Source organism: Myxocyprinus asiaticus, chromosome 12 (genome assembly GCF_019703515.2).
Source record: "Myxocyprinus asiaticus isolate MX2 ecotype Aquarium Trade chromosome 12, UBuf_Myxa_2, whole genome shotgun sequence".
NCBI lineage: Eukaryota > Metazoa > Chordata > Actinopteri > Cypriniformes > Catostomidae > Myxocyprinus > Myxocyprinus asiaticus.
In genome coordinates, this window is record NC_059355.1 from 32,962,916 (window position 1) to 33,211,178 (window position 248,263).

At 37.3% G+C, this 248,263-nt stretch overlaps 3 protein-coding genes and 1 long non-coding RNA gene across 5 annotated transcripts; 2 read left to right on the plus strand and 2 right to left on the minus strand.

The window, feature by feature from the left end:
* Positions 1 to 7,173: 7,173 nt before the first annotated feature.
* On the plus strand, positions 7,174 to 24,743 carry LOC127449414 (regulator of G-protein signaling 5-like). The gene is made up of 5 exons (XM_051712821.1): positions 7,174 to 7,321; positions 8,726 to 8,839; positions 13,960 to 14,021; positions 20,013 to 20,179; positions 22,735 to 24,743. The coding sequence occupies exons 1-5, from the start codon at positions 7,278 to 7,280 to the stop codon at positions 22,894 to 22,896; spliced, it is 549 nt and encodes a 182-aa protein (XP_051568781.1). The 5' UTR covers positions 7,174 to 7,277; the 3' UTR covers positions 22,897 to 24,743.
* A 6,517-nt stretch (positions 24,744 to 31,260) lies between these two features.
* Positions 31,261 to 38,596, minus strand: LOC127449176 (uncharacterized). Of its 2 annotated transcripts, XR_007898681.1 has the most exons (9): positions 38,385 to 38,596; positions 38,204 to 38,251; positions 36,664 to 36,736; positions 33,682 to 33,844; positions 33,277 to 33,564; positions 32,576 to 33,115; positions 32,349 to 32,418; positions 32,014 to 32,064; positions 31,261 to 31,794 (listed from the first exon to the last, which is right to left on the minus strand). It is a non-coding gene; the product is annotated as an uncharacterized LOC127449176 (long non-coding RNA). The 2 variants fall into 2 exon arrangements; XR_007898680.1 differs by having other exon boundaries at positions 32,576 to 33,564.
* A 6,829-nt stretch (positions 38,597 to 45,425) lies between these two features.
* On the minus strand, positions 45,426 to 48,823 carry LOC127449656 (regulator of G-protein signaling 4-like). The gene is made up of 5 exons (XM_051713205.1): positions 48,709 to 48,823; positions 48,240 to 48,344; positions 47,920 to 47,981; positions 46,671 to 46,834; positions 45,426 to 46,585 (listed from the first exon to the last, which is right to left on the minus strand). Exons 1-5 carry the CDS (start codon positions 48,750 to 48,752, stop codon positions 46,337 to 46,339), a joined length of 624 nt encoding a protein of 207 aa, XP_051569165.1. The 5' UTR covers positions 48,753 to 48,823; the 3' UTR covers positions 45,426 to 46,336.
* Positions 48,824 to 73,077: 24,254 nt separating this feature from the next.
* On the plus strand, positions 73,078 to 240,255 carry LOC127449267 (carboxyl-terminal PDZ ligand of neuronal nitric oxide synthase protein-like). The gene is made up of 12 exons (XM_051712588.1): positions 73,078 to 73,539; positions 73,776 to 73,847; positions 119,186 to 119,278; positions 123,970 to 124,028; positions 161,382 to 161,490; positions 165,638 to 165,779; positions 177,971 to 178,128; positions 198,042 to 198,203; positions 209,703 to 209,868; positions 216,800 to 216,949; positions 225,280 to 225,589; positions 235,982 to 240,255. The coding sequence occupies exons 1-12, from the start codon at positions 73,435 to 73,437 to the stop codon at positions 236,556 to 236,558; spliced, it is 2,103 nt and encodes a 700-aa protein (XP_051568548.1). The 5' UTR covers positions 73,078 to 73,434; the 3' UTR covers positions 236,559 to 240,255.
* The last annotated feature ends 8,008 nt before the right edge of the window (positions 240,256 to 248,263 follow it).

The following is a 248,263-nucleotide window of genomic DNA, read 5'->3' on the forward strand; positions in this document are numbered from 1 at the left end:
GTAATCTCAGTTTACAGTTATGTAATGGCTCAAATTAATTCAAAGCAAATAATTTATGCACAGGATTCTTCCATTTGTAAGCTCGGGTCCCCCGGAAGAGCCTATGCAAATAAACGATTTTAAGTAATCAATTGATGGTGCTGTGGGAACATAATTTTAATTTCCTCTCAAGTGGCTTGTGCTGGTGTGCTGCATGAAGACAAACTCTCAGAGGCATCCAGCCACTGCCTGTGCCCTGCACTATGTCAACTTTATGGTGATGGAATTTGCCATAAAGATCATAGCAAAACTATTCCAGTGGTTTGCATGTGACATCCTTTTAGCTGTCTGTCTTAGCATGTTCCATTTTCCATCCTGAATATAAGTCCAGTCCTTGATATTCTGTTTATATTCAGAAGTAATGTGAGTGATATGCAGTTCAGTACTTAGCCTGAAAGAGCCGGCCATTTTCATGTGAGCTTTTCAAACACCTGCCTCTGTAATGTTTTCAACACTAATGCTTTTAAGGTACACTCAACACCTCTCTGCTGGCCAAATACACCCAGTGCAGTTGCATACCATGAAAAATGTGGCTTCATTACTTGGCCTTGTTTCACAGCATCCTGTCTGAGTACATTTGTAATAGTATCAGGGAGTATGAGCAGACTGCTTTACAAAACAGAGGATAATGGATGTGGAATGTAAAATATCTACTAACCTAGTTTAGGCCCACTGTTTGTTAAAGTGGTCATGACAATGCTAAAATAGAGAGCTTATAGGGTTAGAGTTTTGGTTAGACTTTGTTGTTATTGGTCATATCATAATTTTTGTTATTAGTAGTAGTAGTAGTATATTTTATTTTTCATCATGGGGTACACATATTATGGTTACGTTTTTGTGCTAACGTAATTTCTTTTAATTGGATAAAAAATGTTCACCCTCTCTCTAACCCTTACATTTAAACAGGCTGTTTTTGATGCTTTGCCTTAAAGACTTCTAACCAACATAATCATGGTGATATCAACATGTTGCTTCTGGCATTACTGATGGCATATTGCATTAACCTCAGATTCACAGGTTCTGTTCCCATGGAAAGCAGGATATAATTGCATTGGCATAAACGATGGTGAGTGTAATTCAGAGGTTGTGACTTTGCTCTAAAATTACATTTTACTTTACTGATGGTTAAGTTTAGGGTTGGAGTTAGGGGGTAGGGTTAATAAAATATGCATTCCTATTGACTGTATTACATCATTTACATCTAAAAATAAAACTCGCATTTGGTGTCACTCTGTGGACATTTCACCTGGAAACTGGAGCTCACACATGCCCATAGTTCAACAACACTTCCAGCTTTGGCCACTGGAGACAGTCGTTTGAATTTTGAAGCACAGACAAAAATCAGCAGCAGAGCTTTCGACATATTGTCACTAAATTCACAGTGCTAGCAGTCTGATGTAAGGCCCTTTTCATATGTGAAATGAGCAACATTGCTTTGTTGTGCAGACACTCAGGCAGCAGGTTTGCTGTTGGGTTCAAAAGCCACTCTGTCCTGATGTTGTTATCCTTTGGAATTATATACAAAGCGACAGTCAGGAACAGTGCAAAGATTGGCAGATTTACCTACATTTTGGTCTTATAATTAGTTCTTCTAGTGTCCTGGAATAATAGCATCTATCATATTTTCTACTCATTACTTCATTGTGATGGGCTGTTGCAAGATTCTGAACACCCAATAGGTATTGTTGACATATAAATGTGGTAGATCATGTGTTCATTTGTTCAATTGTATTAATCTATCTGATCTCAGAACATTTCTGAATTACCGAACGAGTTGTTTTTGTAGCTTAGTTTCATTAAGTAGTCTTTTTTCTGTTTTGAGTTCTGAAAGTTACAGTATGTTTTAACAATACAAAAAATAAAATGTGATTCCTCATAATATGACCCCTTTAACATATTTGGAGCACCATGGCTTATATATCTTTGTGGGTGCTCAAGGGTACTCCTTGTACAATTGTATGGTGATTGTGTACTGTAGAATAAGGGTTGTGGCTTTATTGAAGCTGTAGTCAAACTGGGTTCAACCCTGTTTCTGTAGTCATACAAACACTGAACATTATAGTCCATTGAACAATGATACAGATTAATCAGATTATTCAGATTTGCACTGGTTGATTTTTGAAGGAAATGGCTTGTCAAAGCATTAGCTGTAAGTATAAACAAAACATTTGGACTGAGACAAAAATCTGTGATAAAGGTAATAATGCGGCTTTGCAGAAATGCAAGCTGACACCTCTGAGAGCTTTGCTTGCCTTCCTGTTTGGCAAGCATTTTTGTTAGGTTAAAATGATATCATTCTGCTGAAGGCAAGAGCTTTTATTGTAAACATGCCTAATCATTGGACATAAATGGTATCCGAACATAATACAGAACAAGTTTAGATTTTGATTTGAGGTTTGGACAGGGAGAGAGCCCGTATATGGAGTTTTGATCAGTACAATGATTACCCTAAAAAAGATCCATTTATTAGCAGATGTCTCGGATAGTTCTGAGCAACCAAAATAACTGTGTGAACGTGTATAGTCACAGTGTTCTCAATTATAGTACTTGTCACACTGCAACAAATGTGGCAATATATGTAGCTGAATTTACTTACAACTGTGTTTCAAAACATTGCTCTGTTGTCAGCCTGACATTGGCTTAATCAGTGTCGTGAGTTTGGGGTAATACTCAACCAGTAGCAAATGGGGGAGTGTTGGGGAAACCTGTTTGGAAACACTCATTATTATTGCAGCTTTGTTTGGTGATACTAGTGCCACAGAAATTACACACTTCACCTTTAACATCTGCAAGAATGTCCTCATTTTGATTTCTGTTGTTTTGATCCTCTAACTTTACATGATGGGCTCTATTTATCGTGAGCGTGCTAAGTGCAGCGCTACGTGCAACAACCATGCGCTATGTCTTATGCAATTTTCATGAAAACACTAATTCTAAGTATTCCAAAGCGTAAGTGAGCATGGGTGGAAGTGTTTGTGCTATCTGTGGGTGTATGTGCAAACTGTGGGTGTAGGTGTTACTGTCATAGGAATATGCCTGACATTCAACAAGGATGCAGTTAAAGGTGCACTCAGTAGGCTGAGTTCGGAATGGCGTACTACCCATACTATTCTTACTACTTCTGTCATATGTGTCTATGGCTGAAAAAGTAAGAGTAGTATGGTAGTATGCAATTCCAAACTCAGCCTAAGTTTTTAGCTGGCTCTTACTCTTCCCATTGGTCACAGTAGTACTTGTGGTTTTGGACTCTATACTGACACCTGTCATCCTGGAAACTGGAAGTTTGTTCACTAAATGCTGCTACTTTACACCTAATATGTTTCTGATTTGTTACTTTTAGTCTGTGTTTTTATACGTCTCATAATACACACATACCTATAATAATGGACATTTTAGATTTTAATCCATCCAAATTTTTACGCGTTGTTGTGTGCTGGACTATGATTGGACAGCCGTGACTCACAAGCAGGGACCTCATGATTGAACATTTTATCATTCCACTTGCACTCATTCTGTATGGACTGTCTGGTGGATCACACTCCTGTTAATAACACACTCCGTTGTTGTTTGTAGAAAGTATATTGTGCTTGTTGTTGTATTGTTTGGTTTACTTTTGTTTGCATGTACTTTTATGTTTGAACATTGGCTGAAAGCACAATATAAAATAAGTATGTTATTATTATTGCCATTATTAATGGTAGTAACTCGGTCAATTGGCTTGACCAGCTCCATGTAAAATTAAACAGCTTTTTGGGGGGGATCCTGATTTTACTGGAGTCATTGGGCCTGTTTACACTTGGCTGCTTCATGCGTTTTCACTGATCGGATATCTATCTGATCATGAAAAGACCAGGTATAAATGCCCTCTAAAAGGCATTCGAGACAGATTGCAATGCGATCGCTCAAACCACTTCAGGAGGTTGTTTATGACGCATTCCATTCGTTACTTGGTCAAGTGTATATGCGGCTGTTCAAGATGCATATGTAAACTTTACTCTGCCCAAACCGTGCTCTGTCAGCATAGGGGAAACGTGAAATATGACAGCTGCTACCCTAGTATTTGCATAGGGCTAGCATCGCGCAATAAATAATAACAAATTAAGACAGGAAAGACAGAACTTTTTTTCTTCATTTATTTGATGCAGATCAATGAAGAAACTGAAACTAAACACTGGCAGTGAGCGCAGCTGACACGAATGACGCATGTTACCTACGAGAAGCTCCGGGGGGGGGGGGGGATACTGTGTGTGCACACAAATAGAAACACACATGCACTGTTCAAAGTCAGTTGGAATCAAATAATAAATCACATCTTTTAAATTTCCTGCCTGGCATTAGCATAATTAGCAACACTCTGTGTTATTTGCATATAGCGTGGCAATTGAAGATCAGATTTATTTCCGTTTGGCAGAGACACATTGATGTGGCCAAGTGGAAATGGAATGTGCTTATTCAATCGAATAGCAATCTGATCAGTAAAAACACATGAAGTGACTAAGTGTAAATAGGCCCTTTCTCACATGAGTGTACATTATTCTCAACATAATTCTAATAAATGCTATTCATGTCTATATGTGTAAAACATTTTTAATTAGCAAAAACTTAGTGCACCTTTAATGCACAAAAGAATGTAAGTCCAAATTTCTATTCTTCTAAATCATTTCATACAAAATGAATTTACACTACCAACTCCTTATGAATGTGCAGTCTTTGTTTATTTCACTGGAGCTTGGCAGGGAATGGACTGTATAATAGTACGCAGATGGTGGAATAACCGGAAAGAACCTCAGAATTAAATTGCACTTGACCTAGCCCATTAGCGCTTTGCACTCGCAATTTTGCCAAACCCACTTGTGCTTAGATTTAGCGCATGCATGAAAATACCACTTTGGGCATATGACTTATCGTATAGCGCTGAGCTAAGCGCTAGCACTCTTAAAATAAGGCCCGATGTGTTAAACATCAAAGATTCATGCCATTCAAGCACTAGTTTTCATTTTAATATTTGAAAAATGCCCACAAATAACAGCATGTAATTATGATAAACATTTGAGAAACTATGAGAAAATACAAAACCAAACCAAAAAAAAAAAATACAACCAATCTCTACAAAATGGAAGTTTGGTATATTTTTCCTCTGCATTCTGATGAGGGAACTCATCAGAATACAGTGCCTGACAGAATAGCTGACACACTCATTTTACAATGGCAGCATTAAGTGTTGACATTACCAGCAATGTCATAATGAGGCCACATATTCTGCCCTGAACCTTAAGGTGCCTTAAGCACAAACCCATTGACTGCCAGCTGCTCCATTTTTATCTATGAATTCTATGATCAGCTCAAACTCATTGTCCCACAATGACATTGATTACCATTGGCTACTTTTGCAATATTCCACATAGCATACCTGAATAATTATTTAATTTCCACGCTTAATATATCTGGAAGTTATATAATGTATAGCTGTAGTGTGTACCTTTATTCTAACACAATGTTTATATTTCGTGAAAATAGATTGTGTGTACCAGATAAAAATACTGTATGCCTCATGGCATATTTTATTAATGGCCCATTTTTTGTAGCGTGACAGCATGCTGTATGCTCTCATTTTGACACTAAGGAAATTATTAGGTTGATAATAGGTTGGAAATTCTGCCCTGAACCTTATGGTGCCTTAAGCACAAACCCATCGACTGCCAGCTGCTCCATTTTTATCTTTGAATTCTATGATCAGCTCAAACTCATTGTCCCACAATGACATTGATTACCATTGGCTACTTTTGCAATATACCACATAGCATACCTGAATAATTATATAATTTCCACGCTTAATATATCTGGAAGTTATATAATATATAGCTGTAGCGTGTACCTCTATTCTAACACATTGTTTATATTTAGTAAAAATAGATTATGTGTTACAGTTATGCAAGATATGGAAGCCATATGCTACCCAGATAAAAAACTGTATGCCTCATGGCATATTTTATTAATGGCCCATATTTGTAGCATGACAGCATATTGTATGCTCTCATTTTGACATTAAGGAAATTATTAGGTTGGTGATAGGTTGGTTTTGACAGGTTATTTTTTATATGCAAAATGTGAATGTTTTAAATGAAAAAAACTATTAATTTAAATCATTGTTAAGCCTCTCTGGTCCAACACAACAACTTTGACAACAGCTCGTGTAGGCCTATTGTATTTTCACTCCAAAAAAAATGCTCCTTTTACTTTTTTTTTACTCTTATTTTCATTGCATCATTTGTTTGTTATTACTTTTGTTTTGCAACTGCACAAAGAATGTTCTAGCAAATCCATGTAATTGGGAGTTTTAGTTGCCTTCAGAGAGGACAATACTGCATCCACATTTTCTATGCCTGTAATCATTATTTACTGTCTGTCACTCAGAAAGAAGTTTCCACACAAGACATCGCTTTTATAATATAAGAAGTGTATTCCTAAAATCATTCTTAATGCTGATTTTTAATAAAGCTTCCTTCAAAGAAGGATCTTTAAAAAAAAGATCCTGCAATGATGTTGATATGATGTTAAACAGCAAAATATGGTTTAACAATATATTGTTTTGGTCTATATATTAATTTATTTGGAGTTTGGGTGTATAAACCTTTTTTAAAGGCATATGTTTTTTAACTGTATAGGTAAAAAAATAAATAAATACATTATTGATTAACATTTTTAACACTGTAGATATCCTTCTTTTTTATTTATATATACTGGAGTTACATTCTCAAACTCAAATAAATACAAATGTTGTACTGTATGTTTTAGACCAGAAACTAAAAACATTCAATGTATGTCACAATACCACTACACTACCACTTATTAAGAAACCAGCCTTAAGGAAGGCTTTCAACATGTGCTATATATATTCATTTTACAAAACAGCTTTTGATGTTTCTATAATACAAATTTTGCTGTGTTTTACTATATATAAATCTAGATCTGTCTAGATCTAAAATATTGTGCACTAATGTTTTAATGCTTTGGCAAGTTTAAAATTTCCTCTCCCTTGATGATTATCTCCAGAGCTCTCCCGCCACCCATTGTAATTGCAAGCCAGAACTGGATTGGCTCTTGAGTTGTTGGCTTTGGGCCAGCAGCCTCTCTCCATATAACAGAGGAGTGTTGGAAGACAAATTCTTAAAGAGAGAGGAGACAACAATTCATGGTGGTGAACTAACTCTGCAAACCTAAACTGAACAGCTCAGAAAATGTGTAAGGGATTAGCTGCCCTGCCCCAGACATGTCTGGAAAGGTAAGCTCTGTCAACCATCTTAGCATCATGATTTACACAAATTCACCAATGGAACGTTTTGTCTTGTTAGCCAGTTACTTTAAACTTTGAAATTTTGGGATTATAGGCATGTGTGTTAAACTCTCAAAAAGATTATACAGTTGAGAATGTTTGTAAGTTGGTGCCTGGTACCTTGTGTTTCTACAAGTTTAATTATATATTTCTGTCTTTATCTATAAAAGGTATAGATCCATTGCATGTGGGAAAATGGAACTTAAAGGAATATTCCGGGTTCAGTACAAGTTAAGCTCATTCAACAGCATTTGTGGCATAAGGTTGATTACCACAAAAATGTATTTCGACTCATCCCTCCTTTTCTTAAAAAACAAAAACAAAACAAGAATCTGTGATACAGTGAGGCACTTAATATGGAAGTGAATGGGGACAATCCAAAAACATTAAAATACTCACTGTTTTGAAAGTATAGTCACAAGACGTAAACAATATGCGTGTTAACATGATTTTAGAGTGATAAGATCACATACTATCCTTTTCTGTGTAAAGTTATAGCCAATTTTACAACTATGTTGCCATGATGATATAAACCCTAAAATGACTGTTAAAGCAATTTAAACAACTTTACAGTTAATTTTTTTTAAAAATGTAAATAAAAAATAAAATAAAAAATACACAATTATTTAACAGAATAATTAATATACGTGCTTTCATAAAGTTATAAGCGTTATATGAAAAGCTAGACAACACTGTCCAAAAATTCTAATTTTAGGATTTGGTCTTAGTTAGCTGAGAAATGTGTGCATTGATGTCAGTTTTTTTTTTTTAAGCAATCAATGATCAATTGATCTTTCAGTGTCACAGAAAATTAACTGTTCACCAAACTTCAATAAATTACCAAATTTGTCTGACATCATTGCATCCACACTCATCTGTGAAGAATTAGTTGTATTTGTGCTCAATGGAATTTAGGATATTAGATCCTTTCTCAACTCTACAGGGACAGTTAAGGATAGTAAAGAGGTCAGCTGAACACCTTTACTATCATTGATTTCAAGGGGGAAGTAGAATATGTTGTTTTAGTGTCTCGTCTGTCAAACTGTAGTAATTACTGTGGTGATGACAACTAGACAGGTCAATGAATAATACATTTTGAAGAGAAGGTTTCCATAGCTACAATGATAAATACTAAATAGCACCAAATATCAAAGACTAAACTGAATGTATCCTTAGAAGTTATACTGTATATGCATGCTTTTTGCAGGTATCTTGTACATATAGCAAATGTGTCCCAGTTGTTCACCTCAACAACATTTATATTGAAATTACGTTATAGATGATCATAATAATCGTATATTAATGTACATTAAAACATTCATGGACATTTGGATTGGTTTGTGTCATTCTCAGGGCTAAGGAAATCAAGACTAAATTGGGAACTCTGCTTCAGAAGCCAGAGAATTCCATCGACCTTATCATCCCCTACCAAGAAAAGCCAGAGAAGAAACCAGAGAAGCTTCAGAAGTGAGTTCCTCTTGGCTCCCTTCGCTTTCCCTTCCTCTTTGTCTCTCTTTTGCTGATGGATACTTCAGATCCACATGTCTTCTCTCATGCCTTGCATACTCGTAGATAGAAAGTCAATAAATACAAAGAGCAACTTGAAACTTAAATCATGTTGTCTTCCACTCACAGAAAGCAGCCCTGACACTTTAGTCGCATTTGAAAATGCATGAATGCAATTGCATTACATAACAAAATATCAAAGCAAGTGGTATCTGCAAGCAAATGATGCCACTGTAGATCTCAGAACGTTTACATAACATAGCCAATTTGTGATGTTCATTAAACCTGGTGTCAATGTGATTGTAAGTGTATGTATGAAGTTCACACAGGTGTCCTAGCAGAGCAGCACAGGTGTAAGACAACATTGACATTAACATTGACATTATTGTGACGATGCATTTACATTCCATAATAAAGTAATCCTCATCAATTATACCTCACTCATCATATCTGTTTCCCGATCAAAAAAACAGTAATTGTGACATTTATTCATCCTCATTCAGATTATAAAATAGCTTCATCCAAACAAAACAGCATATTCCTTACCGTTCAAGAGAATTAACCTATTCCTCAAAACAGTCATTCATTCATTGCAGTTACCAAAACAAAGATGGCGACGTTTTGGCCCAACCTCGGAATACCTTTATTTTTGATGATGCGAGAGCAGAAAAAGATGGTGGCCATAAGAGTTGTGACCGAGCTCCTTTAGCAGACTCCTCGAGTGGCATTTTATTGTTTCTCGTGACACAAAGTTATTCCGTCTAGTTCTGCCCTAGTAATCCTAAGGACAGCACAATGGACAAGAATATCCAATCTCTCTGCAGCTGGTTGTTGTGAAAACTGAGCGTGCACAGTGATAATCCCTAATTGGATGGCAATTATTTTACATGGGGACGTGAGGTAATTTCAGCATTTACAGGGGGTAGTCAGTGATTTTATTGCTGTCCGCATCCGAAATGTAGGTGTTTTTCTCCCACCTCCCGTGAGAAAATTCTCAGCCAAATTACCTACTGTTTTTTGACGACTAAGGTCGTGTGGTAATTAATTACCATCCGAATCCACATCTCTGAGTTCATAATCCAAAAGCTGTTTTGGAAATCCTTTTTGACCACTGCTACTGTAAGTGCCATACATTTGCGCTGCGCGTGGTAACACCTCTGGCAGTAATGGACTGTTTTGAAAGTTGGAGGATTGTGTAACAGAAATTTTTGAAATAATTCACAATAATAAAATTACATCGCCGCTCCACCACAGTGAGTGGGAACTCTTTAAGTAGAAGGGAAAGAAAAATGAGAGCCAGATAACTGAAACGGTCCATTATTATGGTAGCAATGTAATAAAATGGTAAAATATCAAATTTTAATTTAGAATCGTTTACTAATTACATTTATACATAGGGCTTGCATGACTACTCGTTTATACGGGTCGAGTAGTCCCAGAAAGGTTGCCGGGTTAATATCTTAAAAGGTTTAATTTCCACTTCCACTTTTTAAACACCGACAGATCATTCCAAATGATGTCTGTCATTTTGTTAGATAAAACATAAGAAAACCATTTTTACCATAGCTCCTCAAATTTCATTTTAACTATCTTTAATGTCCTTGATGTGTGCGGCTTCTATATCTCCTTGCGTGCGCTTAGGAGAGAGTGCAACTGAGGTGATGCAGGCAACAAAACATGCGTACCCCATTGACAGATTTATTTGGCTGCGTTGATAAACAGTCTTGTCCCTACAGTTTCTTGATTCATTTAATTGCTCTTCGCAAGAATTTTGGCTTGTTCCGTGTGTGAAAATGTACACTGTAAATGTCCGCAGCACTTTGCAGTGCGGTTCCCTCATGCTTTAAAAAAATTATTTTCAATTTAGCGTAATTCCAAACATATTTAAACGCAAATACAGAGGACACAGTTTGTGGATTGACAACCCAATCTCATGAAAAGTCGTTCATAATTTACGAGTTGGCTATTTCGTATGGTCTCGCACGATGTTGTTCACATAAACTTGTACGACTTCGTTACGTGCAAATTCCCGGATGTCTAATGTGGAAGTAAGCGCAAGTTTCGCGCATGAGGCGTTAAGGACATACTTATTAATACTGTGTCCTTACCCAAACCCCTTATCTAAACTTAACCAATCAGTAGAGTGTGTAAACATGATAGTAGCTGTTGTGTGTGACAGAAGTAATTGTCGCGTATTAGATGGAAAGGATGTCCAGCGACATCATTGGCTGTAATGAAAGTCGTAGGAATTCAAACGAGTGCAGTCGCACTATATCATACGAATTAGCCAAATTTAGAAAAGTCGTACGAATCCTGACGATTTTGCCATGAGAGTGTGTTGGGATTGATGAATTTTCCATATAACAAGCACAACTGCAATCATGTAATCGACAAAAAGTCTTGCTCATCCCCCGTGATTTAATTTTCATCCGAACGCATGAGTTTTATCACAGAGGAGCAGTGAAAATTCACCCTGAGAAACAATTGCTGTCCAAATAGGGCTAAAGTCAGAGTTCTGGGAAATCGCTTTCTGGAGGTATGGAGTGGAATTATACGCTCTCTTAAGGCCCAAACATACTTCACGTAAGTACACGAATGCAGACGCACCTTGCTACGCGAGCTCGATTCCACGTGTCATTGCGTAGTGAAATGTGTCAGCGCTCAATTCATAACCCAACTCAAGTACGCGTTGCATTCTTGCCGCAAGGGGCACTAGAGCGGATTTTCTGTTTTCAGTCAACAACTGTCATGGCGGAGCAGCAATTTGAGGAGAGTCTTGCCGAACAAGTTAGATTATACAAACATATTTACGACCTCTCGTCCCCTCTCCATTCAAATAAAACAGCGATTGAAAATGCTTGGCAAGAAATTGCAGCTTCCCTAAATTCTGATAATGACACTGTAAAGGGAAAATGGAAACAACTACGGGACCGATTTGTCCGAGCCAGGAAGAAATGGAAAGCCATCCACAGCGGAGATGCCGCAACTAGCTATGGATATCCAGTCATTTTGGACATGTTGTGATGGCTTTTTGACTTCATAAATCACCAAACCACAGAGTCAAATTTTCGTAATTCTGTTTCGTGGCGCCTAAAAAAAAACTCTATCGCCTCCTTGTGGTGTGAGGTTTGCAACCGCCAGAGCAATGCAAGAGGGCACGTAAAGTATGTACAATGGGACCATGCATAGGCCATGCATTGGCCAATTGGGGTTAGGGGATAGAATATAAAATTTGTACAGTATAAAAAATGAAAACCCAATGTGTGTGTGTGTGTGTGTGTGTGTGTGTGGGCAGGTTTAAGTGGATTACGAGGACTTTTTTTAGGTTACAAACTGGCAATTACAAGGGTAATATACTATAAATGTGTTTTATGAGGACATTTCTAGTGTCCCCATAATTCAAATCGTTTAAAAATCATACTAAACGATGTTTTATTGAAAATGTAAAAATGCAGAATTTTTTTTGTGAGGATTAGGTTTAGGGGTAGGGTTAGAGTTAGGGTTAGGGGATAGAATCTATAGTTCGTACAGTATAAAAATCATTATGTCTATGGAGAGTCCTCATAATGATAGTTGCACCAATATGTTAATGCATGTATAGTGCTCTAAATCTAATAGTCAAAGATATTGTGTGAACCGATTTTTATAAAAACATGAATTCTCTGCCCATCGTTGAAACATATGTGAGAAAGAAAAGGCTGGACAGTGAAGAGCAAGTGAGGGTGATAGAGAGAAATTGGGGAAGACCATGTTAGTACATCCTGTAATGGAAAAGTGCAAAGAGAATGTTTATAACATAAATTGTATCTAAATTGCCCATAAAAAAATAATAAATAAAAAAACATTTACAGAAAACTTTGGCTCCCTTTCACTTACGTAATAACTTGTGCAAGTGTCATTTACGGGCTAGTTTATTTAGGCAGCTTAAAAAAACACAAGGGCCTGTTTAGAAGGCAAGACTTTGTGGATTGAATCCACTAGAGTTGGGACTTCACCTCAGTGATGAAGTTAGGCTGATATACTTGTATAATACATTGTGTAAGCTGAATAAGGTCTTTTTGGACAAGAAGAGACAAGAATTGTAAACAAACTTAGACTGAACATATGTCTTTGTTAGTTCGTTAACTCTTCTTGTATGTTACATCCTCCCAAACAAATCTTGACAATAAAGGATTCATAAGAAGGTGTAGATATTGAATGAGATTTGTAAGGGTGACATAACCCTTGCAAAAAAGTATGATGGTGGTACTATGATACACTGGTAATGCCATAGCACTTTGGTATATTTACATGGTACTCTTACGTGGTAAATGTCCAAAGGACCATGGTAGTACCAAGGTACTTTTTGGTACTTTTAAGTGAATTTAATTCTATTCAGAATGCACACTGAAACATCACGTTAAAGGGATAGTTCACACAAAAATTTTAATTCTGTCATTATTTACTCACCCTCATGTTCCAAACCCATATGACATTCTTTCTTCCATAGAACACAAAAGGGGATGTTAGGCAGGATGTTTTGGGACTGACAGCCTCTGTCACCATTTACTTTCACTGACTACCCCCAAAGTTAATATCCTCCTTTTGTGTTCTGTGGAAGAATGAAAGTCATATGCATTTGGAGCAACACGAGCGAGAGTTAATGATGACAAAATTAAACATTTTCAGTGAACTATCCCTTTAACACCTTATTTTGCTGGCATAAGCACCATCAGCTAGTTGCGAGAAACCCCTTAAGTTATAAAGCCCTTAGTAACAATTAGGGGTTTCTTGTAACTGGGCCCACATTTCTGGAACACATCATGTGAAATTTTTTACAAGTGTTAAAAAAAATGAATTACAGTACAAGCTAGTGGATAGGGTAATGTGTTCCTCCTTACGTTGCCGGGTGATGCACAATGCAAAACTAAGCCAAAGTGTTTCACTTTTTCTTGAAAACAACACAAGAACGTACCCCATATCACAATGACATCACCAAACTCAGAATAGAGCCACAAAGATTGTTTATGGAAACAGTCTGTTGGCCATGGTTTCTTATGATGGCAGAAAACTAAATTAAGGACTTTGCTTGTTTCGTTCAGACCTTCACCTGAAGAGGCAGCTCAGTGGTGTGAGTCCCTTGATAAGGTCCTCTCCAACAGCTGTAAGTACTATGTTTATCCTTTTTTTTATTTTTTATTTTTATGCAAAGAGTGTAACAGTATTTACATGTAACAAATACAAAATAACCAAGGGAAACAAACATACATACCAACGGCCAACATGACAAGCCTATCTCCTATATGTATATATATTTGTGGGTGTGGGTGTAAGTGTATCTGGGTGTTGGGATGGAAGCATATAAACAAAAGAACATCTAGAAATGTATAACAGATATAACAATAGTAAAAACAACAAATAATAATGACAATAATAATAATAATAATAATAATAATAAACTCAATTAATTAAGAATGGGGGGGGGGGGGTTGGAGGACGAGGAAGAGGGCAAAAATTAATAATAGTAGTAGTAGTAATAATAATAATAATAATAAATTATTATAAGGCTGCCTCTGATCTCTCCGTGGCCACACCATAAGTTAGTCCCCCACCCATGTCATGCCACAACGGGCCGTCAGGGAGAGATGCCGCGGGGCACAGGGCCCAAGGCCCATATCCCCATCCCCATGACACTCCCCACATGCCTGTGTTGTTTTTTTTTTTTTTGTTGTTGTTGTTTTTTTCCCTTACTTGATGCATTCATTGTTAAACTCTTAATAGGTGTGTATGTGTGTCAACTAGTGTGTGATGCATTAAAAAAGTGAGGCGTGCAGTGTAGAACCAGCCCAGGGCAAAGCCCAGGCCTCCACACACATGCCATGCTTACCCTGTGTTGTTGTGTTCTCTTTTTCTGTTCTTTTTTTCTCCTTTTCTCCCTTCCCTTTTCTCCTTTTTCTGATGTATTCCTTGTTAAGCTCTTAATAGATGTGTATGTATCTCAGCTAATATGTGATGCAAAAAAAAAAAATAAAAAAGAAGCGAGGCATGCAATGCAGCACCAGCCCAAGGCAAGAAATCTAGGGTGTATGAGTGCGGGGAGATGGCGGGAAGGTACAAGCCCCAGGCCCCAGGCCCCACACCACACCCACCCACAACTAATCCCCACTGCACTGGACATGGACTGGGATGCCACGGCCTACTGGGGTCCCGAAACAGAGAAAAAAAAGAAAAGAAAGAAAATCAATCAATTAATGAATCTTTATATGTATTTAACTAGGTTCAATATTAATCAGTGTTGTTACCTCTTCCTAATCCCCCCCCCCCCATCATATGTGGATGTAGATACATGTGTATTGTTGTGGTTGGTTTCAGACAAAGAAGGTCAGCGGATTCATGACTGTTGAAAGGTAATGAGAGATGATCAAGAGTGGTGTAATTCTAGTGTATTGTTTTGAACAGAAGTGGAGAGGTTTTCCATGGAGATGTAATCTATTAGTAAGTTTTTCCAAGATGCAATATGTATGGTGTTCCTTGATTTCCAGTTCATGAGAATAGTTTTCTTGGCGATATTTAGTGCCACTAGGAGTAATTGACTGTTTGTGTTGTTTAAATTGATTATGGATATGTCACCTAGTATACAGAGGGAGGGAGACATTGGGATGTGACATCCCATTAGGACGGATAGTGATTCAGTGACGATTTCCAAAAAAATTTAATTGGGGTGCAATGCCAAATGGCGTGGACATAGGTGTCTGGGTTATTTTGTGTGCAATGTGAGCAGGTTTCTGAAGTAAATCCCATTTTAAACAATTTCCGTCCAGAAATCTTTGAAGTACCTTATACTGTACAAGTTGCAGGTTGGTGTTTTTTGTCATGAAGTAGATATTTTTACAGATTTGTGTCCAGAAATCGGCATCGGGAGTAATGGATAAGTCTGATTCCCATTTAGCATTTGGTAAGCTTAATGTATTGTCTGATTTTGATATTATTCTGTACATTTTGGAGAGTAGTTTTTTTGAGGAGGATATATTAATTAGCTCTGAGATTAAAAGGGAAAGGTCTAGGTTAATGGTCCGAGTGTCGATTTTTGATTGGATAGATGATTTGATTTGTAGGTATTCCAAAAAACATTTACCACTGATGCCGTTTTTCTGGACCAAGTGGGAAAATGAGGCCAGGTTATTATTATGAAGGATGTGTTGAAGTTGTGTGATGCCCTTTTCTGCCCATGTGCGAAAGTTAAGTGGCTTTTTGTTAACTGTAAGATCTGGGTTATTCCAAATGGGGGTGTATTTAGATGGTGCAAGAGGGGTGCTTGTGATTTTATTAAATTTCCGCCAGGCTGTCAGAGCTGCTGCTATTGTTGGCATTTAAAACAGGAGTGTTTTTTGATTGTATGACTATAGGAGGGTAAGGCTGAAATGTGAATGTCCTTACAAATTGTTTGTTCAACATCTATCCATGTGTTTTCTGATGGGTTAGGATGAATCCATTTGTATATATTTTGAAGCTGATTGGCCAGAAAGTAATGGTAGAAATTAGGTGCGACTAGTCCTCCTTGTGTTTTTGGTTTCTGTAGGGTAGTCAATTTAATTCTTGGGGTCTTATTTTTCCAGTAGAATTTGGTAATGATTGAATCTAGAGATTTAAACCAGGTGAGGGTGGGTTGTGTTGGAATCATTGAGAATAAATAGTTTAGTTTAGGGAGTATAGTCATTTTAATTACTGATATTCTGCCCGTAATGGATAGTGGTAAGTTCATCCAGCGTTGAAAATCATCGTCTATTGTTTTGAATAACGGAGTAAAGTTAAGTCCAAACAGCTCTGACAGCCTGGGGGAAATATTATTACTATGTTTATCTTAATGGCCATTCGGTTGCATTTTGCATCTGAAATATTCTTTCAGAAACGACCACTGATTGGAAGGTTTAGTTTATCAGTTGGGTTTCTAAAACCCATTTAGGACTTTGTTTATATCTGCTGGCTGGGAACCTCACGAAAATCTATGAAGTTACACTGATGCACTTGATTTGGTATGTGTAAACTGCTTGTACTTGAGCAGTCAGATTAATCTTTAGATGCTGCACTCTTGAGAAAATGTTCCTAACAGTAGTTTAGTTAAAAGAAATGGATCTCTCTGTCTGATTTACCTATGAACACACATTGCTGTGTGCACTCAGATTTATACACACAAAGCGAAACAGTTCTGTGAAGATTTACACACACACACAGTTTTAGGAAACTACTTTAAAACAGAGACTAAAAACAGTTCAAGGAACGAGAATGATAACCGAAAAAGAACGCTATTTTTTTTTTTTTTTTTTTTTTTTGCAGTAACCGTAAACAGGAACAAAAATCCCTTTGAACTGTTCCGAAGTGAAATATTATTTTTAAATGCTGGTAACCAGTTAATAATCGGTCAGTTTTGTTCCGATAGCATTTTTATGAAGCCAAAGTCCAAAAGGGTTTATCACAGTATATTTTTGGAATGACACCACTTCCTGTTGCATGGAAAGATGAGGCTTCTTTATTTATTTTTTCTACTAATAATGTCCAACAGTGTGCATACACCACTGGAGATTTGTCATTTTTTATGAAAGTCATGAAAATTCCCACCACCGTGTCATTTCTAAAAAAAAATGTTTCTTTGTTTTCACAAAACATCACTTGTCTAATATTTTATCTCAAGCATGCTCTTCACTGCTTCACTGATACTTTTGTCGACTTGTTTAATAAGTACACTAACTTTAGAAAACAACTTTATTAGGGCAAAATTGTTTGGTGTGATGGAAATGACACCACAGTGGGACAGCTGTAATTTTTGAAAAATTGATAGGCATCATTTTCACGCAATAAATATTAAATGTTTATTTCACTCTTTTTTTTTACATTGACTTAGTTTTAAACATGTAATAATTTGTATATTTATAATGAAATTTCATAGTTTTAAATTAAAAGTCTGGGTCTGGGACAAGGCTAAATTAATAACATCTATAAAAAAGGCATTAGCAAAGTACCAAAAAGGCCAGGTAAAATGTTTCTAAGTTGTTATATGACCTTCAGTTAACAAAAAGAAAAAAGTTTAACTACTTGTAGCTATACTCGTATTCCTTGTACTGCGCACACACTTACCTAATGCTCTTACCATCCTCACTGAAATTAAAGTTTATCTTATATCTAGGCACACTTAAACGAGATGCCTTTAAAACACTGTTGAAATCTCTGAACAAACCAGTATGCTTTTAAACAAACCAATCTACAGTATTGCAGTAGGCTATAATTGGAATTCCAGCAGCTGTTTTGAGATGTAAATGTTCTGTCTCAAGTGGTTTATCGAACTTATCAAAAACAGCACTTTGACATCAACAACAGCTTTATCTATCATTGCAAGACTTTTTCTTGCAATTTCAAGAACTCATTTACTGACTTGTTGGTTCTCCACTGAAAACATTTGAACACAAACAAACATATAAACAATCAAAATAGCTAAAAAGCTCCTTTGTTCGATTGCACAGAAGGGCTTTGTTAAAAGTTAATTATGTTGCTCCATATTACTGGGAAAACAAACCTTTGTTTTCAGTTATTTATTTTTTAATATATAGGTTCAGATAGGTTTACCTGTATGGATTTACTTTGGTATAATTAATTATTTGTTTGCCAACTAAACTAATTAATCTTTCTGCACTGTATGTATCTAGGGTGTGTGTGTGTGTGTGTGTGTGTGTGTGTGTGTGTGTGTGTGTGTGGGCAGGTTTAAGTGGTTTACGAGGAAATTTTTTTAGGTTACAAACTGGTAATTACAAGGGTATTATGCTATAAATGTGGTTTATTTCTAGTGTCCCCATAATTCAAATCGCTTATAAATCATACTAAACAATGTTTTATTGAAAATGTAAAAATGCAGAAAGTTTTCTGTGAGGGTTAGGTTTAGGGGTAGGGTTAGGGGATAGAATCTATAGTTCATACAGTATAAAAATCATTATGTCTATGGATAGTCCTCATAACGATAGCTGCATCAACATGTGTGTGTGTGTGTGTGTGTGTGTGTGTGTTTGTGTGGGTGTGTTGGGGGGGGTTCAGGTTTGGGTGGCTTACGAGAACTTTTTGTTTAGGCTACAAACTGGTATTTACAAGGGTATTATGCTATAAATGTGGTTTATGAGGACATTTCTAGTGTCCCCATAATTCAAATCGCTTTAAAAACATACTAGCCTAAACAATGTTTTTTTGAAAATGTAAAAATGCAGAAAGTTTTTTGTGAGGGTTAGGTTTAGGGGTAGGGTTAGGGGATAGAATCTGTAGTTCATACAGTAAAAAAAATCATTATGTCTATGGAGAGTCCTCATAAGGATAGCCGCACCAGTGTGTGTGTGTGTGTGTGTGTGTGTGTGTGTGTGTGCATGTACATGTTTATACTACATTGTGGGGATCAAATGTCCCCATAAGGATAGTAAAACCTGAGATCACCTACCTTGTGGGGCCCAGCCAGTGGTCCAAATGAGGGAAATGGCTTATTAAACATACTAAATTATGATTTTTGAAAATGTAAAAATTCAGAAAGTTTTTTGTGAGGGTTAGGTTTAGGGGTAGAGTTAGGGGATAGAATCTATAGTTCGTACAGTATAAAAATCATTACGTCTATGAAGAGTCCTCATAAGGATAGCCACACCAACGTGTGTGTGTGTGTGTGTGTGTGTGTGTGTGTGTGTGTGTGTGTGTGTCTGGATAACTGCTATAGTAAAGTCTTTGTCCAGTCCTTTATGTCCTTTTTTTTTTGGAATGAATTTAGCCTAAATAATGCCACATTGTGCATTTCTTCATTGCTTGTTGAAGTTAATTCACAAACAAACAATTGCAAGCTGATTTCTATGAAAAATCTGTATTGAATAGTCAATAATTACAAAAATGTATCCTTTAAATGCACAAAGCTAAATCAGGTGCCACTTGAATGCCGCATGCTGTTATTCTACATGGACTTGAGAGAGATTGCATTACGGGCTGTGTGCCCTAGGTATGCACAGCAATAATGTTTGGATAAGGTTAAGAGCTGGTGGGATGGGGTCTCTGGTGGCATTGTGTCGCCAACACATTAGTACAAAAAAGAACACACAGAGCTTTACACTCTAATGGATATTCAATATTTTGTATTCCATAGATGGCCTGGCCACCTTCATGAGCTTCCTGAGATCTGAGTTCAGTGAGGAAAACATTGAGTTCTGGGAGGCTTGTGAGGATTTTAAGAAGACCAAGTCCCCCCTGAAAATGGCCACTAAAGCCAAAAAGATTTATGAGGACTTCATTCAGACTGGTGGGCCCAAAGAGGTTTGTTTGTTTTTCAAAGATTTTTGTATAGCGCTAAACACACTCAGATTTCCAGTTAAGAAAAAAGCACAGTGCTTCGGAGGTAGGAGGAAGCAGTTCTTCCTCAGGCCCCTCACTCATGTCCTGTGAAAATATGTCTGATATCGCTTGGTTAGATCTCTGTGTAAATGCTGAGGCCCATGTTCTCCCCTCTTAACATCCCCAAGGAGCTATAAAAAACTTTAAAATGATGGTATATCTGCAAGCTTTTTTTTTTAAGGGAAATTACCTTTCATTAAAATGAATTGGCCTTCATAACATGGAGAAAGGTTATTAGAGAGCTACACATTACCCTATGTACCCTATGCATAAATAAGACATTTTCAGTTGAATCAAGTATTTTGGTAATCCTTTACAATAAGGTTCCATTCATTAACATTTTTTAATGCATTATAGGTATCATGAACTAACAATGAACAATGATTTTTCACAGCATTTATTCATCTTGGTTAATGTTGATTTATCAAAACACTATAATTCAGTGTTTATGTCAGATCATATTACATTAACTAAAGTCACCATGAAATTAAAATTCTCTCATCATTTACTCACCCTCCTGGCATCTCAGATGTGTATGACTTTCTTTCTTCTGCAGAACTCAATTAAGATTTTTAGAAGAATATCTCAGGTCCATTCAATGCAAGTGAATGGGTGCCAAACTTTTTAAGCTCCAAACTCCACATAACGGGAGCATTACAGTAATCCATATAACTCCAGTGGCTTAATCCATATTTTCACAAGCGATATGATAAATGTGGGTAAGAATCAGATCAATATTTAAGTTTTTTTATGTCATAAATTTCCCTCCCTGCCCAGTAGGGGGCAATATGCACAATGAATGTGAATCACCAAAAACAGAAGAAGGAGAAAGTGAAGGAAAAAGGACTCAAATATTGTTCTGTTTCTCACCCACACCTATCATAACGCTTCAGAAGATATGGATTTAACCATCAGAGTTGTCTGGATTACATTTATGTTGCCCTTATGTGAATTTTGGAGCTTCAAAATTTTGGCACCCATTCACTTGCATTGTATTGACCTACAGAGCTGAAATATTCTTCTACAAATCTTCATTTGTGTTCTGCTGAAGAAAGAAAGTCATACACATCTGGGATGGCATAAGGGTGAGTAAATGATGAGAGAATTTTCATTTTTGGGTGAACTAAACCTTTAACATTAATCAAGATTAATAAATGCTCTAAAAGTGTAGCTCACTGATAGTTCATATTAACTAATGTAGTTAACTGATGTTAACGAATACAACCTTATTACAAAGTGTTACCAGAATTTCAATATAAAAATAAATTTTTAGGGATAGCCCAAGCTATTTTCAAGTCAACACAAGTTTTATTTTGTGTCCAAATTATAACTACAGTACCACATTACTTAAAGGGTTACATAAAGGGTTGTTCATTTCTTACATTCAACGCCCTAACACCTTGAGGTCTTACTAAAGAGAAAAAAAAGTGACACAACCTAATGAAAATTAAGCTTTATGAATGCGACTGCTAATCTACAATATTAACCAGATCATTTTTCCCTGTAATGTAAATTCTAGTTGCTTTAGAGCATTGGCAAAAGCATATACATATATCATACTCTATGTATATATATTTTTAAATAACAAATGTCCAAAATGTCCAAACTTTTTCTGGTAGCCCAAAGGTTTCTGGTTCAAATCCAAGTTGGGGTCAGTCGTCTATGGACAGAAAAGTCACATAGACTGTCCTTGTTGTAAATGTACTGTAAGTCTCTTTAATTTACAAACTGGCAAATAATGTAATAATGATCACAACGTTGCTCAAATTAAACTTGAAATTAATTTGGAATTAAAACATCAAAGATGCACTCTTTGCATCAAGATCCTGCTGTGTGCTGAGGTGAAAAGCAAATGTGTTATATAATAGCTATTACAGTAGATAACATAAACACTCTAACCCTGATAATTTAACAATGTCCACTTGTTTCTAGGTAACTATAATTAATTTAAATCACTGAATTTTTAATAGTTTCTCACCATACTATTTTAAAATGACTTTAATTAGTCTGATTATATCTCCTCAGCATTTGTGTTCGGTTACATAATTTTTTGCTTCTTCTGTTTGTATTCAATGATGATCCAATACAAAATTGGAAATGATACAGGAAAAAATCCTTTGTCCATTGGTCTCTCTTAGTTAGTGCTCTCTTTGTAAAAGCAAGGCCTGCTTGGCAAGCTATAATAAGAGAATCACAGTAGAGCATTTTTTTCCATGAACTATCTAGTGCAGCCTTTACCCAGGGAAACCACAGGTATCTGTCTAAATTGGACTTGTCATTCTGCTTTATGTAGGGTTCTTTCACCAACTAGTCTGGAAGACTGTTGGTCATAATGTCTTTCTTGCTCATTAAGTTTGTTGTCCAAAGAAAGAAAGAAAGAAAGAAAGAAAGAAAGAAAGAAAGAAAGAAAGAAAGAGAGTGAAAGGCAGAAAGAAAGACATTACATATAATCATTGATTTTTTTATCTTGTTTTCAGGTAAACATCGACCACTTCACAAAAGATTTGACTCTGAGGAACCTGGTGGATCTTTCTCCTGCTACCTTCGAGCTGGCTCAGAGCCGAATCTTCACTCTGATGGAGAAAGACTCTTTTGGTCGGTTCCTGAGGTCTGAGCAGTATCGGGAACTTATCAAGTAAACTGACTTAACCAGTTGCAGGGAGACAAAAAAAAAAAAAAAAAAAAGGCAAGAAGAATCAGCACCACTTTCTTCAAGACAAAATTGTCTCATATGAACTTTAGTTTTTCTTTATAAATGCATAACATACAAAATACTACTTTTATTTTTACTGTTTAAGTCTTTAATATACTTTTTTGAACAAAATACATTGCTGAACCTCAATTAACACTGCCACATTGTTTATTTAAAACAAAAAACAAAATACAAAATTATATATGGGTATAAATGCATTTGTCTCCCTGCAGCTGACTGAATCAGCCCATTGCTAATGAGAACATCTTAACGTCAATTGTTTAGTTAATGTGATTCCTGCCCAGTGCTTTGAATGTCAAAGTCAAGAAACTCAATAAAGAAGTTATCAATCAGGGATTAAGAGAAATACCACTCCTCACAAAAGTGTGATTTGTCATTAGCAAACATTTGAATTGTACAAGTGCCAAGGGTTTGAAGCACCTCTTAAAATTTTGTAGATATGTCTGATTATTTGGAGTTACACTCTTTTCTGACCCCTGTAGACTAAATAAAGCTCTGAGACTGATCCCCGCTTGTTATTCATGGCTTTTCCAGTAAGTACAGAAGTGGTTCATGTACTTTTGATGAGGACATTCTGACCTGATCTTTTGTCCTCTTAGAAGAAGCATCTCAGCACCATCTAAAATGCAGGGAAAGGGCTGGGGAATGGGATATGGGAATGGGAAAGAAAAAACTTTTTTTGGGGGGTGGGGGGGGGGGATATCTGTGTTCATTGCTCAAATGGTAAACAGAAGGAAAACATGGAGAAGTAGCCCATTTAGTACAGAAAGCTTCACTATAAGTCAATGTAGAGAAAACAAGTGACGTGCTAAGATGCACTGCAGTCTCTGGGAACTTGTTGGTTGGTTACCGCTATTGAAAGTTGCTAAGATTGGAATATCAAGTAGGAGGGAATCTCTATAAAGCACTGGGCACAGTATCTTTTTATTCTAAAGGCAATGATCATTCCCATGCCAGTTTAAAAGCAGATTAGATCATGGAAACCCGAAACATCCAAACAGCAAAGGTTTACCAGAATGCCACACATACAGTACATTGTAAGTCTTATAAACTTGTAGTCTAGACAAGAATAATCAAACTACAATTATTACTTCCATTTACTGTTATTCAAAAACTTTTTTTGCCCTTAGCATGTGCAGCTATTAGAGTTCAATCATACGTTTTGAGAAGAATGGAAGTTACAGTGTGAAAGGCATATTAAACACCAAAATGTAACACAAGTGTGATGTTCAGTACACTTTTGCATGCTTTTTTTTTTTTAAAGTATGTTTTATCAGACACAAATACTCCTGCATGTTTCTATCTTTATCATACTACAATATTTGTGTAGCTGTGTGACTAAATATCCATTCATATTCATTGATATATAAGCACTGATAAGCAGGTGCTTTCAGAAGTCCTTACTGATGCCCCACAAATGCAATTTTTTTTTTTTTTGTTCACTAAAGGTCAGGTTTAGTTTAAGATGGCTATCAATAATTGGGCATCACCAACAAAAAACAACAACAACAATAAAGTGATTCAGATCAAGAACCAAGAAGACTGGACATTTTTAAATTTGATATGCAGTATTCCATATTAACGGCTTTAACATAATAACACTTATAATTATAAACCATATTACCATATAATTCTTTTTTTATTATTATTTCCTTTGGTCAAACTTTTAGCACAAAATTGAGGTAACTGCTGAAAATGTGTCAAGTTATCAGTAAGGACCGACAGAGTACCTTGCTCCTACAAGAAATCTGCATTAAAAACTATATGCATGTATGTCTGACTGTTTGATTCTTAATTTAAAAAGTAAAAACAGAAGAGATTGTCCTTATGGTTTCTGATAAAAAATGTGAGGCCTGAATTTGTCCTTTTCTTTAGCAAGGCTGGTAATGTAACAAAAGAAATTTCAACACATAAAAGTTTAACTCTAAAGCTTTGGATTACATTTGTTTTCCTCCTCTATATGATAAAAGTTATGAATCATCTTGGAATTACTCACAGTTGCTTGATGGCACTACATTGTGTCATGCATGGAATTTCAGTATTATTTGTATTCTCTGGTGAACATTTGTCTAAATCTTTAAAATGCCATATTTGAATAATAATGCAGCTGCTTCCTAACATTTCCTGAGCTACAAGCTCTTTCCTTCACAGCCTTTTCATTTAGCCACTTGACCAGAGTGTTTTATTCACCATGAGATGATTGAGTCTGTGTGGAGAATAGAAAGATATGAAGAAAAAAAAAAGATATAGAGAAAATGACTGAGAAAGAGAGAGAGAGAGAGAGAGAGAGAGAGAGAGAGAGAGAGACAGGAAAGCTGAGATGAAGCAGATGGGCAATGGAACATTTCCAAAATAAACATTGTCAGATGTAAACATTGTCCACATTCATTACCACTCTCATTCCTAGAAACAGACACATGACTCGTGGCTTGGGGTTAAGACCCTTGTGTACTAGCAGAACTGAAAAGACACAAGGCACCCTTTTCCTAAATGCCAAACAAAAGAGCATCTCTCAATTTTACTTTGGTGATGCTGACCTACAGTTTGGACAAAGTTGTTACTCATTAAATTGTTTTGGTTTGTACTTAACATTTGATAACTGGTCTTGGAGACGTACAATAACATAACTCATTTGATTTAAAAAACAAATGCAAATATCCAATTAATCTCTGCTTAATGTGAAATTATAAGGTCAGCCTCAATTGCACTACCACTAAAAGCTGATAAGAAGGGGGATTTGTATATGACTTAAAGTCAAATGTGAAATACTTATGTACTGTATAGAGACTTATTAAATTATTATATAAAATAGAGACTAAATACAACCACACCCAATGGAAAGACCTACATGTCATCTGTATCATTTCACATGTCCATTTCATGGTAATGTTAATTAGACAGGATGGTAATATTTTCCTCTTGGCATATAGAGTATATAATGCACTAAAATCAAATAAAATGTTCATGTTTTAGAAAGGTATTTTACATTCTATATCATGCACATTGTACACTATAATCTAATATTTGTAACCACAGTTAATGTGTGTATTACACATTTTAGTTGGGCATAACTCTAAATAGTTGAAGTGATATATACAGTTGTGCTCAAACGTTTGCATACCCTTGGAGAATTGGTAATATATGTACCATTTTTAAAGAAAACATGAGTGAGCAGGCAAAACACATTTCTTTTATTTCTTATGGGATTCATATTCACCTGTAGGTTATAACAGAATGGCACAATCATAAAACGAAACATGGCAACAAAGAAAAAAATGAAATTACCCCTGTTCAAAAGTCTGCATACCCTTAGTTCTTAATACTGTGTATTGCTCCCTTTAGCATCAATGACAGCGTGCAGTCTTTTGTAATAGTTGTCTATGAGGCCCCAAATTCTTGCAGGTGGTATAGCTGCCCATTCATCTTGGCAAAATGCCTCCAGGTCATGCAAAGTCTTTGGTCGTCTTGCATGAACCGCACGTTTGAGATCTCCCCAGAGTGGCTCGATGATATTAAGGTCAGGATACTGTGATGGCCACTCCAGAACCTTCACTTTTTTCTGCTGTAACCACTGGAGGGTCAACTTGGCCTTGTGCTTAGGGTCATTGTCATGCTGGAAAGTCCAAGAGCATCCCATGCGCAGCTTTCTTGCAGAAGAATGCAAATTGTCTGCCAGTATTTTCTGATAACGTGTTGCGTTCATCTTGCCATCAATTTTCACAAGATTCCCTGTGCCTTTAGAGCTCACACCCCCCCAAAACATCAGTGAGCCACCACAATGCTTCACAGTGGGGATGGTATTCTTTTCACTATATGCCTTGTTGACCCCTCTCCAAACATAGCGCTTATGGTTGTGACCATAAAGCTCTATTTTGGTCTCGTCACTCCAAATTACAGTGTGCCAGAAGCTGTGAGGCATGTCAAGGTGTTGTCGGGCATATTGTATCCGGGCTTTTTTGTGGCATTGGTGCAGTAAAGGCTTCTTTCTGGAAACTCGACCATGCAACTCATTTTTGTTCAAGTGTCATCGTATTGTGCTCCTTGAACAACCACACCGTCTTTTTCCAGAGCAGCCTGTATTTCTCCTGACGTTACCTGTGGGTTTTTCTTTGTATCCTGAACAATTCTTCTGGCAGCTGTGGCTGAAATCTTTCTTGGTCTACCTGACCTTGGCTTGGTATCAAGAGATCCCCGAATTTTCCACTTCTTAATAAGTGATTGAACAGTACTGACTGGAATTTTCAAGGCTTTGGATATCTTTTTACATCCTTTTCCATCTTTACAAAGTTCCATTACCTTGTTACGCAGGTCTTTTGACAGTTCTTTTCTGCTCCCCATGGCTCAGTATCTAGCCAGCTCAGTGCATCCACGTGAGAGCTAACAAACTCATTGACTATTCATACACAGACATTAATTGCAATTTTAAAAGCCACAGGTGTGGGAAATTAACCTTTAATTGCCATTTAAACCTGTGTGTGTCTGTATTAAGGCCAAATATTCAAGGGTATGTAAACTTTTGATTAGGGCCATTTGGGTGATTTCTGTTATCACTATGATTTAAAAAGGAGCCAAACAACTATGTGATAATAAATGGCTTCATATGATCACTATCCTTAAATAAAATATTTTTTTTTGCATGATCAGTCATATTTTCAAAATCAATGCCAAAATTTCACAGTTTCTGCCAGGGTATGAAAACTTTTGAGCACAATTGTATTAAAGTGTATATATAAGTCGGTTGTTCTTAAGAACATACACTTGGTTATTAGGTGTATTACAGGCATTATGAAAATAAATTCGAATGCATTAAGAATACCTTTATAATGCATTATGTATACAGGCTTCGAAAACAATATAAAGCCTTATCCAGGTGTAAGTGTATGTCTTACAACAGCTTAGATAAAGCTATAACAAGGCAAGTAAAGTATGATCCACTGGTGAATTATTTAGTGTGTGTGTGGGTTTGGGTGGTTTACGATGACATTTTTAAAGTTACAAACTGGTAATTACAAGGGTATTATGCTATAAATGTGGTTTATGAGGACATATCTAGTGTCCCCATAATTTCAATCACATACTAAACAATGTTTTTTTGAAAATGTAAAAATGCAGAACATTTTTTGTGAGGGTTAGGTTTAGGGGTAAGGTTAGTGGATAGAATCTATAGTTCATACAGTATAAAAATCATTAAGTCTCTAGAGAATCTTCATAAGGATAGCCGCACCAACATGTGTGTGTGTGTGTTGACTCTGATGCTAATCAGGCCCTAATGGCACGATGATGCTTTGCCTGCTATTTGTGCATGCACACAAATGGAAACAAATGAGGCTGAAATACACAAAACCAGAAACCAGATAATGACTGAGCAGGGCTAAGATGGCAGGTAAGATGATACTCTGTAAATACTCACTTCATGTTCATTTGTGTAGTAAAACCAGACCACTCTCATTATAGGGAGAATGGGTTTAGTTATTGTAACGTAAGGAAGGAAGTCACGAGAGCTAGATCTAGGTGCAGCGAAATAGTATTTAATAAAGTAAACAAAGTACAGATTAACGGGGTAAACACAGGAACAAAAGAAACATCCACGATGGGAAAAACACAGGAACAGAGAAACCATCTGTGATAGGAACGGGTCAAAGAACAGGAGGTCAAAACACATAACAACTGACAAAGAACAAGCAAACAACAGGGCATTATATACACAATGGGTAATGAGTAAATGAATGACAGGTGAAGACAATCAAGGACAGCTGGCAGTGATGAGGGCAGGGAATTATGGGAAGTGTAGTCCGGGAGGAATAGATGACAGGGGAGAAACACAAGGCGAACAACAGTGAATCATGACAGTTACGAACATGCATTGTTTGTGATAACTGCCTCCAGGATTTACACAAAGCATGTCTAATTTATTCTATGAAATCTAAATATAGAACTGGTAAGTTCAGCTCCAAATACCAAAGTTGTTTCTTCTTTAAGCAAATACCTAAACATAACAAAGCTATTACCATACCATAACAACGCTATTACATTGATCAAGCCACTTCCTTCAAATAAAGCAAATAATTTGAAATAGTTTTATGACATGTACAGTTCTGGTAGGTACAATAAAGTAGTAGTGAATCAATTGTTTTGGTAGTGTAAACCAATGGTTTTACGTCAGGTTCTAGATTTTATATTTAAAGCTCCCTCTACACTAGCTGATTTTTCCAATGATTTCAGGTGTTAGCTTCATTAACATTAGGCAGAGGGAGACAGAATGCCCATTAGCACCTCTCAGCGGGAGGCAGTGTTGTAGTCAAGACCACCTAAACCGAGACCAAGTCAAGACCAGAGTGTATCGAGACCGAGACAAGACCAAGACTTTAAGGGGTTGAGACAAAGTCGAGACCAAGGCAGGGCGAGACTGAGTCAAGACCAAGACCAGGCCAGTGCGAGTCCCACATTGCATGACACACAGTAAAATGTGGAACATGCAAACCATAGGCACTCCTCAAATTGATCTCAAAGATCCACATTCCCATAAAAACACCCACAGACAACAAATGAAGATTCCTCTTCATTCACCTCTTTTATTGCCATATATATCAAACAATTATTCAATACTCAAATTTTCACTTTTCTCTGTCTTAAACAATGTAGTAACTTTCCAAGTTGAATGGAATGCAGCAAGAGGCAGATTGCTAACGTTAGCTAGCTAGCTTTGCTAGCATTACTTACACATAGCTTACCTTTCTTTATGCTTCCTTTCTAAGTGCCAATAAAAGTTTGACATGGTCCCAGCTGTCTCGGTAAGCGTTGCATTGCAGAATTTACATACTGCTGTGTGTTTTCTTTTGGATGCTTTTTTGCAGATGAACTCTTTGTGGTTTAGGTCAGTGTTTCCCAACCTTTTTTCTGCCATGGCACACTTTTTACGATTACAAAATCCCATGGCACACCACTATCCCACTTAACCATTGTCGAAGGTTCACTGACTGAATGTTTTTACTACAAGTCTGATGATGAAGCATCATTTTGTGGGCATGTGGGGACTAGAGTTTGTTAGAACAATAATGTTATGATGGACAAAATATTTAAACTGGTTGCATAAAATACTTTGTAATGGAAAATATACTGAATTGGCAACTTTAAAACTCTTCTACCATCTCTATGCCTTCACTAAAGTACCGGGAAAAACTGTATTTATTTATTTTGAGGAATTTGATAATTTTCCATGGCACACCTGACCATCTTTCACGGCACATTAGTGGGCACAGTGGTTGGGAAACACTGGTTTATGTATAAAGTCATGATTTGCTTGTAACTTGACACAACTGCATTATATTTATTGGCACATTGTTACTGTTATTGTCAAACAGATGTGATTATTAATATTGAGAATTACAAAATGCTTAAGGTGAGTAAGGTTCTACTTGGGCTGGTTTGTATTTTAAAACTTCTAGATTTGTAATTTGATGAATATTATTGTATTATATTATAAGCAATCTTATGATATAGTTATGTTGATTGTTTAGGACGGAAGCAATTTATTTTTTCTGCAGAAAAAGCATGGTGTCCGGAAAGTACTCATTGATGTTGCATTTGGAAGAGAAGTTTATTGCTCTTTGGAGTCAACACGTATGTTTGTATGACATATCTCATATGTCATATCATGACAGACCATTAAAAACTGTAAAATAACAGCAAAGTTTTACTTCAGTGGTTGTACCGTTTTTGAATAAACAGTGTTTTGTTGTGTTATAAAAAATCAGTAGAGTACTGTAAATTAAAAAATACAGTATTTTGCTGGCAGCAGGGGTGCCAACTCCTTACTGTTGTCTTACAGTGATTGTGCTGCTTTTAATTTACATTTTCTTGCTGTAAATCTCCAACACAGTAAAATATAATAATAATAAAAAATAATTATTATATATATATATATATATATATATATATATATATATATATATATATATATATATAGTAACATACTGGTATCAGGGGTGCCAGCACCATACTGTGTTTCTGCGGGGTTTGTACCGTTTTTACATTGACAGTGTCTTGCTGTATTTTCACTACACAGTTAAATACTGTAAATGTTAAAAATACAGTATAGAGCTCGCAGCAGGGTTGCCAGCTGTTTACTAGTTTTATGAAGTATCAATACCGTTTTTTGTTTGCGTATTCTTACTGTGATTTCAAAATACAGTAAATTACCGTAATTTTCACAGATTATACACAAAAAAAAAACACTCCCCAGATTAAAATTACTATTAACATGACATGACACAGTTTGAATTGACCTGAATACGTTTTTATTTAAAACATTCTTTTATTTATTTCACATATCTTAGTTATGTGAAACAATGAGTTTTGCCATATTACATTCAACTGAAAAACTCACATTAGATATCAAAATTCCAGCATCAAAAATTACAATAAAATGGCAGCATTACAAACTGAAATAAAATTCAAGAACAAAATGTTCACATAATCAGCTAAAAAAAAATTAAGCAAAAACAAGACTTGCCCTTTAAGTTGTATGTCAGTATGACAGTCACAATGAATGCATGAGAGTTTGTGTCAAAAGACTGTGAGAATTGGAGTGACCACATGTTTGACTAAGGTGACAATGTAAGTGTGTGTATGAGAGAGAATGTGAACTTATTGCTGACTTCTTTAAATGAAACTGCATTCAAAGTCTATGAGTTTCTTCAGTAGGTTGGAGACATTGGGATTGACTGTGACAGTCTTCTTTAGGACCATTTTCCCAGTCCTTTTTGAGAACATTTTGTCCCAGCTGGTCTTAGACCCCCTTTATGGGTTTATACCAATAAAACGCCTGTATTGTAAAAACATTATTGTTAGATTAGAGTTTAAACAAAATAATGGTTAAAGCTGATATGTGTAATTTTTGGATAAAATGGTTACATTTTTGCAATTTTGTTTGGTAACACTAGTGTCACGGAAATGATACACTTCAGCTTTAATACATTTTTTAATGATATGTGCTTGAGTGCCAAATGAAAGTTGAAGTGGAGGTGAATAGGAAATTTCTTACCTCTGAATGAATTCCAGTGTACCTGGTACTGTACATTGAAAATGTAGTACACTGAAAAACAGAAGCAAGGCCTGTCAAAAAATGTAGGTTAGATGCTCTCACAAATGACCTGTCCCTCAAAGCTGATCATCCAATGCTCAATGCAGAACTGATTTGGTCTACCTGAAACTTTAAACAATATATCTTAGAAAACATAATTTTGTGGTAACCTAAGTGAATTACAATGCTGAATACTGTTGAATAGGCAACACATTGTGCAGGAATAAGTCATGTGGTCAGTGTGGTTCAATCACTCCGTTTTTACTTCCTTAATTCCTTAATAATAGTGCACATACCAAGCAGTATGAGACGAGGACTTGCAGGTAAACTAAAGGTCCTCTCAATGTCTACTGCACTGGCAGATGCCTGTAGGGAACAAAATACATGTTAGAATAACATCTGGAGGTGTTACAGTTTCTCCATTACTCTTAACTTGTGTCAATTTGTATGTATAATACCTTTGAAAACCAATAAACATTCAATTTAAAAGAACATTTGGAGGTGAAAAGAACAGATTACTTACATCAGAAAAAACTGTAGTCCTTCTGTGATTTCTTTAAAGTGTGCCATCAGTAACTTCACAACACGGAGTCCCACCTCAACATCCTCAGCATGAGACTGAGAGAACACAGCTTTGACATTTTTATAATTTGATTTTATGATCTTCCACTTTGATCCAAGGAAAGCTCCAGGGAATGCAGAACATTAATATCAGTTAGGAGTTGAAAATGAGTAAAGATGGACTTTAAATGGAAAAGATAAGGCCATTGGCTCCTGACTTCTTCAATGGAGGGGGATGGTGATGCATTTATATACTGTCATTGACAGCAGTATGTAGCCTCCATTGTATTCATCACCTCTGCTCACTCCTACTCCACCCATGCCCTCCTTTTTGTAAATTTCCTCTAGTCTCAGTCGCTTGTTTTCCAATGTCTGTTCAGTTTCTTCAGGTGGGATCTGAGGCTGAAATCTTACACATTCCCCTCTTGTGTGCAGAATGTGATGAAACCCTATGGTGTGTGAATGTGCTTTCACGGTTTACATTCTCAGTCTGAGTTTTCACCTGATTGAAGAGAGAACAGTAACTTCCAGCCATTAAGGTGCCCTCAGGGAACATATCAGCAAAGCTGTTGGTTGGTTGATTATGTTTTTGCAGATTATAACACATTGTGATCGTGAAGGGTTAAGCTCATATTTGCACATCTCATCCACTAGGATTCTTACCATTTGGCACCTCCTCCCAGCAGAAACTGCTGAATGGATTTCTTGGGGCATTTTTTCCAAAGGGAACTGAAATGTCTCAGGCCATGATTTGGACACAGCGAAAGAAGATAAGAGTTATTGGGCCTGTACAATCCATCTCAGGGGATGATGAAATTGAAGATGTGCTTGTGTGAGGTGATGAGCCAGAAAGAGATGACAAGAAAGCACTTGGTTATGGGCTGGTATGTAAAGATGGGCCAGGCATCAGTGAAGGGCAAGAAATTAACTGCAGAAACACGGTCTCTGTCTCTGAAAAAAAAATATATCATTTTTTAATCATTAAACAATAAGGGCAATTTTTATATAAAACATTCTCAGCATGCTAATATACTAGGTAAAACAAACATGATTGGTGTACATAATTACCTAATCTAAATGCCTCCATTAGCTTGCGAAGTTGAATAATTGGCAAGAGGCCATCAATGTCCTCTTGACGTACATACTGCAAGTCTCCTTTACATTCTACACCACACTTCTTTAGTGTAGAAATAACTTGGGTCTCTTCATCAATGTTTGGCAAAGCCTTCCTCTGCATTGGTGCAAGGCAATAAACACCCATGTCAGGACAGCGAACAGCCTGATACTGTTCAGTAATAAAATAAACTGCTATTAAACCCTTATGGATTAGAACAAATTTGATCTGTCAAAATAAAAACCCTTCATCACCTTCACCAATTGCAACAAACATGTCTTTTTTGTACTTTGTTCCCTTTACTGTAACCTTGTGTGCTATCTGAGAGTTCACAGGTTCAAAGTTCAGATGAGAAATTGATTGTTTAATGTCATCATTGTAGTCTCCTAAAAAAAAATCTGTGTTTTTTTTCCACTACCAAATTTGGTGGGAAGAAGTTGCCAGCACTGAGGGTTCCACAGAGATTTTAAAGTTGTGTAATTTCCAGGCACACTGTTTGAAATGTGTGTGTTTGCTTTCAAACCTTCGTGTCCACAGATGGATGAGAGGGCCAAAGTGGACAATCAGCTCTGGATAGTGAATAATGAAATGGTGTTTGGCCTTTAATGGATGATTAGGAAAGGCTTGCAATCGAAAAAATAAATACTCTTCAATCAAAATTTTTTAATACGCTACCTGGCTAACAGAGATAGCTGGTGCACATATGAATTTTGTCTCCAATCAAGACTAGCAACATTCTCAGCAAGCACCAGTTTTGCACTGCTTGGTCAGAGAGTTTTTCACTCCCAGATTGAACCTCACAAGGTTTATTGTTGTCATCATTGTCTAAGTACTTAAAATGATTGATGTGTCTATTCAATTCTTGATATGTGAATTTCTTCTCCGCTATTGCAAGGTGTTTGATACAGTGCATCCGGAAAGTATTCACAGCGCTTCACTTTTTCCACATTTTGTTATGTTACAGCCTTATTCCAATTATTTTCCTAAAAATTCTACAAACAATATCCCATAATGACAACGTGAAAGAAGTTTGTTTAAAATCTTTGCAAATTTATTTAAAATAAAAAAAGAAAAAAAAAAAAGAAAAAAAAAATCACATGTACATAAGTATTCACAGCCTTTGCCATGACACTCAAAATTTAGCTCAGGTGCATCCTGTTTCCACTCATCATCCTTGAGATGTTTCTACAACTTGATTGGAGTCCACCTGTGGTAAATTCAGTTGATTGGACATGATTTGGAAATGCACACACCTGTCTATATAAGGTCCCACAGTTAACAGTGCATGTCAGAGCACAAACCAAGCCATGAAGTCCAAGGAATTGTCTGTAGACCTCCGAGACAGGATTGTAACGAGGCACAGATCTGGGGAAGGGTACAGAAAAATGTCTGCAGCATTGAAGGTCCCAATGAGCACAGTGGCCTCCATCATCCTTAAATGGAAGAAGTTTGGAACCACCAGGACTCTTCCTAGAGCTGGCCACCCAGCCAAGCTGAGCGATCGGGGGAGAAGGGCCTTAGTCAGGGAGGTGACCAAGAATCTGATGGTCACTCTGACAGAGCTCCAGCATTTCTCTGTGGAGAGAGGAGAACCTTCCAGAAGAACAACCATCTCTGCAGCACTCCACCAATCAGGCCTGTATGGTAGAGTGGCTAGACGGAAGCCACTCCTCAGTAAAAGGCACATGACAGCCCGCCTGGAGTTTGCCAAAAGGCACCTGATGGACTCTCAGACCATGAGAAACAAAATTCTCTGGTCTGATGAAACAAAGATTGAATTCTTTGGCCTGAATGGCAAGCGTCATGTCTGGAGGAAACCAGGCACCGCTCATCACCTGGCCAATACCATCCCTACAGTGAAGCATGGTGGTGGCAGCATCATGCTGTGGGGATGTTTTTCAGCGGCAGGAACTGGGAGACTAGTCAGGATCGAGGGAAAGATGAATGCAGCAATGTACAGAGACATCCTTGATGAAAACCTGCTCCAGAGTGCTCTGGACCTCAGACTGGGGCGAAGGTTCATCTTCCAACAGGACAACGACCCTAAGTACACAGCCAAGATAACAAAGGAGTGGCTACGGGACAACTCTGTGAATGTCCTTGAGTAGCCCAGCCAGAGCCCAGACTTGAACCCGATTTAACATCTCTGGAGAGATCTGAAAATGGCTGTTCACCGACGCTCCCCATACAACCTGATGGAGCTTGAGAGGTCCTGCAAAGAAGAATGGGAGAAACTGCCCAAAAATAGGTGTGCCAAGCTTGTAGCATCATACTCAAAAAGACTTGAGGCTGTAATTGGTGCCAAAGGTGCTTCAACAAAGTATTGAGCAAAGGCTGTGAATACTTCTGTACATGTGATTGTTTTTTTTTTGTTGTTTTTTTTTATTTTTTATAAATTTGTAAAGATTTCAAATAAACTTCTTTCACGTTGTCATTATGGGGTATTGTTTGTAGAATTTTGAGGAAAATAATGAATTTAATCCATTTTGGAATAAGGCTGTAACATAACAAAATGTGCAAAAAGTGAAGCGCTGTGAATACTTTCCGGATGCACTGTATATAATGCCAAATCAGATGACACAATACCTTCAAAAAGATCATGGCCAATACATGGAGTTAACCCAGACTGACACACATGAAAATATGTGAGCTCATTAAATATGGAGTTAAATTTGACACCTCCATGGCCATATGATGATCGACCACAACTCTGAGCCTTTGCAAAATCACTGTATGATTGCACTGTTCTAATACAGCCTTTGGCAAGAGGATCTACTTGAAATGTTGCCTGCTCAATCTAACAATATCTGCAGAAGTGCATACTCTTACTAAAATTTTCAACAAAGCCTCCAATATTATGAGATCCCAGGTTATCTCCGGCAATGGCGCATAATGTTCGCTTGCACACCTGTCCATGGCAAAGTAATACCACTTACCTCAAGATCTTTAAGGTCTTGGACCAAGGGACCCAGCACTAAATTTTGTCCAAAATACTTGAAATCCTGCTCCCTGCAAAGCAGTACAAGTTGCATTTGGTCAATGCTTAATCTAATGTGTGGTGCAATATCTGCAACAGTGGCATACAGAAAGTATCTTGTGCTTCTTCTTCCCGGAACCCAAAGGGTTTGCTACTTCTAAAGCATCCTGATACAAGATCAAGCCAAATGGAGAGATCTGTTCTTTGTAAAACACACTTTCAGCCATATTCTTGCCATCCCACACATCTCGAAGTACATTACTAGATCGGACAGAAATTTGAACTTATTTGTGCTGCTCCACAACAGACCTCATCCAAAAGAGAGATTCGATTGTTTTTTTAATTGGCACATACTGCACAAAGCACTCTTTACCAGCATCATTCTGCCCAAGACAAATTGGTACTGGATAAATGTAATTAAACATACTCTTGAAAACCGTTTTCCTTCTTTGGTCAGTTTTAAGCGTATGAGAATTGCAAGCATAAAAAAAGATCTTCACTTTTCAAGATATCAATGACCGCATTTATGCCTTCTTCCTGAACTCCAAGTGCAATTTTTCTTTCATCTTGAAAAGTAAATGTGACTGGCTTATCTCATGAGGCTCTTGAAAATTTTCTACAATTGTTTGTATGACAGATGTTGGAAGCAGCAATTTGCTTTGCAATTTCAAATAAAACAGGGCAACACTTCTCAAAACTGGTCTTCATCAACAATTTCTGCTAAAATATATTCCTCAGTGCTTTCAGTATTGCTTTGAGCAAACAGCTGTGTATCAAACTTCTGTTCTTTATACCCAGAATAACAGGCAGGATTTACAATGGACTGATTTCCCCCTGAAGAATCACTTTTTCCTTAGATATACAAGATGTGACTGTGGACAAAACTGTAAAGGATTTATCACATTGTCGAAATGGACAGGGAATGGATTTCCCCTCTCTGATGTGTGTTTTGAGATGACAGATTAAGTTCTTCAAATTCTCACACTTGACACTGCACAAATTAATATGGCATGCTAAATCAAATGTGACAAACAGCACTTGCCTCACATCTGATTTGCCATCTTTGTGTCGATAAGTGTGAGTATGAAAGTTTCAAACTTTACAAAAGTTTTGTTACAGTTAGGTAACACGGCACTTAAAATATGCGTTAGAGACATGTCTGTGTATTCGCATGTGCCTTACTTTTGTCTAGATTGTAGAACAATTTTGTGAGCACATTTTGCAGGTGAACATTTCTGCACTATGAAAACACCCTATATTCAATATCAAGTTTGTCAGTTACACAAATATCTTGTGATCTTCACAAATTAGCTAGGTTGTACTAGCACCTGATCCAAGCTTGCTCACTACATTTATAGGCCTACTCAAAAACTACTATGATGCTGCCTCCAATTACAATTAATGAAATAACCAATTATTATCATCACATGGCTGTCAGTATGTTTAACAATCTAAAATAACACGTCATTACCCAAACAAACAGGAATTATTATACATACCTTCTTACTGGAGCTAGCTGATTTTTCTCAGGCCTTCCACGCACCATGCTGGGAGGCAAGCAGTTTGTGTTACTAAAATGTTTTTAAATTGAAAACTGCCTTTCTTTAAATATTTTTCTGTATAACGTATGAATTCATAAATTTTCTACATGGATTATTGGCAAATGTATTTGTTTTTTACCTTGAGAACCAGAAATGTAAATAACCTGCTATGTAAATCCGCACAGGTGATCATACCAAGGCTTGCCAACTCACATGGATGGAAATCTGGAGAAGTGAAAGTAATATATTACGCATATGTGAAATTCATAATAATAGAATAAATGTGAGGATACATAAACATTGCACAAATATATATAATTACCGAACATACCTTGACAATCTGTCACTCAATCTGTTGTTAGGGGGAAATGATTGTCTGAACATTTATGAGAGATATGTTTAACTCAAGATAAGGGACAACAGGCTTAAATTCCTTAGAATCCATGAGAAAACATAGTGTTTCAGAATTAAACATCATATTCATCATAACCAATAAAGTACCTACCTTGAGCTCCAAGAATCCATTAGTGTATTGTGAAATCAGTAGTAAGATCTGTAGAATCTTTAAATCTAAGGGAGTTAGTGGTAAATGCATAGTGGTGGTGTTACCATAGAAAACACAACAGCAGCTGTTTCTGTCATAAGACTTTTAAATGAAAATAATTAAATAAAGGGTCTGCGTTCCTTTCAAAACTGATGTGGGAAATTCTGACATGGTATCTCTGACCATATGAATTCCATTGCCCCATTCTATGAAGATGATGTATAACAATCAAAACTGCAATTTTCTTGTTTGCTCAGCCAGTGCTCGATTGTCAACAGAGACGTCTCCTAGCAACCTAAATAACAAACAATTTAGCAATACTAGTACTAGCACTTGACTCTATGCACTGTGTATAGCCTTCGTATTTCCGGTAAAATCTCAGCGGCTATCTGAACTTCCGGTATAGTGTTCTCTGATAGGAAACTTCACACAACTAATTTAATTATATTGTATATATTATTAACTGTAATAAACATAATGTTTTAGTGTACAATATTAAAGAATAACGTTCTAGGAATAGTTAATAGAGTTAAATACCTTTGGCTTGAAGGTGGATGGTCTCAGTATTACAGTGTCCCATTGTATGACACTTTGTCACATTTAAATACAGCGATTTACAAGTGAGGAATACAACCATACAAGCGATTGATGTTAAAAGATCTCAAACGCCAACAGATCAGTCTGTTGATCAGCTGAAGTTTTAGCGCCATCTGCAGAGCGACCAAACATCACTGAGAACACGTGATTTTTGCATATTATTATTATTTCCCCATTGTCAAAGCATGAGCTTACACGTGACATGAATAAAGCAGTATATTCTTCTGAAGAAAAAATAACTTTTTTGAGGAAACTGTAATAGCACACCACAAAATTCATAATTAAACAACAGTAATGATACAATACACAATTTAATGTATTGTGTCAAATTATTGTGTCATGGTTAACTTTTAAAAAACACTTTTTTGTGCAAATAAGGGAATAAAAGGGAGAATACAAGAGTCTCGTAAGTTTGCCTTCATCATACAGGCTCATCTTCAGTTCAACACATGACAAAAATCTCTTTGAAACAGACACAATTTTTATGAACATAAATGACAGTTCTAATGAAAGTGAAAACTATATTTTACATGCTGCATAAATACAAAGAAATGAATGAATATCAGCCATACTAGACAGATGGTAGGCCTATAGTTAAAGCAAGGATCCCTATGTTATATAATCGTTCACTCCCGTATTTGACATGAAGCTGGAGTATCATATCAATTATCATATTATATTAATTTATAATATCACAGTGGCATATTTCATTTAGCAAGATGAATCAAAATATTACATGTATACAGTTGGAAACGGGGACCTTACTAAGCCTCTTCTATGGAAAAATCACCCTCATAGTTGTCGTTATAGCTTCAAATATACGTTGTTAAACCTCCTCTCTTTTTTAATGTATGGAGTGACAGATGTCAGCCTCACAGTGCAATTCTGCAAACAGCGATTAACCCTATTTTGAATATTTGTCACTCCAAACATTTGCTACATTGGTTTTGTTATCATATAGTGTAGGAAGTTTGACTCATTTATGGTTAATTAGTAAAAGTGAATGTTTATCATTTTACTTTAAGATTCATGGGTACCTGACATGCTTGCACAGTGCCATGCACCCGCATCTCTGTGAAATCGGAGCAAACATTTCCACATGAGTTTCCGAGGTGGAAGTCTTACTTCAAGTGGCGGGTTCCATTGTACTTTTCCCTATTTTCTTCTTCAGGATTTTAACTATATCTCATGAAGTCTTGCAAGTGACGTAATCGAGTTGATCTCCCTATGATGTGCATTAGAAACAACAACAACAAAAAAGAAATCAAGAAAAACGCGAGTCGGTTCTTTTATTTAATTTATTTTAAATTGTAATGTTTATCCCTGGCCAAATTTAAGTTCAAGCGGTTTATTTGTTTTAATAACTGCTGAGTGAGATGTATGTAGACTATTTTAAGTTTGTATTACTCTTGTATATAATTCAATAACAATACAAATAAAATAAAAAATCTTTCTGAAATGTTCATCGCCTAAGACTTTCCCACAGTGGCAGCTGTGGAGGGTTGAAGGGTGTTTTTATTTTTAGTCTTTTCTGACTGTGAAATAAACTCAAGTTTTCAGTTCATTTTTGAAGACCAGTAAAAGTTTGAAAGATATGTCTCAGGAGTGGCTTTCCAAGTATGTCTTTTATTGAGCTTAGGTAAGTGGCCAGTCTTTGGCACAATTTCCATTTTGGGAAATAAATTAATGATTGAATCTCATTTAAGGATTATGGGTAGTGTAATAGTAGGGACTTTTAATGTAGTAGGGACTTTGTAGTTAGGGAATCTTTCTGTTGCACTTACAGATTACAGATGCAAGCTGTAGGGATGTTTCACGTTATCAGTGTTTTAAGAAGATAAGTGCATTTTTTATAGTACAAGATTTTTTTTTTTTTCTAAAACAGTATGGTAATGTTGCAATTTGGCCGTATTTTTACAGACATTTTTTACAGTGTTGGTTCTATCTTCCTCTTCAAGTTTTGTTCTTGGCCTTCAAGGATAGCTTGTCACACAACCTGTCCATGTTGGCATCTGTCTAATTTGGCCAGCTTCCACCAAGTGACAAATCCACAGATGTTACAGTCCACAAAACACAGCGGAATCTGATTAGATACATAACTTTTGACATATCAACAACAAAAGATACTGAAGTGTTTTCTCCTCCCTTTTAAAAGTCTATTAAAGATCAGTTTTCTAGATCTGTTACCCACATTTTTTTAATATATATTTATGTATTTATTTATTTTCAGAGAGCCTCTGGTCTAGGCAATTAATGCTCAGACCAGCATTAATTTCCTTGATGGTCCAAACAAGTTTATGCTGTGTAACCAAAATGTTAATTAGCAAATCTTGGCTGCTGAAGTTGGTTGATGAGTGTGTTTACATGCACAACCTTACACTGATTATGCTTAATAAGCTAAAAACCATGGCCGTAGCAACAGGGGTGAAAGGTGGGAACAATTCTAGGGGCCCAAAAGTGCAGTAGGGCCCACAACAATTCCAGTGGTTGTAAGTAAGGGGCCAAGAGCAATATACAGTAATGGTGCCTAGAATTCCTGCCTATGGCCCTGCTGACAACGTGTGAGGTAATGTAAACTTTATGCCTTATTTTTATTTTTTTCTATTATTATTAGTGGGGCAAGAACCAATCAGCACACATCGAATTTTGCCCATTACCTACATTTTGCTCTGCATATTAACACCTTTACAGGCATTCTGATGGCTTATGTCCAATGTGCACATGTGTTGTGTGCATTCCTGTTTACATTTTAATGTCAAAAAACCTGATCATTCCAAATCTCATGTAAATGTGTTTTTCTTGTGTTTTTGGATTTTCTGAATAAGTTGATTTTTAATTGTTATCAGCATATTTTTGAGCATGTAGAAGCTCTGCATGTCAAGCTACAGTAATAAAGCAAACTGATGGAGACACCAGCATACCAGCATACCTTGTACTGGCAGCACCCAGAACACAACAGATGGTAACCAGCCATGCTGGACTTTTCATTTCAGATATCATGCAAACCATAAACTGTTTGATTTTTATTTGGTTCAAGGAAGTTCATTTCTGTTCTGCATGTATTTGTTTGTGTGGGCTGTAGCCTGGCATTTCAAAAGCTGCTCACTCCAGTGATCAAACAGGCGCTGCAGCACCTGAAGCGCCAGAGCAGAGTGTAATTACATCAAGCCCTGTGCTGAAGCATAATGAGCAGCCTGCTGTCCTGCAGCAAGATCCTACCACAAAACAGAACAGAGAACAGAGAGAGAGATAAACCATTCAGGAAAAACAGCCTGTTCTCTGTTCCTCCAGACACTCATTTACTCATCTCTGTTACACTGCCGGCAAAGGCAAAGCAGATCTATCTCTGTAGATCAAGAGCATTGCAAAGTCACACATTTCTTTTGGGATGTTAAAACAGCTATGTAGATAGTGATTAACTATTCATTGTTTGTGTAGGTTGTTATTAACATCGGTTGTACAGGCTTAGATGTGTAGTGTTAATGAAAGGAATGAGGAGTACAGTAGAGTTCAAAAGAGTCTATACTGAAAATCTGGGATTTAAAATCTAAATTAAACCTGGAAATAAACAAAGCTGTAGGACTGACATTTTTTTTTTTTTTTTTTTTTTAATTTAACATTTAAGATTCTTCGCTTTTTTTAGGTAACTAATAAAATAAACCAATTTGAGACATTGACCATATTAACTCCTTTGTTCAAAAGGTCAGATTTCCTTGCTTCCACTTAAGTGTACATGATGCTCTTCAATAATTCTCAAATCATGCTGGGATAACATGGATCATCAAGTTTCCTTGTGGAGTCCATGCTAGCTTGAAATATAAAGTTTAATAAAGTCGTATAAAGTTTACCCAGAAGGTACATTTCAAAATGCAAAACTGAATTGTTACAATGTCAGTTTCTATTCATTTAAATTCATCAGCAATATATCATCTCTTAAAGGAATATTCCACTTTTAATACAAGTTAAGCTCGATCGACTGCATTTGTGGTTTACCTCAAAAAGTAATTTTGACTTGCTTTTGATTTTGACTTGTTCAGTCTCACCTTGCACTTTTATGTTATGGAAAATCAAAAATCTGTCTTAAATTGGAAGTGAATGGGGGCCAATTTTTGAATGTTATAATACTCACTGTTTCAAAAGTATAGCAATAAGATATTAACAATATGCATGTTAACATGATTTTAGTGTGATAAAATTGCTTACTAACCTTTTCTGTGTAGCCAATTTCACAACTTCGTTGCCATGACAATGTAATGTCAACAAACCCTAAAACCCTAACATAACTGTAAGAATTACAATTTAAACAACTTTACACCTCAAATAATACATGAGTTTTAACAGAAGAATTAATGTACGTAATGTAATAAAATTATAAGCCTCAAATTTCTGCCTTTAAACCCTCCAATATTTGGCCACAATCACTTCCATTGTAAATGCCTCATAGTATCTTTGATTTTATTTTATTATTTTAAGAAAAGGAGAGACGAGTTGATATACATTTTTGTGGTAATCAACATTATGCCACAAATGCTGTCAATTGAGCTTAATTGTATTGAACCCGATATATTCCTTAAAGCTGGACTGAATTGAATGGAAAGCATCATTGTAGAGATGTATTGCAACACTCAGTATTAGTCATTATTTTGACTGTTTTCCTCTGAGTGTGACAAGTCTGAAGTTTCCCATCACTTGTTTACATCCGAAGATTTTCTCTGCTTCCTACTTCAAAAAGGAAGCACAAAAAAAAGATCAGAACTAAATGTTCCCATCCAGCAGTTTTCTTGCAAATAACCCACTCCAGCTCAGCCTCTGTGTGCATTTTGATTGGCTTTAAAATCTCTCAGCATACATTTAAGACAAGAGAGCTTAGAAAAATAGGCGAGAGAGAGTGAATGGATAAAAACACTCCAAATCACATATTCAAAAGAGTATTAAGTAGCCTCTATCATTTAAACTCCCACCCCTCTACGTAATGAGTGAACATCAGTTCATTTCATTAAAATCTCAACAATCCTAATTACAAGCACGTGCTTTCATGTGTGCTAGGTCATGTTGACTTGCCAAAGAGAAAATCTTGCTCTACTGCTAAGATTTAGTAGCATTGTTTATAATCAGTAGGTCTTTATCATAGGAAAGAGGACTATTTAACTAATTGTAGCTGATAAATCCCTGAAACTGATGTTACATGTAAAAATGTATTGGAATATATAAACAAAACATTAACCAAGATTAATTTTAAAATAGTATTCTTTATTAGTTCATTTTAACTATTGTGTTAACTAATGTTAACATTTACAACCTTACTGTAAAGTGTCATACATTAAGGTAATATAAATAGTTAAAAATTACTCTGTCATCACTGAAATAAAAAACATCTTGTTACAAAGTTTTCAAATGATCACTGTATTTGGACAAATTCTCCTGAAAAATACCCAAGAGTAAACGTATAGTTTTTGAATTTCCTGTGTTCTTCACTCAGTGTCCTTAACACCCACTTAAAATGTATTACAGTCCTCCATTACGTCATGCACAAGTCACACTGGTGTTCATTATAATGGGTTTAAAGAGATTATGGCTGTTGACCTTATGAGGCAGTTTTTAACAATATAATAAACAATGTGGTGCAGAACACGTTCAAGATGCTGCTCTCAATAATGGGACTGTTTGCTTTGTACATGATGGAAATCAATGCATTTCTTACATTTTAATACTGGTTTGAAGGAAGTCCTTGTAAAACTTAATTTTAAATTCACATCTGTGATTTCGAGTTTATGCTTTTTAATAATCACTGTTTTATGTACAGTACAGTATATGGGCAAAGCACAGAAATTATGTTATGATAAAAGATATTAGATTATCAACTAAGTACAAGTCACATATGATTATGTGTGTTCTGAGTTTTTTAAAACACAACATTTGTTAAATGAAGAGAAAAGATATATAAAAGTACAAGTGTTAATCTTTAGAATAACATTTCAGTTGACTTTTAAAATTAGGAGTTGTATGCTTTATCTGTAAGTATTTCAGAAACCATTCAAATTGTATGATCTTTTTTTATTCATAAATATGACAAAATAAATATGGCACCAGTAAACAAATATGTAAACAACTCACATTTGGCCATTTATTCTAATAGGAGCATGTGTCGTTTAATATGTGAAGTCTGCCATACTGTTTCACAACATAATGGAATGTAAATCATTGTCAGTGACAAGTTATACATTGCACATGCAAATCTATCACATTCACTTGTCATTTGTATTCCAGAGCTTGTCATATTTCTGTATAATGTATCATGGGCGGCCAACAGAAAATAATAGGAATAGGAAATGACATCGCCTGTAAAGACAAGAGAGCTTATACAGAAACATATATAAATATCTTATTACACAATTTTACAGTAAAGTGAATATACTTGGTTATTAACAGTGACATTAATCATGTTATTCTCATCATAGCTCAAATAAAAACTCAGCAGAATAATTTATCCATCTGTAACAGTCATTTAGTTGTAAACCACGTCACAGGTATACTGTTTTCCCAAGCCAATTCAAAGAAATGTCAAGGTTGAATAGCAGGTGTGGGTTTTACCTTTGTTTTCTATAAAAACATTGCCTGCACACAACGCTTTCAGAAGATGGTGTCATGCTTACGCAGTGATTAGATACACACTTCAATAACACTGCTGCAAAGCTATAAATGGGAAATAACTTTTGTGTAACAGGTACTGCCCATTTGGGTCTTTATTATACGGAAAATATTTTACAATCACAATGGCTGAACCATGGATTTGCATCATTGCTGTGATGGCTAGTTTGTCCTTTGCTTAAAACTCCACCTTATTATTCTTAGACCTCAACAAGCTTTACAAACCTAAGCCATATGAGTGGAAGTCGAATTATGGCAATGTTCAGCATATGGTTTGTTCATCTAGGAGGAGATATGTTAGATTAGGCATAACTTGGCAGGCACTGACTGCGGTCAAAAATATTTTGCTTTCCTATTTTCTCTAAGCCACAAGTTTTGTTGTCCATTGGTGGTTGAGACAGTTCCAGGAACCATTTGGATTTCAGGAAGCGCCTGTATGAGTCCTTTTCCATGAGGGTGAAGATCTTACTCTGAGCCTCATCGAAGCAGGATGCATCACAGCTTTCCAAATTCTTTCTAGTATTCTCTCTGGTGGCAGAATCCAAATTCACCTGAAAGATTTATAAGAGTTATGAGTACATTTTCTACATGGGTCTGTTCCATCATTCACATATTGCAGTCAAGTAGCGTTCTCACTTCTTTCGGAGAATCAGCTTCAACGTATTGCTCAAATATCTTTCTAGCTTTCAGGTTCATCTTGTCCACTGATGTCTGCTTAAAATCCTCACAGGCCTCCCAGAACTCAATGTTCTCTTGACTGTACTCGGACTGTAAAAAGGCAGCGAAAGCCTTCCGACCAACTGAAAGGAAAAGAGTGTTGCAGTTAGATACTCAATATTTACACAGTGAATCATGTTAAAAGGCTATTTTAGCAATATTGTATGCAATATTCTTAAAGGGATGGTTCACCCATAAATTTAAATTGTGTCATAATTTACTCACCCTTGACTTTTTTATTCCGTGAAACACAAAAGAGGATGTAAGAATCATTCATCAGTCTCCTTCATTGGATATTTTATCAATACAATAAATGTGAATGGTGACTGAGGATGTCACTCTACCAAGCATCTCCTCACATGTGATGAATGTGTGATACATTATAGCAGAATTTCCATTTTAGGGTGAACTATCCCTTTAATTTGATAGTAAATCCTATAAGCCCTTCACAATAACTGTCTGAAGACTTCTTAATCTCACATCTTTGAGCTACATTTGTTATTCAGAGAGGATGCTGGGGATGCTAAAGAGGTTTAGGAATGAAGAGGTCAGTCTAAATGGAATTCTCTGAGGACTGTCCTTGGGGTCAATAGTCCCTATAGCCCACCAGAGCAGAACACTCAGGCTCTTCAGGGGCCACATAGTGCAGTCTGCGGACACGTAGCACACTCTGGAGCGTGAGAAAACATTGGCATGGTCTATCAGCCTGACAAAGCATAGTCTTGTTTAACAGAGACATTAATGGGGCCAAGGGCTCTTTGATGGCAAATACAAGACCACATAAACCAGGGTCAGTTCTTCAGGGCTTTCTTATAAGTCATTAGTATGCCACAAGTTTACCAGCCTGTTCATTACTAACTCATTAACTAATACAATCTCATGATGAAGCGTCACTGGGGTGACTAGTCGATGGCTCAAAGGTATTCAGCTCAATTAAGAGTATTCCATTACTTTACACATATTAAACACATATAAAACAATAATTAATTAAATGATTTGAAAATTATATCCTTATGTACTCAATGCTTTATTATTTTACTGAGATTTTATTTGCCGTTGGACTCAAACTCCCTGACATGCTGAAATTTTTATTTATTTATTATTATTATTATTATTTTGAATCAGAACAGTTGATTTTATTTAATTACCAAATAATCTTGGCACTTACTGTCATTTTTGATCAGGTTGTTAAATGATGTTTTCCATTTCTCAGTTTCAACAGGCGAAATTCTAAAATCAGAGGAAGAATAAATAACATAAAAGGGATGATTAATAAATTAAAAAACATAAGACATATATGAAGTAAAAGCCTATAACCTTCAGTAATACTTATATAATCAATTTCAAAAGTCATTATGCACATAACATTTTTAGTTATATTATCTTTTATTATGTTATCTTCTATTATGTTATCATCTATTACATTATATTATATTATATTATATTATATTATATTATATTATATTATATTATATTATTCACTTTTACCTGGCCTTTGCCTTCTCTTTTAAAGCCTTCTGCTCTTGAGGATCTGGCTTTTGAGGATCTGGCTTTTGAAGCAGGAAGCCAATCTTATGCTTTATATCTTTGGCGCTGTTGAGGGAAACATATATAATTCAATTAGTCTTTTGACTTTGGTGACCCAAATATGAAAATAAAAATTGAGAAACAAACGCTAATGCTGTTTAAGAGCAAACTGAATTGTAACTTTAAAAAATATCTCAAAAACATTTCTAAAAATGTGGCTCCTAAGCATAAGAAAACATACCTTTCATATTAATAAGCAAATTTTGATTTCCTAAGCCAATATTCTCATTCCCAAATGACAGACTTGACTCTTAGTCCACAAAAACATATAGGCTACAAAGTATAACAACATATAATCTTGAACATTGAACCAAGGATATTAATTATATATCAAGATCTCTAATAATATCTGATGCGGAGCAGCTCATACCTTTTCAAGCATGTTGCAGGAAGGGCGGCAAGCCCTTTACACATTGTGCCGGTGCGTAATACAAATCCAAAGTTAAGAGAAAACGAATCTGAGTGTCACAAAGCAGATCTTCACAATCTCAATACAATCTCCTCCTCCAACTCTGCTTTTATTCTGCACCAACCCTCACAGCAAAGGAGCCAGCCAATCACAGCACAGGTAGAAACAGAGAAGATGCAAAACAAAGGTAATATTTAACAAAAAGTTTGGTGTGTGATGATTATTTTTTTTTTTTTTTTTTTTTGTGAAGTATAATAAACAAGTAATTGAATTTTTTGTGTGCTTTGCCTGCATGTCTGATATGTATATTTGCCTTTTGGATTTTCTTGAATGACTTAATTAATGTGGAAAACAAAAGGAGATGTCAGGCAGAATATTAGCATCAGTCACCATTCACTTTCACTGCATCTTTTTTTTCCATACCATAAAAGTGCAAGGTGAGACTGAACATTCTGACAAACATCTCCTGTTGTGTTCCACTGAAGAAAAAAAAAAGTGATACAGGTTTGGAATTAGGATGAGTATATTTCCTTTTTATTATTATTTATTTATTTCTATTTTTCCACTTCCATACAATGAAAGTGCATGGTGACTGAGACTGAAAACATTTTTTGTATTTCATAGAAGAAGAAGAAAAAATCATAAAGGTTTGGAATAATAATATAATGATGACAACGACAAAATTATGACCTTTATTTATTTACATTTTTTTTTCTATTTGTTTATTAGGATTAAATCACTCAATATTTTTTTATTTTATTTTTTACAGCTTCTATTGTAAATGTTTTCATTTGCAAATGTCATGTTCTTTGTGTCAGCAAATGTCATATTATTGCTACCATTATTCACCAGAGTGATCTGAACAAATATCACAGCACATATTTATCAAGACTGACCTCTAAGACAGCATGGTGCCCTTAGGTCAAGGCAGAAACATATTCTTAGCTGTCAAATATCCGTTGCTTCCATGCTGTATTTAATTTCAGCACATCCCCAGTGCCCTAAAGAAACAAACCTGTGGCATAGCATACATTTTATCTATTAGGACTGCTACAAATGAAAAGCTAGCTGTGCTCAAAGCAAGTAAATGTTGTTCTCACCAAGTCATAAATCTTTGGATTTAAAGAAATTTACTTTAATTTACTTTAAGGCCCTAGTATTATTATTTTGCACTGATACACTCACTCATGCCACAATTCCATAAATGGAAACAAAATCAAATTCAACTGCAGTCAAAGGACAAGGCAAAGTACAAATTCTGTATTTATCTGGAGACAGGAAGTGACCCCTTATCACAGCAGGATGTAATTTAATACAAAATAATTACATTGGTGTTCCTACGTATAAGATCATAACAGCTCTGTGTTAAAAGCAGTAGTGCCAAGATGTATCATTACTGGCCTACCTCACAAAGAAAATGAACACTGAAATAATTATAAAAAAATGTTTTCCCTATCAATAGCTCTGATGCGTCTGCCTGGAGAGATCTAATGCCAAATCTCCATTGCCACTGTGACAACACCCAGAAAACCAAAGAAGTCAGCTTGTCATTCCAGATCATTCAACTGCATCTGCCTAGTCCATATAAGGCACGTATGAATGAACAATAGTGTAGACAAGGACAAAGTGAGAATGTGATAACCGAGCTCATATGAGGTCATATTCAGGGGAAAAGTCACCTCCCACTTGTATTCTCCACTTTTCTTCTTATCCTTAATTACCTGGTCTCAAATGTAGAGATGTGACTCAAAGCATGTTGGCTTTCAGGTCCATTAAGCTTTATATAGATTATTCGTTCTCAATGCTGTTTCTTTCCCCCACAGCGATTGTTTTCATTGCTACTTAAATTATCATGTTCTTTTGTCTTTAACTTTATAATTAGCTGTTTGACTAAACAAGTAGGCTAAATTAATCTTTAAACAGACACTCAAAACAAAAGACAAAAGAAAATCTCATTAGATATTTTCCCCTACTGTATCAGAATTGTTTATTCATTGCATATCAGATGAATTTTAAAGGGATAATTCACCTCAAAATAAAATTCTGTCATCATTTACTCACTCTCATGTTGTTCCAGTCCCATATTGCTTTATTTTTTTGTGGAACACAAAAGGGATGTTAGTCAGAATGTTAACCTTAGTCATAATTGTTTTTCGTTGCACGTTTTTTTTTCTCCATACAATGAAAGTGCAGGCTGATCTCACAGTAAAACAGTTGACTTTTTCTTTCGCTAAAATAGGTCTGTGCTTACCAAAATTTGAAACACTGCCCCCAGTGGCCAAAGCAGTAAGAATTGTTGGGCATAATGACATGTTTGAGCTCCATTTTCTGTGTGAAATGTCCACGGAAGAGTGCCAAATCAAGTTGTGAAGTGAGTTGTTTTCAGCTGCACAGCATGTAATACAGTGAAGAGGAATGAATATTTTATAAACTGAACCCTCCAACCCCAAATCTTAAACCTAAACCTAACCATCAGTGGAGTTAAATGTAATGTTAAAGGGAAAAATTGTGGCCTTCACTGATCATGCAGACACGATTACTTCCTGGTTTCAACACAGAACTCGAACTTGGGTCTCCCACGCTGCTGACGCAATGCGCTTCCAGTCGTGCCACACAGGAAGTTAAATATTATTGAGCCTATGCAAAAATGTCTGATGGGAGATGAAGCTTGTCAGTGACTTGGCTCAATGTGTCCAATCCTAGGATATTGAAACTCTTGGAAACAACATGCTGACTTCTCGTGTGATCATGTTGGAAACTGAATGGTGACTGACACAGTCCCTAACATTCTGCCTAACTTATCATTTTGTGTTCCACAAGAAGGTCATACAATTTTGGAAAGACATGAGGATTAAATTATGAGAGAGAGAGTTTTAATTTTTAAATTAAAACTTAAATTTGAAATTTGAAAACTAAATTGAGTTTTGACACCTCTTTCTAACTGCCTGCCAGATAATCAGACTGAATTGCACTGCCTTTGATTAGCAAGTTGGTAAATAGCAGCTGTTACATACCTTCGAGTGTGTCTTTAGCTTGCACATGTAGATGTTTAAAAACTGGATCTGCGCCTAATACGGGATGTACTAGAGGAAGGCTGCAAAAGAGGGCAATTTCTGAAAATTGTTGTCTGATGATAATGTTCACACCTTAGTAGCACGGGCCAATTAAAGGCAAACAGCCAACTTGTCTTGGGCACTGGCACTGACCTCTATTGATTTTTTCTCCTGAGATCTGTGGTTGCGCACGCCTGCCTAGTTCTGGCTCTGTGTTTACTTTCTCATACCTTATGCGAAGATCCATCAAACACTTATTATTTGCAATGTTTACACTCCATAAATTTCCGTTCAAAGCAAGTGGTCTGGGCAGGATCCAAATCATGGCTCATTTCATATGAAGGAACTAGACCCTTTCCAGCTCAATATGTTGACCTCACCAACCCTTCTGAGTTCATACTACAATTGATGCAGAACTGATGCATTGATCAAACAACAAGACTCAAGATGAGAAGCAATCCTGTGAGGTGAGGTCATCTCTCTTGACTTGGCAGTGTTTAATGTCACTCTATATCTCTGTCTATCAAATCATGGAGAAAAACAGAATGGTTCACCCCAGAGTACTGTCATAACAAATCTGTTCCAGCTTCTGCGTTTACACAGGTGTCATTGTGTCCTTAGCTCATCACATAATTTCTCACCAAGAAATCATTTATCGACTGAGGATTCAGGGCCATGGTGTCAGAACAGATTCAGAAGGACCCAAGGATGCAGAGAGAAAAAGTTCGTTTATTAAATGAAAAAACAAAAGAGAATCCACAAGGCAAAAATTATAGTCCAGAGGGTGGAAAAAATAAAGTGTGAAAAAGTTTTTCAGCAGTGAAAAAACAAACAGTTAAAGTTCAAAGCATGCTGGAAAAATCAGTGGAGGAAAAAACAAAACAAGGATAATCCACTCTAAGGATATAGCAGCAAATATCACAGTTCATAAAAAATGTCAAAGAAAAACAAAAATGCCAGGAGGCAGGAACAATGGCGTGTGGTAACAGATAGTCAGTCCACAAGCAGGATACAGAGTTGATCGGGTAATCCACAGGAATAGTTCACTCACCGGTATCTGTGACGGGAATGAAAACTGGGCAAAGAACACACAGATCAGGGCATAACAGAGAGACCAACAGGTTGGCAGGAAGATAGTACAACTGACTACCATGAAAACAAACCAGCACTAAAGACGAGACAAGCTGAGGAAAATATAGGATAACACCAGTGAGGAACAGCTGACATTAACTCGTGAGTGGCGTGAATCACCCGTTCAGGAGTTAAAGGGCAACACACATGAAATACGTGAACACACAGAAAAAACCGACATACCCACCAGAACCATGACAGTAAAATTATTGGACCGCCTTGCGAGAGTCTGGGGTTGGCCAACTCTCAACAGCCTTGACCTTATCGGGGTCCATTCAGATACCATCAGGTGAGAGGATGAACCCCAGGAATGAAACCAACTGTGCATGGAACTCACATTTCTCCACCTTGATGAACAGTCGATTCTCCAGCAGCCTCTGAAGCACTTGCCTGATGTGCTGGATATGGTCATTAATGTCACGTGAAAAAATCAGAATGTTGTCTAGGTATACTAACACGAATTGTTTGACCATGTCCCAGAACACGTCATTGATGAGTGCTTGGAAGATGGCCGGGGCGTTGGACAGCCCAAAAGGCATAACTAGGTATTAGAAGTGCCCAGTGTGTGTACTAAAAGCCTTCTTCCATTCGTCCCCCTCTCTTATCCGGACCAGGTGGTAAGCGTTGCATAGATCCAACTTCATGAAGCAGGTGGCCCCCTGCAAGTGTTCAAAAGCTGAAGACATCAATGGCAAAAGATAACTGTTCTTTACCGTGATGTCAGTCAGTCCCCGATAATCTATGCAGGGTCTTAAGGAGCCATCCTTCTTCCCAATGAAGAAGAACCCTGCCCCAGCCAGAGAAGAAGAAAGACGAATGATACCTGCTGCTAGAGAATCACAGATGTACTTCTCCATGGCCTCCCTCTCCAGTATAGACAGCGAATAGAGATGCCTTGAGGCGGAGATGTACCGGGTAGCAGGTCAATGGCACAGTTGTACAGGTGGTGCGAAGGTAGAGAAGCAGCCCGGGACTTACTGAACACCACCCTCAGGTCATGGTAAACCTCAGGTACTCCAGTGAGGTCTGCCAGCATCTCCTTTGACACAAAACAAGACAATACTGGGGAAAGAGCAGAGATAAGACATTGTGACAAGCAATAGGGACTCCAAGACAACACAGTATTCTCTGCCCAGTTAAGATGTGGATTATGAGTTACCAGCCAGGGATGTCCAAGCATGACTGGAGCCGATGGGGAACAGATAACCATGAACCTGGCTTCTACAATGTGGTTTCCTGAGATGGTAAGAGTGAGGGAAACCGTGATGTGAGTGATGTCAGTAAGGGTAGTACCACAGGGTGCTGGCAGAGATAGGTTCTTTCAGAGTGGTGACAGAAATGGACGATTTGGTGATGAGTTCCAAATCTATGAAGTTCTCTTCGGCCCCAGAGTCTACCAAGGCAAGAACGGAATGTAGCTCACCGTTGATCTTGAGACGAGCAGGTAATAATGTCTTGCTGCCTCCCCGCAGTACAAGCAGAGCCCATTTACCAGCCTCCTCCTTCGCTCCTGAGTGGATAGCAGAGCTCCCCCAACCTGCATGGGCTCTTCCGTGGAACTGGATTTGGGGAAACTTGTTGGCGGAGGCAGCTGTGAAGGCAGAACAGTGGAAACTCTGGTGGTAAACTCTGCACGATGTCTGCGCCTCAAATCCAGACGATTATCCACCCGAATCGTCAGATCCACCAATCCGTCAAGACTCTTGAGTAATTCATGTGCATAGATCTCATCTTTGATGGAGTCGGAGAGCCCACACAGGAACCGGTCCCACTGTGCTCATTCCACTCACAGGAAGCTGCCAAGGTACAGAACTCTATGTAGTAATCAGAGGCGAACATCTTATCTTGGCATAGTTCTGAGAGTACTCTGGCCGCCTCCGTACCTGTGGAAGCCCGGTTGAACACTTTGTGTAACTCTTCAGAGAAGGCCTGAAAGGAGGAGCAGCATGGTAGTTTTCTGTCCCAGACTGCCGTAACCCCTTCACGAGCCCGTCCGCTGAGCAGAGGAACCACAGATGCGACCTTAGACTCTTCAATGGGAAAGGATGATGGTTGCAAAGAAAACGAGAGTGAACAATGGGAGAAAAATGAGCGACAGGTCTTGGGCTCACCAGAATATGGCGCAGGTGGGTTGAGGCGGGGCTCGTGCAGCCTAGTCGGAGCTGTGAAGGTGGGTGGTACAGAAGCTGGAATGGCAGTGGTGGTAGAAGCCATTGGTGGGGGTGCGACATTGGGAGAGATGCTCAGATGTTGAAGGCGTGACATGATCACATGATCACTATCCACTCCGCCATTTCCTTGAGAGCATGGTTGGTCTGATTTAATTGGGTCTGCAGATGATCTAAGATTACTCCTTGCTGGATAATGGCTTCTTGGAGCAAAAACTTCTCTGCTGGTTCCATTGTTGGCTGGTTTGTTATGTCAGAACATATTCAGAAGGACCCAGGGATGCAGAGAGAAAAAGTTTGTTTATTAAATGAAAAAACAAGCTGGCAAACAGCTGTGAAAAACAAACAGTTAAAGTTCAAAGCATGCTGGAAAAAACAGAGGAAAAAAACAAACAAACAAGGATAATCCACTCATCTACACATCTACATTTAAACCTTTCAACCTTTTGTGTGTATATATATATATATATATATATACAGGGTTGGGGAGTAACGGAATATATGTAACGGGATTACGTATTTAAAATACAAAATATATGTAACTGAATTCCACTACAGTTACAATTTAAATAATTGATAATTAGAATACAGTTACATTCAAAAAGTATTTTGATTACTGAAGAGATTACTTTGCATTTTATTGTCATTTGTTTCATTTAATATTTAGTCCTTTCAGATGGAAAACATTTATACATATAAATGATGCGATCCAATGTGTATTTGAACAACGGTGAAACACTTTCTTATGATGTGTTACATTCATACGAGCAGACAGAGAAGTAAGTTTGAAGTAAGTTTGGAGCAGAAGAAACAGAAATAAACCTTGTGTAAATTGTCAGCTTTACGCTAAGCTAAAATGCTATTTCTAGCCATTTTACATGCACATGTTACCAGGCATGATCATATTTTTTTTATCAAGAAAATTCACGTTGGATCATAATTTCTTTTTTTCTAGTAAGACCTTTGATATTAGGACAAAAATCATATTCTTGATAATAATTTTAGTATTTTTTTCCTGTAAAAATATCTAAAAATCCTTAAAACAAGATAAATTTGATAGGTCTTGTTTTAGAAACAACACTGCATAAGATATTTAGGTTTTTCAGAGAATGCATTTTTAACATGTGGATTTTGTCTTACTGTACTGGCAGAGTTTTTATAGTCAAAACAAGTGAAAAAATCTACCAGTGCTGAAGAAGTAATCCAAAGTATTTAGAATACATTACTGACCTTGAGTAATCTAACGGAATATGTTACAAATTACATTTTACAGCATGTATTCTGTAATCTGTAATGGAATACATTTCAAAAGTAACCCTCCCAACCCTGTATATATATATATATATATATATATATATATATATATATATATATATATATATATATATATATATATACATACACACACATACACAGTGGCGGGCCATGCATTAAAAGTTTAGGCCTTCAATGTGATTTATGCCATTAATTCTGAATGCTCAAGCAGCCTAATTTACACTTAGAAAACTCCTGATGTTGCTATAACAATGCAAAAAGTCAATCAATGCAAAAAATCAGTCCTCCTTTCCTGTATAATAAATTAAGCAATCACACAGTCATGCAGAACATCTCGTGTTTTTAAATCCATAAGGATCTCTTTCTCAATGGCGATAGCGGCAGTGATGACAATCTCGCGCTCTTCGCTTTCAAATTACGTCATTTAATTGCGTGATTGCATCACTCAAGACCAGCTAGAAGGCCTCGACCGGGACATATCCTAAAGATCACACCCACCATGAACAAATAAATCAATCTGATTGGCTGATGAATCTGACAATCTGACTTTAGTTGCCCATTCATTTGCACTGTTGAGGGATTCTGTAGAAATTCTGAAGGCCTGACAGGGTGGAGCTCAAACTCACACGCTGCTTCGGGCATGCGATTTGTGAAACAGTTGTCATGCTTCGCTTGTAAGCATCAAGGAATAAATTCTGACTGGATAAACTTTTTGTTTTTCTCTGTTTGTTTGTAGATTAATTAAGAGTGGAAAGCGATTAAAAATACATAGGCAAAAAGGTCAATGAGAATGAAAGGATGAAAAATATTTATTTATTTGGCATGTTAGGCCAGCAGAGAAGGCTTTGTTGGCCCTGAGAATTCGCCACTGTATATATACTGTATATATATATATATAGAAATAGCGCACCATTTTTTTTCACGCTTTTTGTCTTTTCTGACTTTGTTGCACTTTAATGTCATGCAGTAACACACTGAGATAGTGACTGATGTATGTCATTATAACACAGAGTCCCTCCCCTCCAAATCCAAACACAAGTGGTCACAGGAGATGCATTTAAGCAACCAGGTGTAAACAGTGATGTGTCTCACCTGACCACATGTCATCGGATCACCCAAGACACATCTTAATACCAGGTGTAAACGAGGTCTAAAGGTTTTTTTGTAATGCCTTTAGGGCTTCTTTAAACAGGAAACTGCCGTGATACGCACAACGAGCCATTTAAAAATCATTCATATATTTATGTAGCCGGAGGGTTGTAAATAAACACACAGGATACAAAAATAACTTTTGGAGTTTTATTCTGACGGCTGTTCTTTAAAAAACAAAAAAAAGAAAAACAGCGGTCGATGGGTATTGTATTTTTAAATAATAATATATATATATATATATATATATATATATATATATATATATATATATATATATATATATATATATATATGTCTTTTAAAAAAAAGAATAAAGAAAATACAAAAAATGTAATTCGGGAATGAAATAAGGTACAATGAAATATGGTAGAGGCTAATGTTAAATGAAAATACAAACAGGGCATTAGCCTACCCATATGCTTCAGCATACATCACCTTAATACATGCTTAAACACTCACAGTATTTATACATTTAACCAGGCTTTAAGGACATGTACTACTGTTTAAAAGACTAGAATTCTCATTACACGTTTTCACATATAACACGTATTACACATATTAATTAAACTGGAAAACACTCTGGACTATAAATCATTAAATAAGATATGATAATACTAAATTTACATACCCAGTCCTTGCATGTGTGCAGAAAACGTGGTCAAACTTTTTTTTGAGGGATGTGCATCCTTTAAAAATAACCCATAGCAAACACTCAGTTTTAACTTATGACTCTTGTGAACACATATTTAATGTAATTTTTCAGCATTTTGTGTGAAATTTTATATTTACCCAAAGAACTGTTAACCGATGAACAAAGCTGGGAGCTCTCTTGCACAATGTATGTTCTGACGTGTCTAACATGAGAAAGCAGGTGTCACAAAAAAAAAGTTTTTGAAGAGACCACGTCCAATATATGACTAGAGTTAAATTACATTAAATTTGGCTACATATAGATTTATATATTTTTCATTTTTATTTTAATTATTTTTACATTTTTCCTCATTAAAAAGAAATGAACATTACTTTTGAAAAACAGGTTTTAAATTAGGGCATATGACTGGGATTAGTGCATTTCAAGAATGCATCGATAACTATTGCTTTTGCGTGATGATACAAACACACCGCTTGGTGTCCAATGTGACTTTCATTTCAGCCAGTGCAACATAAAACTAAAAATTACTAAGTACCTTTAAAGCACCTTTAAAGTCCAAAACAACACACTGTGTCCCTGCTTTTAAGGCAATAGAGACTTATATTAAGTCCTCTTTTGTTATGCTAAAGTTAGCCCATCAACACGGCTTTTATACATTGCCTTGTGAGCACATTTCTTCTTGAATGAGAGGCAGGTGCTGTTCGTGGGGGTTAGTCTTATCAGTGCCCAGATAACCTCTGCTCCTGAGAGAGAAAAACACAGTGCTGAACGCTCAATCAGCATCTTACTGAAAGAGCTCAATAAAATGCTGCCATGGCCAGACAAATGAATAACAGTCTTCCATTGTCAATTCACAAACTGGATTGAACAGTCAATAAAGCTTTGCAGTGCATCGGCGTGTTTGTCATAAGTGGATAAGAGTGTTCTGGCTTTTCTGATCGTTCTGTTGTCCTGTGGGTCCAAGCCATGTTTTTGGTCACGTCTGTGATAAATTGGAACTAATTGTTCCAAAAGTAGCTTCAGAATAATGGTCACTGATTAGAAATGGTGACACATTTTTACTCAAGCTTGTCAGATGTCAATATCCCATTGTGTGATGACACACACACACACACACACCGACACACAAAACAGCAGAGGCGTCAGTCATTCGATTCTTACACTGTGATTTCAGTCATATGGTATGGTGAAATATCCATACCCCTTTTTTTATTATTATTATTAAATTAGAAACTATTAATACTACAGCATGTTTGAAGTATTTTATCTGTGTCATTTCACATTCATTCAAAGTACAATGCTATGGAGCAACATACTGATAAAAAATTAATTTAAAAAAGACCTAAGATCCCATTGGAATACTAGGTCTAAAGTTCAACCGCTACTTATCTTTTGTATTTCAAAGACTGATGCCTTTACTCAAGACAGAAGATAAATGCATTGTAAAATTAACAGGTGCCAGGCAAACTAACCTTACTCTATAACACACCTAAGATTACGTAATGCTTATGGCCATTTATGACCTTTTCTCTCAGTGCAAAAATGACTAAATGGATTGTAATATCATGAGTGAAAGGAAGTTGACCTCTTTCTTTCATTTTCTTTGAAATATTGACATGAAATTGATTGCGACTTTTGATCATTTGGTGATATTAACTGATTGATAAATGATTTTTTCTCTTCAAATTGGGATGCAGTCTGCTGTTTAATACTCGTTTACTATACCAGAAAGCACGTTGTCAGTTGATTCCACAAGACATTAAAATAATGGCAAACAAACAAGCCCTTTCGTCCCCCAACTGTCCAAGAGAGTGAGAAAGCCTTTGACCTACATGAGGGAGCATGTGTGAGGAATTAATGTGGACATGTCTGTTAGCGGTAACATAAATAAACGTGGGGCTACGTGCCAGGCAGCACACAGAGTGAGGTAGATATTTGGCCAGATGGAGCTTAAGGGCCCATTGCCTCCTTTCATCTTAGACTTGGACTGTGTATGATTATGTGTGTTTTAGGAAGCCATGCAAAATGTCTGATTTTACCTGCGTGCCTTGCTCTAAAAGACTGAAGAGTTTATCACAGAGATACAGACTGTTCCCTACAATCAGTACATCTTTAGCACCCTTCAAAGAACTGAGAAGAATAAGGTTACAACAGATTCAGTCTTCATCACTGCTCAATACAGAGGCTGGTTATGACTGCTGACAGAGAGAACTTTAACCTCAAGTGTTACAAAATCACATTGTGTTCCTCTGCACTCTACTGCCCCACATTGTTTCATTAAAGGATTGCACTGCAAAATTTGATCTAAACAGCTGAGATTAAATTTGATCTTGGCTGTGATTAACCCTGTCCTTACACTGAAAGAACAATTGTGTTTTTGAGTGAAATCAAGACTGCCAAGATAATTAAAATCTTTTTTTTAATATGGAGACATTGAGTTAGTCCATTTCTAAGGGTTACATAGGTGTGAATTAGTTTATAGGTTTGAAATGATTATGTAATTTATTTCATCATCTTTCAAGCCCCTGGCAGTTGCTCCCTCCATCTGATGGTAATGTGGTTATTTTAGGGCAAGTTCCGTCTACGCTATTAGTGGTGTGAATTGAAATGGCAGCAAATGCATCAGATAGTAATCGATATTGAGAGTAGAATGACCACGTTTGTGTTGTTTTTTCTTCCTGAAATTTCAATATGAGAACTATTAAAGTGTCAATTTGACCTCAATGCTCATTTTTCTTAGTATGCGGCTGACCTGCTGAAAAGACCATCTTAGACCACCATGGATTTCGATGCTTGTCCAGGGGTGCGTTTCCCAAAAGCATCGTTAGCCAACTATGGTCGCAAGTTCCATCGTTACCAACATAGTTCAATGATTTGGGGATTCCAGAAACCATCATTCCAATGAACATTCGCAAACAACATCGCAAAGATGTTTGGTTGGAACTACAGCTATTTCCCTGTGGTTAGAAGCATAATTCCTTATTAGTTTGCTGTGTGGACATCATTTGACATTCACTTCATTTCTAAATCTTTTATTCTATATAATGTATATCTTTCATTCCGTCAACACTTTGAACACGTTTTCATGCATTTAAGAAAACTATTTATTCCAGGGTTTTGCAGAAAGTGGCATTCTAAAACATCAAGTAAACGCAAATGCAATGCAGCCGTTTAAGGGATTAAAGGTTGATAAGAGAAAGTGCTTTATCACACATGGTTTCTGTCAGAGAACACGGCTTTTGTGTGTTTATGTTAACGCATAAATGGCGTTAATAAGATTTTGAAGAGTGTGCATGTGCATATATGTTCAAGTGCGTCAGGGGAACACTGAAGTCTAATACAGAGGGAAACTCTACTATTGCAGCGTATCAATCTGTCGCATTAAAAAGTGCACGCCGTTTTCATGTCTTCAGCAGCTTTCACAAATTAAACAGCTTTCTAGTGTATGTGTAGAGTTATAATAATTTTATATTTGCAGAAGTTATTACTCCAGCCCCTGAGTAATGTCATTGATGACAGCTCTTTGTTGTTGAGCCTGCCCTACGTGTCAGGGTTTTGCAGAGAATCAGCAGGACCCAAACACATGGGGATTTATTATTTTAAAAAAAAACAAAAAAACAAAAAACAACAACACAAACTACCCCATAGGGGCAAAGCACAAAGTCCAAGGCAGAGCTTACTGAAGTGGTGCTGGGGCAGACAAATAGGGTCCAGGACTGACCGGAACCGACAGACAAGATCAGGTAAATGGAACAGGACCGACATGAGATGCGAAACATGACGAACTGGCACTGGACAGCACACAGGGGGAGATTAAAATAGGGATAGAAATCGAACAGGTTAAATGCAGGGCAGGTGAGACAGATTAACTAATAATGGGCAAACAAGGAGGTGGGGTATGATGCGAGACTGAGAGACACAGCAACACAGAAACAAAAACAAAGCCACATGCTCTCACAAGACACTAACACCTGAATGGCATGAGCACACATCGCCAAGACAATAAGGCAATATACACTCAGGCCAACTGACAGACAAGACGAGAGAATGCGTAGCAACGGCAAACAAAGCAATGCTACACATTCCCACACTTATGGAGGGAACTCTGTGCCTAATCCCAAGTGTCCAACTGACTGACCGACCGTACGTCTAAAGGCCCAGACACACCAAACTGACATCAAAGAAATAGCGGTGACAAAAGCCGTCTATGGTGTCGCCTCACGTCGCCTGCATCTGGGCCAAAAATAAGGAGAAACCGCACTAAATGGGTGAAATCATGGACACTCCAAAGACAGGCTCAAGGGGCTTTGCCGAACCACTGTGTGCCTCGTAGCCAGCATACCAGGCCGACATGTAACCTCCCCCAACACTGTTATGAGCATCGAACGGCCCTTCAAGGACAAGTCGACTGCCCACAAGATAGGGACAGGCTAGCCCAGTCGTGCCCTCTTATCCTCTTTTTTTTCTCTCCCCAAAAAAGAGTGAAATTTGTTAACCGACTGGGGCCACCAGTGTCTACATCGGTGGGGTGTCATTCCCAAGGTGAAGACGCCGCAGAGACCACACTGCCCAGATGTATTTTGAGTGGAAATACGTCACATGGTCTTGCCAAGCCTTGTCGGAAGTATGTCATGTGGAGAAGTCCCATGGTAGGTCCTACCCAATGGGGGAGGAGTTTCTACAAACATGGTGACTGGGGCAGAGGTGCCTCTGCTCAAGGAAGATGCAGTTTACCAACAGGGAAATGAATTAGCGGAAGATATAAATCGCATGGGGTCACCTATGGGGAACCAACACATGTGGAGCACCTACCCCAGTACAGGGCTTAGTTAGCACATGTACTGAGCCGGCAGTGAGTTTCTCCGCAAACTTGTCTGCCACAGGGCTCGGAGGAATTCATCCAGGGAACACACTTTGTGAACACTACTGGGAGTCAACAGCGCACGTCTTAAGCTCAGGGGAGGTGAAAGGTGCTATATGCAAGCGATACACTCGGCCAGCTGTCCCGGACTTACCTGCTTGTGCCTGCCACTACACGGGACGAAACCGGCTCAACCTGGAGATTGTAGAACCTCGCAAAGGTGTTGGGTGTTGCCCAGCCCACTGCTCTTCAAATGTCTTTTAGGGTCGTGGGAACCTTGGGCACATAGCCCGGTCGGGGTCTCAGGGTCATGTGAGAGTAGCCCGGACCGAACTCCAGGCACGTTTCGCTGACAGAGAACGCTTGCAGGTCTCCTAACCTCTTGATGGAAGTGAACATAGTCAGGAAGGCAGTCTATAAAAAGAGTGCCTCTCAGGACCCTGATGATCAGGTCGCGCTTCCCTAAGGACTTACCGTCCACTGTGTCGTGGTGTGCCACTATAGCGGCTACATACACCTTCAAGGTGGAGGGGGACAGCTGCCCCTCCAACCTCTCCTGCAGAAAGGAAAGCATCGACCCGACTGCGCATTTCTGGGGGTCTTCACATCAGGAAGAACACCACTTAGCGAACAGATGCCACTTCAAAGCATACAGGCGCCTCGTAGAGGGAGCCCTAAACTGAGTGATCGTGTCTACCACTGCAAGTGGTATGCCACTTAAGTCTTCTGCATCCCGTCCAGCGGCCAGACATGGAGATTCCAGAGGTCTGGTCGCGGGTGCCAGATGGTGCCCCGTCCCTGAGAAAGAAGGTCCTTCCTCGGGAATTCGCCGGGGGGGGGGCTGTCGCGAGGAGCGTGAGGTCTGAGAACCATGTCTGGGTGGGCCAGTAGGGTGCTACCAGGCCAACCTGCTCCTCGTCCTCCCTGACCTTGCACAGGGTCTGTGCAAGTAGGCTCACTGGGGGAAATGCATGTTTGCGTAGTCCAGGGGGCCAGCTGTGTGCCAGCACGTCTATACCGAGAGGTCCCTCGGTCAGGACGTACCAGAGCGGGCAGTGGGAGGATTCTCGGGAAGTCTACCTGTGCCTGCCCGAATCGACTCCAAATCAGCTGGACCACCTGAGGGTGCAGTCTCCACTCTCCCCTGAGAATAGCCTGTCGTGACAGCGCATCTGCTGCAGTGTTGAGGTCGCCCGGGATGTGAGTGGCTCACAGCGACTTGAGGTGCTGCTGACTCCAGAGGAGGAGACGGCGGGCGAGTTGTTACATACAACGGGAGCGTAAACCGCCTTGACGGTTGATGTATGTCACCGTTGCCATGTTGTCTGTCCGAACAAACACATGCTTGCCATGGATCAACGGCCGAAACCTTCACAGGGCGAGCAGAATTGCAAACAACTCGAGGCAGTTGATGTGCCAACATAGCCGTGGGCCCGTCCAGGAGCCGGTGGCTGCGTGCCCATTGCATACAGTGCCCCAGCCCGTTTTGGAGGCGTCTGTCGTAACCACGACGCGCCTGGAGACCTGCTCTAGGGGAACGCCTGCCGTAGAAATGTGAGGTCGTTCCAAGGGCTGAAGAGGCGGCGACAGACCAGCGTGATGGCCACGCGATGTGTCCCGCGGTGCCATGCCCATCTCGGGACTCGAGTCTGGAGCCAGAGCTGAAGCGGTCTCATATGCATCAACCCGAGCGGAGTGGCCACCGCTGAGAATGCCATATGTCCCAGGAGCCTCTGAAACAGTTTCAGTGGAACCGCTGTCTTCTGTCTGAATGTCTTCAAACAGGTCAGCACCAACTGTGCGCGCTCGTTTGTGAGGCGCACCGTCATCGAGACTGAGTCCAACTCCAAGCCGAGAAAAGAGATGCTCTGAACCAGGAGGAGCTTGCTCTTTTCCCAGTTGACCCGAAGCCCTAGTCGGCTGAGGTGCGAGAGCACCAGGTCCCTGTGCACACACAACACATATCGAGAGTGAGCTAGGATTAGCCAGTCGTCGAGATAGTTGAGGATGCGAATGCCCACTTAACCCTAACCCTTAACGGGGCAAGGGCTGCCTCTGCGACCTTCGTGAAGACGCGAGGGGACAAGGACAGGCCGAAAGGGAGGACCTTGTTCTAAAAAACAATAATCAAGAATTTATTCATTTGGAGTGTTTGGCATTGTACAGTAGGCTGAAACTAAAATTTGAAAATCTTGAAATTAATGTATGGATTCAGATGAGAAAATTTTACTTGTATTTTAAATGTTATCTATTTATTTCTTTACTTACTTTTATTTACATACCCTTATCCTGCAATTAATTCACCCACCGCCTATACTTATAGCCTATAGACAAAGATGTGATGCCATGTACAGTATTCAATGATATGTTTTGAATATGAAAACATGAGAGGCAGTGAAAATAAATGTTAGATCCAATGTTCACAAGACCTCTCTCTCTCCATCAGAAGATATCGTTATATCAGATTTCTGTCTGATATCCAAACCAATCAACATCTACAGCATGTTATGTTAACTCACTCGCCCAAGTGTCAGCAGGGGGAATATAGCAGAAGGCAGGAGACGAAATGATGGTAAAAAATGAGCAGTTTATTGAATAATCTTAATTGTGTCTTTCTCAATGCTCAGTCTAACTTTGTCTGACCAGCACTAATTTAACAAGTGTTATTATACCATGCAAAGTCAATGGATAATTACTTCTTCAGAACATCGTCCAATGACATTGAAGACCTTGAAATTGAAACTCTTGAACTTGAAATATAGCAAACAACATCAAATTAAGGAATTTGACAAATAACAATATGAAAAATTTGTAGAAAAAATGATTATATAAAAATGATATATGTATAAATAATACAATAATATGAGAAAATAGAAAGAAATCAATTTTATGTATGTATGTATGTATGTATGTACAGAATGCTTGCTCTCTTTAATTAACACACACTCTCAAGCACACACCGACTTACACAGACAAAATACCTTTGAAAAATGAAAACAGAACTTTAGATCTTTCTGTCATGGAATATGTGTAAGTTTCTTTCAAAATTATCAGAGAAAGTTATGATAGACAGGTGGTAGCTTTTTTATAGCTATCAGTTCATCACTCAGAATAACTTAGAATAGCCTACAACACCTTTCTTTAAATGCTTATTGAGGGAAGCACAGCAGGACACAGGAAAAAATGGTTGAGTATTTTTTAGGTATAAAATATCTACATCTAGTGCCTGTATTGTCCATTTATTGTCTTTAAACAACAGCTTGGCTCTTTAACTAGTTAAAAACCAGCTAATTTCAAGACGTTGACATCACGTCAGGTCGTCACATGACGTCGTCACGTAGGTCCACCTGCTGTGTAAGATGCTCAAAGCACAAGACATTTGTTAGACATTCGGTCGGTCTGCTTGGGATTAGGCATGGAGTTCCATCCATAATTAGGACGGAGTTCCCTCCATACGGCCACACACAAACCCGACACCTCAGACCGAAGTGACCGAACCTCAGCACAACGTGAAGACAGCTCATGACCCGGGCGTGCAGCGCAACGTGAGGTGCACCCGTGTTCGCGAGAGACAGACATAAACTACTGACGTAAGTGCGTGGTGCCAAGGTGACATAAGCACAATGTACTCAGGTCAATAACAGACAGAACATGGAGCATGAGTATCCAGATCCCGACACAGACTGAAACCGAACCAGACAGGGAAGTCAGGATCCAGACACCATGCTCCACACATGAAACAAGACAGACCGAAGGGCGCATGGCAGGGAAATAAAAACCAAAGTCGTGTGCTCACACGAAGACAGACAATGAAACACAAGACAGACATAGCACAATGATGTCACGGTCTTGTCACACAAAAACCCAGACTGACAGGACCGTGACACTACATGTTTCGAACAATGGATCTGTGACATATTTATTATGGTTTTGGGAAACAGTCGTGACTAGCTAGTTAATTTCAACAACAATGCATCATACTATGTTGGTTACGCAGTGATTTATGTTGTTGTATGGGAAACACACCCCAGGCTGAGTTATAGGCCTATTTGATAGTGCCGGTTTGTGTCTAACTGCATAACTGTGCTGTTCGTCAGGCAAAAGTTAGTTGGTAAATGTTGAACATGATCTTTATTGTGAAACTGGTTACTAGTGAAGCAGTTTGGTGGGGACCCCAGCACACCAACGTCCAAAATGCATCATTTGCTGGTCTTTTCAGCAGTGCTTTCAGAGTACATACATGTCTCCAGAGAAAAATTTACAGTGTCTGTTTATTAGCTTTTCAACCCTTCACAGGCCATTGTGGCATGTGGATTTTATTGCACAATTATGTGGTCACTGCAAATTGTAAAATATTTTATTTAGTAAAAATTACATCAAATAAGAAATGTAGAATGCATATACAATCAGATTTGTGTTGCATTATTTATGAGTTTTAATTTCAACCACTCGTATTCAAAGATCTTTTCAACCGCCAGTCACTTATCTGTGAAATCTTTAACAGTCAATTTATTCTACAGGCATTCTTATGCTGTAATTTAATCAAATTAAAAGGATATAACATAGGATTATTACAGCTAGCCTACGTGTCACATATTCCATATGGAACAGAAGTATTTGACATAGACAGCATTACATCCCTGACCCACAATGGAGGTCTTTGGGAGAGCTGCAGTCCACCAGTCATGCCTTGGGGATGTGGGAGAGGAGCTGGGGATGGGAAAGCTCTCTGAATGCAAAGAATGAAGTCTGGAGCATGCTCATTCACATCATCAAACCAGTAGATGATGCCAGGATGCACAGCTACTATCCATCTGTAAAAGTCAACAAGAGAGTTGTAGCCCCAGGTCATTGGCCAGTGTATTTAAGTAGTCATGGTTTTATGGAAACGGTTTGTCATGGGTTACATAAATATGTTATACTGCTGGAAAAGGTATGCTTCAAACTTTGATCAAGAGTCTGATCAACATTTGGTGATGGCTCTCTTGAAATACAGGCTTTGCAAAAAAAAAAATTAAATGTATATATATATATATATATATATATATATATATATATATATATATATATATATATATATATAAAATAAAAATTTACATTACTTGAATTTGGGGTTTCAGAAAACCATACCAGTAGTATTTCCTACATGCTTGATGCAGTATGTCTAATGTATTTACGTATGTTCTAGAAGTAGCAAGTGTTCTTACCTGCTCTGCAGCAGCAGCAGCATAAGTAGATCTAGTCTGCCAAGACCAAACTTACCATCTTTTCAGATCCATTTTAACAACTTGTAATGACTGAAATACAGTAAAGTTAATCTGAACAGATTTAAACAAAGACCACCTGGCTCAGGTTGAAAGCTCATGGTTGAGCTTTCTGAGAGCAAATGAAGATTGGGAACAGTTTGACACTCGACAAAAAGAAAAGATCTGCATCCTAGTAATGCGATTATGGTTTAAATATGTGTTTAAAGGTGGACCAGAGTAAAAAAAAAAAAAAAATGTCTGCGTTATTTCAGCTGGTACTGATGCCGATAATTTTAATTGATTTACAAGCTACTAATTGATAATGCCTGTAGTAACAGAACTGCAGCTACAGGAACCATCATGTGAGTAGAGTAAAAAATAATAAAACGGGAAAGGAAATTGTCACAACTCTGAATGACTAATATTGCCACAACTCGAATGACTAGTCTTTGTTTCTGCACGTACCATTTGTATTTATCTATATAGATAAGAAGAGCTACCAACAAAGACAGTTTTAAAACATTCCACTCCTTTATCCCAATAAGGGCATCATCCTAATAAATGTTGATAGATTGTGGAAATGATGTCATTATTGGAGAGGGGCTTTGTTGCTCTATATTTCTAGCACAGTTTCTTTACAGAAAATATTCTATCAATGAATAATATTATCTATGTAAATTGCACATATGTTCAGATGAGCCTTTAAAAAGGATATTTCCAAGTGTACATAAATATTCCATTTTGTAATAGCAGAACATTAGTGACACTCTGTGGCAAAGATGGTAACTGCAGCCTTTTCTGTACTGGTGTCCTCACTTAATCGAGATTACCCATAAAAATAATCTTGAATACTGTTTAGACATTTGGCCTTGGCTGCAATAAAACATCTATTTTATTGAGAGTAGATAAGCCATCTTTAGTATGTCATTCCCTTGGATGCTTTGCTGCTCAAATGAAACACAACTATGAGTCTTTGACCAAAGGCAAGGCCACTTTATATCAAGGGTAGTGTGTCAAAATGTGACATTTTGATTACATTTTACAGGCCAAATTAACCTTGATATGTCCAACCATAAGATTAATGGTTGTTAGTTTGTTGTTTGGCAGCCTTGTTATAAAATAATAAAATCTGTTCCCCTGCCTTTGCACTGAGCTTGTCCTCTCACCGATTCACAGAGAAGCCTTCAGAAAGCATGCATCAAAAAAGTTACATAAATAATAATAATAATAATAATAATAATAATAATAATAAACATAACCTTAGTGTACAATAATAGAATACAATCTGGAACACTTTTATTGTAATAATGTAGATTTAGGGCATAAAGAAACAGTTCTCACCATTATTATTATTTCCACATTCTGTTTTTCTGCCTTTTCTATGGTTTAATCATGAACAAGTGTCACTAATATACAAAAGATTTCTTTGTTTCTTTTACCCACAGTTGCCAGTTGTGATATACTGCATGTAAAGTATATAAAATGTGTATATATAGTTAGTCCATTGCAGGCTTACAGTGTTTGTTTTAGTGCCTGAAACACCTAGGCCTATACAGTAACAATATTATCTTATAATATATTTCAAGAAAGCTCTGTTTAAATGTCTGGGTCATAAAATGTGACTATTTTGCATATTATGATACAATTAAAATAGTTGTTTCTATTAATGGGCCTATAGTAGTTTGGATGGATTTTTTTTCTTTTTCGCTCTGGCATGATCAACAGAGTTCATTATATACACCGATCAGCCACAATATTAAAGCCACCTGTCTAATATTGTGTAGGTCCCCTTCGTGCAGCCAAAACAGAGCCAACTATTCTTCTCTCCACAATTGTACAGAGCGGTTATACGAGTTACTGTACACTTTGTCAGTTCGAACCAGTCTGGCCATTCTCTGTTGACCTCTCACATCAACAACGCATTTATGTCCACAGAACTGTTGCTCACTGGATGTTTTTTTTTTTGGCACCATTCTGAATAAATTCTAGAGACGTGCGTGAAAATCCCAGGAGATCAGCAGTTACAGAAATATTCAAACCAAAGTCTGGCACCAACAATCATCCATGCGATTATCTAATCAGCCAATCGTGTGGCAGCAGTGCATAAAATCATGTAGATACGGGTCAGGAGCTTCAGTTTATGTGTACATCAACCATCAGAATAGGGAAAAATGTGATCTCAGTGATTTCGACCGTGGCATGATTGTTGGTGTCAGACGGGCTGGTTTGAGTATTTCTGTATCTGCTGATCTCCTGGGATTTTCACGCACAACAGTCTCTACAGTTTACTCAGAATGGTGCCAAAAACAACAACAAAAATATATCCAGTAAATGGCAGTTCTGTGGATGGAAATGCCTTGTTGATGAGGGAGGTCAACGGAAAATGGCCAGAATGGTTTGAGCTGACAGAAAGGCTACGGTAACTCAGATAACCCCTCTGTACAATTGTAGTGAGCAGGGTAGCATCTCAGAATCCACAACACGTCAAACCTTGAGGCGGATGAGCTACAACAACAGAAGACCACTTCGGGAAGTTTGGACACTTTATTAGGACCATGTTGTTCCTATAAAGTGCTCAGTGAATGTACATGTGCCAGTGCTAAATATTAAAATAAAATGACAAAACTACTTTATCCTTGTAAACTTAACCCCATGAAAAGCCAACAGAGATGTAGGCTACAAACAAATATGTCCCCTTGTCCTCAGCTTCTTTGTTTTTGTACAAGGGTGTTTACACAAAGGCCCTCTGTGTGGAAAATGCTGATCCTGTTTCTGCAGCTAATGTGCCCCATATTCCTAGGGAATTACTTCATTATTAATTCAGGATAAGCAGCTTGCTCTGTCTGTCTGTCTGTCTGTTAGGCGGCTGCAGAATGATTTAGTGTTACCAAATGAAGGACTCTAAAAAAGGATCCAGTGGTTCCTGTAAGTCAGTGAAGGAACAGGGAGTTGATCCAGTATTCCTGCAATCATCACTGCATTTACCAGAGTACAGTTAATGTCTTTGTCACTGATAAAAATGTATATAATTTGGCTATCTGATAAAAAAAAGAAAAAAAAAGTAATAAATAAATAAATAAAAGAAAATTGTTGGAGCACTATGTTTTTATTTAAATAAATAACACTGAAAATGAGTAGCAACTAAGTAGGCACACCATAAAGTTGCATTTGCTATAGGATGTATCTCTATAGCAACAGCAGACTGCACAAGCACTTTCTGTCAATTCAAGTGCTTTTCACTATCTGAAGGCAATTTGATGAAACTTAAAAATGCCTACTGTCATTTATCACCAGTTAATCAAAAAATAAAAATAAAAAAAATAAAATAAATAAATAAATAAATACTTTCCTTAAAATAATACTTTCCCAAACATACATATGTGTAATAAAATAAATCCGATAGGTAAGGCGTTAAAAGACACTAGAGGCAAACCTTGACAGATTATGTCACAAAGGTAAACTGAAAGCTATCTTATCTACATAAAATCTTTTAATTCTTTTACTTTTGTAAATGTAGATGTGAAAAAGGAAATAGCAAAAGTGTTGTGTTCACTGAAAATTGTTCATTGAAATTTTTTTGGAGGAGACAGTTTAAAGGAAAATTCTGGGTTCAATTCAAGTTAAGCTCAATTGACAGCATTTGTGGCAATTTTGATTACCACAAAAATTAATTTTGAGATTTGTCTTTAAAAAAAAAAAACACAAATATGTGAGGCATGGAAGTGAATGGGGCCAATATGTAAATGTTAAAATACTAACTGTTTCTAAAGTATAGCCACAAAACATAAACATATGCATGTTAAAGTGATTTTAATGTGATAAAATAGCTTACTACCCTTTTCTGTGTAAAGTTATATCCTATTTAACAACTTCGTTGTCATGATGATGTCACAGCATAAAACACTAAAATCCTAAACAACTGTAAAAATAATGATTTAAACATCTCGACAGCTCAAATAATACACAAGTTTTAACAGAAGAATAATGTAAGTTATTTTTTTAAAAAAACGATAAACTTCACATTTCTGCCTTTAAACCCTCCAAAAATTGGCCTCATTCACTTCCATTGTAAGTGCCTCACTGTAACCTTGATTGTTGTGTTGGTTTTTTTTTTTTTTTAGAAAAGGGGAGACAAATGGAAACTATTATTTGTACTATTATTATTATTTTATTTATTTAGTTATAATTTTTTGTGGTATTCAACATTATGCCACAATGTTGTTGACTGAGCAGAACTTGTTTTGAACCAGGAATATTCCTTTAAGATTAGAGGAAGCTGTTGAAGTCAGGTTAAATGGAGAGAAAGAGAGAAAAGAACCTGAACTGTATAGTGTGCATGCTTGTTTGTACCACTGGTTAGTACATATTTCCAAAAACTGTAATGATACACAGTTATAGCCTACTAATCCATCTAGCATGCTAGCACGCCTTATTCTCCCATCTGGTAGGGAAAGGAAGAATATTCGTACTGCAAAAGTGTAAACAAAAAGTCTGCCCACTGTGTATCTGACATGAAAATGCATTGAAAATGAAACATTAAAACAAGTTGCCAATTTGCCACAACTGCCCATTGTGTGCCGATTCAGTCGAATCCTGCCACTAGGTGCCATCCTCCGCTCTCCGTTAAACCAGTGCTAGAATGTGAAGCGAGGTGTTTTTCTCCTCCTCCAAAACCTGTGATGAAGCCGTGTTCCAATGAAAGCAGGTGGAATTCCCCCTTTCAGCCAATGGCTCTCTGCCCTCGCAACAATCGTTTCGAAAAGGATGTGTGGGCTCGGTTTTGGCGCTGGTGTGAAGTTGTTGGAAATGGACATGCCCAGGAAGCAGGATTTTAGTATTACAACGCCGTTTAGGACTACCCGCTGGAATGGGAACAGCTCAGCAGATTACTAATATTTGGACACATAGGCACCTTAAACCAGACGGGGAAATACACACGTCTTGCGACTCCGGACTGAAGATAGTGATTTCTTCAAAAGTTGCTCTGTCAAATGCTATAGCAAGCGTGAGAAATAAGAGTAACCTCGGGCTAAAAACAGACATGGAACGCAAGAGTTAGACTTAGTCCTGACACCACCAAACTGTTGACTTCTTCCTCGAGCTGTTTTTGTTTTTAACTGTGGCGAAAGACGTATCAAAAATAGTCACCATGCCTGCCAAAACAAAATATAATTTAGTCGATGATGGGCACGATTTGCGGATTCCTTTGCATAACGAGGAAGCATTCCAACATGGAATTAATTTTGAGGCAAAGGTAATTTTTTCTTACGTTGTCTTTATCAGCAACATATTTATGCGTTTTAACTACCACTAAAGATATCTGCATCTAGTGTATTGCAAATCCTGTTTAAAGTTGTTGTGCCAATTGTTTACATTCCATATAGCAGTCAGTTAATGCGTGCGTGGATTTTCATACCATATTTCTTTCACTAAGCTTAACTTGTCGACAGGTTGTCTAATATATTCAATCTTCTTGGCTTTGATTTCCAGTATATCGGTAGTCTGGATGTGGCTCGACCCAATAGCCGTGTGGAGATTGTTGCGGCCATGAGGCGGATAAGGGTGAGATTTATGGTACTATATAAAGTTGAGTGAATGTAAACTTTCCAAATGTCAGTAAATATAGATTTCGCAATGTTTTTAAAATCTTGGTATTCTGAAACATTATGACACGAGCTGGGGGCCGTTCACACAGAACGCATTTTTGCCTCTGCTCTTTTCACTTGTTGTCCTATGTAAACATGTGTCAGACGGATGTCTTTGACCGTTGAGCCGCGTTTTTTTTTGACGCGTTTTTGAACTTCAGCTGTTAAAGACGCGTCTCGAGACACGTCCGTCCGTGGCGCTGCATCTAGATTTTTCTTAGCGCAAGCACGCGTTCGGTGTGAACGGCCCCTAAGCCTCTAATAGTCCGCACGGGTGGTCTTCATCCCTGAAGGAACAATCAAAATACAAAAGCCGGACAGATCAATGAGCAAATTGTTTACAAAATGAAAGAGTGGATATTGATAGCCCTGTCAAATGTGCCAGTCCTGTCATTTATGTCGCCTTTGGCATAACCACAGTGTTTGTGAATGTTCACGTGTAAATAGAGAAGGGCTCTTTGAAGTGGGGGACTCGTTTTGGCGCCCACCAGCCATGCTTGGATGTGAATGCACTGGCTTCCAATGTGGCTAGACCTCCCTTGTCTGGAGAAAGATATCCTCCTACATGTGCTTTGCTGTCATTGTTTTTGTCATGGTCTTCAAACACTTATATAATTTGGTATATGTATCCAAATGTTCTTACAAATTTCTGTAATGACCTGGTTGATTTGAAATGTTCATACATGTAGTAAAATTGTTGAGCTCTGATCAGATCTTGCCACTGCAGAAAGCCCACTGTCCAGGTACAATGACATATTCAAAAATGAGGTATGCTACTTGTCGATTTACAGATACATTAGAAAAAAATGGTTTCTTTCCCTTATAATATTGTAATTTCCTTCCCGTGACTGGTTTACAAACCTGAGTGTGATCTTCAAGGTAGCCAGATATTATCAGTTAGCTGTATTAATGTTAGCTGTATTAACTTCACTACTTAAAATGTAAAATACTATTTGATTGTTGGCAGAGAGGTGTGCTTTACCTGAGCATTTAATATATTTAAGATATCTATTTCTTCTTCTGGGTATATTTTTAATTGTGTCACCTGGCTATTGCAGTCACAATGATAATTATTTTAATTGTAAGTAGGCAAAGCCGTGGTTTGAAAGTAACAACTGAAATGCAACGTCCTGGTTTCCAGAGTGGCAGCACGCACCAGGTGCACTGTGCAAATTATTCTATTAACCTTTTCAGTGTGCTGGACCCCCTGTGATGGTTTGGCAACTGCAGCTGTTACTGGCAAAGGACAGCCATAAACATGCATTTAAAGCAGGGAAATACTGCCAGTGTGTTAAAGATCAAACACACAGAGTAACATGCAGAAAAATGACCCTATTATAGTGGTCAAGTAGTGTGTTTTCTTTTTTCTTACAGTTCAGCCACCCACAACATTGTTCAACTTGCATGAGCTTGCTGCACTGTAATTGATTTCTTTTATTGAACCCCATATATATATTTTTTCTTTTTAGAATATGGACCTTATTTAACAGCATCTTCAGGAAAATCCAATAAGTATGTTGTCAAATGAGATACTACTTGTTTGGTTTCAGTTTAAGCCTTATTTCCTATATTGATTGATTGATTTATTTTTGCCCAAAATCGGCAAGCTGCTTTTCTGTTTATTACTTTGTTTATTGCTATTGTATACTAGATTTATAAAATGGAAACTATCGATTTGAATTGTTACAACATAGCATAACAGACATCTCCAAAAAACAGTTTTTATTGTAGTTAACTTTTGACTGTTGGAAATTTGATGTGAAAGTCCGATGAAAAGAAGAGTTGTACATACTGCAGAATGTGTAGCTGAATTTACTCTAGTTTCACTACAGTGCTGAACACAATTAAATGGTTCCTTACAGTGCTTCATGCATGTTCTCTTGGTATTTCATGTTTTAGAATCATATGTGGTGTCTATAAATGAAAGGAGAATCTTAAAATGGCTGTAGGAAATAGTTTCTGTTTAGTCTACCTTTTGATCTTAATTGCCATCATCCTGATAAAGGAGCATGGGGTTAGGATTCTTAACAGCGAAGAAAAGAGAACCAATGATATGTGAATACATAAGTCAGTTTAACTTAAATCAGATAGTATGAAAGGTGAGAAAATGATCACCTTTGATGTTTTGGTCAAAAGTTTAGTTTTATAAAACCACAGTGCAGGAAGGGGTGATTTGGAGTCCACTGGGCCATTAAAAGCATGAAGCCAACAATCACTGGCAATTTCCACCACACCCAGATTCCATTTACACAAGAAAATTATCTGGAGTCAGAAACGTATAGCATGTTGTCATGTTTTATTTAGTGCAAAGAATGTCTTCGTTATCATTTAATCATCTAATAATAAAAATATGCATGAGTGCAGGCTTGTGTGTAGATTTCCTATAATAGTTTTCCATGTGCCCTGATCTGTGTGTGTGAGCACAATTTAGTTAATTTAGTCGCAGATTTTACATTGCGTTTAGCAGACTCTTTTATTCAAAGCGACTTTTTTTTTTTTTTTTTAATGCAAATACATAAAGCGATTCATCCGAAGGAGGCAATAACTTGAGAAGTGGATGCAAGACAATGTTCCAAAATTGCTCAGAGAAGTACAGGCTAGAGATAAAAAGTGAGAAGGAAAAAAAGAAATAAAGAAATTAAGAGGCTAGATCTATGAAGAACTTTGTGCTCTTGTAAACAACTTTGTGCTCTAGTAGTAATTTAATCAAGAAGGTAAAAAAACCACAAGAAGGATGTTCCGTTTTTGGGCAGGGACTGTAAAGACAGTAAGCCCTTGTGTCATTGCCCACATATGAATTGAGGGATTAACTCCCATTATTTTCTATTATTTTGGGAGTATATTTTAGAGTGTGAAATGTTAGCTATTTTTTTGAATGTGTGTAATATCCAAGGCTGTGTGTATTTGTATTTTTATTTGTGTTTGTATTGTGTATATAATATTAATAAATGTTAAAGTTTATTATGTGTTTGAATAAAGTACAATGTACAGACTTTAAATGTAAATTAATTATTTGAATTCAGAGTGTTCAGAAGCGGGAATTAATTAAACCCCTATGTTAGTGAGTGATAAGTGCATGAGAAGAATAAAAATCTAATTAAACGGTCAAATTAAATAGTTTAAATTAAAACAAAGGAGGAGCAAACAATACAGATTAGTGATTGGTCCTTGGCAACACTGTTTGCACATGTGCAGCTCATTCTCGTCTATGTCAGCTGCCTTGCGGTCAACTGAATGTGCTGCTCCTCTCTGCCACTCACTGAACAGAGTAGACGCAGAGAGGTGTGCCTGCGGCGGGAAAACAAGACCTCGCATTCGCGGGGCAGTACTGGCGACTCTCTTCTACGGAAAGTAGATATGGTTTGTCCAAAAAGTCGCTAGATTTGTTTCTAGGTGCTTTTTGGAAAAAAAAGTCGCTAAAGGGGTCTGAAAAGTTGCTAAATCTAGCGACAAAGTCGCTGAGTTGGCAACACTGTCAGTCGACATAAGCGAGGAGACTGACAGCTAACGTTGTTAGCTAATGTTAAAGTTACCTAACTTGGCTAACATTAGATTAAAATTAATTATCAATGATAACTTCTGCAGTAACGTTATCTGTTTGCTGTCATACATTGATATTTAAAAAATTGTGTTTGGACTAGTGGATACTGTAACGTTAGTTAATGTTACCTCAAATAATGTTGTGCTCTCAAAATGCCTTGGTGTCTTGGATGCAGCCAGGTTGTTCCAGTGTGTGTGTGTGTGTGTGCGTGTGAGCATGCACGGGGGGGAGGGTATTCCTGAAGCAACGGCGCAAAACACAATGTTAGAGATCTTTAATGTTATTATGAGAAGTGTAAAAATATTTTCGGTTCATTATGAAACTGTGGCGGGACAAATTAGACAGTGGTGGGCCGCCACAGTCTAGGTAATTAATGGATGGACACTGCATTCCACCAGTGAGGAACAGTGATAGGAAGGTTTGGGAAAGTGATTTTGTGCCTCTTTGTTTTGAGGCGCTGCTCACTCATCAAATTACAGGCTTCGGGAGGGAGCATAGAGTTTTATAGTGGTTGATTATGTAGTTTTGAACTTAATACCTGCAACATCAAGCCTGTCCTGCTTGAGCTCCAAGCCTACCTCAACTTTATAACTATGGCATTTCACTTAATCATTAGAAGAGCTTTAACACTGAAGTGTGACCGAAGTGCATCCATTGAGGCTAAATTACAGCACCACCTTATGTTTACAATCTGGCTTCCTTGATTTACATTTATGAGATACCTAACACTAGCAGACACCTCGTAACAAACAACCTGATCGCAACATTATCTTTGTGGAGATGATTAGCATTAAGTAGATGTTACTGTGAGATTTGAAAAGGGGAAAATTTATGGTCCTGCAGTCCTCTCGTAAAAGCTTTTAGTCTGGTTTGCAAAGCCCAGTGCACTTTGCTCTTATTGCTGTGCCTCAAATTTATTGCCATATACAGTATATTGTTAGCCTTAAGATGGTCAAGCCTCATTCTTTGCAGAATTCATTACTTCTTGTACTTTAAAACTGGACCTTTATTAAAGCGGAAGTGTGTAATTTCTGCACCACTAGTGACCACCAAATTGAATGGCAAAAATAAACATAGTTTTCAAACAGTTTTTCGAACACTTCCCATTCTGCCATTGATCAAGCAAACAGATAGTCAGGGCTGACCCTGGCCAAATCGATGCCCTACTTAGAGTTCAGTTATAATCTGATGCAGTTTCCGGTCTCAAGTTTCTTTACTTGCATTGGTGTATATTCTTAGTTTGTAATGTTTTAAGTTATTACATTTGTAAAAAATGGTCAATAGTTCAGTGCAGATACTTCAGATTCTAGATGAAAGTGCCTCACGTGAGTGTGTAGATGTTATGAAGAGATGGTCCGATGTTACGTTGATGTAATTAACCAGCCATATCTCATTAATATACGTTGCTATTTGTACGTTAATTTTTGTAACATTTGAAGTACATGTTTGTACATTTGGATAGACGCTAAAACATACAATATGGACGTTTGAAAGCATCTAAAACATAAACATTTTTATGTAATTACAGCTTTAGAAATGTAAAATATTGATGAATCCATTACAAATATATTTTAATACACAAATCGATTCTAAATATATTTGTACGTTTTTACTGTTTTATAGATATTATAGATCCCTTAACCACATTTCAACAATATAAAAACATGTGACAAGTAGATTAATGTACAGTAGCTATAATGTTTGTTACAATATATAAATGTATATATATTTTACAGCCACTAATCCCACACCTACTCCTAAACCTAACATATCCATTTATTTAGCATATAAAACACGTAACGAGCAGATAGATTTAATCACACAAATGTATTCAGAAAAATGGCAAAATTCAGTACAAAAGTAGTTCAAAGGAAGATGCGCTGCATCCGATCTGCTCCCTGATGGCATACAATAGCGTTGTGTGAGGTAGAGAATGAAATTTAAATTAATAATGGTTGAAAATCTTCTTCTGATGCACTCCATAACGGCACTGTCATTTCTCATTCAAACATATACATTGCAGAATACGGCATGTTGCAAATGGTCACAAGACACTTGAGAGCCAAGACATCACTGCCGAGCTGATCGTAATGCTTTTTGAGTCGGCAATTATTTAATTTTGAAAACAAAACCGCACTGGTTGATGGTTACGGCGGGCGTGGCGGCGCTGCGGCGGATGGTGACAGAGATCATTGAATAAAAGACTTGAATTTGTGTGTGTTCTTCACAGAAAGCAGTCTGAAGATTTGAATTATAGTTAACAAATGCATAGATTAATTTTGATATTGGTTTGTGGTGGGGTTTTTTTTTCTTTTCTTTTGGGCATATTCTGAAACCTCCTTTTGTGTCCCATAGCAAAGGAAAATAAAATAAATGCTTTATAAATAATTAAATGATTACAGAGCTTTTATTTTATTTTAATATTTTAAAGTTTAGTGTTGGTTAAAGTGATATAATCCTTTAAAACATTGTATAGGGTAGCAGAAATCACACAGAACTGAATGAAACTGTTAAAATGTCATATTATAATGTCAACTGCATTAAATAAATGTGATGGCATTTAACTAATCTCATTGATTGTAAACTAAATGTAATTAACTGATTAATTCTATGAATTATTCAATATTAATCAATTCAAACAGTACACATAAACATTTGTACGTTTCTATAGTACGTAAAATGATGATGTTTAGATGCTGTCAATTAGTGCCCGACCGATATATCGGTATGGGCATATATGTTTACTGATATGTGCCGATATGAAAACTTTTTTCCAGAATATATAATGCAGAAAACAATGCTTTAGAATTGATGTCATAGCGTAGATTGTCCAGCAGAGCGCGCTCCGACTCCATTGTTTACAGAGCTGAGCTGATGGTGGCTCTGCAGACAGGGTGGAGTTCAGCGGTGTGTCTTCACGGTAAGTTGCTAACTAGTTTGTGAAATACTTACTGGAAAGTTAATAAAAAATGACCCCATCATTTTCCCTTTTCAATATTACTAATATTACGTTAACCCTGTCCCTGACAACCATGTCACTCATGTTTATCTTTGCTATTGTTTGCTATGTTAGCCAGCTATAGTTTGTCAGTGCAGTAAGTAATGTAGTAGATTGAAAGGTAAACATCTGAGCATCTTTTTGCAGCTCAGCAGACAACATTGCGGTGGTGGATTGTGTATGTTGAGTGTTGATTTCACGCTATGTTATTACCTAGTTGGTGAGACACAATGCTGGAAAGTAAAATAAACAACGTCGGTCTTTTACTCTCCATGACAACGAGCTTATAGCTAACTAGCTAATCACGTAGCTACTTTCATTGTTGTCAGCAGAGTGGAAGCTAATGAGTAAACATGTATTCACCTAACTGTTTTGTTCAGGATTCTCAATTTGGTACCCCCTTCAACCGAACAATTCCAGTCATTGCATTTACAAAATGTAATATTTAAAAGTCTGGTTTTCCACCGTTGAAAGTTTCCCCTGAACTTGTATAGCAGAATACGGTGTAACACTGCTGCTGCTGTTTATCTTGACCCGGCAGTATTAATATAGTCAGCATTTGACTGATACTAAACAGTAATACTGATGTTTATTTAGCTATTTATTTTATTTTTATTTATTCTTTATTTTAATGGTCAGCATTTGGCTGATACTAAACAGTAATACTGATGTTTATTTAGCTGTTTATTTTATTTTTATTTATTCTTTATTTTAATGGTCAGCATTTGACTGATACTAAACAGTACTGATGTTTATTTAGCTATTTATTTAATTTTTATTTATTCTTTATTTTAATGTAAATCCTGTAAAAATGCCACTTATGCATTTACATGGCCACAAAAGAGAAACCCAGGTTTGTTAAACCGCTTTCTCTTAATCCCTTAAGCAACGTAAGGAAATAGGCATTCTCGTTTACATTTCAGAACGCAGCTTTCTGCAAAAACCTTGGAATAAACTGTTTTCTTAAGTGCATGTAAACATGTTTTGAGTGCCTTCAAGCTAATGTGTATTTTTGTTTGAAGGTTTAGCCTGAGCTATACATACCAAAAGTTATCTGCTGCCTACCCAGGCTGTTAAAAACTAAAACAACTAAACAACAAAACTAAACAACAACTGTATCAGTATAAATATTTGCCTATTCCCCTTTGCTGCCATGCTGACAGAACTGGTAAAATGGATGTCATTATCAGTACCCAGTACTGTTTGTCTGACATTTTGTTGTGTCAAAAACTGGATGACTTTGTGCAGTACTGTATGAGAGCAACCTCTCTAGGCATCCAACCCTTACAATGTGGCTCATTTTGTCTTTAAAGTGCCTTTTTGGAATTTGGAAAAGCTCTCTCTCCATCCTTACTTTGCCTCTAGAACTGAGCAATCCCTGGTGTCACATTGACCAGCAACAGAACAACAAAAGCCAGAGAATACTCGAGCCCGTACTCTTCTTAACCATAGAAACGGAGAGCAGTAAATTGACTCATAACTCTCTTCCTTTCCCCTTGAGTGTCTTTGCCTTGCAATCTGTTGTTTTCAACCCCATCAACCACACAGCAAAATCTCATCTTGAAGCATGTTTATTTCCCTTTTCCAATACATCCTCTTTTGTGTGTCCTTTCACTGTAACAAATGAAGAGTTTGCCCTAATTTGATCCTCCTTTTTAATTAACGTCTTCAGCGGCACAGAGATATAACTCATTCCTTGCAATTTCTTTTTTTTTCTTCCTTTGAGGGTAGAGAGTCATTAAATATATCTGAGATATATCCAGATACCTGGCCCTGTTGGACATTGATTTTTTTTTTTTTTTTGTCAAAGCGAGAGTGCTAAATAATGTTCTTGTCTAATGAAATCACTTGATAAATTAAAAAGGTATAGAACAACACCTCCACTTGATGCAGTTTATTCAATTTTAATGATTTCAGTACAGCACCCACTCTAACTCATCAATAAATTCAACAGTTATTGATTTAGTCACATTTCATTTATTTTAGAGTACAACATGTTGTTTCTTTCAATCCCTATTTAATACATTATGTATTAAACTTATTCTGTGTGAATTACGCTCTAGATAATGAGGACTCTTCCTTTTGAAGTGGTTCAGCCACTGCAAATGTCATTGGATTGTGATTTAGTGCTGAAGGTTCCTTTCCCTTTCTCTTTATAGTTTTCTTTCTAGTGTTAAGCCACTTCATGCCCTGCAGTGATTCACTGCAGTGAGTTATTCTGTCTTGTGTTTGTTTGAATCTTAATTATCTCGGGTCTGCTCTTTGTTTTCTGAGCAAATAAATAGGATTGCTAATCAGGATAGGATGGCACTGAAGCTGATGCCATTTTAAGGTGCCTAGAAAAAAATACTTGCAGTTAAACTACCACAATTGTGAGATTCTCTCTTTTTTTCTCTTTGTCTAAAATCATTCCACCAAAGTGTTTTTTTGTTTGAATTATTGAGCAATTGTGACAAAAACTCTCATGCCAGTGAACCTTCAGTGGGCAAGTAATTTAATCTCCTTACTAACAATGACATAAATCCTCCTGTTTCTCGACAAACCAAAGGGCTGCATGTTAACACGTCTGTTTTTGTTATTATATTGTTAATAACTTATTTTAATTTTTTAACAATTAGCTGTTCAGTTTCTTTGTGTTTCCTCTTGTAATCTGGATTTTCTCATTTTCTTTAGTACATCTTTAATCTTATAAAACAAAAAGTAGAAGCTTCCTACAGTTTGAGATCATTTGCTTTAATAGGCAGTTAAGGCAACTTTCAATAACACATAATGCATATTAATGCAGTATGGTTCAACGATTTTAAGGCAAGTGAATTGCCCTTTGAAAATTGAAGGACTGCTTATTTGACCAGTGTTAGTTCATTAAACATAATTGGATATTTCCCAAATGTTTCTCTCTTAACTATTCATTGCTGTCATATTTAGCAGTACTCTGCCTTAAGTGCTGACATGCTTTCATTAAAGTGGAAGAAAGCCTGCTTTACTGCCACAGTAATGAGCTACCAGTGAAAATATGACTGCAATCATAACAGTGCACAATGTCTTCTGTCTAAAGTCTTTGCAGACCTGTCATGTCAAACTCTTTCTGTCTCCAGGCACGGCAATTTTTTGCACTTTTTAAATTGTCAAAGACTATTGAAGTGTTCATAATTGTCAGTATTACTAGAACCCTACTAAGTGCTTTAATAATGGATTAATACATTTCTACTAATCAGTTTTTGCCCCCTGTAGTTTAGTATTCACAGCTTGAGTCGTTACTAAGCCCTATGTCTTACCTTTGATGGTTATACTATAGAGCAAGCTTCTGTCTCTCCTACTGGTGATTAGGCTGCTCGATTATGGCAAAAATCATAATCATGATTATTTTGGTCAATATTGAGATCACGATTATTTAACACGGTTACTCATTGACTATGGAAACATCATGCATTTATTGAACTTTAAAAAAAAACTTGTCTTTTTAACAGTGGATTTCCTTGAACTTGAAATGTAAACTGCACTGGGTAGGGGAGGAGGCTTTTGTCATATGGTAATTATTTTATGTCACGTATGAATCAGAATCAGAATCAGCTTTATTGCCAAGTATGCTTACACATACAAGGAATTTGTCTTGGTGACAGGAGCTTCCAGTGTACAACAATACAAAAACAGCAGCAAGACATAGATAATAATAAAAAAATAAAAAATAAAACTAATTATACACATACGTACAGACACACACATACATACATACACACATACACATGGGTAGTGCAAATCTAATACAATCTGTTATGTACAGTGCAAATGTTGTTGTTTTTTTTTTCTTGTTTTTTTTTTCTCTCAGAGGAATGAAATGGCAGAAGAGGTTGGATGTGTTGGATAAATATAAAAAAAGTACTAAACTGTGTAATGCACATAGTTATTGCTCAATGGGGCAATTTAACTGTTGATGAGATGGATAGCCTGAGGGAAAAAAACTGTTCCTGTGCCTGACGATTCTGGTGCTCAGGTGCACAGTTCAAAAAGGTAGTGGGCAGGGTGAGTGGGGTCCAGAGTGATTTTTCCAGCCTTTTTCCTCACTCTGGAAGTGTATAGTTCTTGAAGGGGGGGGCAGTGGGCAACCAATAATCCTCCCATTGTAAAACCCAAATAAAAGTATTTGGGCAGTTCACGTGTGAGATTTGGTTTGTTAAAATCCCCAAGAATAATAATAACTGAGTCCGGGTATTTTTGTTCTGTGTCTGTGATTTGATCAGCCAGCTGTTGCAGTGCTGTGTTCACACACGCGTTTGGCGCAGTATACACACTCACCAGAATAAACGAGGAAAACTCCCGCGGCGAGTAGAAAGGCTTACAGTTAATAAAGAGGCTTCCAAATTAGGACAGCACATCTTCTTTAACGTTGTTACATCTGTACACCAACTTTCACTTATATAAAAGTATGTTCCACTGCCTCTCGTTTTCCCCGTTAACTCCGTGATGCGATCCGCTCTGAACAGCTGGAAGCCAGGCAGATGTAACGCACAGTCCGTAATGGCTTCACTCAGCCTGGTTTCTGTGAAGCACAAGGTAGCAGAGTTTGAAAAGTCCTTGTTTGTACGGGTGAGGAGATGTAGTTCGTCCGTTTTGTTAGGAAGAGAGCGGAGATTTGCTAGATGAATGCTCGGCAGCGTTGTTAGAAGGCCGCGCCGACGGAGCCTGACCGGCGCGCCTGCTTGTCTCCATCGCCTGCATCTCATAGCGCGTTTAAACAACACAGCTGCACCTCCGACTAAAATGTCCAGCAAAACGTCCGAATAAAACCGGGAAAATGTTGTCTGGTATATGCTGCTGAATGTTCAGCAGTTCGTCCATGGTAAAACTGACTTGAAAAATATTACTAAACACAGGACAAACAAACAAAAACAACAAAAGAACTGAAGAGCTACACACCGAGGCGGCCATCCGCGGCGCCATCTTGATGATAAATCAAATTTTTGATATATTGAATATTTGAACTGTAATAAAGGATGCTTTAAAGATATAACGCCGGGGTGTTTCATTGCGAAACGTAATGAGGCACAATAATCGTTTTATCTCGATTATCTTGTTTTCATAATCGCTGGAAGCCAAAATCATAATTGAAAATAAAATTTGATTAATCGCCCAGCCCTAATAGTGATTTACACACACTATCAAGGCATTCTTCATTGGCATAAAAAAAACTATTGTCCTTTCTTGTAGGGTGCAGGCCTCCAAGTCTGAAAGACTTCTCAGCCCACTAAGTGCCTACATTTATTGCATTTCTGATTAACAATCATTGCTGCCTGACAATGCTGATTCATGTTATCACTTTGCTGATTATATATGGGGAGAATGAAGCTTTTAATTTGTAATGGTTAAACTGAGGCAATTGATTTGATGGAACCTAGTAACACTTCATGGGCAACTGTGGTGCATATATATATATATATATATATATATATATATATATATATATATATATATATATATATATATATAGTGTATATGTTGGTGTAGGGTTGTGGACTTTAACTCTATCTGCTAGATCACATTATTTGTGCCAGTTTTCAATTTGATGAGATCGATTTGCTTTGAACTTATTTTCACCTTGAAGGGAGTCTGCAAACATCTATTATAGTACTCGTGTTGTAGAAATTGTGAATCTCTTATTATCATCCCATCATAAGAGAGCTAATAATGTACACTACCAGTAAGCGTTTGGACACACACACACACACCCAGACATTCTTTAATTGTTACTTTGCACATTTTAGAATAATAATCAAGCAGTGTTTTTCCTGGGTCAAAAATGGTCTTCGGTGGTGGCTGACATACATGTTCATCATGATTCTTTCTTTTTTTTTATAATAGCAATTAATAATTAAAATATGATTGCCGCATTTCATGTTTGTAATGAATACTATTTATTTTTGATCATCTGAGCATCTAGAAACTTTTTAACTACAAAGTGCTGTGGGAAATCAAACTATCTTTGATCATCTGAGCATCTAGAAACTTTTTTTAACTACAAAGTACTGTGGGAAATCAAACTATCTTAACAACTTATTTCTATAGGGCTAGTTAAAATATTTATGAGCCGACCACTTTATTGATTTGGAACTGTGCTTATATAGTAAATATGTTTGTTTCTTACTCCATAACAGATATTGTTTCCTTTTATCAGAGTCTTATTGAATCATTGTGATTTCAGGAATATCTGAAGCCAAACAGGCCAGTTTGTTTCCTAATATCAAACATCATTAGAACAGAAAAATATATTACACATGACTTTCTTCATAATTGATATAGTTCCAGACTTTTATTCTACATTGTAGCCTAACTACACCTGTGTTTACCATTGTTAAATCTAGGGATGTCCCGATTAGGGTTGTCACGATACCATTAATCTTACGATACTGTACCAGCTAATGTATCACGATACCACACAATAGTGTGTTAATTCACAGTTTGTCAAAGCAAAGGTGGTTATTAGAAACTAGCCATTCCACTTGTTGCTCCGGAAGTGGTGAAAATAACTGATGGATGAACAGGAAGAATGCTCAAATGGACTAACTTGTTACCTAATGCATTCTTAGTTTGACGTAAAAAAAAATAAAACAAATTGCCACATCACAACAGCCAGTTCAAACGGCAACGGCTTTAAACTTTTATTCCACTATTTCTTTTATTATTTGATTGTTGGTAACATAAAAATAAAGATATTGTAATGTTGAAAATACTGTTTTGAGCAGCTGTTTCCTTTAGACATTTTTCACAGACTGATGATGAGTTTCTGCCTTATTTAGCAGCGTAAATCTAGCAGGCTTTTTTGTATGATCATTTTTTTAAAATATTGAGTGTAAGATTATAACATTATTCTTTGTGTTATATTACCTTGGAATTAGTTTTAAAAAACGATTTACCACAGCTGCGAGGGGGTTTCGATTACAGCTGCTGAGAAAGTGACAGTAAATTTGGCATCTTCTCCCATCTAACTGTCTTAATCCACCACACTCTTTTTTTTTTTCGTCTTTTTTTTCTGGAATGTCATTCAAATGTAAAAGTGGACTTTTTGTTTTGCTCTTGGAGCAAATGGGTAAGTGAAAATAGTATTTGCTGTGGTCTCCCAAGGTCTATTACAACCACTTCAGCCCCTCACAGCGCGAGTGCAGATTATACACACACACCGGTTTGATCGCAATGCTCAGGGACGTGATTTAATCATAGTACGAATTTTGCGAAGTTACTGCCACCATGCATTTGTACTTGGGGAAAAAATTAAGCAAGTGCAACGTTCGATTTTTCAGACAAATGGTAAATCTGTAAATGTTAAGATAAAGCATTTAGGTTAAATTAAGTGGCACTAACCTGTGTGTATTCTGCAGAGGCAGTGGGATGTGTCCGAATGTGTTTAATAAGGTTGCTGGTGTTTCACCCTTTGGCTTGGAATCTCTGTAGACATTCAGGGCAGATGGGTTTTCCCGGTCTCATCAGGCAAAACACAAAATAATTCAAAATCTCACTGCGTGAATTGTGCTGTGTAAAAAGCATCTCACTCTCCAAAGTTTTACTTAAATCCATATTATCCATTAGGAGACAAGACCGGCAAATTAACTCTGGTATTCAGACCTGTGTGTTTGAAGCATGGGAAAACCACACACTGAAAAATAAATACCATATAAGGGGCAAATTCTAAACAGCATTTTGCACTCTTAAAGGGCACTGCGTGAAGGGGACACCACTTGAAAAGACTATATTTTTAATGTTATTGTAGACATAGGTCTGATTCAAATGAAGGCTTTAGCAGAAATAATATTTACTACCGCACATACCACATAACTCACGGTACTCTTGTATTGACGGTACTACCGTTTAAAAAATACTGTGTCACTGCCAGTATTTTGAAGCTTTAGTATCTCGATACTACTGTAGCACCCTAGTCCCGATACTTTTTTTTTATTTTATTTTTTTTTATACGTATACGAGTACCAATACTTTATTTTTGGTACTCACCGCTATCGAGTACCTGTTTTTTTGTTTGTTTTTGTTTTTTTCTGAACTCCATATCAACAGTTTATTTTAATTTTATTGTCAAAATGGTTTTTAAATAAATTAATGAATTAAAACTTTAATCAAATGAAAATTTAAATTTTCAACATAATATTGTATTATTTTTTATCAAATGAAGTGCTTATATACAGGACCTCTCAGCACAATCCAAAATACAACATTGGAGTTATATTTTGTCAAATGAAGTGCTGCATAACAGAGCATCAAAGATGTTAGATACTGCTGAAGTATAATACAATTAATACTGATTTATTGTTATTATTAGTAGTATTAGTAGTAGTATTACAGTGAATATTACTTTACAGCAGTGATATATTTCTGTCATACTTTTTTTCCTATAAATTTAGCTTTTATTTTGACTGAGCTTTTATTATGAAGTGTTTCTGTGGTGTTTTGACCAAGGAGCTCTGATATTATGACGGCAGCTTCCCACTCTGGAAAAGCCGGTCGCTATGTGACTCATAGTGATTATTTAATTGCAAATGGCTGCTATTTAATTAAATATGTATGTACTCTGTGTGTGCCTCGTGCTATAACGTGAATTTGCACTTTGTTTACAGTCATCTGCTACAAACAGAACGCTTGATGCTCATGACAGTGTTTTCCATGGATGCGCCAAAGAGGAGCTTTAACGAGCATGAGCAGCCAGCGTCAGCACAACACTGTCTCCACACATTCACAAGCGCTCACATTTGAATTACATGCAAACTATATATTTATCTCATTAAATCGCAGCTTTTATGGTTAAATAATCTCACTAGGACATAACGAGATTTTAATTTGTGGGTTGAATGTTTACATAATGACATTCTTAAGTCGGATGGTATCCGTTTTTGGTATCAAAGCATTTTTACGTGTACGAGTACCAGTACATGAGCGCGGTATCAGACCCGATACCAGTATCGTATCGGGACATAGTTAAGACCATGGATGGATCCTCAGTGGTTAGGTAGTTTTTCTAAAAAAAAAAGAAACTGATTATTTTTTATGAAAAGAATAGTAATAGCCTAAACACACTTAAAAACGTACATTTTCTTTAATACAACTGCCACAGTTGTAATGAAAAATCTATTAAAGTTTACTGTTATAAATGTTAGTAAGGGTATTGATGTGTAGATTTAAAAATTCTTGTAATTAATGCTGGTGCTGGTGTTTTCTCTTCCCCTTGTCAGTGCTGTTCAGAATGTTAGTGCTGTCTTGCCATTTGAAATGATTTAATTGCTCCACAGCACTTTAAATTAGACAATTCTCAAGTAGAATTCAAATGGGTCGCATGAGGTTTATACGCCACGATATCGAGGGAAGCCCAGTTTAATCGTGCATGTTATCCGCTCTGCACTATCCTGTTACCGGAGCTCGCGAGAGAAGCCCGGTTGACGTGCATGCACTTGCGTGCTCCAGTACGTAGCATTCTGAGATGCTATTCTTCTCACCACATTTGTACAGAGTGGTTATCTGAGTTACCGTAGACTTTGTCAGTTTGAACCAGTCTGGCCATTCTCTGTTGACCTCTCTCATCAACAAGGCGTTTCCATCCACAGAACTGCCGCTCACTGGATGTTTTTTGTTGTTTTTGGCATCATTCTGTGTAAATTCTAGAGACTGTTGTGTGTGAAAATCCCAGGAGATCAGCAGTTACAGAAATATTCAAACCAGCCCGTCTGTCACCAAAAATCATCCATGTGATTATCTAATCAGCCATTCTTGTGGCTGCAGTGCATAAAATCATGCAGATACAGGTCAGGAGCTTCAGTTAATGTTCACATCAACAATCATAATGTGGAAAAAATTTGATCTCAGTGATTTGGACCGTGGCATGATTGTTGGTGCCAGATATTAAGATTATGAGGAAAATCTAAATGCTGTCAGGTGTGTCCAAACTTTTGACTGGTATTGTATGGTTCTTTGTAATGAGAACTGAAATGAGCTATTATGAATGTCTTATATTCATATGTTCCTTTGTCATACTAAAATAAACTTTTTAATTAAGTATAATTTACAGATTCATTGATTTGACATATTGCATACCATGTAACATTTTCTACTTAATTTAGATTTAGTAGTTGTCTGAGCCCTAAGACCAAAGTATACTTCGGGTGTGTGCACTGCAGAATGCTGCACGCACAGTATGTGCGACGCAAATTGCGTCATTAACACAGCCACGTGGCTTGACCGCGCACTGCCTAGATTTTCTTGACACGCACACGGTCCTCGGTGCGCATCGTCTGCTTATGCGCTGGCCATTGACTGTACTGAAAGAGTGTCACAAAGCAGTTGTAGTGTGCATGCGTGGAATGTGTTCCTATTCGTTTGTGGTCAGAAAAGTATACTCACAAAGGCAATGTGGTCGACAAGGAGCGAGGCGATCCAGAACACGCAAAAACGAAGTATACCTGGGCCTTGAGGTTAGATTAAGAATGCAATCGAGGTGCAGTGTCTATCACCTTAATTAGTCTTAAATAATTACCTTGTCCACTGAAGCCAGAACAGTAGCATGAACACCCTCTGTGTTTGCCGAAGTAATAACATTGGCAGATGCTCTGTGATTTAGCCCATACTGGGGGGATAAAACAGTAACCTCCCTCTATTCATACTGCCCATCCCCCAAACCATTTGCTCATGCTGCACTGTTTTAGGGCTGGGGTATATGAGCCATAGCAGAAAAGCTTGACAGGATAAAGGAAGTTAAAGAACAATGAGACAAACCACACTTAGCTGAAGGATGGTGTGTACATGAACGTAGAGTGGTGGCTTGGGATGGTTGTCAGTGTTTTGGCTGAAACATCAGGTTTGTCAGGAAGGAAGGAAGGAAGGAATGGGATAAAGGTCTTGAGTAAAGTTTTCTGCTTTACTTACGTATGTAGAGAGAAACACCAACAATGGCTGCATTCGTACCATTTACTGTAGTGAGGACCACATCTATGTGAAATACCAGCGTCAAGGAAGTGGTTTCGTTGGTGTACTGATTATAATGTTGATTATTACCACCTATAATTATGCAGTGAATGATATAATTTAATTACCCCTTATATAACCCCTTAATCTGTCTCCATAACTTGCATTCCAGAAATGTCTTAGGCCTGTATCTTTTTTTCTTCTGTTATGTACTGAGACTGTACCACACAGTATAGTGCTCACCGAGGTTGAAACAATTTGCCCTCTCAGAGTAATTGGTTGAAATGAGGGATTACTGCCCTGCCAGAACTTATTGCATTTCATATGAAAAGGTAGAGTGCTTTGCCGACCCCTCAGGGCATGTGTCTACATTTTAGCATCTCAATAGTCTGGGAAATTACTGGTTCCTCTGCTGGTTCAGGCAATAACGTGACCTATACATTTCAATAATTGGAAGCTCCTCAATTTTGTTGCACTCTGAGATCCGCTGGTTGGCCACTAATTGGCGTCATATGCAAAACTTTTAAGGAAGAGTTCATCCAAATATAAAAAAATTGGTTATCATTTACTTAGCCTCATGTCATTTCAACCCCATACTGTTGAAATACATGGTCGATGGTGATTTGTACTGCCTAATTCCAAAATGGACAAAGAAAAAAAGCACCAGAAAAGCAGTTCTATATGACTCGTGTACTATATTCCAAGTCTTTTGAAGCCCATGTGATGGCTATGTATCAGGAACAGACCAAAACAACGAGATGTTCATTGATAATCTTGCCCACCAGCAGAGCTGACAAATCTCAGTTGTGCTTGTTCAATAAAAAAAATGGTGCCTTTATGCACGTCACATCAGATTTGATGTCACTGACAGCGAATGGCATGGTTCTTGTGTGACACATGACCGATCGTTTCTCTCCAGGCCATCACTTACATTTTACTGCTATATTCTGTGTTTTATAATGTATACAAAGCAAGCACGTATTTCCACACATTTCGCAAAACTGTTTGTTTTTACCACAAGTGAGTCTCCGTTAAAGTTCACTGAGCAAGCGAGCGTGCGCATCCGCACCAATTAAACCGATTACAATGGAGAAAGGGAGCGCAATCATTTGGATTAAACTGTGCTTTGTGGTTTGTCAACTGTGCAACATCATATCACAATTTCAGTTTTAATGTAACCAATTGTGCAGCTTTCAGAATCAGAATGAGCTTTATTGCCAAGTATGCTTACACATACAAGGAATTTGTCATGGTGACAGGAGCTTCCAGTACACAACAATACAAAACAGCAACAAGACTTTTAAAAAATAATTAAAATTGAATAAAAAATAAATAATAAGAAAATAAAGTATATATATATATATATATATATATATACACACACACACACACACACACACACACATACATATAATATATATATACACATACATATACACATATGTATTGCAAATCTAAATACAAATCTGTTATATACAGTGCAAGGGAATGTAATGGCAGAAGAGGTTGGATGTGTTGGATAATATAAAAAGACTAAGCTGTGAATTGCACATAATTATTGCTCAATGGGGCAGTTTTAACTTTTCATGAGAAGGATAGCCAGAGGGAAAAAAACTGCTCAGAGCACTGAAGCATCGGCCAGAAGGCAACAGTTCAAAAAGGTAGTGGATATCACACAATGTCTCTGAGGTCCAGTTGTGTCTGTTTTTAAAGTGTTTCAGATGACTTCTTATCCTGTCAGCGCTTGTAATACAATGAGAATAAGACTTTTCAGCAAGAGAGTGAATCTGCACTGCGTTTACAGATGATTGTACTATATTAAACTGTATGTAATGCTGAATATAATGTATAATAATCCTAAGGGTCCTGATATTTGGAAGTCCTGATATTGCCAAATGTAATGATTTCACCAATACATTTATAATATGGCAGCCAGTAAAATAATTTTGTAGTTTTTGTTTAAGCACACAATATTTGAAAATAATTGTTTAGAAAAATGTAATCAGTGACAATACTCTTTTAAAACCTACAATATTAATTTAAAATACTTAAAATGTAAATAAGCAGTGAAAGTGTACAAGCATATGTATCTAACATATGTATCTAACATAATTATGTATTATATTCAGCTGGGCTGAATTTTTTTTGTCCCACTCCAGTCCCGATGGATCATTTTACTCTTTAATGAACAGTAATTTTTGTTAAGTTTAACAAGTAATGAAAGGAACTGTTTTGTATATGTCCTGAAAGTAATAATAATAATAATAATAATAATAATAATAATACAGTTTTGAACTTTTTATGATTCAAGCTTTGTTCAAAGTTTTGTGAGTATAGCATTGTGAATTTAGTACTGTAAATCAAACCAAATCCTTATGCCCTTTATCATTTCTGTTTTTCAAAAAATCATATTTGAGTAGAATACAGGAAATAACATTTCTGTTTTTATCCAATTAATCGATTAATCGAAGAAATAATCAAAGATTAGTCAGTTAACAAAATAATCGTTAGTTGCAGCCCTACTAGACATGTGGAATTTGAGAGCAATGGCAGAGGGAAGGATTGGAAAGGAAACCGTGACTTAAATTTAGGTGTGTGTAAAATGTATTCCTTTATTTAGAATAATTTTTTTAGTAATCTGAAATCGGGGCCTATATCCTCGGTGATGCTTGGTTACCGGCCCCGTTATATCTGGTATTAAGATGCATTTTGGGCAATCCATTTGAAATGGGATGACGATGAAGACTGGTTTAAACGGGGTCCGAAAGATTTTGAGACTTGCCCACTACTTGGTTGCCCACTGCTGTGGAACTGCACCCAAGAATTTCACACACCATTGCACTTGTGTATATGGCTGTGTGACAATAAAAGTGATTTGATTTGATTTGATTAATACCAGGTGTAAACAGGGCCTTATTCCTCTCGTTGCTGTGGTTTTGTAACTAAAACACGGCCCTATAATTTTCTTCAATAATGCGTGCAGAGAAGCCAATTATCACAAGCAATGTATCTAAAGGGGCACAAGCCTCATAGGCACTTTTGTGGCTAGGGCAGATGCAGCCCAACACACGCCTTCTGGTACCCCTCAAACGCTAATCGATTGGATGCACCAATGATTGTCTTTAAGCCACAATAGCTTTGAAGTGTAATTTCTTGCTGAGGCCACAATTTTTACAATGGTGTGGGTTTGGTGTTTAATATTGATCATAAATTAATAATGGCAAATGGGAATGTCACTGGCTCTCACCATTGCTATGATTAATGCCTGTGTATTCTCTTGGTGGCATACACTTTCTGCACCAATAGCCCCATTTACTTTAGAGTTTCTTCAAGTTGGACTAGGAATGATAATAAAATCAGTGAACCACAGCTTGGCACAGTTTGAAAACCATGCTGATATTTTGCTTATGAGACTATTATTCTTGTTTCAAATTGGGGGAAAAAAGCCTCTTACCTGAGTTTAAACCTAATTGAGTTGAAAAAATGTTAATTGTTTGGTGAAATGTGTTCTTACTCTGGGTTAGAACGAAACCTCATATCTGTCTTGTAAAACAACATAATCTCGTAAGAATTCATAGGTATTCTTATGTAAAGTTTGATTTAAATGTAGAATATTGACACATTGTCAGCATTTAAAACAATCATTTTACATACATTATTAACACCTTTAGAAACATACAAATGCTTTTGTATACTGATTAAATCAATGAATTTTGAATTAATAGAATTAAACAGTTAATTTCATTGCATTTATAATCAATGTTAAATGCTGTCACATTTAGGCTATTTAACCCTGCTGATGCATTTACCTAATACAGTATAACTTTAGAATGGTTATATATGGTTCTGTGTGATTTCTAAAGACAAAATTTTAAAATGTGCAAAAATGTTACAAATATAAAAGTACATATAGCTGCATATATAAATTAGATCAGGTATGTAGAAAGACGCTTACCTATGTACAGGGTTAATTGTTTTTGAAAGCATTTACATGTTAGCATTAAAGGAATAGTTCACCCAAAAATGAAAATTCTCTCATAATTTACTCACCCTCATGCATTATCATGACTGACTTCTGCAAAACACAAAGATTTTTAAAAGCATATTTCAGATCTGTTGGTCCTCACAATGCAAGTGAATGGAGACCAGAACTTTGAAGGTCCAAAAGGGAAATAAAGGCAGTATAAAAACAATCCATAAGTCTCCATTGATTAAATCCATATCTTCTGAAGCGATATAAGTGTGGGTAAGAAACATATCGATATTTAAGTCCTTTTTTACTGAAAATCTACACTTAAACTTCAACATTCTGGTTTGGAAGTGACTGTCACTTTTGCATTCAGCCACCTAATGGTTGGGGCTGGTCAAAGGTGGAGATTGATAGTTAAGGATTTAAATATTGATCTGTTCCTCATCCAAACCGATCATATTGTTTTAGAAGACAATGATTTAACCACTGGAGTCGTATGGATTACTTTTATGCTGCCTTTATGTCCTTTTTGAACTTTCTGAGTTCTGGTCACCATTCACTTGCATTGTGAGGACCAACAGATCTGAAATATTATTTTAAAAATCTTTGTGTTTTGCAGAAGTCAGTCATGATAATGCATGAGGGTGAGTATTTTTCATTTTTGGGTGAACTATCTCTCTAATATGCACCTTTTGGGAGACTCAGTGCAGAATGTCTGCTTTCCAGTTAAGAGATAGGCCTAATCTTTACAAAGCCAGGCTTGCAGAGGTCTTTACACAAACCTGTGTAGATCAGAATATGAAATCTCTGAGCTATGACTTCCACCTCTGCTGTCTTTGAAGTTTCTGTCAGATTAAGACTGTTATTTTGTTGCAGACTTCATTCACATTGAACCACAATCTGTAACGTTAATAGTGTCACTACGAATCAGCTCGATATAGCATATGCAGTCTGCCAGTAAAATTGGTCTTTTATGTTTAAGTTCTGAACATCCTCTGCATTTCTGGTATGGCCATAACCCTGCATTGTTTTGGTTATTATTCTCTTTGTAAGTTTATTTACAAGTACACACCAGTTTTGAACTTGAGCCGTTTTAACAGTTGATTTCCACCTCCTGCTGAGCCCCTGTAGGATTTTTGAGCAAATATTTGCTGTCCAAATGGTTCTAATTGGATATTCACTTAGGCCTTGGACACATTGTACTGTCCATGCTGTGAACATCACAGAGTAAACCAGTCAACAGAAACTTTACACCAGAATGTTTAGATCTTATTTCTACATTAGTAACCTTTTGAAATGGAGACTATTTAGTGACTGGAATCAATGGCTTGACATCATTTTACATATTAAAAGTGTTTTTAGACTTAGTATTATTATTATTATTATTATTATTTTATAATAATTTTTTGTCGTCTTAGCCTTTATTTTGATGGGATAGTTAAGCAGGAAGTTGAATGAGAGAGGGGGGTTGAATTGGGACGTGACCCAAGCCAGTCTCAAACCTGGGTCCATGTGAGCCAATGGCTTTTGCCTGTCATGAGCACTACCCATTGTACCACAGCTCTGAAATATTTAGATTTTATATTACTAAAAGAAATTTTGATTCAATCCATGATGTCGAAATATGTTTAACCTCAGTATTGAGCCACGTTCAAAGCCTTTGTTATATAGCTGATATATGCTCACCTTTGACCGCACATTTGAATTCTGCACACAAACTCAATTCTAGATTACTGCTCCAAGGTGCTTCAGACATCGGAACTATTTTAATATCATTTCATCAGTACCTTTTCATATTGATGTTGTCTTTTTTATAAAAGCAATTAGCCACTCAAAACTCTGCATTATAGTGATTTGTGCCATGAACTTGCTTTAATAAATTCATTTTTAGTTTATGAACCAATAAACAGTTCATAAGTAGTTTGTATTAGCAGTTGCTAAGTAATTTATAAATTGATGTATTTGTAAACTTTACTCTGTACGTGTGTGTAGAGAAGATTGTTTTATTAAAAGGGGGGGGGGGGGTTTCGGACACATTGTTCTCTTGTGCCTTTTGTATATTTGCTGTTAAAGTTTAATTTCTGCGCCACCAATCGGAATTGACAAAAATAAACAATGTTTTCAAAACAGTTTTCTGAATACGCCCCCCTTTTGCCGTTGGGCAAACAAAGAGATAATCTTACCCCCAACTCACTCCATTGGTTGAGAAACATTGTTGAGGCAGGTCTGAGCGTTTTGCTCAAAACAGTCAGAGCAATTTTCAAAGTGCCACAGAAAAAGTGACATACTTCAGCTTTAACTTGGCCTGGTGGAACTTGTGTGCTTTAAGTGGGAATAATAAACAAGTGATATTGTGCAACACTACTGTACTGTAATTGTTCTTGCCAGAAATGTCCATCGAGTGGCCATTGATATCCTGCAAATTAAGACTTATAATTGCATACTTAAGAACCTTATGCAAATACAGAATATCCTCTTATAAAAAGGTTTGTATGATATGATATTTTGTGAATACAGGGTTCAGAAGGTATTGAAATCTAGATGATTATAATGGAAAAATAGTGAGTAACCATGGAAACCTCACAATAGTCTGTCGAATAACAGTAGGAGTTATGAAGAACTGTGTGGAACAGCTCAAGCCTCTTTTGATTAACTTGCCAGGCAGAGACAGATCATGCCTCTAGAAAAAAGAAGGTATTCAGTAAATCTGTAAGGTTTCCTCTTAAAGGTTCTTTACTCAATCACACACAAAATATTCTTACATCCCATAGTCGCAATAAAAGTCTTTTGGACTCGAATCATGTTTCACAAATATAAGGAAGCAAATTAAAATTGGTATTTCATGTTCTCATGTGTTACTAGCTACTCTGGTATCGATGACTGTGTTTTTGCCAAGTAAGGGTGCCTTTCTTCCATCTGAGAAAAAGCTCAGATGGAGCGTTTGATGACTAAGAATGCGTAAACAGCTAATTGGATTTCCACACACAAAATTAGTTTTTTGGCAAAACTGTACCCACCTCTCTGAAATTCTCATTGGCCAGCAGATGCCTACGTTAGAGTGCATTGCAAGATGAAATGTTTGCACCTTTTGGTGGTTTGACAAAACATCACATTCTAATTTTTTCCTCTACGTCCTTCCAACGCACCATCGCTATTGAAATCGCACTCAAAGACATGTTCCTGGATCAACATCCAGAAATACTGGTCCTTAAACAGCATTCGTATCAACTAAACAGATTTTATGGAGCAGGAAAGGGGTAGATTTAGGCTTAAGGCTTGTGGTTGGGGTGGGCGATATGACCAAAATCTTATATCGTGATATCACAGATTTTATATCACAATAACGATATACATCGCGATATAGTTACATAAAAAAAAAAAAAAAAAAAAAAAATTGGTTTATATATTAAAATAAACACTTGGTTTGCCATGGGACACAAATGGAATTTTCAGAACATTCCAAAAAACAAAAACCACAAAGCACTATAAACAAAATCATAAAAGTAATCCATTTAATTTGTATCTTGGAGTAAGACATTTTAGTCCAGTACACATTTTGTCAAATTCCGCGAATATCTCTTCACGGTCCACTAGCTGCCCTTTCTGTGTGTGCGCGCTGAAAAAAAATCTGGTGTTTGTACACAGCCCTGGCTCTGTAAATGGGAAAATAAACAAAGTGGATCGGACTATCCACACAACTATTGCACATGTATGAATTTGGGGGGGGGGAGTTTCTGAAGGAGCACTGAAGGGATTGGTGTGTCTGTTTGGCAAATTCAAATATCAACAGTCTTTCTCAGGAATCACTTACTCAACCTTTAATTCTACAAATTGTAGTGGATTTCTTTAGATAATTTAAAAGAAATAGAGATTGACCGATATTTATTTATTCATTTATTTATTCTTGATACAGATATAGATGATTTGTATGTTTTTGAGTATCTGGTCACCAATGTGCAGATCCGATTTTTAATTGTTTTATTTCTGCTTTTTGACACTAAATAATCATGACTGACCAAATTGTGCCATTTGTCGGTTGTCTCAATATTAAAGAATCGATAACCGAGAAAAGTTTGCATAGCGTTAAAAGAATTCAGCCAAACCAATTATCCGTTCATCTCCAAGTTTTGACCTTGACTATTAATTCAACAGATTCTTGCCGTTTGCTTTAGATATAACAACTAGATATTGACTACATTTATTTATTTATTTATTTTTGGTAACTGATGCAAAAGTGATAAAAGAAAATTGCTAATATCGGTAAATAATCTTATAAATCTAATAAGAACCTAAACAGGCTCCCATTGTTGCACATAATTCATATTGCTGTGTTCACATTTCACACACACTTTAGAAAAGACTGAAAAGTTCCTAAGAGGTTCAATTACTACATGTGTGTGAGTACATTATGGATCCATCAGGCTGTAGCCTTTGCACATCTTTGATAGCTGGAAACCTCAGATGTGTTTGTGAAAACTGTAGTATTCTATGTCTAACAGCTTACTATTTGTTTTCATTGTCAGTTTGATCCAGGCATTATTTGGGATTTTTAGCTGCTGAATCCTTAACATGAGAGAGAAAGAATACAATAGGGATTTTGGCTGGCCTTCATTGTGTTTCCTCTATCGTCCTTTCTATATCAGTGTTTACGACAGATTAACTTTACAAGCGAGTTACGGTCAGCCTTTAATAATAAAATCACCATTTTCTCTGATCCCAGAGGGACAGGGAATACTGCGGTCATCATTTTGATTCCCACAGCAGATCCCTGTGGTTTTCATGATTTTAAGTGCTGAATTTCATTTCACAGCAGAAATGTGGAGCTTTAGCTTTTGAGGCTCTTTACTAACTTTATGAATTGCAGTGAGCAGTTTGACAGTAGCCATCCAGACTCCAAACTATGGCTGTGGAAACAGGCTTTGTGCTGAAGGCCAGATTTGTTTATCTTGCCTTCTTTCACCATTCAGTGTCCGTGTAGGCAGTACGAAGAGAAAATGCATCACAATGACAGATCTGATTCATCTGAAATTTAAATTAATTGGTTTGTATTACATTTATGGTAGGCTGCTGAACAATTTGTGTCAAGTGAATAAATTTGTTTCTGTGATTTTTATTCATCTGGGTAAACAAGTTATGCCATAATTGACCTTAAGTTTCATTTGACTTTTCATTTGATCAGTGATTATTTATTTATTAATTCTTTTGCATTGACATTTTTTACAATAAAACACTATAAAAGCGTGAAAATAGAAACAAAATAACATTTTGCAAAACAATTAGCAGCAGATGATTGATTTGCAGTATAAAGCTGGAAGTGGGCACTTTACAGGACTGATCTCATCTTCAGTGTTATCAATTTTAAAACACAAAACATCACACAAGGACCTTATGTGTTTTGTCTCCAAAGTGACACTTCATCTTCCATATGGGAGATATAGAGGACCCTATGTATTCATAGCAGCTCCAAATGAGTACTCATTCAGCTGAGAGGGCCATCATTGGGAAAGAAGATGGCCATTCTGTTTATAGTTGGCAGATGTGAAAGCAAAGTCAGAGGACAATTTTAAGATTTCAACTCTTTTAAGGGACAAAGCATAAGAGATCATATTTGGAGCAAGATTATGTTTGTTCTTCACAACCCTGGTAAAAAAAATTGGTGTGCATTACAACTTCCACAATGGGAGAAATCCCTCTGGCTCCCATGCAGTTATTAATTAGATATACAAAAGAGCCCTGTTATGCTGATTTATGCAAACAATAATGGCTTGGGCTTCATTTTAAAGAGGGAAATCATCCTACATGGCTCTCATTCGAAATAGAAAAAAAATGCTCAAGACCGGCATGCTGCTTATGAATTTGTATTGTCATGAGTTGGAATATACTTGTGTTAGTTTTCAGCTCTCAAGTTGCATTTCAAAATGAAGGTCATATTACATAATGTTTGTTTGTATTATTATTATTATTATTATTATTATTATTATTTCACTTTTTAATACAATGACCTTGCCGCTTGCTTGTTTTAAGACCCTCTTGCTTGTATCAGTGAGATGTCATATTCAGAGTTGTGAAATAATGGAAAACTTCATCGGTTATACCTTATTATACAGTAGTTTTAGTTTCCTGTGGTCTTGGGAAATTCATTTTGTTTTTCTCGCAGACGAAGTGATTCACAGCACTGCAGCAAGATATTATTCCTGCATAGCTGTCAGGGCCCATCATAACTTGTTCTCTGAATTGAGGTTGTGAGGGTGAAACTTCAAGCCACATGCGCTTAATTGTTCCAACAGGCCTACATTGTTTGCAACATGTAAGCTTTTTTGAAACACAGCGGCGAAAGGTTTGCCAGCACTTTGTTTCAACAATGACCGCAATCAGTGTTAGTATTCATAAATGCTGTAATTTGTCAAACTGATAGGTCTAGCGGTGTACTTGAATTCAGTGCATATAAACCTTTGTTTCATTTTTCCAGAACTAATCATCAGTGCACAAAATGGCTTTAAGTGCGCGTTCATTATTTTTTTGTTTTTTGAGCTGGCTGATAAGTTACCACGATCTTACTGACACTTAGTGGTGTGGATCCAGCTTCTCACAAAACAATAGCTTTTGGTTATACCAATAGCATTGTAGAAATGCACAATTCATAATCAGCCATGATTAACTTATTCCGTGAGCAAAAATGTCTGATCATACAGGGTTACTGAGAATGAGATAAAGTGAACAGTAGTTGGTCATGCAACAAAATCACACGGAAAGTCAGCATGTTGCTTAAGAGTGTTCCAGTACTCTAGGATCGGCCACATTATTCCAACTCACCCAAAAGCTGCATGTACTGTTAACATGCGCTGGACGGACATCTTTGACACACAAGAGTGTCTTATTTTTAGACACCAAGTAAAGTTAAAAAGAACTTTCATTTTTATAAACGTATCACAAAACACCTGTGTTGTTTCATTCGTCATGTTGCGTTGTACTGTGTTCTGAAGAAATTTAGGTTGCAAAGATGACTTCATGTGACTGTTACACCATTAAACATGATTCCAGGTTGTTTTTAACCTAGCAAAGTTTTAACGCTTAATAAACGGTAAGACAGAGTTTTTTCCCTTTTGCTCTGGTGTGCATATTTACATACAATAATTAGACAAGTTCATTGCCATTTGATTTAAAACCATTTAAAAGTCAAATCCCTAATTTCCCTAAAAGGCAATTTAACCACATCAGTGTAACTCCACACAAATGACAATACTTAAGTTCGCTGCCTCACAGAAATGTGAAGCTGCCGGGGCAGAGCGCATATACAGCCATTGACAGATTGATTAGTTTTGTTTGACTTTAATGTAAGATTTTATCATTTGAAGATCTGTGTATTGTGTTATTTAGGCTCATACCTTACTGTGCACTTCATTTGCTGCTATTTTGAGTAGTGTTTGAGGAAATTCCATTGCAGTAAACATTCTTCATACTCACGTCCTGACTCCCGACAAAAAACTGATTAACTGTTCGTGAAACTTCGCAGATAACTGAATGTTAAAAACGGTAACTGTGCACATCCCTATCCTGTACAGCTTAAAACAACTCTCTTTTGGCGCCCCTTCATGGACATTTCACCCAGAAAATGGAGCTCACACGTGCCCATATGCCCAACAACAGTTACTGCTTTGGCCACTGGGGGCAATGTTTTGCTTTTCGGAAAGCACAGGCCGATTTTTGTTAAAGAAAAGTCAACCTACTGTTTCCGATTTCACTGTGAGATCAGTCTGGGTCATGTGATCTCAAAATGGCAGCCTCCATGAGGCAGTCTTGTAACAGTTTTTTTGTGGATTTTCTCCCCAATTTGGAATGCCCAATTCCCAATGCACTCTAAGTCCTCATGGTGGCGTAGTGACTCGCCTCAATCCTGGTGGCGGAGGACGAATCTCAGTTGCCTCCGCGTCTGCAATCCGCTTGTTGAGCGCGTTACCACGGAGACCTAACGTGTGGAGGCCCATGCTATTCTCTGCGGCATCCACGCACAACTCACCATGTGCCCCGCCGAGAGCGAGAACCACATTATAGCGACCACGAAGAGGTTAACCCAACGTGACTCTACCCACCATAGCAACTGGGCCAGTTGGTTGCTTAGGAAGCCTGACTGGAGTCACTCAGCATGCCCTGGATTCGACTTGTAACTGTTTTAAAGAGATTTTTAATAATCAATATTCATTTTATTAGGGTTAAAACTTTTCAGTGAGAGCAAATTGCTGAATGCACCTTTAAGTTATAGCATTCATAATTAGTTTATTTGCTTATGCTTATGAATAATGTGAAAATGAAGCGACTGTCAATTGCATGACACACACCACAGATTAGAAATGCATTTTTTGCTTGTTAATGTAATGACTGATCCCTCATCATGCCAAAATAATTGTGTATGTGCTACAGATTTGACAGCTTGACAGCTTTGACAGTTTGCTTTCAATGCGTGTTCACTAGGAGACTTGTTTACTCCTACATAACAACACCACGCAAATATAAACCCACTGTCACTTCTGACAGTTTTTCTTTTTCCCTCAGTTAACTAATTTCTGCATTGAAAGAAATTGTAGTAATTGAAAATGCATGTTTCAGTGAGTATTGTTAGATCAAGTGTAAAAATTCTTATGATGTGATAAATGGCAGAATTAACCATGTATTGTGGAAAATATTATGCATTGCAGTAACTTAATAGCAAGGCCAAATTAATTAATTTTGATTTCTTTTTTCAATTAGCTCACAGACACCCTTTTCATCTTAGAGTTGTTCTGGATTACACCTCAAGTAGTGTTTGATTACAGTGATGATATAGGCAGCTCTGAATAAAGGAGAGTTGCAGGTCTGGCATCAGTTTGAGAAATGTCCCTATGTTTAGAAGTCGACCTGCCAGTGCTTCGGTAATGAAACAAGCTTTTACCTGTAAGTTACAATTGCAGAGCAAGGCCACCCCAATGGATCAGCTATATTTCATTTTCACAGTCATGTTTTCAGGTCTCCGACAGTGGTGGAGAGTGAGAAAAAGAGAGAAGTATGAATGCAAACAGGCTGTATTCCCCAGTGATGCTCTTCACAGCCAGCCTAATTATAATGTTAAGAGTCATTTGAGAGTTTTCACCCTTTTCAAGAAAGGAGCCAGTTACCAATGTTTTTAGAGGGACTACAGATCATGTTTTTTTTATTATTATTATTAAATCCTATGGTTTTTTAAATTAAATGTTCAACAAGCACATGAATGTTGTTTTCAGGTGCCCACAAAAGTTTGGCCATTGACTTTGAAGGCAAAATTGAAGGCTTTGTTATCTCAATGAACCCTCTCAGTATTATTTTAAAAGTCATGAAACTTGGCTACTCAATATAGATTGAATAAACTGAATTTGTTTCACATATCTCACTGGAAATTATCTGCTGCACTAAATGTCAGTTGCATGGGGATATTTCAAAATTATTTACCAGTCATTTTATCAGCTGAAATGAGCTCATCAGTTTATTTTCTGTCCTGCCCAATGGTCCTTCTGGAACACCTTGAGGATATCTTTATTGGTTGCTATGGGAACACCATCCTTGATAGTTTATTCTGTAGCCATGGACACTGAATGAATCTAAATGTTGTTTCAGAGTGTGTCCATGTCTTTTGGTATTCTTTAAATTTTGGACTGTGGTCCCAGAAAGTCAAAGGTTCCACTTTATATTAGGTGTAGTGTGTGTGTATTAAATGTAGGCTACATCTTGTATACTGTATGTGTGTTGATCATGTATCCTCTATGTTCGTTTTACATTTAAAGTAACTGCATGTAATTACATCTAGTTACTCTGTTGTACTTATCGTTGGAACTATACTCTTCTATGTTTACATCTTAATTTTTGCACCCCATTGTAAATTGTATCATGTTATTTTAATAGGAATAGCATATATTGTATATTATTTATATTATAATAAATGCAGTGATCTTAACCTTAACCTTTCGAAAACTCTTAAATGTATAGTAGCAAAGGTGAATCTCATAATAGTTTCACAGAACATGTATACAATTAGTACATTATATCAAATGCAAAGCAGGGCCTGAAATTCTGCACGGGATTGCGGATAGAGGTCGACCGATATAACGGTTTTGCCAATTAATCGGCACCGTTAACAGACTTCTGGAACTATTCAAGCCTGGAACAGTTATCTGCAAAAATCCACACAGATAGTTTTTCCCCATTGCGTCCGGTGCTGGAGCGGCTGGGAGGGGTCCGCTGTCATGCAGTATGAGAGTATCACTTCACTAATGCCTTGTTGTGGTGTTTGTTTTGACACATGAGCCTACACTCTGCATTGAGTGGAACACTTCAGATGTGGATTTAAAACATCAACAAGAAGGTATCTATACAGTACAGTACACTACAGAACACGTTGTCATATCATTATAAAGTAATTCATTTGTTGACCAGTTGCTGCATTAGTAGATAACAGCAGTATGTTTGCCGACAAAGCTGAGAGGACTCTAACATTAAAGCTAACCTCAAGCGGTTAGAACAATGTGACAAAAATACATGCAAGTCCTACCCAAATGTTTAAATGTCACGATTGTTACCATTTATTACCATCTATTTGCATTAGTTTATATCCAGCTAGTCACGTTTATGCATTCGTTAGCCAGCTAAGTTGCATATTTAAAGCTAATGACATGAGAAAGTGAATTAATATCTTCATGTAGCCGATAGAAACGTATAAACAAATCAGAAATGCATCTGATTTCAAAAAAAAAAATATTTATCCTCACTGTAATACGATAACTTCAGATCGATCACATTCTTGTGCTAAAAAAGACTAGACACAGTGCAACAAATACAGTTTAACAGAAAGCAGGTGTCTCAATATGCTTTTTAAAGTTTTTTTTAATTAGACACATATAAAAAACTGAAGACACTGAATAAACAAAAACAACGAGAAACAAAGACGTTTGTCTAGCGTGTGTTTACATAGACATAGAAAAACAAATGGATGGTTGCAGTTGGTGGAGGTCTTTGGCCATTGCGTCTTACTCTCTTATAAGAATGTCTCAGATTAAGCAATGAGTTGTTTAAATGCTTTGTCAGGAAAGATGTTCAACTTGGAAATGTGTGTCTTGAGATCCTCGCCTTCGGTTCCAGTCTGTTGTGTTCCGTCTGTTTGAACAGCCCCTGGCCTGGGCTCATAGTCTGAGCCGCTTCACCAACGAGTTCAGCCGAATACCACTGCTATCTGTGAATATTGCTACTCTACATACAACTGTACTGAATAAAAAACAATGTGGTATTTCGCTGTTAATATGAAGCTCGAGTCTGGAGTAGTAGGAATCAGTGCAAGTGTAACACCACGTGAACTGTATTGAAGCGTTTTCCCCCCCCTCATTTTACTTTTGACTTAACATTTGAGAATATGGACTGACTAATACTTTTTATTTATTTATTTTATGCACATTAGTTGAAAATGAAAGGCTCTTTTTTTAACAGCCAGGATAGGAATTTTCTATGCAATAATATAACAGTGTTGAATGGTTTATGTATTTATTGTGTCTTCTTGTGGACCAAGGAACCAACGTCAATTTAAAAATCAGCTGACTTTAAAATTGGAATATTAGTTCATATATATTTATATTTATATATTTATCTCATTTAAAAAATACAATAAATGTACATGGTTCAGTCAGTACTGTTTATTTTTGTAATGAAGTTCAGCACTATTTTACTTTGAGTGTTATTTTTTCATTCAGTATCAATTTAAAAAACTATCAGTTGATTAATCAGTTATCGGCAGGTACTGCCCAACTTAGCTATCGGTATCTGTAAAATCCACTATCGGTCGACCTCTAATTGTGGATGTTGCGCACAATTTTAATCATTCCTGCAAGTTCCATTTTCATAATGCGGTACATTCCTGCACACTTTTATTCACTTACAGTGCAGCTGCAAATTAGTAAACCAATAGATACAGATGGAACAAATCAAATCATTAAACATGTTTTTGGATCAAACTGTAATTCCAGAAACTGCGCAAGTAAATCCGCTCTATTTCTCCTGTCTCACGTGCAGCTATCAGCAATGCCTTGAGCGCTTATTGAGTTTAGTGGGAGCGTGCGTAGTGAGGAAGTGCTTTGTCGCATAGTTATTGAACTTAAGATGTTACAGATGTATAAACCTTTCTAAACCTGTTACTGTGACATGCAAATGGAATTACACCGCATCTCCATGTGATAAAACGACATAGTTTCATTTTATTATCAGCAGAGTTGTTAACATTGCAAGCGCATGACAAGAAAGCATCAGTTTGGTGACGAGCTCCCATACTAAATTATGTGACCGTTCACTCCTTTCATTCAAAATATTGTGACCTAGTGAACATGGTCTCTCCCTGTGCTATAGCCTACTTCCCTGCCAATCAGCTCATCTCACTTATGCATCTGTCTGTTTGAAAAGCCTCCTCACCAGCTAGAAGGCAAAAGTGCGGGTTAGGTGGATGGGATAGATTTAGTAGTAAGTAGGGCTGTCTAGGGCTGGGCGGTATGTAAAAAATATATAATCACCTTAAAAAATATTGCGATATCCGATTTTATCGTCAACCCCCCTTGCTGAGGGTAGGTAAATATTTTTGCTTTATTGATTTTGCTTTAAAAATTTAATAAATTAATTGAAACACGAAAAACTTAAAATATATTTTAATCTAAATTCAAATGGCTCTTTAAATTAAATGAAATAGGCCATTAAAATAACGAAGTGATCAAACAATCTTGTATAACATCTCCCCAAATCCAAACATTTACCATCTCCAGCGGCCCCATTTGCCATCACGCAAGTATCCGTCAACGACAACAGGTAGAAAATTACTAATAGGCTACAAATTAAGAACTAAAGACAGTTATAAATTTAAAGGTCATAATATATAAACTTTCATTGTTCTTTCTTTAATACAAAGATATATATTACTGAACCTGCAGAGTTGCATTCACAATGCATGTTAACCACGAACTTTTACGTGGAAATAAAGTGAACTAAACTCACAGCACCTCCTGAGATGATCAGAGATAATTTGCAGCATTCTCATAGATGACACTATTCTTGCATATAGTTTTCAGGTAAATGAAACAGAGAAAAAAGAGTGAGAACACTTTACATGCGCGTGTTCCACGAAACAGGCTCGCGCTGCACGCCTCTGAACAAAGAGCGAATCAGACACGGGCATTGGCGTTTTTTTTTTTTTTTTTGTCTGTTCTTAATTATTTAGACTAAAGTGTTTCTCTTCAAGCCACATGTCTTTGTGTCTAACGTCATGTGTCACTCCGAGACGTCTTACTGGTCGCCCGCCTCTTACAGGTAGATGAGCAAAATTACCCACCCATTGTGAGGGGGAAATCTCTCAAAAGCACAGTGACTCTGAACATTATAATTAGGCTGGCTGTGAAGAGCATCTCAACATAAAATCCCAGTGGGGATTGGGAAATACAGCCTGTTTGCATACAAACACATCTGGATGAGCAGCTTGCGAACTGGATGTCGCTAGTCACATTTGGTGGGTGGCGGGTGCTAGTTTCACACCCTGGGCTGCTGTTTAAAATATTTGCCGACTTCCCAGATCCATGGTTTTGCCATTTCCCGATAGTGTTGCAAATTGGCATATTTGTAAGATATTGTCGATATCCGATTACATCGTCCTATCGCCCAGCCCTAGGGCTGTCACGATTATGAAATTTGGCTGACGTTTAATTGTCAAGAAAATAATTGCAATTATGACGATTAATTGTCTGTTTAAGGGCTATGACAATTAATTGTCTCGTTTAGGGCTTTCACAATTAATTGTCATATATATTGTCATATTTCTTTAGGTGCATTTGTGCTTTATACACTTTAAGAAGTCATTTTTACTTTAACTTCAAATATATAAATCAAATAACAAAATTGGGATATATGATTTCATTTTAAGGCTTTAAAAACTTATGAAAAAATAGTGTTTTAATATAAGAAAAAAATCTAAATACTTAAAATATCTCTCTTTTTGGTCAACTTTAGTTTTGGTCAATTTGACATTTTACACTGTTGTTTTTGAAATATATTTTATTATATTTTTAAATAAAAATTGTAATATAACTTTAATATAATATAATGCAATAGTAACGTATATTTATCTTAATAAATTCACTTTCACTCGTTATTTTAATGCTCTTTGATTAAACCCACGGACCCTTTTTTCTAATGAAGTAAAACCTCAAGCTCGATTGTACTTCCTAGTGCTTGACACATGCGCACAAAACTACATGGTGCTATAGGAAGTGTAATCAAGCTGGAAATCACTATGGTGCCTAGACACTGCAATGGCAAGATGTAGAGTGAAAAAGGAATTACATTTTGATCTGTTCTCACCTAAAACCGATTGGATCGCTTCAGAAGACATTGATTAAACCACTGGAGTTGTATGGAATATTTTTTGATTCCTTTGTGATATTTGGACCTTCAGATTTATAGCCACCATTCACTTGCATTGTATGGACCTACAGAGCTGAAATATTCTTCTAAAAATCTTCATTTGTGTTCTGCAGAAGAAAGAAAGTCATACACATCTGGGATGGCATGAGAGTGAGTAAATGATGAAAGAATGGTCTTTGGGTGAACTATCCCTTTAACACTCTGTGTATCCAACTTTTTACTGAACGCGGAAGTGTTCCACGATTCACTTCTTTTCAATTTCCGCTTTCCAGTGTTTTTACTCGCATCTGCGTATATTCTTAGTGGGTAATGTGATGTTTATAGTATTACATTTGTATGATTTGTCAAAAACGTGCCGATGCTTACCAGAGTCGAGATGACCATTTTTATTGACAGTTGCTGGGTTTCCATCCAAAATGTTTAGCATTTTTTTAAGCGCATTTCAAAAAATTCGACTTACGAAAATACATATTGTTGTGAGTTTCCATCCACTACGTAATGCGCATTATCATAAAGGAGCCGCCTCGTCATGATGGAGCAGCTGAATGACCTCTCCCTGCTTTGAGGACAGTTTTATTTGCAAGATTGGAGCAAGTATCTCATTTTATTAAATGCATCCACGAGACACTGCAGAATAAGTGTAATATCTGATATAATGTGGGCTGAAATAGCTGTGATGCCCACACACCGCCAGTTTCCGCATACCTGGGAGCACCCGCTCTCAAAACTGTTCTGGCGGATTGTGAGGACCCACTTTATCGACCAGCTGTGGGTTAAACACTTTAGAATAACAAGCGCTATGAGAATTGTGTGCCAAAGTCGGACCTTTCGGTGGGCTAATCACATCAAGCTATCGCACTCTCATAACACGAATGGTCAAAACACATTGTTTTGCGAATAAACCATTTCCATCAACTTAATGCGCATTTTAACTAATGCGAAATTCTAGAAAATCCACCTCCTCCTAGCGCAATAAAATGTATTCACATATCAAGTGTTTCCATTCAGGATTTCTTATGTGCAGTTTTGAAATGCGCATAAAAATAGTTGGATGGAAACCCACCTAGTGCCTCACAGGAGTGTTTAGATGACATGAAGCGATTGTCCGAGGTTTGTTATGTTGTTGTTGTTATGATATCATAAACTACTTTGAGTTGTTATGACAGCCAACAACTGCACAAGTTGAGCCTGAAATTCATTTTTCTCCAAATAACACTTAAATGGTTGTTGTTCTCCATCTGGATCGCTCATTTTGATAGTTTTTACATTGCGTCTCGAGACCGGAAACAGAAAACAGGCAATTAAAATCATTGTGGCGCCGCCTAGTGGTTGCTCTCAAAATTGAACATTTCCCATTACACGGTCATTTTAAGTGAAGCCAGATATGTTAAAAAGCCTTGATGTTAAATAAAACATTATTAATGATACATTCATCATTTTACAGAACATTAACATGATGTGCCTCTGTGAAGCTATACATTTTGTCTGCTTCTAGAAGTCTCAACTTAAGCAGCAGTAGTTGTTGCTAAGATCCACCATGCTTGATGATTAACGCTGACACATCCCTTTGTGCTACTGGAGAACTGTAGATACAGACTGCCCTGTGACTCATTCGCTATATTGAATGAAAAACTGTATCATAAGAGGTGTTGGTGAAAGGGCATGAGACAGAACATCGTGACTTTTGTTTCCTTGGAAAGTATAGAATGAATTCATTTCTGTTCTTTCCTGCCAGGAAATGTCAGAAAGCCTTTGTTGGAAATTGTGTGTACTGATATAGAAGAGCATTGTTCGATTTAGGATCTACTACATAAAAGCTCAGTTTAACATCCATCTGCAATAATGTTTATACGGTACATATCAAAAATCTAAAGCAGTGGTCTTAAACTAGAATTATTTGTGCCCACGAGCGAGGTGGTATACTCTATGGGGGGCCAGCAGAACAGTTGCAACAAATACAAGTGTTTTTATTACAACTATGAACTATTTTAAGTCATTGATGCAGTTATTCTGTGAGCGCAGGGGTGGACTGGCCATAGGGAGAACCGGGAATTTTCCCTGTGGGCTGGCGATAAGCTGAAACAGGTCGCCGTGTTATGCCGAATGGGCCACGACTGGCTGAAGAGGGCTGCAAAATCGTGCCACGATATGCAGAAAAGGACAGTGACAACACTCCCCCTCCCCCCAAACTCCTCCCCCGCTCAACAACTTTTGGGCCAGTTTCTATGTAAAATCCAGGGCCGATTTCTCTTCCTAGTCCGCCCCTGTATGAGCGTACAATTTTTAGGAAGGCACATAGTATATATACATATTAGGTATACTGTATATTAGGCAATCCTTTGAAAAACTATGGTATAATGTTAAGGGTCCATCCAAAATGCAGATATTGATTTTGTGGGCTTGATTTTGATAAACTAACATTTTAGAGGGCATATGAAAATATGTGGCTGTCTTAGTTTGAGAAAAAAAAAAAAAAAATGTGTTGGACTTCTAATCTTATCCACCTACATGATCAGACTAACAAGTTGTCTTGGTAGATGAAGAAAAAAATCGGTCTGCGTGAAGTAAAAAAAATAAACAATACCATTGATGGAGGATGTCATTATGATGGATCACCCTACCTCTCAGGGTGGTTCAATAATCAAGCCCTAATCTTACAATGCAATTTAAGTATCAGATTTAGTAGTGGAGTGTAATAGCAGGAAGTTATTTCCCTTGCCAGTTGCATGCAGCTGTCAACATTGAACCAGGACTTGATTTGTGGAATAAAGCAGTGTACCCCAATGAATCTACTTGGCCCATAAGGGTTACTAATTTCCTAATCTAGCCCAAAAGCATGCAATTTCTCAAAGGTGACCGATATAGGATATTGTAAATGCTATTGTAATGAGCAAAATGAGCTTGACATTTTAAGTGAACTGGCGATCAAATGAATGGCTTTTGCATTGCTACTTGTGCATAATCTGTAGCACCCACCAGTTGAGAAATAGGCTAATATCAACCAATAGACGCAAAAATGTTTTAATCTCCACTTTAGAAGGAGTGTGTCCTTGTTGACTATGAGTCAGTTAATTAGTCATTACCCTGGAGGTTTATAATAGATAATTACAGTTATAATCATTTATTTTTATAGCAGAATTAGCATGACTTCTGGGGGGATGTCATATGGGATCAGTAGATAGTGTGCTTGCCATATATTTTGGAAAGAGAATACATGTGGCCACATGTTGGAAAGTATATGCAGCCAAAGACTAAAGCTATAAATAATTTTTTACATCGGTTATGAATCACCTTTATAATTGGGAATAATGTTATGACCAGAAGATGGAACCATATTACATATTGTCCAGCAGGATTTGTTCGCAAATTGGACGCCACCTTTAGCTGTATGTTTGTTTTTGCATGCAGTCATCGAGGACAAAACATTAGAACGTCAGTATTCATTGTCAATTAATTATTTTGCTGGCCCATTCTTTTTCTCTCATCATATGAAATTCAAAACTGACACCTTTAAAATGCTATATTAAATTACATTACATTACAGTACAGTTTTTGCTATAGCTCTGCAGATTCAGGGCTTTTAGTGACTGTGCTACATCTTATCCAATTTCCGTGCCAGCGCAAAGCACAAGTGGGCTTGGGTGGGAGTGTTAGTGCTATCTGTGGGTGTATGTGCGCAATCTGTGGGTGTATATTGTATGCTAATTAAGTGGCGCAAAGTGCAATTTGTTATTTTCCTGAGAAATAGGTAATTGCTCTAAGACCCTTTAATACCACCTCTGTTTTCAGCGCAAAGCCAAATTTAGTTCCTACATTTGCAGTTTGGAGATTCCACCAGAAGTTGGTAATAAAGTTCATGTCCAAACTCTGAAAATATAGTGGAACATCAAATTATGTCCCTGACGATCAGAGTTGTATAGCTGTCCTATGAAACAAAAATGTAGAGGTTTGTGTTAAACTATCTATATGTCATGGTTTATTTTTCAATTATTATTATTATGTTTATATGTACATTGAATTCATAATCTAATTGGTATTGGTATTTTCCCACGTTATCATAGAGTGATTTTTATGTCACTGCTAAAGGTGACAGTGAAAGAAGTTAGAGAGGGTAAAATGTTTGGATTTGGGATGATTTATTTTTTTATTTATTTATTTATTTTTTTTGTTGACAATTTTGTTATTTTGATTAGGCTATATTTTCTTTTTATTTGAAGTGTAAATTGAATTTAGAAATATTTTTGGCTTAATTTTTACGTTTCAAGAAATTAATTTAATTGTTTAAAATCAAAATAGACCAGTAGAAGTGAAGTGTGTGCTGATACAATCACTATTAAAACTAGCCATGATTTTTGTGTCAGTAGATGAAAATTATTAATAATACTTACATTCCCTACAATTTAATGGAGCGTACATCCAAATCCTGACGGGAATAAAATTTTCTATGCATATAAAAGGAGTGTGTCCATATTTTGTGTTCTTCCAATTAATTGTATACAGTATATTTACACTGCCAACTAGGGATGGGATGATATGGTTATCTCACGATTCGGTTCGATATATGATATTAGGTTCCCATTTTGATATCTCGGTTCAATATGATAACACTTAAATGACAAAGAATGGCCGAAATTATTATTTATTTTTTTTAAATGCTTGCGCAAAATCTACATTATAATTTCTCATTAAAATAAAGTTCTTTAATACACAATTTAATGCTCAAAGTTTAAATAATAGAGTGTCTCATATACCATTCACTATAAGAAAAGATCACAAACAAATAAGCCTTAAAAAATAGTGAACTACATTTAGGCTCGTCAGGTGCAGAACAAGCAATTGAACTGAACAGAACCTGTCCTGAAAAAGTATGTGAAAATGTTTATTTTTTGTTTTGATATCATATTTTAACTTAAAAATAGAAATAATCTACATTCTATCAATTAATATAATTTCTTGAAATTGTATATATAATAATGATATGATATGAGGTGTCAATGTTTGAAATAATGTATACAATTTACAAGGAATAACATTAAGTTTACATTCATTTGTATAACGCGCACTATTATGGCACTGTTACTTTAAGAGTTTAACGTGCATCTCACAGACTCACACAGGTGTTTTTTTTCATTCATTAATGAGAGAGAAGTCTCGTTTTTTTAAGCACATCCGTGCAATGTTATTAAAATTAATATTTCTTTTTACTTTTTGATCTGACTGTAAAGAACAGAAAGGATATTAAAAGACACACTATTCAATGAAAGTGGAGTGCAGGTTATCATCTTTGATGGATACATATTACACGGAAGAAATTATCCATTTTAATCTCAAGCACTTTTCACAATTCAAGGTGATTTTCCAGGTATTCTAGTACTTAAATTTCAAAATGCTAAATTCAGGCACTTTCAACCTCTTAAACCCAGAACTACCTGGTACCAAGCCCTCTAGGGGGCGCTGATCTGCACAAATTGGGTGTCATTTTATAGCTTAGACTCTTATCTTTACAGTTAATATGGCTGATCTGACCAATTCTAAAATACTGCTTTTAAATTTGCAGATAAATTAGAACTATTCCATTTAAAAAAATCCACAAATTTGATTTTTTTAAATCTGCACGAAAATACCAAAACTTCATGGTCATACCCATTGACTTTGCGCATATAACTAATGGCATGGCGCTGTGCATAGCACTAGCACTCCTAAAATAGAACCCTCAAAATAGTGAAGCAGGAAGCATTACCATAGTGCATTCCATATGTCTACTATTGCCAGTGTTTTCTCAGTTTGCCATGTGAAACAGCTAGTTTCGAGTCTGAAAACTGAGACGACAATTGTACATAGTTTTCTTGTCCTCTTTTCTCTTGGAAACAGGGAGATGTGTGAAATTTGCTGTGACCTTGTGGATTAAGCTTGGAGTGGAATTCCAGATAAGCTCAAAGCTCTTTATTGTTTGACTCGGAGCATGCAGGTCTCAACTCTGTCTGTTTTTCAACACTGGTGTAGAGTTTAGCCAGGCCTGTAAAACGTGAGCCACACATTGTGGCTGTGTATATTTTTTTATTATTATTTGTACACTAAATAATATTTTAGGAAATGTTAAAATTAGGGCTGGAAAATGTAACAAGATAATTTCTTCGATTAAGAGTTGGCTTACTGAAAATTCACTAAAGCTTTTCCACACTTCCTGTGGCTACAATTGGAGGTACACACTCTACTCACTGCACATTCGAGCACAGAAACTGATTGTATGGAGCACATCTTCATTACATGCAATGCATGTCTCATGCATAATAAACACGGGAGCAGATTTACTGCATGGAGAATGGAGACTTCACCCGAAGTCTGGTGAGTCAGGTGTGGAAAAATACGGGCAAGCTGCCGTATCTCTTTGCATTACCCAGAATCATTCACTGACGATACAGGTCCACTGCCGTGTGGTGAGGAAAGCTAAGTGGGCGTTTTTAATTCATTCCAATGAGAATCAACCTCGCGAATGTGGCGCTCTGCTCCTATTGGGATGAACTGAAAACGCTAGCTCAGCTTCGCTCACCATGCGCCAGTGGACACGTACGGTCACTGTTATCAGAACCTAGTTTCAAAAGCAAAACTACGCGCAAGAGACCCAGCATGTGCGCAATAAAAACTGAATGGCAGCCAGAGAAAGTTATAGTTTTGAGATTTTAAACTTCAGAAAATTAGACGTCAGCATTCAGTTTGTTTTATATCTGTATATGGTGTTTGGTAATGCATTGGCAAAGTACACTTAAGCTTCTCTTGCCAATAAAGTTTGATATTAATTGAATCTGCCCATTTGATCCTAGTAAAAAAAAAAAGAAAAATGTAATGCCAGAAGATTTTGCCCAACTTTTAATTACAGCATGTCCACTGATTTTATGGTATGTCATCATATACTTTTAGCAAAGATTTATACCTGTAAAAATGTGTCTAATTAACTATATATGCAAAAAAAAAAAAAAAAAAAAAAAAATTGAATGTGCATATTTAAAGGTGCACTCAGTAATTCTAATCCAATACACTTTGTCAAATTCTGCAAATGTCTCCTCACAGTCTGCTAGCTGTCCATTCTGTGGGTGGGCTGAAAAAAAAATCTGGCTCTGTAAATGGGACAAAAACAAAGTGGAACAGACCGATCCACACAACACTACTCCAGCCAATCAGCAACAGGGTGGTTCTTGCACGTGCACAGGATGGGGGGTGGGGGCAGAGCGAGAGGGAAATACTTTAGAAGAGTGATGGCAAATCTGGAGAACAAATGGCTGAGAAACAGACCAAGAGAAAAAGGTCAGATGAATATAAACTAAAAAAGAAGGATTATGATAAATCGTGGGCTAGGAGCCATGTCAACATTGGCGAGACTTTTCAGCGGTGGAGAGACCTCCGAGAGGTAAAAGGAATTAATTTGCGTGCATGAATTTGGGGGGCGGAGCTTCCAAAGGAGCACTGAAGAGAGGGGTGTGTTTGTTTTGGCAGTTGAGTTCGAATATCAACAGTGTTTCTCAGGAATTGCTGAGTGCACCTTTAAATAATTACAATTAATTACGATTAACCAATTTCTTGCAAGTTCTTTGAGACAAAGAAAGTATAAATGAAATATACTAATGATCATATTAATGTCTGTTTAAGTGTACCATGTACCACGATTAATTACAGAAAACTGTGATTAATTAGTTAAATTAGTTAGTTGTAACATTCCAGTCAGGGTTATTTTAGTTTTGAATTAAATTTTTGTTTAATTATATTTTATTGTCAATTTGTCCTTTTGTTTTGTATTAGTTTTCATTCTATGACATTCTGTGTCTATGAGTTTTAATGTAGTTTTAGTTTTTTCCCCCGAATTGTCTTTTTTGTTTTGTTTTATATCAATTATTCTGATTGTGTCCTGATTATTATTTTTTTATTGATTAGAAAGTTAAGCAACTTTCACAAATGCCGTTTGAGCTAGGGCCTTGTAAAGTGGTTTATCTAATGTTTGTATCCTTAATTCATATGTCTCCCACAGACAGCAGTGTCTGTATCTTCTATGACCTCTGTGAGTCAGTCCTGGATGAAATTCCACTCAGCACCTGTTGAGAGACAAGAAATGGGGTGCAGGTGGCCGAAAGAAACTCGATTAGAATGTAGTAAAACAGGAAGGCATTACTGCAGGGAGGGGGTGGAAATGGAAAAGAGCAGTAAACATGTGCTGTCACCTTGTTAGTATTAGTGCATAGGTGCACATGGCAGCCTTGACAAAAACATGCTTATTAGTGATTTTTTTAGTCATCTGCTTTACTGTTGATATGTTCAATGATAGACTCGTCATATATTGACTGTTGACAGACCATAGATTTTAGTGCTTTTTTAAAATTTATTTATTTTATTGTGCAGACCTGTTTTCAAATGACAGAATAATCATGATTAAAATTTAGCAAAATAATCGTGATTATCATTTTCACCATTATCGTGCAGCCCTAATAGATTGTATACTAAAGAAAGATTGTAAAATAAGAGTAAATAACCACTCAGAGTCTCTAATTTAAACCTCAGTTTATGCTGAGGTTTATGCTGCTCGAATTGAAAAGTACATACATGCATACATACAACAGTAAATGCATAAATATTAAGATGTATATTGAATATCGTCAGAGGGATGGAAAAAAATAATTAAGCCATCGTGCCATACGGATCTGATTACAGTACGTAGTGAGCAGGGTTCTGATACACAGTTTTACCAATGGTGTGCATTCCATACATGGAACATTCCTGACATGGTCTTGATCACATGAACATGTCAGTCCACTAATGTAATGTTTTTTTTTTTTTTTTTTACATGAGTAGAAATGAAAAATGAAAGTGGGCTTGCTGTCCCAGCAGAGAGCCTTGTTTACATGTGTAAGAGTGTTTGCTCACAGCTACTTGTGCTGACACCCACACCAATATATCTCTAAGCAGGCTGCCTCTCTGAATACCAGAAGAGCAAAGTTACCTCAGCACCGAGGAGCAAAAGAAAAATTATATTTATTCTGTCCATATTAATTTTAAAGGCTTTGCTGTTCCCTTTTCAATTTCCTCACTGTTAAGAACATGGCTCATTTAAAAGTTCCAGTCTTGCAATTCAACTTTCAAAATGTTAATGGCATATTTGAGCTTGTTCTCTGCATGTGCCAATAAATATAGGCAAAGTTATTGATGTTTGCAGAGAGTGAATGGCTTTATTTCAACAGGGTTTCTGATTTAATTTAATTAATAGAGCTGTCCTTGGGCGTGCTGGAATGGTGTAAAAATAATAGCTCTGTATTGAAATTTACCCCATTATGATTCTTTTTTCTCTCGTTTCATTTGTTACAGTATGAATTTAAAGTGAAGAACATCAAAAAGAAGAAAGTCAACATCATTGTGTCTGTTGACGGGGTGAAGGTAGCGCTGCGGAAAAAGAAAAAGGTGAACTTTTATTCAATTAATATTTGTCTTTGAGTTTTGTTTAATGATTTGATATTCAATGTAATACTTTAAAACTGCTCAAAAGAGGTGGTCAGTACCTTTGTGTATTTCTTTGCTCCCCACACATTGTTCAAGCTATAATAAACCACCCAAGTCCTGTGGTGACAGTATGAGAATCATCATCATTTGTGATCATCATCATGGTCCTCTTAAGAAAATCGCAATCAATAGCAATCTGATAAACTGAATTACCTCAAAACAGGTCAATTTACAAAGAAGTTCCATTCAAGTGCAGTTATCTTAAGGGTTCTTAAACTAATTTGTTCTACTTATCTCCTGTTAAGACAAGTGGAAAATTCATACTGTGCCATGGATAAAACAGTGGTTCTTGACAATAGCAATAACATGCTATTAATTTAAATCAGTAATCCATTACAGCCAAGTAACAAACGATTTTGCCGTAGAAAGCCTGTCTGAAAAAATGTCTGAAATGCACCAGGGACTCTTTATCAGTATTTTTGGCAGTGGTGAAGACTAGAGAAAGTCTTTGCAATGATCTACAGTATAATTAGCTATTATAAATGATGATGCTTTGCCATAAATTGTGTCCTATTAGCTCAATAAGACTTACTCCCAGTGCTGACAGGAAATATCAGTAAAGCAACTCCATTTAGATCAGATGGGCGTAACAAAGCCATAAAATGTTGTTTTTTTTTGGGCTGTAGTATTAAGGAATTGAATTAATATACAAAAGTTTGGAATAATATACAGATTCTGCTCTTATGGAAAGAAATTGGTACTTTTATTCACCAAGGTGGCATTGAACAGATCACAATGTATAGTCAGGACATTAATAATGTGAAAAATTACTATTACAGTTTGAAAAAAAAAAATGTTCAGAACTTCTTAAACTACTTCAAAGAGTTCTCATCAAAAACTCCTCCACGTGCAGCAATGACAGCTTTGCAGATCCTTGACAATCTAGCTGTCGGTTTGTCCAGAGACTCAGGTGACATTTCACCCCACGCTTCCTGTAGCACTTGCCATAGATGTGGCTGTCTTGTTGGGCACTTCTCACGCACCTTACAGTCTAGCTGATCCCACAAAAGCTTTTTTTCTTTTTTTTTCTTTCTGTTTCAAAAGTGGCTTTTTCTTTGCAATTCTTCCCATAAGGCCTGCACCCCTGAGTCTTCTCTTTACTGTTGTACATGAAACTGGTGTTGAGTGGGTAGAATTCAGTGAAGCTGTCAGCTGAGGATATGTGAGGCGTCTATTTCTAAAACTAGAGACTCTGATGTACTTATCCTCTTGTTAGTTGTACATCTGGCCTTTCGCAACTCTTTCTGTCCTTGGTAGAGCCAGTTGTCCTTTGTCTTTGAAGACTGTAGTGTACACCTTTGTATGAAATCTTTTTTTTTTTTTTTTTTTGGCAATTTCAAGCATTGTATAGCCTTCATTCCTGGTTTTTTTTGTTGCCATTTCTGACCTAATATTGACCTTAAGACATGCCAGTCTGTTGCATACTGTGGCAACTCAAAAACAAACACTAAGACAATGTTAAGCTTCATTTAACGAACCAAATAGCTTTCAACTGTGTTTGATATAATGGCAAGTGATTTTATAGTACCAAATTAGCAATTTAGCATGATTACTCAAGGGTAAGGTGTTGAAGTGATGGCTGCTGGAAGTGGGGCCTGTCTAGATTTGATCAAAAATGACTTTTTTCAAATAGTGATGGTGCTGTTTTATCAGTAATGTCCTGACTATACTTTGTGATCAGTTGAATGCCACTTTGGTGAATTAAAGTACCAATTTCCTTCCAAAACAGCAGAATCTGTACATTATGCCAAACTTTTAGCCAGTGTAAGTGTTAAGTACCTATATGAACAGAAGCATTAACTAGAGCCGGAGTTTTTAATCAGGGGACAAATCCTAATCCTAAATTTTCATGCCGTTTCAAACTGTTATGAATGTACATTTGCTAATCCTAAAATATATACGTGTATTAATAGTGTATGTGTCTGTGTTTATAAACAAACACACACACACATATATATATTAGTGTTGTCACAATACCAACATTTCAGAAGTCAGTACCGATACATATAAAATGTCATTATTCTCGATTCCTATTTCGATACCACAGAAAAAATAGGTAATATGCTATTGAACAAACTCCTTTAGCCTATTTAATTGTTAAATTTAAATAATGAATTAAAACAATAATGTTTTCTTGGAGTGTTTCTCAATTAAGTAAACATTGCTTTGCATGGGCCCTATTTTTTCTAAATTCTATAAAAAAAAAATCCAGATTTCCAATTTTGTTTTCTAAATTCCATGTTTTAAAGTTAAATTCAGTTTCATCATCAAAATTGTATCTAATGAAATGATTCAAAAGTTTAATCAAACAAAAATGGAACAATTACTTTTCAACAAAACACATTTTTTAACTTTTGTAGCGATTTCCTAAAATTACACGTCAAGCTTCTATTTTGTATCAGTCTTTTATTAAGTAAAAGCCTATCTTGTTTAGTGGTTATGATGGTACTTTCACACTTCCGGCTAAGGTGTTGTTAATATGACCCAGTGTAAGTATTGAAGCACAAAATGCTGTGATGTAGTCTGCAGGCACTGCGCTCGTCACAGTAAATGAGCACTCTTTTCTGCCATCTACTACAACAAGCACAAGCGCACGATGCTCATTAAATGAAGTCATTTCTGCATTTTAGCTGCTTCAAATATTCACTTGCAGCATGCAGCACATGCAGACTGTATATTTATTTGAAGGAGTCATGACATGAGGAATCACATTTTCCTTGATCTTTTAATACGTAAGAGTTCATTATACTATAAAAACATACTGTAAGTTTCAGAACTTAAAACTTCCTCACAGCAAAAAGAGCATTTGTTGAAACCAAGCTGTCAAAATGACTCGTTCTCAACTTCCTCCACATTGTGATGTCACACTGTGGTAGACATTTGCATCTGACCGCCTCCACAACAACACTTCAATGCTTACTTTACCTTATTACTTCTGTAAGTAACTACCCCCCAGTAGTGGTGAGCAGCGAATTGAGTCGGTGCTTGGCACTACCAGTGCTGCACATACACTGGTATCGTTACATCAGTCCTTTTTTTTTTTTTTTATCGACTTGGTAACGAAGTACCGGTACTTTTGACATCAGTAATATACATGCATAAAATGCAAACGATTTTGGCAGTGAAAAATGTTGTATAGAGAGGATGTTTTTAAAATGCCATGAACAATGTTTATTTTTCAATTCACTGCATACAAAGTGCAGTAAACAATAAAAACAAAAACACCAACAAAACACACTAAGGTTCGTTTACACGACAACTTGTTTTGGGGCCTGAAAATGCAAACAAAAGTTTTTGAAAACGATGCCGTTATCATCTCCGTGTAAACATACAAAAACGTGAATTTGTGAAAAATTATGAAGTCATGCACATGCGTATTACGTGTTAGGTCTATAGGCATGCAGACGAGTACTTCAAAACAATGCGCGAGACATTCAAAACTACAATGGCGGACTACAGGACTGTGTTTGTGCTGCTCAAGATTTTGAGTTTATTGTTGCTTCTCCAGCAAAGTAATTGTAGTAATAAAGCAACCTCATCATCCGTCCAGACAAAATTGCTCGATGCCATCTTCATTGTTTGTATTCGCCACTCTGTGGAAGAATGCTTTTTGTGGATCCGTGTGAACGGGGATCATTTTGACAATGTTGTCGTCTGTACGCGAAACTTTTCAAAAACGCAAAGGACAAACGTTTCCGTTTTTAGTACATCGTTGTCGTGTAAACGTACCCTTAATCGTTATTTGGTTGCCTTTAAAACGGCACCAATTCTCTCCTAGGTGCACTTGCACACAGTTTTTCAAGGTTGTTGGCCTACAGGTTGTTCAAAGCATCTTACAGAACTTGCCACAATTAATTGCTTGTGTCTCTCCATGTAATCCCAGACTGACTTGATGTTTAGATCCAGGCTTTTTTGGGCCATACCATCCATTGTTCTGTTCTATTTGCAAAAGGAATGTTTGGAAATCTAAAATTTATATTTCCTTCGACACACTAATGCAGAAGAAATAAAACAACAATCTGAAGACAATTGTTTTTGTGACACATTTCAATGTGCGTAAGACTTGCACAGTACTGTATATATTTTACAATATGTAATATAATATTAGCCAGTAGTTGGTGTAGAATTAACAGATTGCTTAGGGATTGAGCCTCCACATTTTTTAAGTAACAACTGCAGGCCATAATTTAGATAGGGATGATGGTAACAATCTGGTTTTAGCTTCAGGCTGCTAGTTTAAAAGCTGGGTGTTTGATCATGCTATTTTTTAAGATCTGACGTGAGCAAGCAATTGGAGGGTTACAGAGATCACAGTCCTGCTCTTCTGTGATCACCCTTTGGGAAGATACTTTGCCTTAAGCTGCTTTTTGGGATGGTTTTGTCCTTAGGCAAGATCCCTTAAAGCTTCTTGTCAGTGGGTAGAGTCAGTGCAATTTCTGCATCATACGTTGCCTCATGCTGTTCTTTTTTGGTTTAACATAGAGTTAGAACTTAAATTAGAAATGATAGAGGAAGCTTCTGCCTAGGATATATTCTCATACATTAAAGCTTGGCATGTGGTATACTGAAACAATCACTCTCATTTCCTGCAGAAAAAAGAATGGACCTGGGACGAAAGCAAGATGATGGTGATGCAAGACCCAATTTACAGGTGCGGAGCTTCTTACAATATCTCTTATTATAACTACATCCATTCTTGAGTAATGTAGCTCTCAGTCCAGAGAAGAAATGAGTTATGCAGAGAATCAACTCAGAATGGAAGGCTTTCGACTTGAGAGGTGAAAAAATTGTCACGTTTGCCCCAAAATTGTGCATCTAAATACACTATATTACCATCAAAATCACAATGTGATTTTGTTATTCACAAGCCTGCTTGACTGGAGTCCCTTATTCTCCATTGAGCTCAAACTTGGGTACGGCTCTGCATAATAGGACTTGTTGTGGCTGGCACTCAAATTACACCCATGCTAACCACTATTAATGTGATGCATTTAATTATGAAGGAAGACAATCTAAGACCAAAATGACAAGCGTTTTCAAATTCAAATTCAGTTATGTCAATCCCTCATTGGTTCATATGATCATGGAAAGGCTTGAGTTACTGACCAGAAAAACCGAATAAATGAGACGGGATTTAATTGGGATCCATTTCATTAAAGTAATTAGGCAGTGGGAGGCACAAATAGCACTGGGATAAGTTCTCTTTTTTGATTATGTAAATGAAGACAGACAGTGTTCTGCAGATTAGATAGATCAATGCACATTGCAATATCTACTTTTTGTATTGTAGGGTTTTGCACATTTCATAATCGGCTTATTGGTGTGTTGCCTGAACGACTAGTCGATTTATCGGTCTTAAGGAGGTTTTTGGATTTACCTGATCCCCAATCAAATGTGGGACTTTGGGGCTGTTTACATAAGATTCGTTCAAAAACAGCCAGATGAAGCACATTGCAATGTTACAGAAAAAGACATGTTTTTAAGCCCACTTCCATGCTGATATGTTTTAGTTTGAAAAATGTATTGATTTCATTACATTCGCACCTCATCCACACTGGAACAGCGTTTGACTCCATCGAAAACAGAGGCTCTCCATTACTGCCTGCTATGGAAAATGGTGAGGTTTGGAATCTGAAAATGGAGTTTTCAAACTAAAAAGGATTAGTCAAGATCAGGCCTAAAAGTTTGACTATTTTTGTAATTTGGACTGTACTTCACACCACATTTTAAAAATGCAGCATTTATAGCAGGACACACAAACAGCGCAAGACACGATGCAATGGCCAAAGACGTCCATTTAAAAGTATTTGGCTGAAGTGGTGGTATTTTAAAGGCAATGAATTTAAAGGCGCAACTTTTATGAGAGGGTTTTAGCGTGCAAGCAGCCGATAAAAAATATAAAAACAAAACAAAAGAAGTTCTACTTGAATTGATCGACTTTACCAATCGACTATTCGGTTGTTGGACAACGAAGCAACCATTGTGCCCCATTCCAATTGCATTGCAATGCATTTAATGGGATGACGGTTCACAAATGAAAACTGTCATCATTTGCTCATTATGTTTTCCATCCAAACCCATATGTCTGTCTTCTGTGGAGCATAAAAGGAGGAGATATCAGGCAGAATGTTAGTCTAAGTCACCATTCACTGTCATTGCATTTTTTTTATATATATACAATGAAAGTGAATGGTGGCTGTGGCTGTCATTCTTCCTAACATGTTTCATAGAAGAAAGTCATATGGGTTTACAACAATGTGAACAAATGATCATGAAAGTTTTAAATTATGTGAACTATTCCTTAAATACAACCTTATATTCAAGTACTTTGAAGTTTGACAAGGAGTATTAACTTTGTGGAGGGGATCAGTATTTGTTGTTTGCCCACTATGTCTTTCAGAGCCTGGATGATGAGCTAGTTAGGTTGTGTTTGGAGTTCAAATCTCTGGATTAGTCAAAAGAAAGGAGTGGTCTGAAGTAGTGGCAGCAGACACCACTGTGACTGCAGACAAGGTCATTGCTACCTTGCAGTCATTTCATTTTACGCACAAGCACGTGTAACCACATATGCACTGGCTGTATTCACTATGCTTTGTTGAGAGTGATGCAGGACCCAATTTACCATTAGCTGACAGATTTAATGAAAAATGAGAGGGCTACAGCACTATGTCATCAGTATTAATCTCCACTTGCACTTAAGCTCTGATGCCAAGCGTCGGGTTGATCCAGAGCTGGCAAGGAACAACTGTATTGTTGCAAAACCCACAAATGCTAACCGCAGGACTATCTTCTGAGACTCTGTGGTGCAAAGTGATACAAACAGAGTCAGGCACAGCTTGTTCGATGCCCAGACATGGATGACTGAGATACAGGCTTTCGTTTGGTTCCACAATACCGCAGCTCATCTGGAATAAAAGTGTTTTATCTAGGATTTAGTTGATCCTGGTGTCTCAAGGGCATTCAAACTGAAATCCAGTCAGACTGCCGTCTCTGTAAGAGGGACACCTGACAAGTACATCATTTTCACACAACCAGTTTGCACTTTTTTTTCATGAGGCAGTTCTTGACGTTAATACTTTACAACCACAGTGTTATACCACAGTATGAGTAATTTTGTGTCATGGTGAAAATACAGCAATATAGTTATTTTTCTTGGAAATGTAATGGAATAAATGGTTTATACATTAACTGACCATGTAATTAATTTACATAATCCAGTGAATTAAAGCACTTTTTTAAAATACACCTTTTTCAAAGCAGCTTTACCAAAGAGTATGCTGTAATGACTATAATGTCTTAAATCCTCGTTGAGCCTTTTGATTGAAAAATGCCACTGAAAATCGTGCCTTAATAATTATTTGTCTTTAGGCACCCAGTGAGCAAGCCAAAGGTTGCAAGGAACCCAAAACTCCATTAGATGTTAGTTAGTGGAGAGAGAGAGAAAAAAATGTGAAACCTTGAAATGAAAAATTCTCTACAAATAAAAGGTTGTACACCATCTCATTCATAACAGTTTAATAAGCTGGGTATCAGTGCAAAAACAGGTTCACATTTTGTAACTCTTGAGTTATGAAACCAAGCACTCAAAAGAGTAACACTAATATTTAAAAACTTGAAAAAAATCTAAATTTTTATTTGAATGAGCGAACATTCAACGCCATTGTGAAATAGCAGATATACACACCTGTGACAGCACGGCAATTGAATTCTATATTATATAAATACTATATTATGTGGCATGTTGCTTGTAAATTGTGACTAAACTGAACTAAACTCCTTCCTCGTCTCGACTTTTTTGGGACTCGTCCTGCTCTGTATTTTAACATTATTCCATGTTTTTACATTGCTATTATGTAAATAACTTTAAACAGTCCTGCCCGCTGATACCCATGCAAATAAATCTACCGTATAAACAGTATACAAAATCTCTTCTGGTTGACACATTTCTACCATTGCTCCTAGTATACAATCATACCATCCAACCCTAATTCCAGTGATAAATCTCAAAACATAATTCACATACCAGTAATCTGAAATGAGCACCCACTTTTCCACATTCTGTCTTAAGTTCTGATCAATCTGAGAGTTTACACAAAAATGAAAATTCTGTCATAATTTACTCACCCTCAGTCACTACTTTTCTGATTAAACTGAATGGTGACTGTGGCTAACATTCTGCCTAACATCTCCTTTTGTGTTCCATGGAAGAAAGAAAAACAAACAGAGTTGTAACAACATAAATGTGAGTGACTGATGACAGAATTTGCATATTTTGGATGAACTATCCCTTTACCTGTTTAGATTGCCTTTACTAGTACTTAGCAGCATGATAAGATGTGGCTTACCTCACTGTAATGTCAGTTTCAAAATCATACCATTGCTCTCGCATTCATATATAGTTTTGTGATCAAAACCGGAAGTACATTTTAGTAATTGGAAAAATCCGCCTTGACTTTTTTGATGTATGTAATAAGTTGGTTCATCAACACTTCATCTTTCCTGGATCACAGTGTTTGGATTGATCCAAAGCGTTAGCCGACATTTACATCTGCGCTGCTGCAAAAGCCCAATAATACTTCATCTCCCAGGCAATATGTGAGCCCAGCGTCCCAATTAGAATATGAAAAGCTTTCTCGATTGACCTTGCTCAAGGATATGTGCACATTTGTTTGTGTTTGTTTATGTGTGGATGACACACAAACCATTAGTGGTGTTTTGTGAATACAGTCACATTAGTGCTAGAGTATCCACCACAACCAGCCTAGAATACATGAGTCATGATTAAAACTAACTCGCTCTTGATGAATATATCACATGTTGGCAACATCACACTGGGCAATTTGACCAGAATTGGTAGGCGTGCTGCATACTGTTGGACTTCCCGTTTGCTTGCCAAATGTATCTTTAGCTGCAGATTGTCAGCACTGTCCCTTATTGTATAAAAATGTGGACATGGTTGGCAGTCGGTTCGTCACAATACCAAAATTTACGTAGCTGATATAAATACCACTGAAATTTCCAAATTCTCAAAACAAATGTCGATACCACAGAAATAAAAGATAATATATTAAAGATACTCCTTTATAAGTAAATATTATATAGAGTAATATATATATATATATAAATATATGAAGTAGTAAATAAATATATTTACATTATTTCATTTTTATTTGTATAGCGCTTTTCACAACAGACGTTGTTTCAAAGCAGCTGTACAGGAAATTATGCTAAAACAAAAAATAAAGCTGTAATGTTTTATTCATCAATGTGCTGTATGATAAAAATGTGATTCTAGATTGTGCTTTAATAAATAAATAATATTGTATAATATTGTACTTATAATATAACGTGTGTGCGTGCGTGTGTGTGTGTGTATGTATATATATATATATATATATATATATATATATATATATATATATATATATAATAGTTTTATAATAGTTTTTATACCCCCAAGTGAGCAAGCCAAAGACGACCGTGTCAAGGAACAAAAAAACTCCATAAGATGTTGGTTAATGGAGAAAAACAACCATGGGAGAATCAAGACTCACTCCCTTCTGGCTAAACTATATGAATATAATGCCAATATTAGTTATTTATGTGTAGAACTAGTCATGGTTTAAATGAGTACACTAAGTAAATGTTAGTGGCCAATGTTTAAACAAAATATTGTTGTATGAACTGTAAGATTAGTGACGGTCTTTGAAGTCCATCCTGTATTAACTGTGGAAGTGCATGCAGATGCAGTGTGCTTTGATATTTGGCTGATGAAGGCTTTAGTTGCCAGTTAATTCATTGTCTACGTATTCCATTTTAAAAGAGTGTAGTCCATTCTTTGATCAAGATGATACAGGGAACAGTCAGTGAGGGGCATTGCAGTCCAGCTGGAAGCTTATGACAGGTAATTTTGGTGAAGTCCATGCTGAGTCCAAGGTTCAAGCAGTGGCACATGAAGTGTCCCATGTCTTGGAGTTGGCATCAGTTCATCCTCTGTGAAGTCCATCGTAGCAGACTGAAGTGAAGCCTGGCCGGCACATGCTGCAGTTAGTCGTCATCACTCAGCGACACGTAGCAGTGGAAGTTGGACATCATGCAGGATGGGAGCTGGATCTTATAGCTATGAATAAATCTAAATATTAACAGATATTTATTTTTTAAATATTGAAAATAAATATTAAATAAAGTAGTTTAAATTAAATGTAAATATTTTATTAAATAAACAATGGCATGCAGCCAAGAATTTCTCTGCTTTATGCTTTCCAACAGTAGTATCAAGTGTTCAAGTAAACAGTCAGAAATCAAATGTAAAATACAATTTTTGTGGTTTTATTTGGCATAGTCCAGACTGTTTACATTAGCTCTTTTCACAAAGCATACATACAAGCGTTGCAAAGCAATTGCAATTCAGATAGCACATTGACACCAAATTCAGTTGGTACAACTAATACTGTAGAAAGATTGATTATTAGATTTTTTTTTCTTTTAGTATAGTCTTGATAACAGACTTCTGGTAATTTTTAAATCCCAATTTGTCAGTAGAGATGTAATAATTCTTCCCCAGTGTCAGAATGCACCAGTGTGCATACTGAAATATTTTACAAGTGTGCATCAGTAGAACAACTACTCTTAGTCACCAAGTGCAGGAGGCAGAATACATTACAATATGCACCAGACGAAAAAGAGCATAATCTCATGATAATAAATAGTGTTTTTGTACCAACAGGCTGATCAGTATGTTTGAGTCTACTGCCTTGAAATGCACACCTAATCCATAAAGGGTCTGTGGCTGATTGTCATGTGAGAGAATAGACCAGCATATAAAACAGGTCACTTGTCCCAATTGTAAATTTGACTTTGAATATGGCTGAACAAGAAAACACATTCATAGGTTATATTCATGGAATACTACGTGGACTAGGGTTGGATTGCCAATACCCGATATGATCGTGGTTACGAACACCAGTATTACTGCTGGTTGGACTCTAGGTGGTACTATGGGGTAATTTTCGTTAGGCAGGGTTAGGGTTAAGCCTACACAATAAAGCAAGACACCTTGATTTCAAACTTTGAACTTTATTTTTTATTTATTTTAATTAAAAATGAAAATAAAACTGGAAAAAAGATTGTGCAGTTAAAATGTGTGTTGTTCAACTTTTTGAAAAATGGCTTTACAACAGTTGTAAAGGGCAACATCTCTTTGGCAAAGAACCTACTTCATCTGTGCATTCTCTACTAGTCGGATATTTTGTTGTCCAGGAATGTGTGTGAATAAATTTGTTTTGTTCCCTCTTTCACTATATATATATATATATATATATATATATATATATATATATATATATATGTATATATGTATGTATATATATATATATATATATACACATACATACATACATACATACACATACATATACATACATACATACATACATATATATATATATATGTGTGTGTGTGTGTGTGTGTATACAGTTGTGCTCAAAAGTCCAAGTGCATACCCTGGCAGAAAATGTGAAATTTTGGCATTGATTTTGAAAATATGACAAAATGAAAAAATCTTTATTTAAGGATAGTGATCATATGAAGCCATTTATTATCACATAGTTGTTTGTCTCCTTTTCAAATCATAATGGTAACGGAAATCACCCAAATGGCCCTGATCAAAAATGTACATACCCTTGAATGTTTGGCCTTGTTACAGACACACAAGGTGACACACACAGGTTTAAATGGCAATTAAAGGTTAATTTCCCACACCTGTGGCTTTTTAAATTGCAGTTAGTGTCTGTGTATAAATAGTCAATGAGTTTCTTAGCTCTCATGTGGATGCACTGAGCAGGCTATATACTGTGCCATGGGGAGCAGAAAAGAACTGTCAAAAGACCTGCGTAACAAGGTAATGGAACTTTATAAAGATGGAAAAGGATATAAAAATATATCCAAAGCCTTGAAAATGCCAGTCAGTAATCAATCACTTATTAAGAAGTGGAAAATTTGGGGATCACTTGATACCAAGTCAAGGTCAGGTAGACCAAGAAAGATTTCAGCCACAGCTGCCAGAAGGATTGTTCAGGATACAAAGAAAAACCCACAGGTAACCTCAGGAGAAATACAGTATTTATTTATACAAATAAAGTGTTTTTGTATTATTTTATGTTTTAATCGCAGATGTATAGGATGCAGAGTTGTGGTCACAATGAACTGCTCTGTGGAAATAAAACGAACTGAACTCAAAGCACCTCCTGAGCTGAGGTGATCTGCAGCACTCATAGACAATACTGTTCTTGCAAAAAAAAAAAAAATTCAGAAGACTGAAACAAAGAAAGTTTGAGAACCTTTTACATGCACGTGTTCCACGAGACTGCAAGCCTCCGTACAAACAGTGTGTAATACATGCGCATAGATGGTTTTTCTGTCATATGTTCTTAATAATATAATAAAGTGTGTTTCGTCAAGCACGTGACTGTGTGTCTATGGGCAAATTATTTGTAATATTAATTTGATAATATTAATAGCCTAATAATAATAATAATAATAATTTATTACATTAATGGGAAAATGAGCCAAATATCCTATCATAAATCATATAGGCATCAGCTATTGGCAATCACTCTGACCATCGTCGATCCCCGAGATCATCATCTATCAACAACTGTACGATCCTCACTCGCAATTCACCACAAACATAAAACTATTGTTTGCTTTTGAGCTACCCATCTAGTTTAAAACTGTAGTTCAATTATGGTAGTTCATGTTGTTTTTTTCCATGCAGTTACAGCTAATGGGGGATGAGGCTTTCAAGCTTTAAAAAGAATGCAGAAGCACTCTAGAAGTATAAATAAACATGGACATGACTTGTGCACTACAGTATATTCCAAGTCTTTTGAAGTCATATGGCTTTGTGAAAAACAATCTGTTTTTCATTGATAATGTGACTCGTCAGACAACTGTTGTCCACAATGAAACTGGATCATGGAGTCAGTGAGTTGACTAACTGGTTTTGTGAACCAGATCAATAGATCAACTGACTCAAAAGAATGATTTTTTTTTTTTTTTTTTTTTTTAAATCACATGATTTGTTCAATAATCCATTTTCAGTGAAGATTTTCAGTAAATAACATTTCATTTTGTTCTGATGTCACACAGTGCTGTCGAATGGCTTCAGAAGAAAGTCATACACATTTGAAATAACATGAGGGTTAGTAAATGATGACATAATTTTTATTTTTGTGGAACTAGTAATTAAAAAAATCTACATGGAAAGACTACAGAAAACTTGTGACCATTAAAAACATTGTTGTTGTTTTTTTGGTTTTTTTATCTGATCTGTGTGGAATTTGGGCAAAATCCAATTTTCCTAAAATATACATTATACAATCCCCATGGCTCAAGTACTCACACACACACAGCCAGAAACCTCATTTCCCCATATTATCACCCCATTGAGGCTTGTCTTGTCCTCTTATACTTTTACAGAGCATTTTCTGAATATAGACTACCAAAGTATCTTAAGATTCTCCAGCTGCAATGTCGGCTAGTATTGACCAAAAAAAAATTAAATGTTTCTAATTTTAAGTGCCATCTCATGCTTTTTTAATACCTATTTTATTAGCTTCATTCGACCTGCTGTTATCTTGGAAAAAAAAATCTTATCATGTTAGCCAAACCTCTACTGCTTTGCTGCTGCTTTTTTTAAAAAAAGCAGAGACTATTCTGTCCTTTATTAAGTGTTGCTGTGGCACTGCAGTTTTACTTTTTGTTTGTGTAGATTGTTTTATTAAAATGCCCCACACTCTTTGAAATATTGCATAATTAGGTTAATGTTCTTGTTCAGTTCCAAATAAATAAATGTAATGTAATTGGAATGATAATGTTATTTATTTTAGCAAAAAAGTTATACAGTCCCAACTGGGCCTGTGTTAAAAAGTATTTGCCCCCTTAGTTACTAAATCCCCAAATATATGAAACTGCATTCATAATGGCGTTCAGCTGGACTAGACACACCCAAGCCCTATATAGATAGATAGATAGATATAGACAGTTGAAGTCAGAAGTTTACATACACCTTAGCCAAATACATTTAAACTCAGTTTTTCACAAGTCCTGACATTTAATCGTAGAAAACATTGCCTGTCTTAAGTCAGTTAGGGTCACTTTTTTCTTTATTTTAATAATGTGAAATGTCAGGATAATAGTAGAGAGAATGAATTATTTCAGCTTTTATTTCTTTCATAACATTCCCAGTGGGTCAGAAGTTTACATACAGTTTGTTAGTATTTGGTAGCATTGCCTTTAAATTGTTTAACTTGGGTCAAACGTTTTGGGTAGCCTTTCACAAGCTTCTCACAATAAGTTGCTGGAATTTTGGCCCATTCCTCCAGACAGAACTGGTGTAACTGAGTCAGGTTTGTATGCCTCCTTGCTCACACACGCTTTTTCAGTTCTGCCCACAAATTTTCTTTCAGATTGAGGTCAGGGCTTTGTGATGGCCACTCCAGTACCTTGACTTTGTTGTCCTTAAGCCATTTTGCCACAACTTTGGGGGTATACTTGGGGTCATTGTCCATTAGGAAGACCCATTTGCGACCAAGCTTTAACTTCCTGGCTGATGTCTTGAGATGTTGCTTCAATATCTCCACATAAGTTTCCTACCTCATGATGCCATCTATTTTGTGAAGTGCACCAGTCACTTCTGCAGCAAAGCATCCCCGCAACATGATGCTGCCACCCCCATGCTTCACGGTTGGGATGGTGTTCTCCGGCTTGCAAGCCTCACCCTTTTCCCTCCAAACGGTCATTATGGCCAAAAAGTAAAATTTTTGTTTCATCAGACCAGATTAATTTTCTCCAAAAAGTAAGATATTTGTCCCCATGTGCACTTGCAAACTGTAGTCTGACTTTTTTATGGCAGTTTTGGAGCATTGGCTTCTTTCTTGCTGAGCAGCCTTTCAGATTATGTCGATATAGGACTCATTTTACTGTGGATATAGATACTTATCTACCTGTTTCCTCCAGCATCTTCACAAGGTTCTTTGCTGTTGTTCTGGGATTGATTTGCACTTTTCGCACCAAACTATGTTCATCTCTAGGAGACAGAATGCGTCTTCTTCCTGAGCGGTATGATGGCTGCATGGTCCCATGGTGTTTATACTTGCATACTATTGTTTGTACAGATGAACGTGGCACCTTCAGGTGTTTAAAAATTGCTCCCAAGGATGAACCAGACTTGTGGAGGTCCACAAATTTTTTTTCTGAGGTCTTGGCTGATTTCTTTTGATTTTCCCATGATGTCAAGCAAAGAGGCACTGAGTTTGAAGGTAGGCCTTAAAATATATCCACAGGTACACCTCCACTTGACTCCAATTAGCCTATCAGAAGCTAATTGCCTAAAGGCATGCCATCATTTTCTGGAATTTTCCAAGCTGCTTAAAGACACAGTTAACTTAGTGAATGTAAACTTCTGACCCACTGGAGTTGTGATTATAGTCAATTAAAAGTGAAACAATCTGTCTGTAAACAATTGTTGGAAAAATGACCCGTGTCATGCACAAAGTAGATGTCCTTAACAAAAACGTACAGATTTTGCTGTTTCGGAAGGAAATTGGTACTTTATTTCAACAAAGTGGCATTCAGCTGATCACAAAGAATAGTCAGGACATTACTGATGTAAAAAAAAAAAAAAGCACCATGACTATTTGAAAAAAATTATTTTTGTTCAAATCTAGACAGGTCTCATTTCCAGCAGCCATCACTCCAACACCTTATCCTTGAGTAATCATGCTAAATTGCTAATTTGGTACTAGAAAATCACTTGCCGTTATATCAAGCACAGTTGAAAGCTATTTGGTTCGTTAAATGAAGCTTAACATTGTCTTTGTGTTTGTTTTTGAGTTGCCACAGTATGCAATAGGCTGACATGTCTTAAAGTCAATATTAGGAAACAGCTTTCTATAGAAACTCGTCAGTCAATCATTGTTTTGAGGAATGAAGGCTATACAATGCATGAAATTGCCAAAAAAATGATGATTTCATACAAAGGTACACTACAGCCTTCCAACACAAAGCACAACTGGCTCTAACAAGGATAGAAAGAGATGTGGAAGGCCAGATGTACAACTAAATGAGGATAAGTACATCAGAGTCTCTAGTTTGAGAAATAGACGCCTCACATGTACTCAGCTGACAGCTTCATTGAATTCTACCAGCTCAACACCAGTTTCATGTACAACAGTAAAGAGAAGACTCAGGGGTGCAGGCTTTAGGCCACTTTTGGAAAAAAAAAAAAAAAAAAAAAAAAGAAAAGGTTTGAGTTGGCAAAGAAACACAGACATTGGACAACAGATAATTGGAAAAGAGTGTTATGGATCTTAACCCCATTGAGTTTTGTGGGATCAGCTAGACTGTAAGGTGCATGAGAAGTGCCCGACAAGACAGCCACAACTATAGCAAGTGCTACAGGAAGTGTGGGGTGAAATGTCACCTGAGTATCTGGACAAACTGACAGCTAGAATGCCAAGGATCTGCAAAGCTATCATTGCTGCACGTGGAGGATGTTTTTGATGAGAACTCTTTGAAGTAGTTTAAGAAGTAAAAAAAAAAAAAAGAAAAGAAAAAAAAATCAAATTGTAATAGTAATTTTTCACATTATTAATGTCCTGACTATACATTGTGATCGGATGAATGCAACTTTGGTGAATAAAAGTATCAATTTCTTTCCATAAGAGCAAAATATGTACATTATTCCAAACTTTTGGCCACCAGTGTATATATAATAGTTGTGCCTACTTGTTTATTGTTTTTATGCATAATTTGAACTATTTACAAACATTTACATTCATTTGTAGAACAAGTGCTAAAATGTTACTGTTACTTTAAGACTACCAATACTTGCCAATTAGTAAATGTTACTGTATTCCTAATGACTTATTTTAGCTGGTTCTTATACTTTTGATTACACATGCTATAGATATGTAAAAGAGGAACTGGATTTAAATCTCATTTGCATTTCATTATTCCATTCTGCATCTCAAAACATTCTTTTATAATCCCAACTTAAAAATAACATGTATCATATTCTAATATTAAAACGGATAGTTCCGGGTTGGACGAGACACTCCTGTGACTGTACATCAGTTTAAATTTATGTTAATTTGCCAAGTTGCTAGCTACATTGCTTGGCAACTGTTCACAGCCTACATTTGAGCTACTGAATTACATTACTTGGCGGAACAATTGCTTGTGTTTATTATTTATTGATTTAATTATTAATTGAAAATTGGAGTATTTTATCAGATTGTAATTTCACATTGCACCTAAGAAAATCTCTTAATCATAGTAAAATCACTGTAACACATGGGCACAAGTGGCTTGTTGCTTTAATAACTTCAAACTAGAGGATTGTTGACTTATATACCTTTTTTAGTGATGAGTTGCTTTGAACCTGTCATTTTAACAACTGTAAAATATGTACAGAGTAAGTGTACACTTTTTAAAATACAAAGTGTCTGCAGCCTGAACTGGAACTGTATGTGGCTTTGTTTTTGGTGAGTTCTGTACAGTAATGCTAAACTCAGCATGTGCTGATGGAAAGAGTCAGCAATATCGAATTTCTTATATTTAGTTCTCTTTCCCAAGATTCTGTATAAATCTCTCTAACTTTCAGCAGTTAAGTGTGCAGAATTCTTTTTTAGCTCTTTTGGGAAAACTTTTCCATATGCAAGTGGCACAAGGGATCTGGTTGGATGTTTCTAATTAAAGTTTTGGCTTGTTTCCATGTAAAAGTTGATCATTTCATTATTTCCTTCAATTATTCTTTCACAAACTTTCACAAACAAGAAAAGTACAGTATATTTGCTATATTCAATAACTTTCCCCATCTCAGGCCTCATACTTTTTTGTTATTGCTATTATTTCACATGTAAAAAATATTTATATTTCTTGCTACAATTATGTGCATTAAGGTTTATCAAAGATTTTATTAGATTTAAGTTTTTATCCATGCAGATTTGGTGGTATTGGTTAAAAAAAAAGAAAAAAGAAAAAGAAATGAACCTGAAAGTTTCATTTACTTTGCATAGACTGTTTAATGCTAAATAATTAGATTGTGAATAAAGCAAGATGCAATGATTAATTTAAAAAAGATAATATTACTAATTGGTGTTCAGTATGCACTGTATAAAAAGCTTGATTGTTACAATTGTGATGGAGTGTTGCCCACTGGTTCTGATATGCTTCATATTTATATTTGTTCAAACATTCATTATGTTATATAAAACCCTGATTATCTACATTGTTTTTCCATAAAAAGCATGATTTTTACTTTAATAAATGTGTAAATGTTGTTGTGGACTTTTGTTTTTAGATACAAACTTTTTAGACTTTTGAGCTTAGCTGTCACCGTTTTTTTTTTTTTTTTTTTTTTTTTATCTCTGTAGACCACAAAGTTGAAGTCTCCCTGTAATAGCACCATATACAATACATTGTTGTCCCTTACATTACTATCCATTTTTTCAGTTTATTGCTAGACATTTCAATTATGGCTACTGCTTGATTGATTCTCCCACACAGTTGAGTGAACGGACAGTAAATAAAGCGTGCTGATTGTCAAGACAACAACATTTCATTCACAGTACATATAACCAAAGCAGCATCAGAGCCATCTCTGATACTAGGGAGTGAGGTGAGACAGAACTGGCATATTTTAATATGGCTTTTTATACTTTATAGTGTCTTAACCCAGAATATGAAGGTGGCATAGAGCAGCCAAACAGCAGTCTTAACGTGGCCCTATAGATGCCTGGAGATAATTTTATGGACAATTTTGTGGTAAGCGAGATGTCCCACAAAAGCTTTTGAAATTTAGTGGAAAAAAAAAATGACATTTCAGAAATGTAGGTTTGAATTGCAGGTGTCTCATAAGCATCAGTCAGACAGCATTGTGGGATGATCTTGGTGCTCTACAATAAATCTGATGTTTGGTATTCAGCAGACATTTTCATCAGCAGATTGGACTCAGGAAGGCCAACAAGAAAACTGCTGACATACTGGCTGACTGGAATTGATACAAAATGCCATAGCTTTTGTCATGCAGTGTTTCTCCTACTGTGACATGGCTTTAGAACTGTTATGTTGTTTTGCATCATGTTATTCCTAATAAAAAGTCAATTTCATTTCATGTTGTATACCACCCATTATCAATTATTCTTCTAAAAGATCTTTCTGTGATGGTTTGTTTACAGCGATGGTTAAGCTAATTTGAAACTGTAGCTTCAAGCTACTCCCAACTTTAAGTATTTAAACTACAGTCAAGGACTACCCTTTTGAAAAAGTAGTTAGTTACAATACAAGCTACTGACAGAAATACATATCTACATTGAAGCTATTTTAGGAAGTAAAGCTTTTGAAATATTTAATGGTCCAGTTATTTAATTCAATTCTGCAATCAGAACAGTATTTATCTGGCATAAAAAAATTAAAAGCTCAATTAGGTTGGCATTAAACATGAAAGTGAAGATATAAATGTATACTAAATACTATATTAATTGTTTTTGTGTGAATAAGTAATCATTTACACAAGTAAAACCAGAAAAGATCATGTTTTATATAATTGAGTCAAAAGCATAGTTATAAACTGTAGCGATACCCTAAAAACTTTTGGTGTGAAAAAGATCAATATTTAAGTACTTAAACTATAAACCATCGCCTCCGTTAAGCTTCACGAGAGGGTGGAGTCCAAGCGGTCTCTTGTGTGATGTATTCCGTTGCCATGATACAGAAATAATCTCACGTTCTCCTCTCAGTTGAGACAGCCAGGATAAGCACACAAACACACCACTGTGAGTAAAGAAACAGATACAAATACAGATCTAAACCAAAACCAACAAAACTTCTGTACAGCGTTCCTCCTACACAGTTGTAAACAGCGCTGCTCTTCCGGCTTTGTCGCACATGCGTCAGTTATCGTGTGTTACAATGCCAATGCGATTACGTCATATGCACGTACCACTGCCGACCGGAAGCATGATTTAAAAGCACTTAAATATTTATCTTTTTTGCACCAAAAGCGATCGTGTCGCTTTAGAAGACATTAATTTAACAGCTGGTGTTGTATGGATGACATTTATGCTGACTGTCTGTGATTTTTGGAGCTTCAAAAGAGAAATCTCCATTCACTTGCATTTTAAGGACCTACTGAGCTGGAGAGGACATGTGACGCCATGCGAGAAGCAGACGTGTGAGCCACGAGCTCTGCGCACTTTGCTAGGTTTTTAATTATTTTCATGTTATAATCCGGTGAGATTCGATACACCCAGTTACATATTTGCTCTTTGAGGTAAACATGGCAAAGAAGTCAAAATCCTCAGACTCTGGAGACATTAAAAGACACTAATGTGCTCAAGCTGAGGCCTCTGATAGGCCTGCAGACTGGTGACTCGTTTTGGAAAGCACGACGGGAGAAGAAATCCAGCGTCAACTGTCCAACATCTCGGTGACGCTGACGAAGGTTGTTGCTGACTTGGAGGTTCTCGCTGTAATACGGCAATCGATTATGCCGATGGAAACAAAATTCCATGGTCACAAGAGTGGCAGAAGTTGAGAAAAGGATCGATTATCTGGAGTCATTGGAAAGGGAATTATCCGCTAATCCGCCCGCGTCCAAAACAGACTTTGAACACATTTTGGAAAAATTGGAAGATTTCAAAAATAGGAACCGAAGGAACAATATATGGATTGTTGGAATTCCTGAGCATGAAGAGGGCAGAGATATGGTGAAATTCCTGGATGAACTCTTCCCGAGTCTGCTTGACATAACAGGCCATAAACTTAAAATCGAGCGAGCTTTATCAGAGATCATCCGATAAAGATCTTGTGTTACGCCAGGCGAGGAGCAAAGGAAAACTTTCTTGGAAGAATCACAATAGTTTCTTGTTCCCAGACTTTGCGAATTCGACGAGAGAAACGCGATCGGTTCAAGGAATGTAAGAAACTCTTACAATAAGGGAAGATCTCTTTTGCACTGATGTTTCCGGCCAAACTGAGAATAGACACCAAGGACGGTCGCAAAGTATTTTTATGCCCTAGGCAGGCACTGGTCTTCATAGAATATATGGGTGAGTAATCTATTAAGCGTTTCTTATGTGAGTGGACTGACTCGCTGTACATAACTCGACTGTCTAAGGAAGCTGGGTGCCATTTTTGTATCTTTTTGCGTTATCTCCGCCTAGTGGATGGAGTTTGTTTTGTTGCATGACACTCCAAGAAACTTTTGCATTGACGGAAGATCGCTTTTACACCAGTTCCTGGCTAGATTGAGAATGGACACTATGGATGACCGCAAAATATCTACATGCTCACAAAGAGGACGGTGTAACACTTCTCAGTGGAAGGAGGAGGCGAGAAGCAGATTTCCTGGTTCGGGTAAGGGTTTTTATTTTCCTCTCTGCGACAGATATACACATTATGTTGTTCACTAAGTTAGTCAAAAAATACACAAACTATTTCACAAAATAAACTCTCAACTTTTCAATAATAAACTCTTCACTTCACACTTGGGTCTCTGCTGCCCAGGCTCTCTCTGTCGTCTAGCTGCGGTGTGGCTCTCTTTATGCCGCTCTCCCCGTGCTCACTGAAATTAGAGACAGGTGTTAGACATAATTTAACTCAGGTGTAAGCGCCCTTACCACTTTCTCTCTCTCCAGAGAGATGCTTGACCACGCCCCCGCTGCCACAGACATCTTTTATAAAGTTGATGGACTAAGTCATGGTGTATTTTTTTTTCACGTGGCCTCCGAGTGAATTTGACATGTTCAATACACACTTGATCATCTGAGGAACCGGGACGCCTGTTTTGTTTCTTTTTGTGCTGGTTCTGCCTAGCGGCTGGAGTTTGTTTTGTGGAATAACACTGCTTTGGGACAGTTGTGGATTAATCTGCTCGTTCTTTGTGCTTATGCCTCCTGTTGGCTGGAGTTTGTTTTATGGAGTATTTTTAAGGGACATTAGATTGATTACGTCACACCTTCAAGACAGTTCTGTGAATGAATCTACATGTTCTTTGTGTTTATTCTGCCTGTTGGCTGGGGTCTGTTTTACAAAGTATTTTCTGTTATGAAAAACACAAGTTTTTCTTTTTTCTGTTTGTTTTGTTCAGGGGGAAGTTCGGGGTTTGATTGTTGCATTAATGGGGAATGTGGTCTGTATAATCTTGTTTTTGACACACAATGTTTTTTTTAATATTTATTATTAGATCAATATGTCAGATGTTAATATGAGTAGGTTATCTCTCTCCACATGGAATGTGAATGGGTTGGGGCACCCCATAAAATGAAGGAAGGTTATTTATTTTCTTAAGCATAAGAAATATGATAGTGTTTCTTCAAGAAACGCGTCTTTCCCCACAGGAAGCTGAAAAATTTGGGAAGATATGGGGTGGACATGTTTCTTTAGTGCTGGCTCAAGTAAGAGCAGGGGAGGCATTATAATGATAAATAAACATCTACAATTCAAATGTCTTAAACAGGGTAAAGATAAATTAGGAAGAGTTATTATTGTTTTAGGAGAAATTCAGGGGCAAATGTTGATTTTGGCTAATATTTACGCACCTAACGCTGATGATCAGGGCTTTTTTTATAGATCTTGAAGGGATGTTGCAAGCCGCTGGCACCCCTCATGATATAATATTGGGAGGAGATTTTAATCTTTTGATGGACTCAGTCCTTGATCATAGTGAAGCAAAAGTGTGTAAGCCCCCTAGAGCAACATTGACGCTTCTCAGGATGTGTAAAAACCTTGGTCTTGCAGATATCTGGCGACTTTTGAACCCATCTGGTAGGGACTATACATTTTTTTCATCAGTTCATAAGATTTATTCTAGAATAGATTTTTTTTTATATCTAAGTCCCTCATTTCATCTGTTGTTGATTGCTCAATTGGAAACATCTTAGTCTCAGACCACGCCCTGGTGAGTTTAGAGATGTTGCCACACACAGAGAAAAATAAATCATATAGTTGGCGCTTTAATGTATCCCTTTTGCAAAATCCTGACTTTCCAACAAATGTTAAAGACTGAAATCAAAGTTTATATGGAGACCAACTGGTCCTCAGTATCCTCTGTGGGTGAGGCACTTAAAGCAGTTCTTAGGGGCCGGATCATACAGTATGCCTCATTCAACAAAAAATCCAAAGCACGAGAACTCGTGGAGTTGGAAGGGAATATTAAAAGTGCCAAGGCAGAGCTGAAGTACCGAATGTCGTCTGATGGCCTCAGAGAATTGACCCGATTGAAATACAGATATAATACTATTTTGTCGTGGAAAGTGGAGTTTTGTCTATTCAGGGCAAGACAGTCATACTTTGAGTCAGGGGACAAAGCAGAGAAGCTTTTGGCTAGATATATAAAACAGAGAGAGTCTTTTTCTACCATTGCCTCAGTGAAATCTGCTGCTGGTGAAATATTTACCTCAGCCATTGATATTAATAATGCTTTTAAAGAATTCTGTCTTGATCTTTATAGTTCCACGTCTTCGTCTACTGATGAGGATATTAGAAACTTTGTGGAACCATTAGAACTCCCTAAATTGACGACTGAGCAAAAATATTCTCTTGATTCTGAGATAACCTTGGAGGAGCTTGACGTGGTAATTAAGGCCTTGCCTACAGGCAAGGCTCTGGGGCCAGATGGTCTTGCAGCTGAGTTTTTTAGATTTTATGCTACAGAATTGGCTCCACTTTTGTTAGAAGTTTATACGGAACCATGACACAAGCCCGGATCAGTCTGATTCTTAAAAATCTTCCACCCTCCCCTGAGCCCTCGCGGCTAGATGATTGGTTCCTGGGTTCAGGGCGATGCTCACATGCCCTGCATGCCGTGGCCCTCCTGCAAGTATACCAGACCAAGGCACTAAAGGAACTGCACATGGGTAGTCCTGATCCCGATGTGATGCAGGAGCTGTGCTCGGTCACCGACCTCGGTCATGGTGCGAGCACTCGGGCTGGCGATGTCCACCCTCATGGTCCAGGAACGCCACCTGTGGCTGAATCTGGTCGAGATGAGGGACGCGGACAAGGTTCGCTTTCTCAACGCCCCCTTCTCCCAGATCGGCCTATTCGGCGACACCGCCGAGCACTTCACCCAGCAGTTTTCGGCGGTGAGGAAGCAGACAGAGGCTATACAACACACCTTGCCCCGGCGTGGCTCAAGATCCCGTTTCCCGTCTGCTCTCCGAGGACGTCCCCCTGTGGCGGCAAAAGCCCAGGCGGCTCCGCCTCAGCTCGTGCCCAGTTCTCGGTGCCAGCGTTGAGCCCCCCGCGGGAAGTTGACGCCCCCTGCCTCGCGGGCCAGCACGAGGACCCGGAAGGCTCCTAAGCGCCCCTGAGACAGACGACCCAGGGAGCGAGATGTCTGCTGCAAACCCGGAGCTGGTATCCAGACCACTCCATCCCCCGGTGGAGGGCCGTGTGGTAAATCCTTGGTTTCCTTTTCTTTTATGTTCGCCGCACCCCGAACGGGCTGCGGTACCCACATTCTCAATAAAAGAGCAGTTTCCTCACTCCCTGTAGGTCACATAGCCAGTGTTTACAACCGCCGTTATCACGGCAACCGGGCACTGAGCACCTGCGACTTAGACACCGCGAACACGGGCCCCCCACCTTCACGCGTCCGGTCGCACCACACTCACACCCACGGCCAGGTGGCTGTGACGGACTAAGAGGATGGTCAAAAAGGCCCTCCTCCCCCGTCGCCGACCCCCCCCACCGACACCGGGTACATGGAGAAAGGTAAGTGCTTCAAGGGTTCCCTCAGCGCAGCCACGAGTTCGAGACGAAGCGAGGATCCTCGACGTGGCATCCCCTGCTCCCTCCCGCCGTGAGGCCCCACCCACAGGTACATTAAACGCGTTTGTCCCCTTAGTGCCCCTTGCCCGGAGCTTGGACGCGTGGCTAGCACTTTCCAACCCGTCGCGGTGGTTGGCCAGGACCATCCGACTCGGCTACGCGATTCAGTTCGCCGGGCACCCGCCCCGGTTCAGCGGCATCCGTTTCACTTCGGTGAAGGGCGAGAATGCCGCCAACTCGCGTACATATATATATATATATATATATATATATATATATATATATATATATATATATATAATTATTATAATTTAAATTTTTTTACATTTAGACCACTTAAATTATTGATTGCTGTCAGGATGTGAAGAGACTTTCAACCAGTATAACAAAAAACAAAAAAAAATTCTGGAAAAGATTGCACACCCTAGCTTTAATGGTTTTTATAGGTAAAACGTCACAATCCCTAACGATTTCCCTAAAAACCATTGTGTTGCATAAAGCCCCTTAACTGCCATTTTCTTAAGTATTTTTTAAGGTTAGGAAAATTTTGCCTTTAGTATAGGTTAAGAGTTTCGAGGTTTCTAACCAATTGAAGAGTATGGTGTGCCAAGGCAAATTTTTCACGATAGGGAGAACCCAGTTTAGACCATTTTAGCCTTAGAAAAACTGTTGCAGGAGATTTGACGGTCAAGCAATATGAGAAATCGCTAACAAGCTGGAGGGCGATCTAATAGGAACACACACAAAACAGAAGTGTGCCCAGTATTGTCTGCTCTCTGCATCTTTATAAACCGTACAAATGGATAAATTAAAATCATACCACTATATCGCTATATCGAAAATTTGAATATCCTTCACCCACTGACTACCACTAATATTCTTAATTTGGGATTGCAATCAGTCCTCTGCACAGTTATACAAGCATCTTAACATCTTGCACCTCTAGTCCACCCCTACCTCGCACAGTCTTTCAAAGGTGTCTTTCTCAAAAGGGCACTGGCCAGCTGTAAAAGCAGAATCCTCCATTAATTGGTCTGCATGAGAAACTCAGGACATTTCCAAAGCAAAAAATGTGTACACAAAAAAGTGGTTAGATCGATTAAATTTGAGGATTGTACATCAGATACAAATGAAAATCTGCCCATGTATCCTCCAGAAAATGAGTTTGAAAAAATATTTGTGCATTAATAGAAAACGACTGTGATTGGTGCATACTGAAAAGAACTGAGAAACTTTAATAGTCTTTAAAATTAAAATAAAAACTTTAACTTTAAAAAAGTTACAATATTTTCTGTGTGGTAAAATTGCCCAAGTGTGGGTCAGGACATTTCCGATCATCTGAAAGTTGGCAGACAGTGGAATTTTATTACGGTAAAATCTCGCTCACTGTAGTAAATCCCTTAATGGTTTCCCTTACCTAAGAAAAGTGTCTAAGGGATTATATGCAACACTCTCAAGTCATTCCCTTGGGTAAGGGGAACTCACGCTTTAAGTGTTATACTTATGGGAAAAACTTTTGTGCAACCAGGCACTGGTTCATTTGTATGAACTGTCTGAACGAACAAATTCACTAACATAAATTGGACTTTACACCACTACAGATAAGTTATTTGTTTATTTTAACGGATTCATTTATATGAACCATCTAAAAAAAGCGTATTCACTAAAATTATTTGGTCTTGAAAATTACAGAAGATAGAGAGGACAGTTAGATTTGCGTGTTTGCTTATTATCTCGGTTGTATTGCTGCATGCACAATCCAGTGTGGAAAAAAAAAGATATAGACGCTATACTGTTACTATTTGGCAAAAGTAACTTGTTACTGAAAATAGCTTCCCTACTGTCACGCTGTTGAAATATGTAGTCAAGTTAGTCATTTTTGCGTCGCTACTTTGATATTTACTCCCCAGCACACTTGTTTAGTATTCTTTTAGAAATATCCTACATACTCCTAATGTGTGAGGAAAGGACTGAACTACTGTTGTTGTTCTATATGTTCCTTAAGGAAAGTCACAGATGAAAGCTATCAGTTCACCTGCCAGACGGATAGCTGATTTCTTTAGTGCTGTATCCATGCTCCTGTTTGCCTAAAGTTAATCTCGGAGCACATTTAGCTTGTAGCGTTGCATCCAATATTCCATGTATACATAAAAAGTCCACCACATTGGTCTTCTAAATGAGCCACCGGAGGCCATGCAGGGTGCAAGGTGTGGCTAATGAATTGTGCAGAGCACGTCCTTTTGCTTGTGTGTGATTACTGTCAGAATAGTCTGAATAGCTGTTGATAAAGCAGACACGGAGGCTGATTTGCCCTCGGCAGAGGTTATTGCAAAGACCGAAGGATGTCTGTCCTCTGCCATTCAGTGTTAAACTTAATCCCAGGAGGCTTGGAAAGTCATAAGGTATTACTTTAGAAGAGACAGCATCCCTGAGAACTCTTAACACAACATACACACCTCCAGAACATTTGTGTGACTTAACTAGTTTCACAAACCTAACCTCGGGGTTTGCACATGAAATCCAAATATCCCACACATTTTGATCCTCGGCCGACCTCTCAATTCAGTTTGTTATAATTATGCAGCTCAGATTTGGGATTGCATATTCTTTACATCTTCATGTCTGAATTAACAAACTTTGCCCCACTGAAACTTGAAGTTTGAAGTTGTCATGAAATCAAAACTGTTTACTTTTATTAATACTCAATACTTTGTCTCATTGTGCATGATTCAGTCTTATTGTGCACAATTTAAGGGTTGTCGTCCTCCACATTCGACTGCAAACTTATTTTCTTGTAACTGGCATCATCCTGGAATGGAACACTGGTATTTTTCACGATCCAATCTAGGGATGTCAAAAGCACCAGTACTTCTGTACCAAGTCGAAACTAAAATACAAAAAGATGTAACGGTACCAGTGTTTCTGCAGTACCAGTGACTTACAATTGCTTCCAAATGCTCACACACAAATTTGACATATTTGAGGAAAAATGAATGCACAAGTAATCAAATTAAAATCATTAGATATCCTTTTGTGATTATAAAATCACAAAAGGCTGCAATCTTAGTCTGTATGAGCTGTGTGCTTTAAAGTGAATGTGTGAGTTGTAGGAGATGACGGAGCAGAGTACTTATCCACTATGAAGTGCGCAGCACATGTAGACTGTACATTTGTTTAATTAAATCACAGCGTTTGCCCTTTAATTATCACACTACACCATGTTGCATATTGCTTATCTGGAAGTCAAGCTTCTGTCAAAAACACACATCGAAATAAAAGCTTGAATCAAAATGAAAGCTAGACACCTGCAATTGAAATATATTACAAATGTATAGTAAAATTTAATATTCACTATAGTAATAATAACAATAATAATTAAATAATAATTGTAATTATTATTATTATTATAACTGTTGCACTATGGAAGATATTTTTGGTTAAAAATGAACAAAATGCCATTATTGATTGAGTATATAAGTGTGCAAAATAATGCCCTTTCCTTATCCTGATTCACTACAGTAAGCCTACAAAATATATTTGCATTTACGATTATGTCATGTCTGTAAACTCAGAAAAGAGGTACCTATTGTCATGTGTTCTGACTGGGGAAACTACGCTGTTCTGTTCAGTCAGTCACTGTCATAGTTCAGGATAGCATCACAGCAATCTGGATGCATGTTTATTTGTTAACTGTTTGCCGAAGTTCTTTACTTGCTATAATGCTTGGATATGTTGTCTGCTAGGGTTGTTGAAGCTTATGTTGCTTGTCATGCTCGTATGAATTGAACAGTACTTCTGTGTTAACCGATCTCGATGTACAGTTCAAGTCAGAAGTTTACATAAACCTTAGCCAAATACATTTAAACTCATTTTTTTCACAATTCCTGACATTTAATCGTAGAAAACTTTGCCTGTCTTAGGTCAGTTAGGATCACTGCTTTATAGCTTTTATTTCTTTCATCACATTCCCAGTGGGTAAGAATGTTACATACAGTTTGTTAGTATTTGGTAGCATTGACTTTAAATTATTTAACTTGGGTCAAACTTTTTGGATAGCCTTTCACAAGCTTCTCACAATAAGTTGCTGGAATTTTGGCCCATTCCTCCAGACAGAACTGGTGCAACTGAGTCAGGTTCGTAGGCCTCCTTGCTCGCACACGTTTTTAGTTCTGCCCACAAATTTCTGTCAGATTGAGGTCAAGGCTTTGTGATTGCCACTACAATACTTTGGCTTTGTTGTCCTTAAGCCATTTTGCCACAACTTTGGAGGTATGCTTGGGGTCATTGTCCATTTTGAAGACCCATTTGCAACCAATCTTTAATTTCCTGGCTGATGTCTTGAGATGTTGCTTCAATATATCCACTTAATTTTCCTTCCTCATGATGCCATCTATTTTGTAAAGTGTACCAGTACCTCCTGCAGCAAAGCACCCCCAAAACATGATGCTGCCACCCCCATGCTTCACGGTGGGGATGGTGTTCTTCGGCTTGCAAACCTCACCCATTTTCCTCCAAACAACCCATCTTTGTGTGCTACTATTTTCTCAGTCGCAGAAATGCACAAGCCATCACTTATTGTCCTTTTAGCAGATTGTCTGTTTAAAAGCCACTATAGGTACAAGTTACCATTAGGTAGTTCCCCATGAAAAGTAATGTATAATCATCTCAAGTTGTTTAAAATGTACCAATTTCATTGCATTTTAATGTACATATTAATTTGTTTAGTGTGTAACCATCTATCTATTATAACTTTACTCCTAAAGAAATGATTAAGTGTGGTGTTACAATTTTTATATTGGATATTTCTGTATATTATTTTCATGTTTAATAAAGTATATTTCATCCCCATCATTCTTAAATCTTCGTTAGTTTGCAATGTTATTGGGTGCAGTGCATTGACATACTATTGTAGTATTATGGTTTTACATTACCAACTGAGGCTGTACAATATAACATAAATAATAAAGTATTCCATTTAACTCATATCAGCCATATCACGAGTTTCACCTCTTAAATTGATAAGTGTATTACAATACAAACATTAATAGTAGATAAAACACTTGAATAATCATATTAAAATATACTGGAAACTGGTGGTGGTTGTGGAGAGTCCCCTGTTCTCTATGCAAAGTGCTGTGCAAAAGAGTGTAGTGTCAGAAAAGCGCTATAAGTGTACATATCATTCATTCATTGATTCAAAGTATGTAAATACTAGTGTTGTTTATCTTTATCAAAGCAAGTAATATTTAGCTTTTTATCATTAATAGAATCACATAATATCAACATGAAAATAGAACATTATGACTCCAGCTCTGAATATCTCCCAGTCACACACAGGCGATATCCATGTAAACTCAAATTATTAGATTCATCTGTGTAGAACTAACTTGGTGTTCTTCTGCAAATTCCCTGCAATTTTAAGTTTCAACCACAGAGAGCACAAAGTTCTGTGCAGCTTTAAGCAAAATATCACAAGCAAGAGTGCTGTTGCGCTGAATAAAACTTTGTTTTAAAAAATGCAATGGAATGGGTAAAATTAATTGTTCTATTTTAATTTGTTAAAAGTTTTAAGAATTAATTTGATTAGATAACATTTTTATTATAAAATGAAATTAAACTTTAAAACAGAATTCTGAAACATAAAATAAAATGGAAAACAATGCATACTTAATTGAGAAACACGTGAAGGAAACATGCATTAATATTAATTTATTAATTGCATTGAAATTTAACTTTTTTTAAATTGGCTTAAAAAGTGTTTACAATTGTACATTACCATATTAGCATGTTATTCTGTTAAATGTCACTGGTATCAGTACCGACTACTGAAATTTTGGTATTGTAACAACGCTAATCTAATTCAATCCAATTCCTAATGGATTAAATCAAGTCCTGCTTTAAATCTGTTTCAGTTGGAAATACTCAGATGCCTGACATTTAATGGAGTGTAAATGCTGTTTTATGTTGACTTTTAAGACTGCGCCAATATCTGCTCTTTGTCCTCTCAGACTTGTGGGTAAAGGTCCGGGTATACAGTACTTCGTTTTTTGCATTCCGGATCGGATTGCGCCTGGCCAACCGCATTGCCTTTCTGAGTGTACTTCTGACCATGAGCGAATACAAATGCGTTCGACGCATGCCCACCACAACTGTTTTGTGATACTCTTTTAGTACAGTCAATGGCTGGTGCATGCACGAACGATACTCACAGACGAGGGATGCGTCTGCAGGTCGAGACCATCTGGGCCGTACAGATGGTGCTAATGACGAAAATTGCATCACGCATACTGTGCGCAGAGCAATCAGCAATGCAGACAACCGAAGTATACTCGGGCCTCGAGTGAATTTGTAAATACAAGGAACATAGCTTGACCACGTTAATGTCTGTGTTTTGTAGATCCTTAATTCCTATTTGAGCTTAAGAGGCCTATTCAGTTATTTTAAAAAAGCATAGCACAATTTCACATTTCAAGCTTTTTTTTAAATTATAAAAAAACATAACAGTGTTTAAAATCAAGACAAAGTATGAGGACATATTCTGGTTGTTGATTTTTATAAAACATTTTCATAGATAATGTGATGAACTCCACTTGCCGTTACATTACTAGTATACCTGTGTGAACTTGAGAGGAACTTACTTTGAACATCCACTAAAAATGACATTGAGACCAGCTGGTTAAATGTAATTGAAAAAATGAATCGATATGTTATAAGAAAAGGTCTAGCATCATTTATTTGCAGATGCCACCTGGTTTCATATTATGTATCTAATGCAAGGACATCCAGACATTTTTAAACATCCAAAAGTGTCCAGGTTTTTGGCACCATTGTTTTTTGGCTTGTCTGGCTGAATTGACAGTGAAAGTTGACAACTTAAGTCTCTCATTTTAATGTTTTATACTCATCTTGCTCGCTCTTTTTTTCTCTCTCTGTGAGGTTTTAACTGACATTCTTGAAGTGGGTGACACCATCTATCTTCAGATGAATACAGTTGTGTGTGCTTGCAGATTTCCAGAAGCGAAGAGGCCAGAGAGAGGTCTCATTAGATGTGTCAGTGGGAGCTCAGAGGAGTGAACAGTTGACTCTTAATTACTGACCTGCTTGGCAGCTTACGACACTGAGATTGAGATTCCTCTCGCCTTCCTCCCCCTTTACTTCCCTGTCACTGCGTACTAGACACATTCATTTAAAGTTCATTAAAAGCGATGTAAGGAAAGACAAATGTGATTACTGTACTTACTCTAATCTGTTCCTCTTAAAGAATGGCCATTTAAGTGGCATGTGTGTCTTGACCTATCTAATTTAAAGTGTATGTGTGGCATTGGTGGTTTTGTTGAATGCAGGAGAGTGACGGCAGTAGAAGGAATAATATTGGAGCATTTGATCAATAGGTATTTTATGGGTTTTCTTTTAGTGGTCATTATCTAGATGCATTAATAATTGCAGTGGCAGTGAATTAGGAAAACATGCTGTAAAAGAGTATTTGTTTTTGTTTGGGCTTTTTTGACACTTTATTTATAGGGAAAACAGAGAGAGGACATGAAATTATGGGGAGAAGGACATCAAGAAATTACACAAGAACTTGGGTGCTCACATGAGCATCAGGGCTCAACATGTCCAAACTGCTAGGCCAAGCTCCCTGACAAAACACATGTTCAAGAGTCTTAAGGGGTGTGTGCTGGAATGAAGCAGAAGTTAAAGAGAAAGCCAGCTGTTTTTACAGCTTGTGATAGCATTGTAATGCTTTGCTAATGAAAAGTTTAAAAGGCTGTGTCAGCGCCCTGTCTTTTTTCCTCCCATTTTGTCGACAACAGACACACATCTCTCTCTCTCTTTCTTTTTCTCTTTCACCCATGTTTCTGTAGAATGTTCAAATCTTTAAAGTTAGTCTAGGCTTGATTTCAAGAGCTTTATTTGAAAATACATTGAAAAGCCTTGAGCAACACAGTTGTTTCTTATGTAACGGTACTGAAGATAACGGTATATGTGTGTGCTGTTTGTAATGTGTGTAAATGTGCAGTTTGAAATATGCTCTCTTTGGCTGTGTCTTCCCATGTCCTCTTCAAATACATATTGCTTGTGTATAAGCCCCTCTCCAAGCCCAATCACAACACAATAATCATCTTCGCTGAAATTTGCTGCTTGAACTTGACAACATGCCCATTCAGTCTGCTGACTCATTGAATGAGGCGGCTGACATGTCATGACAATATTTATTTCTATCTGGCAGGAATTAAGCAAGCAAATGGTGTCCATGGTTGGTCTTTTGTCCCAAATACCTTTCGAATGGAGGCCTATAATTTGAAAACACATTAATTTTAACTTAGTGGACTTAAAGGTATAGTTCACCCTAATGTGAAAATAATTTAGTAGTTCCAAACCTGTATGACTTTCTTTCTTGCACTGAACACAAATGGAGATGTTAGGCACTCACAGCCCCAATCACCACCATTCGCTTTCATTTAATCATTTTATTGATTGATTTGATTTTCCAGAGCGATTCATTAGAACAGGTGGTATTTTTATTTATTTTTTTGTGGATAAATTGTCACCCTAAAATTGTTTCAATTTTATTGTAATCTGAGGATAAAACTTGAGTTAAGTATAATTACTTGTACATAGTTAAGTGATAGCCATCATTTCCTCTCAAAGAGTCTGGTAAACAAGGAGTAGCTACCCCAGGAGCCATTTAACAGCTTCTGAGAGTGTGTTGGATTGCAAGCTAAAGAGACAGGCTCATGTATGTGGGGACTCTTTTAGGATGAGAGGTTTGGGGCTATGTCAGCTCTGGATATGTGAGAATGCCTGCTGTTACCTCCCTTCTCAAGAGCAATGGTGACATTTGTATGCCTTTATTGTCACCATGAGCAGAAACTTGGCACCAGGTCCAGGGAAAATGGCCTAGTGATATTAACAGGAGTATAATAAAGAGGCATAAATAATTCAGATTTCTCATCCCATGACTGCACTTACAGAAACACACTGAAAGATTCACCAGAGGGGCAGTGGACTTTGGAAAAGATGTAGGAATGGAGCAAATTTATGTGGCTTGTATATAGGGCTGCTGCTGCACAATGAATAAAAATTAAATATGAAGATTGCATAGTGTGATTAAACCGCAAAATGCTGTATTTAGGTAAAATAATATATATATATATATATATATATATATATATATATATATATATATATATATATATATATATATATATATATCAATATTTGGTGTGACCACCTTTGCCTTCAGAACAGCACCAATTCTCCTAGGAACACCTGGACACAGTTTTTCTTGGTTGTTGGCAGATAGGATGTACCAGGCTTCTTGGAGAATTTGCCGCAGTTCTTCTATCTATTTCGGCTGTATCAATTATATCCGTCTCTTCTTGTAATCCCAGACCGACTCAATATTCAGTGGGGGGGCTCTGTGGAGACCATGCCTTCTGTTGCAGGGCTCCCTGTTCTTCTGTTATATTCTATTTGCAAATCTTTTGTTTGTTTGTTTTTACATTTGATTCATTTTTTCCCCGCTTCAGAGCAATCCGCAATATGTACACTGCACACAAACTCCATCTCAAGAGGTGGTCTTGAGTTTGGCTGCTGTATGTCAGCAGTTCAGTACCCTTACAGTATAATGTGATTTGTGAACGCAAAGCACTCTAGGTTCATTTTATTTTTTTTATTTACAATGAAATACTTTCTGCTGCTACGAGTTACTTAACAAATCTAATGTAATAGGACAACACCTGGGTTTTGTTGACAGAGAATGAGTTGACAGCATTTTGGAGAAAACTAAGAAAACCAGAAATGCAAAGGTCTTCCTTTGGTGTTCTGCTTAAAGACCCAAGGGTTAAACTAGACCATATTACAGTGTCGTGTGAAAGTGATTTAAATTATAGCAGAAATATATTATTATTCTTTAAAAAAAAATAGAATATCCAAAATAAAAAAGTCAGTATTGTGTTACAATAATATAATATATATATTAATATTGATTAATAATATTTTATAATATTAAGTGGAATAAAAAGTGGATGGAGACACCTTTAAACAAAAATGGAACTGTAACACAACTTCACAGCAGAAGGGAAGGAGAACACAGGGAAGCAGGTTTTCCAGGCTCAGGTAAGACTTTTAATCGGCCACTTCAATGCTTTACAACTTCACAAACTCATCAGCTTCACAGGCACATAGTTACTTAAACACATCAGCTTCACAAACATAACAGATCAAATGTAACAGCTTCAGGAGCACCGTGGCCTTCCATGTGCCAGACTCTCTCCCTCCACTGCTGGTGGCGTGGCTGCTTATATGCTGCTCTCCCCATGCTCACTGGAATCAGAGACAGGTGTTAAAGATAATCTAGCTCAGGTGCAAGCGCCCTTACAGCTTTCTCTCTCTGCGGACGGACACTTGACCACGCTCCTGCTGCCACAGGACCAGAGACTAAGATGTCTCTTAAAGAGTAACTCTTTCTATTGTCAGCAGAGCAATGGGAAAACATGACTTAATTTGGAGAACAAAAGGCATTGCTTGCTAGTATGTTGGTTTTGCACACCCTTTTAAACATTAAAACAGCTGTCATAATAATTGCAACATGATTTTTACCAGTTGTGCAGCCCTACTTGCATACAAGATCAAATGGAACAGAATGTTATTGTGAATTCAATAATTGTTAGTCTAAGTGTTGAGTAAATAAAGGCCTAGCTAACACTATTTATATGAATTATGGTAAGTACAGTAAAATGCTGGGACCTTGACAAACACATTTTTAGGTAAGCCAACTGTCCCCAAGAGTCACAGCACTTTGCCATTCATTTCATTTGGATCAGTACTTTGAGATCATAATGCAAATGTATCAGCACTCTAACCAATTTTGCCAGTGTTAAATGGGTGCACCTGCCTAGAGTATAAATAATTTCCATTACTTAATAAATTAATAATTCCCATGTCCAAGGCAAGCTATATAAGACGGCAATGACAAAGGACCACTTTGCCTTCTATTAAGTATGATGTGCTCATTAGATGCTTAATCAGGCATTTATTAAGCCGAGCAACCAGTCACATAATGCTATGTAATTCTTGAAGTGTAATTTCGGTGTGCTCCTATTATGGCGTTACATATGCTCAGCAGATATTTCAGCTCCTCATTTGCTTTCAGACTTGATAAATTAAAGTGGCAGGGAAAAAGCTCTTAAACAGCATTTGTCATCCACACAAATTGCTGATTAGGGGTGTGCAGTGAAGCCATTATCTGTATTTGTATCTGTTCATATGACAAAATTATGAACTTGGATGTGGGCGGGGGCTTAAACCGGAAGTGCATCCAAACTAAATAAAACGCCCATTTTTAAGTGTTACTCTCACATTTATAGTTTATATTAATAAAATATGCCTTATATATGTCTTTTCATAATTATAGCCTAATAATAATAATTATTTATTATAATACAATTATTATTTAAAAAAAATATCATTTTATTCTTTTTTTTTTTTCTTACCAGATGAAGCTACATTTGTAGGTTATATTAACTGTGGAATATGTTTCTCCTGGTATATCATATATTAATATCTACATGAAACAGAATTTTTGTGTGTTTGTTCATGTATAATAACATTATTCTGGAGGCAAGAGGTGTCAAGCAAAATATGAAATGTCAAGCACACATTTTGCAGTGAATAATAAATACAAATTCAAACATTAAGTCCCGTAAGTTTATCAGGAATTTTTATGATAGGACACCATTATTTAGTTAAATAATAATAATGTTCAGTTTATATAGCGCCTTACTAGAGTTCAAGAACACTTAACATTTTCAAATTTAGCACAGTTTAAAGAAGAAGACCAAAAACTAAAAAAAAAGACAGAGCATGTTTCAGCTTATTCCTAATAGATGAATACTCTATGGAGCATTTAAACCTTTATGGAGCATTTTAACTTTTTTCCGGAATAAAGTCTTAACCAGATAATTACCTTAATCGCTGATGTGAATATAAATGTGGTCAACTTTAAGAATCGTGTGATAAATTAGCATAGACATTTCAAGAAATGGAATTTTGTTAATGTTACACTTGACAAGCTCCAGACATGCACAGTTAACAGAGACCTCAAACGGGATCGAGACCGCGCCCATCCGATCTGAAATCACAACGTGTGCATTTTCATTCATAAGGTTTACACTTCAGAAATATTGGCTGCACAGATTCATAAATTTGTTGTAATTTTGGATATGTTTATTTAAAATGTCACTTTATCCTTGTGCTTTTGGATAATCAGTCATACAAATATTTTTTATATTATTTGGATGAATCCGTTATTCGTTTTGAAGTAATTATTCGTGCAATCATATAATTCAAGGAACATCCCTGTTGCTGATGCGGTGCGTCTCCCTGAGCTGTCAACAGCAAAGAAGAAAATTAAATTAATGAGTAGAGTTTCTCTTAGCTTTCTCTTCTTCCACCTGTCCCGGGCTGTACATCAAAATGTACCCCTAAGCAGAGTGGGAGGTTAATAGAGTTAAGGAGATTGTAGTCTAGGTGCATGCTTCCTACAGGGTCGATTTGGTTCCCTTAGAGTACACTGCAATCATGTATCTGTACGCTCTTACATGTAACATGCTGACATTCTCAATAATGTAGGTCTGTAGTATGTAATGTAGAGTTCTGGATCCATTACACACATCCTTGTTACACCAATAACTTAGAAACAGCCCTAGCCGTCTTTAGTAGTTATGAAGTTATGCTTTTGAATTGGGAATGGAGGCTTGGGCACATTGTTCAAATAAGCAACAACAGCTTCTAAGCAATATCCATGGTGTAAGAAATTAGTTTGACTCACAAGAACATTTTTGGGATGTTCCTTGGTTTTTCCTTCACTTATTAGTTGAACTGTTGTGTAAAAGCAATATCACATTCGCAATTGTACTGTTGTTCATTTTACCTGCGGCATGAGGGCGCAATCACAGTTCTGCTGATGTACGAAACAACAGCACTCTTTGCTTGTATGATATAGCTTAGATATGCATCAGACGGTCAGTAAACAGACTGTAGGTGTGCCATTTGAGGCTGCACTCATCCTAGTGGAGACCATGGTGATTAGTAAATAAATATTTGATAAGCATATGTAACAGTGGGTTAGTTGAAAAGGGCACATTGGCTTTAGAGAAGAATTTCTCTAAGGCCTTCTTAAGGCCCTAGCACACTTACAAAGAAATTCTTCTTCGTTCCTCATTCAGAGGTAAAAAGAACGGCATACTGTTTGCGAACATACAGACACTGCCACGCTGCTGTGTGAGGCATTTAGAGGTACATTTAAAGTGGTAGTTCACCCAAAAAGGAAAATTCTCTCATCATTTACTCACCCTTATGCCATCCCAGATGTGCGTGACTTTCTTTCTTCAGCATAACACACACAAAGATTTTTAGAAGAATATCTCAGCTCTGTTGGTCCATACATTGCAATTAAATGGTGATCAGACCTTTGTAGCTCCAAAAATCACATAAAGGAAATGTAAAATGAATCCATATGTCTAGGCATGTGACGGTATCAAATTTTTATGTCACGATAATTGCTGAAGCTTTTATCACGATATACGGTATTATCACGGTATTGCATTACAAAAACTGTTTGAACGGTAAACAATTTTTTTTGTTGTTCTCTTAATAAATAGTTTACACTTTCAATACCAAACTGGCCTTTAAATTAATTGATAACAAAGAGCTTTGAAAAGAACCTTGAACATTTAAAAACTACCATCAACACCATAGATACAAAGTCAAATATAACTTTTTTGATGTTATAATATTTAAATAATCATTCTGCCACTGGGCCACTGATCATTACAGATCAGGACAGACCTTGTCTTGTTGAGGCTATTCTTAAAGTAAGTCTAGACTCATTTTATCGGGGCAGCTACTAGGCTACAACAATAGTATGCATGTTTTTTTTTTTTTTTTTCTAGATAGCAAGCCAATTGCCAAAATAAAGCTAGATGCTAGCTACAACTTTAATAACTGCAAGTTCACTCTCACTGTATGGCAATGTACGATTGTGTGGCGTTCCAACTTGAAATTAATATTGAAATCATCAATGTGGCGCATTGCTGTTATTAATTACAGGACTTAGTGTTATCTGATTCTAACTGTATTTTAGTTGTTACTTGAGACGCAAACGTTACTGTGTGTAGCAAGTGGAGTTTTAGCGAACTACTCTCTGGCCACTAGAAAGCAAACTACACATTATCTGCAAATGGGAACAAGAGCTCACTTTGTTTGTCGTCGTAGTTGTCACTTAGCTAGTTGTCTCCTAGAGTGTTGTCTCTCAGTTTTCAAAAACAGTTTGGAAAAACAAGCTGAACTGTCACAACTTACCTTTATCTTGCTGAATTGAACGCAATGATTGTCCCGCGGATGAACGAATGTGTTGTCCTCGACTTAGCCCATTAGAATGCAGATAAAGGTTTGGCAGTGTTCCTCTTTCAGCCACGTTTTTCTTCCACGCTGGTTTGTTTACATCAGAGTGCACGTGTCATTTGTGTCACGCACACACAGTTGTGAATCTTGATTCATTGATGGGGGTTGGGAGGGGAATACTTTGCGATCAGAAAAATTAATACAAAATTGGCCAAAAGGTTATCTAGAATTATTTATGGTATTTTGAATTGCCCATGATAACAATATTGTGCATGTTATTTACCGTGATATACCGTATAACCGAATACAGTCACATGCCTACATATGACTCCAGTGTTTAAATCCATATCTTCAGAAGCAATATAATAGGTGTGGGTGAAAAACTGGACAATATTTAAGTCTTTTTTTTACTCTAAATCTCCACTTTAATTTTCACTTTCAGATGTGAAAATGAAACTAAACAGGCACCACATCAGTGGTTTCAGATGTAAACGTGTAGATTAGAGTGAAAAAATGACTTCAATTTGGATTTGTTTCTCATCCACACCTATTATACTGCTTCTGAATATATGGATTTAACCACTGGTGTCTTATGGATTACTACTTTATTTCCTTTATATGATTTTTGGAGCTACAAAGGTCTGATCACCTTTCACTTGCATTGTATGGTCCTATAGAGCTGAAATATTCTTCTAAAAATCTTTGTGTTCTGCTGAAGAAAGCAAGTCATACACATCTGGGATGGCATGAGGGTGAGTAAATGATCAGAGAATTTTTTTATTTTTGTTTGAACTATCCCTTTAAATATGAGGATGCTAAAGACCACTTGGAAGACATCAATTAATATGACATTAAAATGTGGTATAAATGATTTCATACCTCATTCTTTGAGTAGAATCCACACAAGATCAGTAAAAGAAGCTGTATTAACTACTCAGTGATTATTTAAAGTAATCTATATGCAGTATTATGTGTAATTTTTTATACTTACGTTTTGTATTCATAATATGCACCTATTACACCCTGTTATTGTAATTTATGATGACACTGATAGTACTGCAAAAATGGGTGTATAAAAGAGTGTTAATAGGCAGAATAAGACAATGATGATAGGCATCTCTTTGAGCAGATGTGTGTGGCTTTCGGCTGCAGAATGCACGAGTGAATTGGCACTTGAGTAGATTTGATTCATTTTGTAGACTAATTAAACAAAAATAAAATCACATGATATGTTCTTGGAAAGTGTCTTTGTGTGAACGATTGTACAGATGTAGGTAAGTTTGTATCAGGTTGCTAATAGCTCTACAGGACGGTGTGTTCATGTTGACTGATCTTAATCAGTTAGCTGTTGAATTAGCTGTCAGCCTCAAAGTACTGTAGGTTGAGCTCCAGGTCACACCTACCGATGATGTTGGCCAATGGCAGAAAGGTGTTTAATAGCCGGTAAGAAGTTTTCCTGAAAGTACACCCCATCAAGCTATTACAAACCACCGAAACAAACTTTTTGTTCTAAATGGCATCACACCAATTTGTTCTTCAGATTCGTATAAAGTGTGCAGGAGCCTTTAGCCTACTAGATGTTAAACTCTGATTTCAGTACTCTCTCTGCTTTTTTTTTTTTTTTTTTTGCAATTTCTCAATGTCTGACAAAACCCACTGAAACCATTCTAAGCTTTTAATTAGCTTGTCATGCTTCAGTGAATTGCAAAAATATATACAAGTCCCCTCTTCCCAAATGGAATGCATTAAATCAGTTTAATTTCTCTTGGAGAAGGCATCATTCTGTATGTTGTCTTCCAATCTAGCCATTTGTTTATCATTTTTGTAACACTTGATGTTGTGTAGGCCAACCTTGGAAAGAGTTGCTTTTAACATAGATGTATTTTATTCATCCCCGACAAGGCATTCAGGGATTTTTCTGCTCAGGAATAGCCTTGATGCCTTCTGACAGCTGCATTGTCATTTTATGAATCTCTGAACAAAAAGTCCTCCGTTCTCTCTGACCATTTTTTAAAAGTGTATTGTGCCAAGTGCAAAATTGATCTGCAGTTGCTTGATGTCAATTGTTAAACTGGTTCATTTATTATTTCACAGTCTGATCTGCAATGCTGCTTGTTCATAAGTTTTGCTTACTTTTCTGTAAATGTACTCAACACAAAATTGATAGTGCTTCAGTATCTTATGTTGTTTGCTGCACCACAAAGTTCCAAAAAGGACAAATAAACACCATGAAAATATCATACAGCTGTGCACTGTATTGTCTTCTGAAGACATAATATAGCTTTGTGTGAGGAAAAGACAGAAATAAAGGCTTTATTCACTGATAATCTTTCCCTCTTCTGAAGCTCTGAAATCATGCACGTGTCCACGTTCAGATTAAAATAATGGATGACATTTGGGAGCGGAATCAGGGAAGATTTTTTAATAAATAATGACAACATTTTGGTCTGATCCTCATATAAAAGCTATAGTGGATTCACAAGACTTGGAATAAAGTGCAAGAGTCGCATGGACCGCTTTAATGGTGCTTTTATGATTTTATGTCCTTTTTGGAGCTCAACTGACGTGGTCACTTTGAACCGTGGTTGTATGGAAAAGAGCACTATAAAGATTCTTAAAAATGTGCATTTTGTGTTCCACAGAAAGAAAAAAAATTCTGCAAATAGACTTGGAATGACATGAGACAAAGAACAAATGTGTTTAGCATTCTTTCCTTAATATCATTTTCTCCCCCTCTCTTTTTTGTTTTAATTCACAGGATATTTTATGTATCACACGATTCTCAAGACTTGAAGATCTTCAGTTATATTGCAAGAGATGGACAGAGCAATGTGTTTCGATGTAACGTCTTCAAATCAAAGAAAAAGGTAGGCTTCTCTTGAGTGCTGGTTCTAGAAAGAGAACCGTAGCCCTTGGCCATGAAATTGAAATACTTTTCAGAATGGGTATATTTTTCTTCTCAGTCAGTCTAGCATGCAGAGTAGTACAATGATTCAGCAGTGGAGCATATACATGATTTACTGACAGAGCATGCTCTTAGTCCTTAATGTTGTCAAATTGTGAAAGGCTCTCTGGTCCCTTTCAAGCTTCTGGTGGCGATCTCAGCACTGAAAATCAGGCATGCATTTGGATCAGCAGCCTCGTATTTGCTAAATAGCTGCTTGAAGACATCCACCACTTGCAAGGATGATTTGACCCCAGAATCTAATCTTTTCTACATGACTAATTTAAATTATTATTATTATTCTACAGTATAAGTAATTAATCTGCAATGTCATGAGAACCAAAATAAGATGGCACTTTTTCGGAAAAGTGTCGGTATGCTCTATAAATATAGAGAGGAATTTACATTAATGCTATGCGCTGGCTGTCACAATGACACATCACATCATCACAGGAGTTTGTATACAAGAGTCTGTAATGGATCTCAGAGTGCAAAGCCTTCAGGAACAGAGTGTGCTGGAAGAGTAGGCCTGTACTTGTATATTATTTAAGTAAATTAAACAGTGCAGATACAGTATGACTGCATAAAAAGAATACACAACATCTTGCACTCTTTTTTTGACACGCATTAAGTGCATACATTTGTGTTTATTTGTTATGTATCAGTGCAATTGAGTAAGTATGCATTATTTGAGGCAACCAAATCTCCACCACGAATTAGCAGTGGCAAACCAATGTACTTTTTTAATATATATAAGGAATTCATGTGTCTGACGCAGTCCCTGTAATCAGTAATATTAGTTTTTAGCAAATTTTCAAGGAGCTTCAATTAAAAAAGTATTTACATCCTCACACAGTTTATATCATTTAAATAAATTCTCCATACTTTGCTATTATACTGTATCTATATATTGTGATCTTACATACATGCACCCCATTTTCACTTCAAAAGTGTGTAAAGCAACCAAATGATTTATAGTTGTCTCTGCATATTCAAATGGGGTACTTGAACTGAACTTTATAGACTAGTGTAGTCATTTCAGTTTAATAAACTTTTGACAAACTTTTTTGTCAAGACCTGAAACTATCCCCATTTCACATTTAGCCAGTTTCTTGGGCCTATTATTATCAAGTTCAGAGTCTGAATTGACTCTAGTTAGAGAGTTGCATAATTTAAACCTCAGCAAAACAGTTAAGACCTAAATTCAAATGAGGATCACTTTTATCCACTGAAACTCAACTATGCTTCGCCGTGTTTTCAAGTAAAGGTCTTTCAAGTAAAAGGCTGTGAGAAACATTTTAGCCACTAACTATTCTAAATAGTATTTTCTAGTAATCTTCAAACTGATTTTGTTTAATTCCTTGTTCTTAGTTCCCTTATAGTTTTCTTTAGCGGAGTCTACATTTAGTTAAAAGATAAGTACAATGAGTGCTGAATGACATACAGAATGAAAACACTGTAATCACATTGGCACAGTACTAAAAAAAAAACAAAGCCACATAAATGGACTCATCAAGAAAAATTAGGGATTTCTGCTGTAGCTATTGATTATACAGCAGAAGTGTGGCAATGGTGAAAAGCAATCAAGAAAGAAGTATTCTTTCCTTTAATGAAGAAACTTCAGGGTGAAGTTGCTCATTTGAGTTGAGAGCCCTGCCTGGTCCATTTCTTCCTGGCATCATTGAGAGCTGTTCAGAGTAATTGTGCATCAACCGTTCAAGTGTGCCCTCAATAAACTGGGAATAGAGCTGTACTGATATTTTGTCCTTTCTCAGTATACAGGCGCAAACATTTTAGATGGAATAATGTTGCCATTTATCTATTTTCACCATCATCCATTGGTAGGCCTGTATTTAATTGCATTAACAGATTTTTTTTTGACGCCATTTTTTGAAATAGCCTGTTTTTGTGAAATAGTATTATTAAATGACAACTGAACACTTACTTGAGGGTTGCAACAACACCCAACCACATAGTGACAAGCAGTGGGACTTATAATGGGGTTAATTCCTTGTCCAAGTCTTTCATTAATGTTGTATTTCAATATTTAAGGTTGAAACGAATAATAATGCAACCAGACAGAGATAAGAGGTATTTATTACAAATATTTAAAGGGATATTTTTATTACAAAATGAAAATGTGGCCACCCTCATGTTTTTCCAAACCTGTATGACTTTCTTCTGTGCAACACAAAAGAAAACATTTGGTAAAATGTTAGTCTCAGTCACCTTTCATTTTCATTGCTTTTTTCCCCCATACAATTAAAGTGAGGGCTGACTGAGGCTGTCAGTCCCTTACATTCTGCCATCTCCTTTTGTGTTCCATGGGAGAAAGAAAGTAATACGGGACATGAGGGTGAGTAAGGCGATGATGACAGAAACTGAAAATTGACTGGAAAAATTCCATCTGTTTTCAATGAAATTCTACTCATACCTCTCTTATTTGAAGATTCATAGCTGCATTGCTGTTGGTTCAAACTATGGTTTGTGAGATCATCTAATGCTGAAGGCTGTTAAGATTGCCAATTGTTAAGCTTCAAAGCATTTATATTTTTCAATTCCAATTTCAGATTTAAACTGGCAATAAACTGTTTGAAATTCCTAGTTTCAACATCAGAACATCCTTTGAATGTGTGCACGGATGGTTGGCAGCCTTCCGGTTTTATGCATTAGTTGGAGAACAGGATATCATCTGAAATTAAAAGTGTGGGAAGGGAATCAAAGGCTGTTATGGTTAATTAAAATGAACAGGTATGAGTCATATCAATGAAACTCTCCTTTGTTTGAAGTCTTTTGTTTGTTAACTCTGACTGCATTGAGACATTTATTAAAGGGTATAGTTCACCCAAAAATGAAAATTATCTTGTCATTTACTCACCCTCATGCTATCCTAGATGTGTATGACTTTCTCTCTTCTAACAAATAGGGTGAGAAACAGATCAATATTTAAGTCCTTTTTTACTGTAAATCTACACTTTTACTTTCATATTCAACCACCCACTGGTTGGGGCTGATCAAAGGTGGAGATTTGTAGTGAAAAAGGACTTAAATATTGATCTGTTTCTCACCCACACCTATCACATCACTTCGGAAGACATGGATTTGACCACCAGAGTCGTATGAATTACTTTTATGGTGCCTTTGTCTATTTTGGACCTTCTGAGTTTTGGTCACCATTCATTTGCATTGTATGGACCTATAGAGCTAAGATATTCTTCTAAAAATCATTGTTTGTGTTCAGCAGAAGAATGAAAGTCATACACATCTGAGGTGGCATGAGGGTGAGTAAATGATATTTTTCGAGAAATTAGTATTTTCATTTTTGGGTGAACTATCCCTTTAAGTGCTGACGACATGTTTACCCTGTTTATGCGCTGTTTTTTTGTCTGGTTTTGGCCATGATCATCCAGTTTACAATTAAAAACATCATTGTGACTCTTCAAGTGCTTAAAAGAAAAAGAAAATAAAGCGATGAACAACAACCTCAGGTTGAGCTATAAAACACAGACCTCACAACTCCCCGTGCTTCTGACATATAATTTGTGCTTCTCCCCTGACATTCTGGGATAAATGTCACAAAGCAATGAATATTATCTGCACACTGCAGAGATGCACAGGTTTGCTCTTGAATTTACCATACTAGACAACTTCAGGAACAAGATATGCTGCAGAATAATTATTATTCCAGTGCAGCATGTAAAATCTGTTTATCCTTAATGAATATCAGTTTTGCTCATGTTATGTTATAGACATCCTGTGTTTAACAGTGACACAAAGCTGACCTGAGCTGACATGTTGAATGAGCTAGGAGCTATCTTGCTATTCAAACTCAATGTTAAAGTACAAGACCCATCATCACAATACACTCTGGCAAGAGACATTTGGAATCAAGGAGCCACAAATGCCAACAACAAAAAAGTAAATTTTGGTACAATTAAAGGTACAATCTAAAAGTGCAGGCTATACATTTTATATTTCTAATATATGTATTCATTCTTCATTCTTTCATTTTTAATTATTTATGACTTTTTATTTATTGCAATACTAAGCTCTCCTTCTTTTGTTGTTAGAGCCAAGCCATGCGGATAGTACGGACGGTAGGTCAGGCCTTTGAGGTTTGTCACAAACTTAGCCTGCAGCACACCCAGCAGAACGCAGATGGCCAGGAAGATGGTGATGCCGACAAGACCTGCACAGACTCTGGATTACAAGGTACTGTACTGTATTCACAATGTGAAAGTGAAATGTATCCTCTCTCTTCTTTATGTCACCCACTTTATGTCACTCTCTTCTCCACTGTCACCCTTGAAGTTAATGTAGTCTTCTCATGTTCTTCAAACTCCCTCTGATTGATTATTTGTGTCCCTTAAAGGAATAGAAAGTGTTGCTCGCAAGGTTTTCGTTACATGTACAAAAACATGGTAATGATCGAGACACGGAATAGGAGTCAAATACACAAATTCATATAGTTTTGTCTCTGCCGGCGCATGCGCATTGTGAAACAATGTCAGCGGTTAAGAGTGCATGATTGATTACAGCAGCAGCCAATCGTGTGCTTGGCAACAGCCCAAAAAATTTAAATGCTGTCATAACTTACGCATCTTCATGTCTTTAGTGCTAAAAAACAACATGAGTTCCCACGTAAACACGTGTGCTACTGTGAACGAGCTTCTCTCATTCACTCATGAACGCGCAACACACGTCATGATTTACACTGAAAAATTATATAAAATTCTGGTTGTTTCTCACAAAAAGCTATTGTATGCCTCAGAAGACTTTGAATATGATGCATGAATCGCATGGATGGATCACATTTACACTACAAGCCCAGTGTAACGGTTAGGACCCAATTCAAACCTGTATTTAGCATAGAATACATTAAAAAAATGGGACTGAACAGGTGTTAATACCAGGTGTATACTCTTTGATTTAGCAAAGGGAAAATCCATGCAGTTGTTAGTTTAATTAGTTAGAGGAAGTCTTTGCAAAAAGGGGCTTTGATAGGCAGTATGGAACACCATGTCTGATCACTTGTGACTGAGGTGCATGGGCCATGGGTTAAGGATGATCATCCTCCCACATTCTCCTAGCCTCTTCTGGAAAGTTTTTCCTTTCAAATGCAGATGAGTTCCCTGTCACCCATGCGTTGCTTCTTATCCGTGCAAGAATCCTCAGTCACCAACACACTGCTCTGTCACATGGATGGGGCTCACCACACGTACCAGCTTACTCCGTTAGGGCAAGGAGACTCTAGAACCACCAAAACCTTCAGTGATACTTGAAGAGCTTTTTTGCAATTACATGTAGTTAAGTGTTAAGCCTTCTTCCTTTTTTAACTCCCATGTTATGTTCAGTTACGTAATACACAGTTTATGATCTGGGTTAAATAAAACGCTAAAATAGTCATAAATTGTTTTTAACTTGAATGACAGTCACGTAACTCTAAAGTTATGTAATGTTTTTTTATGTTTATTTCACTGTGGGGTTTTTTATTCTAAAAAATTTAGGCTTAGGGATGTGCAAAACTGTCAATTTTCATAATCGAGTAGTCAGTCGGTTGTTTGAACGTCTAGTCATGTTACAGATAAAAATGTATAATTAGGCTCCGTTGTTCACGTGACTCCGATCAAACACGTTTCAGAGGGATTTACGGACATTAAGAGCAGCACTTCAACATGGTAACTAACAGATAAATACACAAAAATGTATGTTAAATAAGTACAATATCAGGGTTCCCACACGTCCTGAAATACCTGGAATTTTGCAATGCAGTTTTCCAGTCATGGAAGTCATGGAAAATTAGAAAAATACCTAAATGTCCTGGAAAATAATTTTTTGTCATGGAAAATATTTTAGTAAAATAAAACGGTTTGACGGTGTTGCTCGCAATGTTTTCGTTACATGTACAAAAACATGGTAATGATCGAGACACGGAATAGGAGTCAAATACACAAATTCATATAGTTTTGTCTCTGCCGGCGCATGCGCATTGTGAAACAATGTCAGCGGTTAAGAGTGCATGATTGATTACAGCAGCAGCCAATCGTGTGCTTGGCAATAGCAGTCCAACTGACACAGATCGCTTGATTGGTTACAGCTACAGCCAATTGCGTGCTTGGCTGCAGCAGTGTGTGTACGGTGAGAAGCAGGACTCGTGAAACTTGAGAGGGGCATGTTGTTTGTTTATTTCAGCATCGGCATGTGAGTCAGCCTTGTTCTTCACGGAGAGAAAAGGGTGATTAAGAGCTATTAATGCGTAAAAGTGACGGATGTTTATTGATGTTGAGGGGCTTTCACATGGCTTGCATAAGTGCTGCCGAAATAATTGAATAATTGTGTCAGCGCAACCTCGGCTCCAACCTCTTGTGGGGGGGGGGGGGGGGTGATGTTGCTGGGCGATGCCGTCATGGGGGCTTTTAAACAACATCTCAGTACAACAGTCTAAACAATGCTACACTTACAGATGAACATACAAATGAATTATACGAGAACACTCAGAATTCATGATTAAGTACATTTTAAAAAGTGTATAAAATATTTCACTAAATAAAACCTGCGTCTTACCTTATGATACTCCAAATGTGGTTGTGCGCTCAGGAATAATGCCAATGAAGGTTTTGATCATGTCCTCTATATTCAGCTTTTCAACTATGTCTCCATGAACATGCATTCGTTTCAGATGAGTTAATCTCTTCTGAGACATGCTGCTCCTCAACCAGGTTTTGAGACGTCTGAGGGTGGAGAAACTTCTCTTAGAGGAAGCAATAGATACAGGAAGGCACAGGCAGAGTTTTTGCAGTTTTTCTGATTCTACAAATAGAGATCTGGTTTGAGGGTGAAGTTTGGAGAGACCTGCTGCAACATCTTGCACCGTTTCACATGGAGCAGCCCCTTTGAATGCGTCTCCAAACATCTGGAGCTGAAGTTTCAGCCGTTCAACATCAATATCTGTAGGAAGATGGAGAGACTGCACGTCCAGTGCTGGTGAAGAAGAGTTTCCATTTGCCACATTTAGTCTGCTCTCTGAATGTTGCGATTTTCATTCCACCCTGGTTGAATCTTCTGCTTATTTTGGACAAAACTAGATCCACTGCTTCAAAAAATTCTGTTTTCCATCTGAGTTCATAAGTTACCTGCAGCAGTGCCTCTGTGGTATAGAGATAGTGAGTAGGAGTCCTTCTTACTCTGGACTCACCATCTTCAGGCATTTTCATACCATTTTTGTAGCGCAGTCTTTGACTTGGTTGATCATTTCTGCAGCTATGTTTTCAACCCTCAAGGCCTTTAGTCTCTCCATCAGCAGGTTCACACACTCTGTGGCTCCAAGAGCAGTCATCTTTTTACCCTGCAGGCTCTTTGCCACTGCCTCACATGGCCTGAATAGTGCTTGATAGCAAAGAAGACTGAAGAGAGTTTTGCCTTTTAGTGCCTGCTTGTAAAGTCCATGTATTTTGGCTCTTGTATCTCCTCTTACTCCTCTGTCCTCCTTCAAAGTTTCCAGTGTAGCCAGTACCAACATGTACGATGAACAACAGCACTGAATCGCTTTAGTTCACACACACCATCTCGTTGGGCATAAGCCCAAAAGGTTGATGATCACATCTTCACAGCCAAATAATAATTCAAAGAGCTGTTTGCATTTTGCTGATTCTTTAAAAAGAACAGCAACACCCTGGACAAAGTTTAAGTCCTCTGCTATAAGACTTACTTCACGTGCAACTTCCTGAAGTACAAGATCAAGACAGTGATTGCTACAATGCACGTACAATGAGTGTGGGCTTACTTCTCTCAGCCGTGCCTGAACACCAGACAAGCGGCCTGACATGTCAGTACCACTTTCAAAACAGTACCCCTGAAGATGACAGATTGGAATGTTGAGTCTCATAAACAGATCCTTCACACATATGAACAATGTCTCTGCAGTAGTATCAGCGCAGTTATAAAATTAAAAAAAATCACAATGTGACTCAAGATTACTGTCAACATACTGAAGACTGCAAGAAAACTGCTCTGAAGTGCTGATGTCTGTTGTACAATCCGCTGTCAGTCCGTAGAAATCACAGCCTGAAGCATGAGATGTAATTTTTCTCTGAACAGCATGCGCAAACTGGGCAATAATCTGTTCTGGATTGTGTTGCTCATCCAGTTGCCGCTTCTCAACACCCACTCTCTTTCCATCAGTAGATTGAAGGTCCGTTCCAGCATCAAATCGTACAGCACACCATCACGAGTGGTGTCACCTCGAAAAGACTGACCCTTTTATCCCTAGGAATGCAATAGAACGAAACAAAATCTCTAGGACGTTTATCGCTGTTTTCTGCTCTTTAGCTGCAATATCAAACAAAATTACGCTTATTGGCATTTGCTATTGTCCGGTAAGTATTCTTACAGTGTCTTTGTGAATTGCTGATTTTTCATGCAAAGTACATTTTGATGTGGCTTTGTGCCAGTTGGAAAACCCTCTTTCCACAAAAAGCCTATCCATCTGCCCTTGCTGGTCAGTGTTAATATTATTGAAACATTATTAAATTTTGTAGGAAAATGATACAGTACATCTGCTTTGTTCTTAGTGTTTCCCCTAGGATTTTTTTCAGCAGTGGTGCTGTTGTCCGCCTGTCCACGAGCCCTCAACGCCTGACCGTATTAATGCGCGTTGGTGGAGGAATAGCTTAAAACGGGTGTCAAACTCAATTTCAGCCTAGGCCACATCAGGATTTATTTGTGCCCTTAAAGGTCCGGATGAAAATTTGGCACCAGCACCTGCTTTGGTAGCACTCGTGCAATGACCAGTAATATTGCATATTTTGTGCATTGAAATGCACATTTGACAGTATTGCATTGATTTTGAGGTTGGGATGCAGATGAAAATTATTATATTATCAACAGTAACATTTGTGGAAATAATTAACCTAATTTTTATAAAATTGAAATATTCTGACAGTGTGACTAAATTAGGTCTTCTTTACAGATTCCTTTCATCAGGCTCCTACTGATTAAACTACTGTCATCTCTTGGAATTTCTGAAGGCAAACAAAACAACTTACATTTTCCTACAATCAGAGAGCATTGCAAAAGAACAGATTTTACACAAAAGGAAAACTGATAGCTCGGTCCATAATAACTATGAAAATTTAACATAGTTCTTTCATAATATCCATAGTTTTAACAATGATATTTGTAATAAGACTATGGTAACCATAGGTAAAACCATGCATGGCTCCTCACTACCATGAATAGTAACTATGGTTTCTACACTGCCTTGACAAATAAAAAAATTGCATACTCTTAATATTTCGTTGGACTGCCTTTAGCTTTGATTACGGATTGCATTCATCGTGGCATTGTTTTGACAACCTTATGCAATGTCACATTTATTTCCGTCCAGAGTTGCATTAATCTTGTATTGATGACGGGAGAGTCAAACCACTCCATAAAGTCTTCTCCAGCACATCCCAAAGACTTTCTATAGGGTTAAGGTCAGGACTCTGTGGTGGCCAATTCATGTGTGAAAATGATTCCTCATGATCCCTGAACCACTCTCACAATTTGAGCCTGATGAATCTTGGCATTGTCATCCTGGAATATGTCCGTGCTGTCAGGGAAGACAAAATCCATTGATGTGATAAGCTGGTCATTCAGTACATTCAGGTAGTCAGCTCAGCTGACTTAATTTTATTGCTGCTTAACATTGCTGAGCCTAGACCTGATCAATTGAAGCAACCCCATAACATCATAACAGTGCCTCCAGAGGCTTGTACAGAGGGCACTATGCATGACAAGTGTATTGCTTCATGCGCTTCCCTTCTTAACCTGACGCGCCCATCTCTTTGGAATAGGATAAATCTGGACTCATCAGACCACATTACCTTTTTCCATTGCTCCATAGTCCAATCTTTATGCTCCCTAGCAAATTGAAATCGTTTTTTCCGATTAGCCTTACTAACAAGTGGCTTTCTTGTGGCCACACAGCTGTTTAGTCCCAATCCTGTAAGTTCTCGTCGCATTGTGCGTGTGGAAATGCTCTTTCACTATTAAACAACCGTGAGTTCTACTGTCAATTTTTTTCCGATGTGACTTCAAGCGTTGTAGTGATCTCCGATCACGATCATTCAAGATTTTTTGACTACGTTTCTTCTGCAAAGCTGAAAGTTCACCACTATCCTACCAGATTTTAATAATGCGTTAGACAGTTCTCAACCGAATTCCAGTGATTTCAGCAATATCCTTAGTTGTTTTCTTTGCTTGATGCAGGCCAATAATTTGCCCCTTCTGAAACGTAGTAACATCTTTTCCATGACTATGGGATACCTCTTCTGACATGGTTAAGAAATGAGAAGCTACACACTGCATCAGTTAGGGTTAAAAGAGTCGTTGCCTGCTGAAACATATTTATCACTGCAATAATGATCCAATCATAGGCTCTTAAGTATCTGCTCATTTAAATCCAAATGGCGTTTTTTTTTTTTTTTTTGGCCAGGCAGTGTATATAAAGAACTATGCCATTTTTGTAATGAAAAACAGAAGTCTAAATACATTTAGAAACTTTTTCTGCCACAACTTCCTTAGTTAATACAGTGCATTTAGTGTGACTACAGTAAATCCATGGTAAATGTTTGTAAGTGTTTTGATGTGAGGATTGAAAAGCCTCCTGTTTTCTTTGTCAGTGCTGTTTATAATGTGGGGGCTGTTTGTTTTAAATTAGTTTAATCACTGAGACATAGGAGTTTTGCAACAGCAATTCTGTACCACATTCAAACAGGTTTTGCAGTCCCCGCCACGCATCTCACTGGTTCACAAGCGCGTTTAAAATAGTCTGTTCGGTTGAGAGCATTTCGCGAATTACCGCACCTGTTCTACGCTCGATCTGCTCTATCCATTGAGCAGTGTTGATAAATGCTCCGTGTAGCGCTGTCATTCCGCTTTTGAAATGAGCAAAATGTGCTCCAAAACATAATAGTCTTGTTCGAGATGCCAAATGCCTTGCCTTGAAAGTAGACAAGAATAGGCGGCTGCAGTCATGGGAGGAGTGAAATAAGAGTTGTCAAGTCGGATCAGACACCTTCAGGATCAAAGGCAGATATCACAGGATTCAAATTCATATGCTGTTGCTTCTTCTGTTTTACTGGCGGATCGCAACTTAATAGTGATTACTGCCCCCTGCTGTAATGCACTGTTGCTGATTTAGTGGATATAGTTTAAATTCTGTTTCTTTAAAATGAAAATAAATATGATGAAAAAGACTCAATGTACGTTATATAATTTCCCCTATAAGACGTGTCTTTTCATCCATTTTTAGTTTAATAAAGACACATATTTGAGATATTTCAGAAATATAACAATCACATATCCCATACAGAGATCACACTGTCAGAGTGTTGGGAATATTCATATATAATTTATACGCATAAAACATAGAGATAAAAAAAAATCTAACATCTTAAAAGAGAACAAAACATCATGGTTGTTTAAGCCGACTGCACCGCCTTGCATGGCCGCCTCGCTGTCGCGAGAGTTTTTTTGATGTAGACCTTATTCATGGTTGTGTCATCTTTGATTTTTAATGGGTATAACAACGAGGCTGTGAGGGATAGACTTACCATCTCTTCAGTGACACGCACGGTATAAAGCTGTAAAAAGCTCCTTGATCAAATCTGATTTTCAGAGCAAGTCGGACCACACTCTGGGTGAGTCTCAATCAGCTCCCTAGTTCAGTAGTCAGGGCACTGATCGGGGAGTCAGCCATTTTTAACGTGTGCTCCCTAAAAAATCCCACAATGCACCGTAAAAACCAGGGAGCATCTTTGCTCACTATGTTCACTTACTGGAAATGTTTTCATGTCTTCTGTAGTCCATTAGATGATGAGCACAAGTGTAAAACTATGAAGTACAAGCCTTATTTTCTCTTTAAAAGAGAAGTTGTTTGTAATGTCTTTCATTCATAATTACCATGAAAGTTAAACAATCTTTTTAAATATTTGAGTTATTAAAAGAGGGTTTAATATACACTCCTGTATATTTTTATTTCTTTATTTAATGTAATTTATCTTTCATAATAACACTGTACGTTTGAATATCTTCAACGACAATGAACAATAGTGTCATTTTTAATGATGCTGATTAATAACAGCTGCGCTTCAATGCGTGAAGTCGTTAACGTGTCGCAGGTGATTGAGTCATATGTGTCCCAATGTTCAGTGGAGGAAAACCCTTGCCGGTGCCCGAATTCATGTTCACGATATACTGATTCACCACATAGGGAGCTGATTGAGACACAGGGTCTGACACATTTCTAACTGGCATGCACCTCGCAGTGATCACCAGTGATCGGTGCTGCACAGATTGTGCTCATCTCGAACGAGCCTACACAAGGAAAACGCTAACTGATTGGTCAGTTGCATTCCCCTGCCATCATACGTTTCAGAAATGAGCTCGCGGGCCACATGAAATGAAGTGAGTTTGACACATCACTGTGAGTATGCACGTGTATTTGTGTGTGTGTGTGGTGAGGTCTCTTTTGCAGTGTAGAAAGTGCACAGCTTACTGGGGCTGGCAAGCATTACGTTTAAATTTACATTTATGCGTTTGGCAGATACTTATATCCAAAGCGACTTACAGTGCACTTATACAAGGATAATCCCCCCGGAGCAACCTGGAGTTAAGTGCCTTGCACATGGACACAATGGTGGTGGCTGTGGTGATCGAACCGGCAACCTTCTGCTTACCAGTTCTTTTAGCCCACTACGCCACCACCACATTGAGTCATTAAATAAACCTTGTGCGGCGCTCATAATTTAGATGATGCATATAGGGGCTTAACCATTCTACTGAAGTCAGTAGATTTGACATGCAAATTTTAATAAAGGAGAAGGTGAGGACATTATTGATATTCATTATTATTAGACTATTATTGTTGTTTTTTTTATTGTTTTTTTAATGAAAAGTCATGCTCTGCAGTTCACAAACTTGACAGAAATTATAGATCTGCTTTGTTCTTATAATGCTTAAATACTGTAAAGTCTCTTGGGATATTTTGGTCGTGAACATCTCAAAATGATTCAATGACTCACTCATCGCTCATTTGTCGCCACCTAGTGGCATCTTCAGAAAGGTGAAACCCTCATGAGTTTGCATCCCTGTGAGTATAAACTTTAGACAACGATGACAGTTGGGCCACTGATTTAAAAAAAAAGTTAATTCACACTGGGTTGGTAGCGTGGTGATTCGGCCTTAATGCCTTAGGATGTGAATTAATTTTCAATAATTCAGTGATTATAGTCAGCTTATACCGCGGTTACCACATGTAGTATGCAGAAACACGGAATCTAGTCATAAAAATGGCATTAGCAATAAAACGCAAAATGTCATGGAGTATGACATATTTGAACGAAAATGACCATTTGAATGCACAGTTAATCAAATTAAATTTGTAATTTGTCTTAGTATGATAATTAAACTAAAATTTTCTGATTTAATTGAATAAATATATAATCTGCAAGTGATGCGCACTTCATTATGAATGTGTAGAGCCGGCCGCTCATGCACTGAAAACACCTTATCATGATCATCATGTGTGCACTTGTGTGTGTGAGATGAAAGAGACAGAGAGCACTCTGAAGTGCACAGCACATACAGACTATGTATTTATTTAAATAAATCACTGCTTTACGGGGATTAATAATCACACTGGGCCATGGAGCATACTGCTTATCTGGAGGTGAGAAACTTCTGTCAAAAACACACAGAAAACCAAAATAAAAGTAGTTAAATTTAAATGGACGCATGTGTTTTTGCATATATTTTATACTTGTTGGCCACGTAAAATGTCTTGGAAATGTCCTGGAAAATTGTGCCTTGAAAAGAGTGGGAACCCTGAATATTTTATAGCACAAAACTATCAAAGTAAGAGAAGTAAGAAATATGAAACGTTCCAATACAGAGCGGCACAAAATCGCTTATGCGCATCCTGAATGTAGAATGACACGCTTCAATGTAACCAGAGCACTTAGGAGTCTCCAGACGATCAAGAACTGCAAGAAAATGATGCTGGTACACATCTAGTTTACGACATCAAGGGGTTTAAACACTGTTTATTTAAGCAGTGTCAGACAGAATCAGCAAAATACTTTAATCTCTCCAAAACACATTACTCACAGCAGACAATTTAAAATCCGACAGTGATAGTTTTGTAATGTATTGTTGATACAGCGCTTTGATGGCTGAAACAGCAATGGTGCATAAATGGACTAAATTTAGTTTTACTGTGCTGACTATTATTCACTTTTAAGAACAGCAAGCTATCATCACACCAAACTGCTCTCTGAGAAGTTAATTTGAGAATTGCATCTCCCATTAAAACCACCACAGCTAAAAATATTAATGTTAGTAGTCGACCTCACTAATTGACTGTCAGTTGTTGGACGACTCATCAATTAGTTGACCACCATGGCGCATAGTTAGGGTGTGGGTTAGGGTCCATGTTGTAGCTTTATATAAAAACAATAAAAGTCTAATGACCTCATTTAGAGAGCTAAAAATATGTGTTTTAACTGATAAAAAAGATTAAAAAAAAGACTTCCCTAATCTTATATGGTCACCACACTGCAAACCCTCAGTTAGCAGAACTCAGGCAATTAGTTACTTTTTTTTTTTCTTCTTCTTCTTTTTAAAGTTAAACTCCCAAGTTTAAGTTAAGTTAGAACTTTCACATTTTAATTTTGTGCTATGCATGCATGTTAATTACTCTTAACTTGAAATATTGAGTAAGTTAACTCATTCATTTTTATGGCACTTGATGGCAAATTTAACTCTTTGGCTGAACATAAACGTACCATGTAATCTCAAATTAAATACTTCAAGTAGAGGGAATCTAACTTGCTAGCAAGTATAGCTAGTACAGTGAATGCTAGCATGCTGAACTGTGCTTTGATTAGCATAACAATTGCGCAATAAGTAAAGCAATACCTAACAATCTTAACTTATACCTGTCCTCAACCTAAGCTATTCACCATAATGATAACCCCCAAAACTCCTGCATAACATAAACTCTTCTAAATAACATAACAAAACACAAAACACTAACAAATCTCACACTTTACATTCATCTTGCACAAAGACACTATATAACACTTAATTTAACATTTACTCTACCTGTCGAGTACCATGCAAAGCATGCAGGGTAATAGAAATCCCCTGTCCAGTTCCAGTTAAGTTTAAGTTCCTGTAAGTTTAAAGAGACAAATTCATTAAACTCAAAACAATTAAACAATTCCGGTTACTGAACTCAAAAGAAAGATAATGTTCTAAATACTCATCAAGGTTAATTTATTTGAACTATTTTGTATGGTATAATTTTTCTCTACTCAAAACAATTAATTATTGTCAGCATTAGTGTTTACAGTGCATGATTTATTTTCCAGGAATGCACATCTGCTGTAAAGACCCAATGAAGGTGTGGTTGGAACATGTGTCAGGCCCATATCAGTAACACACCTCCCCTCACTGGGAATAAACTGACTTCCTGTTAGTTCAGTCACAATAGCTTTATTTGTGTACACATATATGTGGATAAGAAATACAATAAGAATTGTCCTCTGAATAAAAATGATGCCGTGGCCGAAAGTATTTGTACATTTAAGCCATACTTAAAAATGCATGAATGTCATTGCATGGTGCAGCAAAATATCAAAACAAGTTGGATTTGTTTTAAAGAAAGGTATCACAGCAACACAAAATGATAAAACAATCGATATACTGTTACAAATTTGTAACAGAGGGTGTTTGGACACTTTGGTGGTCAAACGTTAGTTGAGCATCCATAGTTAATTTGATGAACTACATTTATGGTAACATTCAGTAAATTACACCGAGACCACTTGGTTAAAATTGATTGGAAAAAGAATGGCTGAGAAAAGTGAAGTTAATTCTAAAAATAGTCAAACATCATTTGTTTGCAGATGTCACTTGACTTTTGTCTTCTCTGCAGTGAAATTCTCTTTTTTTTTTTTTTTTTATATTTTTTTCTTTCAGTGTGTCTGAAAGTCTCAAAATGTCTTGGGTTCACTTTGTGTTATGCATGAACCAAGAAAGAAAGAGGCTTTGTATCTCAAAAAAACATACAGTGATATCCATATTTAGCAGGAAGTTAGTTCCTTCAAGCTCTGCAGTTCCCATGTCCCAACATGCAAAAAAAATATATGCCATAAACACCTATCTGAGTAAGTCTCATACTCAAATAGTGTTTCAGTGATGTTAAATTTTTAAAGTGGTTTCACCTGCACATAACTAAAGGGTAATCTCTGTTTCCCTAATGTCATGCTATTTCCCAGCTTTCTATACACAATCAAGGTTTGATTCATCCCATCTCCATAATAAATTTTAGCAAGATGAATTGTTTCTCTCTGAAGGGCGGGAGCTGACAGGGGCCGAAAAGCCGGCTGCAGAGGAGACAGACATTGATGCAGAGGAACAGCCACTCCCTGACAGCACAATAGACGAATTCAGTCGTGGAGTAACTGACCTGGATGCAGCCAAGAAAGAGGAGGAAGTCACCAAGGACAAAAGGGTATCACTTGCAGCTCTCTTGCCATCTTAATTATTTAATCTATATCAATATTTAACCATAATTTTCTGTAATGTAGTCTCTTAAAGTAGTTTATAAAATTGGTGTGTATCAGCTTTTACATGACAGTTTCCAATTAACTTCAGTAATCGAGGGAAGGTTATTCAGCATGTTTTCATTGTTTTACAGATTAGGTTGTTTTATGCTCATGACGACACTCAGCCTAGGGTCCAGATGCAGCTATAAAACCATTAGCATAATCTTAAAGTGTGGAAGCCGCTGTGCTGCAGAGGATTATGTAATGATACCTTGACTCTGCTTAGATGAGGCATTCTTCAAGAAAGTAATTGTGCTCATGACAGTTGAGGAGAGGCAAAAAAACCCGTAAAAATAAAAAATAAAAATATAGCCGCAAACAACAATTATCGGGGTCTAGTCACAAGTGGAGAGATGACCAAAACATTTACATTTGACAGAATAGGTCCTGTAGATACTGTGGACAGTGTTTGGTGTCAAATTTCAACTGCTTTCATCACAGTTGCACAATTAGGATTTTAGGTTATAGCTCCCCCATCACCTGAAATTGACAAGAGTTTGTAAGTGACCTCGGAATGTTCTGTTGTCCAAGTGTACAAAGTTTTGTTTAGTTAGAATATTCCGCTATCAAGATGCAGGCCAATTAGTTATAATGGGCCACACCCAAAAGCGTATTAGCTTATATCTTCCGAACGACTTGGCGAACCAAAATTCTTTTGATTGTATTTTTTTTTTCAGGAGGGTCTGTTGATGATGTGTACTAAATATCATGTGAATCAGACAAATGGCCCAGGATGAGTTCAAAAAAGTACCTTTCAGACGTAATTCAAAATGGTCAACAAATAAATGGCCAACCAGGGTAAAATTGGTAACCATGCACTCGGTATGTCTTAAGGAGTCCAAAGACACCAGTCTCATGATTTTAGTCCAAATTTGTTAAAAGTTCTTAGCAAAACAAAATTCAGATTTCTTTCCCAGTAGGTGGTGCTGTCCTCAAAATTCTGAGGGTCTTTCAAGGCATGACGCTTATGACATAGAACACATTTTTGTTTCACTATCTCAAAGCATGCAAAGAAACAGCCTCACTTCATCTTTGGCACCCTCGCCATCAGATTTGCTGATTCGTTACACAAGAACAGTTTGATATATCAAAAATCTGAGTATTGTTTGACTGCCACTGTCTCAAGATTGTTTGACTATAATTTGGGCATGATTTGATGAGTTCAAAAAGTAGTTTTTCCAAAAAATTAAAAGTGGCAGATTTTTTTCTTGCGGAAACCATATGACTGTTTGATTCAGAGGCACTAAAGGGTTCAGAGGATACATTAATTTTTTTTTTCTAGCCCCTGCGGTTCCAGAGTTATTAGCAAAAACATGAATTAGCTTATTTTAGCAGCACCTTATGGCCGATTCTCACAAAATTTGCTATACAGCCTAATTTTGACAACCTGTTAGAGTACGCCAAATTTCATAATGATCAGCCAATCACAATACAGGTTATTAGCTGCTGAAATTTCATTGGCTGCTGGCAGACTTTTTTTTTTTTTTATCAATATTTTAAGAATATGTTAGCACTTGAACCAAAAAAGATGCATATTTAATTTGAACTTTGTCGATCGAACGGCTGCGAATCTATGACAGTTTTTTTAGTTGTAGTGCCCGTATGGGTAAAATTGTAAGAAAATTTGCAAGCATGCTCAAATTGTCCTTTAGACTGTGTGTACCAGGTTTCATTACATTTGGACTTTGCTTTGCGAAGATATTAGTCAATGAAACAAATTGATTCACTTATATCTTTGAAAAGATTTGACATATCAAAATTCTGCAGTAACTTTTTACCATGAGGATCTGTAGATGATGTAAACCAAATTTTGTGCGAATCGGACAAACGGTCTAGGAAGAGTTCGAAAAAGTAGGTTTTTCAGAAAATTCTAAATGGCGGAAAGATTTTATAGATGAAAATGAAATCGTAGATATACATTTGGAGGGCTTGACTCAAGGATTCAGAGGAAAAACAATTATTTTAATTCTACCCCTCACAGTTTCAGAGTAATGGGCAAAAATGTAAATTTCCTTATTATAGCGCCACCTAGGGTCGGATGGGGGTGTGTTTATGCGCCTGAGTAGTGGGGGGATTTGAGACCATCCTGCCAAATTCGGTGTCTCTACAACTTCCAGTTTTTGCTGCCCACATACATTTAGGGCAGAAAAAAAGGAGGGATAATATTAAGAAGAAAACCTTAACAAATACAATAGGGTTTCAGCACCTTCTGTGCTTGGACCTCTAATAAAAAACTGTGACCATACCTAGATCTTAAAGTGGGAGACATTAGGGACAGAAGTATTGATTGATAGTTGAATGTAACTTGGTCTGAGTGTTATGGATTATTCATTATAAAAGTAAGCAACATTGTGAATTTGCAATGATTATATGCACTTTTTATTTGGGCATCAAGTATCCTAAATACCACATCGTCATTAGACTAGTTTCACGATTCCTCCTCGTTTCATAACTCGAGAGTATGGGAGTGCTAAGACTGTTTTAATAGCAGTTCTGATTTAAACTTCAGATGTGAAAACAGCTTCAGAGTTAGAGTTTGATTCATTTCCATTAGTCCGTAACTGTTCGTTGATTCAATTGTAATGATACTTTTGCATCGTTACTCAGAAATTTTCACAAGTCTCTGTGTGACATTTTATTCCATTGTATTACTATTGTTACATTACACATTTAATATAATGAATTCATGTTGTAAAAATATGTTGGTAAATGCTGTTTTTTATTGACTGTGTGTTATTATATTGTTGCAAAAACAACATTATAGGAAAACATGCCTTGATTATTTCCTACATAAACCTTTTGAATCTACTTTACAACAATAGCTATTTGGTTAAAATTATGGTTCTTCTGGTTTAAATACATAAATATTAAGATATACATTAAATATCATCCAAAGCCTAAAAATATCAGGATTTATTTATTTTATAGCTATAATGCCTAGCTCTAATTGTAACTATAACTAGATCGTAGTCATCACATTTCATGTGTCTCTGTAGATATTTTTCACCATCCGGATCTTTAAACTGACGGGTGGCAATGGCAAGCATTCTAGTAAAGTTGGACTTGATATACGAGTCTGCCTAAAAATAGCTTCGTATTGAATCTGAGATTTCCATTCTTGCCTCCATTAGGGTAAACATAGCTTGTGTTCTAGCTCGCTGAAGGCTGTTTATCTTTCCTCTCAGGCATAATTTTGGGGGTTTGGTGCATCAGTGTCTGAGATGAAGAGGCTGGAATCATGTCTGAGACTGATAAGACACTCCTCACATCAGGAAATTACAATGTCAGAAGTGTTTGGGTTGTCTCAGATGATTGATCCGTGGTTTAAAAGTTAGTCAGAAACTCTTTTACTCTGAGCCAGATGGAGCATAGGAATCTCTTGTGTCAGCCTCAAAGGTGATGTGTCCTTATTTCATTTGGTTTCTAATAGTTTTTGACCCAAATGGAAATTTGTACACTCAGATATTACTCAAAAGGTGTGTGATTGTAGTCTAATGACTAAGGGATGGGTTTGCTAAATCGAAAACAGAAAAAGGTGACACATGAACTACAGAGTTACAGATCTTTGAGTAAGACTCTTCGAAAATTGCTCTCTAGGCAGACTGTTGCTGCATTTAGTCTATTGTAAGTTGCTTTGGAAAAGCATTGTCTGCTTGACAAATATTAAATCAAAGTGCCAACACAATATCAGTTTTAAATCTACATTTACTTCTGTTTAAGTACTACTTTCCAGTTACTCATATCTATTCTAGTGTTTATTTTATTTGGCCATCGTGGTATTGGAGAAAGGCATATTTGAAAAATGAGGAAGGCGATGGCACACTGCTAACCATTCCAATTTATTGACAGCATTTCGACCCATCAATAAATTGGAATGGTTAGCTGTGTGTTAGCACATTCCTCATTTTTCTATGAACATTAACTTGTAGCTGTGCACCTGCATCCCTTTTTCAGATGTGCGTATATTACTTCTAAATTCAGAAATTCATACTTGCCAACACAATATCAGTTTTAAATCTGCTTTTCCTTCTATATAAGTACAACCTTCCAGTTACCCATATTGGTTTTAAGCGTTCCATTGGTTTGGCCGTCATGGTACAGGGGAAGTTCATCCTTGTACTGATTCCAAAGAAGAGACTATGCACCTTGCATTAACATCTGTCTTGGGTGATCAACTGCAAAAAAACAAAAAAGAAAAAGAAAGAAAAAAAACCCACAAGCGGTCAGGTGAGAGACATTGCAGTTTACACCTGTTATTTACATTACATCACTTATGTTACTTTCTACATCAGTGTGTTGCTTGATAAAGTTTAAAGAAAAAGGAAAAAAGGGAGTGCAATAATATATATATATATATATATATATATATATATATATATATATATATATATATATATATAATTTTTTTTATAAATCATGTTAAAATGTAATTTGGTTACATCTTCTGGCTAAACTGTTTTAAAGCTGATTCATCCACATGTCTAAATTTTGGCACTTGTGAAAAAAAACATGGTATTTAAATTGTGCATTTTAACAGATGTCTTTATGAGTAAGGTCAAGACTCTTTTCATGCTGTGAGAGTGAGCTCAGTCATACTCCTACATACAGCAGTTCATTTTAGATTCTTGTACATTGCAGAACAGGGGTACTCATATGATCTTGTAGACCGGAAATGAACTGGCTGTGTAGGAGTTTGTGTTGTTTTAAGGGCTAGTACAAGTGTCAGAGCTTTTGGGTAAGCCTGCAGTCATTTGCGCTAGTGGATCAGAACAGACCTATTGGAAGTGTGGAAAAATGGAATGCTGTTCATGTTCATATTGGGAGACAGAATGCAGTATAATGTCATTCCTCCCAATATGAATAGTACACGAATAGCATTAAATCTAGTTGTACTAGTTGGTTATCATGCTATACCTTTCTTCCTCAACATTTCCAAGTGCCAGTCTTCCAATGATGTTTTGGAACATAAACTGGTTTGTAGAATCATTTACTATGTAAAATATGAGTGAATATATTAACAGCATGCTGAAATGCTCTTGGTTTGTATTGAGGTCATGTGCCCTACTGTAAGTCTGCATCAATGGATATTGGATAGTGAGAAGCAAACTGATTTATTTGAGCCTTTGGGCATGAAATCAATACAGCTACTGATCAGATGGATTTTTGGCTGGGGTTTTCACAGATAAGTGTGACTTACCATTTTTAATGCATGTTTTATCCACACTCTGAATATGACCACATAATTATTATTGCTACCTGAGTGGAAAACAGGCAAGGAAATTTAAATAGGAAACTCTAAATGGTCTGATATGGTGCTAATCAGTTTAGTGATTGATGCAGTTCATCCATTCACACGGTTTGAATTGGCAATCATCTTGGGTTTTTAGAGAAAATGGTTTGGGGAGTGAAAAACATCCTTTTTTTTTTTTTTTTACGTTTATTTGAATATAGGAGGATTTTTTAAATCTGAATAATTTTCTGATAAATCAGCTCGCTAATCCTCATCCAGAGCTTGGATCTTTATGTATGTGATATTTGGCTTTACATCATTTAAAATATGTTCCACATATAACATTTTTAAACGTGAATTCTGGTGTGTGCTTGCTTGTTTAATATGCATAGTAGAACAAATTACCATGTTTATTGTGTTTCTTTTTCAGCCTGCTGTTAATTAGAGCAGCAAATCTCTATTTCACCCTACCATATTGTTTATAGAAAACTGGCAGATGTTTTCTAATAAAGAGAGAATTTGAGAGTTGTTATAGGTCTGAATGGAGTTCCTATCTGAGCTTTGGAAATTGAATGGGCAACGGACTTGCCTGGATCCCATTTTATGAGAGACTGCAGTGTGTTTCGGTGGGTTCTTCACACAATGGGTGCTGAATAACAAATGAGAGAGGATCAGTCCTTCACTTATACAGTGCTGAACTTTACCCAATGTCAGGCTGCTTCAGAGCCACAATCAGGAAGCCTTGAGCCAAACCACTACTGAGGGAATATCAAATATAGACAAGTGGAGCTACGGTGTTCTGTAGCTCTGATCTTATCAGACTGTCTCTGCCAGGCAAATAGCCAAGTTTCTGCCAGGAATTGGCTCCCTTTAGTCATAGGGCACATACATTACCTGTATGCAGGGAAATCTGTGTCTGCTTATAAAATCAGCCAGAGCCCTAAGAAGCTGGATATTATAGAGCTATATTTAAGGTAAAGACATACAGTATATGCTCTCTTCCAAAACCTAGTTAGTTGCCTAGTATTTTAAAGGCAAGGCATGCATGTTCTTGCTGTTTCAAAAGGTAGCCATCTTTAATATGATATCTCCTTGGATACCGTAGGCACTTTTCCACCATTGGGCAAATGGTTCTTGTTGCAGAATCGTGTTGTTCCATTCCGATCCTGGCTTGTTGCTGTTGTTTCAATTTCTTGTTCCGTTGTGGTGCCGCAAAATCATGATCAGAATGGACTGATTCGGCTAGTGACCAATCTTTAGTTGCCACCTACTAAAGGTGTTCCACCAGCACAGTAAGGTTAGCTCACCATGCTGATAAATCCAAACCAGGAATGGTAGTAATTGTACCATACCAAACTGTGCTCAAGTGGAAATGCTACTGGAACTTATCATGCTCAGAACCATTCTGTCTGTTAGTGGAAAAGCAGCTCTTGTTTTGACCAAATTTGAAGGCACCATTGCATGTATCCTTCGCAAAGATGAGATAAATGTCAATCATTTAATACTGGTATTGATAAATATTGTTCAGTGTAATTAAAAATGTATTAATGTACCCCATATTTGTGTGTGCTATGCATTTTTATGCTTACTGCGGCACCACACTGTTAGCTTAAAAACATGTTAGCGCCAAACACAAGTTAATTATCTCGTACACTTAATCTGAATGCTATGTGCTTGGCTAAAAGTGTTCCAAATGTCCATATTTAGAGGTTATGATGATTCTTTTGAAGCCAACTGCCTATGTAGGCTCCAAAACTAGGTATTGGTAGAGAGCTGTAGTCTTTCCATTTTCAGTCTCTTTCTTCCCATCAGGGCAGTAGTGTCCATCTGGATCAAACTGTGCATGTGAAAAGGGGTTCGGAGATGGGATTTTGGGCAATGGCAGTACCAAGAAGCTCTCTCAAGAGCCCTCAGTCCTGTAAATGCTAGATAGTGCCCAAAAGCCTGAATGTCATTCAAAGCAATGGCAATTTCTCTGGATAATTCATGATGACCTGAGTTTAGCCCATGTATCTGTGTAGGAGACAGCTTTGCTTTTGCGCTAGTGCTCAGTTTCAGCAAATCCTCCCCGGTGAATTGCTGTTTGGACCAGATTGGTGTTTACACATTCTTTGAGCAGCTAGAGGATGTTTAATTCCTCTGTACTCTTGCTGGAACTGGGAATGGGGATTTAACAATTCTGATTTCCAATTCCCTTTCACAGTTCCGATTCCATTAACGATTCTTTTAATACATTTGATTCCTAACTATTTTCTAAACAAAAATACTGTCTTTTCATAACAATGTGTCATATAAAGCCTTAAGTACACACAGTAACATTTCTCTGTTAATTTCGAGTTGGACATGACCGATAATTTGTGAGTTTGTGACTGGTTATTGAGTCACATTATCACAAATCAAGATTAAACAACTGTTTTATATATATTCTTCATTCCATCCATTTATTAACATCCTTTTGTTTGTTTTTCCTCTAAACACAATCATTTAATTGGAGCTGAGAGGAGAGACAAAGGAACTGACTTTGAAGGGGAAAGGCTTTCATCTTCAACTTCATTACAACTCTGTAATCAATTTAGATTAATCACCTTAATGTTTGTCTAAAATGAACTCTTAAAAGACTGCCTCGTATCCTGCCTAGAAGAGTTAGAGCATCTTAATAGTGACAAATGTTGTATACAACAGCAAATCTTAAAACAATCTTCCTTTGCGCAGTTCGTAACATCGATAAACTTGTATTCTGGCATACCAACGTATTGTAATGTCAAGAATGAGCTTTGTCAGTGCCTTCTCCAGTTGCCCATGCCAGAGAATGAAAGATAAATGGAGACTGACAGATATAAAGAAATTGAACACGTTATTTTACTATTGTTGTACTAGCCAGACAAAGAGCAGCTTTTGCTCTTTATACAACAAATCAACTAACCACTAGGACAGATATTAAATCATCCCTACCAGGTAACAATGCATGCTTAAATATAGCAAACCATGAATTCATTTCAACCTGGCCTTGTTGAGATGCTAGTCACAGTCTGATAAAGCTTTGGCATTTCACACTCAACGATCTCTCCGAAGTTATGACAAAACCCTTTTGTCTTCTTAATTCATTCAGTCATAAATTTAGATCACATTTCAAAAGGATGCATGATTATTCAATGAATGATTAGTTAATTTGCTTCCATCCATATGCTAATGAGTTACAGTGACATTTAGCATTACTTTGAATGCATGGAAGGCCTTAAAAAAGCCAGCCGTTTTATGGTCCCACTTAATCATCTTTAACGCTGGATATGATATTTAATAACCAAAACCTCTTTTGATTCTCCTAAAGACACGGTGTGTCTGACAACTGTCCCTTCTCAAGATATTTAATGCCAACCTATATTTTAAAAGGTCCTGAATAAACCACCACAGTGCCAAAGGATCCTTTATAAACTTGAAATGCCATGCTTTAAAATGCAGTTATTTGAGATTGTTTGATCTTTTGGGCTATTGTGCTCAATCCTGACGTATCAGTTGAGGAAATCCATTTGGACTTGTTCTAATAGACACACCACTGTTGTCTGGTCTTTTTGAAGTTTATTATTGTCTAGGGTGTGCCAGTACCCTCAGGCAACTTTCAATGGCATAACTACCAGTATGTTCACATGTTGTTGTATCTAGCAACTTTGTTTCAGATATTGTCTGGAGTCAGTCAGGATAGTGACAAAGGCAACGGTGCTCACTTACGTGCATAATGTCACAGCTGTTTAGATCTTTTAGCATTCTATTCCATTCCCCAATGTCATGTTCATGCCCTTTATACAAGAATAGCTCGGGAACATAGGTGTTTATGCTTTTATTTCAACACTAGCCGTAATGTTTAATCCCATAAGGCTAGCCCTTTCTACATATTACACATTTGTTATTTTGTAGCCCTTGTTTATTGCACTGCATATAGCAGGGTGTTACAAGGGAAAACAGTGCCCGTGTGTGTGGTGAACAATGGCTGGTCATGGTGAATGACAGAGAAAGGTGGTGCAATAAAAGCAAGAGGAAGTGTGGGCCACTTCTTTATCGAACAAATCCATCTCGCCTGTTTTCGGTTTCTCTGGTCTGCACCACCACGGCTGTGCAGATGTCTTTAGATTTTCAGATACAGTGCCATTCAAGAGTCTTCGTTCACTTGTGAAAATGCTTTAGTTTTGCATTTTTTATATTATATTATATCAAATTATATTATTTGCATTGCAATTTTAGTGAAAAGTTGGATTGAAAATAAAAAAATTGAGAAAAATAAAGAATTCCATTTTAAAAACCTGCTAGTAGCAAGATTGCTTGAAATTGCTTACTAACCTTATCTGTGTAAAGTCAAATCCAGTATTACAACTTCCTTGTTATGACGACCTAATGCCAGTAAACTCCATAATCTGGTAAATCCTTAATTTAACACATTAAAATTATGTTAGCATGAATAATGTTTACGCTTTACAGCTATACTTTTGAAATAGTGTGATTTTCAAATTTATGGTCTGACCTTATTCACTTCCCATGTTACATATTACAGCCTTACTGTAACTGCAATATTTGCTTTTTTTTTTTTAAACTGCAACATTCCTTTAATGATATTAAAATGGAATGGACTGTTTAAATGTGTTTCAATAGAAAGGACATCTAACTTTCTTTGCAAAGGAGTCAAACATGGTCTACCCCAAAAAAGACCTTAAATAGTGACCTAAAAATAGTGCAGAATATTTAACCTTTCTTATTCATTTTAAGTCATAATATGTCTTTGTTTTTATTCCCAGGTTTAAATTTGAATCCCAGATTTTCAGTCCAAACCTCCAACCCTTTGAATTGTGTTGTATGTCTCTAACACTATCAAGGATAGCTAAAAGAATCCAGTGTAAATAAACTGTATAGAGGTGGCAGCCATCTGCTTAGCAGAACGGTAATGAGGACATATATGTGGCTGCTAGCACATCTCACCCAGTGCAGCTGTGAGAAGAACAGTGCTCTTTACGTTTAGCCTCAAGGGCTTGGGGGTCTCCACTAGGGTACAACCAGCACTTCAGGTATTCAGAAGAGCTGACATATTGCACAGTTACATGAGAGAAATAGTATTATGTGTCTGTTCTATGATTTATAGTGTGCTTTGCACCCAAGCTTGTGCTATTTTCACAGTTCTATTTCATATGCTGCTCAGTGCATTTCAGTGTGTCGTTTTGTGTCTGGAATGTCAACGTAAACTCCTGATTTATATTCAGGTCTTTAAGTTTGTTTCTTGTATAATGAACATGCTGCCCTGTTAGGCCTCTCAATTGTTTTGCCAATTACCAAAAAGACCAGCGCTGTAATTGTGTGCTTGATAAAAGCTTACAATGTAATACTCAGCATATTTTCTTTTTCATGGAAGATGTGCAGACATCCTCAGGCAGCAGTGGAGTTTGTTGCTAAATCTAATCCATTTTGAAATGTGCTTTCTTGCACAATTCATCTATCCCAGACTATCAGATACCTCAGCACATTTTAATTTTACTTTTGTGAGCTAGGCAGTATTTTGATGTTTAGATGTTTATTTGGACATTTTTCTAAGAGATTATTCCTCAGGATTACATTGGGATGGCTCTTAGTATTGGTGTGCTTATCTAAATTCTACTTTCCACAAACTTTTCAGTGATGACTTTGACTTGTTGGTATCGTAGTAGTCTCCGCTTCAGACAACATGTAACAGTTTGGTCTCTGACTGTCTGGTGCACGATGCACACAAAATTGGCAAGTGCTAGCTGAAAATTGCCCGTTTCAATCTGATTGCCAGGAAAGAAAAAAGTTGCATTGCCAAGGTACCAGTTTGTTACAATGAGCGGTTTTGAAAGAACTTATCACTGGATTTGCTAGAGTTCCAGGTCAATTGCATCAAATTGTGAAAAGATTCTCAGTGTTTTGTTTGATGTGCTTAGTAGCAACTTCAAGTCCATCTGAGAAATAATCTGTACTTATTACTTTAATATGGATAGAAATTTATATGAGGAGGTCTACACACATTTCTGCTGTTCTTTTCAGTATTTTCTGTTTACACTTTAATTAGAATTTGAAGTTTATGTTGAGGTAAAGCTGAAATATACTCTACGTAAGTACTTGAAAGCCATTACATCTAGCAACACATACTTAATTTTGTGCATTGTTGTGTTCCAGTGTATGTCAGACCAGAATTCATAACAAAACGCAAGTATGCATTGCAGTCTCAACGTTGCAGCAAGGGGCGCTATAAAGGACATTAGTGTTAACCTTTTGTTTCTACTTTGAGTTTTCTCTTTTTAAGTCTATTCTGTCATGGAGAAGCAACAGTCTGAGAATATTGCTGATTAAGTAAATTAAAGTCAATATATTTATAGCAATTTACCTAAATAATAACATATCCAGTTTAATGTTACAGACCTTTGAACGTCACTATCACACACTTGAGTACTGAGGTTTGTAACCATCACAGTAACGCAAGAACACACAATAAACATGTTCAGCCAGACCGCTCGTTGTCCATACCTTAGCCAGTTGCTCGCATTTGTGTACGTGTATTTGTGTAAAGTAAGTTTCTGGCCATGGAGGTCAAACACTCCCTTCCTGTCTAAATGGGTGGTTCTTGGGCAGAATAAAATGCAAAGTGGTCCAGACTTCATGCCAATAGTCAGAAGTCTGTCTGCAAAAGACTAGTGTTTTACAGAGTATGAATGAGATGTAGTGTAAATATCACAGATGCTTTTTTCGAGTTTGTTTGGAGTACCTGCCCTAGTTGTAAGACCTTAATATTGAGTCAAAAAAGAATCTGTAGCCACTGTAATAATGGCTAACCTTGAGCTCAATCTCTGGTTAATCTTTAATTCTCTTCCTCGTCCTCTCTGTAGTTATTATTCACCACCTTGAGACCTGAATAATTGAATAGGCTGAACCAAAAAACAAAATAGCTGTTGATGTGGAAATGTCTTGTAGAAAATACATGTAGCCTGTTAAATGGCCTCAGAAAATGTAGAGCTGCATGGAAGCAGGTTATTTGTACATCCAATAACCAGTGACCAACAGTGATTTAATTCCACAGGCATGCAGTAATGCAATGAATAAAGTGGAATTGTTGCAGTTTTTCCCCACTCCCTGTTGATCTATTCTTATTTATTTCTATTTCATTGTGTCTACAAAGTTTAATTTCACTCTTTCTCTGAGTTTACTCTGTCATACTTCTGGTTAGGGACAGGCACAATTGAGTGTTGTCATTGCAATGAGTCTTGTTTGCTCTTAATATGACATACTGGTGGGACTTGCTGTTTTGTTCAGGCACAAAATCTAGATGTTCTACTGTATAACATTGTTTGTTGTGGTGCAGGAAGACCCTGAGTTGTCTAAGAGAGAGGCACAATAATCCAACGTGTCTGTCCACTAGTGTGGAAGAAATGAACTCAATACTGCCCAAAATGTCAAAGCTCTTCCACTGTGGGGGTGTATACATTTGAAGTCAAAAGTTTATATACACTTAGGTTGAAGTCATTAAAACTCATTTTCTAACCACTTTAAACAGCTTAGAAAATTCCAGAAAATGATGTCAAGCCTTTAGGCAATTAGGCTAATTTGAGTCAATTGGAGGTGCACCTGTGGATGTATTTTAAGGCCTTCAATCTCAGTGCCTCTTTGCTTGACGTCATGGGAAAATCAAAAGAAATCAGCCAAGACCTCAGAAAGGTAGCACATTCATCTGTACAAAAAAATAGTACACAAGTATAAACACCATGGGGCTGTGCAGCCATCATACTGCTCAGGAAGGAGATGCATTCTGTCTCCTAGAGATGAATGTAGTTTGGTGCGAAAGTGTAAATCAATCCCAGAACAACAGCAAAGGACCTTGTGAAGATGCTGGAGGAAACAGGTAGACAAGTATCTATATCCTCAGTAAAACGAGTTCTATATCGACATAACCTGAAAGGCTGCTCAGCAAGGAAGAAGCCACTGCTCCAAAACCGTCATAAAAAAAAAAAATAAAAGCCAGACTACAGTTTGCAAGTGTACATGGGGACAAAGATCTTACTTGTCCTCTGGTCTGATGAAACAAAAATTGAACTGTTTGGCCATAATGACCATCATTATGTTTGAAGGAAAAAGGGTGAGGCTTGCAAGCCGAAGAACACCATCCCAACCGTGAAGCATGGGGGTGGCAGGATCATGTTGTGGGAGTGCTTTGCTGCAGGAGGGACTGGTGCACTTCACAAAATAGATGGCATCATGAGGAAGGAAAATTATGTGGATATATTGAAGCAACATCTCAAGACATCAGCCAGGAAGTTAAAGCTTGGTCGCAAATGGGTCTTCCTAATGACCCCAAGCATACCTCCAAAGTTGCGACAAAATGGCTTAAGGACAACAAAGTCAAGGTATTGGAGTGGTCAACACAAAGCCCTGACCTCAATCCGATAGAAAATTTGTGGGCAGAACTGAAAAAGCATGTGTGAGCAAGGAGGCCTACAAACGTGACTCAGTTTGACTCAGCGACACCAGTTCTGTCTGGAGGAATGGGCAAAAAATCCAGCAACTTATTGTGAGAGGCTTGTGGAAGGCTACCCAAAACATTTGACCCAAGTTAAACAATTTAAAGGCAATGCTACCAAATAAATAACAAATCGATCCCGCTCCAGAGTACAGGCCTCAGTGTAACGCTCATTCCTTTGACAATAAACGCGAGTCCGACCATCACCCCTGGTGAGACTCGTCAGTGAAGACCAGTCCTGTCTGGTCCAGCGAAGGTGGGTTTGTGCCCATAGGCAACGATGTTGCCGGTGATGTCTGGTAAGGACCTGCATTACAACAGGCCTACAAGCCCTCAGTCCAGCCTCTCTCAGCCTATTGTGGACAGTATGAGCACTGATGGAGGGATTGTGCGTTCCTGGTGTAACTCGGGCAGTTGTTGTTGCCATCCTGTACCTGTCCCGCAGGTGTGATATTCGGATGTACCGATCCTGTGCAGATGTTGTTACATGTGGTCTGCCACTGCGAGGATTTATCAGCTGTCCTTCCTGTCTCCTTGTAGCGCTGTCTTAGGTGTCTCACAGTACGGACATTGCAATTTATTGCCCTGGCCACATCAGCAGTCCTCATGCCTCCATGCAGCATGATTAAGGCACATTCACGCAGATGAGCAGGGACCCTGGGCATCTTTCTTTTGGTGTTTTTCAGAGTCAGTAGAAAGGTCTCTTAGTATCCTATGTTTTTATAACTGTGACCTTAATTGCTTACCGTCTGTAAGCTGTTAGTGTCTTAACGACTGTGCCACAGGTGCATGTTCATTAATTGTTTATGGTTCATTGAACAAGCATGGAAAACATTGTTTAAACCCTTTACAATAAAGATCTGTAAAGTTATTTGGATTTTTACAAAATGATCTTTAAAATACAGTGTCCTGAAAAAGGGATGTTTCTTTTTTTGCTGAGTTTATTTGGCTATGGTGTATGTAAACTTCTGACTTCAGCTGTATGTAAAATGTACGGCAGTGTGGTTTTCTTCTTACCTATGGTCTATGATTGCTTTCAAACCACAGTCAATAAAGTCATCTTTATGCACAATTACTATTGGGAAAAATGCAAACTTCTGAATGCCTAATGTTTATATTCAGTCTCATTGTAATGCACTTTAAATCTGCCAAAACCTCGCCACATGCAGACTGTGAAAGCTTGCAAACTCCATTTGAAATCTGAATTAAAAACAGTGATATGTAGCAATTTGATTGAAGAAATGAATCCACCAAAAACTCCACCACTACTGTATGTGCATTTTTTGAAATGCTTATGACAGACACCACTGCTTTCACCTCACAATGTTTGGCAGCCCCCCAGTATATTTTGCCTATTATTTGCTTAAAGTTGAGCATTTCTCAACTTTCTGACTCTTTCACCACTTGCTCCAATAGAGAATGAATTGAAAACTTGTACTCAGCTCCACTCACTCCACGCCGGTAGAGACATACAGTAAAAGTCCATGTTCATGCATAGCTGACAAATACAGCTCCAGCTTTAGGGAGTAGAGTCTGTGGAGTATGGCTGACCACTCCATATTCCATCTCATTGCCCTCTTTCTGCCACTGCCATAGCCCCATATTTCACCCAGTCCAAAGTCCTGCATGGCACATGCATCCTTGGATAATTATGATACAACAAATGTAGCGCCACAGTCTTTTTAATGCCTGCTGCAAATTAAGCTAATTACGTTTTTGTCTGCCACAGTTAACTGATATCACTCAATAAAACAGTACTTCCCTTGATATCTTTAACAGATGTAAACAGATGCAAGAAATGTCTAAGTCATGTTTTACCCCAAATTCCAAAATAATAATAATAATAATAATAATAATAATAATGTTTTGTAGAATAAATAGTAAAAAAATATGTGTTTGGACTGGATGCGAATTATGTCTGTTCTGGATGATTTTCATTTCTGTATGCAGTAAAAACTGCATGGGAATTTAGGGAGTAAAGTGCTTGTAGTTAATTGTCATAATTATGTCCTAGTAATGTCACAGTGCAAAACCTTGATGGTTCTAAGATAGGCTTCATTTTCTTCATGCAAAATATAATTTCTTACTACCATTCCTTTTAGTTTTGGAGTGAAATAACCAGACATTTTTTTTTTCTGAGATTCATCCATAAAGCTATTTAGACCAAAAAAACATAGCACACGTCGTAGAAATGTTGAATCTTACTTGAATCCTGCACTGCTATCATAGTTTCCCAGTATATTACAACTTGGAATCCACCAAGAGGTGGACGGCGTCCTGTCCCACATGAAATACTGACTCAGTCCAGAGATCTTGTGTCCTACCAAATGCACTGATACATTCAACTGTTCGTAGACCCAGGGTCTCACATATTATACTCTTTTTATAGAAATAACTCAGACAGGCTCCAGTTTTTCCTTTCATTTCCTTTAATGGTTTACGGCTGGGAGGTCCCAATCAGATGCAGCAGAGAGAGACTCAACTCAACAAAGTTTAAACATAAGCTTATATACTTTACGTTACATTGCATTATCACATCCCGCAATACTTTTAACTCCATTCCGATTGATCAAGATCTTAGTGCAAAACTAAGAAGTCTTTGTTTCACGCAGATAACTTAAGGGGAAAGTTTCTGTCTGAGTCATAAGCATTAAAATGTTAGTATACAAAAACAGCTGCCACCACAAGACAAATAACAAATACATCATTATCAAGGCCTCTTGACAACTCTGACTCTATAGTTATCTGGGCTTTTGTATGTGTCACTGACTGTATTACTCATCAGGGTTCCGGAAGTGTTTGTTGAGCTGTGAGACAGTACAGTTTGAAGTCTGTAAAATGTATTCTTTAATGAATCATTAATTAAGAATATTTTAATTAAGAAAATATTCATTAATTGCATCACAACTGCTTACTGTGGCCTTATTTGGTTTTCAGAGACTTGTTTAACATGCAGCGTTCTCAATCCAGACACTCGTAGCATTGATTATTTTATCTGTGATTTATTGTGTTGATATGTTTGCCTCAAACAAAGTATAAAAGTTCTTAATCATAAAAGTCATTCTCAGCTTCAATTTTTGTTTAATTTACATCAGAAGATGAGCTCAAAAGTAACCGTTTCCCCAGACGTACTATGCAGATTTTTTTAAGCAATGAATTCAGTTGATGTCACCAGGATCTCTGGCTGAGGTAGTTTCACTGTGAGAGCAGGTGTTGTTTACAATGTGCCATTCTGCTGCACTGCCCAAATAAACAGCTGTCAGGTTGAAGGCACACACAGAAGACAAGCCTCATCAGCAAACCCAAACCACTCACCCATGTTTGCGCAGACAACATGTAAGAAATTAAAATATGAGAAGCAGTGGTGAGCCTCTGGTACATCGTTTTCCCCAATATACTGCTCACAATCGTGTTTGAGCCTGGATGCATGGTTTTCTGGAAACATAGGAGTCATTTAACGTACATTGATCATGAACAGTTAACAGGTTAATTATGATGTTTCTGTGCCACTAGCAGTACAAAATGTAATTGCAAAAATAATGATTGTTTCCAAAAAGGTTTCCCAAACACTTCTTCCACCCCACCCCTCCCCCTTTTTTCCACTGGTTGGACAAATAGGAAGTCCCGCTTAGTAATAGACCAATATATCGGCCAGGTCAATTTATTTGCCGATATTTGGGCATTTTAAATGTTCAGCAATGGACCATAATCATCATCTTGTTACATGGAACCTAGTGCAAGTTCTCAAATCTTTTGTGGAAAGTGCACATGTTCTGTTTGTTTGTTTGTTTGTTTGTTGATTTAAATATGGTCTCAAATAAGTTTTACATGTTGTCTGCATATGATTTTCTGTCCTTAAATTGTGTAATGTAGGAGAGACCAGGGCTAGTTGTCACACCTTTAACTCCAGTGAATTTTTGTCAAGGAATTTATTTTTTAAAGTCAATTTCTATATAGCCACATACCTTGAAGTCTTGGTGACAAACTTTACAGTTTGTTGAACAAACGTTGACCTTTTGTGACAGCATGCCTCAGTTGCTGGGAATGTTGTCACACTGTATGGGGCAAGTTGTTACAATGGAACTTGCCACTAAACTAGTGGCATAGGTTTCATATGAACATTGTGGGGTGATGGGGGAACATGTCCCTACTATCACAACCGCCAAAACAACATCTACAGGCTCTGTTTTGGAGACCGTTCTTGGTGCAGCAACTGTACGCTGTCTCTTATGCAATTGCAATTTTCATGCCAGCACAAGTGGGCATAGGGGCCTTTAAATATACTGTACGCTTGCATTAAGCAACCTGTTATAGGTTTTTCAAAAAAATGTAAAAAGTTAAACAATTAAGAAGCACAAAACTTTTCAGTAAACAACTGAAATGGAAAGGGTAATGTACAAAATTTCAAAACCTTGTAATACATGTAATACACTTATTATTTTTAATACATGTGGCAACCTGCCCAGGTAAAAACTTGACAATATGCCCTGAAGTGGCTTTAATGAAAAATATCTTTGTCCTAAGAACTCGTTTAAATCTTTTGGTAAAAATCTGTTTTCATAATATATTTGACCTTTGCCTAATGGTTTGATTGTGTTCACTTGTTTACCCAAGAACTATAACAAAAATATGATGATAATTGAATTTGGAGGCTAAAATTCACAAAAATATTTCAAATTTAAGATGGTTTTAAACTATATGTTTATAACCCACATATAATACCACTGCTAGAAAGAAAAAAATTGAGCAATAGGGCTGTTGACTCCAAATGTTATTGTTAATGATCCCAGTCATGCCTATATCAGCATTATATCGGCCACCTTACTGTCCAGTTATCGGTTTCGGCATCAGGCATTAAAAAAACTACATATGTCGACCAGTAGTCCGATCCCAAACTCACACCAGTGGTTGAACCAAAGGCTGGCTTTTCCGACTGCACAGATGGCACAATTTAAATGATAAACTTTCAGATTAAAGTAGCCAGCAGTTTCGATTTCAAATAACAGTGCTCTGGTATGGTGTAGCTAGCCTTTCAATCAGCGATTCTGCACCAGGCAATGCCAGAATATTTCAAAAGGCACTTTGCAGCACATCAATCTCAGGCAAAATTAGTCTTATCTCTGTCTGCTGCTGCCGAGGCTTTCATACTCTCTCTCTCATTCTGTACGTGGGAGGTCAATATCTGACAGCTCGCATTAACATATTTTCATCCCGACCAGGGTATAAATTAGTTGGCCGAGTAGGGTAAAGCTAACAGTTTGTCACAGTTGACTGCCTCCCACCCCTCTGTGCTCTGTTTGGTTGCACCACAGCTGCACATACTGCAAGTGCTACTGTAATTCAAATCTAAATCTCAGCATGGGCTGACCAAGAGACATCAGATTGATCAGAGTTGGTCCTGGCTGTGGGTGTTTTCCTAATAGCAAGCAAGTCAGGGAGGATGCAGTTGTTTTCAGAATATTGCTTTGTGTTAACAACATGAGACTTTGTCATGGACTAATGTCTGCAAAATGTCTTTTTTTTATTTTATTTTTTTTAACTCCTTGATAAAGGCTTTTGCTTCAATAAGGAACACAAGATTCAAGTCCAAATCAGTTCTATTGTCTGAAATTTTAGTGAAATTTAATGCAGTTACTACTTATTTTAAAGGCATAGTTCATCTAGAAATGAAAAATTCTCTCATCATGTACTCACCTGCCAAAGAACACAAATGGAGATGTTAGGAAGAATGTTAGCCTCAGTCACCTTTCACTTTCATCGTATAGACAAATAGTGTAATGAAAATGAATGGTGACTGAGACAAACATTCTGCCAAACATCTCCGTTTGTGTTCCACTTAAGAAAGAAAGTCAGAGGTTTGGAATGACAACAAGGATAATCTAGGATATTTAGTCCAGTATCATTTTTAATTGCCCCAAATTGTCTGCATTCTTAATCTCTCTGCATATATTGCTACTATACAGGTGCAAATGGATTATCAAAGTGATGTTTGATGTCTTTAATGTGAATATGTAGATTTATTACAAATCTTGATAAAACAACTGCTCTTTGTCTCCCTCTTTCTCTCTCCCTCTCTCTTTCTTCAGCCCTCTGAGGAGCCCAACATCCTGCTTGCTTCCCCAAAGTTGCTTCTTCCATCGGACAGTCAACTCCCGGCCAGCACGCCTCTGTCAGTGCACCACCAGCTCCAGCTGCTCCAGCAGCAGCTCACTCAACAGCAGCAGCAGACTCAGGTCGTTGTGGCCCAGGTGAGATGAAGTCATACTGCACTTTTAATAGACATTTAACGGGCTTGTAGGGATGGGATTTAGTGTGCTGCTGTAATAGCGTGACACTGTGTTTGAGTACTGATGTTTACTCTTTGCCATAACAAAGTATCACCATAAACCCTTAAACAACCGTAAAAATTATGATTTAAACAACTTTACAGCTCAAATAATACTCAAGTTTTAACAGAAGTGCTTTTATAAAATTGTAAGCTTCCCATTTCTGCCTTTTTAAAACCTAAAAAAAAAATGGCACTATTCACTTCCATTGCAAGTGCCTCACTGTAAACTAAGTTTTTTATTTTTTACAAGAAAAGGAGGGACGACTGAAAATTATTGTCAATTGAGCTTAACTTGTATTGAACCCAGAATGTTACTTTTAAAGGAATAGTTCACCCAAAATTATAATTCTCTCTTCATTTACTCACCCTTATTTTGGCTCAAACTCATATGACTTTCTTCCACGAAACACAAAGAAAGATATTTTAATGAAGATATGATGTCTGTTTGTCCATACAATGCAAGTGAATGGTGACCAAATTATTAAGCTCCAAAAAGGACATAAAGGCAGAATAAAGTTAATCCATAAGACTCCAGTGGCTAAATCCATGTCTTCTGAAGCGATCTAATCGATTTTGGGTGAGAACAGACCATCACTGATCACACACATCACTCTTTTTTCCACTATAAATCTTGACATCAGCAATCTCCTTGGCGATCATGATTTCAAGTTCGATTACACTTCCTAGCACCATCGATCGCTCGGTGCATGCGTCAAACACTAGAAAGACTTGTTCTGAACCATAGCCACATAGTCCAGCATTAGAGCCTCGAACAAACAGCCGAAGGTTTTGTTCGTCTTGACCGTTTTCATTCTTTCAGGCAGTAGACTGGTTTATTTGTTCAGCCATCGAGTGTCTGCAGTTAGCTTGTTTAGCCAAAGCTCTACACCAAGGGTTTGGCAAGTGGACAAAGCAGTTGTTTTTCATATAGGCATAATGCTCATCCAAAGGCCACACCCTTTCTTAAGACTGAGCAAAGTGCTCCTCTCAGGTTTGAGAAAAGTGTTACTAAGGGTGGGATTTTTTTCCAAACTCTTTTGATGTGCATCTTTGTTGGGTAAGCGTGTCTCTGTGTTGCTTTGAGGTGGATTGGAGATAGTCAGGGTGTCCAACCTGTCAGTACTTTGAAAAGCAAAGCCTGCCAGCACAAAACAGATCCTGATTTGCAAAACAAATCAAAGAGAAACAAGCTCCGACTGCTGTGTGATGTCTCCAGTAACTGAAGAAGAAGAGAAGCTTTAAAGCCCTCTAACAAAGGAGTGTAAGCAAGTCAGTTGTCGCTTATTAATTTATTTCTTCATTTGTTTTGCACTGGCCTTATTCCTTAGGGAAAATGATAGGCAGATGAAATGATATGCAAGCCTGTTTTTTTTTGTTGTTTTTTTTGGTGCTGGTTCTGCTAGAGGCTGGAGCTTGTTTTGTGGGGAAACACACCTTCGAAACAGTTAAATGGATGAATCTACATGTTTTTGTGTGTGTGTGTGTGTTTATTCCACTTATGGGCTGGAGTTTGTTTTATAGACTATTTTTTGCTGTGTAATTCTGTCTCACAAAATTTGTACAGAAGCACCGGACTTGAGCAATCCAAAGGCAAAGTTGTCATGGGGGATCTCGTAGGCATACATGGACTGTTTGAGTTTAGAGGGATGGACGGCGGTTGGTGCTGTCGTGCGCTTAATGCACACGTTTTTCTTTTTTCTGTTTGTTTGGTTCGGGGTTTGTTTGTTGCACTAATGGGGAATGTGGTCTTTATCATTTTTATTTTTGACACAATCTATTTTTTCTCATATGTTAAAATGTCAAATGTTAATATGAGTGGATTGTCTCTCTCCACATGGAATGTGAATGGGTTGGGGCACCCCATGAAAAGGAAGGTTATTTCTTTTCTGAAACATAAGAAATATGATATAGTGTTTCTTCAAGAAACACATCTTTCCCCGCAGGAAACTGAAACATTTGGGAAGATATGGGGTGGACATATTTTCTTTAGTGCTGGCTCAAGTAAGAGCAGGGGAGTCATTACACTGATAAGTAATCATCTACAATTCAAATGTCTCAAACAGATTAAAAATAAATTAGGAAGAGTCTTTATTGTTTTAGCAGAAATTCAGGGGCAAAGGTTGAATTTGGCTAATATTTACGCACCTAATGCTGATGATCAGGGCTTTTTTATAGATCTTGAAGGGATGTTGCAAACCGCTGTCACCCATCATGATATAACATTGGGAGGAGACTTTAATCTTTTGATGGACTCAGTCCTTGATCATAGTGAAGCAAAAGTGTGCAAGTCCCCTAGAATGACATTGATGCTTCACAAGATGTGTAAAAATCTTGGTCTTACAGATATTTGGAGACTTTTGAACCCATCTGGTAGGGACTATAAAACATTTTCTAGAATGGATTTTTTTTTATATATATATAAGTCCCTCATTTCATCTGTTGTTGATTGCTCAATTGGAAACATCTTAGTCTCAGATCACGCCCTAGTGAGTTTAGAGGTGTTGCCACATACGGAGAAAAACATAACAAATGTTAAAGGCTGAAATCAATGTTTATATGGAGACCAACTGGTCCTCAGTATCATCTGCGGGTAAAGTTATGACTTCTCTTATACATATAGATCAGGTGGGGTTTATTCGGGGCCATAGCTCTTCTGATAACATTAGGAGTTTCATCAATATCATGTGGTCAGTGGCGAATGATCAGACTCCGGTCGCTGCTGTCTCGCTTGATGCCGAAAAGGCATTTGATATGGTAGGATGGGATTATCTTTTTAAGATTTTGGCAATATACGGTTTCGGGAATACTTTTATTGGATGGATTAAGTTACTTTATAGACACACGGTAGTGGCGGTACAAACAAATGGATTAATTTCAGATTATTTTACTCTGGAAAGCTTTCACCATTATTGTTCTGTCTTGCCCTGGAACCATTAGCAGTCGCGATAAGAAAGGAGGACAATTTTCCAGGGGTGGTGGTGGGAGGTATGGCGCATAAGCTTTTACTTTATGCAGGTGATATTTTATTATTCGTCCCTGACCCTACTAGATCTATGCCTTGCCTCCACAGAATTATGAATTCCTTTTCTAAGTTCTCAGGATACAGAGTCAATTGGTCTAAATCCGAAGCTTTGGCTCTGACAGCATACTGCCCAGTAACGGCTTTCCAGCCAGGCGCCTTCCAGTGGCCCAAACAGGGCATCAAGTATTTGGAGTTAATTTTGACTTCTTAATAAAAAGGTTTCCGAGTGATGTGAGCAGTTGGGCTTCATTACATTTATCTATGATTGAGAAGGTTAATGTTTTTTGTTTTTTTTTCTCCCAATTTGGAGTGCCCAGTTCCCAATGTGCTCTAAGTCCTGGTGGTGGCGTAGTGACTCGCCTCAATCTGGGTGGCGGAGGATGAATCTCAGCTGCCTCCGCGTCTGAGACAGTCAATCCACACATCTTATCACGTGACTTGTTGAGCACGTTACTGCGGAGATATAGCACGTGTAGAGGCTTCACGCCATCCACCGCGGCATCCACGCACAACTCACCACGCACCCCACCATGAGCAAACCACATTATAGCGATCACGAGGAGGTTATCCCGTGTGACTCTACCCTCCCTAGCAACCGGGCCAATTTGGTTGCTTAGGAGACCCAGCTGGAGTCTCTTAGCACACAGGAAGGTTAATGTTATTAAAATTAATTGTATTCCAAAATTCAACTACCTACTACAGTCTCTCCTCATTGAAGTTCCCCTCTTTTATTTAAACAATTTGATATTATAGCTAAATCCTTTATCTGGAATGGTAAACGTCCTCAGATGCATTTTAACCAGTTACACAGGCCAATGGACAAAGGTGGGTTAGGTCTCCCCAAGATTTTGTTTTACTATTATGCTTTTGGTCTCAGACATTTTGCACATTGTTTGCTTCCACCTGAGAGAGCTCCTCTGGCTCTTTATTGAACAGGAGGTCCTTGCTCCTATCTTGCCATTGCAAAGTCTTTCTACTAAGCTGCCCAGAGAAGTAAAGACACATCCCGTTATCTCGCACATGCATTTAGTGTGGACAAAAGTTTCTCGTGTGTTCAATTCAGACATTTATCTGAACGTTGCCGCAAGTATTTGGTTAAACCCGAGATTGTGCATTAACAAGTCCCCTTTCTGCTGGACAAAATGGATGGGGAAGGGTGTTACTACGCTGGGTGATCTGTATGAAAATGGAGCGTTGAGATCCTTTGAAAATATTATACAGCGGTTTGGGATTCCCAGATCTCAATTCTTCAGGTACTTACAGCATCAATGGGATGTCTAAGGGCAATTCAGAAGTGAAATATTTCATGCCATTTTTATGTGCAGTTTGTGAGCTTTAAGCAGCAGCAGTGGAATACAGTCATAAATAAAAAAATAAAAAATGACTGCAGTGGAATTTGGTTAAAAAAAATGAGAATTGGATTGTAAGGAAAGAACATGAATCACACAAATTAACTTTTAGAACATTGTAGGTTATGTAGGGTGAAAGTATTTTTTTTTTTTTTAAGATCCAAATGTTATGAAACTTCCTTTTAAATATCTTTACTTTAGCAGTAGTTTTTGAATCAGTTTTCCATAATTATTTTTTTTTTTGCATATTTGGATTTATATTATCTATTTACTGTATATTATATTATAAAGTTCTGAGAATGTTGTGTTGTAAATTTTGACTCACATTGCCAAACCGTCAGCTGTTGTTTGATAAACTGAAACATTTCTGGTTAATTTATGACAAGTCAAGCTAGGGTTACTGCCAACAATTATTGCAGATCATCCATATATATCACCGTTTGTTTTTTTATCTTTCATCCCTAATTGCGGAGTTCTTTTTTTTTGCATTGCATTGCATTGCATTGCAAACTCAAAAATGTTGGTTATTTGTTATTCGTTTGTTGTTTTGTTTTGTTGACCAACAATAGTGAAATACTACTGTTTTTTTATTTTTTAATGCCTTTAAAGAAGACCTATTATGCCCCTTTTTACAAGATGTAATATAAGTCTCAGGTGCCCCCAGAATGTGTCTGTGAAGTTTCAGCTCAAAATACCCCACGGATCATTTATTATACCATGTTGTAAATGCCTCTTTTTGGGTGGAATCAAAAACACGCTGTTTTCGTGTGTCTCTTTAAATGCAAATGAGCTGCTGCTCCCTTACCCTTTCCAGAAGAGGGCTGTGCCTTTACAGCTCGTGCTTCGGATACTATAGCAACAACAAATCAGAACCAATATGACTGACACCGTAAATACCGGAGTTCAGCCATATATGTATGAGCAACCGTAAACGACGCAAAACATAGGCATTTTGAGTTTGTGATAGTGCTTCTTATGTAGAAAATCACTTCCTGCCTTCCATCTGCATTTCACGCCACAGCAACACAGTGACGTGACGTCATGTGCAAACAAGCTATAATGACATAGCTCTGGTCTCCATGAATGCAATCAGAGACAATGGTATCTTTAGCTGCATTAGCCATGGAATCAGCTAACAAGCACATTCGGAAAGGCGATTTGCAAACATTCACAAAATATAAAGTGCGATACTTACATCTTCAGGATATAAAGCTGATTCATGCTTGAGAGTAAAAAAAATTGAAAATCCTGCTTATATTGACCCTCATTCACAAAGCAGTCCGGTATAAAATGATTTGCACAAACATACACAAATTTTGGTATGTTTTGGGGAACATTTTCTTCAAAAACAAAACTTGTCCACTGCGTCTTCAGTGTCTCTGATGCCGGGAGTACATGAAGACTCTTATGTTCACTTTTACAGCCAACAACAGAACACTTATGATGCTTACGAAGTTGAGACATTATTTTTCTCACTGTAGCTGCTCCAGTGAGGAAAAAAATGGCGGACTGTGTGTCGATCACTCAGGGGAGGATCTATGATAATAGGGTGGAGTCCATCACCAGTCGTGGGCGTGGCCTGCTCTAAAGTAACGTATAGAGCGGATACGAAAACCAGTAATTTTGAGACACTGTTTTTGATTAATAGAAATATAAGAAAGAGGAGTGGGTGGACTTTTAACATTGTAGGGTGGTTGTGTACACACACTGCTGACTCACATTTATGTTCAAACACCATGTAAAAGTGAATTTTGCATAATAGGTCCCCTTTAAGGAAGCATGATCATCAAATCATGTTGGGCACAAACTTTTGCTCTGACTTGACTGATAAATGTTCCCCACTCAGAATGAGATATAAAACAGTGGCACTATGAAATATGAGGCTTGTATACATTCACATGCCTACCATGATCTTTTGTCATGCTAAGCAGCTCTTTTCCCAATGACAGTCACTCTCTGTCAGAAAAGACACCCACCCACACACACATACAAACCTGTACACTCAAAAATTTATGCAAGGCAGCTGAATCTTAACTAAGCTTTCAGTCCACATTTACAGTATGGTAATTGTTTTCCTCAATTTTTCACTCTACTCCCTGCCGGCCTGCTCTTGATGGCTCATTGGCTTTGTCTGGGGAATGTGTTGTTCTTAAGGGCGAGCAGCACGAGCAGGCACACTTTTTAAGCATGGTCGTAAATCACCCAGGACCCTCAGAGGGAGGCCACTGTGCCTTTGGGAACACACAGACACTTAGATGGTGCTCAGGATAAGTCACTGAAGGAAATGGACTCACCCGGCTATCACTGGATAGAATTTTAGGAGTCCTGAAGGACACCGAAGGACATCCTAATCGCTTATGAAATCTTTATAGATGGTCGTTTGTCATTGGAAGGACGTACCCAACAGTATTTAATAACACGGTGTGCAGCAGACTGCCTTTGGTGTATTTTTGTGGCTTCTTTTATGATGGGAACATTTGGGAATGGACTGCATGACTGTGTGCTAAACAGATCCCAGAGCCCTAATTGCACACCCACATATTTGTTTGTAAAAACATAAGCAAAAATTTTCATGCAGAAATCATAATTTATCGTTAAGTTCGCATCTTCATTTATTTTAAATTTAGAATGGAATTTTGAAATTATAAAATAACTAATAAATAATTGACCCTACAATACTAGCTTTTTAATGTGCATCCCGCCATCCAGATGCACACCTCTGGAAAACACAGTTGCATGGGCTCCTCTCGTGGACCCGGTGCAACCACCCACTCTGTTGGTGAGGTTCCCTCCAGCTGTCGCCTCTCTTGCTGACTCCTAGTGAACATTGGGACCTTCTCCCCGGCATCTCTAGCATGCGCTGCCTCTGCAAGCTTCACTGCCTCGATCAGCTCTGCAACATTTTCTGGATTCTCATCCCCACCGCTTTCCGCTGTGCCCGGGGCAGAGCGTGGATAAGTTTGTCTACAACCACTTTTTCAGCAACACGTGCTACATTAGGCTGACCGGGATGCAACCATAGTTGCACCAAATGGGACAGCTGAGCAGCCTGAACATGACAGGACCACGAGTATCATACGTCCACTCATGGAAATGCAGGGCTGCACGTACCGGGGACAGTCCCACCCAGGTCAATATCTCAGCCTTCAGAGTGTCGTAGGTGTCCGCTACCCCGGGAGGGATAGAGTAATAGGCACGCTGCGCCTCTCCAGTTAAAAACAGGAGTGCACGCCCACTCCTCCAGGTCCCAACTCTTACAGATGACCACGACCTCGAAGGTGTGCAAATAATCCTCCACATCATCTTGCTCTGTGAGCTTTGTCAGTATGTGGTGGGCTGACATGCGAGTGGCTGGTAAGGCTGTGCGCCCAGCATTCTCCGCTCGCAGACACGCAACCTTGCGCTCTGTCCGATCCAGTCCTGTGGCCAGCTGTTCACATTTTTGCTGCTGTCTGAGGGCTTCCTCTGCCAGGTGCTGTATAAAATCCTCCATTTTGGGGGAGAGGGTACTTTCTGTGGGTGAAAGAGCAGAACAGTTCTGAGTGAGTTCGTCTGGCCTCGACACCAATATTGCCTGCATTCTCCACCAGTGTGGGGTTATGTTGAATGAGGCACAAGACAAACAGGTATTCTTTATACCCAAAAAGGGTTCTTTATTAAAGGTAGTGAGTGTGATGGGGAAGAGAGTGTGAGGAGTGGTGGTGGCAAGTGCGAGTCCCGGTATCTGAGGAGGAAGGCTGGGGATGCCTGCGTCAGAGACCGGAATTCGGGCTATGAAAGTGTGGAAGAGAGGTGCAAGCAGAGTGGAGCACACAGCAGGAGCTGTCAGTTGGTCTCTGTAATGATAAGAGAGAACACACATGAGCTTTCCTCTTGGAGATCTTGCTTACCCTCTGTGGCTTCTCGTGCTACTTAACTCTTTCTCTCTTGATTACAGTGATTGGCTTCAGGTGCTCCCAATCAGGTGTCTCTGCTCTGCTAATTACGGTTGCCAGGGGCGACGCTGACAAGCACATGGCTGGCTCGCCACAATTTTTATGAATTATCTTTATTTGGGGGCATTTCTCAGCAAATAATGATGTGTGTGGTTAATTAATTGGCATGTCATGAAATTAATTTGATTAAAATTTTGCCCTAATATTTACATTTTAGTATCAACTTGTTATGAAGCACTGGTACTTTTGGCACAGCTACATGTACATGATTATAAAAACATTCAGGGCTGTACTGAAAACATTTGTGGCTTAAGCCCCAGTAGCCCAGCCATAGCACCACCATTGGGTGAGAACAAATTTATGTCCATGCGCACCTGTTACAAGTCCTGCTGATATTATGTGCAAGAATCTTTTCTGGGCAGTGGGCACATAAGTATTTACAGTCATGTGAAAAAGATAGGACACCCCATGAAAACCTTTGTCTTTCTCAACATATGGACATTAGATCTTCGTTTTAACAATATTGAGAGATGGAGGTAATATAAATAAACTAATAAAACTGAAGAAATGTCTTTTTAAAATTATTTGTAAAATGTACTTAATAGAAATGCAATTTTTGGTGAGGAAAAAGATAGGACACCCCCACATTTATTTACTACTTAAAATGCAAAAAATTAGAATCAGGTGCGCCACATCAGGTGCAAAAGATTAGAACATCGTTAGAGAGGATTGTGGAGGAGCCTGTCTTATTTAAACCTCAGACATTTAGTTTGGTTTGCAATTGATTGTTGAAGTGAGTGAAATCACCATGGTGTGATCAAAAGAGTTCTCTGAGGCCTTCAGAAAGAAGGTTGTAGATGCATATGAGTCTGGGAAGGGATTTAAAAAAATCTCCAAACAATTCGAAATCAGCCATTCCACTGTCCAGAAAATAATTTACAAGTGGAGAACATTTAAAACAACTGCTAACATGCCCAGGTCAGGCCGTCCTAGCAATTTCAGCCCAAGAGCAGACCTCAAGATGCTTAAAGAAGTCTCCAACAATCCTAAAATGTCATCTCGGGACCTACAGGTAGCTCTTGCCACAGTTGATGTCAAAGTACATGCATCTACCATAAGAAAGAGACTGCACAAGTTTGATTTGCATGGGAGGTGTGCAAGGAGGAAGCCCTAGCTGTCAACAAAAAAAAAAAAACATCAGGGCAAGACTAAAGTTTGCCAGAGAACACCTAGACAAAGACCTGGACTTCTGGAACAATGTGCTTTGGACATATGAATCCAAAGTTGAAATGTTTGGGCACAGTAACAGAAGACATGTGTGGTGCAAACCAAAGACAGCATTTGAGCATAAGAACCTCATACCAACTGTGAAGCATGGGGGTGGAAATGTCATGGTTTGGGGCTGCTTTGCTGCAGCAGGGCCTGGCCAGCTCACTATCATAGAATCCACTATGAATTCTTCATTGTATCAGAGGGTGCTTGAGGAAAATGTAAGACCATCTGTCCGAAAATTGAAGCTGAAGTGGATGTGGACTATGCAACATGACAATGACTCAAAACATTCCAGTAAATCCACCAAGGAATGGCTCAAAAGAAAGAAATGGAGAGTTCTGGAATGGCCAAGTCAAAGCCCGGATCTTAATCCTATTGAGATGCTATGGGGTGATTTGAAACGGGCTGTGCATGCAAGAAACCCCTTAAACATCACACAGCTGAAAAAATTATTTCTCCCAGTCGATGTCAGAGACTGGTAGACAGTTATAGGTAACATCTTATTGAGGTTATTTCAGCCAAAGGGGGCAATACCAGCTATTAGGGCATAGGGTGTCCTAACTTTTTCCTCAGCAGGAATTGGCATCTTTGTAAATTCTTTGTTAAATAAATGATATCATAGTTAAAATGTCATTGGTTTTGGTTCAATTACATCACCTTTATCTATAGATATTGTTTGAAAGAAGATCAAATATTGATATGTCCATATTTCTTCAAAAAGAACAAAATATTTCATGGGGTGTCCTAATTTTTTCACACGACTGTAAATTATATGCAGTTATTAGTGAATGAGACCAGTTGTCTTTATCTAGCTTGACATAAGTTAATAACTTGACCTTGCAGATGTGATAGTTGAATAGGTATTTGGTGAAACAAACAGTCTTAGTTTGTAACTAAGTAATTTTTCTTGTTATCAGCTTTGGCATTCAGATTATTTTTCTTGATTGTTAGAGGTAATTAATTGCCTTCCTTTCAAAGGCATTTGTCCTTCTGCTGTTGCTAGCTCTTCAGATTTGTTCATCTTTGCTCTTGAAATACCTTTAATGTCAGGAACATAACAGCTAAAAAGAGCACACAAAAAAATAAAGAATAAAAAAAACAATTCTTTCATGATGTGGAGGTAGAAAAGGTTATTTGGATGAAAGTCCTTCTGTTCTCTGGTTTGCATGAATGGCAATAACCCACACAGTAAATGAGATGACCTTCATCTTAACATTTCACAAAGTTTGTCATCGGTTCTTTAGATGCAATAGAAATACCAATTACCTTACCTGTTTTTAGTGGCACTCATAGAAGAAAAAATAGAGCGAAAAGATATTTGACCTTTAAAATATAAAAACGATGATTCTCAGAATCAATGATAAAACTTCTTTTTATAATTATTTAGCCCATAAAATAAATAAATAAATGTTGAAGAGACATTATTATTTTATAGTGTGTTTCAGAACACTTCAGACATCCAGAATGGATTTACAAGGCATCATTTCTGCAGATTAACAAGAAGTTATTAAAACTGTTGCATGCTGTACTTGTCCAGTCAATGTTATTAACCTCATAAATATGCAAATAAGAATGTTAACCAAGAGCTTACAAATGTACAATGTAAAATCTCGAAGCTTGAAGACCCAGTATTAATTCATAACTTTGGGTGTAGTGAGATATTGTGCAACATGGAATAAGATAAACCAGATTTTTTTTTTTTTTTTTTTTAACAGGGTTAACAATGTCAGTTGTAATAAAGCCTGTTATGAACATTTGTACCTGCTTGTAGCTGTACAGAGTTACATAATTAGGTACTGTATATTATCTTGTTTAAAAACCTGTGTGTGTGTGTACTTTAGGTTCACCTGTTGAAGGATCAGCTCTCCGTAGAGGCTGCGGCGAGGATTGAAGCCCAGGCTCGAGTTCATCAGCTGCTATTGCAGAATAAGGATCTGCTACAGCATATTTCTCTCCTGGTCAAACAGGTTCAGGAGCTGGAGCTCAAACTGTCTGGACATGACTCTAGTGAGTAAGATTTCCTGTGTTAAGCAGTGTTGGGGAGTAACTAACAGTAACAACAGTACTAAATACATTTTTCACTTGTGTGACAGTAGTTCAGCAGTTTTCAATATAGTAAAGATTTTCCATTAAAAAAAACTACTTTTTCCAACAAGAAGCGATGTAGCATGACAAAATGCAGTGTTGATGATATTAATATCACATTGTATTCAGAGGCACAAAAAACATTTTATGCAACGCATTCAAGGGGATCAGTTAAACAACCAGTCAAATTAAATACAAAATGATTCACCGATTTGAGTCCCTGTGCTGCATTTTAGGGATTTTTTTAATTAAATTGTTTTTTTTTATAGCAAAATAATTAGTTATATGCTTTTTGTTACTGTGTTGTTGGCTCAATTATATATATACTGTATACAGTTGAAGTCAGAAGTTTACATACACTTAGGTTGAAGTCATTAAAACTAATTTTTTAACCACTCCACAGATTCAATATCAAATTATAGTTTTCAAATCACTTTTATTGTCACACAACCATATACACAAGTGCAATAGTGTGTGAAATTCTTGGGTGCAGTTCCGAGCAACATAGCAGTCGTGACAGTGATGAGACATATACCAATCTACAATAAACATCAAATTTACACAACACAATTTAAAATCTAATATACACATAATTACACAATATACAAATAATAACATACAATGTACATTGTACAATACACACAATATAGAATACACATTATACAATTAAAAAAAAATAGTATATATAAAATGTACAGTAAGTTGTATTGTACTGTATTGACATTCAGGCTGTCGGTTGATAGTCAATTGCCAGTGTGTTGTTAAGATAATATAATTTATGACAGTCCAGTGTTGGATAATAAGATTAATAAAGTGCAGTGCTGATGTATATTGATCGTGAGAGATCAAGAGTTCAAAAGTCTGATTGCTTGGGGGAAGAAGCTGTCATGAAGTCAGCCGGTGCGGGTCCTGATGCTGCGATACCGCCTGCCTGATAGTAGCAGTGAGAGCAGCCCATGGCTTGGGTGGCTGGAGTCTATGATAATCCTCCGAGCTTTTTTCACACACCGCCTGGTGTATATGTCCTGGAGGGAGGGAAGCTCACCTCCAATGATGTGTCTGGCAGTTCGCACCACCCTTTGCAGGGCTTTGCGGTTGTGGGCGGTGCTATTGCCGTACCAGGCGGAGATGCAGCCAGTCAGGATGCTCTCTACAGTGCTGGTGTAGAACCATGTGAGGATGTGGCGGTTCATTCCAAACTTCCTCAACCGTCTCAGGAAGAAGAGGCGCTGATGAGCCTTCTTCACAACGGCCTCAGTGTGGACAGACCATATGAGTTCCTCAGTGATGTGGACACCCAGGAACTTGAAGCTGCTGACTCTCTCCACTGGTGCTCCATTGATGGTGATGGGGCTGTGTTCTCTTTCTCTTCTCCTGAAGTCCACCACAAGCTCCTTTGTCTTGCTGACGTTGAGGGAGAGGTTGTGCTCCTGACACCAGCGTGTCAGAGTGTGCACCTCCTCTCTGTTGGCCATTTCATCATTGTCAGTGATCAGACCTACCACCGTCGTATCATCAGCAAACTTGATGGCATTGGAGTTATGTGTTGCCACACATTCATGTGTGTACAGGGAATACAGGAGTGGGCTAAGAACACAGCCCCAGCGTAAACCTCGATGTCATCATCAGAGGCGGACCGGAACATCTCCCAGTCTGCGTGATAAAAAACAGTCTTGTAGCATAGAGTCTGATTGGTCCGACCAACACTGGATCATTCTGAGGGTGAGTGCTTCCTGTTTCAGTTTCTGCCTGTAAGCGGGCAGAAGCAGAATGGAAGAGTGGTCCGATTTGCCAAATGGTGGGCGGGGGAGGGATTTGTAGCCATCCCGGAAGGGAGAGTAGCAATGGTCCAAAACCCGGTCCCCTCGTGTGTTAAAACTTATGTGTTGGTGGTATTTTGGTGCAATTGATTTAAAATTGGCTTTGTTAAAGTCCCCGGTCACAATGAATGCAGCCTCAGGGTGTGCGGTTTCCTGTTTGCTTATCCCGTACAACTCCTTGAGTGCCCGGTCTGTGTCGGCTTGTGGGGGGGATGTACACAGCTGTGATAATGACTGCTGTGAATTCCCTCAGTAGCCAGAATGGTCGACACAGAAGCATGAGAAATTCCAGATCAGGAGAGCAGAAAGACTTGATAGAGTGTACGTTCCTCTGATCACACCAGGATTTGTTGATCATAAAACATACACCACCTCCTCTGCTTTTACCTGAGAGGTCTTTCGCTCTGTCCGCTCGGTACACGGAGAACCCCGCGGGTTCGATGGCTGAGTCTGGAATCTCCGCAGACATCCAAGTTTCTGTAAGGCAGATAATGCAGCAGTCCCTCATCTCTCATTGGAAAGAGATCCGCACTCTCAGCTCGCAGAGCTTGTTGTCCAGAGACTGAACATTTGCCAGTAGAATACTGGGTAGCGGGGTCGATTTGCACGACATCTTACTCTGATGAGAACGCCGGCTCAGTTTCCCATTTTCCTTCTGCGTTTTCGCGGCCGGGCAGCCTAGACAAAGTGCTCTGCTGGCATGTTTGTAAACAGCGGGTCGGCATTGAGGAATTTGAAGTCCGGTTTACGGTGTGTAATTGCAGAACCAATGTCCAAAAGTGTTTGTCTGTCGTAGACAATAAGGCAGACAACATCCAAGACAAAAAAGCATAAGAATTGTAAACAAAACAAACAAAAAACTACAATGTTGTTTCGGAGCTCGCAACACAGCAGCCATACTCTGCGCCATCTTTTGTGTACTCTGCGCCGACTTTTTGGCAAGTCGTTTAGGACATCTACTTAGTAATTTTTTCCAACAGTTGCTTACAGACAGATTGTTTCACTTAATTGACTATAACACAATTCCAGTGGGTCAGAAGTTTACATACACTAAGTTTACTGTGCCTTTAAGAAGCTTGGAAAATTCCAGAAAATGATGTCAAGCCTTTAGGCAATTAGCCAATTAGCTTCTGATAGGATAGGTCAACTGGAGGTGCACCTGTGGATGTATTTTAAGACCTACCTTCAAACTCAGTGCCTCTTTGCTTGAAATAAAATTGTGGACCACCACAAGTCTGTTTCATCCTTGGGAGCAATTTCCAAACGCCTGAAGCTACCACATTCATCTGTACAAACAATAGAAGTATAAACACCATGGGACCACGCAGCCATCATACCTCTCAGAAAGGAGACGCATTCTGTCTCCTAGAGATGAACGTAGTTTGGTGCGAAAAGTGCAAATCAATCCCAGAACAACAGCAAAGACTTTGTGAAGATGCTGGAGGAAACAGGTAGACAATTATCTATATCCACAGTAAAATGAGTCCTATATTGACATAACCTGAAAGGCTGCTCAGCAAGGAAGAAGCCACTGCTCCAAAACCACCATAAAAAATCCAGACTACAGTTTGCAAGTGCACATGGGGACAAAGATCTTACTTTTTGGAGAAATGTCCTCTGGTCTGATTAAATAAAAATTGAACTGTTTGGCCATAATGACCATCATTATGTTTGGAGGAAAAAGGGTTAGGCTTGCAAGCCGAAGAACACCATCCCAACTGTGAAGCATGGGGGTGGCAGCATCATGTTGTGGGTGTGCTTTGCTGAAACTATTTAAAGGCAATGCTACCAAATACTAACAAATTGTATGTAAACTTCTGACCCACTGGGAATGTGATGAAAGAAATAAAATCTGAAATAAATCATTCTCTCTACTATTATTCTGATATTTCACAATATTTTTTAATGTAATTTTTTTGTCCCCTTTTTCTCCCAATTTGGAATGCCCAATTCCCACTACTTAGTAGGTCCTCGTGGTGGCATAGTTACTCACCTCAATCCGGGTGGTGGAGGACAAGTCTCAGTTGCCTCCGCTTCTTAGACAGTCAATCAGCGCATCTTATCATGTGGCTCGTTGTGCATGACACCGCGGAGACTCACAGCACTGGAGGCTCATGCTATTCTCCGCGAACCACGCACAACTTACCATGCGCCCCATTGAGAGTGGGAACCAGGAGGTTACCCCATGTGACTCTACCCTCCCTAGCAACTGGGCCAATTTGGTTGCTTAGGAGACCTGGCTGGAGTCACTCAGCACACCCACATCTCTTTTCTGTTGTTCATGAAACTGGGGTTGAGCGGGTAGAATTCAATGAAGCTATCAGCTGAGGACATGTGAGGCATCTATTTCTCAAACTAGAGACTCTGATGTACTTATCCTCTTGTTTAGTTGCACATCTGGCCTTCCACATCTCTTTTTGTGTCCTTGTTAGAGCCAGTTGTCATTTGTCTTTGAAGACTGTAGTGTACACCTTTGTATGAAATCTTCAGTTCTTTTGTTATTTCAAGCACTATATAGCCCCCATTCCTCAAAACAATGATTGACTGACGAGTTTCTAGAGAAAGCTCTTTCTTTTTTGCTATTTTTGACCTAATACTGATCTTAAGACATGCCAGTCTATTGCATACTGTGGCAACTCAAAAACAAACACAATGTTAAGCTTCATTTAATGAACCAAATAGCTCTAAACTGTGTTTGATATAATGGCAAGTGATTTTTTTTAGTACCAAATTAGCAATTTAGCATGATTACTCCATAAGGTGATGGAGTGATGGCTGTTGGAAATGGGGCCTGTCTAGATTTGATCAAAAATGACTTTTTTCAAATAGTAATGGTGCTGTTTTTTACATCAGTAATGTCCTGATTATACTGTGTGATCAGTTGAATGCCACTTTGGTGAATTAAAGTACCAATTTCCTTCCGAAACAGCAAAATCTATACATTATTCCAAACTTTTGGCCACCAGTTTATATATATATATATATATATATATATATATATATATATATATATATGTTTAATGCTATTTTTATGTTGTTAACTTAATTTAAAGTTGATTCATTTAAAAATTTGCACTGTTTGTGTGCCAGAAAAATATGGGTCAGAACAATATGATATAAAAATAAATTAATATAAAGATAAAATAAAATAAAAACATTATAATTAAATGTATAATTATTATTAAACATATAACTGTAATTAAGATATTATTGTAATGAAAGATATTCCATTAAGTAGCTTCAATGTGGTTAGCTACTTTTGTTAGTAGTGTGTACTACCACTACTTTTTCAAAAAAAGTAGCTTGACTGCTCTTTAAAGGTGACGTGTGTAATTTCTGCGCTACTAATGGCACCAAACGGAATTACAAAAATCAAGTATGCTTTCAAACAACCTTTGCCAACACCCCTCAGACTCATCACACCCTTTCACCCTCTCTGATTTCCTATTAACAAATATGCAATACTAAATAAAAGGTGATAAATGTTTAACGTCGTAATAAAAAGACCACTATAACATAAGCACCGGACAGAAAGCATTGCAGAGGAATCGGCTCATCCGATAACATCGCCAGATTGAACGGTAGCTGGTGTGCAAGGGATCTAGCACAAGAGGTAGGATAGTTCTTGATAACTAGTAATGATAATGATACCGAGTATCTTACAAATGTATCTGAAGCTCGACAGAAATGAGCTAACTTGTGTGGCAATACGCAAAGAGTGTAGGTTACATGTCAAGAAACAACAAGGCAAGAATCGAACCCCAAAAATTCCCTCAAAGTTCTCCACCTTGTAAATGTTCACTCTGGTTTTACTCTGTTCTCTGTCTTTTAGCAAGTCTTTGAATTTTGGCGAAGCTAAGTTTACCTCTGTAACACGTCTGCCATGGACGTTCATATTCTCCCGGTTGAACAGTATACTACAAGTAGCCATGCCCCAAACTAACGCTATAGGTTGAGGTAGAAAGTGATGGGTGGAGCTGAGCGAGCCGCTCAAAATATAAACATCAATGTTATGATAGTGCTTGGGAGGCTCTGTTTACACTTTTGGGGGAGGTAACCCATGAAAGGTTTACTTATAGTTGTCAGTGAACAATAAATCTAGGATATTAGAACATATTTTGACATAAAAAAAAGTTACACACTTCACCTTTTATAATTCATTGTTATGAGGGGCTATGAGCTTTGCAAACTACAGTTTCAAAGTAGCTTCCCCATCACCGGCGTTCAACTATATTTCCCTCTCCTCCTCTCTCTCTGGATGTGTAGTCATTTTCCACTTATACAATGCTTCAAGTCTGTTCTGCTCCACCTTCCTTCTCGTTTCTCCTGCTCCGTCAAGTTAATTACAGTGCTTTTACTTGTGCAACTCATCCTCACTCACCCTCTCTGAATATACCTGATGTGTTTCGCCAGCACTCTTTCACTCTTTTTCACTTTTACAGTTAAACCCTGCCCTTACAGTCTGCTCCACCGGTTTCTTTCCATCATATAATATAATTTCACCTTTTTATCTTTCAATCCCGTCATCGCACCCCATCACAGTTCATGTTGTGCTAATTTAAAAGCAGTTCCTCTGAGCACACTCGTTTAAACCAGCAGCACCTTTTCAATGTACTGTCTTTCACATTTGCCTCCATGATAAAGAGCACTCATCCCTGACTGTCCCAGCTGTCTCATTTCTGCCTTCCTGTAAAGGACGTCTTTAAAAAAAAAAAAAAAGCACTGCAAAAGAGAATATCTTTATTAAAAGGTAAAGAAACTGCAAAATAAAACAAAAGGCAACACGTCTTTCCATTGCGTTGTCTTTGCTAGCTGCACGCAAAAACAAATATACACTAGGACCACTGTTGTCCGATTCATGAATGAATGACACTCATGAGCCAGTTCTTTTTACAAATTGGCCAAAAAGACTCAGACTCCCAAGTTATCAGTTTGAAACATTCTAATGAATCATTCTCTGAATCTATCATATGTGATTAATGAATGAAAATATAACTTATTTACTCTAATACCACATGCCTTTCTCTCAACAGTGGGATCTCAAGACAGTCTACTGGAAATCACATTCCGTGCCAATGTACCCCCAGTCCTGTGCGACCCAACCACCCCACGACCAGAGGACGGTGTCCTCCCTCCATTCAACGATGGGACACAGCTCACCCTGCCACTGGGCAGTCCTATAGGTAGGGACCAGTGCTTGGTCAAGTTTGAGTGTTTCCGCTTTCTTCCGGGACCACCCCAACAGGAGCAGAGTCCCGACTCGCCATCCCAAGATGTCTCACCCTCATCACGAGACAAGATTCTGGGTAGCCTAGAGCTGCTAAAGTTCCGTGAGTCGGGCATAGCGTCCGAGTATGAATCAAACACAGATGAGAGTGATGAAAGCTGGGGACAGCAAGACGAGAGCACCTTGCGTTTGCTCAATGTGCTAAACATGCACAGCCCCCCTGACTGCTTGGTAGATGAAATTGCTGTTTAAAGTGATTTTTTGTGCACAGCTTCATAACACACCAGTGCTTAATGCTCCACTTAAAAGGTTTAAGTCAGTCAATGTCAATATCGTCGAACTGTCTACTGCTGTTTGTACTGCTGATAATATCTGGAAGACCAAGATGTCTTTAACCCTTTGGTGAGCATTTTGTTTGTTACATTTTATGTCATATTGAAGCGAAAACTGTGCCAGACATAGTAAATGCTTTTGTCTCCACTTTTAAGTATAGGGGCAAGTATCATGTCAGATTCGTCTCATTGTTATCTGATCGCTAATGGGATGTTCACACATACAGCGATTTTAGTCGAAAGAGGTCACCGGTTTTAATTGTCACTTACTGTTTAAAATTTTGAAGGAGAAAAAGTGTTTATAATTTTCAGCAGTGCTTAAAGCATCATATAGTGAACAAGCTAAAGGATTGTCAATGCATGGATCAAATTCACTTGGAATGCCAAGAATTTCTGGCACTGTGTTCCACACTTTTTTTTTTATTCTATCCCTGCTTGTGGACAGAGACAAATCATATAGAACCGTGAAATCCCTTGCAGTTATATTATCTTCTTCATCTTGCCTACACTTGCTCCAATGACTTCACTCCAACTGGTGACTGCTTATTTGCATAAAATTTAACTTTTCTCAACTTTGTCACATTGCTGGACACGCCCACATTTCGTCACCATTGGTTGCTAGGGCTGGGCGATATGACGATATATATTGTGGTGATAAAATAAAGTGTCAGTCGATAGAGATTTTTCTATATCATGTATATCGCAATTCGAGTGCGCAGTCTGGGCTTCTCTATCAGTGGGCAGGGCTTCACGTGAGGCTGAGAGAATTTAAGAAACATTCACAAACATAGGGTTTTTATTGCATTAAAAATTTCAGCAGCCTCCCTATCAAATTCAATGATATTCATTTCGCATTTAGCGCTTCATAAGTGCTTAATATGCTTTTCATCTGACACACTCATCTGCGTTTCATTTGAGTGTCATGTGCGCAGAAGGCTTCCCGGTATTTACAGGAGAGCGCAGAGTGGGATGATTCGCGCTACTCAATAATTTTTACCCAGGAAAAACCCTGAAAAAAAAAAAACATCTCCACAGAACGGAATGATTCCCAAACAACAAGCCAAGGAAATAAAGAGGAGCTTGATATTAAAACAGGTGCGACATCTGTGGTATAGTTTCAGAAAAGCCAACACAGATCAGAAAAATGTAATCTGCAAACTGTGACTGCGATAATCACTCGTAATACATGCAGTCTGATTTACCACCTCAAAATGAAGCAAGACGCGCGCCGCATTAATTTGGTCAGATTTTGATCTTCTTGAGTTTCTTCAGGAAAGTTTAGAATAAAAATAATATTAGTCAACAACATATCAGACTAAAATGTGTCATAATGTGAAATTTAGCATTATGGTAAGAATGTTGTAAACATGAGTTCTTTTGGAAGTATTTTGGAAATATTTAATTCACTGACTGGATTTTCCAAAAATAGGCATTACATTACGTTATTTAACATATTAACCAATTTTTATTGACTTGCCAACAAAAATGTTACAATATCCTGATATATATCATTATTGTTATATCAAATTACTCATATTGTGATATAAGATTTTGGTTATCTCGTCCACCCCTAATGGTCGCTGTTGCCCTCGTTGCAGGAGATCAGCGACTCTCGTTGTAAATTATTGACTTTTGAAATGCTTTTGTCGCTGCAGATCGTTGTATGTGTGAATGCCTCTTTAGAATCTATATGAAGCAGTTGCTGGTTATTCACAAACAAGTAATTGTTTTTAACAACAAAAGATAAAGTACATCTGTATAAAAAAAAAAAAGAGAGAACATTTTATACATGGTCCTGTGATATTGTACTTATCACATCAGTTGTACAGTTGCGGTTTCATTTCTGGGCAGTTCAAGGCATGTTTGCACTGGTCATTTGGATCACCTTATATCAGATGTGCTAAGAATTAAGAATATTATCCAGCTACATCTGTTTTAGCATGCACGGCAGAACAGAATATTAATCGAAAGACTTTAGACTGAGGACGCTTGGCTAATTATACCCTAAGGGTAACGAGGCGTCTAAACCAGTCAGATCTTTAACCAACAGGGACTCCAATTAGTTTGGCATGTCAAAGTTTTCACAACCCACATCCTTTATTCATTATTTTCGTACTCAAAGAGCTTATAGAGTGTCTACCTTTTACTGCTTCACATATGGACTTTTGTACACTTTTTGCTTTCTTGCATTTAGTTTTATTCTGTGATTCTAAAAAGTGATATGTTGCAGTGTCTTTCCTGTATCTCTCTGATAAACTACTTGTCTCTTTAACCTCTCCATTCTTATTTTCCTGGTTTCCTCTAGCTCACTGTTTCTCTCTGTGTACCCGGAGTCATTTAGGGCCAGACAAGTGCACACAATTAGACTGGAAATAATAGGGTGTTAAGCAAGTGTTCCCACACACACAGGACATTGAAAGCACTCCCTGTGTCGATTTTTTCTTTAATGTCTTTTTTTTCCTCTATTTATGCACTTAATATCTTTTTATTTCCATGAAACAAAGTGGTCATATGGCTTCTGAAGACTCAGAATATAGTGCAAGAGTCATATCGGTTATTTGTGGAGCTTGACAGCCCAAAGTCACTTCCGTGAGACAACTTTTTTATTATTATTTTGTGTTCCATGTTTTAGCAAGCACAACTAATTAATATGTGACAAAAATCAGTTACTTTGTCATTGGCCTTGTCCTAGAATCCTATAACATATTATATGCATTAAAGAAATGGGATAATCTTCAACCGGTGATTATCACATAATAAACCCCAACAAGGTGGTCAGGATCACCCTGTCTTACATCACCCTAAAGGGGTTTATTTAGCGATAATGGCCAGCTGATTGTAGAGTATCCTGCTTATTACACGACTACTTACCAAATAAATAATTAAATAGACATGAAATATTGATTTAAGTTGAAATTAGGTTATTATGCGAGAAGAAAGAGACAGCAGAGTCTCCAGAACCAGTTGAATTTCACCTCCGGTTTGCGTCAGAGTTCTGTAAGGTGTTTATTTTGAATTTGAGTTGACATTTTTTATATTAACTTGTAAAGATCGCAGAGTGATATGTGAAGTAGGAAAGACGGCTTGCAAATACCCAGGTTACTGGTGTAATATCACTTTATACCCAGATGTGCTGTCATTATTCAGAAATATCAGACCGCTGAATGGGAAGATTGATCAGTCTGAATTGAATATTTAGAGAGCAGTGTAATAAAGTCATATATTTCATGAAATGTTTTTATTTTGACAAAAATGCAATCACGTAACTCAGTAGCTGTTCTAGCTTATATTGCGCCATGTGTGAAACCCGTTTCAGCACACCCCCAAAGTGTATTGTATTGTAAATGCCTATTTGTAAATGCCCATGCCTAAATCTGCCACTGATGTAACTCCATGACAGACAATTTTGCCATAAATCGATAGCATACAGTCATTTGTTTAGTCATGTTCTACCTATTCTAACTGATGCTCCCAAGATGATTACAAAACATTCCGACAATTTTTAATAAAACCTCATCTATGTTAGCCAATGAAATAATATTATCTTGGTTTTTAAATCAGCAGAATTCACAAAAACAGTGTTCAATACAATCAAATAAAAACATAAAGTTTGGACCACTTTTAAGTTTGCAAATTCATTTTATACATAAGACATAGTGACAATGCAAGAGTTACCTGATAGGGCAGGTCAATTGGCCCAAAACTCTCTCACACTGGACCTGGGCCCTTGAGCCCTGCTTGGCTTCTGGCAGTTTGTATTGACTAGTAACGTATTTTCATTGTTGCTACACTTAACTGGAATGAGAAGCAACGCATGTGTAAAAAAAAGTTTTTGATTGAATTTCCATTGATTTGCACTCATTTATTCCACAGAAGAGCCACACACCATGAAATTAAAAACTCCCATAAAAAAATAAAAACTATTAGTTACATTTTAACTACATTTTGCAGAAATACTATTGTATGCTGTTGATCAATCAAGTTCCAATGAATTCTTCCAAGACACACAGCTGCTGATTAAGTGGATAAGCTGTTATTATGTTGCATCATAGTCTACTTGAAATAAAACTGTATTTGATGAGATAAAATTGCAGATAGTTGCAATGTATAGTATGTGTTCCTGCTTGACATTGATGTGGCAGAGTCTTTGATTAAATATTGATTTGAAGTAGAATGAAAATGGGGGCACTCCAGCCCATTGTCTCCTGTTACGTTTGCCAGTTTTAGTCTGCTGAAACAGTTTTTTTTACTCTAATAGTAGGGAAATGCCATACAAACACTTTCCCATCTTTATTTTGTGTTTTCAGTGGACCTTTTTGGTCTCACCTTAATTGTACTGACACAGTTTGAGGTTTACCATCTTTCAAAAAACTAATTTTTGGAAATCCATTTTAGAGAGCTGTTGTATCAACCAGGATACTGCTCAAAATGACAACCCAAAAAAAGGTATGAGGTTATATTGCAATATATCTTATATAGTTTAGTTATCCCAAAATTAAACTTCTGTCATCATTCACTCCAAACACAAAAGCAGATGTTAGCCCCAGTCACCATTTACTTTCACTGTGTACAAAAAAAAAAGACTTAATGAAAGTGAAAGTCGATACAGTTCAAACATGTCTGGAACAACATGAGGGTGAGGAAATGACAGAATTTACATTTTTGGGTAAAATATACTTTTAAGTATCAAGGAAACTCAGCAAGGCTAAAATATGAAAGGGAATATTAGATAGTCCTAACAGTGCAGTTTACTAATGGAGTTCACAGCCCTTTCATTGTTACCACTGCCCCATTTTATGTGTGTTAGTGGTGGGATTGATAACAGGGAGTCACATGGTATAAATCCATTATGAGCTATAGAGACTCCACCTTGACCCTCTCATAGTGTGTTATCCTGGCCTAAATGAATTCCATTAAATGTATCACAGCTTTTTCTTTCCCCGTCTGCCAGCCCCTGTACTTTAAAAGATTCATGTTGGAAAGGGGGTTCAAATTAAATATTGATGTTTGACCTATCTTCTGCTGACCTGAACATCTGTTAGGTCAACCATATTGGAAATAATGGGTTAATAAAATACATTGTGAAATCTGTAATTTGGTCACTTCGGTTCACTTTTGAGTATTTTTGTGCGATTCTTAATTTAATTTCATATTTTAAAAAATATGCTCAAGGCACAGATTTAACTAGACGGCCAACTGAACATGTCTCAGAAGATATGGATCTGGATTTGGTGGAATTTTAAAACCGAAAACAGGTCAATATTTGCATTTTGGATAAGAAATGAACACACAATACATTGGAATACATATAATCTGTTATTAAATTCCTTAATCTGTGCATTGAATTTTCATCACAATGCATAGATTTAATTTTAACACCTACTCTTGGCCTATAGTCAGAATTAACATCTCTTATTTAGCAATTAGATCCATTATTTTATATTTATAACAAGTTAACCCTTTGGTGCTGTTACAGGTCATTGTGACCCAATTTAGATTTAGAGGGATATTCTGGGTTCAATACAAGTTAAGATCAGTTGACAGCATTTGTGCCATTATGTTGAATAAAACAAATACATTTTCATTAAAAAAAGTTGACATTTGGGTTACATCTGATCGCGGCTCTTCCACCTCCCCCACAGAGACTATGAGAACGTTTAAAAATTTTCAGTGTCTACAGCTACCCAAAAACCCTCAGTTCTTGTGGCACCCTGCACATGTGAACAGCTCAAGTGTGTATGTTCTCCATGTGCTGGCTGGATAACACTGGGTCCAGAGGTTTCCCTCCTACTGGGATACATCAGGAGCAGACAGCAGCTCATAAACCAGCCCAGAATACTGGCGTGTCAGGTATACGCTAATAGCATTTGCTACTGTGGTGGAGCCTCAGTGAGGTATTTTAAACTGCTGCCTAGAGCTACAGTACATGTCTGTGATAATAGCCAGTCCTGTAGAGAAATATTAACACTGACGATAAGCACTTCACAGCCAAAATTGGAACTTGATGATTTGCTATACTCCCATCTTGAAGAACACGTAAGAAATTAGCGGAAATGTGTGTAGGCCTTGTGCAACAAAAGTAAAAAGTATTGATTTAATGCACATTCAGAAAGCAAAGTGGAATATGCAGTTCTACTCTACTTTTTTTAAATGTAAAATGACCATAATGACGTGCTACTGCTAATCAATATGGGCAATGGTGCAGTCAATTGAATTCACAGATAACTGGCTGCTTTTCTTCTTACATTTTCTCTTCCCCAGATAGCTCAGCAGTTCTGTTGTTCTTGTTTAAGGCTTATAGTAAAATGAATTTTGTCTGATGACACACATTTTGAAGATCAATGCTTGTGAAGGCTTAAAGCTTTTCTTGTTTCCCAATGGTGTGCTTGGCAACGAAAGGCATACCAGTCACATGTGGTAAGTTGTAGGTTTTTTTTTTGTCTTTCTTCCCCTTGATTACCATGACAACAACATGCTGTTTTTAGCCTGTCGATTCTCCTCATTCATCTGTTTGCCTTGCATGCAGAGCCAAGACATTGTCAGCATCAAAATAACTTTGTTTTGTCAAATGTTTGTGTTCAAAAGCCTGTCTATCTAATCTTGTGTATGGCCCAGTAAACAGTATGTTCGTCATTAGAGACTCTCACAAGATAATGAGAGTTCTTTCTTCTTTATAAGTAACTGTTTAAGCTGCCTGAGTGTAACAAGCTGGAAATCACTATGCCACATCAAATGCATCAGAGTTCCTTGAATTCACATTCGATTAGAGCCAGGCTAATGTACAGCTTTTTATTGTAAACACATTTGAACAACCTGAATTGAAGCTGAAATTGAAACAGAACACCATGTCAGGGTTAGTTTTGTCAGCTGTTTATTCTTAACATGGGAAGTTGTTGTTTCTCTCTTTTTCTCTCGTTCGTTGGGATTCCTCTCTTCAGTCACATTTTGAAGGTAAAAGTTTTTGACATGTTTGAATTTAAATAATGACATAATAAAGTCGGGTTGGACAAAATTTAGAATTTAAGAATTGTCTCCCTTTTAATTCCTGAGTTGGAATTTGAATTGCGTTGACCACACCCCACAGGAAATCAGTTTGTAATTTGAATTTGAATTGGAATGACAGGAAGAATTTATTGAATTGCAATCCAAAGAAACTCACTGTCACACAACAAAAATATTTCAATAGTCCAGCATAATAGTCCAAACATCACAGTCCAAAAAAATATTTAGATAATTTTGACTAATTGTGCTAATCATTCCATTCGAATTATAATTACATTTCTGAATCTTATTTTGAAGACTCAATTCAAATTCAAATAATTCAGGAATTGGAATTTAAAGGTATTCATTTCAGTTTTGAATGGTGCACAACCCTGTTGTCAACAATAAAAATATCTCTGCAGATACAAAAAATAAAACATTCTTTTTTTGTCACTTGAAATGCTACCCATAAAATAATGGTTCTGAGGTAAGAACTGTTAATTGTTCTAGACAAATGCTCAGTTGTCTTTTGCCAGTATTGTTGTTTTTTTTTTTTTTTTGTTTGCATGTGATCTTGTCCATTGTTCATCATTTGATCTGTAAAATGCTTAATTACCATTGTGCACAAAAAAAAAGAAAATACATAGAAAGTTGTAAAAAATAATGGTAAATTTAATTGCTAAATGATCACCTTTACAACAGTTTCTCTTTCATTCCTAGTAAAGTTTTAAGCAGAATGCTTTTACATCTACACAAATGCAACTGAAGACACAGCTATACAGCTGCTTCACGCTTTGTAGCAAATATTGCAACCAAGAAACTCCAGAATATAAGATAATAGCTGTGGGATTCGCAGCTTGTAGCAAAGGCTTTGTTAATGTAGTATGAATGTTTCATTTTAGATATGGTAAATCTTACCTGTGCCTCACTTTTTCTAACTGTCTAAAATTATTTTTGTTGTTTTGTTCTCTAGTGGACCAAAGCATGTTTGAGAACTCAAACTTTGCGGAACAGCCCAAGCAGAATTCTCGTCCAGCGGGCAACACTGGCAGTCCAGCAGCCTCCACAGACACCTCTGCTCTGGCAGGATCAAAAACAGGTGGCAGCCAGCACCTGAAAAATGCCCTCAACTTGGGCAAAGCCATGGGAGCAAAGGTAAACGACCTGCTTCGCCGAAAAGATCCCAATAGCCTCGGAGACATCGGAGTCACAGAGGTCAATAAGAACGTGGAGGCAGTGTGGTCCAGCCTGGCTGAGATGAGCCACAGTACAGCAGGGAACAGGTAAAGATTTCATACTAACACACAGCTGCATGTATCAGTGCAGTTGTGCCTGCAGCTGTGCGGCCGTACACACTGTGTGTATGAGTGCTCTGACTGACCTGAGAAATATTTACTTTCAGAATATTTCACCAATCATGAAATGTGTCCTGTATTTCTGTTGGCTGTTTAAAAGAACTAGCAATGCCCAGTTTGCAAATTAACAATTCTTTTGAGTCGGTTCTTTTCAGTGAATTGGCCAAATGGTCTTGCAAAACGGTCTGAATCGATTCGTGATTCAGGACAGTTCGTTCAGAGTGCTCTCTCACTGAATCATTTGGAGCAGTTTCTCACACGGTAAAACAGTATGGGGATATTTATGAATACAGCGCTGGATACAGTGTAAATTTACCTATAGTCAACTGAAACAAAAGGCTGTCTTTTTGAGAGGTAACTTTGAGAAACTTCAGCTAGTACTCTGTCATGTGAACAAGGGGCTGTTCAAACCGAACGTGTTTTTGTGTCCACTCACACTGTTTTTCAAACATTTTCCATGTAAACATTCGCTAGTCAGAACATATAATGCAGAAAACAATGCTTTAGAATTGGTGTCATAATGCAGTTTGTCCAGCAGAGCATGCTCCGACTTTGACATTGTTTACAGAGCTGAGGTGGCTCTGCAGACAGGGCGGAGTTAAGCGGTGTCTTCTCGGTAAGTTGCTAACTAGTTTGTGAAATACATACTGGAATGTTAATAAACAATGACCCCATCATTTTCCTTTTTCAATATAGCTAATATAACGTTAATCCTGTCCCTTACATCCATGTCACTCATGTTTATCACATCTGTATGCTGTTAGCCAGCTATAGTTTGTCAGTGCAGTCAGTAATGTAGCAGATTGAAAGGTAAACATCAGAGCATCTTTTTGCAGCTCAGCAGACAACAGTGCAGTGGTGGATTGTGTCTGTTGAGTGTTGATTTCACGCTATGTTGTTATCTAGTTGGTGAGAAGCAATGCTGGAAAGTAAATAAGCAACGTCCGTCTTTTTTTCTCCGTGACAACGAGTTTATAGCTAACTAGCTAACCATGTAGCTACTTTCATTGCTTGTCAGCTGAGTGGAAGCTAATGTATAAACATGTATTCGCCAAACTGTTTTGTTCAGGATTCACAGTTTGGTACCCCCTTCAACCGAACAATTCCAGTCGTTGCATTTATAAAATGTAATATTTAAAAGTCTGGTTTTCCACCGTTGAAAGTTTCCCCTGAAGTTGAATAGCAGAATACGGTGTAACATCGCTGCCGCTGTTTATCTGTTGACACGGCAGGTGTAAATGCTTCTTGTTTTACAACCTGGCCCTAATTGACTGGCAGTATTAATATATTCAGCATTTGACTGATACTAAAAAGTACTACTGATGTTTATTTAGCTGTTTATTTTATTTTTATTTATTGTTTATTTTAATGGTCAGCATTTGACTGATACTGAACATACAGTACTGATGTTTATTTAGCTGTTTATTTTATTTGAATTTATTCTTTATTTTAATGGTCAGCAATTGACTGATACAAAACATATAGTACTGATTTTAATTTAGCTATTTATTGTATTTGTATTTATTCTTTATTTAAATGGACAGCAACTGACTGATACTGAACATACAGTACTGATGTTTAAGCTATTTATTGTATTTGTATTTATTCTTTATTTTCTCAGTGTTCATTTCTAGAATTTGTTGACAATGTATAATAATAATGTCAAATATTCTTTGATAAAAATATTTGTTTAAGAAAGCAACCTTCTGAGAACCCAACAGGTTTTGGATTTTTTATGAAAAAATAAACAGGCCTACCGATCTTGTTTCACGCTCTCACTCACAGACACATGCGAACAAACGAGTTAGGGGCCGTTCACACCGAATGTGTTTTTGCACATGTCTGTTCTGTTTTCCCATTGTTTAAACACTTGCTGGATGGATGTCTTTGACATTTGCACCGCGTCTCGCTTTTTCTTCAGTGTCAAGTAAAAAAAAAACGTCATTTTCAAAAACGCATGTTGAGACACCTGCACTCTGTTTCATTCTTTGCGATGCGTTTAGATTGTTTTCAGTGCAGTTGTCACAAAGATTCAGTAATCTGAACAAGTTCAGGCTGCATAGAGGGGACTGTTGCATTGTTTTATATTATTCCAGATTGTTCTGCATCAGGTGAAGTTTCAGCAAATAAACGGTAAGGCAATGCTTTTTTCCCCTTCTGCTCTAGTGTACTAAGGAGCTGCTGTGCCTTGTTAAAACTGTGTATGTTTACTGTTTCAATACTGTTAAGAATGTTGCCTATATGCTTACATAAAATACAGCTATACTAGGAGAAGATACAGTTGTGCTCAAAAGTTTGCATACCCTTGGAAAATTGGTAATATATGTACCATTTTTAAAGAAAACATGAGTGAGCAGGCAAAACACATTTCTTTTATTTCTTATGGGATTCATATTCAACTGCAGGTTATAACAGAATGGTACAATCATAAAACAAAACATGGCAACAATGAAAAAAAATGAAATGACCCCTGTTCAAAAGTCTGCATACCCTTAGTTCTTAATACTGTGTATTGCCCCCTTTAGCATAAATGACAGTGTGCAGTCTTTTGTAATAGTTGACTTTGAGGCCCCAAATTCTTGCAGGTGGTATAGCTGCCCATTCATCTTGGCAAAATGCCTTTAGGTCATGCAAAGTCTTGCATGAATCGCACGTTTGAGATCTCCCCAGAGTGGCTCAATGATATTAAGGCCAGGAGACTGTGATGGCCACTCCAGAACCTTCACCTTTTTCTGCTGTAACCACTGGAGGGTCAACTTGGCCTTGTGCTTAGGGTCATTGTCATGCTGGAAAGTCCAAGAGCGTCCCATGCGCAGCTTTCGTGCAGAAGAATGCAAATTGTCTGCCAGTATTTTCTGATAACATGCTGCATTCATCTTGCCATCAATTTTCACAAGATTCCCCGTGCCTTTAGAGCTCACACACCCCCAAATCACCATCAGTGAGCCACCACCATGCTTCACAGTGGGGATGGTATTCTTTTTACTATAGGTCTTGTTGACCCCTCTTCAAACATAGCGCTTATGGTTGTGACCATAAAGCTCTATTTTGGTCTCGTCACTCCAAAGGCATGTCAAGGTGTTGTTGGGCATATTGTAACCAGGCTTTTTTGTGGTATTGGCACAGTAAAGGCTTCTTTCTGGCAACTTGACCATGCAACTCATTTTTGTTCAAGTATTGTCGTATTGTGCTCCTTGAAACAACCACACCGTCTTTTTCCAGAGCAGCCTGTATTTCTCCTGAGGTTACCTGTGGGTTTTTCTTTGTATCTCGAACAATTCTTCTGGCAGTTGTGGCTGAAATCTTTGGTATCAAGAGATCGCAGAATTTTCCACTTCTTAATAAGTGATTGAACAGTACTGACTGTCATTTTCGAGGCTTTGGATATCTTTTTATATCCTTTTCCATCTTTATAAAGTTCCATTACCTTGTAATGCAGGTCTTTTGACAGTTCTTTTCTGCTCCCCTTGGCTCAGTATCTAGCCTGCTCAGTGCATCCACGTGAGAGCTAACAAACTCATTGACTGTTTATACACAGACACTAATTACAATTTAAAAAGCCACAGGTGTGGGAAATTAACCTTTAATTGCCATTTAAACCTGTGTGTGTCACCTTGTGTGTCTGTAACAAGGCCAAACATTCAAGGGTATGTAAACTTTTGATCAGGGCCATTTGGGTGATTTCTGTTATCATTATGATTTAAAAAGGAGCCAACCAACTATGTGATAATAAATGGCTTCATATGATCACTATCCTTAATAAAAAACTTTAAAAAAATAAAAAAAGTTTTTGCATGATCAGTCATATTTTCAAAATTAATGCCAAAATTTCACAATTTCTCCCAGGGTATGCAAACTTTTGATTGTTTTTTTTAAGCCAAGTCAAATATTTCATGATCCACTGAATGATTATTCTAGTAAGAAAATTAAGCATGCAACCCCACTCTTGATATTTCTGAAAATTCTTGTTTCGCTTAAATTGGTATGCTGGTAATATCATTTGTAATGGAAAAATTGCATAGAAGCATTTTCACTAGTGACCTCAGACTTTTGGACCCCACTGCACATTGACTCCTGAAAAATGCCAGATGGAATTGTTATTTAAGCATTTAGACCAAAAAATATGCAACAAGACGAACAGGAGAAGAACAAGAAACTTAAACCTTTAAGATGTAAAAATTGTGCATGCTTGATGGCAAAACCATGTCATTTTTTTCATATCCTTTGGTTTGAGTTTGCTCTTTCGATATTTGTCCTGTGAGGCCTCTAACAGGCCCTAAAGATGATAGTCAGGGGTACATGTGTATTGATCCATACAGTCAGTCTCTATAGACCGTCAGTCATTGTGCCAGATGGCTCACACTAGCCGATCATGTTCCTCCATGGCAGTTCACATTAAATGTCTTTGAACTCTGTTATTATATGAAAAAGCCTTGAGTTACTGCTGAGATTGACTGACATTTCTTTGAGAGGGAAATAAAACCTTTTCAGACAGCCATGCATAGCAACTGACTCTGCTATCATTACCAGCAGCCTTTAATGGAATGTACATGTGTCTGTTTGAGCGAGTCCATGTGCATCAGGCTAACGCTGACTTCTGTCAAGGGTTCGGTTAAATTGGCTGGAATCCTGTGTGTAATTTTACAAGTTTTGGTTTATTTAGTTAGCTTTTTTATTTTATGGAAATAATTCCCATATGCTCATAATTATGCAAGAGAAACACTATTGCTCTATTCCAAAACCTAGTGAGCTGCCTAAAGAGGGAACATTTTAAAGCACCATAGGTGTGCTTCTGACGCGAAGGCTGTTCTAAAAGGTAGGAAACTTAATTATGCTGCTTCTTAAGATACCTTGTTTTAGCCCAATTCTAAGGCAGCATCACGTACAGTATATCCTTCACAGACAAGACAATTTCATAATGCATTCAACTATCTTAGTGGAAAAATAAATCAAAGATGGCAGACAACCAAGAGAAATGTTGATTATAAATAAACATTTCATTTAATATTAAAAAGTATTAATAGTACATTTGTATTTTACCCAATATTTGTATGTGCTATGTGTTAAGGTGAATCACAGTATTGTATAGCTTAGCAACATGCACAAACTCTTGTGAAATCGATTATGAATTGAGTCTTCCATGCAGAGTGCTAGAGTGGCACAGAGTGGCTGTTTAAATAGAGAGCTCCAAATCGGTCAGTTATGAGGTTTCATGGTGGTTAGGATGCTGCCTTAGAAAGCTAAGTACTGTGCAAAATTTGTAGGCACTTGGGAAAAATGTTGCATAGTGAGGATGTCTTAAAAAATAATGCCATAAATAGTTTTCATTTATCAATTAACGTCATATAAAGTCCAGTAAACATAAAAAAGCTAAATCAACATTTGGTGTGACCACCTTTGCCTTTAAAACAGCGCCAATTCTCCTAGGTATAGCTGGACACAGTTTTTCTTGGTTGTTGGCAGATAGGATGTTCCAAGCATCTTGGAGAATTTGCCACAGTTTCTCTATCTATTTCGGCTGTCTCAATTGCTTCTGTCTCTTCTTGTAATCCCAGACTAACTCAATATTCAGTGGGGGGCTCTGTACGGACCATGCCATCTGTTGCAGGGCTCCCTGTTATTCTGTTCTATTCTATTTGCAAAAGAAATGTTTGGGAGTCTAAAATGTATATTTCCTATTGACACACTAAAGCTGAAAATATAAATAACCATCTTAAGACAAATGTTTTTGTGAAGCATCTTATTTGCCTAAGACTTTTGCACAGTACTGTACATGTTAAGAGAACCCATGTGAGGAAAAAAAATCAGTTTTTAAGGCATTTGATGCAAATGAAATAACACGTCCTCACTGCTGTTTCTGGATTTTTTCCTCGAGTTCCTGCAGTGTTCTGTGCTTTAGCGCCACCTGTTGACACATGATCCAAAGCTCATATTTTATGGTTCAGGGCAATTCATTGGCCGGTAAGGAAATAAATGACACACTCACTGTCAAAAAAAAAAAAAAAAGGCTTCGCTTTCAGCACTATCTGGTGAGAATGTGTGCTCCAGGTGAGAAAGTCTTGTTAGTAATCCATTGTTTCGATTCAAAATATTAATTACAGCGAAGATTCGCGTTTGGTGTGCAAAGGCCTTAAGGGTGGGTTGCAGAAAAAAGGGTTAAATTAAGGAGAGTGTAGAGCTAATCCAGGGTTTGTTGATGGGTCAGTCCATCTCAAGTTGTCCAATACAGGTTGCTTGACCATTTTTATTTATTTATAAAAAAAAATATATATAAATATCTTTTGCGTGATTACCTCTATGTATTGGTATTGCAAAACCACCATTTTTTTATTTTATTTTTTATTTTACTTGGTTTAACCATGACAGCCATCTTTGTGTTATGGCACATGACAAATTTAGGTTATACAGCTGTTTACAGAAACCTCGATATCTCAGCTCAGGATGGTCCTAGCTCCTTGGAACAAAAACTGATATCTAGAGCACATTACAAGGTACATGTACATATATAAACATTTTACACATTCTTGTTCCTTAGACAAGTTCCTTGTTCCTAATGTAATGCTCAAGATTGCTCAGAGTAGGGGGGCCTGGGTAGTTCAGCGAGTATTGACGCTGACTACCACCCCTGGAGTCGCGAATTCAAATCCAGGGTGTGCTGAGTGACTCCAGCCAGATCTCCTAAGCAACCAAATTGGCCCAGTTGCTAGGGAGGGTAGAGTCACATGGGGTAACCCCCTCGTGGTCGCGATTAGTGGTTCTCACTCTCATTAGGGTGCGTGGTAAGTTGTGTGTGGATCGCGGAGAGTAGCTTGAGCTTCCACATGCTGGGAATCTCCGTGGTGTCATGCACAACAAGCCCCACATGATAAGATGTGCGGATTGATGGTCTCAGAAGCGGAGGCAACTGAGACTTGTCCTCCGCCACCCGGATTGAGGTGAGGAACCGCGCCACCACAAGGACCTACTAAGTAGTGGGAATTGGGCATTCCAAATTGGGAAAAAAGGGGATACATTTTTTTTTTTTTTAAAGATTGCTCAAAGTTCCACTTTTAGGGTCAATTTATAATAGGAAGGGTTTGAGTGTCAGTCTTAATTTTTTAGGGGGTACCTAGGTAAGTATAGTGTGCATGCAGAACATTTCACGTGGTCTGCCACTGCGAGGATGATCAACTGTCCTTCCTGTCTCCCTGTAGCGCTGTCTTAGGCGTCTCACAGTACAGACATTGCAATTTATTGCCCTGGCCACATCTGCAGTCCTCATGCCTCCATGCATCATGCCTAAGGCACATTCACGCAGATGAGCAGGGACCCTGAACATCTTTCTTTTAGTGTTTTTCTGAGTCAGTAGAAAGGTCTCATTAGTGTCCTAAGTTTTTATAACTGTGATAACCTTAATTGCCTATCGTCTGTAAGCTGTTAGTGTCTTAACGACTGTGCCACAGGTGCATGTTCATTAATTGTTTATGGTTCATTGAACAAGCATGGAAAACATTGTTTAAACCCTTTACAATAAAGATCTGTAAAGTTATTTGGATTTTTACAAAATTATCTTTAAAATACAGTGTCCTGAAAAAGGGGCGTTTCTTTTTTTGCTGTGTTTATAAGCATATTTCTCTCTGAAATTTTGTGGGAGCGTCCGGTGACAGTAGTCAATTCGGCCGGTGTAATTTTTCTGAGAAAATTTTGTTCATGGGAACCCACACTTTATCCTCAGTAGACATTTTGAATGATGTTCTTGGTCCAGGTGGATGGAAGAATTTTACAAAAACATCACAGTTTTCCACGCTTATGTCCTCAACCAATGGTGTGACTTTAACGCATTGAGTTTCTTAGCCAGAGAAACAGAGAATTCATCCCTAGGGAGAACGACAGTGATCATATCTGCTCTCTCAGTCATAACCCACTGCTTAAAGGTGATGTTATCAGGAAGTCATCTTTGTCTGACTCTTCAAGCATCTGCAGTAAGGCCTCAATTCCTGGACACTGGTCACACTTGTTGAGCATGCAGTCATAACTGTTTACGTTACAGACTAGAAGTTCCAGCAGGTCCTTGTAGTCCACTTTTAGCTTTGCTGACTCAACCATCAGCTTGATGTTCTGATGTTGTGTGCAGACACAGACAGTTTGAGTTCCAGATGCTCCTGCCAGCACACACCATTTTGGCCTCAGTTCACAAAATTTGTATCTTCCTATCTTTAACTCTGGGTGCTGATTTTTAAACTCCACATACAGTTCATTAAGGTTACTTAAAACTAAACTCTTTTGTTTATGAACTTTTTGAAGAACACTTTGATAGATCATGCTTCACTGTTGCCAATATCAAAAGTAGTAACATTTTAGACCTCACTGACAAGCATAAGCTATTGTATGTCAATCATAAACATAATTACTGTAAGATACTTTTAATTTTTATTATATGTTATGCTTATATTACATCTGTTCATTTCTCAAAATGCATGAATAAAGTAGGTTTTTCCCCAGATTTCTACTAGCCCTAGCTCTGCAAACAATGGAATCTCAAACTCAAAATGTATACAGCAGAATGCTACTATAGATGACTTGACATATCGCCCCCATAAAAAAATAAATAAGAGAAGTCTCAACCCTGAAATGTTCTGCATGCATACTATACTTACCCCCTAAAAAATTAAGACTGAGACTCGAACCCTTCCCATTATAAACTGACCCTAAAAGTGGAATTTTGAGCAATCTTGAGCAATACATTAGGACTTACATCTGTAAAATGTTTATATATCTACATGTACCTTGTAATGTGCTCTAGAGATCAGTTTTTGTTCCAAGGAGCTAGGACCATCCTGAGCCGAGATACTGAGGTTTCCGTAAATGGCTGTATAACCAAAATTTGTTGTGTGCCATGACACAAAGATGGTCGTTGTGGTTAAACCAAGTAAAATTAAAATAAAAAACGGGTGGTTTTGCAATACCAATACATAGAGGTAATCTCTCAAAAAAATGAGGAAAATTAAAAATGGTCAAGCAACCTGTATTGGACCACTTGAGATGGACTGACCATGATCCAAGTTTTATTTTAATTTGAGGTGTTTTGCACCACTTAAATTTAAATATGTTATAACAAATCAGAGATAAAAATGTTAGTTTCTGATTAAAACCTTTACCTGCAATTAACTTTGTCTGCCATGATGGATTCTGAACCTAGCTGTAGATCATTGGTACACAGGGCTGTAGCGCAGCAGCGTTTGCAGTGCCACAAACCTTAAAATATGGCAGCATAATTTAAGAAAAAAAAGACAATATGAAACAAGACACTAGTGGCACGGGTCTAGGATTGACCGCCTGCTTTCGAATCAACAACACTATTGTGGACAGAAATTAACAGCCCAGGCTACATACATAAGCAAGCATGAAAGAAAAGACTCGTTAAATGCAGAATTATTGCTCTTCTCTCGCATCTCCTCGAGAGACCCTCCTCTGTTCTTTACAGGTCTCCCTGTATGTACAGGATGGGGAAGCGGGTGATCACGCCAAAATCAGGATCAAAACAATGTTTTTTTTTAAACAAGGTTTAAAGTTTGGTGCAACAATTTTCTGATAAACCTTGATTTATTCTAAATTTAACCTAAGAGATTAACTGAGCTAGCAGAGGTTGTCCTTATGGCTTTCATTAAAATTCATATCAGACTAAGTGCAGTTTTCACTGTCATAACATTATACAGCAAACTGTGCATTTACAATAAACCAACTCCTTATCTTCCCTAATTAGGCAATTATTACACAGATATGTTGCATTCTTGAGGGAATTATGCAGTTATCATGGTAGACTTCATGGAACATCTTTATTGTAAACTCAACATTACAGGAAATACACTGTATATAGAATAGAATTCTTGCTCTTATTAACTGCAGGCATATTGTGTGATTTGGAGTAGACAATGACATAATTGCATCCAGCTACTTGGTTATTTGTTAAGTCTTATTTTTTATTTCCTTCCCAAAGTCGTTTCCACAAAACAAAACACTGACAACAGTAGTGATTTTCCAATTTTATCCACTGGAGAGGTGCAAAATATGGGTCGTCTAGGTTTCTTTTCTTCCACCTTTTAATCCTGCCCAAAAATGGTCATATAAATTAAACAAAAAGACTATTCGTTGACTTATTCTTCATCTTTACCCTGTTGTCTTGATATTTGCTGGGGTATTACATTTACCTTTAATAAAATGTATTCAAATGAAGTGTACTCTTGTATTAAAGAGGAAAAGGCCTGGTATGGGGACATGATTTATTGCATTAAATCGACATCCCTACTCTTTATCTGTAACAAGTTTTTCTCTCACACACAGTCACATCTCTCTGGACTCCTTCCCTCGGTTAGATCCCCCACCTCCCACCAGCAAAAAGCGTCTTCCACGTGCCTTGAAGACCACCCAGGACATGATGATATCTTCTGACCCTGTAGTAGCCTCCCCCGACTCGTCCTTCATCTCCTCACCTGACAAGACTCCCCTCATCTCCAAAGATAAAGCGCAGCTTCAGTCAGAATCAAACCCAGACGAGCCCAACCTAGAGAAACCTTCAGAACCTAGTGACCATGTCAACAGCCAGATAGAGAAGAAGCCCAATTTTGAGCTAAAAAATGAGCCCACTGCTGTGGTGGCGGATGGGCTTAAAGAGGAAAATGCTGAGGACGTAGATCAGCCACTGCTTTCTGTTCCTGATCTGATTCACAAAGACAGTCTGGACCCAAAACAGAAACTGGCCATTCCAGAAACTAGAATGGCTTCCACCCCTTGTCCAGGCAAAGGAGGATGCCGCATTAGCGTCACTGAGGGGGAAATGTTGGGAAACGGCACAGTGGATTACCAGACCCTCAGTTTGGAGGGTGAGGAATCCCACCCCGACCTGCTCTCATTTGAATAACCTAACCTTCGTTCCATGATCACCTCCATTCATCATTAGTTTTCAAGAGACAATATGTGTGACTGGAGCGAGACAATATGTGTGACTAGAGCGCAGGATTCTCCAGGCATCAACAATGGGGAAAAAATCAGTATGCATTGAGAAGACAGGTCAAAAGTGGCTTTGAATCTGTCAGTAAAACTGGCCAGACTTTGTTCTACTTTACCTTTTGTACATTTCATTTTGCCTTTATAGCAAAGTACCACTGATTGTACTTTCTTTGTAGCTCAAATCATACAAATGATGAAAATAACTATTTTTGTTTTATTGTAGTACCATAATGCCTTTGAAAGATTGTATTGTTAAATATTTGTGGACCTGTACACAAAATAACCATGAAAAGTCATTTAATAGAAACCAAAGTCAAAACTATACTGTAATACCTCCAAAAAGCTGTCTTTGCAGTCTCTGACTTGAGCAGCATTTCATGTCTTATACTGTATATGTTCTTCTTTAATTCATATCAGTTTGTTTTTACAAGCATGGCAGTCCCACTTGATATATAGTATAGGTGTCTTTAACTACCATGTACTTATACACTTAAGCGTGAGGGGTAGAGTTCGAAGTGATGGTTAGGGGTGAGGGTGATGGTTTGGGTAGGGTTAGGATCTCTACAGAACTCCAAATAAAGAACAACTTGTATGTACACAAATACATTGTATAAAATGTAATTAAACACACCTAATATAAAGTGGGGCCGGAATGGCTTAATCATTTATATTTTATTTTACAAGACATTAGTTGTATAAGTTTTATGACCACATTTCTGACCTTGGCTCAACACTGTGCTCACATGTCATAATCTTTGCCAGTATGAGCAAATGCACAACTGAACTTGGATCAGTCTATAAAGCATTATGCACCTAAGGCCAGCAGTTTGAAACTGCTTCCTTTTTGTTTTTGGCTAAGCATTTCATCTTGTGCAGGACACATTTCACAATGACATCTAGATCAATGAGAAGACATAGGGTTCGCTACCTTTGTTAGAAGTGTCATAATGATTATCTTCAAGGTGATGAGGGCTCGGTCAACATGAAGGTATGCAGAGGGGCTCTAAAATTCCATGGAATGCCATAACTCAAACACTAATCTCAGTCCTTGTCCTCTTGTTTGTGTAGACATTCTGACTCCCATGGCATTCTCTCAGGGCTGTTCTTTATCCCAGACAATAATTTCTCTAAGGAGAATTCGGGACAAATCTATAGCTAGCAATGCAGATATTTACACCCATTATTTATGGAGATATATTGTGATCCTGCGTATATGTAAAAGTACTAAGATGTTTTAACTTCAAGCTACACATACTGAACGATGGCAATGAAATAGTTATGCAATAAGTCAGTGATGAAACATTGTATGTGAAAGATTATTGAATTAAAGTGTACTGAATACGTTTCTGAAAAATAACTTAAAGGGATAGTTCACCCAAAAGCACAAATTCTGTCATCATTTATTTGCCTTCATTTTGTTCCAAAACCATATTCCTTTTTTCTACAGAGGAAGAATGACAGATGACAGAACTTTCATTTTTGGATGAACTATCCCTTTAAAGCTGCAAATCCTAAAAAGTGATAATGAAATAGCTGTTATGCATCATGCAAATGAAACATTGTGCGTGAAAGATATTTAACATGGGTTTTGAGTTGATTTATGTTAAATAACTTTAGTGCATTATGCAATGGCAACATAGCATGAACTCATATTCAGGTGCTTTATGAATTAGATCTGTTTCTATATGATAATATGTTTTGGTTTCACTACCATTGTGATGTCTACTTTTATGAATGAAAAATATATTTATCTTGCATTATGTTTTAGCCATAGTTTTCTTACGCATTTTAATTGTTTTTAGGGTTGAGAAGATTCCTGATGGAAAAATAAGAATGTTGTAACTTCTGTGTGATTGATTAAAAGAATGTTCCGGGTTCAGTACACGTTAAGCTCAATCAGAGATTATTTAGCAGAGGTGGGCCGCTTTTATTAAAATGAATGGGAGAAATCGGAGCGCCCAGGTATACAAGCTGAGAAAATCTTGTTTTTTTAGCGTAATCTGATGTAAAGAAGCACAAATTATGATACCAGTGTTGTCTGATTTTTCTGCTGATTTGAAATATGTTCTTTGATCGTAATCTTGACCATACGTTTTGGAGATTTCGGTCTTTTCCCATTCAAGTAGACATGAACTGCACTGGTATGACTGGAAATAGTCTCCCGAGAGTGTTCCAAAGATGGCCAAGAGTAGACTGACTTTGGCTCAGTCGACATTATTTGTGGCATAATGTTGATTACCATAAAAATTTATTTCGACTCATACCTCCTTTTTATTTTATTTTTTTCAAGAAAAGCAAAAATCAAGGTTACAGAGAGGCACTTACAATGAAAGTGAATGTGGCCCATTTTTGGAGGGTTTAAACAGAAATGTGAAGCTTATCATTTTATAAAAGCACTTGCATTAATTCTTCTGTTAGAACTTGTGTATTATTTGTTATTATTTGCTGTAAAGTTGTTTAAATTGTCATTTTTATAGGCGTTTTAGGGTTTGTTGTCATTACATCATCATGGTAACAAAGTTGTAAAATTGGCTTTAACTTTACACAGAAAAGGTTAGTAAGTGATTTTATCACACTAAAATAATGTTTACATGCATGTCCGTTATGTCTTATGACTATACTTTTGAAACAGTATTTTAATTTTTAAAAATTGGCCACCATTCACTTCCATTGTAAGTGCCTCACTGTAACCTCAATTTTTCCTTTTTTATAGAAGAGGAGGGCCGAGTCTAATTACATTTTTGGGGTTATCAGCATTATGCCACAAATGCTTTCAACTGGGCTAAACTTGCATTGAACCCAGAACATTCCTTTAATGTATTTTTCTTTTTTTTTTTATTTAATGTAAATTATTTGTTTACTTTTTGTCAATGGTCTCATCATTTTTACAATTCCATATTTGAATGAAGGAAAAAAAATGTTGAAGGAAAAAACGCACGTATATGAAGGTTTTATGAGTACACTGAAATGTATTTAAGGATATCATATGTTCAGGCTGGCTATATTAAAGTGATTTTTCATTATGCAAGCTGTCTGCTCATGATGCAGTTCGGGCCTGGGTGCCTTTATTTTCAGTAAATGGTTTTATTATTTTTCATTCAAGGCAATTTACGCAACAGAATTTTCAGGGTCATTGCCTCTGCAATTAAATGCCTTGCTTAAGGACTTGACAGCAATAAATAAAGGGATTGAACTTCAAATCCTTTGTGTTATCAGCACTGACACTAAACCATTAGGCTACCATCACCCTTAGTCCAGACAAAACTGTCTGTATATCTCAATCTACCCTGTCAACCATATCAAACACAGTTATTATTTAAAAAAAAGTCATGTACTCTGCTTAGCACTTTCACACAGCCAAAATATATCAGCTCGTTAATTACCTGAAAATACATAGTTTTGTATAATACTGTTTTTAGACTTGGTTATTTGGAGTAGGAATTTTTGTGATGTGTTTTGACCTGGCCTGTCCAATTCCTCAGCTTACAAGCAAAATGTCTTTACATTTTCAAACAATTTATCTTCATGATTTGAAAATATGTGTGGTAGTCTTCAGACAGCCGCTCCGAAAACCTTAAAATATGGAAATAAAGAAAACTGAAGTTTTATCCTGCATTCAGTCTTTTCCTCTCAACTGAGAACAGAAATACAATGTTAACAAAGAGCAAGCAACTAGAAATACTTTTGGATTTTGAATTCGGGGCAGTGGGCAGGATCTTTCCACATCCTCTATCCCGTTCTGTGACAGCCTGCTTGTCTATTTTAGTCATGTCCTGTGTTTTACCATTTCTTTTTCTAAAACAGAACCTCTACAATTGATTACTGCCATCTAAACATCCTGTTTTGACTGGCTACTTTAAGGGCAAAGATAGATTTTAACCTTCCTGTGCTGTTCAGTCTTTGACCAAAATCACTTTTGCTGATTTAATAAAAATAGTTTCCTTTATCTGAGCGGTACAAGACTTGGTGACTTTTCCTCCATTTGCCATCTGAACACGCACAAAAAAAATCTTCATTCGATAAGCCCAAGTTGTAAAAATGTGACACCTTTACTGTTTGAAGGCAAAATGCTAAACTTTGACAAACAATAGTTTGTTTATGTCTAAATATAAATCCAAATGCATCACTTGTGATAAAATGTAGAATTGCTACACAGTAGGTGGCCGCACAGAACACTGCAGCCATCTACTGGCTATTACTGTCATAACATGATTTTCAAGTCATGTTATTTTTCTTTTTTCACCAAATGACAGCAGTTTGCCCCCAACACATGACACATTCTCATATTTTCTTCATGTTTAAACTTATAAAGGTGTGGGTTTTACTGTAGTGAAATTATATACATTTGCTTATTTGCATATGCATTTGCATTTAAATAAGATCTAAATGGCATAAAATCCCAAAAGGCGTGCATAATTTAAGTCTCTGAATAGCAGGATTGAGCTGAAGTTAAGATTTGTCATAGTGTCGGGGATAGAAATAAGGGTACAAGTATTGCTGACAATAGAGTAATAAAATCTCTTTGTCAGAGGAAAAGGGTTAGTTGACATTTTAATATATGAATGAAATGAAAAAAAAAGTAATGGAACCTAGTGAAGTATCTGGGTTGGTGTTACAATGATCATAGGTTCACTTCCACATATTGTAGGTGTGATCAATTCAGTAGAGCTTTAGAATTTGTGAGATTCTCTAAACATGACAATTTCCAATGTTTCTTCAAGGATACCATTCTTGCAGTTGATGTACTGTAAAACACTGTTGAATAAAAGCATATTAATGAATGAATAAAAGTTATTGTACACTAACCGCAAGAATGGTATCCCATGTTTAGAGAATCTCACAAAATGTAAAGTCCTACTGAATTGATCACACCTACAATATGTGGAAGTGAACCTATGATTATTGTAACTCCAGCCCAGATTCTTCACCACTAGGTTCCATGCCTTTTTCATTCATTCATGTCTGACTTGCTCAGCATATCAAGAAGCAGTGGAACTGTACCCAAATATATTTGTCATCGAGATTCGGGCAAGGCATTGTATTTATCACATTTATTTGGGCTAACATTGTGTGCTACTAGATATTTATCCAGTACATTTAGTTAATTGATATACTCATATAGATGATGTTTGGTACTTTTGGTGGAAATGTGACTATAAGGGAGTGTTTAGATCAAATAAAACATGTTTCACATTGGACATATCGCCTACTATGAGACTTCTTAGTTCAGTGAGACATTAATTTAGTGCTAGTTTCCTTGCAGGATGTGAAGAATGCATTGTCAGAATTCATTTGGTGTGCTTGTACATCTCTCTTCAGGCTTAGAACTGTTTGTGTGAGATTTTTTTACATTTTTTTCCTTGTCTTTCTTCCAGTCTTGTTTTTCCATTGAGTATTTAACCTTTTTTTCATCCTAAAAACTGCTTATACAATACTTATATGCTAGACTGAATAATTTGCTCACTACTATTGTTCCAGTGTTTTATAAGACATAAACTATACTCAAATGTTCTGTCATTGTTTCAAGTCCACATTTTAGGTCTGGTTAATTTTCTAAAGAGAATTGGTCTATATACAGTATAGTATATACTATAATAACAATAGTTTTGTCAGTTATTTTATTTTTTTGGAAACACTAATTTTACTAATTGTAAGCATGATTAAACACTTTTCTTTTTCACAATAATGAGTGTCCAGTGGACCACCGACCACAATCCAGACTTCCTTTATAGTGAATGAGTATCCCTGTGTAATACGTCCCATGTAAAACTGCATGCACTTATTGTGTAATTCATTTACTGTACATGTTGTTATTGGTATTACTATAGTTATAAATAACTAGTATGACTGTATGTTGTTCTGGAAAATGTAAATGTTTTTTTAAAGACTGAGCAGCACTGTTTGATTGAATGTTAAACATAGCTGTGGTCTCTGGTTGCAGCACATTTTAAAACCAAATGAAAATTGTCATTACTTTTAACATGTTATTTTATTCATTGGTCCTTAGTCATCCAGCATTGAAAGTGAAAAGTGTCCCCCAAGCCAAGTAATGTTAGCAGCCCTGCTTTAGAGTTATGGAAGCCTTACCCAATGAGTGGAAGTGTTTTCTAAAGCTTCTTTGCACTCAAATATTATTTATGTATCTGTCTTCATCTATCTATCAGAATAAGGTCTGTCAACTCAGGAAGTCCACAGTTGAATGCGTTTTTAACGCAACATTGATTAAACCTCATTCCAATGCAAAAGTCCAGAAATCTTAAAATATATTTCTTAGTGAATTTTAAGTCTCATGTTGAAGGTAAAATGGGACTTTATCATGTTGTCCTGATGGACGCACTGTAGGGTGAAGGAGGATAGGATGAGGAAGGAAGTGCTTAACCTTATTCCAGTGACATGAGAAAGCATCATGCTTGGAAGACAAATCTGTAACATGGCATTGGAAATCAGAGTTATGCTGCATTTAGTTACAAAAAATGAACATAACATGATGTGCCAGTGAGAAATGTTTGAAAGTTCAAAGAGATTCGCAGTAATTAATAACACACAGAAGATCCTGGAAACCAAGCCTCTGAAAAACACAATTAAGACTAAATATTTAATACTGTAAATAAATAAAGGATATCAAAAACATAAATAAAATATTAATAAAATGCAAACATCTGTTAGAATAGCAGGTGACCAAAAATATCTACTAGTTACCTAATAATATTAATAGTTAAATGTAGCCACAGGTCCTAGCAGATGGGGGAAAAATACCACAATTTCCCACTTTTGAAATAAGATGCTGTGGATACTGTTATCTTATAGTAAAGATTTACTTGAAAAAAGAAACCATACGATACAGTATACGGAGCATGTTATGTTGGTTGCACAATGTGACCCTGTGCAAAAAAATACCCAAAGCTGTTAAAATGTAATTGGCTGTTGGTAACCCATGTTGGTTTATCTGTCCAACGAATCTCTCAGTTTGTTAGCACTTGTACCAAATAAAAACAGAGTTTCAACTTACTTCCTACATGAACGAAAAGTTCAGTTATGAGGGTTTTCTTGTTATAACTCTCGAGCAGGATTTGAGAAATTTGGCATGTGTCCTCACATTGTCCATACTGCATTGCTAGGACCCATAATTAGACCCAAGAGCCAAAAACAGCTCAAATCAACTGTTTAATGAATTCCACAATGAGAGACAAATACAATAATTTGGTTTCTTGGAATAAAAAACACAGTTTTATGCATTTAATTGTTCCCTTTTATGATAAGAATAAGGGTCTTTATATCTGCCACTATGAATATTTTGCTATTTTATGCTCTTTAATGAAGGGATGAATGAATAAATGAATGGTACACTTACATATAGTACTTTACACCATGTACCACCAACAGTCTCAACCACCACCAGTGTACAGCATCCATCTGGTTGATGCGACGGCAGCCATAGTGCACCAGTACACTCACCAAACACCACCTATCAGTGGAGAGGAGAGAGTAGAGTGATACAGCCAATTGAAGAATGGGGATTATTAGGAGGCCTTGATGGATAAGGGCCAATGGGGGAACTTGGCCAGGACACCGGGTTTATACCCCTACTCTTTACAAGATGTGCCCTGCGGTTTTTAATGACCACTGAGAGTCAGGACCTCGGTTTTAACGTCTCATCCAAAGGACGGTGCCATTTTACGGTACTGTGTCTCTGTCACTATAATGGGAAATTAGGACCACACGGACAGGAGGTCTCCCATCCAGGTACTGAGCAGGGCTCAACCCTGCTTAGCTTCAGTGGGTAACCAATCTAGAGCTACAGGGTAATTTGACTGCTTTTATTCATTAATCTGAGAGGAAGGTTTTTTTTTTTTTTTTTTAAAGAAGCAATTAAACCTCATTACAAGAACATTGTAATTATACATAGTCTAATTATAGATCATTTAAATGACCCCAGAGACAAAAGCAAAAGCATTTATTTTTTCACTTACACCTACATTTCTGGGTTTTAACCCACCCACAGTACACGATTGCAATTTGTATGCTCAAAAACTACTTCAATTCCATTTTAATTTATTTGTTGTACCTTGAATTTTTTTTTCCAGATATCCAACTGAGTTTACTGCCGGCATGACCCTTTATTCAATAATAAGTTGTACAGTCCATAAGAAAGAGGGTAATATTGTGGAATGGGGAAAAATAATCAAGTCACCAGTAGGGTGCTAAATAAAGATGACATGCTGTGTATTCTCAAATCTGTCTCCTATTTACAGTTCAGCTCCTGTTCATCTGCATGGCAAGAGAAGAGCCACATTGCTGTTTGTGTAAAGAGGCTCTGCAGGCAAAATAGTGAAGAACTATGGAGTTTGGTTTGTTATTGTTACTATGGAGACAGAAGGTCACCACTGTTCCTTTGAATGCAGTCATACTGAATAAAGCCAGAGATTATTTAGCAGAGATGGACACTTCTATTAAAATGAATGGGAGAAATTGGAACGCTCAACCAAGGAGCTCTGAGCGCCCAACGGTCGACGGATGTAGAAATGAAGTCCTGCCTTACAGTTAAAAGAGCCAATCACTTTTTAGATACATACATCACCTGTCAATCATCTCTAGAACGTGCATGCGCATTAGCTATACAAGCCGGGACAATTGCATGTTTTAGCATAATATGAGGTAAAGAATCACAATTTATAATTCTAGTATTATCAGATTTTATTGCTGATTTGAAATATGTTCTTTGATTGTAATCTTGACCAACCACTTTCTCCATTCAAGTAGATGGGAGTTGCACTGGTATGACTGGAAATAGCCTCCCGAGAGTGTTCCAAAGATGGCCGACAGTGAACTGATTTGCTAGAAAGACTTTGATAAAACTCATCTTATGCAGCATTTTTGAAATGCAAAAATTAGCACTTGCATAAAAAGAAATGTGGAAAAATGGTCTGCAATAGGCACGTTTGTTATACCACGAATTGTCTCATGAAGAATAAGCTTTGACAAACATACCTAAAATCTTGTGATCTTTACTTTTTTAAAGGTCATGATTTATTGAGGCGCTATTTCACCCAAGGAATAGTTCACCCAAAAATGAAAATTCTGTCATCATTTACTCACCCACATGTTGTTCGAAACCCGTATTAATTTTTGCCGTGAAACACAAAAGGGGAAAATTTTAAGAATATCTTGGCTTTGCTTTTCCATATAATGCAAGAGAAGCAGGATTTGGGATGTCAAGCTCCAAAATGACAAAAGAAGCACAGTAAAAGTATCATAAAAGTGCTCCAAATGATTTGTATGCTATATTCCAAGTCTTCTTTTGTCATATGATAGCTTTGTGTAAGGAACAGAGCAAAAATAAAGTCATTATTCACTGAAAATATCCCCCTCCAGAGGGCTGTTTACCATTACAAATCAGATCGAATCAGTGAGTTAACTCAAGAACCGAATCAGTCCAATTTCTGAACAAACCATTCAGATCAGTTTTGTGAATTGAATCAATTAATTAATTGAAAAGATAGAACTCAGAAGAACAATTTGTTCTTGAATGAGACATTACTACTCATAAATTAATCAGTCCAATTTTTAAATTAATCATTCAGATCGGTTTTGTGAACTGAATCAAACATTTCATTGAAAAGATACAACTCAAAAGAACGATTTGTTCTTGAATTGGACATTACTACTCTTTATGAATGAATCAAGTCCAATTTCTGAACTAATTATTCAGATCAGTTTTGTGGACTGAATCAGTTAATTCACTGAAAAGATACAACTCAAAAGAACAATTTGTTGTTGAATTGGACATTACTACTTCTCTCATGAAAATCTATCCAATTTCTGAATGAAATATTCAGATCGGTTTTGTGAACTGAATAAATCAATTCACTAAGAAGATACTGTACAATACAAATTTCTTTTAAATTTATTTTTTTTTATTTTATTTTATTTTTTTTAAGAATTACTATCTCTCTCATGAACTTGCCAAGGAGAGCTTGGAGAATGTTAAGATTCCCAGTGAATAGCCAGGATATTTTTTTACAAATTCACCTTTTGTGTTCCACAGAAAAAAGTAATATGGGTTTGGAATGACATGAGGCTGAATAAATGATGATAGAACTTAGATGTTTGGGTGAACTTTTCCTTTTAAATGTCCATGGTTGAAGAGATAAGACCTTCGCTGCTTTACATAAATTTAAACCATTAAATTTAAAGCTGCTGCTTTTACCACACACCGTCCAGATCACTGACTGGATCTCATTTCCAGAAATCTGGACCACAGGATAAAGACATTGACTAAGGTGGATAAAAGTTGCTGAGATCTGGAGATAGCAAAGCTGATAACAATCAGTCATCACATGGCTTGTTATCACAATATGATGTTGGGCCTCACACAGATTTCTGTCAGTGATATCCTGACCTCCAAGCAGACAGAAGACAATGTTAACGAACACACGAGTCAGCTTCTACCGACTTAGTTATCCTTTATCTCTTATTGATCATGCCAGTACTGCGCGTGTGTCTGTATGTCCTTTTTAGGTAAGGTTAAATGTTCAGTAAGTGTCTTTTTTCCCCCAGTAGGTTTCTGTTTTAATCTCATGGGAAATATATGGTCTGAACAGCCTGTGTCTGAGTTAGTGAGAGAGATAAATAGAGACCCTAAGGAAGAGAAAGAGGGTGTCTGCTCTTTTTACACCATTATTTTTATCACCATCACAATGCCTGGCATACAGCAGCAAATTAAGAAGTACTTAAAAGGTGAAGTGTCATTCCCTACATCCTACATTTTATCCTTTACTATAGAGTAAGGTAATGCATGATGCATCCCTATTTCACCAATGTGTACTGTACACTTTAAAAGTTTCAAAGTTATTAAGTTCGACCTCAAAATACATTGCAAAACAAATCTGTGGACATGTACCTGTCGCTCAACTTGTGTTGGCAACAGCAATTCACAGGTTCGATTCCCAGAGAGCACACTTACATATAAAGTGTAAAATAAAGTATAAAACTTATTGAATGCACTTTGACTCTTAAATGCATACCACAGGTCTTAAGTGACCCACGATCTCATTCCACCCCCTCTACCTTATTCATTTTTTTAAGTTATGCTTTCACCTTTTAGGCTGTAAAAATGATATTTTTTGTTGTACACTTTGGTGGCAAGTAAAACATAAAAATAAAATGTTTAGCATATCTTTTTTTTTTCATCACTAAAATGTCTTGACATTAGTTTTATAGTTTTGTTTGTTGAGCAATTTGATTCCAAATGCACCAAAATATTAGCAAACCTTTATTGATCCATGTTCTATTATACTGTTTACGGTAGGCAAGTCAGTAATCCCATTCTGTCATTTGTTGAATCATCTCTTTGATAAACATAAAACATCAAAATATAATATATATACAGGTGCATCTCAATAAATTAGAATGTCGTGGAAAAGTTCATTTATTTCAGTAATTCAACTCAAATTGTGAAACTCGTGTATTAAATAAATTCAGTGCACACAGACTGAAGTAGTTTAAGTCTTTGGTTCTTTTAATTGTGATGATTTTGGCTCACATTTAACAAAAACCCACCAATTCACTCTCTCAAAAAATTAGAATACATCATAAGACCAATTAAAAAAAACATTT

Bases quoted from the DNA above. Each gene is read 5' to 3' on its own strand.
- LOC127449414 (XM_051712821.1), top strand. From the start codon at position 7,278: ATGTGTAAGGGATTAGCTGCCCTGCCCCAGACATGTCTGGAAAG. The intron at 8,840-13,959 runs GTGAGTTCCTCT...TGTTTCGTTCAG, and splicing joins AAACCAGAGAAGCTTCAGAA to ACCTTCACCTGAAGAGGCAG. The intron at 20,180-22,734 runs GTTTGTTTGTTT...TCTTGTTTTCAG, and splicing joins AGACTGGTGGGCCCAAAGAG to GTAAACATCGACCACTTCAC.
- LOC127449267 (XM_051712588.1), top strand. From the start codon at position 73,435: ATGCCTGCCAAAACAAAATATAATTTAGTCGATGATGGGCACGATTTG. The intron at 73,540-73,775 runs GTAATTTTTTCT...TTTGATTTCCAG, and splicing joins GAATTAATTTTGAGGCAAAG to TATATCGGTAGTCTGGATGT. The intron at 73,848-119,185 runs GTGAGATTTATG...CATTTGTTACAG, and splicing joins CGGCCATGAGGCGGATAAGG to TATGAATTTAAAGTGAAGAA.
- LOC127449656 (XM_051713205.1), bottom strand. From the start codon at position 48,752: ATGTGTAAAGGGCTTGCCGCCCTTCCTGCAACATGCTTGAAAAG. The intron at 46,835-47,919 runs GTAAGTGCCAAG...TTTTCCTTTCAG, and splicing joins CAACCTGATCAAAAATGACA to TTGGTCGGAAGGCTTTCGCT. The intron at 46,586-46,670 runs GTGAGAACGCTA...TAAATCTTTCAG, and splicing joins AAGCTGATTCTCCGAAAGAA to GTGAATTTGGATTCTGCCAC.